The 271,372-nt window shown below is 41.3% G+C and overlaps 15 protein-coding genes and 2 non-coding genes across 41 annotated transcripts; 12 read left to right on the top strand and 5 right to left on the bottom strand.

The window, feature by feature from the left end:
- Positions 1 to 21,088: 21,088 nt before the first annotated feature.
- On the top strand, positions 21,089 to 34,446 carry rac1a (Rac family small GTPase 1a). The gene is made up of 6 exons (XM_036522342.1): positions 21,089 to 21,500; positions 30,010 to 30,081; positions 30,573 to 30,690; positions 31,938 to 32,000; positions 32,455 to 32,614; positions 32,848 to 34,446. Exons 1-6 carry the CDS (start codon positions 21,466 to 21,468, stop codon positions 32,976 to 32,978), a joined length of 579 nt encoding a protein of 192 aa, XP_036378235.1. The 5' UTR covers positions 21,089 to 21,465; the 3' UTR covers positions 32,979 to 34,446.
- Positions 34,447 to 35,111: 665 nt separating this feature from the next.
- Positions 35,112 to 40,433, bottom strand: LOC118785434 (ketimine reductase mu-crystallin-like). The gene is made up of 8 exons (XM_036540063.1): positions 40,185 to 40,433; positions 39,923 to 40,073; positions 39,645 to 39,707; positions 39,142 to 39,243; positions 38,616 to 38,799; positions 37,783 to 37,904; positions 36,867 to 36,951; positions 35,112 to 36,131 (listed from the first exon to the last, which is right to left on the bottom strand). Exons 1-8 carry the CDS (start codon positions 40,349 to 40,351, stop codon positions 36,067 to 36,069), a joined length of 939 nt encoding a protein of 312 aa, XP_036395956.1. The 5' UTR covers positions 40,352 to 40,433; the 3' UTR covers positions 35,112 to 36,066.
- Positions 40,434 to 41,838: 1,405 nt separating this feature from the next.
- Positions 41,839 to 46,284, bottom strand: LOC118783069 (ketimine reductase mu-crystallin-like). The gene is made up of 8 exons (XM_036536749.1): positions 45,979 to 46,284; positions 45,719 to 45,869; positions 45,420 to 45,482; positions 45,144 to 45,245; positions 44,605 to 44,788; positions 43,763 to 43,884; positions 43,217 to 43,301; positions 41,839 to 42,052 (listed from the first exon to the last, which is right to left on the bottom strand). Exons 1-8 carry the CDS (start codon positions 46,143 to 46,145, stop codon positions 41,964 to 41,966), a joined length of 963 nt encoding a protein of 320 aa, XP_036392642.1. The 5' UTR covers positions 46,146 to 46,284; the 3' UTR covers positions 41,839 to 41,963.
- A 1,861-nt stretch (positions 46,285 to 48,145) lies between these two features.
- si:ch211-256e16.3 (kelch-like protein 20) lies at positions 48,146 to 57,380 on the top strand. Its single transcript, XM_036536736.1, has 11 exons — positions 48,146 to 48,242; positions 49,545 to 49,833; positions 50,096 to 50,422; positions 50,913 to 51,056; positions 52,135 to 52,321; positions 52,600 to 52,746; positions 53,370 to 53,498; positions 53,739 to 53,915; positions 54,411 to 54,557; positions 55,085 to 55,250; positions 55,361 to 57,380. Exons 2-11 carry the CDS (start codon positions 49,564 to 49,566, stop codon positions 55,530 to 55,532), a joined length of 1,866 nt encoding a protein of 621 aa, XP_036392629.1. The 5' UTR covers positions 48,146 to 48,242; positions 49,545 to 49,563; the 3' UTR covers positions 55,533 to 57,380.
- An 81-nt stretch (positions 57,381 to 57,461) lies between these two features.
- snu13b (SNU13 homolog, small nuclear ribonucleoprotein b (U4/U6.U5)) lies at positions 57,462 to 59,708 on the bottom strand. The gene is made up of 3 exons (XM_036536760.1): positions 59,553 to 59,708; positions 58,428 to 58,548; positions 57,462 to 57,753 (listed from the first exon to the last, which is right to left on the bottom strand). Exons 1-3 carry the CDS (start codon positions 59,553 to 59,555, stop codon positions 57,491 to 57,493), a joined length of 387 nt encoding a protein of 128 aa, XP_036392653.1. The 5' UTR covers positions 59,556 to 59,708; the 3' UTR covers positions 57,462 to 57,490.
- A 1,387-nt stretch (positions 59,709 to 61,095) lies between these two features.
- Positions 61,096 to 71,520, top strand: LOC118787775 (cytochrome b-c1 complex subunit 2, mitochondrial). Its single transcript, XM_036543449.1, has 14 exons — positions 61,096 to 61,174; positions 63,385 to 63,459; positions 64,109 to 64,258; positions 64,424 to 64,488; positions 64,682 to 64,738; positions 64,986 to 65,110; positions 65,809 to 65,906; positions 66,000 to 66,057; positions 66,161 to 66,256; positions 67,252 to 67,451; positions 69,653 to 69,733; positions 70,189 to 70,265; positions 70,600 to 70,753; positions 71,170 to 71,520. The coding sequence occupies exons 1-14, from the start codon at positions 61,142 to 61,144 to the stop codon at positions 71,251 to 71,253; spliced, it is 1,353 nt and encodes a 450-aa protein (XP_036399342.1). The 5' UTR covers positions 61,096 to 61,141; the 3' UTR covers positions 71,254 to 71,520.
- Positions 71,521 to 75,319: 3,799 nt separating this feature from the next.
- Positions 75,320 to 98,954, top strand: LOC118784266 (uncharacterized protein C16orf52 homolog B). The gene is made up of 3 exons (XM_036538409.1): positions 75,320 to 76,477; positions 88,863 to 89,075; positions 97,225 to 98,954. The coding sequence occupies exons 1-3, from the start codon at positions 76,372 to 76,374 to the stop codon at positions 97,407 to 97,409; spliced, it is 504 nt and encodes a 167-aa protein (XP_036394302.1). The 5' UTR covers positions 75,320 to 76,371; the 3' UTR covers positions 97,410 to 98,954.
- A 10,397-nt stretch (positions 98,955 to 109,351) lies between these two features.
- On the bottom strand, positions 109,352 to 109,433 carry trnal-uag. The gene has a single exon. It is a non-coding gene; the product is annotated as a tRNA-Leu (tRNA).
- A 1,421-nt stretch (positions 109,434 to 110,854) lies between these two features.
- On the top strand, positions 110,855 to 130,507 carry eef2k (eukaryotic elongation factor 2 kinase). Of its 5 annotated transcripts, none has more exons than XM_036544968.1 (20): positions 110,855 to 111,118; positions 113,374 to 113,631; positions 114,625 to 114,690; positions 116,967 to 117,067; positions 119,232 to 119,292; positions 119,512 to 119,549; positions 120,602 to 120,773; positions 121,628 to 121,777; positions 122,066 to 122,198; positions 122,473 to 122,600; positions 122,830 to 123,034; positions 123,372 to 123,436; positions 123,686 to 123,763; positions 124,553 to 124,609; positions 124,755 to 124,799; positions 126,415 to 126,549; positions 126,963 to 127,151; positions 128,728 to 128,852; positions 129,159 to 129,337; positions 129,896 to 130,507. In XM_036544968.1, the coding sequence occupies exons 2-20, from the start codon at positions 113,395 to 113,397 to the stop codon at positions 130,003 to 130,005; spliced, it is 2,274 nt and encodes a 757-aa protein (XP_036400861.1). In that variant the 5' UTR covers positions 110,855 to 111,118; positions 113,374 to 113,394; the 3' UTR covers positions 130,006 to 130,507. The 5 variants fall into 5 exon arrangements, with proteins under 5 accessions (XP_036400861.1, XP_036400854.1, XP_036400889.1 ...); XM_036544961.1 differs by having other exon boundaries at positions 122,827 to 123,034; XM_036544996.1 differs by lacking the exon at positions 114,625 to 114,690 and having other exon boundaries at positions 122,827 to 123,034.
- Positions 130,508 to 133,070: 2,563 nt separating this feature from the next.
- Positions 133,071 to 133,152, top strand: trnal-aag. The gene has a single exon. It is a non-coding gene; the product is annotated as a tRNA-Leu (tRNA).
- Positions 133,153 to 133,297: 145 nt separating this feature from the next.
- Positions 133,298 to 150,760, top strand: polr3e (polymerase (RNA) III (DNA directed) polypeptide E). Its single transcript, XM_036529234.1, has 21 exons — positions 133,298 to 133,430; positions 134,518 to 134,610; positions 136,017 to 136,067; positions 136,328 to 136,405; positions 137,107 to 137,222; positions 137,456 to 137,538; positions 137,934 to 138,041; positions 138,271 to 138,320; positions 138,468 to 138,587; positions 138,784 to 138,869; positions 139,051 to 139,095; positions 139,193 to 139,284; positions 139,555 to 139,675; positions 140,543 to 140,624; positions 141,079 to 141,138; positions 142,102 to 142,259; positions 142,622 to 142,686; positions 143,293 to 143,741; positions 148,918 to 148,995; positions 149,329 to 149,454; positions 149,624 to 150,760. Exons 2-21 carry the CDS (start codon positions 134,572 to 134,574, stop codon positions 149,678 to 149,680), a joined length of 2,064 nt encoding a protein of 687 aa, XP_036385127.1. The 5' UTR covers positions 133,298 to 133,430; positions 134,518 to 134,571; the 3' UTR covers positions 149,681 to 150,760.
- Positions 150,761 to 155,111: 4,351 nt separating this feature from the next.
- On the bottom strand, positions 155,112 to 163,361 carry LOC118788120 (cerebellar degeneration-related protein 2-like). Its single transcript, XM_036544001.1, has 5 exons — positions 163,087 to 163,361; positions 160,496 to 160,608; positions 158,078 to 158,226; positions 157,669 to 157,839; positions 155,112 to 156,190 (listed from the first exon to the last, which is right to left on the bottom strand). Exons 1-5 carry the CDS (start codon positions 163,166 to 163,168, stop codon positions 155,392 to 155,394), a joined length of 1,314 nt encoding a protein of 437 aa, XP_036399894.1. The 5' UTR covers positions 163,169 to 163,361; the 3' UTR covers positions 155,112 to 155,391.
- Positions 163,362 to 166,942: 3,581 nt separating this feature from the next.
- Positions 166,943 to 170,095, top strand: mettl9 (methyltransferase like 9). Of its 2 annotated transcripts, XM_036544322.1 has the most exons (6): positions 166,943 to 167,044; positions 167,202 to 167,363; positions 168,017 to 168,207; positions 168,520 to 168,729; positions 169,028 to 169,212; positions 169,802 to 170,095. In XM_036544322.1, exons 2-6 carry the CDS (start codon positions 167,202 to 167,204, stop codon positions 170,008 to 170,010), a joined length of 957 nt encoding a protein of 318 aa, XP_036400215.1. In that variant the 5' UTR covers positions 166,943 to 167,044; the 3' UTR covers positions 170,011 to 170,095. The 2 variants fall into 2 exon arrangements, with proteins under 2 accessions (XP_036400215.1, XP_036400206.1); XM_036544313.1 differs by lacking the exon at positions 166,943 to 167,044 and having other exon boundaries at positions 167,187 to 167,363.
- Positions 170,096 to 171,643: 1,548 nt separating this feature from the next.
- On the top strand, positions 171,644 to 183,733 carry LOC118778065 (otoancorin-like). Its single transcript, XM_036529435.1, has 24 exons — positions 171,644 to 171,709; positions 173,413 to 173,541; positions 173,814 to 174,046; positions 174,350 to 174,453; positions 174,919 to 175,019; positions 175,242 to 175,381; positions 175,909 to 176,032; positions 176,483 to 176,698; positions 177,128 to 177,295; positions 177,525 to 177,665; positions 177,856 to 177,911; positions 177,997 to 178,114; positions 178,283 to 178,365; positions 178,795 to 178,930; positions 179,308 to 179,498; positions 179,764 to 179,896; positions 180,068 to 180,200; positions 180,913 to 181,100; positions 181,251 to 181,406; positions 181,848 to 181,990; positions 182,194 to 182,330; positions 182,755 to 182,852; positions 183,187 to 183,364; positions 183,639 to 183,733. Exons 1-24 carry the CDS (start codon positions 171,644 to 171,646, stop codon positions 183,731 to 183,733), a joined length of 3,267 nt encoding a protein of 1,088 aa, XP_036385328.1.
- A 2,386-nt stretch (positions 183,734 to 186,119) lies between these two features.
- Positions 186,120 to 193,077, top strand: kdelr2b (KDEL endoplasmic reticulum protein retention receptor 2b). Its single transcript, XM_036528927.1, has 5 exons — positions 186,120 to 186,410; positions 189,165 to 189,265; positions 190,405 to 190,563; positions 190,857 to 191,109; positions 191,628 to 193,077. The coding sequence occupies exons 1-5, from the start codon at positions 186,320 to 186,322 to the stop codon at positions 191,660 to 191,662; spliced, it is 639 nt and encodes a 212-aa protein (XP_036384820.1). The 5' UTR covers positions 186,120 to 186,319; the 3' UTR covers positions 191,663 to 193,077.
- A 1,439-nt stretch (positions 193,078 to 194,516) lies between these two features.
- Positions 194,517 to 203,834, top strand: daglb (diacylglycerol lipase, beta). The gene is made up of 15 exons (XM_036532952.1): positions 194,517 to 195,100; positions 195,349 to 195,500; positions 195,873 to 196,047; positions 196,298 to 196,562; positions 197,628 to 197,750; positions 198,579 to 198,706; positions 198,834 to 198,960; positions 199,794 to 199,877; positions 200,286 to 200,363; positions 200,826 to 200,906; positions 201,493 to 201,620; positions 201,856 to 201,924; positions 202,234 to 202,306; positions 202,452 to 202,702; positions 202,855 to 203,834. Exons 1-15 carry the CDS (start codon positions 195,006 to 195,008, stop codon positions 203,048 to 203,050), a joined length of 2,025 nt encoding a protein of 674 aa, XP_036388845.1. The 5' UTR covers positions 194,517 to 195,005; the 3' UTR covers positions 203,051 to 203,834.
- A 1,651-nt stretch (positions 203,835 to 205,485) lies between these two features.
- On the top strand, positions 205,486 to 260,303 carry spag9b (sperm associated antigen 9b). Of its 20 annotated transcripts, none has more exons than XM_036543859.1 (33): positions 205,486 to 205,982; positions 221,810 to 221,930; positions 225,438 to 225,508; positions 228,771 to 228,865; positions 234,924 to 235,077; positions 240,359 to 240,442; positions 243,056 to 243,245; positions 243,590 to 243,683; positions 244,557 to 244,678; positions 245,313 to 245,324; positions 246,497 to 246,554; positions 247,534 to 247,686; positions 248,413 to 248,464; positions 248,841 to 248,971; positions 249,362 to 249,418; positions 249,569 to 249,571; positions 251,167 to 251,340; positions 251,473 to 251,602; positions 251,769 to 251,861; positions 252,183 to 252,350; positions 252,875 to 253,046; positions 253,147 to 253,383; positions 254,024 to 254,228; positions 254,535 to 254,657; positions 255,968 to 256,048; positions 256,317 to 256,384; positions 256,538 to 256,686; positions 257,003 to 257,174; positions 257,708 to 257,821; positions 258,321 to 258,359; positions 259,212 to 259,388; positions 259,693 to 259,836; positions 259,992 to 260,303. In XM_036543859.1, the coding sequence occupies exons 1-33, from the start codon at positions 205,683 to 205,685 to the stop codon at positions 260,108 to 260,110; spliced, it is 4,062 nt and encodes a 1,353-aa protein (XP_036399752.1). In that variant the 5' UTR covers positions 205,486 to 205,682; the 3' UTR covers positions 260,111 to 260,303. The 20 variants fall into 20 exon arrangements, with proteins under 20 accessions (XP_036399752.1, XP_036399710.1, XP_036399702.1 ...); XM_036543817.1 differs by lacking the exon at positions 249,569 to 249,571 and adding an exon at positions 250,014 to 250,016 and having other exon boundaries at positions 243,056 to 243,266; XM_036543809.1 differs by having other exon boundaries at positions 243,056 to 243,266.
- The last annotated feature ends 11,069 nt before the right edge of the window (positions 260,304 to 271,372 follow it).

Raw genomic sequence — 271,372 nt, 5'->3', positions numbered from 1 at the left:
TCTAAAATATGGTAGATTTTTTTTTATGCCTTTCAGAGGTTGGGAAACGCCTTCAAAGATTCATTATGAGTAAAAGTAAATTATTTTCACTCTGCATGAGTCTCGAATATACAACGGATTTGAGAAATGCACTCCAAGGTACATCTGAAATAGAATTTATGGTTAAATTACTGCTTTTGAAATATTCATACCCTAAACTGTGGAATAAATTATGCAAAGAGATTAAATGCATTAGTCAAGAAGGGCTTCATTGACATCATTTAGACTTTGATCCTGTGATGGCATGTTCATGCTGTTATATTTCCAGCACAGACAACTCTTAATTATGGCAGAGTTTTGAACCTTTTCTGTTGAGAAACCCCCTCAAAGATTCATGCTGAGTGAAATTAAGTAAATTATTAACCTCCTGTAAGTAGAACTAAGTGAGAATTTGCAACATATCTAATGGCTATAGCAGAAGAAGGTCCACAATGTATGCTCTGTCCTGTTTGTGTCTCCCAGGCCCTTTCATGTCAGAAGTTAATATGGCTAAGATGTTTTCTTGTCCAGTGTTAAAACGTTGCCCCCGGCCACACATTTTCTGCTGCCCAATTTCCTCTGGTAAACATGAGGAAATAGAGAATCTTCATAAACCTATAACCAGTATGAATGAAAGAACAAAAAACACAGAGGATCATTCAGAAGTGTTTTAGCATTCACCCAAAATTGTAAGAACAATCCGTCACTACTGTGTAGCCCATTTAAATGTACGGCACTTTTATACCATGGCATGCAGTCATCTGGTTTGGTGATCCATGTTTTTGAAAATTCCATTTACAACCTTATAGATGTTAAATTCTGAGGTTAAATACTATCTCTTTGTTTTTACCACAAAACCTAAAACATATCCAACATATCCAACATACTGGAGCTAAACGTTATATAGCCGTAAATGAGTGCAGTCTTGTATTTACATGTTACATTAAAGCCACCCACTTCCTCACTTGTAAGGTAAAATAACACATTCATGTGTTTCAGTCTGTTACTGCTAAACACCAGACACAGCCTCCGCTAAAACTTTCCAGGAATTTGAGCTTGAATAGGTCATTACATGAATTCCCATTCAGGGTGATGACCTCTCTCACTCCAACCTGGCTGACTCACACAGATTTTTAAGGTGTTGCCCATGCAGCTACGTGATGTCAGAGACAGTAAGCAAGACACATCCTGACAAATCCTTACTCTCTACAACTTCCTTCCTTTGGAAAAAAAGACTTTACCGTGTCTCAGGCTCAGTTGGCTCTCAGTTCAAGGTTTTCCTGAGCCATGCAGTTCATTTATGATATTCACCGTTGTTGCTTTGTGTGTTCATATCAAAAGTAAATAGCACAAGTGACTTGAGGGTGAGAGCATGGGTTTGTCCATGGGCAATGATTTATACCCTGGTAAATGCAGTGCTGTTGAAAACACCACTTACTATAATGGTATGTAACTATTTTAGACAAGTGAACATTGGCACTGGCCATGGAAGACATATTTAAGTTATCCCAGTTTCAGATACAAAATCTAAAAATAAATAAAATAGGAAGCTACGGCACGTCAAAGTTTTTGAATTTTTTAAAATATTGTTTCTTTTCTCCACTTTGTCTACCAAACCATTAAATATGCTGTGTTTTGCACACTTGTGTTTGTCCACTTTTCTCTCTCAGCGCAGCCTCCTGGTCTCCGATCTGGCTGTTCTTAGGGCTAAACACTCCACGGGTGACAGCTCTTGTCAACAGTAATGATGCTCTCAAAGGCTTATTAGGTTCTCTGTGCTTAATAGCATGAGGCATGTTAGGATAATTGTTTATTGCTTATATTCTGTTACAGTTTTTATCTTGATGCTCATTTACTGTGTTACTGGTTCTGGCAACATTCTTATTACTCCTGTGATATGCATTTTAATGTATTTTGGTCATCATGCCAAGATTTGAGCATCTGCCTGATAAATAAGCAAGTAATATTTGGCCTTGACCTAGTTAAAATATTTCTGCTCTCTAGTCAGTTATTCCTTCTCCAAACTCCAGATTACACTGAGGTTGTTCCACTTATAAGGAATGTTAAAGACCATTAGTAAATGTGTTCGGCTGCTCACATATTCACTTATTTGATAATTTTGTTTGCTGAACAAAATTCTTTGAGAGACCATATCTCATTTTAAGGGAGCCCTGTGGCTGATCTTACAATTTTATTTAACCATTATTATACTAAGTAGGGTCAACTGAGAACCACTTCTCTTTTATAATGACCTGGGGGACAGAATTATTTATTCAGTTAAACTGGAGGAATATTAGATGGCCAGATTAACAATTTTATCCAGCACACCGGGGAACTCTCTACTCATTTGGATAAGTGCTATGGGATCTGTAATGACCATAGAGAGTCAGGACCTCGATTCAACATCTCATCTGATACACAGCGTCCTCTACAGCCCAGCATCACTGCATTGGGGTAGTGGTTTTTGAGTGGGGTTCGTTGGGAAGACTTTCTCCTACCCCACTTCCAGCAGAAACCTGGTCTTCCTAGGAGACCTCCCATCCAAGTACTAACCAAGCCCAATTCTACTTTGCTTCAGCTGTCAGCCAAGAGAGAGCTGCAGGGTGGGTTGGATGCTGGATTAACGTTATGTTATTCGCCAAATGTCGTTGTGTTGTCTGCCAAATGAATAAATGTAAATGTAATGTTATATTATGCGATGACACTTACAGAAAACACGGGGTGTCTACCTCAGGGAGGGGTATATATATGGTTGGAACAGGGGTGGAACCCTTCAGAAACTACCACAGAGGGAGCCAGCCCTCTGATCCTCTGATTACATGATCTTCCCACTGTCAGCTATACTGGTTTCAAAACTGCCATATTCAACATCATACTAACCACCTACCCCTCAGTGCTCAAACCACACATACAGGAAATTTCCATATTTCATTTTTTTGTTATTCCTCACATATCTCAGGATTTATTGGAAGCATTTTATACTTTACACTGCAGTTTTTAAAGCCTTGATTTGTGCTGTGCCTGATATGCTGGGTTCTCTGCTATTCAACAGATGACTGAGGGTTACGTAACCATTACGGAAACTGACCTAACTTCACCACACCCTTACATCATTTCCATTAATAAAACATTCCAACATCTTGTCCAGTTACTTTTTCCTAAATCAGTAAAATTGGATGACTTGTTAAGGTCCTTTTTGTTAAGAAGATACTGCCAGCAATATTGATCTCTGACCATTGTAGAACACAAATGGATATGTGAAACTGATCATTTCATTTATTCACTGTTCATGTCCTTCAACAGTTTGCAGCGACATAATGCATTGCAGTATGTCGTAAATCTGTGCTTTTACCCATTTCACTTACGTTTAGGAACTTGGTCTGAGGAGAGTGCACATGAACAGAGAAACTCTTTAAAGTGCAGCCATAACAACACTGCCTATCTTCAACTTTGAGAGGGTTGACAAAACACGAACACAGGAACCTGGATCCAGATAGAGTCTGGAGCTCACCAGCTTTACCACTCACATTCTTAACAATAATTCCAAACCCATCCTCTTGAATTGCAGGCATCTGAGGCAGCTCGCCAAAAGAATCAGACCTCCTTTACATATTGCAGAGACTTCTCTGACCATGCACTCCTTTCCAAAGAAGTAGGCAGTGCTGCAGGAGTAATTTTGTAAGGAAGTTGCCCGGTCAACTGGAATGCTAGACTCTCTGACAAAGGCTTCCAAGAACCATCTCCCTTCCATGCTGCTCATAATGTAAATTAATGTCATGTAAATTAACACCACATTTTGCCCACATTAAACCACAATGGCTGTAGGTAATCACACCAAAGCCTAGCATAACTCCCTATTCCTGTTCTTCCTCTCCCATAGGGAATCACTCTCAATGTCAAACTGTGATATAGGTACCTTGCACTTTGGCAGACACCTGCCATCTGCTTAGGTGATGTGGTGAAGTTGTCGCGGTGAGACAAGCATACTATACAATTGTTGATTCCATAAACAAAAAACAGGCATGCATAAAAGGGAAAACGCATTCAAATTCCACTCCTCTGGAATATTATAATGAATATTCCATGCTGCCATGGAAACAAGTGCTGAAAAAAATTTCAACTTCACATTTTACTAGAGAATATCCTCCACTATTCTGAATGTTAAGCTTAGATGTAGATGAATTGGAAGAATGTACTAGGTGCCAGGATAATACTGATGAATAATCAAAGGTGTAACCCAGTTGCTAGGTCAATGATGAAATCTGATTTTCTAATGATCATTATTTCCCCAAATACTACAAGATTATTGCTGTGTTTCATTGATGTGTCTTACAGTATCTTATATTGATGTTGCTTCAGCAATTCATCTGGGTGTTACTATCATCACCCTAATAGCGAGAAGCAGAATGGCCCATAAAGGAAGAGAGCAATTAAGATAGAGGGGAATATGAGACAGAAGAAAATCAGGGAAGACTGAAATGTTAATGCTTTTATGATTTTATAGGAAATAGATATGACCCATATGTAACTGAAAGGTACATGTGTTGTACTGGTGTTGTTCTTTGGCTTTGAGTTCCAGGAAGGGATTGCGTATTGCAGTCCAAGGGGATGTTGTTGACAGCCCCACCCCACCAGAACTCTTGTGTATGAAGATGCCTAATGAATTAGTACAGTTTGTGCATGGAGGATACACTGTGTCCTGCCATCTGGACAGGGAGGCATGCAGTACCTGCCCATTCCCATCTGCTTCTCAGACGAATGCAACAGGAGCGTGTCTGATGAGCTCTTCCGGGAAGACCAGATGAGGGGGTCTGCCTTAGCGTCACGTCTGCTTTGTTGCTTAAGGGCCAGCACATCTAAAGATGCCTATGGAATGAGTAAAATGTGACCATGTGACCCACCTGGCAGTCTGGTCAAGGTGCACGATGTACCACATGCATTTCCTGGGACTGATGTTCTGGAGTACTGGTGGCTGCAACATTCCAGGAGAGTCTGTAATGTTGTGCTGTTGAAAACACCTTTGATTGGTACATCATCTAGGCATTAAACACCAGCCTTGAGAAACTGTTTTGCTAAACTTAGTGCCAAACTGAGGATTGGAGGGTGAGGTCACATGGGCAGTGCAGAGGTTCAGATGGGTGGTGCAAGATTTGTGTGGGCTTGTGCTGGAATGTCAAAAGCTTCAATTTTAATCTTGCCTGAGATTAAGGCTAACTTTCAAGGGCTACAATTTCCATGTCGTGTACCGAGAAAGGGGAGCTGAGTAATAGTATATAATGTCTGATATAAATCAGAGCCATTCAGGAACTGGAAGGGTGGAAAGTGGAAAATAACAAGAATGGGGCTGAAGCACTGGCAGTTAGGGTGTTGACAGTTATGTGTGGCTGGAGACATTTAGAGAGGAGGATCATGTAGGACTGTTGACCAAAGCAAATGTAGTCATGGTACGAAATACTGATCCACCACCACCACCAAGGACGCGCTTCAAGAGAAAGAATGGCTGGCCAGCTGAGGTACTCATGAAGCACCTCTCACTGCCAGGACCATGACTGTATAACAGCAAAGGCATCTCATTCTGATAATGATGAAGCAGAACATTCCTGGTATTTGGAATGGAGTGGGGTTAGTGTTTGGCAAGGCTACCAGTTGAGGCAATGTTATATATATATATACAGTCAGCAGAGGCATTGGGGTGAAAGTACATGTGCATGTTTGTGAAATCTTCTCTGAGCGGCAAGGCCGGAGGAGCGGTATCTGGCAATGCATGACTTCCCCAGCCGGATGAGTGTTTGGGAACAGCATGTGTGATGAATCTGGTCATGTCAAAGCTCGGCAGGCGATGAGGCAACATATGCGGTGTCAAAAAACGTCTGTTTTCCCCAGTACAAAATAGGAAACGAAGACCTATAAAACCAAAAGTGATGTGCGTGAAATGGGACGAGACTAATGAAAGTCACAGGTGCAGTTCTGAGCGCTGCGGTTAGAAATTGTTAATGCGAAGGGAAATCGTCAATCCAGACCGCATAACCCCCATCCAGAATGACAATTTATTATTGATTTGGGTCAGAATGTCTTTCACAGCACCCTGATTGTGAGTCTGGCCATATGGGCAATTTTACCCAAGCTGTGTGAAGCGCCGTCTGGAGTAAACATATCTGAGAGGAAGTGATTAGGCACATCATGGGTGGTAGTGTAATAATGTGTTTATGGGAATGAAGTTTGTGAAGCTGCTGCCATTTGTGTGTGTGTGCGTGCATGACCTGAAATAAGCACATGAAGCTTGCATGTACAGCATATGTGTCCTCTAAGGTACAACCAGCAACGTCTGTATGATAGACAAAATGTTAACGAACAATGACAAAACCAGATTTCAGTAATTCATTTATGTAGTGGACTATTGCTGTGCATATGTGGTATGCCTCAGAAGAAATCAGAAAATTATTAGCAAATCTATGATGGCAACAGTTGTGACTATCTAATTGGTAATGACTGTCAAGCTAGGGAAATCTAATGAAGGGGGTCAATGGTGGGCTACAGGCTTTTTGTGAAAATATGGAGTGAATTTGCATTATTCTGCACTTCCTATTGCTTAAACTTTATATTTTCTAGTTCTCTGCCCATGTGTAAACCTTACTAAAACAGCCCTGTATAATATTAATAACTTCAATACTGTATGCGTCTTCCCTGAGTTTGGTATAATCTGCAAATAGTAATATTTCTGTTACTAATGCAGAGTTGTGGTGAATTCCATTTTGCAAATAAGTCAATTCAGGTAAAGAAGTGAAATTCAATTAATGAATTGAAAACTTCTCATAGTTTTGTATGAAGATTTTTTTTATTAATTAATTTAATTTCAATTAATTTCCTTGACTGATTTGAAACTCTGTACAAAGGTTCCTGTGAGGGTATTTTTGCATGCTTGTCCCCCTTTATGCAACCCTGCTTTTTGGAATCACCAACTGTACATTCGATTCGTCTCACCTTTGCAGTTGTCATACAGCTCATCACAGTGAAGTGGGCACCAACTGGAGGATAGGCATTACTCCAGTAACTACATACGACCAACTTGCAGGCACCTGGGGAGTTGCAGGGTGCCTTTTAGCAGTGTAACAGGGAAACATTGGCTGACTGCACTCCCCTATTCCAACAGAACGAGCTAATTTGCTCCATTGCTGTGGGCTTCTGGTCATTGTAGACCAACAACAACTGGGATAAAACCTGGTCCATAGAGCTTAGCCTGCATTTAAGACAAACACCTTGCCAACTGAGCCGACCATTATCAAGGTTATTTGCATATGCAAGGAAAATAAGAGGCCCCAGTAATAATCATAGTGGCACTACAGCACGACATTCCAACACAATCTGCTTTACTATTGTTCTTCATATAGTAAGATGAAACAAATACTGCATCCATGGGGAGTCAATTTCATTTTCACAGATTACAGTAAGTCACACTGTACTTTGGAAATGGCTTTCTGAAAACCCAAATATAGAATATCATAAACCCAATTTAAATGAAAACTTTTGTAATACTTTCCCAAAAAAATCCAAGGCATTGCAACATCCTGTAATGTCTGACATATATCCCAGAAGATTTGGGTCTGCGTATTACAAAGAAAAAAAAAATTGTTATTCTCATGAAAAGAAAGAATCTGGCCATTTTCATGAATAGAAAGTTGAGGGCTAATGTGTGATTTCTCAAGTTTATGACCGCTGCTAACAAGAACAAGCAAACAGCGTGAAATATCACCGAGAGCAGACAGTTCAGCTGAAAAACAGAAGGTTCCCTCAAAGCACTGATGGAAACCCTCTGGAGACTCTCGTTCTTCCCAGCAGCAAGGAGCCTGAGCAGATCTGCAGCTCCCATAACTGACTCCAAAAACAAGCAGGGTTCAAACTAATGTAAACGCAACACCAGGAGGGGATGGGGGGGCGCAACTGGGGGGGATGGGGGGGTGTTCATCAGCAAAGTAGGGTTGACCTAGGGGAACTTATGTTATCTGCATCAGAAAATACACTGAAGAGCTGTAAAGAACAGAATCAAAGAATACATAACATCATGTATTTCACCTATACAGCATACAAGAGCAGACGTGATGCATCTGTCTCTCAGACAGTCTTTCTTTGGTCAGTCTTTGGACAGTCTTTCTTTTCTTTTGTCTTTTAGCTGTCTTTTAGGCATTAGAATTTTATGACAGTGAGGATAGATCCCCCTGAGACTGTTTGGCACCGTGTCTGCGATCTAACAACACACATGGATTCAACTAAGACATTCCTGTCTTTTTAGCAAGGGGACTAGCAGGGGTCTTCCTCTGCTTATCACTACAAAGTTCAAGAAGGTAAAGACCTTCATAAAAAGTGCATTTTTCCTTTCCTAAATTCAACCTCACACAGTAGAGCTGTAATAATTTGGAGATATACCGCCAACACAATAAATCATGTGTCTTAGTGGAACACAGAAAAAAATACAAAATATATTTTCCCATAACAACATGGCACAAAGTATGGGATTAACATTTACATATCATATTATTTACATCTCTATGTATTATTTGCATTCCTGCGTGCTGATACCTGGATCCTTTATTGAAGTATTTCATATAGATGTTAGGCTCAGTTGAATCAAACATGTTGATAGAATGGAGTCACAAACAGTAAGAGACCTTTGAGGCATGAATAAATAGTTTGGCAGTCAAGGGAACTGACCAGCATAACAAAAGCCTTTCATATTGCTTTTGCATTAATCTGTATTTAATTAAACCTTTATGTAACATAACTTGAAGGGGGTAGAAAAACAAGCAGAACTCGGCATGTCTGAGCAGAGGTAAGCCTTACAGGCTTCATATGTGCTGGACCAGCACCAACACTCTCAGCTTCACACAAAGCATAACAGCAACCAAGATACAGGAGTCCCAGCCTTACCCTTATTGACTAATTTGAGCTGGTTTAACAAAGCCTCAGACTGAGACTTTTGAGCCCTTTACAAATGAATGTGATGGAAAGAGGGAGGGAGGATCAGCAGTCCCACCCAGAAGGCTCTCAGTGTCCTGGGATGGATTTCCACTCTTGTGGATCCAAGCTTTGAAATGATAAACAAGTGACCAACATGGAGATGTTGCCTGGGAAGTATATTAAAGAGATTCACTCACCAGAGCAGGCACAAGCAACCTCATAAAAGGACAGCTGTTGCGATGTGTCTGCCTATATGTATGTATGCCAGTATGTACATATGTATGTTTTTCTTGTTCTTTTATTTAGTTATTACTTTTTTAAATTAATTGGTGTACCATAGCTCTATAGACGTCCTGTCAAATCAACACTGCGATAGTCACAGCACTGGTTTTTGCATAGTCCATGTTGACTGTGTTTTAGACCAGTGGTGCTCGGAATGCCTGTTTAATATCCTAGTATTATAATTCTACCAAGTCACTGCCTGAACAAAGAGAAAATGAGAAGCAGAGAGGATATTTTGAAGCAGTGAAAAATATGATTCCATCGAGCTGGGGAGTACAAGAGAAAGTATGCAATACTACAAGTGAAAGAGGGAAAGAAAGCATACGGGGAGCCAGGAGGACTAGGGCCTCTGGTTTGGGGGAGTATTTCCTGTGTGGAGAGCAGATGTCCAATCCAGGAAACGCTCTGTTTTCTCAGTTTTCCTTTCTTTTGAATTTCGAGAAGAGTGCATTGAGCAGAACTGAATCAAATTCTGCAGTTAACAAATCAAAAATAAGTATACCACCTTAAATGAAAATCCCACAAATAATAAAAAATACATGGATTTACAAAGCCAACTGCAGTATTGTATTTGCGAGGTTTTTCTTTGTATTTACATTTGGAAATAAAAGAAGACTGCAAGAGAAGCAAAAGGAAAAGCATTCAGCATGCCAAGATTTGAATACTCTCCTCTCTCCACGCAGAAAATAGGTCATATGCATAATCTTAATAGTAGTGCAAATACGTCTTGAAATGACAAATAAGCCCTCAACAACTGTCCAGTTCTTTAACTGATATAGAGACAGTGATGCATTTCTATAAGGTTCTTAGAGAACCACATTTTCAAGCACAATGTTTGCTTTTTATATTAAAAAAGCATATATATAATGTGAAGCAGGCAGCACGATGTTAATCCTGACCAAAAGCAGAAATGTTGTGAGGCACCGATTGCATGAATTACAGGATAGAGTCAGTCAAACTGCTAATCCAAACAAACATTAGACACAATGCAGGCTGTAGAAACCTGACACTCACTGGGGATAGTGTATTTAATATTGTTTCCCGATTGAGTGTATGCACGTGCGTGAATATATGCGAGGATGTGTGTATGTGTGTGTGAGACTGAGGGAACATATTTGAGATAATGCATGAATGTGTATGTGAAAGCATATTGGTATTTCTGATAGGGTGTGTGTGTGTGTGTGTTTGGGGGGGGGGGGGGGGGGGGGGGTTGTGAATAACAAGGAAAAAATGTGGGATTCTTCCTGGTTGCGTCCTCTGTCTGTTCTGGCCACAATGTGGTGGACTGAGCTTCCGAGGACAGTCAGGATGGAGGAGTCACTGACCATCCTCTATTTCAGACTGAGGTCCCAGAGCTTCAGACTGCATTTTGCATACTTTACCCGAGCAAAACCCACCTGCCCCTTATGTATTTAGTTTTATTGAAGGGTATGTTCTACTGCACTTATGTATGGTACCTATGTTCTTATTTACGCATGTATGCACAGCACTGTGTAAAGGGCTGTCATGTTCAGATGTGGTCAGTTGTATGTACTGTCTTTCATTGCACTTTATTAGATGCCCTTTGTATTCATTCTTTGGAAGTGGCTCTGCATAAAAGCATCTGTCAGATTGCAAAATATGATGTAATTCCCTTATTCTGTTCATCAGTCAAATAAAATGTGTCCACTTCAATGCAAATAATACAAATGCAAGTAGAGGCTGATTCCCTTTGGGAATGCACAAGGCAGTTCTCTGTGCTTAGATCTCTGGTGTTTGACTAAATACTTAGGTGTGTTCCAATCACCTCTTCAGGTGGCACTATGGATATGCTCTATGGTGCACTCTCTACCTCCACAGCCTTCCTCTGCAACAAAAGTCAACTGTCAATATCGTTCATCAGTGAGAAAACAAAATGTTCTGTGATCACAATCACTGTTGACTGAATGTTTGCTAGAGTGGGTGTAGTATTTCACTGGAGGCGGGTCCCCTTAGAGCCACACGCGTCTGGCAGGTACCAGCGTCAGTCAGAGGGATTTTAACTGTGAGGGGGCCTGGTTCATCTGTCAGATATGCAAATGTGCATCTGCCTTAAAGCCCTGGGCACTGGAGGATGGCACTCCTCCCCCAAACCCTTATCGCTCTCACGCTGCAGGGCCACTGGTTAATACATTCCTACTGACAGGATATGAAAAGCATGTGGTGGTGTGAACAGAGTCAACCCAAGTGCAGATGACCTATAACACCGCTCCGCTCTGAGTCACATGACCTTCTGGGCAAACTCGAGAGCATTTGCATGCATTCTTCTACAGTTTTTAGCTTTCTTGCCTTTGCATTTCCTGCAAGATAACATTAGTGCTTCCTGGAAGGGAGGAGCCCATGACTCATGTATGGAAAACCGAACAATCTTTGTTTCATATTTTGGATGAAGATGTCACCAGAAAACAAATGAGTTACCAGTACAACAGCATTGAAATGGTACTGCTGCCTCTTCCAAGTTTGGTAATTACGGAAAACCAAACCTCATATTAATTTATTACCAGGTACAAAAAGTTTTCCTTTTGGGAGATAAAAGTAAAAAAATTCTTTATACAACATGTTTAGAATTGTTTTTCAAATCCAACTTAATTCTACTTAAACGCCCAATTTAAAGAAATTGTTTCATCACTGCATGGATAACAGATGTCTGTGGGTCATTCAAGACCAGTAGTTCAGTCATATTTTAATTTTGGTTATTTCCACACTGGAGCCATGTTATTTCTGAAGTATCAGCAACATAAATCAAATAACCACGGACAGTGGTTCAGGGTACAAGTCCTATTGAGTGTTACTCTCGTTCATTATTCTGTTTTCTTTTGCTTTTCAAAAGCCTTGCATTCTTCTGCAAGTTGGCAACATTTCAGTGACAAAGTGATTTTTGTTTTCTGATATGAATGGATTTGGCAAACAGGACTGCATGTCACACTGAGAGGAATTATGCTATCTACAGCTGGGATAAGACACCTTATCTGCACAAAAATGATGAGGCACCAGAAATATATTACATTTAAGCAGCTACTGAATGGAAGTTCCTTATGAGACCAGGTGAGTACAAGATGAATATACTTAACCTGTTCATTCCACCTACAAGAGCTTGCATCTCCACACATTACCAGACTCCATACTGTTGTCATACAGTGATAATTTTTTCCCCAAGCATGCTATGATCAGCCCACAATTGTTCGATTAAACTAACAATACATATTGATTAAACAAGTGCCCTCTGACTCCAGCCATGCTCTACTTTTCCAGGGTCGATTCAGCTCTACATCTGAACAGCTATAACATGTGGCCAACACTATTGGCAAAGACAAACAGTATGTTACCTGAATGAATTTATGACATATGAGATTTTTGAGATATATATGATATCACAAAATTTATGATTTGTGATTTATGCTTATAAAATGGTGGATTCATTGAAGAATTTGTCTGAAATGTAGAATTCTTAAAGCACCTCAAGTTCACTACACTTCTTTGGAGATAGCATTGACATAAATTGGCACACTGACTCCAAGTTTAATAACTGGCAATACTACAATGTAGCTTTCTGTTAAGTAGCTTATTCCAAGTAGAAGGAGGCTTGGTAAGAATGTGAGTGCATGAGCTCCTAAGAAGACCAGACTGTTAGTGGAAGGGGTGACAATGGGCCAGTAGGGAATGCTCCTCCCTCTGAACCATTTTCAAACCAATGTGCAGTAATATGGGCACTACACTGTAGGAAATGTTGTCTTTTGTTTGAGATGCTTCACTCAGGTTTTGAGTCTCAGTGGTCATTTAAGATCCCATGGCTATTACATTAAAGAATTGAGGGTTAGTCCAGTATCCAGGACAAATTCACAAAATAGTACTGTGGAGCTGACCCTCTAATAATCATTCAGTTTTATGGGGCAAGTGAATCATTCTGTAAGCTGTGTATTACCCAGATTGGTGCTTTGAAAGATGAGGGCAACCCCTGTTCACTGCGCTTTGAGATCTTTGAATTATGGTTTACAAATGCACATCACTATTACAAATATTATTTTTGCCATGCTTTCCTTATTATGAATGTAAAACGTGTACAATGGAGTTACACTTCAAATTGTTGTAGGATGAAACTACCCATCTTTTATATCAGAAGTGGTCAGAAAGGAAGCACAAGCTTAAGTAACGAGTCTCTTTGCTTCATTAATGCACTCGTTTATTTGTTTCTCAACCGTTGTCAGACCCACACCCAATCCCAGAAGAGCACAGTGCAATTCAGCATATTGATTAAAGCTGGGGGTGTTTTCAGAGTACAGGATTCTGAGTGGGCAGTAAAATCCATTCCTGACCCCCAGCTCAGAGTTCGCCCCCCTCCAACAGGGAGGGAGAAACTGTCACAGACTTCCTGCCTTCCCCGAGAAGGGCTGGGGGCTGGGGCATGTCAAGGGGGCTGGAGGAAGAGGAAATGAGTGGGACATCCTTCTCCCACCGCATCATTTTAATTCAATTTATTTATCCTAAAACTGACGTGGTGGGGATTAGATTACACCCTCCGCCTTTGAAATACAGTTTGGAGATTGTGAATTGATCTGATTTGTGCTAAAAAGGTCTGCAAAGCAGGGGTGAGGTGATTTTGATCTAATCCTCAGAAAAAAAAGATCTACAGTGTCTCTGTGCTCTTCTGTTCAAATTGGGTTTCAGAATGGTCACATTAACAGAATGATAGGACAGTATCCATGCCTCCAGATTCTTTATTCATTTGACTGACTCCCCACACCCCTTAAGATGTCATCCAATCCGAGGTTTATTTTACTGAATCAATGGCTTTGAGACACATCGTGGTATCGTTGTGCACAGAAGGTATAAATTAATATCACAGATATCACAGACAAATCATGTCACATTAGAAAAGGGATAGGCTACTTACATGTCCCAGATGTATTATTCTATAACATGGTTTTAAGTAAAAACAAAATGTGGATTGGGCTACCAGAGCAGGAATGGTAAGTGTAATGAAAGGGTTAAGCTGGGACTGTATAAAATGGAATAAACTGGAACAGCCGCTCTGGATAAGAAGCATTTCCATGGTAAACAGCAGGAAGTGGCACTTTTCTTTCAATCAGCAATGAATGAGACCAGAGTTCTTAATCACATTATAAACCGGGGAGCTGCATCTCTGGAGGAGGTTTACAAAAGCCAAGGTTTTAAATATAAGAGATCTATTTTTAAAGAGGAGACAAGTTTGCCAGAGCAGATTTGCAGTGTTGCCTCATCCCCACAGCTGCACACCTCCTTATGGAAGCACTTCTGCCAGAAAAAGACACTGTTAATGTTCTGCGAGTGTGTGTGTGTGTGTGTATGTGTGTGTGTGCACGCATGTTTGTTCGTGGAGGTATTTTACATTAGTAGCCTCAAAGAAGATCATTTCTGCTGACTTGTAGATGATGATTTTTCAGATTATACCTGGGACACTAGTTTAGAGGACAAACTCACAAAACATTCAATACAATTTCACCATAAATTCAGAATTCCCACATGGCTTTGGATGTGTGTGGTGTCATTTTAGTACCAGCTGTATCAAATTTCGCTGCTGAATGATGTATTGATTATTACGTCATTGGTCCTCTCATGGTTTCATTTCATTTCTGATGAGGAGAGGGGAAATGATTTCCGTTTGAAAGGAACATGGCTGGCGCTGTGAGCTCAGTGAGTCAGTCCAGCTCCGCTCAAAGCCAGCAGGCAGAAAGGCAGGAAATGTAATGACCTCTGAGCTTTGGGTGTTCCATAGAAACTGTTAGGGAGATGATGTTCCTTGACCATAACAGGCAGGTGTTCCATGGTGTATTGTTACACAATTGAGTTTCCTGGCAATATTCCTCAATTGACCCCTTGCATCACTTTGAGTAATGTTGAGTATTATTGTATATTGTTGTACAGAGTCACTTACGGTAGTCTTTTCCTCCAGGTTATATTTTATATATTTTCACTTATGCAATTGGCTTAAGTCATAATCCAGTATGGTACTTCTATGAAATCCTTGCCCTTTCCTTTAAACTTGTCAAACCATCTACTCATCAAAATCAGTATGAATCTGTGAATCCATTCTCTAAACTAAATTTACTATTTTCATTGACACTTGAAAATTTCAACTCTGGCTTAAAATAGTACAAGAAAGTATGGTTATCACAGTCGCAAATACCCAACAGTGTGAAAGACCAGTTTCCCAGTATAGTTGCATAAGCTCTTTATGTCCCGTCCTCCCTTTTCTGTGTGTAGATGATGGCTGTGTTTGGGATGTAGATAAACCTGCTTATCCTTTCATTTATCTTTTTTCTGTTTTACCCCCTCCTTAGTGTTGTTTACCCTATTAAACTGATTTCCCTGGCAAATCCCCTATAACATAATCCCCTTCTTTTCTGGGGTGAGGGAACAAATGGGGGGGGAGAAGGGGGATTGAAACACAGAGAGGCAGTTGCCATGGCAACTCTGATTAATTAACACTAGCCAGGCATTGAAATGGGGGCTTCAAATTAAGCTTTGGGAGTTTATCAGGGAGAGTGGCATAGAGAGAGAGAAAGAGAGAAGGGGGTGGGGGGTGGGCAATGTATTAAGTTGTTGGGGAAAACTTTGTGTTAAGTGGTACTCAAATTGCTGGATCAGGTTCGGATTAAAGTGTCAGCAGTTTACAAATCTGCCTGCAAATGAAACACACCACAATACAAAAAAGTGGCAAAAGTAAGCAAGACGTATTCTGTAATCTCCAAATGAATGCGTGCACAGTCTGATGTAGCCTCCTGTAGTGCATTCTCATTCTGCTGACCATAAGGGGATGTTTTTAGAATACATCCGACAGAAAGGATGGCCACTCTGTGGAATGAGGAGAGTGGTGTACTGATATGTCCATTATGAGATTAATGCCACCATACAGAAGATGCTAACAAAGTAACAGCATTCCATTGAAGGATATTGGATATTGGCTTGGTTTCAACTGGTTAAATGGGGCTGTGCACACTTATCTCCAGTTCCTTTTGATATTGCTTTGTGCAAAGCATAACTACTGGGATAGGCAGGTTTATGCATGGCAAAATTTAGGGATTATTTAAAAATGCAAATAGCTATCATGACTGGAATATAGATCTGAACACCTATGTGTAGCCACAAAATTTGGTATCCTTTGGTATCTCAGATATTTATGGAAGTGTAGCTCTGAGTTTTATTTCTACACAAATTTCAACATTTTAATAAATAAATGAACTTTCTGCAAATCTACTCCTTAATAGGGCCTTCTCCCAACACATAATGCAATGTCGCCCCCTTGTGTCCATATGTGGCACTCCAGTAAAGAGACGGCTTATATCTGCTGATAGCAGAAAATGTGTTCTGTAAAATTTCTGGAAATCCACAACTGCGTTAGTGCCTACACAGCGCGCATTACTGTAATCAGTTTTTGTAATGTTATTTGGAATATACTGGTCAGTTTTTAACAGTTGCAGTTAGGCATGGTGCCACTTGCAAACCTGAAAAATACTCCAATAAACTCCACATTATAAATTTCAAATTCAGTGGTTTACATTTCCACAAACGTGAGCATTTAAATAATACACCAAGAAAAGCCCAGAGAACTGTGAACGAAAAAAAAAACAGGGCAACTGATGTTTTATTCAGATGTGGTCAGAGAAGGAAATGGACATTTCTGATGTTAAATTAGCTTTTTCTAATACAAACTTTGCATGCGAAAATCTACTATGGTGACCTAGGGTTCTTTCAGTGATTTGGTCCAAGATACCTCTGTATGTTGAGGTAATACTGATATTGCGAGAAGCTCATTTTAGGCTGTCAAATGACTCAGTCTAGTGGTCTTTTTGAAACTGTCTTGAAGTTTCTGTTCTCCTGCTGGTCACCACAGAAGCTTATTGGCCTCTCAGGAACCTGCCAAAACCTTGCGTACAAAAGAAGCTCTGTACCTTCTTCCAATGCTGTGTTCTGATAGGTTATATTTTGGAAATGTGTGTTACTTCATGTTAATTGGCTCTTCAGGAAAATGAGTTGCAGCTGAATCCACCACAAATGCTCTACATCCACTTCTATCCTGACACATCACAGATCAAAACACTGAGTCCCACACATATCAGGAAAGGGGTGTCCTGCCGCTGTATGAGGGAGCTTTCTCCAGGTCTGCCAACACAGAGAGAGGGACAAAGGGATGTGTATAATATTAAAAGTTTAATTTAAAAAAAATCAGTTTAGGTTGGTAAGAATTGCTAACACCACTACATAACTAAGCCATTACAAATTACAGGGAGGAGATTGATCGATTGTATTCAGTGGTGTTAATCACTGAATTGTGGATATTTGGACGAAAGTTAAGCCTCACTACTTCGGTTTACATCGATTGCAGCTCATTTAACTTAAGACAAATTCATCAAATTCCCCATTAAAATTTCTTTCATTTAACAATTGAAAAAAAGCTAAATCATGCCAGTTATAAATTTCAGATTGTAGCACATTTAACTCATTTGTTAGCGGCTAACAATCACTTTTATTACTTCTCAGATCTCATCTGTTTAAGCGTTCAAAATGTTCTGGGCAATAAAAGAAGCTTCTGGTTATACAACTAAGTCATAGCATTTCTAAAATTAGAACTTGCTACACTGTTAATTTGCAATGTTCTCAATATGCCTACAGCAGCAATGTACAGATGAAATCCTTTAATTATGCATTTGGCAAGGACAAAATCAAAGAGATGTGTGTCAGCGATATAGAGGGAAAGATGAAAGAAAAGCTTTCCAGAGGCAAAGAGGACCCGTTTTACAAACAGAGGCACTACCAAGACATTGTGAGCGCACAGGGTTTGTACAGGTGCTGGTCAGGAGAAAATGGATGGAGGGCTCAGGGCTCCATAATCAGATAACCAAACTGAGGATGCCATGTTAATGATGCTGGGCGGAAGGAATGGGAAAATCGGCACTCCAAACATCAAACAGAGCGCAGCTAACAAGCTGGAGACTGGGAACACATGGGAACACAGAGAGCATCCAGATTGTAGGCTGCCCTGATTGACTGAAAGCCCAATGAGAACCAAGGGGGGAATGGAGCAAATTTTCTGCTCATATCCACAAGCCGTTGACCACTTAATGAGAGAAGGATTCCTTATTGCTGTTGAATCCTGTGCTTTTATGTTTTTTAGTCAGCAAATATGCCATAGTCACACCAAATAAACACCCTTTAGAACAAATGGCCATGAGGTGAAGTCATTTTGGAAGAAAATGTGTTATGTGGCACACCGTGTGGTTTTATCTTTCTAGTTGTTTTCCATAACTTAACATGATTAATCACATCTAAGCTTAATCCCCATCAGGCCTAAAAAAAAATATGCGGGTACATACCTTCATTGAAAGGATAAGATAGGATGAACCTCACTTTTGGGAACACTCCTCCATTTTGAGACTATTTACATTCATTATTGTTATGTGATGTACACACCTCTGACAAACACTGTATAACCACATCTTACATAGCATATCACAGCAGCACAACAACACAAACACGCATACCAATCATCTTACAGCACTTAACTTATTACCCCACAGTCACAGGCACCTGAGAACATCAAGGAAGTAAATTACAATTTACAAACTAAACTGAATTCCAAAGACATGAATGCACAGAGAGCACAAATTATTCAAATTATTTTGGTCAATAACTATCGCCTGTTTTGTGAATGAGGCTGATGTTCGATGATTGGGCTGTGAGTGTGAATTGTACTCTAAAAGAGGTCAAGTAAATATGCATGTTAACCAAAACATGCTGAAACATGGGAAAGCACCAGATATTTAAAAACACTGCTATAAGGAATTTAATATTTCATTCCAGGGAGAAGTATTTGTTAAAATACCTTTGTTGATTACAATGAAAGAGTAAAGTGTTTATAATGTTAATATGTCTGGATGTCCATTTTATATGTGCTGCATGTGTAAACTCTAGGTAGAGGGTGCTGATGTAATGCTCTGCAATGTCTCAGGTACTGACAAATAACCAAGCAACAATACTCAAATCACAGAGTCACTATTAGCCGGCCCAAAATGCCCAGCCTGCCTAACAGCTTTGTGGCCATTGACATGTGACAGCCTCTACTTGTCCATACACTCCAACAACTACAGAAGTCAAAGTGCTATTTTCTGGCACTTTGGTACAAAAAGATTTTTAATTGCATTGGCTCTCATGGAACAAGGGTACGCTGGAATGTGGGAAACTTGGAGAAGATAGAACTACAAGCAACTACTGTAATCAAAAAATATGTTTTGGAGAATATCTGGTGGTCCTATTCTGTGGATTTGGACGCCAGGTCTGCCATCAGCACAGAGGGTAAAGCCCTTTATGAGTACAGGAATTGTTCAAATGTGGTTAGAATGAAGATGCAACTTCAAACATTTATTCATAAAATAAATGATCAAACTTGGGAAATTTTGTATCTTCTTCGCTATCTTCCACTCTTTTTGTTTCCTGCTACATTACACCCTCACACTACATTACACTATTGGAATTTAGCAGATGCTCTTATCCAGAGAAACTTACATAGGTTAGAATTTTTACATGTTATCCATTTATGCAGCGGGATATTTACTGAGGCAATTGTGGGTTAAGTACCTTGCCCAAGGGTACAGTGCAGTGAATCAAACCAGCAATCTTTCAGGTACAAGTCCTGCTCCTTACCACTCTGCTACACTGGTGCCCCCACTAATACTCAATAATACTTGAGCACCCCCGATCATGCACATCATTGGTGTCTTCTGTCGGAATAGCCTTAGTATGATCAAATAAAAAGATGTGATCATTATATATAGAAGCATGCGTTCACTGCAGTCAGACGCAAGTTAGCTGCTTCCTTCCACTTGCAAAGCCTCACGGTATTACTGGCAGCTACCATAAATGTAGCAGTAAGGCCAACAAAGAGGACTTTTCCTCCAACCAGAATGATAAAATTTCAGCAAATCTGAAAATTTTCAGATATAATAAGCCTGGCAAATCTGGCGTGGGGAAAATACAAAAACTACATAAATATGGCAACAAAAGTGTTCTTAAAACATTGAAAGCTTGCATTTTTTAACACATCAGAAGTAAGTAAGGATCCCTTAGCGCCCACTCTTCTTCCTCTTTCCATACCCCTAACATTCAAAATGTCGATCACACTGGAACTTCTGTCTTCAGCTGTAAAACGAGTGTTTAGTTTCAGTAACAAATTTCCTCACTTTTCATCACTCATTCAGTCATCTCATTGATTCCATAAATTAATCAATCGAGCCACTGTACCTCTTTCAAAAGGTGGCAGTCTGGCAGGGCTCATAAATCAGAAGGTTGCCACTTGCTGAAATTTTTGGTGGGTTGCTGCTGGTGCACTGTTGGGCAAAGTGCTGAAGCAGAATTGCCTCTGTAAATAAATATCCGGCTAGATAACATAGAAAATTGTAAGCTAAAGCTACTTTGGATAAGCAATTAAAGGATGTAAACGACATTACTTACAGCACGCGTTGCTCAGTTTAAATGATTGACAAGTGAATAGGTTTTTTTCTCTCTTTTCGTAGTGCATACATTTCTATTTCTGGGATAACGTCGCCTTAGGGTTGTCCAAATACCTAATTCAGACAATATCGTTATACTTAAACAATTACGATTATGATTGGTACGAAAAATACAGGGAAGCCACGGAAAAGAGTTTAGAAAACCCCTGATCTACCTGCTCGGTATGAGGTCATCGACAGTGCGCGCCGCACCGGAGCGCGGGGGCGTGCGCGCTCACGTCGGGCTCCCTACATCCTTAGGAGCAGGAGAGGCCGGAAATGACTAGTCGGGAACAAGGAGTTACAGTTTCCGCTGTCTCGCGCAGTGTGGGCTTCCTTTAAAGCTTCGTATCGGAGTTTTTTGGGTGGTGGCTGTTTGCCTTCATAAGTTCAGTTCCAGCCAGGCGCAAATTTAAATACAGTGTAGGATTATTCACTTAGAAGGAAATTGTATTAGATCGTTTGATCTGTGTTGAATGCAGTTACTACTAGACAGTGATTTGGTTTTTTTCTACTGTTTTTGGGGGAGAATAACATTAGCTAGCGAGCTAAGTTAACAGTTCGCACAACAAAGAGTGGTCTAGCTTGGCATAGCTGGCTTTACAGTAGCTTACCCTACATATCAGCTGTCCGAGTAGCTTAGTCAAGAGGATCGGCAGAGAGTTACGGACCGATGCAGGCCATAAAGTGTGTGGTTGTGGGAGACGGGTAAGTTTATAATGGCTATAATCAAACAAGCTAGCTTTACAGTGTGGCTGGGTACTATAGCTAATCCACTTGCCTTATCAACTGTCTGATTGGTCGGTTTTGGGGAGGAAATTCTGTAAACCGCAATCTCTTCAAGCTTGGAGCAGTTTGCCAGTTAAAAAGCTAGCTATGTTTTGTTTAAATGTTTCGCATTCTTCATTGTACGTCTAGGCCATAGTTCAGATGTACCCAGCTGGTCTTGCTACTTAACGTAGACTCGGAGCAACGCTTCGAAGCCAACTAGATCACTAGCAATGCTGTTAGCGTAACCACTAGACATTAGTAGCCTACAACATCCATGTAAAGTAACTTAGACTGCTTGCTAACTAGTTGACTGTCGACAGTAATGTTTGTTAACCAGCAGCGCATTTATCACATCAACATTAAAATGCTGTGGTTATCTCAGCATGTTCCAGTTATAATTTAGCTAACTTAATGCCTAGCTGTGTGTTGAATCTCAGTAACTTAGATGACGGGAAATGCTGGCTAGCATTTTAGACTTACTCATTTGCAGCTTTTTAAATCTACACGGAACTGTCCAAAAGTTTAAAACGTTAGAACCAATAACATAACTATGTGGTTACCTAACGTTCATTGAAAATTGTAACTCTAACTAGCTAGACTAGCTAATCATCGTATGTAGCCAAATAGACTATTAGATACTATAGATTATTAAAGTGGCTATTTTGAATTTAATCATTCAACAATATCACTTTTATTACCTGTTCACTAGTTTAGTTAGCTTGGTTTCTATTGGATTCTGAGAGACTAAGTCTCAATCTTTATCGCAGATAACAGCTTGTCAAACTCCCAACTAAGATTAATTTTTGCCTTTTATGCACGTTTGCCATGTCAGTAAAATTATTCGAAGTCATTAATGATGTTCAGCCTATTTTACGCGTTAATTGGTACTGCAGTGCAGCTCTGAGTCAGAATGTCAAATGTTTAAGCATGTAATTGGCTGATCTGTATGCCTGAGCTCCAACTTGCATCTTAATGGATATAGGTGGATGTAAATTCTCCATATTCAACACGATTCATTGTCCCTGTGTAAATTATGTACATACGTTGAAAAAAAATAGGCAGACCAAAGGCAAGAGATATGGACCATTACACTCTAGCGTCCATATTCTTTGAATTTAACAAATTACTGAATTTCTTCAGGGATCTAATAAATGTCACTCTTGGCAAGATCTCATATAACTGGGATTATTTGCACCACATCAATCTTCTATAGGATTGTGAGTTCATGACATGCTGAGTGCTTTACCATGGATCATTCAATTTGTTGAGGGTGTGGTACTTTGGGTTACATGTGGTAAGAGAACAGAAAGAAATAATTGGATAAATGCAACTGTATTTATTGTATTTAAACTGTATTAATGTTTTAAGTGCAAATAATTGAAAAGTAATATTAGGAGACACTCTGACACTGGGAAGAATGGGCTGTTCGGTTAATATTTTGTGGTCAAGCAGATCCCTTTATTCAAGGAAAAATGGTGCAGTAAATGAGAATTGTTACTATTAATTAAATAAACTGTGAAGTGGTTGAAACTTGCGTTACTTAAACACAGACTGCCTCTGATACAAGATTACTGTTTGCTCTTCTCTTGAATGTCTTATTTCAATCATTAGTAGGCATAACCATTGTTACGGCCTGGCCTAGTGTGGTATTAAGAGAATCGTCTCTTGGCTTCCATATTTGTGCAGATGCCACCTTTTGAGAAATATGATTCTCTGCAGTGTAACCTGGATGTTGAAATGGTTTGCCAAAAAAGTATGCTTTGACCTGAACATTAAAATTATTTTCTGTAAAATGACACGATGACTCAACAGGACACATGCCCAAACGTAAAGTGATTCAGTGTAGTATTGTCAGATTTGTCCATGTGATCGAGCCTACATGCTGTCCCTAGAAAATGAAGTGCTAGTTGAAGATGCTAGGGGAGGATTTTTCTTTGATGCAAACATATTGATGTTGCTCAGTCTTGCTGATACTTATCAAAGTTATCAGTCTATAGTGAAATTGTATTTTCATTCGGGACATAACTTTTTCTAAGTCAAAATGTTGAAGTCCTGAAATGACTTTGTTACGATGGTTTTACTATATGAAAGTTGGTGTAGTATAGAAAGTTAATCTTTTTACTGTAATTGTATATATTGCATTAGAACTACTGATGGTAAATTGAACAGGGAAAGTATTTTCATTTTTACATTACATTTACATTTATATTTACATTTATTCATTTGGCAGACACTTTTATCCAAAGTGACTTACATAGGTTACAGTTCAGTACACTTCATAAAAGATGTATGTTTATTTGTTCTCAGATTAATGCTATACTTGACTAGAGAGCACAGTTTCAGGACAAATGCTCAAGTTGCCATTAAAAAGCCTAGCTTGGTCATAGCTAGTGGTTACAAGCTTTGCTCGAGAGATGGTCTGTATCTGTGCTGTAGCAGACCTATTCTGACATCAGATACATGTGTTAGAATGTCCAGTTCCTCTTCTGCCCATGTTAGTCAATCAGAAATGTTTAGATGTAAAATCATAATTATTACAAAAGAACAGTAAATTAGCTTTTTCAACCAACTTAATTTTTCAGCTAAAGCTCAAATTCCTGGTTGTGCATCATGATCTTGTGTCCAATGACGGGGTTCAAATCCTCTAATACATAATCTTGTATCTTATCTAAGTATACCTTATTTTATCTCAAAAGGGAGAGACATCTGTCAGACTTAACCTGATATTGGAGGTTTTTATACATTTATGCATAGATTGTAGAACACAGAACGGTTGTAGAATTTTAAAAATCTCGGAGATAAGCTTAAAGTTTTATTCCTGAACAGTTGCACGTCAGTTAGCCAGTGGAGCCATTCATGTGGTTATTGTGGATGATGGAAAGTCTATGTGTGCTTTCTTCTTTGTGTCCACAATTAACTTTTTGGTCCATCAGCCAGTTAACTAGCCTGTAAGATAATGTTAGTGCTAAAGTTAACAGCCAAACCACATTAATGTTTACTATGACTACGGTTTTAGTAAGCTAGCCATCATCTAAGTGCACAAACAATCAATGAAGTTGGAATCAAACTTCCTCACATAGCCACTCAAAATCGGAGAGCGGTCTTCCCTTTTTTCTGATGACGTATGCCACTCAGAACATGGTCTCCATTTGTCTGTCATCTGTTGTAGTTAGTGTATTCACATTTTTAAAAAGGTAGTAGAGCCAGCTATCAAAATGTGCCATATGACATAGTATAGGGTAACTACCTCTCAGGCCAAATCTAGCTAGTGAGTTGTCAAATCAAGCCACATCTCCCTTAGCATTGCACTATAGATGATGATTGGACAACCAGAGATGGTACAGAGGTGACCAAATTGAGATTTTACAATCAGAAAATGGCAGATGAGTCCTGCCATTGACTTGCAGTAAAAAATGGAAAGTCAGGTATATTTGATCATGTCTTTTACAAGCGTTCTTTGACTTACATGGTAGGCCATGATAATTCTTATTTTTTAGGCAAAAAACAGGGAAATGCACACTAAATTTGCTCCCAGCAAATGTGCTTAATACTTGTTAATTGTCACATACATTAACATTTAAAACAGCCATATATGTTATGCCAGTAATTTGTCCTCATTGTATTGGGAATACTTTATGAGGCGAGATACTTTGTTTTGAACTTCTGTTAAGTCTATGGACAAATGCTTGAATAACAACTGGCAAGTTTCTACTGGTTTCCTTAATCCACCTCTCTGGTACTCTGGTGAAGAGGTATTAGAACAGCAAGCTCCTTATAATCAAAATTCAGATGCAGATTGTTATGTGAGTCATTGATTGCGTTCTGGATTTCTTCAGTGTGATTGTGACCCAGCTACAGAGTGGCAAATCCCCACTGTCTGTATTGTATGTGAGGTGACATGCGCTGACATCTGCTGGAGTCACAGTGAGGCCTGTTGCAGAAGTTGGGGTGGCTGATAGCCCTCAGAAATAGGGCAACTGTTTGATGTTCTTCTTACGCATGAGACTCTCAGGGCTTTTACTTTCATCTTCAGGGAGAAAATATCCTTTTTCCAGTTAGCTGGATATTTCATCTTGGTTCACAGTTAACTTTGTCGGTTTCTCTGTCCGTCTTCACAGGATCACATCGTTCCTCGCATTGGTTCCTTCCTGTTAAATTGGGAAGGGGAGGAGGGGGGAAAAGCTCTCCTGGAATGTGCTTGAAATACGACTATTAATAGCAGCCAATAGGGCTCTGATCCTTCTAATCTCCAGCCCTGGGCTCTGTCTTTTCCCTGTCTTTTTGATTTTTGTATGCTTCTTCGAGGTTGGAAGGATCAGTGTTTTTCGAGCGCTTGCCCCTCCCCCGTCTGTTTTCACTAATGTCACTCAAACCCCCAGTGAGCAACAGCTGTGGAACTGCTAGGAAAACTTTGTGGAAGTTTTTGATTCCACAGGGAAGAATGACCAAATCTGATAGCTCCCCATGCTCATTTCAGTTTTTTCCTTTGACGCCACAATATTGGGTCCATTTTGTAGAAACATAGAGCTTGCATAGTCTGCTTCCCTTTGGGACATCCGCTGCCCTTCCAGTGTGTTCTAATAGTAGTTTGTTTAAATAGTAGCCAGTGAGAGCTGTGCCCATGTTGCACAACTCAGTTGGAGGAATCTTCTCTTTTCATGGTGAGCAGGAGGAGAAAAGAGACTTGGTTCCCCCTTTCCTTTACTCTGTTGTATTGGTATAATGTTACACATTGTTAGATTTGTTTGCCACTTGGGAGGCAGCTGTGCAAGTTTTCATGTAGGTCTGCTTTGTTGAATAATAACTTGATTTGACAGTTCACCCCCTAATTGTAGTAGCCCTGATTCAGCTGCACCTGAACACAACAATGGTTTTTGTACTTGTCTCTGGTGACTCACATCCTGATGTCATAGGCAACATGGCCAAAGGGTTTTTTTTTTTTTTTTTTTTGAGGAAGCCATGTTTTTGTACGCACATGGTCTTCCCATAAATACTTTGGAAAAGAAGTGTCCCTACATTGTTTCTTTGTGTTGCATCAAAAAAAGTTACAAACTGGCATGCAGGCTTTTATCTGCCCAATAGACACAGGACAGTTTAGTGCTCTATATTGGCTAACCAATGTTATATAACCTAACATTAAAGTTAATTTTCTTAGAAGGGTGTGAACATATTAAAAATTGTTTATTTGAGAGGCTACACTTGAATGTCATATTTAAAATTGTATTACTGCAAATCAGAATTAACCAAGAAAAACCTGTGAAGTGAACCGAAACATAGCCATATCAAATTTATCTTATCTTTTTCGGTGTGTATGTTTTCCTATGATTCACATTACCTTTCCACACTTGTGGAAAGTCTATGAAAATGCAGATTTACATGTTAAACCTCTCAGTACAAGTACATGTTATTGTAGTCAGTAAGAGTAGGGCATTACATGGATCAGGTGTGTAATCCATTTATAAAGATGGATGTACGAGAGAAGTTAAGGTTAAGTATCATGATGAAGATGGTTGCAGACAGGTGTCTGCTTGTTTGTCAGGCCTTATCCATCTCAGCTCCACAGGGGTATAGCACAGATCCTGATTTGTATTAATCAGACTAAATCACACATGTCAGCAGGTGCCTTAGCTAAATGTGGTTAAATCTAAGATTGGGGTAAGCTGGCTCTAAAATACTCCCAGTATACTTCTTAATGCAATAATGGCTTCTTTGATCCTAGTTCCCCGCTGCCCAATTATGACCTCTATTTTATGTTGCACCTGCAGCTTTGCTCTAGCCAAACCCAAATGCTGGATAGATTGTTTGCCTTAACAAAGTGTCTAGATTTGCTGGCTTGATTAGCCCATCACATGTGCACTCTTCGACCTGGGATGCCAAATTTGTGCTGACATTGTGACCCAGATCACCCTACAGAAGTATCAACTCTGATGTCAGAGCAACTTGGAAAGAAACCCATCTTTGTGACTAATGGATGGATCAGGTTAAATTGCAGTCTTGATATAACAAGGGCATTGTAAACACACTGGTACTCTAAGTGCATTGCGTATTGAATGCAGACAGGCTTCAGCAGTCCTGCTGTAATCAGTGGGGGGGTTGTGTAGTGTGATAGGCTATGTAAGGCAGAATGACTAAGATTTAATTGAGCCTCAGCTGCTCTACAGTTACCCCAGGGCCTTCGGGCAAGTTGGATACACTACTGCATGCAAGAGAAATGCATAGACTATCAGGAAGGTGTTTGTGTAGTACTCTGCCCATTGGGAATCCCATAATTTTTATGAAGTGTCTTTACGGTTTCCGTCAAACCCCAGGGAGTGTAGCAAGTGCAGCGTGACTCACTTCTTTCACTGAGTGATTCAGTCATTGGACTCCGACCTGCTCCCCCTTGAGATTGCGCATGGCCAACCATAATAAATGACTAAATCAGCAACGCTCGCTTTGGGAAAAGACAAAAAGACCAAACTGCCACTTGGGTTGTTCTGCTTAGAATTGTGTCCATCTTCCCTTTTTACCTGGGAATGAATAGTTTTAAGTTGAGCAAGTTAGTTTAAGTTTAAATTGAGTTTAAGTTCAGTTGAGTCCCTTATGGATTTGCAGTCATAAAAATGGGTGCATGATAATTCGGCTGGTTTCAGGTTGGCTGAAAGTGCCTGACCTGGTTGTGGGCTCATGTTGTGATAAAATATGAGAGAACCGGAGCTCTGTGTTTGTGTTCTGCTAAAAGGGAGAATCACAGGTTCCGTTAAGCTTGATTTCCTTCCCACAATGAGAGCAATAACATATCTTAAAAAAAAAAAGATGAACATCAGCCTGTAGTGTAGTACCTCAATCAGCACAGCAGGATACATTACTTCAAGCATTAAATAAGATATACAGAGATGAGTGCTCACTGCAATTAGCAGCTTTTTCCTCTAGTTCTTCCTGTTTGCTGTGTGTTTTCTTGGGGCGAACTTCCTTCCCATTTCACTGGCATGACATGAGTGGCGCATAAGAAAGATGGTTCATGGACACTAGCAAGCAAGCAAATTCAATTTTTGTGATATGTTCACACCAGGGTTGTTATGACGGCAGTGGTGTAACTAAAGTATCGCTGCACCAAAAGTTATTACAGTCTTTGTCGTCTTTTGGCTGTCTCAACGCTTCTGGCACTGTGTCAAGCTCTTTCTGGAATTCAACACATGGCAAATATTTATTTCCTTGATACAGAGTCATTTCAGTTTCGGTTGCAAGTGAAACCAGTTAGTCTGTTTAAGGAAAGTCAATACACAGACATTACTTTAAAAAACATACAGAAAGAGGGAATGTAAAAAATGGCAATGCATCTGGCCAGTTGGCTTCCTGAACTCACCAGGAATTACAGCCACAACAGATCACTGTACTCATGAATTATCCTAATTGTTTACTGTGATCTGCTGCTTACTCACTGTGGTATGTGAGCTCTCAAGAGCTACTATTTTACTGTTATCATGGAACCTTCAAACTTTATGCATGAAGATCTCTTAATTCGTGTGATCTGTCGGCTTTGAATTGAATTTTCACTTTGAAACTCTTAGCCGACAGGAGTCCTAGATCAGGATTAGAAATCAAAACCAGAATAGTACAGTTTTGGGAAAGACTATTTTTCCATGTGAAAACGGTGTCTGGTTGGGTATGGTGGTGTATGTTAAGTTACATATGCAGCTACATATAAGCTTTGTTATATTGCCTGTAGGACAAATTTTTGGTTGGCTTCATTAAGCATGTATTATGAACAGGGTACAGAAGTGTGGTAAGAATTAATAATTACTAACTATCCATATGTAAGTGTTTTAAACAGCTTGGACTTTGATTTTACACACCTTGTCACTGTTAACATGTGGTGCATCTTATTGGTTCATGTAGCATGAATTTCAGTGAAAAGGCTAAATTCATCCTGTGATAATCATGCCAACTTCCTTTTTCTAGAATGATCAACTTTTTAGATGTAGACATTTAAAAAATAATACTCAGAGATGTAGCTAAAAGTATGTGGCTTTAAGTTGTTTTTAAGGGTGAGTGATGTGATCTGAAACTTTCAATATATGGATGGTTAAGGTCAATACTAAATTCTCCTCAAAACCATTACATGCACTGTATCATATACACTATCTGTTGCTAGCTTGATTAGTTTCTATAGAATAACATAAGTTTAGTTTACACAATTTAGTTTTAGTTACATAAATATGTGTCACATTTTTATTGTCACACATTTTTAGTGGACACTTTATTACTGATATAATTTTTTCAGTTCTTGGTGAGTAATGAGAATTAATTCTTTAACACACATGTCCTGATTTTTATAGGTTTATGTAAACTAGACTATTGTAGGGTAAATAAAGCAATTGTTATAGAAGGCTAAATATTTTTTTTAAAAAATCAATGCATGTTTTGACTGGTGGGGATTTTTAATGATTTCTTGCCTCTCTTCCAGGGCTGTGGGTAAAACATGCCTGCTGATCAGCTACACAACAAATGCTTTCCCAGGGGAGTACATCCCCACAGTGTAAGTTACTACAGATGTTCAGAAACAACTTAATGAATGAATAAATACTGACTTTTTATTAGCAAGTCTTAGCACAGACTTAGCTATTAAGTCAAATGACAGGTAGTATGGAGCAGTCTTGCTCCAGTATGCTATGCATTGTATATAGTCATTTACAACATGGCTAAAGACAGAAGATGTGCTTCTCTTGACAACAGGGCCAGCATAGCTGCAGACACTCTGTTAAAGCTCCTTTAGTCAGTCCATTGCTGTCCATTACCAGCATTGCAAGATGAGGAACATGTTATATCTAATAATTGATAGACTTACAGCCCTTATATATATATATATATATATATATATATATATATATATATATATATATATATATATGTATATGTATGTGTGTGTGTGTGTGTGTGTGTGTGTGTGTGTGTGTCTGTATGTGTTCACTCTGTGCTCATTGTATGCAATCTTTAAGCTCTCACGTGCAATGTTTAAACTGTTCCCAGGTTCGACAACTACTCTGCCAATGTGATGGTAGATGGGAAGCCGGTGAACTTGGGACTGTGGGATACAGCAGGGCAGGAAGACTATGACAGACTGCGCCCGCTCTCCTACCCGCAGACAGTAAGCTGGCAAGCTTCAGTACCAAGTAGCTTTCTGCAAAACAAAACCTTACATCCCTGTATTCATGTCATTGTACAGATGTATTTTGTGCCGGACAGTATTTCTTGGCTTGGTGGGAGCGGGCTGTTGAACTGTTGTTGTATGTGGATTGTACATTTACAGATCAGTCTGTAAATACGGAATACGGAAATATGGCATTTCCATAATGCTTTTTTTGTCTCTGGCAAACAAAGTGTAACTCTGTGCCCTCTGAGCTAAATATCTAGCAAACACGAGTGCTTAGAGGAAGTGAAAGGTTTGTCTGTTTGTCTGAGTCCAGCCACACAAACCCCACTCTGTCTCTCATTAGCCAGTAAGTGAAGTGAGAGTGATTATTGTTTAGGTCAGCGTTTTGTTGGGATGAATGAATGAACAGTTATTTTGCCAAGCAATTTCAAATATAAATGCAAATTTAATTAATGGTCAATTCAGGCTACAGTTAATGACAATGCCATCACTCTTATATAGTGTAAATAAATAACATTTACAATCAAAAACATTTCATGGATCACACAGATAAAACCTGTTTTGTTCCCTAAATCTTGTAGGACTTATCACTCTTGAAAATATATCCCCACAATGCACTTAAACAGCATCGTGGCACTCTGCGAGGCTACATTAAGTGATTTAAAGGCTACATTAAGCAACCTACTATATGCAATGCTACCTTCCTCTTTAATGTTACTGAAGAGCAAGTAGGTTGGGCCCATACAATCTGTACAAATTAGCAGCAACTCACTATTTATGTGAGTTTGTCCATTGCTACTTCTAATCTTACCAGTCTAAAAGTGAAGAAAGTTATGAAATGAATTTTGTATAACAATTTGATGGTATTATCAAGAAAACAGCCATTTTGAAAACCAAAACCATCGAGAGCACAAGATGGTAAAGAACAGATACAGTGGTTGCACTGGCAAAATAAGAGGCATCAGGTCAGTGACATAAAATTGGCACTGAAAATGTCATCAATTACTTTGGTTTGCTAAAACTGCTAAATGAGGCTTGCTTAAAAGTGTGGTGTAGCAATATACATTCAGGTTGCAGTAATAAAAACAGCATTCATTTTTGTACTCATGAAGCAACTTCAAGCTTAGTGTTTTTATAATGGTACAACAGACAGAAATCTGAAACATCCGGATTGACAGGGTAGGTTCTTGTGATGTTTTAAACTCTGCTTTGGAGGTGCAGTGATTCTCTCTTATCACCAGGACGTGTTTTTGATCTGCTTCTCACTTGTGAGTCCTGCCTCCTTTGAAAACGTCCGTGCCAAGGTGAGAGCCGTTTCCATAGTGATTGGCTTGCTTGCTAACTGCAAAGCTTAAAACAGATGTTCAGTCTTAGCTGCCAGATGAATGTTGTTCCTCTTAACTTCTGCTAAATGACAATGACAATAATGTACTGTAACTTCCTTGTTTTCATTGAGACAGAAATGCCTTACATTTTGTTAATGAGCTGAATATTTGCATGTATCCATCATTAATGTAAAGTGTCCTTACATCATGAGGAAATTATGTAAATTCCTTACATTAAGAAACTTCCATCTCATCAGGAAAGACCAGTGCCCTTCCTGTGATAAGGCCTTTGCCATAGGTCACAATGAGCCCTCTTATCAAAGCAACTAAGCCCCGTTTCAGTTGAACAAGCTAAAAAGCTTGGTACCAGAGTCGCAGTAATAATACATATGCACCAGTGAGGAACTGAATGATTATCCTCTTCTCTCTACAGTGGTATCCAGAGGTCAGACACCATTGCCCAAACACTCCTATCATTCTTGTGGGCACCAAGCTTGATCTGAGAGATGACAAGGACACCATCGAAAAACTGAAAGAAAAGAAGCTGACTCCTATCACCTACCCTCAGGGTTTGGCCATGGCTAAAGAGATTGGTCCGTGAATCCTATTTTCTAAAGTAATTTGTATGTAGGGTGTTGTCTTAAATTGATAGGTGCTTCACACACACAGCTCCAGACTGGCAACTGCTGCTGTGAGTGGTCACGTGTTTTAAGCAACAGGCAGATATCATAAGTTCTTCTGCAATGAATTAGAATGCGTGCATTTTGAATAGCAAAACCCTGAAGCTCATTTCCTCCATCCTTCCTTCTGTCTGTCTGTGCCACAGGAGCAGTGAAGTACCTGGAGTGCTCAGCCCTGACGCAGCGTGGCCTTAAGACGGTGTTTGATGAGGCCATCCGGGCGGTACTGTGCCCCCCGCCAGTCAAGAAGAGGAAGAGGAAGTGCTTGCTACTGTAAACTCCCACTGAAAAAAAAGTCTGCAATCTGAGCTCACCTATGGGGGCGAAGGGAGAGTGAGGGAAGAGGAAATGCCACGAAGCATGTACATTCAGATATGCCATTTTCTCTCATGTATTGAAATTAGTACTACTTACAACTGATTTTATTGTACAAGTAAAATCATACAGTTAGCTCTAGGAAGGAGGAAAATTATAACCCAACCCTTTCCCCCGTACATACAATACTAAAGAATTCCTGCTGCCTTCTGATTTCTACTTTCTTTTTTAATTTCTCTGGAAAGGTAAACGAGACGTGTTCTTTTCAACTTCCCTTCCTTTCTGCTCATCTTGAGAGCCTGTGTTGTTTGTTTACAGTCTTCAATTGTATTGAACTGAGGTGTTGCCAAAATGTGTACTGCAGATAGCGGCGGTCATTGAAGTCTTGCTCCAAACTCTAATTGTACGGTTTATTTTTGTTTATAAGGTTTACATCTGTACAGCACAGAAAATAATTTGGTATCTTGAAGGAAATGGTTGTATGGATAAAATAATAAATCGGAAACAAGTAAGGTATGACTCATAGCTTTCACAAATGACTGTTGCTGCAGAGCTTTCAATGAGGATACATTATAGCCATGCTGAACAAGGGGAATTCAGATTAATCTTAGTGTGGATTTGATTAACTCTGAGATGCGTTATCAATGCAAGGGTTATTTGAGCAGGAATACAGCCTTCACTGCATTATTTTAACCAGAATGACTAAGTACACTATAAATAAACTACCCAGCTGAGACATAACCAGTACAGGTGTTGTCCTCTGTTCTTGGAGTGAACATGCAGTATTTCAGAGAAGAGGCTCAAGGCTTCTGCCTTGTACTGGAACAAGTGTGTCTAGAATGGTTTGTCATTCAACAAAAGGGGGTTCCTCATTATCCGCCCACTTTGTATTGACCCCTCCATTTAATCAAACAGAAGAATTTAACAAATAGGAAGCATTTATGTATATTACTAAATGCATTTTATAAGTATTGTCTGAAGAGCCATTATTGTGTAGCCCAGGCGCTGAGCTTCACATTGAAGATTGCTGCACTGCATTTTCTTTGGGCATTGAAATAATCCATTAATTACACCATTCACTTCTACTTGTGTTGAATATGAATATGAGTATGACAGTTCCATCACAGTAGCCGTTCTTGTCCTGAGGCAAAGCATTTACGTGTGCGACCTTAACAAAGATGCGAGTGTGGCTGCTTCAGCCATGTTCAGAAGTACAAGTCAATGTTTTTTCTGTTATGTGAATTGGCAGTTTTTATTCTCCATCAAGTTATTCATTACTGTATTTTTAAACTAACACTCAATGATGTATTGTTCATTACCTCTTGAAGTTATAACTGTTAACATTACCTTAATCTCTTACAACTTTATAATTTTATCATGCAGATATTATGCAGTGTACTTTGGTAGCGGACTGGTAAATTTTGGAATTGCAATGTTTTTTTGTTTTTTTTTTTTTTCAACTTTTTGAACCGTGATCAAAATGCAGGATTGAGACTTAATCATCTTTTCTCATTTAGCAGTGTTTTAACCTTACCATTAAAGCAAACCTGATTAAAAGGGGCTTTTCTTTTTTCAGGCAAAGGTGGTTTTATTTTTTTCCACATAATGAAATGTATAGTAATCTTTGCTGAATTTAAAAAGCCAATAAAGTCAATTAAAAACTCATGAAATTGTCTTTTTAAATTTATATCGTAGCTTGTGTGTCAGCAAGGGTAGCATGTGTCTTGACTAACCATTTGCAAGTAGTTGGCATCTTTCTGTGGCTATGAAATTGGACTACGTATAACTCAAACCAAGCAGAAGACCAGTCTCTTACCTCACTTATATGCAGGTCTGCATGGTCAAAATCGGACCAAGTGGAAGTAGATGCATTTATTGGCAGTTTGTGGAATCTGAATGGGGATGTTTATGTTCACACACCACGGCACACACTCCCTACATACAAACAGTTAAGAAAGTACTTTTATTGCTATAATAAACATTTCTGAATGGGTATAGACAATTCATTTGATAACTTCTGTTTTCTTCATCATTTTTAATTGTTAGGACTCATTCTTCCTTGACTGGATGATGATATCTATAGCTCCTGCTGATCTGAGTAGCTCTTGTATGGGTGTGCTGCTGTTGAGTCAGCAGACAGAGAACTGAGCTAGAGACAGAGTGAAGGGCACCTCTTGCTGCAGGTATCCATGCAGAAATTAAACCACAAATGCCCATTTTGTACACTGCCAAGATGCCTAGGAGCATCAAACTTTACAAGCACTGTACCTCACACGACAAACTTAACAACTGGCACTGTTAGGCTCAAATGAGCATTTGACCTGTACTATGTAATATGTTTGTGATCTTATTGTGTCATTTGCCTATGTTTTGTTTTTGTATAAATTTGAGCTTCTAGCACGCAAGACATTCCTGAAAAGGCATTCACAAGAAACTCAATGGTGTTACAGGCCTTGTGCACTGGAATGTTGCTGGTATGAACACAGTACATATTCAATGGTCTGACTTGAGATGATACTTCAATTTAATATCACTGGATCCAGATTATGGAAGGAAATAGAAGCTCAGGGTTGGTGTCTTGTGGCATTCCGTCTCATTCCTTCTATAGAGGCTGGGCAAGCATGTAACTTCAGCTGAGCCATAAATGCTGAACGGCACTAAAGTGTAACAAGGAATCCATCCATGGCACAAATGCCATATTCTAACCTCACATGAAAGCTGTTCTCACACAAGCGGTATGTGGACGTGCATTATTCCGCTGGAATGTTTATATTGGGCTCAAACCTCAGGAAGGGCAATATGTGAGGTCTCTGGAACTCACCATTGTAGCACCATCCAGGCAGGCAGCCAACAATCACTACAAGTAGTTGCCACAGAACTCCACATTCTTGTAGCCTGACCATTATACTTGGACCTCCCCTGAAAATATTTGGTTTTATTTAAAAAATGTGAATGTAAAAATGTTTATACTGTTTGTTGCTACTCAGTTTCAGATATATGATATTCATAGCACTGCTGTTTGATTTTCCCAAATAAATGGCAACATTACATCACTGCTGGCTCTTCCATTGGTCAAACACAAGTTTGGCAGATACTGCATCTTGAATTCCCATCCCTGTAATAAACGAAAATAATGATATATGGCTATGAAACAGACATTACACTGAAAAGCTTAAAATAAGAACAAGATGTATTTATAACTTTGTGCTGCCATTTACTACATAACATTAAAGTAATTATATGTACCTTTAATCTACAAGCACATATACCCTATAAACAGGCCCCTAATTATTCTGCAACCTGATTCTTATGCCCACAATTCATTTGAAATCCACAAGCTGGTGAAATGAAGTTCATTACTAAATGAGGGACCTGGCTGTGATTAAGATGTAAGTAATGAGATGAACAGATCAACAGTAGTTCGAGGCAACCTCTTACAATTTAAGACCAGACTTTTCTTGTAGACCTTTCTTATATTTATTGTATACATACTGTATATGTATAAAATAAATATAGATGCTGCTGAATAGAAATTTAATCAATATACACTGCATAAGTAAGTGCACAATGAGTAGTAATTAAATGACTAATCATTACATATTACATGTTACATATTTCCAGAGAATTCTGCAGCTACTAGTGGCTCTCTAAATTTGTGAGTCAACCAGGTTTACTTGCAGTAGCTAGGAATATCAGGCAACACAAACTGTACCTGTCAGGAGTGGACAACTGCTTTTTATGTAGTTTTTATTGTAAATTCATCTTGACTTATTTAGCTTTTGACACATTTTGCCACAACTCTCAGGGAAGGGTTGAAACTTTGATTTGATAATCGCCCCCAAAAACTTACCCAGAGATTTAAACACAGTGGTTTTCTCTCTTTCAGCAGGTTTGGTTCCATTAATGACTTCTCCCAGCTCTGCAAATACACTGGCCTAGATGGAGACCAAGATTCCACATTCCACAAGCTTCAGCACATAGAGTGAATAAGAGCCCAAAAATAGCCAAGAAACTCATGTTTACTAGTACACAAACACACAAACACACTTGACACAGGCTAGACTGCATCTTGGTTACACTTCAATACCCACCCCCTAGCACCTGGTACTTGTATTGTTTGTTGTATTCCTCACTGCTTATTTACTGGTTGTATCACTATGTGTTATGGTTATTGTGATCTAGTGACACTTCGATATGTCGTTTTGTATGTATCTGAGTTCCCTTAGTTTTCTCAGCTGTCTAGTTTCAGATTAGCACAAGTTAACTTGTGGTAGTGCTTCAATGGTGTGCTCACACTCGCTGGACTGGGGTTGTTGTTAACCTGGTCTAACACTGTTGCTCATTTAACTTTGATGGATACACTTCTGTTTTCGTGTGCTGGAAGTTGCTCTTGTTAAGAGCATCTGCTAAAAGAATGTAGTGTAATGATTGTGTGGAGGAGTGGGAACATTTTGAATTCAAGGATGACAGAAACAATACAAATTACTTGAATCAGTAATCAAGTGTGCTATCAAAGTAAGTCTCATTAAATCCTCTATACTAGTGTGAAAAAGGTTCATCATCTTTGGCCTGCGCAATCAAATTTCCATAGGTGTCCATGAATCATTTACATAGTTTTCTGTCTTGATTTCTTGGACTTTTCATTTCTTCTCCAGTAAATCAGGCCATCAGTCTGCACCAGATCATGCAAGCAGCCACGAGGCTTGTATTAGGATCTGGTAAACTTTTTGATCAGTGGAAATTTTGAAGAGAAGACGGCACTGTACCCCAGAGAGAATGATATCTCCTGATTCAGCCGCGGCTCCTTCCCTGCTGTCCACATACACCACGGCTTCTCTCATCAGAGCATCGTCCAGCTCCCTCCAGTCTGGCCTGCACGCTCCCACAGCTGCCACCAAAAGCAGGAAAGGTAAGCTCTCTGAGCAACTGTTATACTGGACTGAGTAGCCAGCCTTGCCTTCAACTTCAGTGTGAGTCTAGTTTCAGAGAACTCCTAATACTTTTTAATTACTCACAGTCAGAACATGTTGGGTGGTGGAAACAACAGCAGGTGCTCAAAAGAAATAAGACAAAAAGAGAGAGAGCATTGTCTGAACTACAAAGAGTTAACATATATGACAACTGCAGATGCAGCACCCAAAAAACTAAACCATAAAAAAGACAGTGACTCAGCTTGTGTCTGCACTCAGGTGATTGATTGTGAAATCAATAAACATTTACTCTGCAATGGTGAGTGTTTCTCTTTCCATTCATTTCTCATGGGGCTGCAATACTAATCTGCTCTTAAATTATGCAAAAGCAGAAGAACTGTTCTGGTTATTTTGCCACAAGTTTTTTGTGCCATGTAAGAGCTGTATGTCTCTTCTTTGTCCTCTGACTACAAGAACTACTATTCACAAAATATCATGAATGATAATAAGTTATATCAGTTTGTATTAGCAGAAAGTATTGAATTTGGGGAATAAATATCAGCTTCAGTCACAACATATCATAAATACAGAATCAAGATGAAAATGAAATGTCACCTCTCTTCAGGTGAACAATCTTGACACTTGTAACCTCTCTGAATTGGAAATTTCCTGTAACTGCTACTGCTCACCAGCAACATGAGCCCCTGGCTTCACCCATTCGCCCAGCAGCACAGGTTCTGTTGCCAAAGTCACTGTGATTATGACATCAGCCCCCTCCACAGCATCTTTCACAGAGGAACACACAGTCACAGGGCCTTGGAGAGCACTGGCAAACTGCTCCGCTCTCTCCCTCCTCCTACTCCACACGCGTATCTAGGGACAAAGTTCACACAAAGTATCAACACCTCAAGACAGATGCCCAATTATGGATGCCCTAAATGACCATACTCAAGATTACACATTTATATAATATCTACAACTAAAAATACTTGATATCTCAGTTCAAACCTGAACAGTGGATTTTAAGTTTATCTTTTATGAACAACTGCTTTTGCTTACAAAGTACATGGAAGCATAGTTCACAGCCAAACTGCCAAACTGGACCAGACTGCTCTGTTGTTACATGTTAATGATAGTAAGTTGAAAATTTTTAAGTAGAGGGTGAAATTCTTATTATGATTGCAAGCACCAACTTCTAATTTTCTGTCTTGTTACCTCTCTGAAGGAGAACATCTCTGTGAAGACCTCATAATGGCTGACAGCTTGAGGTCCTGAACCCAGAATGCACAGAACCTCTGCTTTGACTGGCATCAGCAGCTGGAGAGGAAACAACCACCAAGCATGGCCATCTCACATTTACATTTACACAGGTGTTGCAGGAAATTACATTTAATTACTGTCATGTAGCTGACACTCTTATCCAGAGCGATTTACAGTGGTTACAGTTTTTTTTTTACAAGTTATCCATTTATAAGGTGGATATTTAGTGAGGCTATTGTGAGTTAAGTACCTTGAACAAAGATACAGCGGCACTGCCTCAGTGGGGAATCGAACCAGCAACCTTTTGCTTATGACCCCTGTACTTTTTCCACTATGCTACACTGCTGCCCTACATATAATGAAATACACCATCTTGGTGCTTTCATTTTTACGTCAAATGATCAATACAAAACTAAAGTAGTTTAGTAGGGTACAAGTGTTTGACAAGAGGCACATACTTTTGCAGATATAGCTGAAACTGCTGCTGTCCTTTTCTCTGTGATCACTGTCCCATTCATTACCTACAAATGACAACCACAAAGGAAGCACAGATCCTCAGTCAATATTATCACAGTTTACCAGGAGTCGACAAGGTCTGAACAAATGAACTGCCACTCAAACCATATAATTGTTTGTTTCTGTTTTCCATATAAAAAAAACCCTAAACGGTTTATACATCTCTTCAGTTAACACAAGTGAAGATCTGTATTTCCATGAACCCGGGTGCTATACTCACAGCTGTGACATTTCCCCGTTCTGGGTCAAACAGCAGTACTGTGGCTTGATGTGCAGGTAAAACTGAATCATTGTCTCGCCTGTATAATGACACCATCTTTGTGGCTAATATGTCTTCATGGGCCACATATGCAGGCATCATCCCAACAAACCTAGGAAGTAGATTTACAGTTAGTCTCCTTCGTCTGTTTGTCAAAATGATTCAATCAATTATCATATTGTTACAAACACAAAACACCAAAAAGATGTAAAGATTATCTCACCCGTTGTATTTCTGAAGTGGAATAATTGTACGCAAGGGCTGTATCACTTCTGCATTATTCCGCTTCGAAAACATTCCCATTACCTTCTCGAGCCTCGGAATCAAGTCTGTGTTTTTTAGAAGTCGCGCAACATCGTCACGGCTGATCAACACTGGTAGCTCGGACATTTTTTTTTTTGAAAGAAATTTTCTCCCGATTTTCAGGAGTTTTATATGTTTCAGAATTTTCAGAGACGAGATTCCTTCCAGAACAAATGATAGCACGTGAATAATAACAGAAGTGAAAGAAGTGAGTTGTGTTGCTAACGTTTAGTGGTCACATGTGACTTTTTAACCAATCCACGAACGTGTTCAGCGTTAATCGAATAAAAAAAAATCAATCTTTCATACATTCCAAGCGTTAAAATTGCATAGATTTCGATGTTCCTAATGATCGCGACGGTGACGTATTCAGTATACTGCTAAGCAACTATTCTCAAAAGAAACAATGCATGGCACATTCTAAAACCAAATCCAAATTCAAGTTCTTAAGTAGCCTACATCAGGATGGAGAAAAATGATCTATCTGGGTACGGCACTGTGCCTTGTGGTTTTTCAGATTGTTGCCTTTCATTCATGGAATCTTTTTGGCTGTAACGTTTTGCCAGATTAGACTGTGTGTGAACGTCTGAGCAAACACCGGTCCCGTGATATTGTTCTCAACCATGCTACTGGCACGAAGGTGTGGTTCTTTTCACACAGCTTCCTTTCGGTTTCTTTTTCACCAGGCTTGCTATTAGACAGGTAAAAATTCCTCGTCTGTGCGTAATTACCTCTCAGGCTGAGGCAACTTAGTGTTACTGCAACAGATAAAGTCAGGTGAGTGCAAGTCAGTCCTGCATGATCAATTCATTGGTGACACAAAAATGTAATCAACATCCGAAATATGCATTCATTTTTCTAAACATCATTAGTTAAGCTTTTAGTGATCACAGTACTTTTATACCAGTAAGAGCTGCACACTTGTACTGATCTGATAGTAATTTCTATCCTGTAGGTACCCTGAAACAATACATTGGCTCTGTAACAGCCAATTACATCAGCCGGCAGCAATCTGTAAAGAAGGGTGAAGATGAAGAGCTATGACACAGTGAAACATGCTATTACAGTGACTGCCCCTTCCTGCATAAGTACAAAACACTGCTGAAGTTCTGAGTCTCTTATGGAAACGTATTGAAATCTTATATGCCCTTATCTAGTCTACTTTAACCAGTGCTGAAACATGGATCAATTCAATAATTGCATAAATAAAATTTAACCAAGTTTAGAAATGATTTCCAAATAACAAGGTTTATTTTATCAATGACAAAATCAGCCATTGTACATGGTGTGTTTGTATACAGATTGTGCAAGAATCTGGTGTGTGGTTAAATATCACAGTTGAAAAAAATACTTATCTGAATATTTGATTTGCAACTAAGATAAATGCTGTAGTTAGTATGACAATAAGTTGTACAAAAGAACAATACAAATGTGCAGCATTCCAGTTCAAGAAATACTAATTGTCTTTACAGACATGATCAAAATCAATCAAAACAAGAACGGATGACAAATAATCTAATACCATAGAAACCATAACTATAAATAAAATTTTCAAAGCATTAAAATCTGTGGTCATATTGAAAAAATGTGAAATGTAAAATGTTTATACTGTTTGTTGCTACTGAGTTTCATGCATATGATGTTTGATTTTCCCAAGTGAATGGCAACATTACAGTGACTGTCACTGTGAAATAAGTGTTCATGGAGCTTTGGTGTTAGCCCTTAACTGCTGGCTCTTCCATTGGTCAAACACAAGTTTGGCAGATACTGCATCTTGAATTCCCATCCCTGTAATAAAAGAAAATAATGATATATGGCTATGACACAGACATTATACAAAGAGCTTATATAAGAATAATTTAAGGTTATTTACAACTTTGTGCTGCCATTTACTAAATATATTAAAGTAATTATATGTGCCTTAGCTACAGCCACACATAAACAGGCCCCTAATTATTCTGCAACCTGATTCTTAAACCTGCAATTCATTTGAAATCCACAAGGTGGTGAACTGATAAAGTTCATCACTAAATGAGGGACCTGGCTGTGATTAGGCTGTAAGTAATCAGATGAAAAGATCAACAGTAGTTTGAGGCAACCCCTTACAATTTAACACCAGACCTTCCTTGTAGACCTTTGTTGTATATATGTATTGTATACACATATGTATATGTATACAACAAAAAGAGATGCTGCTGAATAGAAATGGACCCAACAGACATCACACATGCAAGTGCACAATGAGTAATAACTAAAGGACTAATCAATATCATTAGTGCACTTTATGAGGAGGCTATATCAGCTCTTTGATGAAGGAGGACTGAATTTCAGGTTTCTAAAATCATGTCACATCAAATGCAGAGGCACACCTGATAAAAACCGAGGGTCATTTTTGGGTTCCTTTTATGCTTGCCCTCAGCTAAAGGTTCATGTGCTCACAATAACCAGCAGGTGTTACTACAGCCTAGGGAAAGCACTCCTGTTGACCCTTTACCAAAATGAAGGTAGAAGATCATGACCTTGATACAATGCCATGATTTACATGATTCTGGTCAGATGAACATAGTGATTTCTCAGTTTTGTAAACAGTATAATTACTGCCTTAAAATGTGGGGGGAAATACATTAAGAGAAAGGAATCATCAGTATGCATTAAAACACATAAAATGGAAGACATAACAGCTGCTATAGCCCTCATTACATATTTTCAAAGAATTTTGAAACTGTTAGTGGCTCTCTAAATTTGTGTGAGTCAACCAGGTTTACTTGTGGTAGCTGGGAATCTAAGGAAACACAAATTGTACCTGTCAGGAGTGGACAACTGCTTGCTTTTTGTGCAGTTCTTTAGTGTAAATTTATTTTGAATTATTTGGCTTTTGACACATTTTGCCATAACTCTCTGAAAAGGTAATAAAATTTAACTTTGTTTTCATGATTGCCTCTAAAAACTTACCCAGAGATTTAAACACAGTGGTCTTCTCTCTTTCAGCAGGTTTGGTTCCATTAATGACTTCTCCCAGCTCTGCAAATACACTGGCCTAGATAGAGACCAAGATTCCACATTCCACAAGCTTCAGCACACAGAATGAACATGAGCCCAAAAATAACTAAGAAACACATTCTCACAAAGTTTCAGTGGCAGCTAGAACACAAATACACAAACAAGCCAGAAACCAGAAAGGCTTTTAAGCCTTGCAGATGACTGTGTAGACGAGTGGAAACACATGAATCAGTAATCGAGTGTGCTATCAAAGTAAGCCTCATTAAGGCCTTTGCTATATCAATTTTGAAAAAGGTGCATTGATTTTGGCCTGCTGAATCTCACAGATATTTTCCATAGACTTTTGTCTTGTATTCTTGGACTTTCGATTTCCTCTCTGGTATATCAGTTAAATGGGCATTACTGTGCACCACATTATACAAGCAGCCATGAGGCTTGTATTAGGATCTGGTAAACTTTTTGATCAGTGGAAACTTTGAAGAGAAGATGGCACTGTACCCCAGAGAGAATGATATCTCCCGATTCAGCCGCGGCTCCTTCCCTGCTGTCCACATACACTACGGCTTCTCTCATCAGAGCATCGTCCAGCTCCCTCCAGTCTGGCCTGCACGCTCCCACAGCTGCCACCAAAAGCAGGAAAGGGAAGCTCTCTGAGCAATGCAGTGAGGTTTGCAAACCTCATACTGCTGAGTGGCATGAGCACGGCTGAGGGATGCACCCTTGTAAAAACAAATACTTCAAAACAGTTCAGTGTGCTGAGGAAACAGCTTCGGTGAGAATCAAGATTTAGAGAACTTCTGATGGTTTTTAATTTCTCACACGGAACATGTCAGGTGGTGGAAACAACAAAAGGTGCTCAAAAGAAAGGCAGATGAAAAGAGCTGCCAAGAGTTGAGATTTATTGATTTTACAAATTACGTAAAGATGGCAATTGTTTATGCAGCATCTAAAAAAAAAACATTTCACATAAAACACCATGAATTGGCTTGTGCTTGAACTCAGGTGATTGACTGTAAAATCAATAAATGTTCACTCTGTAAAGGTTGCTCCTTTCTTTTTCCATTAATTTCTCACAGGGCTGCAACAGTAATCTGCTCTTAAATAAGAACCGTTCTGCTTATTTTGCTGCTTAAGAGCTGCATTTCTCTTCTTTGTCCTCTGACTACAAAAACTTCTAATCATAAATTATCATTAACAATAACACATTATATCGATTTTCTATTAACAGAAAACATGGAATTTGGGAGTAAATAGCTTCAGCCATAACATATCATAAATACAGAATCTAAGTGAATCATCTGAAATGAGACAAGAAATTTCCTCTAACTCCTACTGCTCACCAGCAACATGAGCCCCTGGCTTCACCCATTCGCCCAGCAGCACAGGTTCTGTTGCCATAGTCACTGTGATTATGACATCAGCCCCCTCCACAGCATCTTTCACAGAGGAACACACAGTCACAGGGCCTTGGAGAGCACTGGCAAACTGCTCCGCTCTCTCCCTCCTCCTACTCCACACACGTATCTAGGGACAAAGTTCACACAAAGTAACAACGCCTCAAGACAGATGCACAGTTACAAATTAATATACTTAAGATTACACATTTATACATTGTGTAAAACTAAAAACAAATGATATCTGACTTCAAATGTCGACAGCAGATTTTATGTTGACCTTATGTGAACAACCTTTACTGCTCAATAAGTACAAGACACTATATCAAGGAAACAATTCACAGCTGTACTAAACTGCTCTGTTGTTACAAGTAAATGGTAGTAAATGAAAGTACAGGGTAAAATTGTAACCATATTGTACATTCCTTCTGACAGCTGTAAAAATGAGATTGCAAGTACCAACTTCTAATTTTCTGTCTTGTTACCTCTCTGAAGGAGAACATCTCTGTGAAGACCTCATAATGGCTGACAGCTTGAGGTCCTGAACCCAGAATGCACAGAACCTCTGCTCTGGCTGGCATTAGCAGCTGGAAAGGAAACAACCACCATGCATGGTCATCTCACATTTACTGCAATATACTGGTGTTGCGGGAATTAAGGAAACACACCATCCTGGTGCATTCTTTCTTAAGTCACATGCTCAATAAAAAAAAACATCTTTAGCAGTGTACAAGTGTTTCACATACTTAAGAGGCACATACTTTAGCAGAAATAGCTGAAACTGCTGCTGTCCTTTTCTCTGTGATCACTGTCCCATCCATTACCTACAGATGATAACCATTAAGGAAGCACAGATCTTCAGTCAATATCATCAGTTTACCAACAGGCAACAATGTCTAAACGAATCAACTGCCACCCAAATATTTCACAAAAAACTGCTATCAAGGAACCATATAATTGTTTCTGTTTTCCATTTAGAAATCCCTAAAACAACTTCTACGACTCTTCAGTTGACACAAGAAACGATTTTCATTTTCCTACACTTTGGAGCTATACTCACGGCTCTGACATTTCCCCGCTCTGGGTCAAACAGCAGTACTGTGGCTTGATGTGCAGGTAAAACTGAGTCCTTGTCTCGCTGGTAAAATGATACCATCTTTGTGGCTAATATGTCTTCATGGGCCACATATGCAGGCATTATCCCAAGAAATCTAAGGAGTAGACCTACGGTTAGTCTCCTATGTAGTTTTTTAAACTATTAAATCAATAAGCATATTGTTACAAACACAAAATACCAACTAGATGTCCAGATTATCTCACCCGTTGTATTTCTGAAGTGGGATAGTTGTCCGCAGAGGCTGTATTACTTCTGCGTTATTCCTCTCCGAAAACTTTCCTAAAACCGCCTCTAGCCGCGGTATCAAGTCTTCGTTTTGCAGAAATCGCATAACCTCGTCACGACTGATCAACACGGGTAGCTCAGACATTTTTGCAACAACTTCTTGCTCTCACGGTTCGCAGTATTTTTTGATGTTTCCGAATGCACATAAACGAGTTTTGCAAGAAAATGATTGCACGTTAATATTAACAGATGTGTCAAAGTACAGATGCAGGTAAAACAAGGCAGTTGCTTTGCTAACGTTTAGTGGTCACATGGGACATTTGAGCCAATGAGACAAGAATGCAGACTTCAATGAACAAAAGAATCTTTCAAAGATTCTCTGTGTTGAAACGGCGTGTCTTTCTATGCTCCCAGTGAATCACTTCGGCCAGGTTCACACTACGCGATTTAAGCCCTGATTTTCCACTCGCCGACAGTTTTTGGAGATCGCCGAAAAAAAGCCCCAGATCAGAGGCAAATCGGCTCTCGATCGCTCTATGTGTGAATTGTTCAAAGACGCCATTCGAGAGACTCGCCGATGCCTCGCAGACGTCCGAAAAATAGGCTAAATATCTGGACCTGTCGGAGAGTCCAAATCCTGTAGTATGAAAAGTGTTGTGACCTTGTTGTGACTGGTAGTGAGTACGGAGACGAGCTACAGCCAATAAGAGTGCAAGATATGGGGTGAGGGGAAACCCGGGGGAGGAGTTGTACAACATCAACAAGCGTGGCTTTAACAAAAGTTTCGCAGTCTGCTTGGACCGAAGAAATTGAGGAAAATTTGCTTGAACTTTGATAGGAGCACCAATGCCTTTTAGATGTTTCCAAAAAATAATAAATTTCTGCAGTAGGCTACTGTGAATATGAATTCATGACTTAAGACTGTTACTCTTACATTACAATTTCATTACATAAACAATATCAATAATAGCAGTAGGCCTACCCCGTCAAAATACAAATATTGTGAGAGCATATTATCTTTGTCTACAGTAGCCATTTTTGGAAGAAAAAAATCCCTGTCTCGCACATGGAATCGTGTTATTCCCCGTGTCACTTCTCGCATGTGTTTTCGTGACAAAACGTAGTTTGGAGACCAGACAGACTCGTCGGAGATTCCTCCTGGTGAAGGATCTTGTAATGTGTGACCCCCTGTCGCTGATCAGTCATGTAGTGTGCAAACCACAACGACTTCAAGATTCCCGATTACAAGACAGCAAGTTGTGAAGTGTGAACCTGGCCTTAGCGGACGCTCTTATTCAGAGCGAATTACAGAAGTGCGTAGGCTAAAAAAAAAAGGTTAGATCTATGCGAAGAGCACAGACAATAGCAAATCAGCAGTAACAGTGTCGATAGTAGGTGTCATTATCTAAAATTTTAAATTATTTTCACATGATTTCTCTCATGTAAGCCCCTGGAACGTTATATGATACAGGCGTTAGTTAAGTAAAGAACTGTTGTTTGTTGACATGTCAGCTGACGTTTTCATGAATTTAAGCACAGAATGGTTTAGAGTCGCTTTATCTTTATCTGTGTACAGAACTCTTGTGTTTCAGTAGATGCGTGGTACTCAGCCGTGGAGTTCTTCTATGTGCATTTTCCACTGAACTTCCCCAAAAATGTCGTAAGTGTATACACCTACACAACACTGGACGTGCACACACACACACACACACACACACACACACACACACACACACACAATCTGATAATACTCATCTTTTTAAATCCAGAAAATTATTCTTACTATAACATTAAAATGACTGGCAAGAGTCCACATGGGAGCTCCATTAGTTAGGCGTACTTGCACTGTTTTAACTGTAATCTTAAGACACATAGGCCGGTATAAAACACTTTCAGGTAGACTGTGAAACTTCTGAAATGTAACAGTTAGGATTCCCACATTTAAGGCCTTGGACGCTCATAATTATTGAATAGGCCTCCGACCTGTTAATGTATTATAATGAAATTAATCGAGCGATAGTTAGGCAGACGTGATGCAGTTACTATTCCAGCTCAGCAGAGGGAACTCTTTTCTTTTTACTCACGATCCTGTCATGTTCCACTGTTTTGCTCTCTTAGGTTGCTGCTTAGAACTGGGCTATGTTGTTACGGTGTTCATCAAACAATTTGTGATGAAGATGTGTATTTACCGCGCCTGATCAATGGCAATGGCGTGGAGCAACAGGTGAAAGTTGCAGATATCGTAAGTAGTTATGTCGTCTATGAATGCAGGGGTCGTGCTAAATGGGGAAGAAATGAGAAGGGCGACAAAGTATCATATGTTTAAGCTACATGGTGAGATGAAAATAACCAATCGGAACACGGCGATATCGTCTGTTTGGAATGTCACTTTTTAACTAGTCTAGCTATCTAATAATGCTTTGAGTTTATCGTTTGTTGTAGTCTGTATAATGCAAATGCATGGCTCTCCATGAAATGCATAACGTTAATCCTGATGGTGTTGCGCAATGATTCGGTATACAGGTTGCTATAGCCATGAGCTAGCTTGCTAAGGAGACATATCTGCAGCTAGTGTTTAACCTGATATTGGGGCATAGACTAGCCTAATCATCTGGGTCAGATATGCGTTCGAAAGATAAGTTAGTCTGCAGGAAAGTAGGTTAGCTTGTTAGCTATGCTGTTGTGTGAAATATTTCGACTTTGACATAGAGTTGTATTTGAGTTTTGGGAAACTGTATTTGTCCGTTTGATAAAATGCACATTCTTTTACGTATGCAGCTTATGTATGTATGCTTATGTTATAAGTACAAGGGAAGAATCATGCAGTGGACGCCGAGACGTTATTGCTATAATAGCCGTTAAAGAATACTGAGCAAAAAGCTGCGTGCCATTTGAGCGTATAAATAACCATAAAATTAAAACTAGTGTGTCGTATCCCTAACAGTGTGTCTTTAATCAGCTTTGAAGCCGTTTTCTGAAGAGCCCTGTCACAGTGTGCACACGTAAACAATCAATTTTAGCATATCTACAGTAGGTCTCAGTACGTCAGTTTTGCAGCTCTAATTGTGCTTCATACTTCATACTCTTGTCTCAGTACATATGGATTTTAAATAAGGGCACACAGACTGTTTGACGCATTTTTTTTTACCTCTTTGCATTAAGAGGAAATTGCATCATAGCATCTCTTATCTGTTATAAATAGATGGGGTAAATAGTGGGTAAATAGATTAAATGTTTATGCACTGAGACAGTGCTTTGACTTCTAACATGAATAACATAATTACCCATATAAGCGTGGTTCACACAAAACCATATCATCTCAGGACAGTGCATGGCTGGATGTGGAACTGACAGTATTCAAAGTACATCTATGCTTTTTGAGCTCAGTTATTCCCTGATAGGTTATTAGATTCTACTTCTATAGCAAAAAACACTCTCAGTTTTGTCCTCCTTTTCAACCGTTGGCTATTGGTTCTATTTTAAGGACAGTAACAGGCTGGTACTGAAAACATTCTGGGCTTAATTCTGCCCTTCTTCCCCATAGACTGCCTTAAACAGGGAAGATGGACGTTATGGCTGTAAATGCATCGGTCACTGCCCCTCCTGCTTCCACCTCGGCCCCCTCCCCTGACCCAGAGGACCCGGTCTTCCCGCTTACATCGCTGGACAGCGAAGACTATGTCTTTGTCGAAGCACGGCACTCCAACAAAGTGCTGGAAGGCCTGAACAGCCTACGCCTCAACAATGCTTTCTGTGATGTCATCCTCTGCTGTGGTGGCCAGGAGTTTCCTTGTCATCGCATCGTGCTGGCCTCCTTCAGCTCCTACTTCCAGGTAATGCGCATGGATCAAGAGGGAAAGTAAAGGAGATGTTCCCTCATAATTGTTATAAGTGACAATCTGTTGTATACAAGCACAACATTAGCTAAACTCCACAGAAACTGAGGAGTCTTTTTTTTATAATCTCCAAATGCAGTTTTGGGTTGTATCTTAAAGACTGATGGAGGTATGGTAAAGCTGCTCTGCTAACTCTGATGCCCTTCCTCTAAATCTTGCTGTGTTTATCATGCACATCTCCGTCTCCCTCATACCACAGGCAATGTTCTCCACCGATCTGATGGAGTCCAGACAGGAGCGTGTGGCCATCAATGGGGTGGAGTCCCAGATGATTGGCATGCTGGTGAGCTACGCCTACACTGCCGAAGTGGTCATATCCAAGGCCAACGTTCAGGCCTTGCTGGCCGCCGCCAACCTGCTGGACATCATGGCGGTGCGGGAGGCCTGCTGCCGTTTCATGGAGCGTCAGATGGACGACATGAACTGCGTGGGTATCCACTGCTTCGCAGAGGCCCACTCCTGCAGAGAGCTGGAGAGGCAGAGCATGGAGTACATTCTGCAGCACTTCAGCACTGTCTGTCGCCAGGTGAGCTGTCAGCCCCCCTGGTGCACTGGCCCCAGCAGGTATACACTACCTCAGGAGTCTTGATGACCACACTGTACATGTTAAGGAAACCAAGGGTGGCCATTTAGTACATTACATTACATTATTGGCATTTCGCAGATGCTCTTATCCAGAGCGACTTAGATTATAGTTTTTTTGTCATGTTGCTGCCACAAGAGCCCCCACTGTATGGTTCTATTTTGACTATTAAACGTTTTCACAAGTTATTCATTTGACGTGTTTTGATGAAACTTACATTCTTTTTTTAATCCACTTCTGACTAATGACCGATTGCAGAAACAACCTGAGCATTTAAAAATAAAATCGGTCAATGCTCCCCAGATTACCTTCATTCATTCTCTCACCAGGGATTAGTTTAACAAAATGGAGTAAGCAGCACTGCCACTGCAGAACAAAGCTGACCTGAGATCTCTGAACCCTCAAGCCTTTAACTCATGTCTTACATCCCCAGGAGGAGTTCCTGTCTCTGTGTGCTGACAAGCTGACCGAGATCATTGCCAGTGACCATCTCAATGTGCCAAAGGAGGAGACGGTATTTGAGGCCGCCATGCTCTGGCTGGACAAGTGCCCCGCTCGCAGGCAGAGCTTTGAGAAGGTGTGGACCGATATCAGCGTCAGAACTGTTACTGTTGGCGTGGTCAAGCAGTAGCTCTTGCGCCAGGCAAATTAATGAAAACGTTTCAGACCTTTTGGAGGCAAAGCCTTTAAGTTTTGTGCATCACATATGTGTTTTGACATTATGAAATTTGATGGGAACATCAAATTTGGAACAGCTCAGCTCAGAAATGCCATCTTTTCCTACACGCTCACTACGTGGCCTGTGTTGCCCCTGAGTATCATGGTAGTATTGTTACTTGGCATTCAGTTGAGAATGAATGTTGTTAACCTCCAGGGTCCGTTAAACCCGGTATGTGGTATGAGCATAAATCATGCAAAACAAAGGGACACTGAAATACCTGCACCCTGCAACCAGCCTGATATTTTTACTAAACATAATCTCCACCTGTCAATGAAGCACTGCACACCCCACACTGGGTTCTTTGTATGTTAGTATTGCAGGCTTGTATATTTAGTTATCATTAATATGATGTTAACTGACATATCATTTGTTTTAAGTGCTTTGCTAAGGAGGAGTGTTGTTGTAGGCTTTTTATGCTTTAATGAGGGCATTTTGTTTGTGTTCATTGGTGGCCCTCCAACAAAAGGGTGATATTGATTGACATCCACCTACACTTACTAAGAACTCAGTTACTACTAAGAAATACATTTCTAGATTCCTAGGAACATGATTAAGAAACACTCATTTACATGTCAAGCATGTATTCAGCAGCATCAGTTTCTAAAGTGAATACTATGATCTGCAAGTGTAAGACTTGAGGGGGGTGGAGGTTGTGACTCACTGGTTAAACCATCCCTTGGGGGGTTTGGAGGGGGCAAGTATTCAATATGCAAATGGTTTTACAATGTTGGAAGGTATTTAGCATAAGTGGATGAAACATCAATGAGATTTTAAGCAGATCTTTGTGATTTTTGGAGGAGGGAGTCACAGTTAGTGTTTGTCATGCTGAGGTCTCTGTTGCCATGCAGAGTGAACGCTAGGTTAGAGAATAAACTGTCAGTACAGGACAGATGGCAGCGGTCACCCCCGGTCAGACTCCAGCTGTGTGTTGCAGGTGCTGGAGCACATTAGGCTTCCCCTCATCAGCCCGTACTACATCCACGATGTGGTCGAGTCCCTGCCTGTGGTGAAGGAGTCCCTGCAGTGCCAGAGGCTCATCTCTGAGGCTAAAGACTACCTCCTGCTGCAGGACCGGCGCGGGGAGCTGTATGGCCCTCGAGCACGCCCGCGCAGATCCACAGGTAACATTACACACAACTGAATTGACAAAGGACAAAAAACACTTTGCACCTGAACACAGTAATTTAAACTGCTTGCTCCAGATTTTTTGTTTTTATCCAAATCTTTGTCTGAAAATCTTTGTTGTATCTAATTTTCTACAGCACCTTTTTAATTGGCCTGAGATATGTTTGAAGTGAGTCTTACACTAACACTGTCCCGTATTTTCAGTTCAGACTGGGTCTTGGAGTCAGCACTGACCTTTCTGAGGTATGTGGTCTTGCCTCCCGTCTGTCCACAGGAACAGCAGATGTGATTGTGACAGTCGGGGGCGAGGATGACAAAGTGGTACTTCGCAGCGTAGAGAGCTTTGACCCTGTCACCAGTCAGTGGAAGAGCCTCGCCTGCCTGCCCTTTGCTGTCAGCAAGCATGGCTTAGTAGTGTCAGGTGAGCACAGCACATAAAAGTATATTTCATGGTTTCAATGCAGTTACACACAGCAATCTGTTTTCTAAAATACTCCACTCTCTCAGTCCAAGCCTGGCTGATCGACCAGAGGAATGGTAGTGACTACAAAGTGTGCAGCAATTTTAGGTACCCTGCGACTAAGGCCTTGAAAGAGACAGTTATTGGCCCCGTCAAGCCTTTTTTATTTTGGTGCTTAGACTACTTGACTGAATCTACCACACTTTCAATAACAGGTGTAGTTTGACGAGGATACAAGGTTAGCTAATTGTCAAACCAAGTGGGGCCTTTCACAGTCTGCTACATTTGTTTATGCTGCTACATTTGTGACTGTTTAACCGAGCAAATGCAGTATTCATCATTTGATTACATTCTGCTTTCAGTACTGCATGCTTGTTGAAAACACATTGTCAATCAAGGATTGAACTGGTTCATTAATGGATGACTGGTGCTAAGCTAGGACTTGTGACAGGTGGGATCAATAACAACTCTAATAATAATAATAGTAATAATAATATTGTTGTTATTATTGCAGGAACTGAAAGGTTTTGCATTCATTAGCAGGAGAGCTGGTTGTGTCACATGACTGCTCTGTCTCTCCCCAGGCTCCACATTGTATCTGGCAGGTGGGGAGTTCCCTGATGGCTCTGCCAGTAGGGAGATGTGGCGCTACGATCCGTGCTTTGACTCTTGGCTAGAGATGGCCCCCATGAATGTAGCTCGATCAGAGCTGGGTGAGGGATCAATGATATTGAACAATCCTGTTATATTCTGAATTCTCTGGATGGAAAACTGCCGTATAATTACAGCTCAGCAGCATGGATTCACCTAATATGTGAAATTTATTGTATTTTAAGCATTACTTTTCATTTAATTCTTCACAAATGAATGTATATACCAGCAAAAACCCTTTAAACTATGTGAAATGTGGGCACATTGATGGTATTTCTGAATTGATTAATGCTCCCCTGCAGGTCTGGTTATGCTGGATGGCTTCGTGTTTGCAGTGGGTGGCTGGGAGGGCCGGTCTCGGCTGGACTCTGTAGAGTGCTACAACCCAAACACCAACACCTGGCACTTCATGGAGTCTGTCAAAATGGCAGTGACCAGCCCTGCAGTGGTGGCTTTAGATGGACTGCTCTATGTCACAGGTGGGGAAACAAATGAGTTCCACACTTCCGGTCACAGCTTGTGAACGTACTCATTACCCTGGCATTTGGCCAAGCATCATGAGTATGCCACAAGTGTAGTGTTTTTAACATCTCAGAAAAGTATGACATAGGTAATTGTCATGGAGAATAATGCCTCATAATTCTCAGACTGTGATGTTTACAGTGTCTGCGTTCTCCAGTTCTCTTGGTCTCAGTTACTTGTGATTATTAATGGTGTACTATTAGAACTTTTGTAATGTCTTATTTTTTATTTTCCTGCTCATTAATCATCTTGTCCAACTGATTAAAACCAACCATATTGACTAAATTACAAACTGAAAACATTGAAGTCAGACTAAAGGTACAGAGGCAATAAGACATTGTGTGGTCATGTTATACCTGCTGTATGAATTCAGGGTAGGCCTGCACTGAAGTAAGTACCATGGATAGACACCCCTGTTTTAAAATAAATCAGTGCCTCTCTTGTCCCTCTAGGTGGAGCTGTTCTAGAAGATGGTGATGGCACAGACTTGGCACAAGTGTACAATCCTAAAACGTGTGTTTGGACCGAGGTGGCCCCTATGCTGATTGCTCGCTCTGGCTCAGCAGCCTGTGTGCTGAAGGGCAAGATCTATGTCATAGGTGAACAAACAGTGTCAAGTTATTAACATGGTTAATATGGCATAACAGCATGCCCTTAACCAAGGCAGAACTGTGACTAGGCTGTCGAAAATAAATGTACAGAAAAACTTTAAGATTTAATATCTGATATAATTAAATATAATTAATCTGATTTTGCGTACTTGGTACTTTATATTTGATGCTTGATATTCTGTAAAAGTAAGAATACAGTATATTCCATTATAATTTAAATATATAGATTGCTTACCATTTACCATTTAAAACCATTTAATGTTGAAATAACATCAGCTTGCTTTTTCTGTTATTAAATGTAAAATGTAATGTCAAATTGTGTAATTTACATAAAAAAGTAAACTACTCTTCCTTTGAACATTTTTTCCTGAATTTTCTCAGCTTAACCATAGAATTCAGACTTTTCTTTGCTAAGCATAGCAAATCTTAGTTGTCCTGCCCTGAAATATGTACAGTTTGAATCCTCTTGTTTAGTTGACCAACTTCACAATCGTTGTGTTCCCCTCCATGTGCAGGTGGCTGGCACGCCTCAACAGAGAATACAGACAAAGTGGAATACTATGACCCAAAAAGCAACCAGTGGACAATGTGTGCACCCATGAAGGAACGACGCTACCGACCTGGGGTGGCTGTGGTGGATGGCAAGATATATGTTCTGGGGGGAGAGGAGGGCTGGGACAGGTCAGAGTAAATCTACTGTGTTGAACTATATCAAAATTTAATTGCATAGATATAATCCTGTGCAGCAGTGTGTGCAAATAAATAGTAATTACACTGTTTTCACTCAACAGGTACCATGATACTATAGAACGGTATTGCGAGGAGACGGATACCTGGGAAATTGTAGGAGAGATGCCAACCAGCCGTAGCTGGCTGAGCTGTGTGACTCTACAAATGAGAAAAGATGCCCATAGTGCTAGCCGGCCAAGCACTGCATCAGAAGGAGAGTTTCCAGTGGACTAAGCCATGATGCCATCCAGGGAGCCAAACTGCACTCTGTGTGGCACTATGGGAAAGAGGATCAAGTGAGAAAAGGGGATAGGTACAGAATCACAGGCATTGTGCCATGCCGCCTTGATACCGACCTCAGCTCCAACATTCCCATGTGATTTGATTGTGGGCACAGACTCTGGCATGCAGGTCCGGCAGTTATCCCTTGTTCCAATTTAGGGCTTTTTGTTTATGTGTGTTGGGGGGTGGGGTCTAGTCCAAGTACTTGGCCAGAGGTTGAATGTTCATTTTGAACTGTGTGTTGACAGCCATGTTCTTATGGTGGACTAAACACCATCCTTTGTGGAATTCCTAAGGTATATTTGTGATGTAAACATGGGGGAGTCTGGTTTACTTGCTGCCAAGTATCTGAGATGGACTACCAAGGGTAAAGTCACTAGCTCATTGACAGAGTGACTGCTTACAGTGTCTTTGTTCATTATTGTCCAAGTTCATTTCATTACAACAGTGGAGTTATTTTATGGTGAAAAGAATGCTCCAAAATTTCAAAAGAAACCTTGAAGCCAATGTTTGTGCGTGTGGTGTTCTGTAGTGCCAGTACACAAGTTAATCTGTTTATAATTTGCCTTGATTTTTGTAACTTTACTTGCTTTTGAAGTTTTGATTGTTATTGGCTGCCTTTTGTGAAAATGTAATTTCAATTTGTGTGGTACACTTGGCAACGATTATTTGGTTTCCTCCATGAAACCAATCACACATGGAATACAAACCCATCCACTTTGACTCTGCATAATTTTTATGGTAATTCCATATTTCATAGTTTTGTAATGACGTGTTACTAAAATGGACACATCTAAAATGATTCAGGACATGATTATGCTCCATCAACAATTTTAAAACAAAACCTACAAATTTAGCACCTGAAATGTTGACACCAGCCCATCAATGTGAACTTGATGAATCTATGTAGGATATGTCTGTTCAAGTGTAAGTCCTTTCAGAGGACTAGTCTTTTCAGGTTCAAACATTCTCATCTTGAGAACATAAAACCCAGGTTGTGTCATTTTCATATGGGACAGCCTCAATGGATTTCTTGAAAGGACTCCGTCTTAGATTTCGATTCGAATATCACCCCCATAAAGCACTTGAAAGATTGACATCCTTTTTCTTTAACCAGTCAAATCCACACTCTGTGGAAAAAGTTCAGGCCCTCTTGGTTAAGTGAATTGCATATGTCTCAGAATAAATGTATGCATGTGTTGTGTTTTCAGTTGAGTGTAACTGGGGCTTACTGAGTGCTTATTTGTTTTTATCCATGTGGTGATAGTATAGACTGAACACTCTGCTGCAAAGACTGGTATTTCAAACTTAACCTCAGAAATGCACTGTAAATTGAGATCACTAAAACCCAGAATTCATAAATTAGTTGTGTTTAGCAGCAATTTACAATTCTACTTTGCAAGTTTAGACAGCACTTTTGTATCCTTAGGGATAGTGGTGGGCTTTGCCCACTATAACACTTTGATAATGTAACTTGAAATAAGGTACAGTTTTGACAGAGAACATGAGCTATTTCACAACTAATTGTAGTGATCTCAAATTAGTGCCATGATATAGGTTCTCATGTATGTACGTGGCATTGTACTGCTGTAATCAATAAACATTGCACTGGGTCTTTTAAGGGTCTTTGTTATTTATCTAGAATTCATATACAGTTGATAAGACCAATGTACATTATTACTGTCAAATTGCTCACAGAATTTACAAAACGTACATAAATGTTTACAAAGACCTTGTTTTAATACCACAAAAATATGAAAGCATTAAAAAATTGCAACCTAACATTGTACATTGGAAAAGCAATGGAATGAACTTGGTGTTCAAATCAGAGCAATAAAACAAAAATCAATAATCAGCTTTAAACAAAAGTATCTAGAGAAGTTATGTTATCGTGCCAGGACTTCAATTAATCAAACCAGCAGTCTCTCAATAGCCATCTGCACAGACTGGATTTGGGGCTTAAGCTGAGACCCCTCCTTGATGGTGACAGATGTGGCAATGACGGGCCTTGAAACTCCACATGCGCGCCCGAGAGCCTGCTTGGAGCGCACGAACACGTATGGCACGTTCTTATCCTCACAGAGGAGTGGAAGATGCAAAATGATCTCCAGGGGCTCAGCGTCGGCAGCCATCACGATGAACTCAGCAATCCCACGGTTCAGAGTTTTGGTGGCTGAAACATAGCGCTCATGTCAGTACACAATGAAGCAGTAGCAAAATTGCCCAGTTAGTGTAAGCCGATACAGGGAATGAAGGTTACTCGACCAGGTATATGTGCATTTTAAATGAACCAAAAGCATGTCTAGAGCCACAAAACATACTAATAATATAACTATATTATATCCCACGTTACCCTGTCCTTGTTTCCCTGCTACACAAAGTCACTATCTTCGGTGTCAACTATTATCAACTATAAAATATTGACCCCTTAAATATGGCAAACCATTTAACATTTAATTGTATATTGTAGCTAATGAACTAATTTAATAGTTCACTCGCTATGGTAACCTTAATTGTGCCATATTTTTCTCAAATGATTATTTTCTTGTGGCGTTCAGCATCGTCCTTGTTTACTTGGAGTCGTCTCATTCATTGAAGCAATTGTTTCTCACCAATTCAGTTCTCATTAGGAACCATTTTCTTACTGGTAGGAATTAAGTTCTTAGTCATAAGGATTGCACTCGTAGTTCGATTCTGAATGCCACTAATGAGAAGCGAACTGTTCCCACCGTTAGTAAGATCGCAACAACCAGTGAAGTAAACTAGTGCCACGTTTAAATTTTACAACGCCTATTCATACACCAGTGTCCCTCAAATATGCAGCAGTCAAAGTGGTAAAAACCTTACCTTCGTTCGCTCCTTTTCTTAACTGCTTATAATTGGATGCTTGCTGCACCAGATCCAGGATCGTTTTGGTCAATGTAGCATCGGCCAAAGGGTAGGCCTTGGGATTCACTTCAGTATCAGCCTGGGTAGAAAATATAATAATTTGTATATGTTGTATCAACAATGACTTCAACTTGTGAACTACCAAGCTAACCAAATACAAGTAGCTAGCTATACCAAGGTTTAGCTCGCGTCCAATGACTAGCAAGCCCACCGTTCAGGGGCCTTATCCCGTTAGGAATCTGCTCGGGTCTTTCCTCTTATCAAATAATATCGCTTGAATCAGATATTTCGATGGCTAGCTAACTAGAAATCCTGCCCTAACATCGTAATGGTCGCTAATATCGTAGCTAGTGATACACTGTAAAAAAGTGTGCAGCGAGCCAACCAGAAAAACGCGTCCTTCGTTCGTCGCCCATACTATTAGATACCACGTGTTGGCTAACTGCACGCTGCGTACACAAAACGTTATACAAATACAGCGTACCAGATGCAATCATGTAATATCGCTTAAAATGGTAAGTTACAACGAAATTACAACATATAACACACCATAAAATGTCTGATATTGAAGGGGTTAGAATATAGCCAGGTAACTGGCTAGCTAGCTGGCTAATCAGCCAGAACCCCACTAGTGGCCGGTTAGCTAATGCTATCCCTACCTAGACTTACTAGCTACCAAGATGGGACAAGATACTGATTTTAACTAGCTAAAATTAACTACTCGCCGTTCTGTTTATCCATCTTGCCTACTTGTTACCAACCTAAAATGGAGAAAAGGTTGGGGAAATGGCTGTTCAACCCGAGATTCTAGTTAGCTAACAACAGTTAGCGAGATAGAAAGTGTGCTTTATGGAGACCGTATCCCGTTAACTTTAACGGATTGCTAGCGGGTCTTAAAACAAAATGTCCATCTATATGTAGCTAGATAATCAGATATTCAGCATTCCAAATAAAAGAACTGTCCCATCTCAGATGTAGTCTGCTAGCTAGTAACGCTAATTCATATGTTCCAGGTGGTGTCCTTTCGGCCACCATATCTTGAAATCAGCATATCGGTAACTCTTGTAATTGAACAATACTCACCATAATTTTAGATTAGCGTTTGAAAGGATGGATAAAAATGTGTCCTCTCGGCGCTCGCTTCACGGAGGACAAGTGTGTTTCACCTGAGCAAGAACACGGTACCGTCAGCCTGCACGTTAACTACACGTTATGTCTGACTTCGAAAGCACGTGTGCGTCCGCGTAAGTGCCGAGTGAAACCGGAATTACATCAACGACATGCCAAACAAATACAACTAATCCGGAAGAAAATAAGTGGAATAATTAGAGTGAAACGACATTAAACAAGGAGCCTGAAATGCCTTTCGCGCCCTCTTGGTTTATTTAAGAAGGTTCAGAGGTTAAAGCACAGATATAGCAACGTTTCTATATCTATGGGTTAAAGAATCCCGTTACAAATGAGTTCCGGTTTAGTGGCGGGAACAGTATGTAGAACGGGTATGCAGAGTTACAGTTACACATCTTAGCATTCAGGATACACTTTGGAATGACCCACGTTTTTGGTTGTGTTTAGAGGCGTCATGCCGCGCATTTCTGTGCAGTCTTCCTAATTTTTAAGCCATGGTCCATCCGATTCACTGTGTCATATATGAATTACTATATTCATAGTTTCTTATTTTCAATTTCTATTTTGAAACAATCTGTATTCATGTTTAATTTTCCCTCATTGTCTCTTTCTATCTTTTATATTAATAAATAGTTTAGTTTTATTATTTATTGTAAGAAAGTATGAGTCAAGTATATGTCAAACTCAGTAACCGTTCACCAGTGGCACGCAAAATTGTATTGCACAAAATCATTTACATTGCATTACATTCATTTAGCATATGCGTTTATCCAGTGGAACTTCCAGTGCAAGAGAACAGAAGTGTAACCATTCAAGATATATGAGCAACGGTGCCAGACCTGGTTAACAACACTCTGAGGTGAGGGGGGTGGGGTGTGGTATGACTAGATTTAGAAGGGTGTAGGCAGGGAAGCAGGGAGCTGCAGTAGTCCAAACTAGTGAGAGGACTAAGGCCAGGACTAGGAGCTGTGTTTAACACAGATAGGGACAGATCCTTTGGATGACAGTAAGAATCTGCAAACCCAACTCAACAACCCAACTGCAAGTAAAGTTGCTTGTAGCATCCAGGCTGAGGGAAAGGTTTTAAAAGAGTCTTGCAACATTTATTGAATCAAAAGGAAAAAAATATATTATATAAATTAGTATAGAACAGATAGGTAGTTGCTCATCATTCAGATGAATTCTTACTCATATACTTTGGGGTTTTTGTAACTTACTGTTGATTTGGTATCATTTTAAGCATCATAAGCATAAAGCTTTTTGGATGCACTTTTGTAGCTCTGGATAAGAGTGTCTAAATGTTAATCTTAGATGAATTTAGCTGAAATATAATAATTACCAAAGAGCAAAATAAAATTATTTAGTACAATATCAAACAGTTATATCACAGGGACAGGACCACTTTTGGGTAACTGTACCAGCTCTAGGCCAAGAGCGCCATATATGAAATTCAGAACCTGTTTTACCAGACTTGACGTCATTCGTAGGCTGTCATCCAGTCCGCCATATTGCATTGTGGCTGCGGCTGAAGGAGAGAAAGGGTCATGAAGGGGATTCGGAGTCTCAGTCATTTCTCCGTAAGTTTCTTTTTTTATTTTTCAAACTCATAATCAAATTAAATACAGCATGCCTTTAGCTAGTTTCTAATTAAGAAGTTTTGGAGATCATCCCCTACTTTCAGCTAGCTAACGTTTGCTGGATAGCTACGTTGTCAGAGAGACTATTAACAAGCTATTGTTAGCTTAGCTAGCTAAATAAAATTTCGTAACATATAGCCACTAGCTAACTTCCAAGTGTGTGATGTACCTAACGCCCTAATGTCTTGAGTGGTGAAGCAGGAAGAAACTGACTAAACAGATAGGAAGTCTGACGATAATGTCATTACTAGCTCAGGTTTTCCTGTAACATGGTATACGAACTAACGTTATACTATAGTAGCTAACGTTATGTGGTTGCCCGTTAGCATTGAAAGTCATAAATTTTCATCTTTGATTGTTAATGTAATTTTATGGGAGAGTAAATAACTTATATGCATTTTATTTGTCTTATTGAAGTGTAGCCAGCTAGTTAGCCAGCTAGGAACGATAACGTGACCTAATTTGAACCCTCACTGGAGAGTCGTCCTCGGGATACCTTTGCCTCTGTAGACTGTTATGAAGGAACGTCAACCATCAAGTTTGCCTTTGAGTTTTAAGAGACGGTTGGATTATTTCCAGTCATCGTGACGCTGCTGAGGGCTATACGCAATGCTAACTAGGCTAGCTAGCTACCAGACCTCTCATCAAGTAGATTGACCCTTCTGACGTGAAAATGGGGAAAAAACAGTTATGTGAGAATTTTTGTCAGAAATGGTAATATTGTTGGTGTCTTAAATTGACCGAAGTTTGGACCTTCCCCCAGTCTGTCTTGAGGTTGGCATTTCTTTGTACCCATTTGGAGTGTGTTGGCGAAAACTGACAGATCAGGGCATGTTTTGCTCCCACAATATTCATCAGCCAAACCATAATAACACGGTGGAGTTCACACACTGCATCTTCCATTGTTATTTTATTTTGCTTGAATGCACGCACTTTGTGTACCCTTCCATTACATTGAGTCCAGTTTTCAGATTGAGTCCTGCATGTTAGCATATCTCCCACAAGAATAGACATCCATGCGGTGCAGGTGCAGCTGGTTGTGGTTTAAAGTGCGCTGTATTATATGCATTCGGATGCCCAGTTGTCAGTCATGTCAAGTCTCTTTTGTGTATTTCCTCTGTCCTACTACTGCCATCAATCACAAACGTACCTCAATAATAAGATAACTGTTTACCTTACCTGTGTACCTGCTCTGACATTGTTAGACTATGCAATTTGCAGGCTTTCCTACCACGAACGGCACTGTTTACTGCTTCTGATCAAATCCGTAAAGAGATATGAATCACTTTTTATTTTGCAAACAAGTTGCTGAAACATAACTGGAAAGCTGAAATAAATGTAATAGCACTCAAAGCTATGTCTTACGGTGCGGGACCTCAATTTTTAAGAAAATCTGAAGTCAGGCGCCAGTTTGGGAAAAAGGCAGAGAAAAGCTTCGGTCTGAGTTATAGTGAATCAGCATGATATTGTCCAGGTGCTATCCTTGCAGATGGAAATAAGGCTAAACCCCAGCTGATAGGAGGCACATCATGGTTATATTTGAAATCATATAAAAAAAAAAATAAGTTACTTTAATTGTGTGCTCAGTTGGGTCAAAGGTCAAAATAAATTGTGTGATTTGTGTATGATTCAGTATGAATGAATTAATTTACAGTCCTATGTGTTATATTTAAACAATACCAAATTTACCTGTTAACACTCGTCAGGCTGTAGGCATGGTAAATTTCAAAGGAAGGTTCTATTAGAAAATGTATGGTCAATTTTCATAAGTCATCCTTTCAAGGTCTAACTGCTTGGCATGGGTAGCTCAAGCTCCAGGTAAATATACAGAAAATATACAGGATAAATGAGTTTTTACCAGTCCTATGTTGATTTTATGTTTAGTAGGGAGCATTGCCATTGGGTTACTTTTACCACAAGTGTCTGCTGAATTGTTAGTTATTCGGTTCAGAATTCACCCCAATCATTAATCATTCTTCCTCAGGCAAAGATTTGTTGCCATTTTCATTCAAATCAAAAAGGCAACAAATGTGTTGATTGCGTATTCAGGAAACCAAAACCTACCTTCTCACCCAGCCTTCCCTCTGGCACACACCCCAAAAATGTCATTCGATCCAGAAATGATGTCACCTTCATTTTTTGTTTTGCAGAGGAGGCTTTATGCAGCTCAAGCTGCCCACAAGTTGGATGTTGCAGCACCAGCTTTCTCCTCGCAGGAGGTGCAGGTCAGTGCATGTCAACTTCATTCTCTTACAGCGATGCTTGTTTGAGGCTGCCAAGGGCAAACAGTGTAAATGAGCCTTTGGCAGGCCTTACCTGGTCCTCTGTGTACATGCTTTCTCTGCATTATCCAAAGAAGTGATTGATGTGGAGGTTATGTTTTTGTCCAGGCACAGCTTTAGAGTTTGTCCACTTTTTGGGCTGTGTGCATATCTGTGTGGATTTGACCATAATGGACACTGCAGCGATTGCAGACATAGGGGGAAAGTTAATCCAGTGCCTGGTGCAGTGATAGGGATATTGTTGATAATATTATCAACCTGAAAATTCAGGGAAAGTGTCACATTTTGTTAAATTGTTCTCAGTTTGGATGACTATCACACAGATTTCTTTGATGAGTAGCTGTCAGTATGGTAGTTAACAATATTAAATGCATTCATTCAATACCCAGCCCCTGCAACTGACCTTTCAGCACCATTGTACCATCCTCCTCATCCACCCTCCAATTAGATGGACAGGAATGAGCAACCACCAGAAATGAGGATGTTGCATAATGGGATTATCAGATGAGATATGCAGCCATTATGCTCTAAAAAACTGGGTTTTTTTATTGTAATGTACATGGTCTGAACCCTGATCTCCACCCTGTTATAGGTGACAAAACTGCCCAGTGGTTTGGTGATTGCCTCTTTGGAGAACTATTCACCTGCCTCCAAGATTGGTGTGTTTGTGAAAGCTGGCTGTCGTTATGAGCCTGTTGATAGCCTGGGAGTCACTCATGTACTGCGTTTGGCAGCTAATCTGGTAAGTACTTGTAATTGTCTCCCTTGATGATGAAGTTGCCAGTTTTAAGGTCGTATGAAGTAATTGATATTAATTTTGCCCTCCTAGAGCCCAGTTTAATCTTAAACAAAGAATGTGGGGTTTGTTTGAAGGAGCAGCTTATTTATGAGTGCTGCTGTTTTCCAGACCACTAAGGGTGCTTCTGCGTTCAAGATCTGTCGTGGAATTGAGGCTGTGGGCGGCAGTTTGAGGTCAGTGGGAATCTCCCTTCAGTGTTTATGAGTCCCTGTCTTTGATGAACACTGTGCAGATCTGAAATGTGGCACACGGGCCTTAAATTTAAATCTTCACATTTAGTTGTTTGAATGACGACATCCACATCTCTCTCCTTGTTAATGTGATTGTGCAGTGTCTAATTGCAGTGGTATATGTTTCCATCTACAGTGTAACAACATCAAGGGAGAACATGATTTACACTGTTGAGTGCTTGAGAGACCACATGTGAGTATTAGTTACAAGTTATTATTACTTCCAGGTTACAATGTTGACACTTTAACACTAATTCTAACTGCATTTCTTCTGCATACAATAGGGTTGAAAAATATATTGAGAAAGGACTGCGGTTGAAACCTGAGATATGTTTGCCTGTAATGCATTGAGCTAAAGTGCGCTTTATTTTGCTGTGTGTTTCTCTTTAGTAGCCCCTTGTTGAGCCTGTCCACATTTTCAATGTCTGTCTGGGTTGCAGTGACACTGTCATGGAGTTCTTGATCAATGTGACCACTGCACCTGAGTTCAGGCCATGGGAACTGGCTGACCTCACCCCCAGGGTGAAGATAGACAAGGACCTGGCTCACCATCGTCCACAGATTGGTGAGCTGTCTCTTTTCCCTGTTCAGATATCATTCACTCATCTACACCTGGTGTTGAAATGCATCCTGAGATCAGATTGTGGCTAGATCCAGTGAGATCAAATATTCTTGGCCAGGGGTTGAAGAAAAAAAAAAAAAAAACCGAATGTGATCAGATCATGATCGGGTCTTGGTTACCACCTCCGGAAGTGGATGAGGACTCATTTGGTCCGTAAGTGTAGGCACATGTGGTTACAGAAAGGACATACAATAGAGCAACATCATCTACAATCTCCATCTATCCCCACCCAGATGCTGGAGTTCCAGAATTCTTGTGTTTATGCGTGAGGTAAGGTCCTAGCTGCAAACACGTTCAGATGTGTACCTTCTCACACACAAATGGTAGTACCAGGTGTGGGGGTGAGATTGAATCTAAAAGAAAAAAAGATGTAGATGGAGCCATTGTGTGTCAGCCCCCCATGTGAATATTCTTGCACATTGCACCATATGTGGTCACATTTTACTTGTGTATTTCTGGTGGAGCATGTATTGTAGCATGTGGATATCCCAACAAGGATGATGTTGATACTACTACATGGCCCTTTTAACTAAAATAAGGAGAACATGTTCACACATGTGCACAGGAAAACATGAACACACACCTACACATACAAGAGAATGCACCTTCACTGAAGCTATGGGATCTCCCTCTCCTCCCAGGTATTGTTGAAGCCCTGCATGCAGCTGCATATAAGAATGCCCTGTCCAACTCTCTGTACTGTCCACACTACATGGTGGGCCGCATCAGCTCGGATCAGGTACAGCCCAAACCAGCAGAACTACACAATATTGTGCTTCTAAGTGGAGCACACAGAAATAATTGCTCTTTCTCTACACTGTTTTTTCTCCAGCTGCACTCCTTTGTCCAGAATAACTTTACCAGTGCACGAATGGCTCTGGTAGGCCTCGGTAAGTGTTTTTTTTTAATGTGTAAAAAGTAAATGCTATGTATAACGATTCAGCATTTCAGCAGTTATTGCAGTATTGTACAAAGTGTGTGCTGGCTTTCCAGGTGTGGACCATTCTGTGCTGAAGCAAGTTGGAGAGCATTTCTTAAATATCCGGGGTGGAGCAGGGACTGTTGGAAAAAAGGCGCAGTACCGTGGAGGTAAAGCAGTTACAGCAGCTATGCTGCTTAAGTCTGAGCAATACCTTCAGCAGCAAATTTCTTGCTTCCAAAGCATTTTTAGACAGGTTTCTTGTAATGATGAAACCCCCTAATATGTTAACAACCCTCACACACATCATTAACCTTTACTCCAGTGTAATTGTTTTTATATATGCAATCTAAATCAGTGATAAAAATCTTGATACATTCAGTTTTCACTGGTACACTGCTGCGCTAGTTGTAGCAAATAAAGAACCGAAACCCTCATGTACAGATTTAGTCCGGGATTTGGTGTATCAGTGTAGCACAGTGACGTTACATCACCTGAGCACCCCTATTTATTCAGAGCCTTATTAAGCAAACAGCATTTACCTGGGGGAAAAAGTTGAGTGCATTTTTTTTCTTTTTTGAGATGAACTGAGGGGCAAGGATTTGAGATGGATTCTTAACTCAAAGTCCAATAGTCAAATTGTACCACTCAGTTTGGATGTATTGAATCTGCAGTTCGAAGTAGAAATGAAAAGAAGAAGCTGCTTCAGAAGCCACAACAGAAAAAGTGGCAGAGATTTAATCAACTGCATCTTAGTTACACTTGGGTCAATGTTTTGTTTTCAAGTGACACAAAAACAGATTTATCCACATGCTCATCAGCAGTGTATTTAGTACCAGAAAGATAATGTCATTTGAAAAATATGTGTTACTGCTCTATGGACTTTTGGCATTAGTAACATTTCACACATTTATCATATAGGTTTATTTGACAGAAAAAAACACACTTGCATTTACTTTTTTATAATTTCCACCAATAAATGTTCAGGCTATTGTTTGTGAAATGGCTGAGTAAGTGAGTAGTAAGTAAGTAGTAAGAGTAGTAAGCATTGCGGTTTTGAGTGTTTGCTATTTCCAAGATGACCTTGAAGAACACGTTGGCGGTTTTTTTTGAGCTCGGGAGTTGCTGTAGTGTTTGCAGTGCTGGGCCTGTGTGCCGTGTGCAGGCGAGCTGAGGGCTCAGAATGGAAGCGGCCTGGCACACGCCGCGGTGGTGAGCGAGGGAGCCGCAGAGGGCACCGCAGAGGCCACTGCTTTCAGAGTGCTGCAGCAGGTGCTGGGAGCCGGGCCACGAGTCAAAAGGGGCTCCAACACCACCAGCAAGCTGAGCCAGGGCATTGCCAAGGCGACCACGCAGCCCTTTGATGTGAGTACGTCTCTGCCTGAGCAAACATCTGCGCTGTGTTCCTACCCTGCACAGACCTGGGGCGGGGTCTTGTGAAGGTCATGTTAAACTTGGAGTCCTGTGGAATTTTACCTCCGCTTTTTGGCCAGTATATTGGAACTGAGTCTGTTTGGAGGCAATTATATGGGTTCTTGCCAGTAAATTAGAACATTACAGACCAAAATAGCACTTTTAAAATGCTTCTGTCTGAAAATATTAACCTTTGAGACAACGTCAAGGGTTTTAAGGGCAGGTGCTGATGCTGATGTTGCTCAGGTCATCAGAACAGCAGCTCCAGAGATGGGAGTGAAGGTGTGGAAACAAGCAAGCAGCTGACAGATTCACACAGGCAGGCAGGAAACCACTGAAACTGGAGTGTTATCTTCAGTGTGAGATTTTGGTTTTATTGTTTATTTTCTCTTTGGTATTTTACTTTGTTGTTTTGTGTGGAGAACCCATGCAAGAAGTCACCAAAGATTTTACTAACGATAATTTATTGACTTAGACATTAAAAGGATCTTGTATGGCATGTGTCAATGGCCTGCAACACTTTGTTTTAAACTTTATGCTTTCTACTCTTTATGTAGTTTTTTTTTTTTTTTTAAATCACCAATTAGATCAATGATTGTACATGCATCTTACTGTGACAGCGAATTGCGGCGTGCCTAAGAGGGTTGAGATAACCCTGACTGACCTACCCAACCCTATCTCCAGCAAAATTAAGTTGTTCTGCTGTAGTGGGACTCTGATCACTGTTGACATGTACAGCTGGTTACGAACCTGTGCTCAAAGTAAACACCTTGCTGACTTTGCCACTTAGGACAGATTCATTTCAAACATTTATTATTCACCTAATGTTAGCTTATTTAATGTTGCTTGATTCTGAACATTCTTCTGGGGGGGGTAGCGTTGATGATTCTTCATGCTGGAATGCTGGTAAAAATTTTTGTTTTTGGCTCAATGAGTTGAGGTGCTAATTTACAGTGTAGGCTGAGTCTTACAGCCTGGGGTCGAGTCGAGCCATGTCATCAGATGACCAGAATCTCATATCCTGCCAGGCTGGGTATGTCAGCAGGGTGGCCTTGTCTCACAGCTCCCCTGCACCCCACTGACTTATCAATGCCTACCCCGCCTTGTTCAGCTGCCATCAGGGACCTATTCTGTATTCAGCATCTACTTTACTGGTGTGTGGGACCTATAGAGTGAGAATAGCTGCTTGCTGCATGCAGGTGTATAGAGGATTTCAGACATTATGCTTCAGCCCAACTGAGCAAGTACAGGTTGCTGCAGTGCAGTCCTGTCTAATATGTACAATTCCATCTCACTATTCTAGAGTTACAGTGCATGAAATTAGCACAGTACCTCTTGGTATGCACTGCAGCTGACCTTCAACATATGCAGTTGCTAAATGAAACTGAAACAAACATCATTACAAAAGCCGCACTGAACCTCAGACCCACCTTCTAAGTGAAACCAGACAGATGGCTGATAAAGAAGCGGATGTCACGTATACGGCAGTGAAGGGAAATCTCAGAGCCCAGATTGTAGCCTTTGTTAGCAACCCAGTGCATTATCTTTTCACACCTTCAAGGAAGAACAGTGATGTTGTGATGTCTGATGTTATGTTGTTTTGACAAACTTGTTTCAGCTGCACCAAAAAACTGCCCTTATAATGGAACCCTAACCCCACAGTGATTTTAACACGATACCTTTCCTTATGTAGATTAGTATTTGTCAGCATAGTTTTCCCTTATATGTGCCGCAGCCTGGAAATTCCAACTGCTCTCAGATTTGACAAGTGGCTCTGTGATCATATTTCACCTGTTTTGAAATTTGGTATGAGAAGGATTTGCAAAACATCAGCTTACATAACAACTCTGCATGTTTGTAAGAGAATGTATTCCTTGAATGTATGCTTCTTGAAAAGAATGTATGCTTTCAACATGGGACCCACCATGTTTTCTCATCATGAAACATCACAACTATATTGTTGTGGCTGTCTCATCTTTATACGAGGGTAAGATATGACATATTCAGATGGTATGTCATTCTGGGCAAATGAACCTAAACATCTTTACAGCTATATACGGTGTACGAATAATGAGTCTATATTCCTAGCTAATATTTCAGGCTGCTAAACTGTGATTAATGCAAAACTCCTGTTTTCTCACTGTCCTTTCCAGGCCTCAGCCTTCAATGCCAGTTACTCGGACTCTGGACTGTTTGGAGTGTACACCATCTCCCAGGCCTCCGCTGCTGGTGATGTTAGTATCACAAGCTCAGGATGGGTGGAACTTGCATTGCATAATTATTTTAAATGGGCATCAGAATTCCTGTGGATGCATTTATCCACTTCAGCACTCTTTCAGTCCATTTATGCTTAACCTCAGCAAGCCACCTTCTGATACACAAAATACCCTCATTGTTGTGGGTTTGATTTTATTGTTATGAATTTGGGTTGACACACATGTGGTTTTAAGTGCCTTGTTTGATGTGTACATAGTTCGCATGGACTCATAACCCTGAGAATGTTTAAAACAACTTCTGGATGTGGAGGGAGTCCTCCGATACCATGGTAGCTCCACCCATTATGCTATTTATGAAGCCACATTGTGTCATTGCAACAGCACAGTATAGGGTCCAAAATGACTGTTAAGGTGGCATAGAGAAGACCATTGAATTGATCCCAGCCTTGCCCTCCCTCTTCCTCACCCTGCAGGTGATCAAGGCTGCGCTCGGACAGGTGAAGGCTGTGGCCCAGGGGGGCCTCACAGCCGCTGATCTCAGCAGAGCTAAGTGAGTCCACACTACTGATCCCTCTTACAGATCTGCATGTCTTCTCACCATCCAAATCACTGCGGTCTGCTTTTATCCACAGGAAAGGCAAAAAAAAAGAAATCCATTAAGCTGCGTGCCGTGCACAAAGGGATTTTTATAATTGATAGTGCAAGTAGCAAGTTTTACAATGTATTTTAGGAAACGGCACCAGGGTTTTGACGCCACGCTGGATTAAATCATCAGATATATTAATTCAGACAGTGGAATTGTAGATATTTGTCCCCACTGCAGAGTGTGAGGCAGTGGAACTGCTTTAAAGACAACTTATGGATTTGGCTGTATGGCCCTACAGGAACCAGCTGAAGGCAGAGTATTTGATGTCCTTGGAGAGTTTGGACGGCATGCTGGGAGACATGGGGTCACAGATACTGTCAGGGGGAGCATACAGTACCCCAGACGCTGTGGCCCAGAAGATTGACTCTGTGACTTCAAACGACGTTGTCAATGTGAGTGCAGTCGTTACTGATGGATTTATAAGAATAATTCATGCATCTCAAGCAGATTGCTACCAATGTTAGTCTTTATCTCAATTTAGCATCAGCGGGCCCTTTGCAAGCTTTTTGCAGTAGCAGCTGACAGTAGTTGTCAGCGTGTTTAGATAGATATGTAGTTGTATATAGGAGTATATGCAATTGTTTTAACAGTTTGCACTTCAAGTAGGTGATGGTAAAGACAAAAGAATACAACTTCCAGTTACAAAGATCACCAAAGAATATTAAAAATAACCAAAAATGATATATGACAAGGGTACCAAGGTTTGATATCAAAATAAGTTCATGTGTACTTGTAAGCTGTAGTTGAGTCTTCATTGTTGAATATTGAGTATTGCTATTTAGTGTTATATATTTTTTTTCTTTTTCAGGTTGCAAAGAAATTTGTGGCAGGAAAGAAAACAATGGCATCTAGTGGACATCTAGAGAATATGCCCTTCATTGATGAATTGTGATAGTGGATATTTGCATAATAATTTCAAAGGCAAGTTGTGCCTGGCTGCATATAAAACAAAGACAAATCATAAATGGTTCTGATCACCAAAATGACTTTAAGCACAGAGTGTGAAAACATTCTTGTCAACAGTTGGCATTTCTTGTTTTCCCTATAATAAGTGGATAAAGGTGGAAGGGAAGATGCACCACTGTTGTCCTCTTTACTGTATTATGGATGTAAATTAATTAAAGTTCATCTATGGGTAGTATGATGTATTTTATTTCCCCCCCCCGTAACCAAGGTTTGGTCTCAAATGAGACTTGATGTATTTTAGTCAGTATTTATGCAGAACCTTGAAATTAATCATTGTTTTTCAGCAGAAATAATTTTGAGGGGTAGGGTTAATTCGTTTGTGGTTTTATTTTCCGGGGTAGGGTGGGTTTCGTTGGCCAGGGTCTGCACACCTTGCTGCTGTGGTAGCCTGTAGGGGCTCATCACAAACCTAAGATCGACGACGTCAGTGGAGATCTGCATGTTTAAGTGTAAAAAATGCCATTAGCTGGGTGTAGTTGTATCAGAAAATTGCATTTGTCTCACTTCAGAGTGAGCATAAAGGGTATGTGAGGAGGCAAGCCTACAGCAGTACAGTTGGCAATTCCAAATTGAATGAACAAAGGGGAAAAAATCCAAGGGAAGAAAATACAAAAGTGTCAGTTGCATAAAAATTCATGGCAACCATCAAAGATTTATGTTGCACAATGCCATTATCTTCCAAGTAGGCTGCCTGGACGTGTGTGGAGGCATTGAACATTGAAGAGTTGCGACAAAAGGTCTCAGGAAGTGTTGGTGGTGAGACAGGCATGCTAGTACAGCGAAGTAAAAGAAGACTGAGTGAAAATGGGGATTCAGCTCTCTTGTTGTTAATCCTGCATCATCTGAGCACAAATTGAGTGGTTCAGTGTCGCATTACTGTTGATACGGCTGCTCAGTGCTGTTCAGTTTCTCCTGTTTTATCTGGTGCTTCACAAGAGTCTACAATAGTAGACTAATATTCCATTTCCTCCAAACCACTGGGATACAGATGTACAACTAGTGTTTACAAAGATTTTAAGAGTATTCATTCATCATGTTCCAAAGTGTAGCTTTTAGGAAACTCATGAGAGGAACTCTTAGGCTTCAGACGACATGTGTGATCAAGGCTATATAATTAGATGCAATTGCTTATTCCTAATGACAGGTGTCTTTGTTCTCACAACAGAATTAAAAAAATTCAAGTGCAGTAAATGTGGTTCCCTATTTGCCTGTTTATTAGGCTACTCAATTCAAGTCTGTTGAGACTGAATTACTTCAATGAAAGTGTCTTGGTTAATAAACATGAATTTCATCAGTTAGTTTCTCCAGGTACATCACAGATAAGGACCATATTTTAAAATAAGTCATACTAAAATTGCTGGATGAAGTGGGGTTAGTATTTTTTTGGTCTTTGTGTTGTTCTAGTCATTTGGAATGCTTAAAGTAAAGTCTTTGTAAGTGACTTTATATTTTTACAATTCTGAGTGTAAGGCGTTAATGAATCATTTTCAGCCTGATAAACTCCCTTTATTCTTGGAATTCTGCATGCCGATGCTTCTCAAGGTTACAAATTTTATGAGAGCAAAATTAATGTGCTCACACTTTGCATGAACAATTCCCATTTTAACTTTGTCTTGACCAAAAGTCTTTAAAGTGGTGTTTAGTTGACGTCTTTCTTTTTGACGAATTAAGTTATTCTGCATGTCATCTTTTCAGCAACGTACAAATGGGAATTGAATTGAAATGCCACTTTCAATGTGAGGTTTATGCTCTTACCATTTTACCTCAGCTCTGTTTCAATGTAATCAGTTTATGCCACCAAAGTAAACTTAGCACATAACTATAATCTTTACCCTTAAAGCTTATCTCCGTGTCTGATATGTAAACTCGCTATTGTCGACACAAATTTTTGGCCATTTTCAAAGTTGACAAAATTGACTAAAAGCAGTATCAATCAAGATGTGAACCAATGATTTTATACATGGATGTTCATGGGAAGAGGTAAGTAGTCTCCACCAATCTTCAGTATGGTGCCATTCTAGGATACCCCCCAGGGCCACCTCCCAACTGCAGGCTCAACCTAAATATCCCTGAATTGCTGCATCATATGTAGGTGGATCCACACTCCTTGGCAAAATTTGTATGATCCAGTAAATGATGTTGACTTATTTTGCACTACAAAATGATGTTTCAGCTGCATTCACTTCTGTGGGTCAAAGGTGGAACATGGGTAAATACATTTTTAAAAATTCAGACATACACCTTGTCTAACAGCTGTGCTCCAGTTACAACAGCTGTCCACGATTTGGTTATGCATCTGGTCCAGCTCTCAAAATGTCTTATAATCTTTATGTATGATACTGTAAATCAAACAAGAAATAAACACATAGGGATTTCCTCAGACTACCTCTGGTTGCTTTCCATTTTCAAAAAAAAATCCATCCTTCCATTACAATGCAAAACTTCTAATCAGATACGCCTGAATGTCCTGTTGTAAAGACTGTTCATATGTCATGAATGGGGAATGTTTTTTGTTCAAGGTGGTGGGAATTCAGGAAGATAGTTATGTGTAGAACCAGAGAGACGGCAACAATGTAAGTCACGTTTAGCATAGAAATAATTGCATGTTCAGAGAAGCGAGAGCAAGATTACCTCAATGCGCATGATATGCAAAATAAGAGGAACAAGCACAAAGTCAGCACAATGGTGAAGAGGTGCACCTTCATGTGGAGCAAGAGGAAAGCTAGGTCATGTTACATAGGCTGTACTAACAACATGAAGACTGGTGTATTGTAGTTTTAGGAATGTACTTTTGCCTCCTGGTTGGATTTCATCACCACAGTCAACTTGACCTCGTATTTGGGAAAGACTGCAAAAACAAACTTTGTTTTATTTTTTTTGGGTGTGGCTGGAATGAAATACAGACTAGAGAGGATCAGATACATACCACTGAGATGAGAATGAGTATGGGCGGTGGACAGCTTGAGCTGTTAAAAAGCACAGAGCAGTACACAAAGCAGAAATGAAGCATCCTGAAAACAGAACTAAGGGTAAGAATACAACAGCACATCATGGCTAATAGCCCACCACAGAGAAAACGTGGGAGTGAGAAGAAGAGATTAAAATCAGATTAGAGTAAAGGTATGATATGATAAAGGCTGATTTTAAAGGCAATGTGTATATTATTTAAGCATTTAGGAGACAGAGGGGTGTGAACAGTTTGGGAATAGTGGAAACCATGGCAGGGAGGAGAATATAACACATATGTCTGCTACCTACTCAGCCATCTGCACAGAAACAATCCTCTGCTAAATTGGCGATGTACATTATTATTTTGCTTGTCAAATTAAGGGTGCTTTAAGTATCTTACATATCTCATGTTATCCATTTGTACTGCTGCTTATTCACTGAATCAATTTAGGTTAAATATTTCATTCAAGTGTACAACAGTGGTGTCCCACAAAAATTGTCTGGTTATAATCCAATTTTTATGTATGCCTATTTTTAACCATAAAACCATACAATAAAGAACACTGATGTACGAGACTATACATTTGCAAATGAGCAGTGTTCTCTGAATTTGCCTCAGAACTCTAGATTTGGATCTATTAGGCACTGTTTTAACAGGTTGCCCGGTTAGAAATTGCTGGCTTTAAGCACCTCAGATGGCAACAGCTTAATAAAATGAAGATTCCAATCATACCGTGATTTCTTAACCACCTATCAAAGTCATGATGGCATGCTGGTTACATTCACTGACCTGCTACTGAATTGACTTCTATTTGCGGTCGTTCACTAAATATTTAACCCGCAAAAAACACTGCCCCGCCCGCCCCCCTGAAGCTGGAAACTTGGAAACTTGGAAACTTGGAACTTCAGCAGGAGTTGGCCGTCTTTACTTCACAAAGCTCAACCAAACTCCCCCATTAGGGGCTGGAGATCTCGCGAGAGCGAATATCCCCCGAATGCATACGCGATGTTGAAGGGCTGTTGTGTCTGAGGAACGTGCTGCGTGCTGGTGCTTGATGTCACTGGGTTTGAACCTTGTGAGAGAAAGGGAATAGAGACAGCGGATCGGAGAGGACAACCGAATACAGCTGCGTTTCAAGCGGAGGCACTTCAAAGAACGCTGACTAATAATACAACAATTAAGAGACACCTCCAGTGCGCATAGTAGCTTGCTGGCGTCCGCTCGCTTTGGCTAAGGGGTTCTTACAGATGCGATTCAAGTGGAGGAAAAGGGGAAAAATAAGCAGGGGAGAGTGAACGAGCAAGAGAGGATGGTTGCCCCTGTTCTTTAGGGGTACACTGCAAAATAGGACAGCGGTAGCTGTTGTGTGTGGTATTTTACTACTCTGTGCGTCCTCCCCGTTTTGTACATGAAAACTTGATGTAATTCGCTGGTAGTGCAAATGGATTTTGGATGTTTGATAGCGCGATTAAGTGGGCCGCTGTCCGGCGCACATAACTCGACAGAATTCAGTGGGAGCTGCTGCTAAATGCTTCTGTAAAGCGGAGTTCTGCGAGAACCACACACATAGCTACGCGGGTGAAGATTGCTGGGCCATATCGATTTAGCTGGTTAGCTTACGTTGTACCTTATTTCCACCAAGTTCGAGAGCTACAGCTGTTTTCCAGTGGTCGAAAGAACGGGGCAGATTTCCACGAGACATCGTTTTGTTGTTTTTCCTCAGTTACACTTTTCTAGTGCTGCTGGGGTAGCTTGGCTAGATGGATGATAAGATTGGGTTTCTCGCAAGCCATCTAACCAGGTATCGCTGTCATTCAGTGTAAGATAACATAGCTAGCTGGCTCGCTAGCTAACACAGATTGAGCCATACGAGGCGATGAAATAATGGAAGGCTGAGTCTCTATCCAGTCTCCTTCTTCTGGAGGGGGCGAGATAGAGACGGGGATAAACAAACTTCATCCCCAGACCATTTTTAATTAAGGAAAGGGGGCACTTCCTGCCTGAAACATCTGTACCCTCGCTTTCCAGGCCACCCCGTTATAAGCCCCAATCGGGCTTCATGATATCTAGCTAGTCTAGCTAGCTACATGAGATATGGATAAACTCACCATTATTTCAGGATGTCTTTTTCTGGCAGCTGACATTTTTGCCATCGCCAGCATTGCGAATCCAGACTGGATCAACACGGGGGAATCAGCAGGTAAATAACGAGTTGTTTTATAAGTCCAATTAATAAATTCTTAGTTACTACTTTAATTCTTAGACTACACAAATAACTAAACGTTAGACCAAACTGAGCGCAAAACCGCAGTTGTAATTGTGTAGCTGACGGTTTTCTATCACTGAATCGTGTTACAGAATTTTTTCCTCCAACCTTGCTAAAAGAAAGCATCACATATGTACTGAACTCTAATCAGACAGCAGCGAGAATGACGATAATTGACCATCGGATGTAATTGTTCTGTTTCTTCTGCATTTCATCGCGCAGAACGTGTTTTCCTCGATGGCGTTTGAATCTGACGGGTGTGCACAGGGTTAGAAAATGCTATGATTGAAAATTGTTTTAAAAGTTTTGTTCATTTAAGATTTCTGCACAGCTAATATATTGTAATTGCTGTAAACGACACACAGTTTTCACTTTTTATTGCCACATTTGGGATCAAGTATAAACGTCGGTGGATAATTTGGAACGTGTGAGAATAGCTGGGTGATACTCTTTTAGTTTGGAAGTGGGTTAGTAAATTACGTTCCAATAGTTAGCTAACGACTTGCCTGTGATATATAGATATAGATGCAAGGAGACGGTCTTAGGCGTCTTTGTTCTAGTTGTCATCAGTGTCTGTCGCGCTAATTGTGCGAGTGCACCATAATTCGTTTGGTAGTAGACAGCCTCATTGCTACGTAAAGGTTATACCAGTACTCCAGCTATCAAAGGAAATGAAAATTGATTGTCATTCAGAAAGGTAGTTGGATATATAACGAAGTTTGGACCAACAAGAAAGATTTCCAGTATACTGTAAGGTGCTGATTTTTTTTTCTTAACCAAGTGAAGGAGCTGTAGTGAAAGGTTACAGTTCATCTCACCAGTGTGCTACTATGTTTTCAGCACTGCTAAGGTCATTGTTAGAAGGGGTTATGGTGTGATATTTTCTGTGTATGGATAATGGCATGCTCCATGGTCAAAGATACAAACAAAATGTGTCAGTAAGTTTATTGATTATAGTTTATTTTTAAAATGACCTGAAAACAACTATCATATTTCCATTGCCACCTTTACAACAGATGATCATAAACACTTTGACTATAAGCTTTGTCTTTGTGCCCAATCTAAATTAATAAATCATAGTAAATGGAATTGGAGTGGGGCAAATTACTGCTTTGTTTGGTTTTTTCATTTTTTTATTAAAAAGACCTTGGCTGCCTCTCCGATACACGCAGACAGCACTGGTATTGCCTACATTGTCACTCATTGTTGCCACAACTTGAAAAATACTTAGAAAAAAATTCTGTGTATATTTTTATCGCCATTTATTTTGAGAAAAAACATTGTCTTCTCAGCAGGGACAGAGCACTTTACTGTTCTCTCTCAAATTGTCTTGTACCAAGTTGGTGTGAATTTGGAATGGCCTTCAGAATGCAGCTCCATACTGCTGTCTTGGCCAATTACAGGTGTCTGTGCTTCACTTGGAATCCCTTTATTTGACCATATATTCCATCTGTTTGAGATGCACTCTGCACAAAACAAAGAAGCAACCTGAAATGCAAAATGTCCTGTGCCAAGAATGGTTTAATTAGTCATGTGTAAAATGCCACCGCACACAGTTTGTGAGCATTTCAGAGATGTCACTTCTGTCTTGTTTTACCAAGGGAGAATCTGAGTTTAACATGGTGGAATCTTTCCGTGATTAAACTGAATTGTCTACCTGCTAAGAGGAAACCATGTCGTTGGCTTATGTCTGCCAGGACATGGGAGTGGAGCAGGTCCTTTGTGAGGAGGAATTTGATGTTGCATGCGGTGTTAAAACATACGGTGGATAAGCTTGGAGGCGGGCAACAATTGTCCTTCCAACAATTTGCAAAAACAAACAAAACAGGGAATTTCCCAGCCCAGCACTGTTATTCCCTCTCACTGTGGTACCACCTTCAGGTAATAACAGCTTTGTTTTCTTCCTGATATTTGGCACTGAACATGAACTCAAAGGTGCTGTGCTGTGTCTTCCCAGCATTTCCACTTACTTTACAGACCATGGAATCTAGAGTAGCCTCAGCTAATTGTCACCACAAAATCCCAGTGCCTTTTTTTAAAAAGTCCTATTGCTTGACCACTGATTCAGCACATTCGCTGTAGAACAAATCCTTCTTGCCATTCTAGTGTAATTACTGTAGCAAACTAATTCCAAATGGCATCTGCTGTAGGATGCATTGTTTTAGAACATCAGAGTGTAGCCCACCTTCCGTTGTTTGAGACAATGTACAGAATGTGGTATTGTGCGAAGCAAGGGCAAAACTACAAAATGAACACTTTCGTTCAAGTAGTCCTCCATCCAGTGCTGTACATCAGGGGCCTAAAAAATACACTTGGAGGACAGCTCTGAGCCTGGGGCTGTCTGTGTGGGCTGACAGCGTGAACCTGTGCGTCACATCTGTGAAGAGTACGCCGCTTCTCCAGCTGCCCTTTTTCAGGTTCCATGGAAGAGTGGCAGTGTGCCACTCCACGCCTGACAGGGATGCACTGGCATTCTCAGTTAACTGTTGAAGGGAAGCCTTTCATTTGCACAGCGTGAAAAAGCGTTCTGAATACATCCTCAAAGTATGAGGATATTTTCTTTTCTTTTCTGATGTGTGGGTTCAAAGACATTTGTTTTTAGCTGTACTGCCTGTCGCTGAAGGATGGGCTTCTCCTTGCTTTGTTCTAAAAAGTAGATGGTGCAGCAGTCACTTCTCAGACCGTAATCACGTCAGGAGCTTTTTCTTATTTTGGCAGAGTTTCCAACATTTTAAAGTGATGCATTTGAAACACTTAAAGCCCTCCCCCACCCTAGAGAAATTGATTGTGGAAAGCCATTGACTTGGCTAATGTATTTCAAACCTGGACTTCAGCTTTTTCTCTGACCTTCCCTGCTGTACCTAGATCAAACCCCCAGAGAGATGATTTGTTAGTTTGTGATAGGAGTATGAGCTGCTACCCCCCAAGGCCTATCAGATAATCAAATGAGAAAGACTGCTTTGATAGCTATTGCATTTTGAGATCGCTATATCTCACGTGCATGACTATTTCACTGTTTAATGGACTTCAACTAATTTCCACAGACATTCGGTCACTTTTCTGCTAAAAGAAATGAGTGTAGATTTAGGATCAGATTTAAGACTGCCTCAGATGAAGCGCATATCGGATGTTGATGTTCAATCTAGTATGAATTGACTCAACTCCAGATATAGAAAGGATTTTTCATTTCTGAGAACAAGGTGATTGAGAACGCACAGTCATCTTAATACCTTAAACTACCTTCCCCTTTTCTGCAGGAAAAATAGCTTTTTACTGTGTGCCTTTTTCATTACAACACCGATTACAATGGGAACAATAGGTCCAATTCACTGTAGATCTAAACCTGTATCAAATGCAACCAGATGGCTTTAGAGTGCAAAGGGTTCAGGTTCTTTTTCTTGTGTCTGGTCTCATGCTTGTTGCGCACTGTTTCTTTCAATGCAAAACTGAAATCTGCTCTAAACAGGTCTTGGCAGGGCAAACTAAAGAAACTTAATGAAATCATATTTCATGCTTGGTCAAGACTTGCTGTGTCGCAGCAGCACAGACACAGCCCTCTTGCGTGGTTAAAAGGTAGGCCTATTTGCATTTATTCCCAAGCAAGTCACTTCAGCAACGGCAAGCCGTGCATCATAATCTTCATTCAAGGTTATTTTTCCTGAAAGCTCAATTTTGTTCTCAGTTTCTACGCATGTGTGAAGATTATGAAATCAAATGAGGTCTAAAGATTTGTTTCAGCTTAATTTGCTAAATGGTAATTACCTGATGAGGGAAGCATTGTTGAAAATGAAGACGTGTGTTGCTTGTGCTAATTAAGTCTTCTGGGAGACAAGGCTGTCTGTGGAGACGTTGCATGTGTTCACAGTTCAATTAAAAGGGAAAACTGCTGTTGACGAGCTGAATCTGGAAGTGTTTTTGCTTACAAGAGACCATGTGAAACGTGTGTGGGACCCTGAGGGTGTTATGAAAGCCAGGCATGAAGCATACCCGTTGCTCACCCTGCGCTGAAGATCTCTGACTCACATTCTTAAAGGGAAGGGGGAAAAACATGACATAAAAGCTTAGAACTTCTACAAACATAAGTTTATTTTTCCCATTAGATTTTGTGTTGTTAAGTCTAATGAAATCTGTTGTAACATTTCACTTCTCTTTAACAGACTTGATTTGTCATTGCATCGTTTTTTTTGGACACAGAGCAGACGCACTTGTTATGTGGTGTCTCAGTGTGTGTGGTTGCTAGCCACTGAGGGAACTGAGATGCAGTTAATAACTACATTTACATTTATATTTATTCATTTGGCAGATGCTTTTATCCAAAGCGATTTACAAGTGAGGCAGAGTACAAACTGTGTGAGACTTGGCTATATAATATGTAGATGTACACACTTCTGATATTCTTTCCATTTGCCTTGAAATATACCACAGGTTAATACCGGTAGATATCTCTAAAACCATGAAGCATTGCTAAGGTTGTCTCATTATGGACTCATGCAGATTAACATGAACACTGCGGTGTCACCGAGTGTCACTGAGGCACTGATTTTACCTGATACATTGTAAGTTCCTATTAAGTTTGTAAAGGACACTCGTACACTTGCTAAATTTAATCTTTACCTTATTGGATAAATATGACAGTAGTAATTAGTGTATACCCAACATGAATGTGCTCTCTGTAAGAGCATTTCAAATGTAATGTTTCCTTATATGCCATCCTTCACTACATGGTTACCCCTGCTGTTGTTTTATTCATATGTACATACAAATACATACCAGTGTATTCTGTAAGCTGCCCATCTCTAAATAATGCACACTAGCTGTACATTGCCTCTTGCGTCATGCTGTACCCTTTAAATTGCTTGTTTTCATTTTGTGGATAATTAATTAGGCTTGACTGCATTATCAGCTAGGATGGGGGGGGGGGGGGGGGGGGGAATTCAGTTAAGAAGGACAGATTGAAATTCCTCCTTGCAGTGCTGTTGTGGGTTTTAGTCTGGTTCCTCTGTAGGAAAACCTTGCCTTTTCCGTTCGTTGGATGGATGAAGCTGATTGATATTGTAGAAGCCTGCGGCCAGCAGCCTTCACTGCCCACCCACTCTGTTGACTCATTCCTACTGCGTCTCCTGTCAATAGCACTTCTACAGCGATGCCACTGAGAGAATGCCTGTATGCTCTATGGAGAGGGTGGTGTTTCACTGCCACCCGTTTAAGTATGATGTAATATAATGATGTTGTTAGATCACCTTAGACTCAAAAACACTTTTTTTTTAATTCAATCCAAATATTAATATAGCTGTTATGCATGTGTTCATACATATTTTTCCCCCAAGGAAAAGGACTGGGGAGTGCATGCAGAGCATGGCTTGCATATGGAGTAAGGAGCTCTTTCATTTCTCTACACCCATACTGTTCAAAGCAAAAAGAGACTGCAACATCGCACCTCCCCTTTGCCCTTAACCTAGAAAAGGAGCCTCTTAAATGGACCTTTCTGCAAGAGCACAAAGCACATGTAGTTATATTACTCACCAGCACACTCATTGAGGTTGTTGATATTGCTCATTACTATTTACTCTATTTTCAAAGTTAATGGAAACTGTGCACTGTTATTACCAACCTCCCTTTGGTTCCATTTTTTGCCAAAATGGAACTACCTCAGTCAATATTGTGTAGATGTACATGTACATTATTTTGAGCATTTATGGAATAACCATCAAGAAAACATCCATGCATACACTATAAAAATATTTAAAAAACAAACCAAAAAAACATTCTCATCATATTTCCATCGCTACCTTTTGATCATTGACAGCTTTCCTTGTATTTCCTCTGTAGCTAGTCAGGCATGGCACGTCGCAGAAGGGTTGTAGCATTTTGTGCCTTCCACCCCTGATGGGTAGTCAGTTGCACAATCTCAACCCCAGTGACACGCACCCCACTGCCACAGTCTGACAGTGGCTGTGGCCCTAGACCTCACACCTCCATGTCTGTCCAACACCCCTCGCCAAAAAGCCAGTTGTCAAAGAGGAGTTCATTTCAAAAATCACTTTGTCAACTCCGATATCTACATGCAGTCACCTGTGGTTTTTATCGCTTACATTTAAGTAATATGCAATACAATACTGTATTTGTTTTAATCTATATTTTAAACAGCTTTTGAAGTTATGAAATTTCTGCCATAGATGCATTGAATACTGTATGTGGTGGTCTTTATGTTTTTGCTGACCTGTTTGCTCCCTCTGAGTTTCAGTGTTAGATGTTCAGTAGCAATACATCTGGCTCTTTTCATGTCTTCCTCAGGGCAGATCCAGTGCAAGAGCAGTCTTCAGCAGTTCATTTGCTATGCTGCATCTGTCGCATACATTGACAATTTTTAGGTGATCGGAAAGTAATTAGCATTAACTAAAATGCACATGCGATAATAAACATTAAACACTCTAGATCCATATTTTTCTAGAAATAGTACGCTCTGCCTTTTAATATGTATTTTACGACACACATTTTATTACGACTTTCAAAATCTCATTGAGAAATTTTATTTCGATATATTTCTAGTGATATTAAATAGAATTTGTCACTGATGTCAAATGTCCCACAGAGATAAAGTGTGATCGATTGTCCGTCCGTGGCAGAAACATATTTGTTTTCAGATGTGGGGGAGGTGTTAGGGAGAGGGAAATGCTATGGACTGTGCAGTAGAACCTCGTAGGGATTGAGTTACTAAATACCAATAACTCAGGATGGCCAGATTACTGTCATTTTATCAGTCTGCTAGGATCTAAGTGACTGGTTGTGGTATGCATATTGTGCGTATATCTGCATTAAAAATGTTCCTTAAGAACTTAAGTCAGGCTAAATTAAGAATTCTCTTAACAAGAACTTGGTTGTTAGGCCTATATGAAAGTTAGGCCTATATCAAACCAAAGGAGTACATTGATTTGTCTGCTGCTTGGGCTAATCTGTTACCTGAAGTTTGACTGAATGATGTACCAAGAGTAGATATACAGTGAGGTGCAGAAATGGTTCAGAGGTACAGAAGCTTCTGTGAATTGAAATGAAAAAATGTGTACTTGGTGTTATTGAACGTTTTATGCATCCACAGACCTAGGGTCAATAATGTTGATTTGTTAGTGTCTAATTTCACCTGTGTTACTCTTTAAATATCAGTGTGTCCCCATCCTTGTTGTTCAAACGGCACTATCCTGTTACTCAGGCACCCCATGCAGCAAGAGGGACATGCATAATTCATTTGAATAGTCACTTCAAACAATATTAATATCATATTTTGCAGTCATCTTCACTGGCAATGCATTTTGATCCCTTCATAGTTTGCGCCTCACTGAAACACTTTGTCCTCCCTGATTAGAAAAATCATCACTCTGCAGGAGCAAAAACATTTCTAGTGGAAATGACTGTGTTTCACTGTTTAATGAGCGTATTCTTATCCACACTGCCAAAAATGTTTCACTGACACATTTTCTAATTAATAGATTACAATTAAAATATTTTGTTCAAAACATTAATTTTCTCATGTTTGAATTGGAAATGGTATAATTGAAAGTTGAGTTTAGTCACACTTTCCCCATTTGTGACCTAAAAAGAGGATACCCAGTTTAATTCAGATTCAGCCCTGAATTCACACGCATGTTATATTCCAACAGTGTTGCTATTTTGACATGCCGTCTGTGGAGGAAAGAGTAACGGACACGGCTGAAAAATGAATTTGCAGAGGACCCGCAGGCGCCTCATTCTTTTGCCTCGTTACCCCAAGAATGAGCGAAAGCCGTCTCAGGCTTTTCTAACCCCAGTATGTGGTGTATGGAAATGAAGCATTGCTTCATTTGCTCAGTCTTTGCCCTCTGTACTCCTGGTTTTTTTTTTGGTCTACACAGCTCAGAGAGGTCAGTCCAGAGCTGGGCTTCTGTGGATGGTCGTAAGAAAGTGTGCGATAGCGTGCCTTCTGGTTGTAATGTAGGTATTCTGTTGTGAAGTTGGAACCAGCGGGGGACCGACTGGTGTTGGGGAAATATTTATAAAATGCAGACATTAGCCTTATTAGACTCAAAGCCCTTTCTTCTCATTCACTCAGAATGCCTTGGCTATTTTGCAGGCCTCTGTGTCACACAAAACAGCTGGTGAGCAGTCTTTCAGCTTTTTTATAGTTCTCAGAAAGGTACAAGGGAACAATTTATCACAGTTGCTGGGCTTTTGTAGACTTTTAAGTGCTATTTGAGAAAGGGCAGTTTGACATTTCAGTGTAGAGTTTTTAGGAATCCTTCCCTTTGTTTCGATTTGCAGGTTAAACATTTAGGCCCTCTTCTCACTTTTCACACTTTTCATTTTACAATGTCATATAAGAGGGGTATGTGAACATTTTTCATGAGAGAAAAAATAGATTTTTTCACTTGGAAAATCAGATTTTGTTTGGTAATGCAGTCTGGGAACAGAAGAACCAGGGTTTATTATGCTATTACTGTTTAGCGTTGTCAAAAAAACCAACAAACAATGTGCTGAAAGGGAACAGGATATCCTCTATATCGACAGGGAAAAGCTGTTATTTGTGGGATATGCGCCCTGCCCTCTGTTCCAATGGAGCACTCCCAGACTGGCTGCCTTTCAGTAATTGCATCCAGGATGATTAGCAGAGGTGTCATATCTGTGTGACGCAGCGTGTTAAATGAATTTGGAGGACAGGTCCTGTGAGGATAAACCCATGGTAAATGGCGGCATTTGTGAGCATCAACACTGAACTAAGGAAAAGGCCCATAACAGTTGCTCAGAAACTTGTGAAAGGTGGCCTGTCCCGCCGAACCCAGCTCCGTGTGCCTCCCTTTACCAAGCCTGATTAAGAACAGTTATGTTTTACAAATGGTTAACTGCCTCTGGTGCGATGCTCCCTGCAGTGGAAAAACACTTGGAAGAGGTGTCTCAGAAGAATGGGCTGTTGTGCTCGGCACAATAAAACACCCGGAGGTTTAATTTGTCTGATCTGACACAAGGATTAATTAAATAGCCAGAATAACAACAACAGTAGCCTCAGCTGACCCACAGGGTTCAGATTTTCCATAAAACTATCATTTACTTTACAAACAAAAATAAGTTAGATTTTTATTTGATTCTGGGTATAGTCCAAAATCCTGTGTCTCAGGTCTTTGTTAATAGCTGTAGAATTACATGAATACTTTTCTTCATCAGAGGTACTTGTTTATTTTCACTCCTAAAATAGACTAGTATTTTTTGCCAGAAGCAAATGCTTTTAGTTTGTTTTTCCTTCTTTCCACCCACAGCATTTTATACATGTTGAGAGAGTGTCAAGTTTGATCAGTTCCTCTCTTCCTCTGTTCTGTGCCATGTGCAGCAGGAAGTTATTGCATCCACAAAATGCTGGACTTGTCCATCTGATACGCTTCACTTCAGTTTATTAATGTAATTTGATTTGCTTAGGATGTCGTTGCAGCCTGCGATTCGTCTTTCCTCTGTGCTTGATTGTGCAGAGTGCCAGCTCAGAGCTCTGAGCGGAAAACCTCTTCACCGTAAACTTGAGAGGCAAAAACCGGAAGTTTTATTTAATAACATAAAAAAAGTATTTCAAAAGACTGGTTTTGTGCTAGTTGTGCAGACACACTGAAAGGCTCTTGTTCAGGGGAGGCGGAAAAGGTGTGAGGGCTGGTCTTGTGGTCCATGGAGTGCGCATCAGCTTCTGACATAATTGGACCCACCAGGCGCTTGAATGGAAAGGGTGTCTCTTGTGAGAAGTGAGTCACAGACAGATTAAAAGCAGTCTTTTCTTTGGTGTCAGTGTGTTGGATGCTGTGTTGCAGTCCTTCCCTTCTGCTGCCTTATGTCATTGATTGAGCCACCAGGGACGTCTCTCATTGGTTTGTCGATTCAGGTCCTTGTTCCTCAGGCTTGTTTCCATACCAACTTATCTCGCACACCTCTAAGATGGAATGAGTGGAATAAAATATGAGGTGTCTGTGTTTGTAAGTGGTAAAGGAAGTCTGTACTGTTTGGCGTCATATAAAGGGCAGCTGTAATTTTAAGGAAGTATAGTGAATGATGTTTTTCTGTGTTGTGTATGTTTAGGTGGAGTTTGTCTCTTAAAGATGAAAAAGAAATTTTCAGCTGTGAATTGGTGTTAGTAAAAATGTTGAAAGAAAGCTTTAGACCTGGTTTCTCAAAGCAGTTTTCAGCAATTCAAAATAATCTCTGGTGATATTAGATGTTTCACTGTTTTTTGCCTAAAAGTGTTACATTTGACATTTTGTGTTTCCCATAATTGTTGAAAATTTCCAATTGCACAAAGGCATTTTTAGAATGATATTTTAAAAACACATTTTGAACAAGAGCTGCTAAATGATTTCGCTTGATTAATCATTTTGGCCGGAAGCCACACCACCCTCCTGCCTGCTGCCAGATGGTTTGGAGCCGGCTAAGCCTGTCTGGAACTCGAATGGAGGACCCCCTAGGAAAACCAGGTTGCTTTCGGAATGTAATGTAGGTGAGCCAGTAGGAGGCAGTCTTCCCTGTAGACTGTAGAAGTAGAATCCAACACCCCATTGCACCGAGGGGGAACTGGATGCTGTCTATTGGATGGCATGTTACACCGTGCTCATTAAAGATCCTGTGGTGCTTTGCGAAAGCTCATCGCTGGTCTCTGATGTTCTGCCATGTCCCAAATCTGGCTTTCTCAGCCCGGCCCCCTTCATCACCCCATGCAGATGATGTGCCAGCCAGCCCCTTCTGTCCCTTTTCCCTCTTTGTTAGTCTCTGTTTGTCACTGTGTAAGAGACACAGGTTCTCAGTTTTCCTTCCTTGATGAATCCATAACGAAGAGCAGTTTCCTTCAGGTAACCCATGCCACAGTTGAGGTAAATACCATTAAGAAATGTTGGACTTCCCCAAAAGTGAATTGTAAATTTTCAGTGCTGTAGGCTACTTGTTGCAGCTACATGTGTATTTATTTTCACGGTGTCCTTACAGGCTGTAGTAGGCACTTTCCAAAGACTCATGAGCTTTAGATGCAGACCATCTGCTCATCCCTGCTCATCCCAAGTTTGAACCAAAACCCTTTAACAGGTGAAAGTTAGAACACCAGTGTACAGTGTATGGGCTTATTTATTGATCACAAAAGTTTCTAATGAAACAAGCAGGTATGACTCGAGCACCATCAGGACAAAAGTTCCATCATTTACTTATGCTGCATGTTTGTTGAGGAATGGGAAGCTAATGGTTAGTCAGCTGCTTCTGTAACACTGTAGACAATACTTTAATTAGAGTATGCAGTGACAGTCATCAGTTCAGGTTACTACAGCAGAGCACAGCGTTGTTCTCTGTGGACCATGGGTCCACTGAGTGCCCTCTTGGCAGCACTTGGGTCCAGTGCGAGAGAACGCCAGGTGCCGTGGGCTCCTTGTTGTCATCATGGCTTCCTGTAAAGTACACCGTCTGTCCGCAGAGCAGCATCTGTGGAGAAATTCCATTCCACCTCGTGCAGCTGTAAGAACAGCACCTGTGGTCTGAGGGAAAAGGGGCGAGGGAGCTTTCAGCTGCAACAGCATGTCAGGCTATGGGCTGTGTGTCACCACTGCCGTGAGCGTTAGGAGCAGATGCGTTGCGCTGCCATGAGTCACATATTGACAGCGGACAGTCGTTGGTGCTGGGTCGGAGCGCTTTCCTGAGAGCGTTGCTCATGGAACTGTACGTGGTGAAACGGTCATGTTGTACTCGGCTGAACTGTGCAAGTCATTGAGTATAACAAGACTTCGTGTCACTGCTAACTGCGCATTTCTCCCACGTCTCCTGAATGGAGTCATTGTCAAAGATCTCTTGGTCAGGCCAGTCTGCACTTTGAGTGGTGTAACCCTTTTTTGTCATGAGCATTTCATATAGAATTTGTAACAACTGAGAAATGAACTTTTTTGAGTATATCATGTTGTAAGTAATACATCACAGCAATCACAGAATTAAAATGAATTCTGTCAAATGGGATTATGTTGCTGCATGCTTTTCAGTGGTGTTCGAGGCATTCAGTGTGAAAATGCGGGGTACATTAAAATGGACTGAAAAACAACTGCTGTTGAATTCATTGCAAGTTCTTTGTTGCAGTAGCTGTAAGAGCTGATTCTCTTCATGTCTGACTGTGTGTTGCAGTGTCAGTGGAGCTGATTCTCTTTATGTCTGACTGTGTGTTGCTGTGGCAGTGGAGCTGATTCTCTTTATGTCTGACTGTGTTGCAGTGTCAGTGGAGCTGATTCTCTTTATGTCTGAGTGTGTGTTGAAGTAGCAGTGGAGCTGATTCTCTTTATGTCTGACTGTGTTGCAGGTGCTTTGACGGTGGGCCTGGTGCGACAGTGCCAGACCATCCACGGTCGCGACAGGACCTGCATCCCGCCACGGTTACCCCCGGAATGGGTCACCACGCTCTTCTTCATCATCATGGGCATCGTCTCCCTCACCGTCACCTGCGGCCTGCTGGTGGCCTCTCACTGGCGACGGGAGGCCACCAAGTACGCCCGCTGGATAGCCTTCACTGGAAGTAAGAGGCCTCCCTAGTGCAGTATTGCAACAAATACAGGCGCTTGCCCTGCATGCTTCGATATTAATTATCTGTGTCTTGAGTTCCTTTGTTTCAAAACCAGCATATAATCAGCATTCAACAGGGGGTTGAAGCAACTTGTCATAGAAGTGATTTGTGGTTGTGTGTGTGTGTGTGTGTGTGTGTGTGTGTGTGTGTGTGTTAGGGTCTGTGTGTGTGGTGTACTTGTATGTCCATAATGCTGCTCAAACAGATTCAATCATGGGCAGAGTAATCTGGCAGAGTGCTGTTTGTTCCCAGTCTTAACAAGGAGAACAAAAGAAAAAAAAAGCTGGAGTAAGATGGAGGTATAGGACCAGCATGAAAATATTATGGTGCGTTGTCTTTTCCATATTTCTGCCTTGTTTCTGGCCAAGTGGCAGCCTGGTTGCCCAGTGGCTAACCTGTTTAGCTCATGCAGTGGCGGTGATGTCTGGGATTTTAGCAAGAAAAGTGTGCACTTTTTACAAATCTGCAGCAAAATCTCCATGCAGATAGTGTGACATTAAGTAATCAATAAGAAAAGGCAGCTACATATGAGAATGAGGTGATATTTTAGTACACTTCTCCATGTATTTTCATTCACCTTTTTGAATACAGTGAAAAGTACTGTCAAGCTCTGAAGGGTGGTGTCATTTAAGATGCTGATGTGGTACTGATGAACAACTGATCTTCTGTCTTGTTATTTGCAGATCTGTCTGTGATCTTTTCTGATGACCTTTCTGTGATCTCTTTGTATTCCGTGGGTTCTTTGGTAGTTGACAGGGGTAATATCAGCTGACAACAGCAGTAATACTAAATGCATATGTTGCAGATAGAAATGCATTTGCATTCACCAGAGCTATTTCCGGTGAGTTTTATCTAAATATTTAAAGAATATGTCCAGAAATTCACTGAAAAGTTTCAAGGCTCTTGTCATCACCTTCCACTGCTGCAGTGAAAATATGGGAAATACTTATATTTATATAAAATTATGTTTTCTCCTTTGTCAGCACATTATGAGACCGTCAACACCAATAGGCTATTTTCACTGGCTGATTTCTACTCTGTAGACAGAGGGATCCTGCATCCCAGTCTGTATTCCCTGTTCCTGCCAAGAGACAGCAAATCAACAGTAGTCTTGGCTTGGGTCGCACAGTTTCAAGTAGCTAAATAAAGCTCTACTGAGCAGAGAAGAACATGTTATTTATTTCTTATTAAGTGTCTTTGGGGGGAAATGGCTCGCTCACACCATCCTGGAAATTAGACCAAAGAATTCAACACGAAGTAAATAAAATATCTGTCACTGCAAAAAATTAAAGTAAGTTCTTGCTCCTCCACACTAAATGAGCAGGCAGACAGCATTCAGATGTCAAGCAATCTGACATTGGCTGAGGTAATTGATTTGTGCTTTCATTATAGAGTAAGTTTGTTCACCCTCACTTCTTGAACAGAGGAGGGCCTATTTTCCTGTATAGTCCTTCACCTTTACTCCCTGTGGCATCATTACCCAGTTTCCTGAAATAACAGCAGTGAAGCAGTGAATGCATTCAGCATTTTCTGAAGTAAGCAGCTAGCCTCCTGTCCAATGAAGAGGTCCTCTAATGTTCATAAAAAATGTATTGTCTGGGGAATCATTTTAACCATTTCAATGTCACAGTGCACTGCACATATACATTTTTTATTTTTGGCAGTCTGTATGAACTTATTAGTCTTCCCCTGTTGGTTGTGAGACAAAAAGACACTTTCACACTGGCAAAATACTGGTACTGAAAGGCTAGCATTGCTCTCTGACACCCCATCCACACCACTGAACAAGTCCACTAATTTACACATAGCTAATGATATGATATTTCCTTGAAGAGAGAATATTGATTTCTCACAATCCCGTATTGTTTTGCACAGCTCAGTTTTCTTCCTTAATGCAATCATTTAATCTTTAGCATGCTCGAGACTAGGGCAGTATTTTCCGTAGGATAGGAACCGAAACCTCTCAAGATCCATTAACCGAGCACTTTTGAGAGTTTGCGAGTCGTACAGAGGATACTGCAGGCTCTGTTGTTACACAAATGAGGTAGTGCCTCAAATATGCTTTAGCTGTAGTAATTAATAACCAAAATTGTTGGTATTATTTTTGTTCTTAGTTCTGGGTACAACTAAGAATAGGGGAAGTAGTTTGACCTGGTTGGATTGTTTGCTTTTTTCATTTGTTTGTTTGAATGAACCATATTATACTTTTCCTTTGTGGATAAGAAATATAACAGAGTACATTCGTCAGGCAGTTCATATTATTGTTATTAAAAAGTCTGCAAAGCCCCTAAAAATTTCACACGGCCAGATTTTAACCAGAGAGTTTGTGAAGCCTGTTCTTGGTGGAAGCTGGTCAAACACTGTGACCATGCAAAATTGTCGGTGGTGACAGGTCTGTGTCCAATGTTTTCACATAGCTCATAAGATGTTAGTGTTCAATGGACATGATCGCTGGGGTTGTTGTTTTGACCATTTATGTTGTGATACTGTACCTTTCAGTGCTTACAACCTCTGTGTTTCTATACCTGTTAAGTTGGATGTCTCTACTATCAGTTTGTAGACATTACTAATGATAACGTCTGCTCCATGAAGGCTAAGAGTTCAGTCGTGTCTCAGTTTGTCCAGTTAATTCCTACATCAGTCGGCATTTTTTCCTGCAAGCCTATCACATGCAACCTGAATAAGAACAGCATACATGTGGGTTCTCTTCTTTGTATGAATTATGATAGCAGAAGAAAGGCCTTGTCAGTCCATTGCTGCCACTCGCTTCACCAGAGGTGTGCGATCTCGATCACATTTTGAATGCCATTTAATTCACACCTGTATAATAGCATATTAACACTGGCACAGTGTCTTCTCTGGGCTGAGAGTGTGGAATGGTCTGGAGACTGCGTGAGTAGGTCTGGTGTTGGTAGATTCACAGCAAAAAAAAAGCACCGTCGCAACTCCAGCACTGTTAAGGCACAGCTGCTCAGTCTAAACGCAGCATCGTCGGTGAAATAAGCAGGCATTTGCTGAATGTAGGTGCGACATATTTAGAAACATGTTTTTAATTTTCGTTTGTAGTTGGAGAGGGCATGGGGCTGCAGCCGTGCTCACGAAATGCGGTTATTAAATGGCTGAAATGGCTCCCCTTCCTATGTGGGTGGTTCCCTCACTGTGCTGAGAGTCTCTATCTATTATCAGGCCTCAGTATTTATAAATTCACCTGTTACCACATCCCTCTACAGCTTATTTATAAATTCTCCTCTTACCATGTACCAACTCATATGCTTTTTAGATTACACAAGATACTCATGGTTTAAATATAGCTGTTTATAACATTTTTTGGTGTTCTCGTGCTTTTTTTTTTAAATATGTAAAAAGGCTGTACTTTGTTATCATATTCAGTGAGATTAAAATGTAAAACCTAGATAATTTGAAGTACATATTTCTTGTACGCTATCAGATACTTGTTTATGAATTTAAATTCTGTCTTTATTTAAAATGAAAAGAAGATGATATTTTCAGCACCAGTTACACAGTTATGTTGAAAAATAACTGAAATGTTTATGTTAATCAATATTTTAAGAATAGCATACAACACAATACACACTTTTTACTCATTGATGGCAGAGCACTGAATTGAAGCTAATTTGTATGGCAAATGTGATGGCAGATAATAGAACTATTTTCTGAAAAGCGCTGTCGCAAATGATTGGTAATAGCTGGTGCCGTTAATCTTGATGAAATTGTTTTAGCGACGGGAAGGGCCCAAATGGCTTTGTTTGTTCCCAGATGTTGATGTTGTGTTTTTTATAACTGATTTTGATTTGTTTTTCTCTCTTAAGATGACTCACTGTCTTTGTAGAGGTGATATTGGTTAACTGAAAAAGAAGAAGACCTGAAGGAGAGAGAACAGGAGCTCTCTCTGAGCTGGAGAGTAATAAGTAAAGTAATAAATCGGGATATACCTCAGTAAATGTGAGGGGGGCGGGAAACGAGCACGCTCTCCAAAAAGCAGTGCTAAATATTCATTCTTTGAGCTTTAACACGCTTGCTTACAAGGCGTGTCATTCATGGATTATTTTGGAACTGTTTGTGTTTGCGGAAGGCTGTTTTTGAGCTGTGTGTGTGTGTGTGTGAAAGGTGGGTGGAGCGCGCTGCGTGGTCTCACACAGGTGGACGGTAGGACAGGAGCTGGCCCCCGGCCACCTGACGTGAAAAGGCCGCTTTGTGAGGCGCTGGACGCGACTTTCCACAGACACCATGCCAGGGGTATCTAATCTGGGCCCTCGTGCCCGACTCTAGTGTCAGGAATGCCTTTGCACTCTAGCAGCTCGGAGCCAGCACAAGGTTTTTTTTTTTTTCGGCAGGGGCAGACGTTAGCATGAGATGTTTGTCTGGCTCGGCGGTTTTCAGTCGGCAAATCTTGATCAGCTGGCTTTGTGTGCCAAAAGAAATCGGGCATCGCACACGCTTCCTGCTCATTGAAAACAAATGCCCTGTTTGGAGCGTATGTGGCTCGGTGTTAAAGGAGCAAATTGCTGCCCTAGATTTGAGAGAAAGACTTCCTTTATTGCTGACGATAGGAATGTGGCACAAATCTGTTGTAAGTCTGTGCGCTCCTGGCAGTTCTCTGCACCTGCGTTTGGGATATTAGCCTGTTTAGATCGTTTACTCTTCAATGTGTCACTTTTGTTTTTATTCTGATAACTTAAGAAAGCTTAAAAAAAATGACATTAAGTGCTGTGATGTTTTGAAGTTTTTAACCTTTTCAAGACGGAGGCCTTTGCCTGGACGTCAAACTTGTTGGTTTGAAGTAGCAGATATTTTTTGTTTCTTCACAGTATGCTCAGAGTTTCCTGACCCATATTTCTAACTGTAGCAGTTTAGAAGTTTATGTTCAGCAATTAGCCTTACCAAGTCTCATTAAAGCTGCAGACTGATTATGGAAAATGGTACAGTGGTACATGACTGTGTTTGCATAAAAGTTGTAACTTACTGGTATATGCATATTATTTATAAAACCTCTCTTTGGAACCACCTTCACAAAGAGCAAGCAGGCAAAAAAAAAAATGGCCACAGCACTGTATTGTACTGGTATTTTTGTCTTCAACACCTACACTGTGCTTTGCAAGCCTTCTCAGAAAGGATACTTTCGAAAGTTTTCATGTCTATTTCCTGTTGATTTGATATAGCATACAGCTATGCAAAAGCATGGTGAAGGGGGCAATTGGCTAAAAATGTGCTTAAGTAACCGGATTAATCTTATATCTAAAATTAATAAATGCCTCTAATTCACTGTAATTTATTATCTGATAAAGAAAAAAATGTTGCCATTGATGATTTGGCAAATGCCACTATGTGTAATTTTTTAGGCATGCTCTAATTCAGAGTTATTTATGGTTTCACCTTGCATACTGGTCATGGCCCTCAGTTTTTCAATTTCCCTAGATTTGCAGGTGACCCCTGCCTCCTTGCCTATTTCTCAGGAGAGCACGGAAGAAGATGATTTCATTAATGAAGTTCATAACCTCCACAGCAGTGGCCAGTTCTCTAAGGACTTAGAGTGAAAAGCTCAAGAAATGTTCTTTGACAGTAACTCAAGACAACTGAACACCCTCTCAGACGTGAGAACTGTGGTGCTCTGAATATTCTTCTAAATATTCCGTTAGTGTTCTCATTTTTTCTAATTTCCTCTTTACTGATAATCTCTTGCAGGTGTTACTTACGCTGCATAAAGAAGTGAAAAAGCAAGACACAAGCTAGAGAAGCACATGCTCACTACATATCAGCCGTCCCTAGCGGTTGTCCTTACAACCCTTAAATCTAGTGATTTCTTGCTTGTCCCAAAGCCAATCATGTCCCTAAGATTTATCTAAATCTGTCATGCTTTTTTCAGCTATCCTCTTGTCAGACATACAGACTAACAGCAAAGGTGATCAGGTAATATCTGTTCAATTTAGCATTGACAGATATTAAAAAAAAAAGATTGCTCAGATAGGAAACTGTCACAGAGCTGAACAAGAGCAGTCTCTTGAAGTTAGGGAAATGCAAATAATATGTATCCCTCCAGGACCCAAGCTAAACTTAGATGAATTAGAACTTATTCTGTCATCAAATTTACTGGTGCACTTACCTGCCTAGGTATACTCTTGTATTTTCTCCTATACAATGTCCATTAGGGGTTTGTACTATAAGATGTGTGTTGTTGTCACCATCAAGGTAAAAATGATTTTGACTGGTCCAGTGTTGTTTTTTTAAGACAAATATGTAGGCTGTGCATTGCATGCACAATATAAATATGAAAATTGTTATACAGGGCTTCAAAACACAGCTTTGAAAGAACTGGATGCTGCTCTTGATAAAAGTTGCAGGCCTGAGCGTTTGGGTTCTGGGACCTACACTGTAGGTTCTGATATATTGTAACTTTTAGTTTTTATTATTGTTAAATATGTTAGTAATCATCATTATCACTTGTTTAAGAGTCTGTACTAAATTTTGCCTTTGATGTCTAAGCAACAGAAATACATGACATTACATCAGAGTTCTCCTTAATACCATACTGTATGTGTATATATCTACATATTTATATATCTGTCTAATATATACATTACTTCAACTCAAAGTCACTAGCCTTTCAGCTCAAAGCCCTTATGGTTGTCTCAGTGTTGTGCAAAACAGATGGATATAGTACTACAGTGACACTTTGACGACTTTGACAAGAACAGGCAAAGCAAGTAGTTTATGAAATGACCTTGTTAAAGGATGCAGCAGCCAAGATGTGACTAGGCTCACTATCTCTATTTTTGCCTTAAGTCTGATGTCTGAGCTGAACTTTTTAGGAAATAGGTACATTTAATTGCAGCTTGCGAGCACCTTGAGGTTTTTTTTAGCTTGCTGATGAGTGCTCCTTAATTTATTTCAGTATGCTAATATTTATAGCCCTTCTGTTTCATTGTCATAAAAGCTTTTTGCACAGTTATTATGGATGTCACATCTGCATATTTATCTATTTATTCCTGAGTGCCTCTTCACTTTTACATGGGCCTGCTCAGAGGGTTAAGCGGTGTTGAACCTTGCAAAATCTTGGTCTGTTTCAAGAGGATGTCAGAAAAGGTTGCAGGGAAGTCACAGGTTTGATTCTCATTGATTAGGCTGCCTGTCCATTTCACTGGGATTGAAACTGCCTATCACCCTGTATTAACTGTCCTTTGCCTTAAAGTATACACACTACGGTAGTCATTTGTCTCACTGTAATATAGCTGTTCCTTCTCTTTCCAGAATCTTACTCAGTAATTCTGTGCCACAAAGCCTCATTTTGTTTGTTTTTTTGCGACTTTGTTTTTCAGCAGTACACAAATCGAGACTGACTATTGCATAAAACAATGTAATGTAATATAGGCCCCTTGTTTTCACAGTAATGATGAGTCTATATTACAGCTTTTATCTGCCTAAATTCCAAATTGTTCATGTCTAAATTAGCTGTTGAAAGCAAATGGTGTCTCTGGTGTAGTAATCTCTTGTGTATCGGCCTGCCTCAGGACAGGAGACAGAAAATAATAGGTAAAGTAATAATGCATGCATTGGGTCTAATGCAGCAATTTAACAAATGGTAGCCTATATCGGCTTGACAGTGGAGTCTTCAAAACATTCCATAATACCCCAGGCTTAATTGTTTAACATTTTCATTTGTTAGACAGTATTGTATCAACATTTAACCACTGCATAGCCAAACAGTTACTATAGGTTAAACCTCATTTAGGGTGAAATGTTTTCTGAAATAATACAAAGCATAGTATCAATATTCAGCTAAAAATATGGAAAATAATGAATGTTAAAAATGTATTTTTATGGTCTAGTCGCAGTACCACCTGTTTCAGCAGCGCATGTTCCATAGGCATATGACTCTTTGAACTGATGCACTCCTGCTTCTCTGTACCGTGGAGAACTCGTAATCTCTTTCAGCTGCGCTCCATGCATGAGAGTCTTCGTTGTGCTCTGCGCTAGTTCCTTTAGAAGTCACATTGCCATTCTAAATTTGGAATCATGAGAAACTGTTCTAGCTGGGAATGTTACATCAAGGTTTTTAACCCTTTTGTGCTTCTCTTCCCTGCAGTGATCCTGTTCTGCATGGCTGCCCTCATTTTCCCGATAGGATTTTACGTCAATGAAGTGGGAGGACAGCCGTACAAGTTACCAAACAACACAGTAGTGGGCTCTTCATATGTACTCTTTGTGTTATCCATCTTTTTCACCATAGTGGGACTGCTGTTCGCGGGAAAGGTCTGTTTGCCTGGCTGACACCTCTTTTCCACCTCCGTCTGTTCGGGCTCAGAAAAAACGGCATCAGCGCGAGAAACATTTGCAGGATGGACACCTGGAACAAAAAACAATGTAACAAAACGAAAACAAAAGAAAAGGGTCTTGTGAGAACATGCCCTGGGCTTATTTAAAACTCTTCCTTGGTCTGCACTTTGGATGGTGAGCGGAGGGAACCTGGTCCGCAGAAGGCGGGGGGACACTGAAAGGGAAAACAGGCCTGTGTTGACTGTCTCAGATGCACCTGTAGCCTGACTTCACGCACCTCAGAGGGACTGTATTTAACTAACGAGGAACAAACTGTCACCACCCTTCATTTTTCCTTGTGTTGCTTTTGTCATGATTATTATGGATGTTGTGCATTTTTTTTTTTCTCTCTTCACCGAAGTATTTTCAGATCAAATTAAAAGAAAAAGAAAGGATCTGCTTGAGTGAAAACCTCTGCTGACTAAGTGTTCCCTTGGAGCTTTGCGGTCACCTGTTTAGACCCAGGCTCAGCCTTATAACCCTGCAGTGAGAGGGAGCTCTGGTGGGGGGTAGGGTCAGGAGAAAACTCAGGCCCTGGGAGGGAGAGACGATGGGCCACACAGATCTCCCTGCCCTTAAGGTGCAGAAAAACTAGCCAAAAAGACAGGGTGTGCCACTGAATTTGGGCATCTCAAGCCGCCTCATCCATAACCAGGTGGGGATGCTGGGATGTAGCATTGAACACATATTGATGTCCAATATCAGTGAGTCTGAAAAGGGAAAAAATTACCTTTTTGATTTGAAAGTTGATGATGATACTGAGAAATTTTCACTGAAAGAAAAAAAGCACCAGGACTGCTGGTCAAGTCCAAGTGAGGCGGGCCTCACAGTGGTATTTTGGTGGCTGTGGGTAGTACACAGATAAACAAGGTTCTGGATCTGGTGACAAAACCAAATAGAGTCCAGATGTCGTTTTACAGGTATAATGGACTTAATAAGTCTTAAACAAATGTTCTTTTTTCTTTATTTCTGATGAGTTTATAAAATTTTCTGTTTTCCTCTTGTCATTGTATTATTTGATTCCCCTGCCCCTTCTTTTTTGTTCTGTTTTGTTCTTGTGGTTTTATTGGTTCTGTAATGTACATAAACATAAACAGACACAGAATTTTTTTGTTTGATTGCCTGAGCAAGCACTGTGATACCAATTAATACCTGGTCAGGCCAACAGCAGAAGAAGCCATTACATAGAATCTGTTATATATCTTTGTTTGTAAATAAAAATATTTTGATTTTGTTTGCTTTTTAATTATATGACCTGAAAAACACACGTCCGTCCATTTTGCCCATTTGCTGTGAAGAACTGTAGTACAGGCTTTGACAACATGACTTTTTTTGTATTTCAAGAGGGAAAGCAATGTTTTTCATGTCAACAAAGAAGAGAGCATTATCAAATTACAGCTGTCCATGTTGAAAGGAATTGTTGTGCCACCTTTCTATCTGTTTAACTTTGCTGCAGAATGCAAAGTCCTGCACAGGACACAGTGGTACATCCCGGGTCTGCTCTGGAACGTGGTCAGAATTGCCTGGATGTGTAGGGGTGCATTGGATGTGTAAAAGGTGTCATTTTTAAAAAAAAAAAATCTCTCATTGAAATAGCCTTTTTTATGAGAGTATTGACTGTGTATATCTGACATTTTCACCAATGGCTGCGTATCCAGGGCTGTAACAATAGCCGTTCTTGTGGTTTCACAATCCTGTGCATACGTGCAAGTCCAGCACTTCACAAATGCAGACTGACTTAGATGGGTGTGGAAATCACAGTGCATTCCAAAAGAAGGGCTTTTTGTGTATTGACAGCTGAATGTGTAAGCTTTTGTTTGGTAGCATGGGAAATGTGTATCATGGTAATGAGAAAAGAAAACGCACATGCCAGTGTAGGTAAAAAGGCCATCCCGGGAAACTGTCTGTGCCTCCTCTCAAGCAAACAGTAAGCCCCATCACCCAGTCCGGAACTGATGTAACTGATATAACTGAGTGTTTGCTAATCACCTCACCAGTCTTTTTTGGGAGATTGAGAGAAATTGTTTCATTGTGGGTTTTAACAGAAATGTATATCACGTATCACAATGCATGGTGGTGTATATGTGGTGGCCCAGCAACAGCTTTAATACCCCATTTGCAAACACCTAATCACAAAGTTGGAAGTACATCTAGCTTCAACAATATTTTCAACAATATTGTCTTGTCTGTTATTATTTGGAAGTATAATGTAGTCTTGTTTACTGCCATGACTTCAATACACCTCATTTCTCAAGACATTTTTGGAAGCACACAGAAACAATGACACACATAGAACCAACAGAGCGTTCAGGAGGCTGATTGTCACTGCCAACTGTATGCTCTCTAAGACAGTACATCCAAATGTCTGTGAGAGTAATTATCAGTTCTTCAACATCCACTGTCTTTACTGTTGATACCAAGTGGGGATAATATCTGATGAAACTATAATGGACTTTGAGCATTGCTCCTCCATTAGTTTCTTGATACCATTCCATAAGGAAATTCGATTGTACAGTTGAACACACTATATTAAAAATGTATACTCTTTAAAAAGGCTGTGATCCTAGTGGCCATAAATATGAAGTGCATGATCTTTAATACTGTTAACTTCTGAAAGTATTGTTTGCTGGTCTACATTTTTATTTAGCGCTTGCTCACTTCTGCATTGTCACAATTAATGAACGTGTGAGATTTTAGACAGTTAGTATTCTGGTATACAATTGAGAAACAGTAATATATTTAAACAAAATATTATCAAAGGACATTATCACAACTAGTGTAGAGAAAGTCTCCTGAGCTATGCAAGCAAATTTTCAAGGAAAATGATTTCCACTTAGCAGCAGTAGCATAATTAGATATTCTCATCCAGCCCAATTTGCATTTTATAAGTTTGCACTGAGAATAGACACCTAATCATCATACCAATTTATCAACTGGGTTATAAAACCAAGTTATAATTCCATGGTTGTTAAAACACTTATGACACAATAGTTGTTGATTTTAATTGACCTGAAAGTGTACTGCTGTGCTGCTCAGCATTGCCAAGTATACAAGTGCTTCAGGAAAATATTTATATGGCACACTTCTAACACTATGCTTTTCCACACATCTTTCTGCTCATCACAAATGGACTGAAAATTCAAAGGGCACAACCAACCACAATTCTGAGGTCATCTGTTTTTTAGACCCAAGTGTAATACATCAGCTATGTGTAATTGTGTAAATTGTCAAATTAAGACTTGGTGTCCAGATTGAGTTGGTGCGGCATACGGTGTGCTTGAGAACTAAACTGCAATAAAAAGTTGTTCAGCCTCATGTTTATACGTCAGAAACAACATGAACTGGAAAAAAGACATTGTGTAAACTGTAGTTAACCCTCTCTTTCTCCTAAAGTATAATCAATCGGCATCCAACATTGACAGTTTTTTATATGTATATCACTTCGAAGTATACAAATTACTTGGATTAATTACAATTGCAAAATTACAGAAAATGCTGAATTATGATCTTAGTAGAGGCCATGTTTGAACATGGACAGCTTGATGTGATCAGTGCTTTTTAAGATTTCAATGGCAATGGGCAGCTACTGATAAAAGTGGATATGTTCCTGCCTGTAGAAGTAAATGCTATATGCTGCTTATTTCATGCCTTGCATTGCCTAAATATTTTCTAAATGAACTGTAGTTTATCCAGAGGCATTATTTATCACACAGTGCATTTTGAAATTGTTCTTGAAAGACAACAGGAATCAGACACCAGAAATCCAGTATCATGTTGTTTTTTCTTGGAGAGTGCTTCTTGGTTCATTTCATTGGAAGAGGTGGAGGTTGAATACATATCTTTCCTTGTCCCAAGAGGCACTTTGGATTGTTTTCTCTCGCCTGTACCTGATGGTAATTTATTTATAAAGATTTCTTTTTGCCAGCTTAACAGCTCAATTCTTTTAAACAAACTGGCACAGTTTGTGCCATCTATGGCCTGCCCCTGATACAACACCTTTCTTGTCCCATGTAAGTGTGTGCCTTTTTCTACTTCCTGTTATTATAGAAGTTTTTAGTTTCAATGATTCTGGCAAAAATTTCCTTCGTCTTTAAAGGGATGAGTTATAAATGTAGCTTTGGATCATGGTTCTGGGCGGTTTAACCACCTTCATTCCTCAATTGAACAAACTGACCCACATGTGATGGATCACTTGGACATGTCCTCCTGGGGGTAAAAAAGTCATCCAGGTGATTATTTTAGTTTTGTGATCATTTTCTTCTTGCAGGGCATTGTTTTAAAAGCACAATAAATTCTGGTGTCATGATGGTGATTTTCCGTTTGTATTTGTTCTGCACACATTCCCTTCAGTCTGCAGTATGCTGTGTTTGCTTGGTTACTGCTCTGTGGAGACAGACATCCTACCGGACGTGGTTGCCAGGCATTACTTTAATTTGTTATCCTCATATCATTTTTTTCTCAATAGCAACTTTAAGTAAGGTCATTCCTAAATTTTGTTAAAAAAAATAAATGCAGTATGGCTATCCTGAAAAGAGTTACAGATGGTCAAATATATGTGGGTGAATTTAAAAACTGCAGCAAAAGAGAGCAAAAAGAGATTGGGTGCACTGAAGGACAGCTTTGTCAACTCTCATAACAGTGACACAAAAAGAATTTTTTTGGGTGGAAGATGTACACAGGTAATGAAGGATACATACTTGTTAATTTATGGCCATTTCTTACAAGAAATAGAAAAATATTTATTTATTATATAACCACATGTAAGGAAAGATACGGTTTTTTGGCATGACCTATTAAAAAATATGATTTTAAAAGAGATTTAAAACCTGAAGTTAACATATATGTAAATCAATAAAGCATTTTTTTTCTTCACTTATATTTTGTTATTGAACAGTTTTGCCAAATAAAATTAAAATTGAATGGTAGGAGCGCATAGACATGGTGCAGGAGACACACACGTTATGGTCGCTGTGCTGCAATCACACTGGATGATTAGAGAAGGGTAAGGAAACACTTTGGTTCTGAAGATCTCAGAGAGGAGTTTGACAAATGTAAAAAAAAATGCATGCATTGCTGCAAATCATGAAGACCTATTCCCATCAGAGAAACAGAGGCTTGGGATTCCTGTGCATAGATGAGTTATTGATCTGCAGAGCAGTTTCAGAGCTCGTTCTCTGGCCCTTAAGGCAGCTCCTCTGCTCCTATATCTACTGACACACCATGAATCAAACTGAGTGCAGCAGCATGTCCCTCCGTAGTGTCCAGCTGGGGGTTGCAACACAACATGCCTTTATTAAGCTCCGGCAACTGTGGAAGATTTCCAGTAAGAGATGCTCATCTCTAACATCAGAGTTCTTCGCTAAAATTCGTGGCTCATCTGTGGAAAATCAAATGCCAAATCATGGCATCTGTACCCACGCATGTAGAAACGGAGTGGTGGATGTGACAGCACAATTATATCCCTATTAAAGGGAACGCTTTCATTTCCAAAACCAGAATCGGACAAAAATGTAGCCTTCTGAACAGAGGTCCTTTTCAAAAAAGACCCCGTCGTCCCCCCCCCGCCACATTCTCCACTGAATTCAGGCTTGACTCTCCAGGCCTGATATAGAGGGTTGTACAAGTGCCCTGAGGGCGTCAGAATTGCTCGTCAAGCCTTGGAGGAGAGCTGAGAGAACACAGTGTTTGTGGTGACTACATGAGACCACAGCATTCACACTGACATGCTGTACATGGCCAGAGATGCAGGCGGCTGCTATGAAGGTCACCTCCTACTGCCATTGTTGATTTAATCAAGCAGGCATGCACACCATTTCCATCTTTCCAAGCAGCGCCTTTTCATATAGATCACTATTTTAAAAGCGACAGACTATTTTCAGCCTTCCAATTCTTTCTATTGTATACGTGTCCTTCTTTTCTGAATTGGCCTCCCTGTTTCCTAGGTGACAGCAGACACGGAGAGGGGAAATGAAGCATGTACTTTTTTTTTGCTCATCTCTCGTTTGGGGTTCTTCCTACATTCAAACAAGCTGTCACTAAGGTTTGCTTTAATATCATGGATAATAATTTTCAGAAAGAAAGACTGGAAAAAAGTGACGCGTTGGGAGGCAATGCATAATTCAGAGGGAGTGAAGAGCTTGTAATAAACTGCTAGCGTGTGTGTGTGAATTGTGCATAATTATACTGCTCATTTTCATTTACTGTGGCATTTTCACCTTTTGTACTTTGCTCATGAATGAATTCAGTATTTTCGAAGGCGCCACTTTTTTTTGCCTTGCTCAGTGGGCGTCCGAAGCTGATGTGATCTGGCTGAAATCTCTTCACAACGGCCAACAGCCAACGTGTAAAATCTTTCCAACGCCATGAGGCGACTCCATCACAATTACAAAATAGGTCTGTGGCATAACTGAACTTAAACCATGAACAAGCAACTCCTTGCTTATAATATCATAAATAAATCTGATTGCTTCCATGCAGAAAAGAAATGGAGCTCAGTTTTCCAACAGTGTTCAAAAATAATAAAAAACCAACAAACAAATTTCTGCAAACAGAAAGGCCATTCTTGATTTTTCAGATCTCTGAATGGCCATATACCTCTCTGTGTTCACACACAGAGCACACATCGTGTTAGCATCATATTCTTGCAGTTATTGCACTGTGACTTTTTTTCTGGCAAGAAATATCATTGGAGCTGCTGCATTGCAAAACTCCACATTTTATGCAATTATGGAAATAAACAAAATTACACAATCTTGCCATTGGCAGGTAATGCTAGGAAGTTAATAATATATTTGCTCTTTCTTTGCTTTCTCAGTTTCATCTTTCTTTGTTACTGTATTGATGAGTGGGAATGGTTCCTTCCTCCTGATTTAGAACTGCCCCATTTGCATTTGAAGAGGAACCAGTGATGGGATGGGCAGAAAGCACATATGTGTTATACATGTGCTTATGTGTTTCCAGCAACAGATAGCAGACATTTTGTGCCATCATCTATGTCATGATGTCCTAAGAGTCAGCTTCATCTTTCTTAACTTCATAATTTGGTGTCATGTCTGTTAGTAAATTTCAGCACTGATGGGTGAGTGAAATTAACTAGTCATTTACTTACACCGTGTAAGATTACTGGCATCTCTTGCTGCTTACCCACCCTGTCTATCTGCTTATATCCTCCGTTGTACGTTAATCTTGAAAAAGCAATACATATAGTATACTTGTCACAAATTCCTAAGCTGGCTCCTGGGTTGCACTTTTCACGTGTTTGTCAGCTGAAAGATCTGAGGTGTATTTTTAAAGAACCCTCACTCACACATACATGGGTCCCTCAGGCTGTGCCTTCAGTATAAATCCCAGCATTCAATAACATGTGGGGGCCATCTTATGATTTTTATTTATTTTGCTGGCAGAGTGCAGGCATCCATGAACTTCTGAAATGAAACTTCTGTATGAAATTGATACCCTTAAAATTAAAAAGGATTCACTTGAAATGTATGGGTCGCTGCCTTTGTCAAGCTATTCCTTATAGGGTAAGATTCATTATACATAAAAAAATATGTATTTGTATTTAAATGCTATCCACTACCTGAAATTGACCCCTCCTGTTCACTATTGCATTCGAAAAAGAAAACATTATCTATTGAACATCATGTCATTGTGCTGGAACATGCTGTGACCATTCTGACTCCAGACTGACTGAATAGCAGATGAGAGGAGAAGAAAAGAGACAACGCTGTATGGAAGGCTGAGGGGCTGCTGATTGGCTCCTATTACTCAGCGCACTCAGCTCAAGGCTATTTCTCTCCCATCTCCCTGACCCTCCAAACGGTTCCTTTAATGTTTGGTCTCATCTGTGATGATTACAGCACTATATTTACTATGCTGGAGATTTATAAGGGCAATATTTCAAATTTAGCAAGACGTGTAAAAAGGCTCAAAGGCTATTTGAGCATGGGATCAGCAGAAACAGATTTTGAAGAAACTTAAGGTATATTCACCAAACATAATATCATATACACATGGAAGAGGTGTGCAGTGAGCAGTATTTTTCCATAATCAACATTTTCCATCTTGTACTCCTGGGACTGGCTTTGAGACAGGGCAGGAAAGGATAACTGGAAAAGTCAGTAAGTTTAAACTACAGCAATGAGCACTACAAAGATGTTGATGTGATGTTGTACAAGTACAGTTATTTAGTCAATCTGTGCCTCATAGAGATGATTATGAATGTGCAGATGGCTTACATATTGCCAGTTTAAGCATTGATTTAGCAATTTCATTCCTTGGTGCCGATTAGAATCAAAGCACTTTCCTCTCAACCTGTTCAGTGTGTTTCAGGTATTGTACCTTTAACAGAATAACACTCCTGTCAAAGGGTGCCCTTACAGATAGTTTAGAAGAACCAGCAAAAAGGTAATGTGACTCCATCAGTCCATCAATAATTCATGCTAAGTGTAACCATAGTGCGTTGACTGGACTTATTCTTTCCTCACACATGATCATTCTCTCACGACCCAGTCCTTGACATCTTACAACCTTGGTTGAGAACCTGACCCTGAAGTCCCATGATTCAAACCACATAATATCATACTCTCGAGTAAGTTACTAGGGGTTGATGAGGCAAGGAGACATGGAATTATCCATGCTAATGAGAACAGGACTTATCCTTTATACATTAACAACTGATCATGCTGCGTGTATCAGTTTAAAGGCTGTTAGCCTTTGTGTGAACACCTTTTGTGCTATTTGTAATTAAGGAATGGGTTTTTCTGAAGACTTCTGACTAGCAGTTCCGTTTTGTGACAAGCAGCCAGTGTGCACACCAATTTTCTCCACATTGCCAGTAAACAACAGCAGCCGCATCAACCACATCAACATTTCACCGTGCTTTGTGTGTCAGGTGCATGGAAAGGTGAAATGTGTCATTACTGGCAGTTTCTCCTCAAACTATGACTTGGAAGGACCGAAGAGCCCCAGAGGAAACTCTTAATATAAAGAATAGAGTCTGTGTCAGATCATCTTTGATACCCTGCCATTTTGCATGGCTGGGGCACCAAAAATCTTTAACTGTGCTGTGATTTCACGCCTCAGGAAATATACCGGAGGGGAACTTATGTGTTTGAATGTTGTCCCTTTACTGTCAAGTAGATTAGCAGAGCTGCCATGAGTAACTGCTATATATTGCATCGTTCAGCACTGAACATATTCATTGTGGGAGGGTCAAAGAAATTAAAATTTGTGTGCAGCAGTGTAGCATAGTGGTGAAGGTCCAGGATTCCTAACCGAAAGGTTGCTGGTTTGATTCCCCACTGGGGCACTTCTGCCGTACCCTTGGGCAAGGTACTTAACCCACAATTGCCTCAGCAAATATCCAGATGTATAAATGGATAAGTTGTATGGAAAAGAAACAGTTGTAACTGATGTAAGTTGCTCTGGATAAGAGTGTCTGCTAAATGCCAGTAATGTAATGTAAATACATGGCTTGACCTGAGATTAGTCAAAGGGAAGTGTAACCTCACAACTAAGATGGAATATATGATTTGGGCATGGATTGCAAGTGAATTAAGTATCTGAAAACATTACTAGAATATTCAGTTTACTAAACATTCAGTGTGTTTCTTTACAAACATAAACATTGCCTGCTGTTTATTTTAGTCTAGCCCTGTGGGCAGTGTGGGTGTGTGAAAGAACTGCTTGTACCTGTGCACAGGAACCAGGAAGACAGATCTTTTTTGCATGGTCCTTCACAGCATCCAGTCTCTTGTGTATCACGTAATCCATTGATGGTACGTGCTTTATTTTCTCAGTTTGAGCACAATATCGTGTTCATCTTGCTATGCAGATTGGCACTGTTTAACATTGTTCAGCTGCTGACAATAAAGGAGACATGTGGTGCGGGGTGGGTACTGGGGAATAATTACTAACCTCCTCAGTGTTTCTGAAGGGAGCTGTCTGAGGACACAAGCCTGCTGTGAAATCATCAATTTACAGGGGCACTGTGGCAGCGCTGAAGATATTGTTCAAAAATCAAAGGATGGGGTGTTAATTGGATTTCTCTTCAAGTGCACGGGTAGACTTATGTAGCTGAGGCAGCAATGTTTTCTCTATTGTGTGTCTGTGTGTGTGTGTGTAGAGTGGGGGGGACTCTTCAGATGGTAAGATTAAAACACAAGGCCAGGTTACATGAAAGAAGTTAGGAAACATTGGGAAACAGTGCCTCTTCAGTTCATGTGAGGTAATGCATCCAAATTTTTTGTTGAAACTTGGTTTCATAGTAATACTTTAAATGGCAGATAAATAACTTCAATGTAGACCTATTTTGCATTTTTAAGTGCTTATTTTGCTGACTTATGGAGAATATCCATTTTTGTACATTTCATCCAAGTTCTAAGTAGAGTTTAAATGGTACAAAAGTAAATCTATCTGAGGTCTGAGACCGTTGCGCCATTTAAATTATTTCTGTAAGAGAGCCTGAAGAGGGCTGTATTCTTAGCGCTGTATTGGAATGGGGTGTGCCCCACCAACCCACACCTGCCATGTCAGCCGTATCAAACAAAACATCAACAGTAAACAGGGGGTAGAATAACATTAATGAGACTTGCCAAAAATACATAAATTCATATCTGTTCTTTGTTTAGTTTCTGACAAACACAAGTAAAAATGATCTTCTTATCTTTATTGCTATTTTGACGTAGCTCAAACCACAATGAACCGACTATGTTGTGGGTGTTGTGCTGATGCCAGTCGGCACTCGAGTGAGGTAGTAACAGGAGCAATGGCAGTGTAGCAGCTTCAGCTTTTACTGCAACCTAATATAGCCGGGCCTGCTTACACTAGCGTAACCTTAGCAGCCTGACAGTACAATATAAAAGGAACATTATGTAAGCTTCACACCAGTGTGCTCAGCAAAGCAGCACGGCAATGCTGCATGTACACATGCATCAGTACAATCTGGCATTTAGAAGTGCCTGCTTGATGTAGTTCCAGTTCTAAAACAAACAATGTACAGGATGGTGTAAATTCAGAGCCCAGACTTCTCTTCCAGGTAGCGGCTTCCTCCGGCCCTGTGTGCTGCTTCACCTTCAGTCCCCGAGAGAGCTGGCACTTACTGTGTACTGAGTGAAGGGAAAGCAGCTTCCACCTTGAGTGTGCGCCCTTCTGGTATCATTCTCACAGTAAATAACCACGTGAACACCCAGCTTCCTCTGCCAGCAATGGTGGGCTCCACCATACGTCAATGTGTCCAGGATGACTCCACACAAACATGCCATGTCCACTAGTAGGACATTTGCTGTACATCTTGTAATGCTTCTGTCTGAATTTAATTCACAAATACAGTCATGCGCCGCTTAACGTCCATTCGGACAACGTCCGTTCGCATATACGTCCGTAGTCCCATAAGGTTATAATAAAGTTTAAAAAGCGCGATCGCAGAACGGGACGTAGCGAACGTAACCGGACGTAGAGAAGGCAACGCTTCCCGCACGCAACACCTGTATCTCATGACTCATGGAAATAAAGCGATTGCGGTGCCAGGCGTATAATGGTACAGTACATAGTATACCATATACTGTATATAGTATGGTGTTCACACAACGTCCAAATCACATAACGTCCTATTTCACAGAACTTATCGTGGACGTTAAGCGACGCGTGGCTGTACTGCTGTTTCATACGTACATACCACCTGACAAGCGCAGTTTACTGGACAGACACATATCCACGAGAGGGCGCTCCGACCTAATTTTATCAGTAAACCAATTTGGAGTTGGCAGCCTCGATTAAGAATATAGTGAAAAATTAGTATGCACGGGTTACGCATACTGTCTTGGTGAAACGTATACACATCTGAGAAGTGCCCAGAAATTCCTTCTTACAGCTGAGTGGGGAAAAAAAAAATTGTCTGGCAGCGGTGGGATTCGAACCCACGCCATCGAAATGACTGGAGCCTAAATCCAGCGCCTTAGACCACTCGGCCACGCTACCACACGTTAAATCCCCTTGAAAAGGGCTATAAATTGTAAGTTTAAGCGTCTAGCAAATTATAAGAGCAAACATCTCAGATGATAATAATCGTTTAAGCAGGGCACATACCATCTCTTACAGTTCGACATTCCCTGAACATACGTAGTGAGCTAGCTAAGATTTAGAAGCTATTTCGTCCACGCCTCAAACCACAGCGGTTTTTAGCGAGAATGCATAACATGAAGTCAGTACAAAAGCATGAGTACCGATGTTCATCACTGAAAACCACATGTCACCACATGGTTCTGGCCATGGTGGTGGCCACGTCCAGCACCGACCAATAAGGTCACGACACATGTTTTTGCCACTACATCTCACAGTATTGGCTGAGGGAATTTACTCAGGACCGGAGCCCACAAAATGTTTTTGCTGAAAGCATTTTAGCATGTATACATTTCAAGTTTCACTCATTCCTCTCACGTTTGGCACATGTATCAGGGATTGCCCGTTCATGTGTATACACTGATTTTCTTTGCTTTTGTTCCGTGGTTATTCAAAATTGAATTAAATTCAAGTTTGCATAACATGTAGTCTGCATTCAGGCAGCCATGTAGTATTTGCTGTTATTAAATTTAAATTAAATTTAAATTAAATTAAATTGCTGTTATGTAATGGTAGTGTAATGTTACTGTTGTTGTGAAGGTAAAGGAAGAAAGTAAATAATTTCCTCAAACCAGCAGCAACTTGTTCTTCAAATTTTACCGTAGAGTTGTTCTTGACCAGAATTATTCATTCAGCAAACGGGGCCCAAATGTAGCCCAACGTGGACAACATAGAATGCTTTCATTATATCCCTTTCCAATAAATGAAACAAAAAAAACCCTGTTATTAATATGTATCAAAAAGTTGTTAGTACTTGAACTCAAGCATGTTATTATACTGTGCAAACACTGGCTTTGTGAGTAAATATGGCACTCATTTCTCTCTTGTTAAAATGTACAATCGTTCCTGTTATTTTGGTTCCATTATCGATTTCTTTCCTGTATTGTTTTATTTGTTTAAAAACCACGTACCTGTTCTTAAATTTATTTTACCATCAGAGAATCAAACATAAGGTAGCCTATCGATCATGCTGTCTGCAGAACGTGACAAATAATTGCGATTGATGTTCTGGAATTATGCGTCCGTGTTGTTCGTTGCTAACTAAACATATGAATACCGTTTCATATGGGTATTATTTCATAATTAGGTAGTAAAATATTTTATCAGCTTGCATTTTTTTTATCTGGCCCCAGTATAAGGCCAGTTGAAGACCCCTCCTGAATGAACTGCAATGTTTGCAGGAAAGCAAATCCAATAAGAAGGGGCGGATCCATTCATTCTCTACGTAGGTGGAGCTTATCTTGGTGTGTGTGTTGTACGTGCAATCGGTCCACGTTGTCGTGGAGGACCGAGCACAGTGAAGTGTCTGGAAACCCGATATAACTTAGCTGCAGCGTTAACCACTTAGATTTACGTTCAACGATTTCCATTACATCGAGCCCAGAGACTGAGTTCGTCTCCCCAAAGCAAGCAGAGTCGTCTAGCTGTTTGACGTAAAGACGTTGAAACTGAAATTGAAATTTCCAACAAGGAAGAAAGGGGTTGATAAAACACCAAGGCATGCATAATTTCTTCGAAGGCTAACTGGACGTTTTGCGACTCAGGTTTGTGAATTTTTGCACAGTAGCAATCTGGGAGACTGGCCAGTGCCATTTAACTAACTGTGGAAGCAAACGTTAGCTAACTCCTTGCAGCTAGGTAGACTGCCATATGTCGGCTATTAAATGATATATGTAACTTTGTGCAGGGAACGGGGTATCTAGCCATCTGAGTTTGAGCTTCCGCAACGACAGAGTGGATAACGTTAGCTAAATAGAAAGGTAGCTTGTGGTTGAGTTGGCTGTGTGAGAATTGCAGCATATTGTCAGTTTGATAATAAATTACGTTTTCTCTAACCTAGCTGTTAGCTAGATGCCAATCAGCCTCCTGTTGCTAGAGCTTATTCCAGTTCAGTAACGTCAGTGCTTACACAATTCTTTTATTTGATGGAATCATTAACTTCTCCGTAGCCATCTACCTGCTGTGTTACCGAGAAGGCATGTTGTACGGTCTGCTTGAGGTGTGTCAAAATGCAGTTTATTTGCTCACTTATATAGTCTGTATGCACCATGCACACGCTGAGGAGTAACAGACTTTCACGCAGTCAGAGCAGTATGTTGAATGCATTGATGGCATTAAGGCATTTTCACATAATTGTAGGTTTTTGTGATTGTCTCTTGTGGTGTATTGAATGATTCAGGGCCCTTGCGTCGCTATACGCTATCTGCTAATCCTGTAAACACAGTCCTGCTAAAACCGGAATGAGTACTCAATGATGTGAGGGCTGAATTTGTATCATTTTGAACCACAGATGCAGCACAGTAGGGCTGCACTTGGTCTACAGAATTCCTTTCGCCACTGGAACTGAATCACTCTTTTCCATTAATACTGCCATTATTCTTTCTTTCACGTTTTGGACGCAGAAGTAAAACAAATTGGCTTCAGATTTCCCTTGGGTTTCTGCCTCAATGCGCCATTCAGAACTCGAAATGGGATTTACATTTACATTTATTTATTTAGCAGACGCTTTTATCCAAAGCGACTTACAAAAGTGCATACAGTAAGTATTAGAGAGTATAAGTATTAAGGATTAGAGAGATTTTTTGAAAGCAGCCTTTTTGAAAGTAATTGGAGATCTAGGCTCGTTAATGTTTATATGAAAACACGTGGCAGACGAACTGTCGTAGTTTTTACAAGCATAACTGAAGAGGAAAAAAAAAACAATAACTTTGTATTCAGTGTCACACAGCCCATGTGCAGTAGTCAGAGTTGGTGGGTAGAAACTATTTGCCATCTTCCAGTCCCACCAGTTCCAATCCTTAGTGGCTTACATTTGCAGTTCCTTTGAAATTCTCTGACAATTTTATTGTCACTGAGTTTGACCATGGCTAATAACAACATAATACTAGCTTTGCGGTTAGATCACAGAATGATCATTCTATCACTCTGTGTAGCTTATTCTTAGAATCTGTGGGAAAATTGCAGCAAGGGAAAGGGAAGTAGAATCACAAGTGGTGCATTTTTCCCCAAAACCCCAGTTTGGTGATGTCACACATCACGTTTACTCCAGAGGAAAGCATGGAATTCCTTGTGGCCCTTGGAGGATTGCTTAGGACCAGACCCAGGTTTCCCTGGGTCTCTGGCATGTGTGGTAAAACTGTGAGAGATCTTAAAGTCTGCACAGTTGATGTGAGATAAGTAACTCAAGTTTGTGTTTTCCCTTTCACACTATGTTTGAATTTTGCACCATTTAGGAATAATAGGTTAATCAGCTTTACTTGATCTGATTTTGCTAATGCAGTTCCACATTGCATATACAGAGTGGCTTTCAAGTCATCCTTTCAATTCAACCTTTAATTGTTTACAGTAATTCCATTGCTTGTACCACTGGGTTGATTGACAGCACTTTCTTACTGCTAGCCAGATACTGTTGCCTTTAATATAAGTAACACTTACCCCTTGCAGAGTTAACTAATAATTTAAAATAAATGTATGCATAATTTCACATCTTACAACAGGATATGACAGGATGCAACAGTTACGACATGATATTTTACGGTTCTGTTTAGTACAGTTGTTTTGAAATTTCAAGCTTTTGTTTACCTTCAGAGTGAATGAGATGTAGTTGGTTATGTGTTGCTACGTTGCAGTAAGTGTGGAATGGTAGTGAGAACAGTTTGCCTGATTGTGTTGTGCTGAAGGACCCATGTCTGCTTGTATTTTGGTCTGGGGGTTAATGGTTTTCCCACAAATGAGCATCTCATCAACCTATCATTGTTTACTTTCTGTGTGTGTGGTTTGTTTTGCTTGTGCTCCTCAGTTCATCACACCAGAGTGCGCCATGGCTGACGAGGAGATGATGTTCAGCATGGAGGAGGTGGGCAGTGCCAGGAGAGGTGTGAGCCAGAGGACGATGTCCTGTCCTGACGCCAACAGCGATGACGAGGAAGACTTCTACATCTGCCCCATCACAGACGACCCAGTCAGCCCTACCAAAGAAATCTGCCACTACTTGAAGAACCTCATTCACAACAAGCAGCTTACTGCTGGCTCGCCCAAGAACTCCTTCACGTACAAGGTGAGGGAGCAGGGGCATGAGAGCCACTTTGCCCTTCGGCCTGCATTTTGTTGACTGGCTGCTGGTGTTAAGTTCATGTTTACCAGGTGTCTCAATCATTATGCTACATAATTTTTTACGGCAGTTTTGTTGTCCAGTCCAGAATGATGTGCTGCATGAATAGGGACAGGGTAGAGTACGGAGTAATCTCTTACTTTATGTTTAAAGTCCTTTTATGCTTGGTTATATTGTTATTTTCAAACAGCTCAATGTCTAAACAATAGTGCTAACTAGTTCCTCCTCATGTGGTTTACATCCCTCACCCTTCAGGTGATTTGGCCATGCAAAAAGAAAAGATGTCATAACAAATCTCCCCTAGTAGTCACTGTTAATGTGCGCCAATCATTCGCTGTGCAGCTGGATGTTTGGTTTTGTTGAGGGTGTGTCAGCCTCAGGATGGAGGTGTGGAATGTGTGTCTGTAGAATGTTGGAGTGTGAGTTGCAATGTTATTTGCCTCGAGGCAACATGCAGCTTTAGGCCAAAGCAGAGTAATAAAAATGGACAGACACAGCGTTTGATGACAAGGATCTTGTTGCTGTCCCAGTGACTACCATGTTCTGTTGTACTGTGGGATCAGATGAAGAGAGCAAGCGTAAGGCACGTAACAGTATGAAAGCTGCACCCGCACTCAGCTGCACAACCAGTTAGAGCTTCTCGCTGCCATATAAGGAGCTGGAACCATCTGTTGCTACAGTGCAGCTGGGTGTCTCTCAGCTGCGGCTCTGCTATCGCTCCCGTTAAAGGAACAGGAAGAAATGACACTGTTGTCCTCTTTCATCGTGATTTCTACAAATTAATCACAAAACATGTTTCTCAGGTATTCTCCCAGGACCACATGCTCAATGAGGCTGAACTGTGGCTGTGGAGGGGTTTTGATAAACTAGACCCCTGTGTGTTGTGTGGTCGAGCAAAGTATAAAAATACCCTGTCCAATTGTCTGTTTTCCTGTATAGAACACAAAAGGAAACGAGCCAGAACAGCGATCGGTCAGTTTTGGGGCGTTAACTGAAAGAGGGCGGGTAGGTTCAAAGTCCACTTATTCATTTCCTCACTCTGCCATAATAGCTTACTCCTCCCTTTCCTTTTCTCTCCTTCATTAATTCATTCTTTCCTTCCTTTATTTTCACCAGACATGTTTGCATGCATTGTTACTTCCTGCAGAATGTCCCTTAGTGACCTAACCCTAACTCTGAATTATTATCTGGGCTCACCTTTCCAGTCTTTCATTTCTCCAGTTCCTGTCTCAACAGCTGGTGTCTGGACAGTTCATCCCTACACCAATTTAATGCACTTTGCATTAATTATATGGCAGTAATTCAGTTCAGTCCAAAGGTTTTGATACTATCCTGCTGCTTTACAACAAACAGAGTTGATTGTCTCTTTCCTCCCTATCTGTTGTCTTTGAACCACTGCAGAACAGGGTGATGGGATTTTACTATTACACAAAGATAATTTTTTTGTGTAGTAAAGTTAACTGAGCTGTGATGTTTTCAATCTGAGGGCTACTTCCTGGTTAGTGTGCAAAGGCAGCTATTTCAGTATAATATATAGAGGAATTGGCGTTTCTGTGCAGTCATGCGTCAGGGCTGAGAACTCTCTGAGCGGAGAGTTGCGTGTTTGGCTGCTGAGGTGTCATGAAGGGCATTGTTTGAGACATTACACTTGTGACCATGGCCACAGCTGAGGTGTTCCTCCTTGTATGCAGGCACAATCACCTCTTCTTGCAGTGGCTGCAGTGCTAGCTAGTAAAAGAAGTCTTGTGTATGCAAGTCATGTGCTGAAAACCAGCAGATAGGAATGTGAACTGTGAGTCTTTGTCTCTCCCAATAGTGGGTTTCTGGTTTTGAACAAGTAGGCCTATGTCCTCGTGGATGCAGTTCAGTCATAGGGAGTTTAGGAGAGTGTTGAATATGTTGAGGATGCTCACTGCAGTATGTGCTTTTTATTGCTCTTTTACTGTAGAGTCCTACCTTAGTGTATTCAAATGCAACTTGGACTCATCATAAACAAGCTTTAAAATTAGTGATGGTAGACTGAGGCTTTTTGAACCCTAAATGGGTTGAGTGATAATGCTCCCTCAGAGACTCAGTGCTGTCAAAGAATCAATATGTTTTGATAAGGAGAAGTATGGTGTTTTTATGGGCTTATATCAGTGAATAATTGACCTACACATGGTGTTGCCACCCAGTATAGGTGTAATGAATCTTCACTCCCTCACACTCCTTCACATTTCTTTAAGCTTTCCATCGCTTGCAGACCTATTTCTCCAGCTGCATATGTGTCTTAATCTGAGAAATCTGAGAAACGAGTATTACTGCAGTGAATTACATTCAGGAGATAGTGTATTTATGCTTTTTATCTTGTGATTGTAAGCTTAAATATCACATCTATAGTGTAATTGTAAACAAATCAGCCTTCAGGTGATCAGTTACTGACGTACATGTGGGCATTGGTAAGATTGTTCACTTACTTCAGCAGCTATGACCTCCGCCATATTGAAAGTAAATAGTTTATTCTAAATATATTCTGCCTTAAAATGTCAGGCATGGATGCCATCTCATGGTAGTGTGCTGGATGGCTACCATGTGGTAGATCAGATAACATTGCAAATGACACTTGCGTCAGTAAGTAAGAAAAAGACTAATGACAACACGACATAGGTTTAAGATGTACTGAGTGCATTGTAATGATAAATAGCATGTAATGTTAATGTAATGATTTATTATGTTATGAAATGGAGGTCTTTGAAACCTGCCTTACATTCTTATTAGACTCTGTATTTTCTGTGAATAGAGGGAAGCAGCTTTTGACGGTGTAAATGTGTAGCTAGTATATACGTATGAGTATTTTTTGTCCTTTTTTTCCACTGTTCCAACATGATCTCATACTTTCCCTCCCAGGAGCTTTGTGACACTGTCCCTTCATTACCATACCTGTGTGTGCGTGTGCGTGTGCGTGTGTGTGTGTGCGTGTGTGCACGCACCTCCTGACTTGCTTGAGACTCTGCTTCTGCTTCCAGCCCACTTCTGTCCAAGATGTTTGAAAAAACAGCATAATGATGGCACGGATTTCCAGATCTCCAGATGTTTTTGTTGAACTGGCGAGGAGAGTAGTCATATACTCAGGGCTGAATTGTGTATGGGTGTGACAGTGGTACTTTAAATATCCATTTCATATCTTTCAGTAGACAAGGACTTGAAAAGTGAAAAAGAATGTGTGTCTGTGTATGTGTTAGAGGTCTGTAGATGAGCGTGTGCAGGACTAGAGGTTATAATGCATTTTCAAACTGCCACAGGCGACCTGGAAACATGCTATAGAGAAAGCCAGGGCCATGCCTGACCCATGGGCGGAGTTTCACCTGGAGGACATTGAGACAGAACCGTGCATACGGTACAGGTATGACTGTGTTTGGCTCTCTGTCTCTTTGGGTTTTTCAGTCAAAAAGATTTTTGTAAATTTTCCAAAATTTTGGGCTGAAATGTCCCCCCCCCCCCTTTTCACTGTCATTAACTACATCACAATTACATTCACAGAACTTTTCACAAAAAATCCAGATACTGATGTGAACTTTATATCACCTTTCACATTACCTACCTGTTCTAGAGACTCTTATTGAAGATGGTTGATATAGCTTTCAGTTTTATGTAATATAGACATTTTCATAGCATTAATTTACACAGCTGTGAGATTCAAATCTCCACCCCAGTTCTTTCTTCATTTCAGCACACTTCAGTTTGCATTGCTAGGACTGCCATAAACTTAGGTTTAACATTTTGCCTGGTCTCATGCCCTCATTTCCTGTTCTAAATTTAAACCAGTTGAAACTTGACTCTGCCTGTTTCGGGAGATCCACCCAATGGGTGCACTGACTTTACCCTCAAATGTCCTGGCAGCTTCTGCCACACTGACCCAACATCAGTGGCTGCCCTCTGAATGGAGTTGTGTACGTGGTGTGGATGGTGTCATAGAGCAGAGCTGCCAGTGTAAATAGACGACTGGCAGAATGTGTATCTTATCAGTGGGTTTGCCAGGATTCAACATTTATTTTTTGTAATGTGATGTTCCCTTAACTGTAAGTTGAGCTCCAGTAATTGGTTATTCAGTCCACTGACTAGCTAACTTGAAAGGTGCTGAACTGCCTTCATGTCCATGCTATTTCCTGTCTTAGTATGTTGAAACCTCCCTTCATGGATTTGATTTTGATAAATGATAGATTTTGAATATGGATGAAATTGGATCTCTTAGATCATATTTGCTGTCAAGATTCATTTTACAGTTTTATTTGTGGGCTGAATCCTCTCACAAGCCTAATTGAAAGTTATTTAAAGACTTCTTATCTGCAGTTATGCACTGTTGGTTTGACTTAACTAATGACAACTTCAGACAGTACCTGCAGATTCGCTGGTATACATCTTGACATTTGAACTGAACAGCATCATGACTGGAAGCAACAGACAAGCGCTGGTCATGAGAATACACATTGAGTTTTACCAGCCTTACTTATTAGTGTGGAATGTACTGTTTTGTAAGTGCAGTTTAACCCTTTAATCACAATGATAAGAACCCTCTGAGAGGCACACTATCCTTCACTCTCCACTCACCTTCACATTCATTCATATGGCCTCAGTCGCAGCAAAATTCCATATTTCACACATATTCACCAACAGGACACTCAGACATAGGCATAGGGACGTCGTAATAGCACATCAAACCACATCTATTCTACTGCCTTCATGGCTACTCTTCATAAGTAGTAATATTGCTTGTTCAGACACTAACTTTGCATACTGCATTATTCCCAGGATGTAACCTCTTGTCTAAAAGGCTATGCGAGTTGTTGCCTGTCCACTGTAATGTTGTGTGTAGAGAGTTCTGGTGCAGAATGGCTGCCATGTAGCACCCAGGTGTGTGTTACACATTTGATGGTGGATGATGTGAGTTAACTTTCTCTGCATGAAAGGCAATATAAATGAAGCTGCTATCGTTGCCTTCCATATCATTGTAATCACCTCTCACTACCAGCGCTATTATAGGTTGTATCTACTGTATCTATTATCCAATGTATTATACAATGTCTGCTTGTTTAACCTTTACCGGAGAATGCCTTACTGCAAATGGCGGCCTGTATTATGGCAGGAACAGAAAAAAGGAAATGGCTTTACTTCTTAGGGTATGTGTCTAAGCTAAAATGTAATAAATGAGAAATGCATGATCTAATGTTGTTTGTAGAAAACAAGTGCTTTACTAATGACTTATACGTTTTCCTTTGTTTTTGATTATAGAGTTTAGATGCATCTGCCAAAAAACATTTAGCATGTGCACTCAGAATAAAATGTTTGCTGAGCCTTGTGATTTCTGCTTTCATAGCCTCCTTTTTGTTTTGCTTATTTTTAAATGTTGTTTGACATTGTCTCCAAGCAACAGCTTCTCTGTTTTTAGGAACTGTGAATCTATGCCCTGAATACCCTGTGTGCATTCTTTTTCCACAGGTACAATGCTGTGAATCTGTCCCCAATGCCACAGTGTTTAAACATACTGTGTGTACGTTCTTATTCTGCAGGTACAATGCTGTTACTGGGCAGTGGGCACAAGACCAGGTTTACCTGAAGATGGCTGCCCAGGTAATTTTCTTCAGATTTCATTGCTGAAGACTGAATTCTATCAAAGATCTTATTTATTTGCCACGTAAGATGTAGATGGGAAAATAATGCTACAATTGTGAATTGTGTCATTAATTGTAATTGCTTTAGATAAATTGTAACTATTATGCAAGATGCTATTTAGAGACATTTCCTGTGTTGTGAAGTGGCTAAAATGTTACTCTGGGCCCCTGATTTCAGCCCTTTGGAAGAGGAGCCATGAGAGAGTGTTACAGAACGTGAGTGTCCAGTGTTGTCATTACAGTACCACCTCACAGGCTTCTGTTGAATGAATTACCCCAACAGAGCGCCTCCACACTTAAAGTATTGTCTTACAGTTCTGGGAGTACTGGCCAGTTGATCTGTATTCTGTGTGCATATGTGACCACACCCCTAAATGTTGACAGCTTGACTTACCAGTAATGTTTTGCATGGTTTTAAATTCTTGACATAAATCCACTCTGATTAAGGGAAGATCAGACTGAAGAAAAAAATATAGCTGATGGGTTTTGAACCACTCTCTGTCTAAACCCAGGTCTCATTTTTGGCAGTGTTACTGACCACACTACATTAACCTTCACCCTCATGTACAAGAGGCTCCAAATTATTCTGAGTGACAGTGTGTCAGACTGTGCATATACGCCCTTCTTCCTGTTTATTGCACTTACCACATTTTTTTGTGAAATTTGTCTTGAGCATGTGCCTAGTGGCTAGACACGTAGTACAACATCAAGATTGCTGACTTACTGCACGTTTCAGGACTGGGTACATAATGTCTCTTACACAAACAACAGCAGCAGATTCTAAAACAGGCTGCACGAGTCCTCTGCCATTCTTGGCACAATTAAAACATTCCCAAAAGGACAGTATCTTTTTCCACTTGTAAACTTGGCACTCTGCAGGGGTTAGAGTCCATGCGGGAATTTTATATGTGAACAGAGCTGAGTGGTTATTTGAAATTTTTCTCTGAACAGGGGAAGAGTGAAGAGTGTGAGTCTGTCATTGCTTGCTGTCAGAGGCTCTTTTTAGTCCCCCTCAACCAAATTTTACCCATCAAGGGGAAGAGACTTAAGATGCCAGTGCACCAAAAATGCAGTGCCTACTGTAACTCTATATGCTACTACAATCCTTGGGATACTTAATTTACCAAAAAGGTGTTTCCTTCTGCAAGTATGGAACACTGTTTTTCACTGCATTTAAAGATTTTAACAGTTAGTAGGGAGGTAAGGTGGACTTTTTAATGTCTTACTACAAATTGGTCGTACTGATAATGTGTCTTTTGTTGCTACAGGAAGAAGTTGTCAAATTTCTCTCACAGCAGCAACTGGAAGTCAGCCTCAAACTATGTGGCAAAGCGCTACATGGAAAGTGTGGACAGGGAGGTGTACTTTGAGGATGTCAGGCTACAAATGGAGGCAAAATTATGGGGAGAGGAGTATAACCGCCATCGGCCCCCCAAACAGGTACAGGTGCTGTGGTAAGGGAGGGAAAAATGACCGAAAAGTTATAGGCCTTAGGTCTAACCTCAGCATCATTCTTCATGTCCAACTCTGATTGAATATCGGTTGGACAGAAAAAAACCCTCTACCACATCTATAGGAGGTGTTTATTTGTAAGGGCTTGGTCTTAAGAGTAAGTATGAAAGAGTGTTTCAGCTGGCTTTAAACAAGCCTTCAACTGCTTCTGTGTTGTTTATCCTATGACTTGCATAGTAGAGTGATCACAGGGAATATCTCCTAGAGACTTGGGAATAGTGAAGTGGAGATTGATACTGTAAAATATGTTGCCATCATGGATGTGCATTGCTCAGTTCACCGTACCTCCTTACAGCAGGTTGCAGTTGTTTAACCTACAGTAAACAACAACAAACCACACATTTTAATTGTGGAATTCATACTATTTCCAAAGCCAGACAGCAATACGTTGTGGGTTTAATTCCTAATGTTTTGAAGGAAATAAGACAGCTAACTCTTCATGAAATATAGTGGCTATTGAAATGTTTCTAACAAGACACTTCAGTCTTCAGTGCATGTCCCTGAAAGACAATACTGACATTAAGAGCATATTGCAGTGAGGCTTGACCTGAACAAAACAAAATTTGCATCAGTGCTTTGAATTTAATGACTGTAACCTTTTAGGGAAAGTTTTTTTTAACCTATGGCAGCTATAGATTCCAAATCAGGAACAATATGTGCATATATTGCATATATACATTTTAAATAGGCCTGACCACTGCTCATTATAACTTCAAAACTTGCCTTTCAGTCACCCTTAATGCTAAATGCTGTTAATGCTATACTCCTGTTTTTTCTGTCAGGTGGACATCATGCAGATGTGCGTGGTGGAAATGGCGTCACGCCCAGGGAAACCCATGTTCCACCTGGAGCATTACATTGAAGGGAAGTACATCAAATACAACTCCAACTCGGGCTTTGTGAGGGACGACAACATTCGTCTCACCCCCCAGGTGCGTGCTGGAGAACAGACCTCTCTAATGCAGCTTCAGATCAGATTGATTCAGTGATGCGGGTAGTGCTGCTGTGCAAATAATAAAGCCTGCAAAATTACATATAAAAATGACACAAATTACACATTGACTTGAGAGTGACACTACAACCCCTTGGTTAGTCTGTCTTTGAGTGCCCTGTCTTCTGTGTCATCTGTTTTCTCTCTCTCTCTCTCTCTCTCTCTCTCTCTCTCTCTCTCTCTCTCTCTCTCTCTCTCTCTCTCTCTCTCTCTCTCTCTCTCCTTGCAGGCGTTTAGCCATTTCACGTTTGAGCGCTCTGGACACCAGCTGATTGTGGTGGATATTCAGGGAGTTGGAGACCTCTACACTGACCCCCAGATCCACACTGACAAAGGAACTGACTTTGGAGATGGCAATCTGGGTACAGTGTCTTGCAGGGGACCTGCTTATTTAACACAAATATAGATTCAGCTATCCCACATCAAAGACAACATTAAAGTGTAAAAGTTCATAAGTACAGTGTATGAAATGCTTACAATATAATTACAGTACCAGCAATGGTTGTTCTTTGCATCAGCCGTATTTGATATCTGTACAGCTGTAAGAGACCCTGTGATCTGCGTATTCAAATGGTAATGTGGTCACTGTGTGGAATACATTGCACTGTCTGCTCATGATGTATTGTGTCTGTGCAGGTGTGCGAGGGATGGCACTGTTTTTCCACTCGCACCTGTGCAATAAGATCTGCAAGAGCATGGGCCTCACTCCCTTTGACCTCTCCCCTGCTGAGAAGGCCCAGCTCGACTGCACCAGCAAGCTGCTGGTGAGCCCAAACCCTCCACATTAGCACGATTCCTCAAATTGTAGATCTGATGATGCATGCTTAACAGATGCGGAATCCAAATCAGAGCAGCTGCACAGAAAGATGCTCAGTTATCATTCAGTTGCTTACTGATGTAGTGATTACATCACAGTTTCTTTGAGATCTAAAGTGAAGTGTACTCTGCCCCCCCCCCCCCCCCCCCCCCCACTTTCCCCTGTCTCGTCAGAAGTCTGCCAAGACGGTGTTGAGAGGATGTGAGGAGCCGTGTGGGTCCCCCAGAGTTCGCACCTTTTCTGGGGGGCGCCTGCCCCCTCTCCTGACGCGCCTGTCAGAGACCTCGTCTACTGATGAAAACATGAGTGACCAGGACTCCATGCCCTGCTCACCTCTTCAGCTGAGCGGCTCAGTGGGAAGATCCCCTCTGTCCCCTCTGGGTGAGGACTGCAACACCGGCATGCACATGCATATGCCCACATGCACTCTTGCAGTACACTATTGATAGTATATGGTATGAGGGTAATATTTCTCCCTTAGAATCTATTGTAATGCCTATTAAATTTGGTCACATCTCCCTCGTGTTATATATGAGATATTCTCATGCCAGTTCAAGAATGTGGATCACGTGTTATTTTTCAACCCTAAAAATGACCCGAGAAGTGTACTTACAGACTGCTTAATCATCCCTCACTCTGGCCCATTTGTTTGTTTTCTGTCTGAGTTATTTCCCAGTCATGGATGATTGTGCTTTTTTCACTAACATAAACTCCACAGGTTGGGGCTCCATAAATGAGATGGACTTCCAGGGTGAAAGGAACAACAACAACCCGGAGCACAGGGTGAGTTGAACTAAATTAGTTTTGTGGAGCGTTCCACAAAAGGAATTCGCTGTTTAAAAAAACAGAAGCCAGAGAGGGCCCTCATAAAATGCTTACTTAGGAACTGGAAAAGAAGTGACTTCCATAACACAAAAATGATAGTAACACTGGAAACTGTTTTGCTAAGGTAATCCTTCACACACAGTGTTTTAGCTTTGTTAAACACTAAATATGATCAGTAGTAATCTCTGCTTTGAACTGGCCTTTCAGGACTCTGAGAGTGGTGGAGACAGCGGTTACCCCAGCGAGAGACGAAGTGAAGGAGACCCTGTGGAACATGGAGATAGGGTAAGAGCTCACATCCCATGCTGCTAATACACTGCATTCCTTTATACAGGCCATGGCAGTTCAGGGACATTGTATCTGCATTTTTGAGAATCCACTAACCCCTTCCCTTTTGTCTTCTCCTCGCTACAGCTTAGGATTTTTTTTCCTGTAATTAGAGGCAATCAGGAACTAGTGCCATTTCCCTATTTTAGAAATGTTAGTAGAACATCAGGGAGATATTACCTAAAATTTTAAGGAAGTTTTCCCCCACCATAAATGAAAAGTGGTACTGTAAATGGAGAATTAATGTGGTGTAAAACCTTGTGCTTTTTTTTCCTATTTACATGCAGCTAGCTATGGTATTTGTACTGTACAATATCTCACAGAGCACCTGTAACAGAAAAATTGTGAAATTAAAATCAGCTGTGTCATCAAAAGCTGAATCTTTTTCTGTAACTATTTTAAAAATTGTTTTCAATCCTTGAATGGACCTTTGCTTGTCATTTCTTTTCAAGTAGAAGCCATGTAGTGCATTCCTATGATCACTCCCCAGATACCTTGGATTTTTAGTTGTTTAGTTTAGATATGGCTTAAGATAAAATGAAATTCACTAGGCTGAAAAAATTCTAGCCTCAGTCAAATATGTGTTATTATATGTACTGTTATTATATGTGGCAGTATCTTCCATGGTCTCACACACTGTACAGTTATGTGTGGTTTATGGCTTTTTTCATATGAAAATTTGGAGTTTGAGACACTGACATTTAGATTTCTGACCTTCGGCAATGGCTTTTATACACCACCATGTAGGGCAGTTTCCACAGCAGCAGACATCCGTACGAGTCGGACGAGGACAGTGTTCGACGGGTAAATACCAACACCCATGACTAATAGTCATCAAATAACCCCGTACCCCTCCATTAACCCTGTAACCCATCTGGGACGTTGGCCTTCTGTCTCCTCCAGTCACCCCTCATTGTGACTCAACCCTGTCCCTGTTTTTCCTCACCAGAAAACCAAGCCCTCTCCTTCTGCAAACATCACCCCAAACCAGCCGGTGATTTCCTTTGTGCATGCCCCTCAGATCTGTTCTCTGTAGTGTGGTGCGTTAGTGCTGCGCTGTCGAAATTCTCCCCTCAGCTGATCCGGCCCTTGATCATTATATGAAATGTGTGAATCAGATTTTACAGAGCTCAGCAGCTTCTGTGCACGGCATCGGGGCTTTTTAGGGGTTCTGGCCTCCGCTGTTAAAAGCCTAAGACAGGGACAGCTTGATGTGGCTCATAGGTTCTGCTCATTTTGTGAATATATGCATGATATCAAAAGTGTTAGTAAATGAAGTAGCTTTACGTATTAGTATATTGCCTTAGTAACAGTAGTTGGGTAGAAACAAGATTTTTTTTACATAACTTAAAGCTGCTTTTGAAAAGAAAAATTGATTTAAAGGTGGAGAACAGTTACATCTATATAATGCTTGCAGATTGGAATGAGAGAAAATATGGTGGACAATCCATGCTTGTCTGAATATCCAAAGACAGTCAGATATGACAATATTTTTCATAAATTTTATGATATTGAATTTACACATTGAAAGTCACTGATTGTCTTAATTTTCACTGCACCCCACCTTTAAAATAATGTGCCTAATTATATTTCGTTATGAATGGTTGTGACTTAGCTAGAAAGAAATTTAATCAGCTATGTCTGGATACAGAGTTGGTGGTAAATGTTCATAGTAAATGCCTCATTGTTCAAAGGCAATATATATATAAAAAACATACATTTTTGCTGCATAATGTCACTTTGAGAAATTGCCATAATTAACAGCCCAAGTGTAACCCAGCGGCTCACCCCTTTCCCCACATTATATCCTTACTCATCCATCAGTGGTGAAATAAACTAACCATTAACATCTGAAGTGCTGGGTATATTATGACTTTTGCTGCCAAATAATGTTCTTCTTTCAACATTCAAAAATGTGTCCATCATGTCCCCCATGGCTTCATAAATTCCTCTGAATCAATTAGTCTTCTGAGTGGTGGCAAATTAATGACGTTAATCACTACTCCCTTGATTCCATTTCATCTGCCATTTAATCCTCATTTATCCTGATTCCTCATTTAACCACCAGCCTCAACTGTCTCAGTTAACAGAATAGCGTGTGTGAATCAAGACATATAGAAGTGTGTTTAGCTGCAACACTAGCTTGCATGAATGGCTGATTTTAGTAGCTTTAATACACATCTTGATGAAGTGGATTAAATAATAATATGATAATGTTAATAATTATCTTTGATGTTATATGTCATAGCCATTAAGCAACTAAACCCATTCAGGATGATTTGTTAGATTCCATAATTAAAATAAATGCAATGTTGAAATACAGAATGGAATTGCATCTTATGTATGTCATTATTTTGTAATACATGTTTAAATTACAGAGAATGTAATCCTGCAATCGGGATTATAAAAAAAAAAAAAAAAACTTATTTATCATTAGTTGTAGCAGTGGCAGTAGTAGTACAGTAGGGGAAAATGCATCATAATGGAACTAAATAGCGTCCATTTTTGACAGATAAGTCATATACACTGATTCTGTCCCTGTAAATGATTTATCAGTGTACAGTGTAATGGAGTGGTCACGAACCAAGCTCTCGTCTGTGTCCCTTCAGCTGACTGAAGAAAAATGGAGTTTCTTCCACACTTCTCGTGCGAACATACACAGGCCTTCCTGTGTGGCTGTGGAAGTTGAGAGGCTGAATAATCTGCTTCTGGAGCGAAAGATTGGGAAGTCCATCCTGGGCAAGGTGAGCACTGATGGGCCTGAATGATTCCTCTTTGCCTCTTTGTCTGGAAATTGGCAAAATAACATTTTACTTCAGGTCTTTTTTATATTTGTTGATACCTAGCACAGCTTTTCCATAGTGCGTACAGTATCTCCTTCAGTGTCATAGGTATAACCACAGTTTACCTACTATTTTCACATTTGTATGCCCTGACACAGCCAGTCTTGAATAAAATAAGATGGAATCATTCTTTGGTATGGATTGGCATCTAAGAAGACAGTATGTTGATTCTTGGTACTGTACTCTAACGTATGCTGTGATTTAGCTGCCTTAAGAGTTCTAATGGGACATTGAAGAAGGGATTTGTGTCGTTCCTGGATTTGAGAAGGCCCACAAATGGTCAGTGTCATACCTTCCCCCTGTTTTTGCCACAGGTCCACTTGGCCATGGTTCGGTACCATGAGGCAGGCAGGTTCTGCGAGAAGGACGAGGAGTGGGACCGGGACTCTGCGGTGTACCACCTGGAGCGTGCAGCCATGTGCGGGGAGCTGGAGGCCATCGTGGCCCTCGGACAGTGCTACATGCAGCTGCCTCACCACGTCCTAACCGAGGTCACACTGGAGGTACTGCTCACTGCTGCCACTCACTGCCAGCCATGAGGTGTGAGGCTTTGCGCACACTGCTGACAGAACTACGTGTATGACATCATAAAGTTGCTGATCTGTGTTTCATTGAGCATTGTGCTGCAGTAGTACCTCTAGAAATGTTAGTGTTCCTTGTTACCACGGACTGGCTGAGTGGCAACCCTGAGGACAAAAGTAACTTCTATGTATCACTAGGTCTCAAAATGGATTCTACTTAAGCAGTTGCAGGCCCCGATCAGTGCTTGTTCTTGCGCTGTTAGGTCACACATTCAAAGAAAGCAGATTTTCTTTTTATTGAAGCAAATGTTGTGAATGGGTTTTTTTTACACTTAAAATTTAAGACCACTGGTGATTGCAAATTGACAGTTGGTAAAGTGATTAAATACTGCATAGTGTACTGCATAGTAACTACATTTCAAACGTATGAGAAATTATCAGTATGAAATTGCAACTCTGTAGATGAAATAACTAAGATAATTATGTATGAAAAACATGCTTTTTCTGAAGGATAGTGCAGCACAACTATGTACTATCAAAATCCAATAGAGATGGCCTCTGCATTCCAAAAAATGTACTGCAAATCAATCTGTGATACTTGTCTGTACTCTGAGCTGAGTGCAGTATCCCCAGGCTTATCTGGGTACAGACTAATGACATACACACTACGGTCAGAGGCAAGAGGAAGAACATCTGCTACCTGGACTACATTCAGCAGACATATTTTGATATGGCCCGTCCTTACATCATGTAGTGCTTCTCAAATCGCTAATGAGTGTAATGCTGAAGTGCGCACGTAGTCCAGCTCAAAAATAAGGGAGGCATGTTTAATGGCGATCTCTATGGCTATGAGTTTGCCTTGCTGCACGTAAATCATACAGTGACGTACTGTTACCTCACAGAACTGGGCAGCCAGTCAAAAGGCCTTCAGTCTTAGCATGCCTCTGCATGGCCTGGAAATAGAAGCCATTCAGCGCTCTGCTGAACAAACAGAAAATGGTCAGGCTGCCCATCTTGGCTACAGAAATACCGTGTGGGATTCATGGGTTTGAAATAAGAAATCTGGTTAATACATAGATTGGTCTGTGTAGAATTCATTACATGTGCTAGTAGGGCAATGCTCAGATTAATAATGACACAAATAACTAGTGCCATGAGAACTATCCCACCAAGTATAATTTTTAAACTACTTTAGGAGCTTGCAGGTTTGTTACAACAAGTCCCAAAATGAAAGGTGGATGGTAAATTTTAGTGCATTATTGCTACACATAGTCTGAGCACTTTGTCCACCCTGCTGTCCATCTAGACTTGAATTCGCTACTGAAAACACACTGACGTACAAAGTCATCAAGGCAGAGGTGTAAAATTGGCTCATTGAATCCAAATCTGAAAATGAGCTGAATGAATGAATTACTGGCTTGGATACATCCCTACCTTCAGTGGCAGGAAGATGAGTAAGCTGTTGAAAAGAGCTATGAAACATAAATTGGGGACTGCACTGCTGCCAATCAACATGTGTTGTAAGGATCTGTTTAATCTGCTTGTTCTGTTGAAACAGGACAGTGAAGAGAACAGGAAAAAGGGCTTCCAGTACTTGCTGCAGGCAGCTGAAGCGGGAGACAGACCCAGCATGATATTAGTGGCCAGAGCCTTCGATACTGGGGTCAACCTCTCACCAGACGGGTGAGAATGAGAGAGACCACTGTACTTACCTGTTATGCTGTTAACCTGATGATGATTAATTCCTCAGTAAATAAAACCATCAGTGATGAGGAAAAACATTCTTAGTCATGTTAATTGAAATGTTGACTTCTTGCTGAATCTCACTTTTGATGTTGAATGTTGAATTGAAATTTTAATCTCACTATGTATATATAAAAAAAAAACTTTCAGCGCTGGAACTATCATCAGTATATGCGCTATTTACATTGGCCTGATGACCCAGACTGGCCACTGACCCTCAGTGCTGTTCGTCTTCTGTGCTTGCAGGACGCAGAACTGGGAAGAGGCAGTGCACTGGTACGACTGCGCCCTCAATATGATGGACTATGATGAGGGAGGAGAATTTGATGGCATGCAAGATGAGCCACGGTATCTGCTGCTGGCCAGGGAGGCAGAGATGTACCAGGAAGGAAAGTTCGGCCTGGACACGGACTACCAGAGGGCAGGTAAACATACACAGAGAACATCTTCTTTCAAAATAAAGCCTAGGATACACAGTACAATTTTGGCTATGATTTATCTCCGATAATAGCAGTGGTCTAGACATGAAGTAACGGTGATGTAAATCATTTTAGGATATTGTAGCTAATGCCTTGATACTGCTGTCTGTGTTCTCTTTGCCAGTACAACTGTGCTACAGTTAAAACATTGCATATGTTACATTCATACATTAGCTTAATAGCGTAAATGTTGAAGCATGGTATGTTTTCTCCAGAGTAACAGTCAATGTCAGTTTGCTGCTTGTACTTGGGTTTGGGGAGTTGAGCAAATTAGAAAATCCTGAATGACTGTTAAATTTAGAGCAGCAAAAAGGCCTTATGGTGTCTGAACAAACTAGTCTGCTCAGACTGATAACATCCATTCATTCACTTTTGCAAAGCAGGCATGAATTAAACATGTATTATTTGGCTCAAGTGTTACAGTATTGTTGTCTGGTATATGTGTCTGGTGTGGTGTGTTGTGCACTACTCTGCCCTGGCCTAACCTCCTCTCTCTCTACCCAGGTGATCTGTTCACAGAGGCAGCGGACGCAGCAATGGAAGCCATGAAAGGCAGGCTGGCCAACCAGTACTACATGAAAGCTGAGGAGGCCTGGGGAATGATGGAGGAGTGAGAGACTCCATCACATTGGCCAGACTACTCGCATCTCGAGCTATTCCCTGACTCCTCAGAGCTCTCTTTGACTTATTCCCAGACTGTTAATGTTTACACCCCTTTATATAGATTCAGAGTTTAAATGCTGCATTGTACTTTCGTATATGGCTGTCCTGGGGTTATATAACGGTGCTTTTTATATAAACTGTGATGTCAGTCATGTGCTTTTTTCTGATCTTTGTCAGGCTGATCTGCAATTAAGATCTCTGACAACCAGTCGCTCATTTATTTCCTTCTTGGATTATCTTTGTTTCATAGAAAGGACAGGCATTGTGCTTAGTGTTTCAGTGTTCTTCCTTTCCAATCTCCCCGCCAAGCACTTTTCCAAAATGAGATAACATTGATTAGAAAGGGCAGAATTTAGCAACATTGTAAAGAGTTTTAAAAAGTTGTGTATATGACTTCATGTGTTTTAATGTCATGCTCTTTTTTATTGTATGGTAGCCTAGACTGAATGCTGCATGTGGAAGTTTTTTTTTTGAGTTGGCATGTATGTGGCTGTCATTTATAGGCATGGAATAGATATGTGGAATTATTTCTGTTTTGTTTCTTAAAATTTGAACAAAAAGATTGTTACTGCATTTAAAGCGTGTCATGTTATTTCTGCACCATCACAATAGGGCTATTAGTACCTGGCCCATGGCAAAAAATAATACTGTAAGATCATGATTCAGTCCATTAGTTAGTGTTAAACTGTGACCAAAATCAAACAAGCAACACATTTATGCCCACGATGGCATAAATTCTGGTAAAAACATGATGCAGGGTGCACTGGGCAGTGGCCAAGCAGAAGTCTCATTTAGGGCATAACTGTACACTTGCTACAGTTTTCACAGAGTAATGAAAAATGGATACAGTTTTGGTTGTAGTGAAGACATTAAGTTCTCAACAGAAATTGTTCTCTTATGCTATTTTAAAATAGACTGCAGTTCCACAAGATTTATGAATACAACAAAATAGCTTTTTGTGTAGTGCTTTGAACAGACCTCACTAACAATTCCATTGGAAAGGGTGATGAAATGCAATTTTAGTTTGATGAAGTTATTGAGTAAATGACTGAATAATTTGGTCATGTTGATGTAGTGTGCCTTCAGTGCCTCCAAGCAGCATTTATCAATAGAAACATATATCTCAAACATCACAAATGCTAAACAAATAAAAACAGTGGTGGCTGCCAAAGTCTGCCTGTCATAAAAAGCAGAATCTGACAGTGTAATGTGTACTCCATTAAAGTGTAATGATATGTGCACTATAACATCATGCGAGTGCTATAAAAGTTGCTCTGTCATTTTTATACCCCTTTATCTATTGCAAAAATATTGTGGTATCATATCCCTGACATAATGGTACTATTCATTTATAATCCAAGAACTGTAATTTTACGTAGGATACTACTTAACATTTTGTCATGCTACATCTCCTTCTGGAGGAGCTTGGGGTGACTGTAGCAATATAATCATGACACAATGTCTTAGACTCCCAGGATAACATTGTATTGCACTGCCCAACACTATAGACATTGTAAGCAGTGGAGGTGGTCCTGCTTGAAAGGTAAATAAATGCAAGTTTTACATGTTTTATAAACCGACAATTTACATACTGTAGTGCCCAGCAAATTATTGGCAAATGTCTTCAGTGTATAACAAAATACCCATTTCATGCTGATGCTGTCTTTGTTGATGGTCCCAAATTTCAAATGGAAAGGATTAATGATTCCTCTTAAAAATTATATTTTAATAGACGGCTACAACAAGTCATCTTGGAGACTTACCAAAATTAGAGTTCCACGAAATTCAAAATGGTTTTGATAGTAGCAATAATAATGGATTGCATTTCCATGGCATATTTTAAATTAAACTGGGGGACTGTTAAATAGACATGATAGGCAGGACACCCCTTGTGCAATGGGAACTTTAAATACCACAGTGAGTGGGGACCTCGTCCAAGAGATAGGATCTCCTACAGCACAGTGTGGCCATCACAGCACTGGGACATTGGTCTCCTGTTATGTGCAGAGCAAAGACTACTGACCAGCAACCTGTGCAGCGGCAACCTGGTTTCCTAGGAGGCCTCCCATATAAGCTCTAACCAGGACCAGCCCTGTTTAGCTTCAGGTATCAGCAAAGAGAAAGTAGGCTGCTGGTTAATGGCACATGACTTCCGTTTTTTATTTGACATGATTTTCTTTCAATATGCAACAAACTTTATATTGTTAGTACAGTGCTGAAACTTATGTTTTTGGTGTTCTCATCACTCAGGGCCTCCAAAGTTATTCACACAGATTGCATAAGTCACATGTGACAGTATTTCTCAGTTGACATTGTCATTTCTTTTATCTTTTTAGCACAAAGGTCCCCAGATTGCACAACAAAAGCTTGGAAATTTTTTAACATGTAGAAATACAAGGGATTGGTACTCAACAGCAGTGTGGGCTCAGTAGGTGCCATGGTTTGGCTGCCAAATTGGATTTCTTGCTAAAAATCTGTTTGACTACTGTTGAAGACGGTTGAAAAATTAGAGATGACACTTGCATTGTGGAATCATTCTCTAGAGGTAAATGCACAGTCTGCATGTCACATCATTTTATAACATTACATATTTTGTAGAACCGTATTTTGTCCACCACTTGATCACAGCGCCAATACTCTTCAACACTTTCCAGACATGAGAAGGACCATGACATGAGTTCTCATAATCGATTTGGATTCATAGATGATATTGGCTAATGTATTGCATTTTCAGCACCACTTCTATAGCAGGCACATGGGTGGACAGTCATTTTGGATTTGTGAAACAGTGCTTCATCTACCTCTAAACGGCTGAACTAGTTAAATTTATTATTTCGTGTATTATTATCGGCTTCATCATTTTTCCCGTAAATAGTCGCGGCAGCATATGACATGTCTGCTATTGGTGAGCTCCTGTGTGGTCTCAGCTGCTAACTACAATCTTTATTTACATTTTATGTTTGTGTACTTAAATCCTTTTTGATGATCACATAATATTTCCCCTATAAACGTCATCGGTAGCGTGGCCGAGCGGTCTAAGGCGCTGGATTAAGGCTCCAGTCTCTTCGGGGGCGTGGGTTCGAATCCCACCGCTGCCAGCAGAATTTTTTCGCTGTTACTTTGTTATGAACGCCCCATCCAGTATTCGGTAATCGTTTACCCCAGACTTTGGAAACAGAGCGCCTTCTGATGGTTTTCTGTGGCAGCGCATCGCGCTCTGCATTGTACACCGTAATGAGCAGCTCCTCCCCACGTGTCTCGACAGCCCCAGCAACATGGCAGCGACCTGAGATTTCAGACGCCGCTGAAAAGCAATGGCACGTTTTGAGTGAAAGTATCAGACTTACCGGAGCAATCAAGAAGAAAACGCTTAGCAGTAAGATCTTATTAATTATATAGGTGAGGTAGACTGTGCTGCTTTCGGCCAGTGGCATAGTAACGAATGGTAGAGCTAACTATACGAGGCCTGAGAAAATGGGCTCAATTATTTTCACCAAAAGTACACAGCTATGGTCGATAGCTAGCCAGCTAGCTGTTACTGAAAATACTGAACGTGGGGGTTTGTATTGTCGCTTCAGATGATTTTATACCACATTTAAATCTAGTTAGCTAGTTAAGTGGCATTTTTAAAATGTAACACTTTGCAGGGCTGTTTAGCTCTTTCGGTAGGTTGTTGGCGTACTACGAAAACCGTAGCTAATCATGACGAGCTAGCTAGCCAGCGAGTTTGGGTGTTAAGCAGTTGTCATGCTAATGTTGGTAAAATATAGCTACTTAACTAATTGCATTCTGGAGGCGATTTGCTCGCTAGTTTGCTAATTGCGTTTTACCTTCGCGTGTGACTTATCCAGTCCGCTAGCTACCTAACTAGCTAGCCAGGACAGGTAGTTATCTCCTGTCATCATGGCTGGCGAGTTAGCAGATATCAACCACGTAGCGTCAGGGAAATGTAACTATGGTATCTGAGCTGACTTTTCAAGATGGATTGCTAGCTATTTGTGATCATGTTGTCACAGCCAAACTAGAATATGTTCCAACAGCCACAGCGTCACGTGGATACTTATGGTTCTGATGAAATGTTGGGCCTTGGCAGAAGAGTGCCATGTCTTGGATGGAGTTGAAATGTCGATTTGTTTTTCCTTGCTAACAGTTGTAATCGATTATTGGCGAAACGAACAATGCGCCTGCGTGGTTTTATCTATTTGCTAGGTAGATCAGTTTCTCAAATGACATGTGTTGAAAATGACGCAACGTTTAGGTTGTATTGGTAGGAACATATTCGCTCTCGTTTGCGAAGCCATCAGTTGTTGTGTCTGACGTTTAAATAAAGTCCCTGTTCAAGAGAGAAAGAAGTGGATACGGCCATAATGAAGCAAGGGATGTAGCAAATGGCCAGAGCGGTGCTGCGAGTGCTAGTGGTGGTTGTGCCAGAGTGTGTGTCTCAGCAATTCTCTAATCCCCAGGTTTGGACATCGGAGGCCTGTTCCTCTCACCACTTTCCTCTCAGTCTGCTCAATATGGCCAGCGGGGAGGACGATGACCCCATCATACAAGAGGTAGGCTTCTGCTGCTGTCAACAACCACATTTTAAATCCTCAGCAGTAATATGATGCCAGGTGTCTACGTGTAACACATCACACAATTTCAATGATTTCATAGAGAAAGATCTAATTTCTCTTTGGATCAGAAAAAACTGACATGGATCTGCAACTGTTCCTGCTTGTGTAATTGTGAAGGAAATCACAAAGAGTATTTCATCCTCGCAAACTAGTCAAAGTCAAACTTTTTGTCAAACTCTTTGTCCAGTCACTTTACAGTGAAAAGTACATGCAAATTTGTTTACACTGTCCTAGAAACTATACTTCATTACAAAGGATTAGTACCTAGGGGTTTCCAACCTTTTTGTTGTCCCGGACTTCCAGACTTAGACAATGTGAGCAGTTACCCACGATATAAACAAGTCTATTCGATGAATGCCCTACATACTGTTTTTGTCATAGTAATTAGGTTTACTTTTTATTTCTGCATTAAATGCCACCATGGAATATATTTGAATCAAGCACAAAATTTACGTTAACAATCTGAATATAATCTGTGGTTGCTGTGACCCATGCTAGAATTTTAAAAACTGCATTGACGTAGCGGTTAAGATTGCATACATTTCACTGTTTTTGTTTATTGATTTGACTCCTGCATTCTTCTCTGTGACATATAGAAGCCTGGGCATGATTCCACCATCAGTGGTCCAATAACATCTTTATAAGAAAAAGCATAATGACATAAAGCATAACGGGAGATGTGTGACTTTCATCTGTGAGAAACCTGGGCTTGGAGAGAGGAGATTGTTTGGTTAGGCTCTTGCATAGATGAATGAGTTTGACTTGTAATTTAAGTCAAGATGACAGGTTGTGCAGGTTGATCACTGCAGTAAAGTGATTAAGTAAACAAAACCTTGAAAAAAACTGCAGCATACACAGAACAGTGGTGAGTTTAACTTGTACATACTAATTTTGGTACATTTCTCCCACTGTATGTCTTTATCCTACTGCCCATGTTTAAACTTTCTCCTTGGTTCTGGGGAGTGGCATATGACCCTGTCTATCTGTTGGACTGTACACTGATGATACAGTAATGTTCGTGCAGCTGGGAATACAGCATTTACCTATGCTCTTTCTTTCACGATGCCACTTTTGTTCTTCTGATATTATTCATCTAAGAAAAATCTGACCATCGAGTGGGAATGTACTCAGACTTACATTTAGTTAAAAACCCCTTTGCTAATAATACCTTTGTTGCTTGAATTACTACTTCATGAAGAAGCTATATTTAGTGTATTTGAGTATGGTGGGATGTATGCAGACAATGTGTGTATATGTATGTGATGTATGTGTATATATGTGTATGTGTAGGTCAGATTATGTAAATATCAACATTTTATAATTTTTGTTATAATTATCTTTAGATTGACGTATACCTGGCTAAAAGCCTCGCAGACAAGCTCTACCTGTTTCAGGTAAGTTACTGATCTGCTATTCAGAAATTAGACTTACCCTGCCCTGCGTCTATATGCAGAATACATTTTGCTAAAGGCTGATGTGGTTGTTAACGATTCTGTTCAGTGTATTGCATGTGTCGCAGATACATATTGTCAAAAATGTTTGTGCACATCAGCAATGTCTGTGTTTTTAAGGCTATTCTGGTTTGTTATACCTGATGGTAGACCTGAATCATCAGCAGTTTACTGATTAATCATGTTTTTTTTTTCTCTCGCAGTACCCAGTGCGTCCTGCCTCTATGACATACGATGAAGTCACCCATTTATCTGCCAAAATAAAACCAAAACAGCAGAAGGTACATCCAGTGAGGATGGTTTTGTGTGTGTGTGTGTGTGTGTGTGTGTGTGTGTGTGTGTGTGTGAATGTTTTTGCATTTGTGCACGCATGCACATGAAGTCAATGATTTGCGTAACCTCAGTTGTTATATATAACCTAATTATAACCTCGGCTTCAATTATTGTATGTAGCACTCTGACCCTCACCTATAATGTCTTCCATCCAAGGTTGACTTCGGATTTAAAACATCAGCAAACTGTTTACTGTAATATAACCACAAAATTCTGTGTTTGCTCTTATCTGTGCTCTCACTGTTCCCAGTTCAGTGATATCAGTTCTTCCTGGTGGAATAAAATATTATATAGGCGCTTTCTTTTCTTGTGGTAGTCAATGTATCATAAGGACTTGAATCAAAACCTGTACTTGACTTTTTTAAAGTTTGTTGATATGATAATTGTCTTCTGCCGTGTGTAATTGTCTTCTGCTGTGTGTGTCCGTTTGAGGCCAGCTGGGTTGTTGTAACTCATTTCCTAACTTGTTTTCATCATATGGCAAATAGATGCCCATGTCTTTAAGCACTGCTGTACATGATGTTGTAATGCCTTGACTGGCTTAGCATTGTGAGATTTGCAGGATTTCAGTATATGTGAACTGCAGTATGCGGGAGTTACTCCTTATCTTGAGAGATCAGATACACTGTGTCTGCCTGTCCCTGCCAAGGTGGAGCTTGAAATGGCCATCGACACGATGAGCCCCAACTACTGTCGCAGTAAAGGGGAGCAGATTGCGTTGAATGTGGACGGCACCACATCCGAAGACTCAAATACCTACTCAGTGTAAGTCCCCTGGGCTGAATACATTAATGTGTAATATGTGTATTGTGTAATATGTGTAATAAAGGATTAGATGTTGGCCTCTCATTCATAGAAATACAGTTTTGTGAATTTTACTTGGTGTACCCTGGCAACTTTTTCCCACTTATTTCTCTGTAAAAACACATTCTTCGTTAAGTATTATTCGAGTAAATCATTGTGTTAACCATGCCTTCTCTCTCTCCACTGCATTACAGGAAGATGATGGACAAACAGACATTCTCATCCATCCAGGCCACCACCAACACCTCCCGTTATGCTGCTGCTGTCTTCCGTAAAGGTGGGAGAGGGGATGAGTACGGGCTGTTAAATAGATAATTTAGACACATTTTGTAGTTAATATTAGAATGTTTTACTGTGATTGGCTTACATACAGTTTACTAAATGAACAGCATGATAGATCTCAATCAATGAAAAGAAGTTGAATGTACACACATTTCCATGACTTAGCTTGTGTATCCCTCAAGTTTAGATGGTCAACGCTAAAATACTCAACAAGATTAAACAGAAGAAAGCCAATGAAAATAAAAAACATGTAATTCCTGTGTAGGCACAGTAAGGCACAGTTTATTTTTTCTCGCTAAATCTGAGAGTAATAACCATCTTCCTGCAGTCAGTACACATGAATGTGGTTGTAAGTATGAAACATGGTTATGTGTTTTATGGGCTTTGCAGGAGAGCTCCACCTCACCCCGTTGCACGGCATCCTGCAGATGCGCCCCAGCTTCTCCTACTTGGACAAGGCAGACAGCAAGCACCGCGAGAGGGAGGCTGCCAATGAAGGTGAGTCTAAGTGACAAGGATGTTTATTCTGATTTTTCTCATTAATAATGAAGCTAAAACATAAACACTACAGCTTATGTGAGAGTGAAACATGAAGGCTCAGCTGAATCTTGCGTCTCCAGACAGATGACACTGACAGTTGTTTTAATGGGAGAACATGAAATATTTGTGACGTGTACCGGCCTGAACTGATGGTGTTCCTGGGGCTCATGTCTGTCTGTGCTTGCAGGTGGAGACTCCTCTCAGGACGAGGCAGAAGATGATGTCAAGCAGATCACAGTAAGATACAGAGCTATGAGACACACACATACAGAGCTCACATAGCACAAGCTGACTGTATTGAACGGATCTCTGTTAGATTTTTTTTAACCATTGGTGTTTGTCGTGCAGCCAGTGTTGGAGTGTTGTGTAACTGTCTTGTAACAGGTGAGGTTCGCGCGGCCCGAGTCAGAGCAGGCCCGTCAGCGGCGCTTCCAGTCCTACGAGTTTCTGCAGAAGAAGCAGGCGGAGGAGCCGTGGGTCCACCTCCACTACCACGGCATGAAGGTGCTGCATGTGTAGGCGAGGCTAAGGAGAAAATAAAGCAGTGAGCATGAAGACAGGGTGGGGTGCATGAGATGAGTACCAGGGCAGTGGTGCGATAGGGGGCAAAGCGCTTTAGTTAAAGCAGACTGTGTCAGTGGGATGAAGCTACCCATGGGAAAATGTCATGAACTCTTACCTTTTGCCTTTGTCTGTGTAGGATGGCCGTTCGGAGCATGAGAGGCAGTATCTGTTCTGTCAGTCTATGGGTGTGTCGGAGAATACAGAGCTGGTGAAAACACCCAGGTGGGTCCCGCTGGAAGGGGCGTTGACTACTGGCATGACTGGGGTCTTAGGCCTGAGTATTTGGGGGGGGGTTAGAGGAGAATAGAATGTAAGTTTTTCCTAAATTCCAGAGATTCAGGAGGTGTCAGTATGTTTCTTTCTAGGCAAGATCTGAAAGAGTCCCCCAATTTTTCTCTCCTAGTGAATACCTGGCCATGCTTATGCCCCCTGTAGCAGAGGAGAAGATGTGAGTATGGAACACCTTGCTGTGTATACTTGCAGTAACTTGCATATAAGCGAAGTGGACATGCAGTGATTGTTGTTTTTTCACCTCTGCCTTAAAGTGTGAAGCCGGTTGGTCCCAGCAATGTGCTGTCTATGGCCCAGCTGAGAACCCTGCCACTGGGAGAGCAAGTGAGGACTCTGATGAAAAATGGTGAGCGGAACTCAGTGGACCTGCTCGACTTACTTAATGAGCAGATGAATCAGTCTGTGGGAAATTACTGGTCTTGGAGTTGCTTTTTGATGTAACTGAATAATTGATGAATGATGTAGCGCTCAGCAGAGTGTGCATGAAATGGTTACATGGCAAGGTGGGCTCAATACTGTCATCAACTTTTTTTTCTATTTGTCATGCTTCCTCATATTATCCGATGAGTATAACACGTCTGTGATTCTCACTGTTGTCAATCTCACGTCATTCCAGTTAAGGTCATGCCCTTTGCCAATCTGATGGGGCTACTGACCTCAGGCACAGACTCCACTGCAGTACTGCGCTGTGTTCAGCAGGTGGCAATGTTGGTCCAGGGGAACTGGGTCGTCAAGAGGTGAGTTCAGCATGGATTTTACATTAGCACTTTGAAATATTTGAAAGTGGAGGGGCATTGACATCAAAATCCATTTCATTTTGTATACATCGTTATTGTGTGTGTGTGTGTGTGTGTATGTATATGTATTCATGTAGATACACAGTACCAGTCAACAGTTGGGACACTCCTACTTTTTCTTTATTTTTTACTATTTTCCACAATTTAGAATAACAGTAAAGGCATCAAAACTATGGAATAACATGAATGGAATTATGCAGTGCCCAAAAAAGTGTTAAACAAATCAAAACTGTCTTATATTTTAGATTCTTCAAAATAGCCAAAAATGTGTTTTTTAATTATTTTTTTTTTCATACACACACATCAACCTCACTATTTATATTTATCTAAGAAACAAATCTCAAACATTTAAGTATAAGTCTTTCAGTCAAAATGTCTTTGAATGCATGTTTTCCATTATCCTAGTCAGGTGTGTCCAAACTTTTGACTGTCGCTGTATATATTTGTGTAGTGAAGTTATGTTGAAAAAGTGTGTTGGTGAGTATGGTGTTTGATTCTTTAAAAGCTAATGCAAACAGTGTAAAACAATAGCAGATCCATCCCAGTGTTTGTGGTGGTGTAAGACGCACTATTCAAGCACATTAAAACAATATGGCATGCGGTCTAAAGGTCTTAAAGAAGGCCTCACAGTCCTTGTCCTGAAGCCTCCCTTTTTGTTAGTACAAAAAAGTGTTAACAATAATACTCCTGTGCCTACTCTGGTTTACTAATACAGTTTGTCAAACATTGGTGGACTCCTCCCTGTAGCAGGGGAGTGTATTGTTCAGTATTGCTTGATCTTTACCCATAAATGTTCTCTATCCTCAGTGACGTGCTGTACCCTAAGAGCAGCTACAGTCCATACAGTGGAGTGCCTGCAGAAGTGCTTTGCCGAGGCAGAGATTATGTGGTGAGTGGCTGTGTCCGGGGCTGTAGCAAGACATCGTCATTTAGACAGGAAGAGCCTCAGCACTGAGTGACACGCATGAGAATACATAATGTATGCAATATTCTGCGCCTTTTGTGTAATGTAATGAATGAATGGAAGCCCAATTAAGCAATTCAAATTGGTGATACTCTCTCTTTATAGTTCTTTGTTTTTGTGGGGTCAGATTGAATAACGGTACACTGCACAAGTAATCTTGCATAATGGGTCGGGTTTCAACATGGAAGTATATGCATATGGAATTGCATTTAATGAAACGCCAGATGTAATTGTTTGGAGTTTTACACTCATTTGCATTCAGATCGTTGCATTCCAGTGAGAGAAGTGCAGTTTCTTTTAACGTAAGTAATAAAAGTGCTCAGGTGAAAAATGATACTGTGTCTAAATTCACATTTCATGTGGTCCCTTTGCCTGTCAGATGTGGAGGTTCACACAAGAGCGCTCTGTGCTGCGAAAGGAGGTGGCAGCGGTAATCAAGGTATGTGCAGCAAGATAGTACACATCTGTTCACTGCAGTGCTCTAACCAAGCACAAGGTGTCAGCAGAGCCCTATAGTATTTAAGCTGAAGCATTAAGGAACTGTTGGGGTTTTTAAAATGAGGATTATTTACTCCATTCCAGCAAGTGTTTGGTACAGATAGCTTGTTTTTTCACTGCTAGCATAATGCATAAATCTATAATCTGGTAACATGTTAACATGAAGTACGTTTGACCAGATATTCTTATGCAGATGCTGATTTGGGTCTGTTTAGTATCAGTAAAACATTGGCTACTTATTACAACTCATTATTTCATTTTTCAGAGTGGTGTGGCCATAAAATTGTGTTAAGCCATTTGACCACTTTTTTAAAATTGCCTTTTAGTTGAAGGTACCACTCTTTCTTCTTTAGAAAAGTGAGCCTCGGGAAAAGTTTTATCCTAGTGTCTGTAAACCCACAATGAAAACTGAAAGCTTTTTCCCCTTTTTGTTCGACAAAACCACCTACGAACATTAATACTGTAGTGCTTGTTGTACTGTTTTGGGTTGCATATACCACACTCATGTCATTAACTCTATTAGTCTTGATTCTATAAAAGATGAGAAGAATGTTGTCATTCAAAGACAGTAAAGGAATTATAATCTTTTCCAAGTCATGCATTACATAAGGTGTATTTTTACAGGGTTGGTTTGGCTTGAAAGGTTATCTAAATACCAGTGGCATCCTGTTAGAAGCATACTTGTTCAAAGGAATTTCGGTATCTCAGTTCATTCAAGGGTGTCCTTGATGAATCCTAGACTGGAAGCCAAGCCCTCGAGATAGCGGCAAATTGTGATTTAATGTTGTCCGCTCTGTGGGCTATGCCCATTTTTCTCCCAGTGGGAGTCAGTAACTTGGTGTGCCTCTCTGTCTGTGCCTGTCTCTGTCTGACCCGGCCTGTCTCCTCTGCTCTGTACCCTCAGCTCCCCCCAGAGGACGTGAAGGACTTTCTGGAGCAAATGTCTGTGCCCCGGGTTAACCGCGGCTGGGAGTTCCTCCTGCCCAGCGACACCGAGTTTGTGAGGAAGCACCCGGATGTAGCGCAGCGACAGTACATGCTCTGGCTCGGCATCCAGGCCAAGTAGGAACACCAGCACCTGTGCACCAAGGGCTTCCTGATTTAGAGGGGGGGACATGATGTTTAACCCCACTGCACAAAGGCTTGTCACTGTCAATCATATCAGCCTCAAGTCTGGTGGAATAAGCTATTTTAATTTTTTATATGAATGATATAGCTATTTTCCTCTGCTGTAGAAATCAACTGAGAGTTTGGTTAGATCCTTCCCTTCATTTCCAAGACATCCAAGCATACTGCAAGATTTAGGTTGCTATATACTTAGGTTACTTTTTGTAAATAGCAATGTGTTTACATGCTGAGAGAAAATGCATTGTGTTCTCTTTGGAGGCCTTTCTTGGGGTTACAGCCTGTGTGTCATTTCACAGATTGGAAAAGGTATTCAACCTCTCCAAAGAAGACATGATGGCAAAAAGGCAGGAACCCCAAATGGGTAAGTCTGCAGCTTCATCATGTACTCTCCAGAGGTCTCCAGAGTGTGGACTTACAGGCTGTACATTACTGGTTATATTACATTTCTGCCCATCCTTTCACCTATGAATCTATGTTAGATGTTTTAATGTAGGAGGTTGAGTTAAAAAGAAAAACACTGTTTGGATCTTTTAGAAGAAGCTTGTCATGCAGAGTAAAAGTGGCAGTAAATTCCCTGTGCTGTGAATTCAGCATCTGTATGTGATATGACAGCTGAGCTTGGGGGTAACCTGATAATTCTGTTTCTCAGAAGATTGCTGCCAGTGCAGTGCTCTGGCGTTAACGTGCCTGTCAGTATCCAGAAGTTTTAGAAGTAGCGCTCCTCCCCTGCAGTGCAAGGAAATCTCCTGCACAGAGTCTGAAAGTTGCATAACCCTAGGAACATGCTCAGGAAGGCTTTGTCGGTAAATGGCATACCGTGTATAAAAAAGATCCCACAGCCAGTTCAGGATCAAGTTTGTGTGTGTAAATGGTCAGTAAATGAGACCCCTGGTTCTTTTAGAAGCTGAAATTGAGAGCGGGGTCCAGAATGGAATCGGTAGCAAGTTTCGGCCATCATGTCTTGCAGAAGCGGTGCAGGTGAGCGGTGAGCAGCGGCTGAAGGCCGCGCGAGAGCTGGCCAGAGAGAAAGAGGCCTCCCTGCAGAAGGACCTGGACCAGCGGCACCAGGGCGGGCCAAAGGGTGCCGCTGTGCAGGTGAAGGAGGAGCCGCTGAGCGACGCCGAGGAGCCCATGGACACCTCTCTCCCCAACGGCTCCCTCAATGGCTACCCGGGCGCTGGCTCCCCCACGGACCCTCTCAATGGTCACGGCAGCCACGCCCCCACCCAAGAGCTCCTGGACTTTGTGGGGGCTACCTTTCGTAAACACTTTGTTCTGACTCTGAGCGAGGTGAAGCGTCTTTTCAACCTGCACCTAGCCAGCCTGCCCCCTGGACACTGCCTGTTTGGGGGCATCTCTGACCGGCTGCTACAGGATACCATACTGCTGAGCCACTGCCGACAGATCCTGGTGCCTGTGAGTACTTGCAACAGTCACTGCTCACTTAAAGTTTTATATTTATGTACATATTGTCATGTAGCAGACAGTCTTATCCAGAGTGACTTCATCGTTTACAGCTTCTACATGTTATCCTTTTATACAGCTGGGTATTTACTGAGGCAACTGTTTGTATCCTTTCTCAAGGGTACAAAGGCAGTGCCACAGCAGTTTTTGTGATTTAATGTTGTCCACTTTCTTAACATTTTTTTTGCTGGTGTGTGCAAACCATCACAATATGTTTTGTCAGTGCCACTTTAACCACCATAGTAAAATTCAGATAGTTACTTTGTCAAGGGGGAGTGACAGATTGTGGCGAAAACAGCACATTTCATGGGTATTTCATGGTTGCGGCTATACCACATTACATGAAGACATCTTGAACCAGTCATCACAGCAGCTGGCATGTGGAATTTATGGGTGGCGTTTTCTAATTTTCTGTAATAAGGAAACATGGGAGTCAGATGGATCTGCAGTCCTCTGGCATTATGCTCCTCTCTAGCCTCCAGGGATATCTGTGTATAGCGTGTGGTCAGATCAAGTGCAGAAAATGGACACTCTGCTTTTTAAAAGAAAGCAGCAGGTTTCAGTTGTCATGGCCACTGCAACTGGTATGGCTCTCACCCGCATGTTGGAGCAGTAATTTTATTACATGCTTTATGGATACAGAGTTGACACAGTGAAATTGTGTGACTAAAGGGTCACGTTTCCAGAATCATATGACTTCAGTAAACTAGGACTCAGTAATTCATTGCCCATATTTTTTTCTTTTTCATTTATTAAGTTAACTTAATATGGGGCAGTAGGTAGACAATACTGGTTTTGATGGGCAGTACTGATTTTCGCGAATAAGTTAAATGTGTATATCTGTTGCACACTGAGAATATTTGTAATTTTTGTAATTTTTCATGAGTTTCAAAGTGTTCAGATGGGATATTATGGCCTTACCATTATGTTTGTGTTTGTTGCACATGCAGTAATTACGAATTGCAGCAGAAAACAATAAACAGATGAAGCTATAGGCTGGATATAATGCCGACCATGTTGTCTGAACAAGATATTGGAATAGTGAACAGTAATGTTAGAATCATAACAATGAATAATTTTAAAATGGTTAAAAAATTCCATAACAATGCTGTCATTTTGAGGCAGAATATTTGAGGTTTTTTTGATTTTTGAAGCAATCCAAGAGTATATATAGAGATGAACTCATTTCTCTTTGGCCTGGTTACAGGCAAAAACAGCTCCAGTGGGGTATTGTGAAGTGTGACTGTGCCAGTAAATTGCATTACCCACAGTGCCTTGCAACAGGCCACAAAGAACAGATGTAGATATTGTCTGAAAATGATGAAGTAAGCTATCCAGACAGGACAGGCAAATAATGAGAAGTATTTTAATGTGTGGTGGAGGATGTTTTGATGATATAATGCAGCAAAAAAAATAAGATGGTGAAGGAAAAGATGATAGGAAGAAAGTGCAAAATGAGCCGTTTATTGTGTAGCCATTCTGTGCGTTCAGCTATGGTTAGATCGTACGGAAGTAAATGCTTGTATGGAGTCTGACCTTAGGGCCATTCTGGTTTACAGTGAGACAACCCTAAAGGGCATCTCCTGGATCTGTATAGGTATGGGAGCATATATAGGAGTATGTCCTACCAACCTGTAATTTTATGGATTTAATTTTGAAAATTAGGGCTGCTCCAAAAGACCCTAGCACAGGCTGAGTTTAATGTTGGCATGTCCTATGTGCCTTTGTATGTTACATTTGTTTAGGCTATTTGAGTGCTGTTCTACCCAAAACAAGTCACTCTGCAGTGCTGGACAGGACACTACATTATTAACTCTTTTCAGTTATGACTTCAACAATTCAAGTCATTACTTAAATAGAAATATTTAAGGTTTAATATCTTAAGTAATAACTGCTTATATGACCTAAACTGGGCTTAGTCCTTAATTTACACTTTGAGCATGTGCATCTTCAGATCAGTTTTCATTTTAAAATTTCATAATTGCACCTTTCCCCTATTTTTTTTACTTCAGGTGAGTATTTTTATTCTGTGCCCGGGCTCCTTATTCTGTTCTCCCTCTCCTTGGTGTCTTTGTCTCTTTGAACCAGAGATTTCATTAATCGCCACCGTTATGGAGCAGAGAGAGATTTTAGGCCTTGCTTCTGTGGGAATGCCTGGTTTCACCCTCTGCCTTCCTAAACGGCACTGGAAATTGCTTTGAATGGGGTGGTGTGTTGCTCAATACAAAGCCTGAGAATCAGTGTGAGGGCAGTGATTTGTGAACTGCTGAATTTTGACCTTTTCTCAGTGCCCATAGCAAAGTAAATCTTTCATGAATGGTACATGGATGATTAAATCGCTTTCCTTAACTTAGCTTTGAACATTTTGAACCAAAGGGCAAAAATGGTCAACCCAGATTTCACCCAAACACAGTGAAGGGTGTGAGCTGTTATGGTTGATTTTCCAGTCTGAGCGCTGAGCTCTGGCTTATTCTCCGTGTCCCACTCAGCAAACAATGTAATTGCGTGGGGGTGAACGTCACGGAGAAAGGCTGTCTCCCCCCCAAATGTGTCAGAGGGTGTAAGCCCCGCGGGCCACGTTCTTCTGCACCGTGTCTGTATTTACGGTAATAACAATCCTCTCTATTCTAGTGTCCTCAGAGTTCATGGCGACAGTCCAGTGAGCTCTGGGCAGGGCTTTCTCTTCCTGTAGGATGTAGCTTTTTCCCCTCAGAGTCTGGGATCAATAAACAAGCAGCTTCAGCACAGAGGCCCAGTGTGCGCTCGGAGGGAAGTAGGTGAAGTGTGACGTGGGACTGCGAGGCTGGCATTCTCAGGTTCTGCGCAGGGAGATGGCGCTCTGATCTCTCAGGGTGATTAGATTCTCATGGGAACAGGGTGCCTTGGGGTCAGAGGAATTCATCATCAATGGAGAGAAAAGGTTGAGTACTTCTGGTTGTGGATCCTTATTCCCCCTAGAAGCTGAACTCTCAAAGCCAATGTTAATTCACTGTTGTGTAAAAGAAAGTTTTCATGGATGAGAAAGCGTGCGTTGAATGTTGTGAATTAAAGCGCCAGATGAGTGGATGCATATTGGCATATTAAGCATCAGTAAGCTCTTGCTTACTGATGCTTAATAGAAACCTAATTCAGTATAATGCAGGATTTTTGAGGGAGCTGCAATGTAGCACCTGCAGCTCCTGATTTAGTTCCATCCTACCACATTGAAATGAGGGCTCTGTTGACCTTTGGTACTTCACCCTTCAATTTAGTGGGAATACTCCTTAAGGAAGATAAATCGACAACACTAAAACATAATAAACAAATATCACTGTCAGATAACTGGGATTATTTATGGGTATATATTATCACTGAATGAAAAGTGATAGGAGTGATGAACTGCAGCGTGATCAGTAGAATCACATATCAACCTCTTTACAGTGCCATTTTTAAGGACAGCAGATAGTGCTCTTGAAATTGGTAAAATTTTGCAAAAAATGATGCTCTTATTCAGCGATGCATATAAGCAGTGCTCCATTAATTCTAATAGCTGATCACTTTTCAGTGCACCAATGAATTATATGTTCATCGTTGTTGAAGACTGATGATTCATGTGTTTTTGTTGTCACGCCGCTCCTGGGGCCATGACATCACCAGGCATTGGAGGAGTGTTTTTGGCATCTGTTTTCTCCAAAAGTCAGTGATCAGGAATGTTGTTTAGTCTGTGCACTCCACTGAGAGGCATACAGCCAAGGAAGAACATGTTGGTCTCCTGTACCATCTCGGGTCCCTGATTTGCTTAAAAATTGAGTCCAGCCAGATTGGTTGGTTTATATTTTGTTTTGTTAGTGAAAATGAAAGTATAGGGAATTGTGTTTGTGTGTGTGTAGCGTTCAGTACGTTGAGAATTGTGTCGCTTTGAAAAATGATCATTGACAGTAACTGTGATCGATGATCAGCTCCAAAAACAACAGAAAACCAATAAATTCCCTACATTTATCACATGTGCCAGAGTTATGCAACGTTCAGTTAATGGGCTTGTGGTTAATGTGTAATTCCTTGTTGTTTTAAGCCCATTCAAAAAGCTCTGATAGCCCAGGAATCTACCCATGTTGCTTACAAGCTGTGTGTGTGGAGGGTATTTATAAGATCTCTCTTTGGTCAAGCTTAGCATGTAATCTCCTTCTGCACAGGGTTATTGGATTTGGAGTAGGGCAGGAAACTAGATGTTGCATAATGGCTATTATTGGTTGAGAAGACAAAGCCCATTATTGGCTGAAGTGGCAGTGTGTTTGGAGTCGTGAAGTATTTTTGCAAGATGTTTGGCCTTCCAGTTTTACTCTGTGGATCAAATGCACTTAGCCAGAGAAGGAAAGGAGAGATTGGAGACTACTATAAAAATAACTACGCAAAAAAAATTGGCATTGAAAAACTGTTTAAGTGTGGCACTGGCACTGGCACTGGCACTGGAAAACTATTTAAGTGTTACAAAGTGCCTTTGCACTATTCACACCCTGTCTCTCACCTACTGTAGTTTGTCTCTGTTCTCATTGTATCAAAAACCACCTCCTGACTGCCTCAGTTGTTCGTTGTTTGTTTAGCTGCTCCAGTTTCCCCACTTTCGTCTCTTTATCGATCGGTCCCCAATACAGTGTCTCCCTCTATCTGATCCACCACACTCGAGTATTGACTACCCTGCGTTTGCAAAGCTCATCTCCAGGGAAAGTAGTCGGCCGCTTGCAGGCTGTTTGGTTTGGTCCGAGGAGGCCAGGGAGAGGGAGGCTGCCAGCTGGGATGCCTTCAACATACTCTGCGACGCATCCTGTTTTACTTTCCTGTTTGTTTAGTCTCATGAGGACATCTGTAGCCATTTTCCTTTTCCTTTAAATTGTTTCTGTGCTTTTGTCCTGCTTGTGGTTGACGAAGCAGTCAATCACTGTGACATGGATTTCATATTGTGCAGCTTTGCCTTTACCGTTGCCTAAGTACGAAGTTGTTACCTCAGTACCAGTACGTGTAGAAGGTGGTATTTGAATTAGGTCCTATCAAGCTCATTACCTAGCCGCTGTGATTTTTTTAAATATTCTCTAGGCCAAGTTACATGCGTAATTATTGTAATATTCATGGCTCTTTTTTCCTCCCCCTCTAGTTTCCTGCTCAGAGCTCAGCTGCAGCGGACGAGCAAAAGGTTTTTGCAGTGTGGGAGACTGGAGAAACATTCGACAAGGTGAGAGCACACCAGTGCCTTCCTCTGTGTGTGCGAGTGTGAGTGAATTGTAGTGTGCAAGGTATTGGGATTCATTACATATTATTATTTGGGTTGTCTGTCAAAGCTTCAGCTTCTGTCTCCAGTTGCTGCATGTCTGTTTTTGAGGCTCTGTGTAGTGTGCCAACATTAGAGACCATGGTAGATGAGCATGTTGACTCTGCATGTCTGTGCTAGTGCTTATCTGCGTTTGTGCTCATGCACACATTTTTTTTCTCGTGCCTGTGCTTGCACTTTTATCTAGGCTTGTCCTCATGCTCTTTGTTCTGAACCTCTGTGTTGTTCCTCTCCCAGCACCGCCAGGTCCTGTTTGAGATCTTCATGAAGAACTACCGTGTCAGAAGGAGCATCATCCAGACTCGGCTGACGCAAGAGCTGGGCGATGCGGTCACCAAGGCGGATGTCGATAGGTTGCTCAAGGTGACTAGGGTCTCTGTCCTCCCTACAGCAAGCTACTGTGAAGTCTGAGCTCTTTGTATAAGTCAAATATCTGCTACCCTGAGTTCAAAAGTGCTATTATCCCGTGGTGCTTAGGTGATTGTTGCTTTGAACATTTGTGTGCTGATTGTGTGCTGTTTTTTTCTTTCAGGAGTGTTGTATGAGCTATGGAGGGATGTGGTACCTGAAGGGCACAGTGCAGTCCTGACAGTAAGAGGCCACCCTGGGGGGTTCCATCATTCAGTCATCTCCTCCAGAGCTCAGTGGGAGGGCTCTACATGGGGAGGGAAGGCAGACACATGGACCAATCGCTGCCCTCCTGCCTCCAGCCAGTAGAGCGGGGGGGTTGGGGGACAAAGATACCAGTTATCTGCTCCAGACCATATGCCATTGTTAATTCACCTGAAGTCATAACTGAGCTTGGATAAAGCGGCAAAGAGATAAAGAGCCAAAGCTTGAATAGATCACCGTGCGTATTATAAAAGGGCTGGAGGATGACATCTTTTTGGCATAAATGTGTATATATATTTTTGAGGACAGTGAGAGTAAAGTATGCGGTTTAAGTGCTTGAACTCAAAAAGCAATGCTTAATTATTTCTGATTTAATCTCACAAGATGAAAGGCGGGAAATAGATTTGACCAATAAAGAGGTGTAGTTTATAATATGAGTTTATCCTGAATTTGGCCTCTGGAAAAGAAAGTAAATCAACAGTGTGGTTTTTTTTCTGTTTCTCAGTTATTTATGAGGGAATATGCCTCTACTTTTGTCTTTGGCCTTAAGATGTGAACCTCATCATTGGAGGCATTTTTCTTTTGTGTTTCATTTCTCTCACTTTGGATGTCAGGAGACCACCGGATGGGGTGTTTGGAATTGGAAGCAGAACATTTGGTATCCATGTAACTCCTTGTCACTCAGCACATATATGCAAATAAGAAAAATATACCACTTTTAATGAATCAAAGGGCAAAGATTTAATTTTTTGAAATCTGATTACCACCTGACTCCAGAGTGATGCAAAATAAAGTGATATTTTGTAGGAAACAGATGTTCAGAAAGACAGTGTACATGCTCTGTCCCTGTTCATGTGGATTTTATTATATTCATTTAATAATCCACTGACCCAGTATTTACAAAATGCACTTTGATATACTAAATATGACAAATGGGGGAAAATCTTCATGTTTAACCAAAGTAAAATACTGGGCAATGAGTGGATTTATTTATGTCCGATGATTTAATTTCTGTATGAAATTTTTCTTCCTTCAGTATCTTACTTTTCAAATTCCTCAGCCCACATTTCTCTAGTACATTCATTTAAGCTAAGTCTGTTATTGTCAATATAACAGAGAAAGTTTTTTCATCTGTTGTATAATGCTGCTTCAATTTTTTCAAATTGTCTTGGCAAAGAATCCATGAATGCCTTGTCTGGGATTTGGGATATTTGACATTTTGAAATTGGTAAAAGACATTGAAACAAGAAGCTTTCATTACTGCATACTTCAAGATCTCGGAGAGCGCTGCAGGGTCCTTTGTGAGGAAGTACCTGATTTTGTGCAATTCATGAACTATGTGATGAAATCAATAGGGGTCATGAATTTCATTTTCTTTTCCCATATCTGTTTCCGCCAAATACTTTTGTTACATGAATGGCTACATGGATCTCCTCCTTTTCAGTGTTTTAAATTTGGTACCTCAGGCAAACGGGCAGGGTGAAAACATTAGAGGACGGTTTACTCCTGTTACCACAGTTATGTTTTTGTCCCTCCCCTGTCTATGTAACCACCGACTGTCCAAAGGTCATAACTGTCACAGATGGCCGTTGTAGTGCCTCAGTTTCTGGGTTACGGTTAACTTTACGGTTAACTTGGACAGAAATCAGTGGTTTTCAAAACCAACATGAGTCAAGCCTTAAAGTTGTAGTTCTCTATAGAAGAAAGTGAAGGGTGATTATGGAAGTGACAATATTTAGCCATTTATTTCATGTTCATACCAGAATAATGTGGGTGATCATGGCAGTCAAAATGACGTTGGGTTATTTTGCATTATGCTGGAGTAAGTGATCGGGTGGAGTGATAAACGACGGTGGCCTGTGTCAGTGCATTTGGAATAACTGCAATCTGAGGTCAAAATGGAAGTGCCTCCTCTTCAATTCAGGAGATAATCCTCTTTAGTTTAACTGAATAATTTACTAACATAAGACCAAAAGAAATTCCAACCACGTCATACTCAAAGGTAGTTGTTTTTTCCAAGTTTTTTTTAACATTGAAAACAGGGTCTGGAACACTTTGAATAATTACTTGTGTAAAAAGGCCTACACAGTAAAAACATTCTTCAAAGTGTTTCCTGTATTCTGAATTACACACTTGGATAAAGTGTGTACAGCAATTTCCCCACCCTAGCTGATGCATTAGGACCTGGTAGTAATCATTTCAACATGGACTACCTACAGATCACTGTATTTGTGTTTTTCCAATGGTATTTTGTCTCATTCAATAAAGCACTGCAATAATGTCATGTTTCCACTTGCCTTTTTATATATTATAAACAGATGTACTGCATTCCACTTTTAAATTTTCATTGGGCAAGACATTAACATTTTTTACTGCACTACTTTATGAAGAAAACTGATTTTCATATTGGAAATGTACATTTACATTGTTGAATTATGCTGAGAGCTGTAAACATATGACATTGTCTGTCACCAGCATTTACTGTTCCAACAAGATCCCCATTTCATTCACATTGTCGTAAATGTATAATTAGAAATGCCAAGATGTTGCATCATACACATGTAATGTAAGCATGGATCTAAGGTATGGAGTTTTTTTCCAGTGTACTTAACCTTATATTCTCTGCTAAAATGGTACATCATCTGTGAAATGCCAGGGTCTATATTTTGTACCGCTGTGTGAGAAAAATGTCAGATCAACATATTACATTTAGTTGCTTGTCAGATGCTCTTATCCAAACACCTTGCATAGATAACAATTCTTACATTTTGCATATTTATTATTATATACAAATTATAAATTACCCTAAGGTACAACAGCAGTGGATGGTAGCAAATTGAACTGGCAACATTTGGGTTGCAAGCCCCACACCCTACCACTGCACCACACTGCCGCCAGATACAACAGACATATTATAGGTAAAGGGTATATTCAAGAGGAGTACCACATAAAGTAAATTCATGAGGGAGGTTACTTTATTGGTAATCAAACAGCAGAAGGACTATGATAATAGTGGAACATACAGTGTCAGCATAATACCTGTACATAACTGTGTTTTTTTAATAGAATTTCACTAAGATGAACCCAAGATGGTGCAAATATCTTAAATACATTATTAAAATACATTATTTTACAAAAAAATGAACAATTAAGCAAAATAAAGCATCTCTTTAAAATATTAAGAAAGGGCTCTGACTTACTTCCAGGGCAAGTAGGAACAAACCTTTTTATAACAAGAAGCACATGTGAAGGAATACTTGAGAATAGACAGACCATTAAGGAGGCATGGCTTTGGATGCTACCTGAGTCAGTCGATGCCTCTTCTGCAAGTAAAGACAAATCCTACATTAAGGAGTAACTCATTCCAGACAGATTTTAAATCTACAGTAAGCATGTCTGTTCACACACTGATTGCCCCACACATAAAGCCCCTTTAATGCTTGTTATTCTCCATCTGTCTCGAAAATACTTACTTCAAGCAGCCACCCTTACTCTACAACCCAGCATTTAATACTATTTGGCCAAGGTGCTTTAGACATATGCTAATCCACCACACCCAGCCAAACCCCTCTCATTTAAATTCAGTGGTGGAGTGGAGCATGGGTGATTCTGTGGCTTGGAGCAATGGCTTCCTGCTAACACAAATCCCCATACCGAATTACCATGTGTGAGAAAGAACCATTATGTTTCTTTTGATGCAGTACATCAGCAGATGATCCGAGCTTTCAAAAGTGTTGCTTTGTATTCATGCCCTCTGCACTTGGGGAGCGTGCGCCTTTTTTACATAGCTTTCATCTGCTACCATTAGCAGTGCAGTACATTCACGAAAAGCAGTATTAACACAATGCAAAAAACCCTTAGAAAGAAAAAAAGCCTTGATAAACAAGAAATTATGCACAACACAACTAACTGAGCCTGCATCTCAGGCTTTCTTTTTCCCCTCTCTGTTGCTCTCCTGATGTTCTCGCACTATATATACATGTAATGAGAGTCAGAGCTTAAGATGGAACAGGGATCCATTATAGGGATCCATCCATGGTAGTAGTTCACTCTCACGCCCTAGTTCTGTTCCACGGAGAAGCATGGCAGGGGTTAATTCAGAGTGACAAGGATCGACAATATTCATAGTCTGCTGCCACGTTTGTGGGTCATGTTTCCTTTATCTGTACTGTCTGATAAAGACGTTACATAACTTAATAGGTGCAGCACATTACAAAAAATGAAAAAGACTTTGGAGATCTGTACTTGCTTAATATAAAGGAGGACTTTGGCCCTTGATACGAAGTGCCATAAGCCAGGTCTTTCTGATCTGTGGTGTTTTAAAATGTTTCAATTTATACTGAGTACAAAACAGTTATGCACATGATCGGCTAGGGAGTTTATTTACTTGAGGTGTTCAAGTTTTCTTTTCAGGTTACAGAAAAACAATTTTTATCCCTTTATTAACTTCCACATTTTCTCTCATTAACAAACCATATCTTCTGTTTTCAAAAACTATTTTAAGAGATGCTGAAGAATAACAGAAGCACCTTAAGACGAAAGTGCTAGTCAACACTGATGAACTCAGAAGAGGAAGAGTTCAATTTATAATCACATTATTTCAGGCAGAAAAACAGTGAGTTAGGACAAATTGCACTGCCCTGTATCTAAAGTGTCTAATGGCAAAAATAAATAGGAAATTCAATCATCCCGATGTGCAGTACAATGTGGTACTACAGTGATCAAAAGTCATGCTACAGGTATTGCAAACTGGCAATTATGAGATGAATGCAAATTATCTACTGGGGTTCAACTAACTAAACAGGAATGAAGGGGTAGAACTTTGGGTAAAACTAACATCTCCCCTTTCCAGTGTTCACCTTCTCTGAGTACACATGACAGCAGCTACCATACCAACGTGATCATGCAAACCACTGAATGTAAGCCTTTCTGAACTTCCATCCTGGTGTGTATTTGTTTCATGGCAATATAAAGTACCATTTCACATTTTTTTGTCTGATAGAAAACAAAAACCTCATGTGTGAAGCACAGCTGAAGTCAACATACATTGTGAATTCCTGACACTGCTTCCACTACACCGCATGTTGAACAGAGTAATACTTACAAAACATCTTGACTTACTGTTAATCATCCGAGGTAAGCTAATAATGCTTTTACTGTTACATGCTGTATCAGACATAAGTTTCTGAAGTTATTCCTTTAGATTCAGAAACCAGAAGCTCTCATCTGCTGATGAAAAGCATAATATCACTTTGCAGTAAAACTGTGCGCAAGAGAATGCCAACACAGATGCAATTAAATGCAAAAATCACCCAGCAAGCTCTTTTAACATTTACACTCAGACATTTAAATAATTATATTAAATGCCATTTTAAATATGAAAGAAAAGCAGATGAGATGGCTGGGAAAATGAGACAGCAGTGTTCATCCATGGAGCTGGTCTGGCTTTGTGTGAACTCCTCGTTGGTGGCAAGGGGATTGTCGTGTTGTGTTTTAGGCACTGGTGTTGTGGTGCCGTCAAAACCGACAGCGTCTCTTTGGGATTTCATCCAACTGAGGCAACTCCACTGCCTGTTTGCCTCTGCTAGACACAAACCATTTAACGTGGTGGCCAATCCCAGCTCAATCTGAGGCAGAAAGGAAAAAAAACAGCGCCTGTCACTTGTCCCCTAAACCTTGAGGGGGGAATCACTGTGCCTGACTGAGCCTGGCTCTGTTCCCGCTCAGGTCCTCTTTGGTCTTCTGGATGCAGGTGAAGATCTCCTGGAAGAGTGCCTTGTACTCAGGCTGCTGGTTGTCGTCGTCGGCCTGGAGGCATGGGACTGCGCTGGAATGGCGGCGGGGGACTCCAGGGGTCTGCACGGCCTTGTGGCTCTGCTGCTCGGCGCCCTCCTGGCAGCGCCGCAGCAGCTCGTCGTACTTGACCTGCAGGGCGCTGTACTGGGCGTCCACCTCGTTGAGGAGGGAGATGCCGCGCTGCTTGACGGCGGCCGCGCGGCGGACGCAGGAGCGCTCGTGCCCGCGGCGCATCTCCTCGGCGTTGGCGCTCCGCAGCATGCTCTCGCTGCTGCAGCGCTTCAGCACGTGCCTGCCCTGCTCGGGGAGGGCGGCCTCGGCCTCCTGCTCCCCCTCCTGCTCCACCCTCTCCTCCGGGGGGAAGAAGACAGAGTCAGGCAGCAGCTTGTCCGCCCTCCTGGCGCTGGCTGTGTCGGAGCGCCACAGCTGCCGGAGCTCCTCCACCTCCACCTCCAGCTCCCGCTGCCACGCCTGGTTGCCCTCCAGCTCCGCCAGCCGCTGCTCCAGCTCGCCGTTCTCCCGGGCCATCAGCTCCGCCTCTGTCTCCACCTCCTTGCGCCGGGTGCGCTCCGAGGTCAGCTGACTCTGCAGGGTCTGAACCGAGCGCTTCAGAGCCGTGTTCTCCTCCTGCGCCCTGATCCCATCCGCCAGAGAGAACGCGCTGTCCAGAAGGGCATGGTCCTGCAAGTACCTTACAGATAAATGACAAAGATAGTTTAGGTGAAAACCAAGATATTAACAAGCAACATAAATCCGATTTTTTTTAGCACATTTTTGCTAAACACTTAGACAGGCGTAACTGCAGCCATAACAGAGCTGCTGCTAAAATACACTGTGATACAGCTATGTCATGTTTTGGGGGGGGGGGTGAGTTATACACCACTTTTAATTTTTAAGCGTTTCACTGCATGTATAGCTCTGCAATAAAAACAAGAGGAGCAGCTGGATATTTCATGTACGTGACACGCATGTCTGCCAGTCATGACAGAGATCTGCCAGGGATTATGAAAGGAGAAGCCAAACTGGATTATGGTGTCTGGTTTTGCATGACCTCAAGGAGACGAGTCAGCATCCATGTGCTAATAAAGACAGGGTCACACAAAGGAGATCAGTCAGCAGCAGACTGCGCAAAGAATGGTGTCGTCACGCAGGCAGGCAGCGCTACCCACAGAGCACGCTCAGTGGAAACAAAGGCAGATATACTCGTAACAGCGAAGAAACAAGACATGGAATCAAAGATATCTGTAATCAACATTTCAAGCCTTTCTTTGGGAATAAATTTATGGTTAAAACTTTCTGAAATACAAGTCTGTGTAATTTTATATACTTGTAAAATTGTAAGAAAAATATTCATTGTGCACTACCCCACACAGCAGCAGAGCTCCATTATACCTGATTAATGACTGACCTGAAGCAGCATTCTGTTGATGGACAGGACCAATATGCGAAGGCATCAGAAAGCTAATTAACTTTAAAATTACCCCAAGATTTATCACCAGATCAATAATTTAATTAAGAAATGCAAAGGATTAATCATGTTAAATAACAAATTTAGGACAGTGAGGACACCAGAAATATCCATGGAAAGATACAACTAAATGGACTCCAAGGCTCTAACCCTACAGTCACACGGACGACACAGAAGCCCTTGTTGCTTTTCACTTATGGGCGTTCCTGGCTTGCGATTACTAGGTAACAGACTAATCAAAATGTTGCATCATTTGTTTCAGCAACGTGTGTCATGCTGCCTTCACTCCCATTGGCAGTCACCGTTTCCCATCGCTCAGTATTTGCATAAAATAGACTTCTAGTCTATTTTACCCCCACCTAGTTGGCTTTTCAACGGCCGTTTGTCTCTTGTCGCTGTAAATCGCCAACTCTCATTGAAAATGAATGGCAGCCGGTCACTTTGTTTCCCTCCTTTGTCATCCATGTGACTGTAGGGTAAATGTTTCTGAAGGCAAGATAAAATTTTAATTGAGCAGAGCTTCCAGGTGTCACCAATAACTGTTCCCTCAATTACTTCTCAGTTTCAAGTCCAAATGACACCAAAAGCAGGCAAACTGTAACAGATTAAACATCATATCATCCTAACAAGGCCAATGATTGGGGCTGAGGTGATTGGGGGATTTTCATGGTGATTGGTTGTTTAACTAAGCCTTTGCTCACTTGTGCATGTCATGCAGCTCCTTGAGACAGGGCACGCTGTGAGCGCTCAGAGATTGCCGCTGCTCTGCCAGACCTCCACCGGCGTAATCTGACTGCGCTGCCTTCAGCTCCTCCACCTGCTGCTGGAGCTCCTCCACTTGTGTCTGCAGGCCCTCGATGGTCTCTGTCAGCCTGGGAATCCACAGATTGAAGGCAGAGAAAGAGAGAGTTCACCTTTTACTCAAAGCAACAGCCTTCCCCTAGGCTGTGTATTCACCTTAGCCCTCCTTCATTTAGTCAACAAGTTCATTTCCAATCACTTCACTGAGTGAGAGGCACTCTAACAAATGAATTGCATCAATACCCTTCTTCCCGTCAAGCTGCCACCCCCAGCTCCTCCCCTCCCCTGGATCCCCGACCCCTGTCTCACCCCTGGATCTTCTGCTGGGCCATGCGGTTGTCCATGACTAGGCGCTGGTTTCCCTGCTCGAGATCGCGGGCCGTCATGTCTAGCTGCTCGTACACCTTGGCATGCTGCTCGTTCATTTGCCGCAGGAGGTCCACCTGCTTGGTCAGGTACTGAGAGAGGAACAGAGATGTCAGCTCGTCCCCAATAACCTACTGTTTCACGTTTCTCTTGAACAGTTTAAGATGCAGGAGTAAGACAGTTAGAAAACTGCTTACATCGACAGTGGAGATTTTTCTTCCAGTTTCAATACCTGACATATCAAGTCTGCTTTATCTATATTTAATAAGCCAATAGCAACTAATATGACCCCTTCCCTGTCAGTGATGGGTGCATTTCATATTATGTTATAAATACATGTATCATTACAGTTGTCTCATGTGGTCAAATTGTCTAGAGTGCTTTGATACTCAAAAACTTTGGGTTCAGGGAACTACTTGTATGCCACACAATTTCACATCATGCAAAAAAGAATAAGCCTGAGTTGGCTCACCCCTGGCTTTCAGTGGATACATTTTGATTTTTCCATCTGGGAATTACTGCATGCCACTGGACCTAACCTGTTTTGTTGTAATACAAATCTTCTTAAGGGAAAGCGGCCTCACAGGCGTGCATGCCTTCTATGGCCTTATTACTCGAGACAGGTAAGCCTGGCTGCACTCATTCAAGTAACAGAAAAAAACACCACATAATGTCATTATTACCTACAACAATCCTTGAGTACAATTCTTGTCTTGTTGGCCTAACCATTCAAATCTAGGCTAAGCTCTGGAAGTCCTTATTCACTGTAATTCTGAACAACAATTAAACTGACATAAAGTTAAGTCATCATCCACACGTCACTTTCACACGTATACTTAAGATGCATTTGTAACATTCCCTCCAATCTCCAGATGGAAATGGCCAAGTTACTGTCACTGATGCAGAGAAAGGCACAATGTCTGAGGACAACGGAGCCGTTTTCTCTCATATCATAACCGCTAACCTGCCTCTCTCTCCACCAGATAATACAGGAGTACCTTATCAGTTAGGCACACCTCAGTCAGCATATTTCATATCCACATGACAAATGGAAAAAGAACACTATGTAAAGGGAGAGTTAAGCCAAGATAACGATGCAAACATTCTGTGATTAAAATGCTATCGTCACTTGTCATCTGGACATGCAAGCAATGAAATTAACTACAACACCGCGGAGAGAACAGTAGTCCAAGTAACACAGTACTTCTATCTGTAATTAACAAAGTAGCCTCAACTTGGACCATGACCCCCATCAAAGAGTAGATACAGTGACTGGGGGAAGAGCTAGAGGATTTAGGAGTTTGCCCTTTGCATGCTCCTCTTAAAAAGCCAAATTTACAGAATACAGAACAGGTTAACATACTCACTTAACCTCACTGTAACTTAAATCAGCTAGCATTATTAACAGAATTCAGCTATACCTAAAAGATTGACCTATAGCTCATAATCAATTTAAGTCGCTGTTGAAATTTCTGGACCATATTAAGACATATTCGTACAGCTCTTGACATTAGAATCTAACTTTAATGCCAAGAGAAGTCTCTGGCTCAGTAGAGAAAGACTCTTTCATAGTCTAGTAGTCACCAGCTCCCACGGAATCTCAATGCCAAGGGAGAGACTGTTTTTATTTTTAGTCAACGGTGTCATCCAACTCATTGTCAGCAATGAAAAATGTATACTGAGATTACACATAAGCAATAAAAATACACATTTCTAAGCTTCTGCTATTTCTTGGACATAATTACATTTGGCTGCACTGAGGTAAATGCCTGATTGAGAGGACCCACAACGTCTCAGTCAGAAATAAGCATTACAGAATGTCAGCATCAATGAATCTCAACGTAAGAGGTCAACAGAGAACACTATGAATGCTTTAAGGTACTTATCTCTGCGTACAAACACAGAGTCCAAAGCAGTCTGATCTTGCAGGAAGTTCTTAGGTGTATAGTGTAATATGAGGAGAAAGGCACTAATAATCCCCAGGTGTTGACATACTATGCAGTATACTAACATCTTAAACATGTTGTGAAGTATAGGGGTGAATGGAATGGCATATTACAGATAAAAGAGTTTCTAGTCTTTCCAAGTTTCAATTCATTAATCAAAAAGGGTTATTTCATAACCCAGTTTCTGTGGAATAGAATTTCAAGATGGAAGGTTGACCTAGCATGGTTTGATTACATGATGTTATTATCCAACATGGTCATGAAGCACTACAAGCAGCAGAAAATAACCAAATACATATAAAACAAATGTACTGCCTTTTAGACCCTGTGGTCTTTAACACGTATAGGCTTAATGATGAACCAAGATGCAGGAGAGCTTTTATTAAACAGAAGATAACTGAGAGTGCTGTGTTACCTCTATCTCTTGTAGCTGTTCCTGATTGGTTGTGTACATCTGCTGTAGGCCCTGCTCCAGCTCTCGGTTCCGGTCCAGCAGGGTCTTGCCCAGTTCTGCCGCCAGATGGAGATCTGGAGGAGAAACAAACATTGAGTGTTTGGGAAAACACATTGGCCAAACCCATGCTCCAACCATCTGAATGTCCTGAGGGGAGGTGTTCACATCCACAGAGGACTGCAAAATTCCCTGGCAAGTTAATGCAATTCAAATAAGATTCTCTTTAAAAAAGCAAGACTGACCTTAAAAACACGATTTTGAAACCACTGAACTGTAAAACCCAGCAGAAAATTAGGCTATGATTTTATGGTGATTTCAGACCAAATAAATTGCTTTTGATTTTTAAAAACATAAAAATAGGGAGAGTCACAGTCTACATCAATGTATATATTTGCTTTACAAAGGGGTACATAAATTATACATTTATAATGACAAACATAAACAAACATTTTTATAATTTGCAGAAAAAACTTTGCTTTCAAGAATCTGCAGTTCCCAGTGTATTAGAAGATGGAACTGCTTTCTCTCTCTTTCTGTCATATACTCGCCACTAAACAGTCCTTTAAATTACAATGACTTAAAAGCACATTAATGGAGAGAATTACTTCAATTAAAACACATCTCTTCCCTTCAAACACATTATCTGTATTTTTTCAGATCATGGTAACTAAGTGTGCTGTAATAAACATTGCATTCACAAGATCACAGTATAAATCGGGAAAGAACAGAGCTCTATATCGCCAGCTTGCATCATATATGTGTGACATGCTGGGCTGAAAGTAAAAAAAATCTGGTGAGGTCAAGGGCACCATGAAGACGACATCTAATTAGAAGCCAAAAAACTTGACTATAAACTCCAAAATACACTTCTATGGGTTTGTAGTACAAAAACACCGGCTAAGTGTGTCATACTGACAATTAGCCTCAACATTACCAAAAAAGCCAAGGAAGCAACTCTACTGCCACATAACCACATACTGTATGCATAATACATCTCATGTACTCCTACTTTACTGCTTTTTAAAAAAGAGTTGGTTTGGAATTCTACAGTGTGTCCGATAATTTTTTAACCTTTACAGTAAAACCATGTAACCTTCATTCTTATATGACAGCCACATTTCCATCTGCCATATTACCAAATACTGTACATGCCATGCAAGACATATACAAGCACATTATTTCCTTAAATTATCAAGAGACTGGGGCCTGGAAACTATGGTGTCCTTGCTCAGTCCCCTAGGCATCTTCATTCACAGAACTGTGACGTGGATGACTGAGACAAGAGTACAGACATGTATTAATCCTGATGCAATATGATATTATATTAATCCTAGTGCAAAACACGTAGCCATTGGTGTGAGCTATGGTGGAGAGACAAAGGTGATTACCTACATCTTATCTGAAGGTCTTATCTTTGATTATTTCAAAGCCACTTAGTTTACTTTTACAGGAATATATTCACAAAATAAGTTAATGACATAGATTCAAACTATTTCATCCTATGTTTATGCACTTCAGAGTACCAAGCAACACTAGAAAGTTAATGAGGCAGTTTAACTTTTGGGCTCGCACATTAGTCCTGACTGACATAGCTGGAGTAGTGCTGGTGGGAATGTTGGTGCCATATTTCATTGCGGTTTTACGATGGCCTAGTTAATGAATTCTTGAGATGACGACTACAGGATGTTGTGCAAGGTGCTGGGCTTATCTGAAGAAGTGAGATCTCAACTGCTGCAACTTTCTCGTCCGGTTAAACAGTTCGCAATAAAATAACATTCCAACTTTGGCAACAATTATTCCCACATCCAGGGTAATTCTCATTTCACATATAAGCAGATTTAAAATGTCCGTAAGAATACTGCAGTAGACCAAGATTTACTACTAGATGTATTAAATGTCTTGATGGTCGTTCGTTAAAAACGGGTCGCAATAAGTGCCAGGGCTAACCCTGAACTGTCTTTTATACATAAGATGTTCGTTCATTCAGTTACAACTGTCAACAGGAAAAGACCTGCGAAGAGACACGTTGTTGCTACAATCAGAAAATATCGCTAATTGTGATAAATGTTCACTAACTGCACTTTACTATCATTTACTATCAAATCAATATTTTTAAATTATTTAGCTTGCAAGCCACTTGCATCCCACGCGATACAATGCATTTAATCACATTGCAAAACATGCCATAAATCGCCTGCAAGAGTGGAACACTGGTCGGGAGGATTTGCAATTGCTGTGTACCGTAACCTGGCCTTGTTTGTCTAGTTTCCTTCGGGAAAATATTTTTTATGAATGGCTATAGCTGTCTGTCGATGTACACGCATCTGGGTGTGACAAGGAAGGAACAATACGAAAGAAGTAATTATTACAAACACCGAGGAGGTCAAGAAATGCCTTCGACAATTAAGCACAAAATATAAGCTAGTCTACAATAAGCGCACATGTGCTTGCACAATGCCAGAAAGCAAGCTTTGTTCAGTTGTATCCTGTTCCTGGGCGAGACCGCTATTCGCGTTCAGCATCACTTCAGTTTAAAATTTCTCTTGCCTCACCATGCTGCAGATCCTGATGGTCGTACCAGGGTTCCTCGTCTTTGATTTCAAATTCTTCCTCCACAATCATATCCGTTAGCATGTTCAACCAGAATTACTCTGGAGACTGCTGGTGTGTTACTGTATTCCTTCGGGGAATGCAATGTTGTTTTTCTCCAAGTTACGTTTTAATAACAGCTAGCCATTGTAATGCGTCTCGCTTAACCAGTTTCCGTTTTCTCTGACATCAAACTTCTGTTGCCGGGAGGAGGGCGAGTGCGTACCTCAGCCTCCAAGTGGCGCATTCAGGCTGTGGCCAGCAACGTGGCAAGAGATCACTTCTTAGTAATATGCTAATTAACTGACGTGACGTAGGGAAATGAAACGAAAGTCTGTATGTGCCTATATGTGTTTTGAACGTAAATGTTGTCAGTGCAGTTTAATATTTTCTTGATGGACAATTAAAATGATTTCATGGACCAACGCTTGGCATCACCCATTAGCATTCTTTTATTAGGCGTGTGCAGAATGTGTTGTTCTAGATTAACTACAATTAATCCAGTCGGTTTACTGTAGGAGTACAACTACACATTGTTTTTCTGTGATCGTTATGTACGTTACGTGTATGCAACAATTTTGACATCTGGCATCGGTTATGTCGTGAAAAGTGTAGATATGCTGTAAAGACGTTACAGTATAAAATATCTATATGTAATGAAATTATTTGTTGAATATGTGTTTAAATATTTTAGATATTCAAAAAAATGCTGCACTGTAAGGTATGTAATACCAGGCATACATTTTAGCACATACTAAATTGCAAATGTTGTCAAATAGAGCAGCTGTAGACTTGAAAGATTGCATTAATCTTGCTTCAACACTGCTGCGGGAGCATAGAGAGTGTGACAAAGAGGACAATTACAAAAAGGTGCAAAACGTAAAGAAAATCTTACATAAGAAAGCCTTCGATTGAAATATCACTCAATATTAATGAATTTCTAGCGTAGTTAATGCTTTTGGACACTCCCAACTGATCCCCTCCGGATGTTTTGGCAGGTGGCTAGTCAAGACTGGTACTCCAGTAGTCAAGTCAAGTCAAGTCAGCCCATCCATATACAAGTATACAGTAGGGCTGAAATAACGTTTCACTGGGAGCCATGGTGCTACATTAAGATAGTGCAAGACAACGACAACATAAGGTGTAATGCTCAAAGTTAATAAATAGAAAGACAATAAGTACAATAAATACAACAAGAAAATAAATAGACAAAATAACAGACAATAAACAGACAAAGTGGCAGGCAGAAGTGTGCAAGTAACAGTTGCAATTGTAAACAATTACACATTTTGTAAAGTGGCTGTGTACTGGGGGGGGGGGGGGGGGGGGGGCTAGAGGGGGGGTTGGAGGAGGCAGCAGGGAGTTGAGGAGCCTGATGGCTTGAGGGAAAGAACTGTTGCAGTGTCTGGCAGTGATGGTACAGATGCTCCGGTACCTTCTGCCAGATGGCAGGGGGGTGAACAGTCCAGGGGGGGGGGGGGGGGGGGGGGGGGGCGGTGTGAGGGGTCTGTGGCAATGCTGGTTGCATGGTGGATACATTGTTTGTTAAAGAGTTCGTTGATGATTTGGGGAGAGACCCTGATGATTCGCTCAACTGTCCTCCGCTGTAGGGACTTGCGGTCAGCAATGTTGCAATTCCCGAGCCAGACGGCGATGCAGCTGCAGAGGATGCTCTCAGAGTAAAGCTTTGGCTGGGCCGTGTGGCCCCCATTTGTTCCTCGTCATCTTCTTCATCACTCCCACAAGTCTATAATCCATACTTATATCCTCGTGCATAATACAGATCTGGACTGAGGGGGCAATGCACATGTGACTGATGACTCACACTCACCCTAAGGACTTTGAAATTTTACTGTGGACATCATCACTGCAGTATTGTCACTTAAACTGCATTTGTCCTTAATGCCCTTCTATCCAGGGACCAAAAATACAGGCAGTGCAATTACCCGATGCATCTGTTAACATCAGAAAAAACGTAACCTCAGCTTGCCCCTCAATCCATCATAGACATACGTCCTTTTTCAAATTGTGCCCAGCTGCAAAGTGCACAGTTATTTGCACAACTTGAGTTGAATGGTTCTTAATAAAAGTGTGGCTGTGTAAACCAGTCTCATACTATATATTAATTTGGCTAACATTGTTATCCAAGGTGACTTACAATGCATTAGAAGAATTAAGTGTAAGGCAGTGAAAAGGTATATATCTCGATATAATGTTATCTGCAACAGCACTCCATATACATGATAGTGTTTTTGCTATTCCTTCATCCTATTGAACTTTGATCCTTTGCGGAAGGTGTACTATGAGCAAGCCACCCTTTGATCTTTATTATTTTTACTGCCCATGGCTTAACAATTTTATTGAATCTGTACATGACATCAGAGAAGGTTGAAAAAAGAGTATAGTAATAAATCAGTGAATAGTACAAATTTTTTACTGTTGTTAAAACAGCAATAAATCATAACTATAAAACCACAATGAGACTACCAAATGTCACCCTACGAAAGTCCGAATTTAAGAACGGCTAGAAACAGGCAGCATACTCCCTCTAGTGGATAAAATATATACTAAATTGCAGCATTGTTTTCACAGTACAGTGCAACTAAACAGAAAACAGTTGAAACAAAAAATAGGCACTCTATTTATGAGACTACCACTTATCCATAGATATTTTGACATCAGGACAGCAGGATAGAGAGAAAAAATTGTGACACACTATATTTGTCCTTGTGCGCCATTCACAGTAATGCGTAGTTGCTTTATTTGAAAAGATAAATCAGTTATTCAGCTGAAACAAACAAACAAACAAACAAACAAACCACCATATTGAAAAAGCAGGGCTCAGGCAGGTGATTTTTTACTTACATTGCCATGCACTCTAATACTCAACAACTCTTAAGCATGTAAATATTATGAAAAGACCCAATTATGTCTGTAAGAGTTGGTACAGGAAACTTTATATGAAGGCATATGTGCAGACAGGGTGGCTGATTGAGAGTTTAAATAAAAGCAATAACAACAAAAAGCATGACAACAAAGAGCTACGTGTCTAAAGCATATTGGATAAACAAATAATGTTGCAAATCTTTGCTCAAGTGGCGTCTAATTCAGTCTTTTCTATACAATGCACTTTGTGTGACTTGATTATTTTTGGCCCCTGTTAGCTGTGAGGATCTAGATGTAAAAGTGTGTTGTCTTTGTTATTATGTCAGACCTTTGAAAATTGTGTAATACTTGAGTGTAAAAAGTAAACACCCTTTTTAGCCAATATTGTGTATTTGGCTATTGAGTATATTGATTCCACTACAAATCTGAAGTGTGATATTTTGACGTATTGATACTATATGGATATGGATCTTTTGACAGTGGATGGGAAATTATAGCTGTTACTGACTAGAGAGTGTTCCGTTGCTGAAATTTCGCAACTTTTTGTCTTTTGTTAGTTTTGTATTCATATTTTGTTCGTTTGGAAAAAATGGACATTATAGTATTTTACACTTTTGCAATGATTTTCTTCGATGCTCGGTGCTTGTTGCTTTCAATAATTCTTTGTGGTCATGGGTGGGCAGCGATTTGTAGAAATGTCAAACTTTAATGAAAGTGATATGAACAAAATTTTCCTTTGCTGAGCTCGGGTCAAGACTCAGCTTTAATTAGTTCGTGCACAATCGAGGTTTTCACATATAAGAACTTTCTCAAATGTTGTACAGTAATTTACAGTTTCAGCCAAATTTATTTAAGTTTACCGGGGAATTATTTAAGTGTAACACAGGAAGTCAGTGCGGACTTAAGAAAAACTACTGTGAACTAGTCAGACGAGAAGTGAATAGTGTTCTTCAGAGGAGCATCCGAGTAAACAGTTCACGGATTAAGAAGAGGGCTGAACAATATGTTGTCTCCTAAAAGTAACCACACCCTTAGGTTTGTTAGTTTGTGTTTTCTTATCCTTAGCGTATAGTATTTGCGTGTATCCTCGCAATTGGACACTTATTTCAGTATATTTTTGTGTCGGTGGCTGGACGGTTTTCTAATGTTCTCTAGCACCTAACCGAAAACATTGATTATGTGTTATCAACAGATGAAGACAGCGGTTTTTGTAGCGTGGGTCGTGTGCTACGTGTCTGCTCTGCTGGTTGTACGAAGGATGTGGACAGGCAAATACGTCCGCAGTCCACTCGCTCGAGCGCTTTTCGTCAGCATGGTGAACGAAGGAGAGACCGCTGGACTGGAAACTCAGGAAGTAAGTTACCGGAGAGGATTTGAGAATGTAGGTGATCAACTTGTCAGTCTGTATTCATCATGTAACTGCAGTTTCGTAGATACATTTTTACGCTCATTGTTGTCTGGTTAACAGGTCTGTAGTTAGCAAAATTGTGGTATCCTGCTGAATCGTCTCCTTAGATTGTAGACTGTTAACGTCAAGAACATTGTGTCCCGTCCAATGCCTCTCTGCAAACACTGGATTCTGTAGTTGCTGCTGTCGACTGTCAGTATTAATGTGACCTGATAGTTCTAATAGAACCCAGCTTCTGCCAGTTGTACTGTGATAAAGGTGCAACTTGCAGCCCAAGGCACCTAATGTAAAAATTTCTTACCACTAACAATGCTGAAGTGGTTACGTCTGAGTCAGTATTAGCAGAGTACTAGTTGTTAAGAATCAAAGTGATTACAAGCCATGTAAGGAAGGTCTTAGCTTAAATACTCTCATTGAATTAATTCCCTGGTACCAGCGCTAACTGGGTGTGAACGGTAGCAGTCTCCCCTCTTTCCACAGTCTTCCTCTTAACTCCACTGGTATTGATGGACTGGTCTGTGCATAGCATCCTCTGAGTGTACACAGGGACTGTTACATAACCACAAAATGTTATTCTGTGTTGTGTGATGTCGTTCCAGTGGTACCGCTGCTGCTCTGACATGCTAGGAGAGGATGTACGGACACTGTTTGTTCAAAGTCAATTGGACAAAGACACCCAGGCCTTCCTCAGACGCAGTGAGGAGAAGTCGGGCTGGCTGTTCACACAGCTCTACCACTCCTTTGTCTCCACTGTCCTCAGCCCCATCATCTCCCGCACCTCCATCAACGGGTAGCTGCCTTGACATACCCCCACCAGCCCCTTGGCTTTCCTCTGGATCTCCCCGCTTGTTTGTGCTGCTCTGTAATGGCTTCTCCTTGCTTGTCTCTCTCTCCCTCCCTTCACTCTTGCTTTATCTCTTGCTCACTTCGTACCCATGTGTTTAGTGACTGTCCCTTTACTTCTCAGTGCTTTACTGTGTCCGGGTCTACATCAAACCCTGACTGACCATGTACTTTTCAGTGCTTTGCTATGTGAGTTCCTATATCGAACCCATACTGACCCTTTCCCCTCACTTGGCTCTCCTCCACTCTCTTTGGACAGATTTTTGGGTAGAGGCTCCATGTTTGTGTTCTCTGCTGATCAGTTCCGCCACCTTCTCCGGATCAACCCAGACTGGAAAGGTCACAGGCTGCTCGACCTCGGGGCGGGGGATGGAGGAGTTACCGATGTCATGGGGGGACACTTCAGCGAGGTCTATGCCACAGAAGTATCCACTCCCATGAAGTGGCAGCTTCAGAAGAAGAACTACAAGTAAGCCAGCTCTGCTGGACTGTTGTGATCACTGTGTTTTTCCATGTACTTATAACCCAGTACTCCGCGTCAGTGCTTTGAAAGACATTCCACTTCCACCTCTTGCACTGTAAGTGGTTGTATTTATGCACCTTTTTGCCATGATAATAATGCCTATACAGTAATAATAAACCACATTCATATTTTTAAAAAGTGATTACTATTCTGATACTTTGGATGGAAACCTAGCATACAGTGATGATGGATAGTGGCTTAGACATTAGGGGTCCTGATATGCGATATATACTTTGTGTGTCAGAGTGCTGGGTGTGGATGAGTGGCAGGAGACGGGCTTCCAGTATGACCTGATCAGCTGTCTGAACCTGCTGGACCGCTGTGACCAGCCGCTCGCGCTGCTCAGGGATATCCGGCGCGCCCTGGTGCCCGGCTCCGGCAGGCTCATCCTGGCCGCGGTGCTGCCCTTTCAGCCCTACGTGGAAGTGGGTAAGCTGAGCATGATGTGGGTCAAGGCTGGAGCTTCTGCTCTGTGTCTGCGCTGCCCACATCCCTTTTCTCCATCTTTTATGACCCCACGGTGAGGTCAGGCCACACTTATAGTCAGTTCTCCTTGCAAGGAGCTGTACCGTCCCCAGTCTGACTTTTTGTCTTGTAAAATATGAAGAAACACATTTACAACTGTACACTGACACTGAAAAAAAGTCCTTTGCTAATAAACAAACTTAATGCATCAGAGCAGCCAGTTGAATGAGACAAGAAAGCACCCCCCCCCCCCCCAAGAATAATATTTTCAGCTCAGATTGGTTTTGGTCAGACATGGCAAATTACTGTGAATGATAAAATGTTTTTTCCTTTGTGTAGAGTAATATTGCTTACCCAGTTTGTAAATGAACATAGCTAACATGACCAAATCTCAGCACTTTTGTTAGCCACTGTCGCTTAAAGTATTATGTATATATGTCCCTTATTGTATTATGAGTTTCTCTGTGTATTTGACACTTAACAGGGCACATGGAGAATATGTAGGGGAGGTCCTCATATTGTGAAATAAAATGGAAATTACATTTTTTTACAGGTGGGAAATGGGAGCGGCCTAAAGAACACTTGAATGTGAAAGGAAAGACATGGGAAGAGCAAGTGACCAATCTGTCCAATCAGGTGTTCCGGGAGGTGGGGTTTGAAGTGGAAGCTGTGACAAGACTGCCCTATCTCTGTGAAGGAGACATGTACAATGATTACTATGTACTTGATGATGCAGTATTTGTTCTAAAACCTCGGGACTGAGGTCACATGCTTTCGAACTGGGCAGGTGATAGGTCATTAATATCTTATTGTTAGTCATGGTGCTCCAGTGACATCAACTCCCTCCTAGGATTTTTTTCATTGTATTTTTTCAGAATTAAAAGTTATTTTATAAAAGATGTATTATCAGGATTACAGTTTAGAGGGACATGGACAGTAATTACCTGTGACTTGCCGTTGGAAATCCTTCCAGTGAGGAAGCCATTTCTTCGTCTTTTTATCTGATGACTCTGTAACAGAATACTTGAAATTACATCACGGTTTCTGCATCACATCCTGTTTTTTCAGCTGTTTATTTGAGTCTATGTTGGGGTGTAGGGATTTTTAGTTGCTTCCAAAATAATGTCAATATGAAGTGCCATGGTTCTTTATTTATCTGTCCTAAGGTCATCTAGTGTATGACTTTAGGGAGCTGTCATGTTCTTTTACTGTAGAGGGTTCCATATCTTGAGAATCATGTATGTCTGTAGGAGTTTTGTCCCATCTGATTGACGGACTGGGACATTGCTCTCTCCAACACTATCTCCTGATATCAGCACATATTGTGTGGTATGTTCACCTCTGTCGTTTTATGGTGAAACTTAATTCTTTTTTCCATAGATCATTATGGCTGAAGCATGTTTTTTTCTTATGTGAAGACTAATGAGGTCTAATAAAATGGTGAATTGTTGTTGGCTCTTGATTTTGACCTTTTTAAACTGAAATTCCTTGCCTTACACCATTGTTAACACAGCACAATCTTTTCATTGAATGCCTTGTCCCAAGAACATGCAGGTGTATTTCATTGGGGCAGGGTTAAGCTGACAAATACAGCCTTGCTACCTTGATGACATGGAGCACTTGCAGTGTGTCATGACTGTCAGTGAAAGATCATCTATTTCTGCAAGTGTCACTGATCCGTCCTCTGTACTGTCCTGTTGACTGAGCAGTGTGTGAAGGGGACATGGGTGAAAATGAATGCTGGTGCTAGCCAGCTGTGGGCCGTGTGTGTCTCAGTTCCAGTTCTGCTGAAGGATGTCTGAGTTTCGTTACCTCACTGATCTGGTTTGGCCAGAATCTTTGGTTCTTTGTTTGTGGGATTTGTGTGTGTGCGCGTTTGTGTGTTGGCGGGGGGGGTATTTGTGGGAAATTTTCTAGCAAATCCATACTTGGAAGTGTAAGAAAAAGACATTAGAGAACACATGCATATACATAATTTATGGGTATGGATTTTATTTAATTTATGTGTGTTTTTAAAATTTGTTCTATGTACCTTATCTGTGAGTGGAAAATTACACCTGCCAGTTCCTTTGGGTATAATGGAAATGATCACATTTCACTTAGGAGACTGAACACTCTGTACGGTGCTGCCTCCAGTAAAGGTCTTGCATGAATAGAGATGGCTCTCATTCAGCACTGAAGAATGGTCTAGATGGGAGGAAGAAATCGTAGAGCGCGTAACTGAAAATAGGGATACCTTTTCAGAAATACTTTGATTTTTTCACATTTGTAAAAAGTTTCTAGCTTTGGGTTTCCATTGTGTCTCTAAGACGTTGGATGTGGTACTCCTGAGTTCTTTGGGGGAAGTTAAGGTAAGCAAGGTGAAACAGAGGGGCCACTTCTAAGAAATGGCTAGATGTGGAGCAGCGGAGGAAATGTGATGCACTTTAGCGGGCCCCCCAAGAGAAGCCTGCACACCAAAGTAAGCTTGTTCCATAGGTGAGTGCTTTTGTGCAGGAGTTAATTACATATTTTCTTAAGCGTACTTTCAGCAGACTAAAAGGGTCAATGTCACTTTTTTGAAAGTAGTGAAAAGGATTCATTGTTGTTGTGATTATTCTGTGGGTACTACCCCCCTTCATAATTCACGTTTTTGTGTGTGTATAACTTGTCTCAGCTGTTGAAACACATTTGATGTGGCATGCGTACAGACGATCTGTGATCAGTATCAGTCAAGTTGGATCACATGGTTGGGGATGGCGGAGACTGTGCTTCTTCTGCTGCTGCTGTTCCTCCCAGGTCTTGGGCCATTCTCAAATACACAAGACAGAATGCCTCTGCCTGGTGAGACACTGAGACTGTCTAATAAATATTGATATTTTTCTGGCCTTTATACAATATGTTATAGTGTGTTGTCATGCACATTTTGTTAAGGACATTTTGATATAATATGCAAATGTGCATTCCATTAGCATAATTATATGTATGTGTTTCTCCTCTGATTTTTCAAGAATTGCCCCAGTTGGTGCAAAAGGCTCTGGTATGTCAGTTTTCCTTCATATGTATGTGTGTACATAATTGTCTGTATTACATAATTACTATAATTATCTAATTATTGTGGTCAATAAACCTAAATTTATGGTGTATAATTTTAGCAAGTAGCCTATAATTTCCTTTTTCAGGATGAATTTTTGTCCAGAAAATATCTTCAAGGTAATTTTGTTGAAATTTCTGTTTGTGAGCATTGCTTATGAACATTACTTAACTTAATTCACTAACATGTATTGATATGTTTCGTTTTTTGTTGCTGTGATTTTTCAGCTCTTGTTGACGCATACCTATTTGCAAGGTAAAGCAAACCACTATTCTGCTGTATTAAGTACAGTTACGTTTACTTAAATTGTATTCGATAAGCCTTAATCTGTGCTTTTGCCATTCCTTATCCTTTTGAACAAGGAGCCTAAAGACGATGCAATGTGAAAATGCCTGGATTATATTTCTCTACTCTACATGCAATCTGTCCTGTCTTGCCGAGTGTTATGTTTGGCCTCTCAGTTCAGAACAGCCCTGGAGCCCAGCTGAAGCCCTGAGGTACCTCTTGCACAGAAATGACTCTCTCAGTTTGGAAAGAATCACAGTAAGACACTTGCTTCTCCATCCAGGGGATTTCAAACACAATCACAAATAGATGTGTCTCATAATAAATGAACAGCTAATATTTAGTCAATGGCCTGCTAATCAGTTGTATTTTAATACTTAATGCATTAATTTTCCATCTGGAGCTCTGTGACAACTCTCATAAAGGGGAGTAAATCAGTAAATATGTTACAGTTAATCATTAGAAAGCATTTTATGGACACCAACACTGTACATTATACATTCTACCACAAGCATAAAAGGTAATTCGCTTAGTTCTCCCAGTGGTGGAGCCCCAAATGTAGGCTTCTTTTGTCTTGTGGTCTTTGTTAATGGGAGATTTACCACAGGTGGTTTCTGTTGCTGCCTCAAATGACTGAGTTTATTTAGTATAAAACCCCAGAGGTAACTCAGCTGCAACCATTTCATTTAAGAAAAATAAATAATTGTTTATGATTATCCTTGAATCACTGACTTTTAAAACAGTGGATTATATTTTATGTCTAGAAACCTATTTCGGTGTCGGTGTATTATTTTGTTACGTTCCAGAGCATCCTGAGGGATTATGAAAGCTCCCTGATTCAAGACACCCAGTTTTTGGTGTCTGAGCTCAGCTCCCTGGACATCCTGCAATTTACCACAATGCTGCGCCTGCTCTTCACTGGGAGAAAGGAGCAGGTCAGCCTGGCCCAGCTCTATCACAACCACTCCCTTTGTAACATATGCATGTATAAAAGAAGCTGATGAAATCATACCTCATATTACATTGCTTTCTATTTAACAAGCAGGAAGGGGGCTGTTTAACAGAATGGAGAACATTCATGAAAATAATCGAGTTAAAGTGAAGGTTCCCTTAGTGAAGCCAGAACATCCAGACTTAAGACAGTACACCGTGACTGCAACTCACCATGACTACCCACTCTTTATGCCTGTGTTGTGTGTTGTTCCAGACAGGGCTGATTAACATAAACTTTGGTGTGATGAAGGCATCGCTGGAACAGTGCCCTGGAGGGAATCGCTCCCTGTTCGCAGTGGCCAGAGAGAAGTGTGTGTATGCACTGAGGGAGGGGCTCTGTATGGACCTCATGGGCACCTTGCTCAGCCTCTCAGATGGGGAGTTTGTCCAGGAGGATTTCATCACAGACCTGCCCACAGACCTGTCTGATGACACTTTCCGAAACCTGTGAGTGACCAGCACGAGGGTTCACATCTTTGAAATAGCATATTATATTATATTATATTATATTACGTTACACATTCAATATTTCTTTTATTCAATTTTTTTGGAAATTTTGGAATTTTTTGGAAGTGTATAATGATTAGCAAATTTGTAGTTTCTCTGTAAATCTTTAGTTTGCTATAATTCTGCTATCCCTCTGCCGTCCTAATTTTCAGATTCATTTGAGCAAGTCATTCATCCTACATTAAAAAGCAAGCCGTCTCATAAGCTGAGAGTAGATTTTTCCTCTGCTCTTATCTTATGCAGGACAGCTGTGTTTAAGGACCTGTATGACATGTTCTCAGTGATCACACAAAGGGCCATCTACAAGTGGATCATACTGGGGCTACAGAAGACTTATAAATCCATACGTAACATCCTATGTTTTCTGTCTCCCCCTTTAGAAACACTAGCATTAACATTGTTGCACCTTCATCAAGTATCTAGATAGTGGTTGAGATGGTTGTGTTGGTGGTTGAAATCATCCCATATGACATTATTTATGGCTATTTAAGGACACATTGCTATACAATACTTCAGTGTCTTGTGTGTTTGTATAATTGCAATAAATTTTGTTTGGAAGGGAACAACTACAGTAACAACACCAAGCAATTCTCAAAAATGGTTGTCACAACGATTACCATTAAATGCTGTGCAAAGTTTGGTTCATTTAAATGAATACATTACAGTGACATAGACTATGACAGAAAACTATAACAAAGGTAATATTTTTACTAATATTATTCAGTATATATACCCAGTAGCAAAGCTAGGTCTAACAGTAACATTGAAGATAAGGTGTGTCACTTAGTTTCAAAGCCCTCTGCTCATTGCAGACAGCCCTAATGTCTGGATGACTGCAGAGAACCTGTGGTTCCTGGGCAGGTACATGGTTCACCTGACTGTGGAGAGTATTCACAGGATCAGCCTCAGTGAGGTGAGCCGCCTTAGTGCTTGGTGAAAGACAGCATTGCATCTAGCCCACAATAAAACACACTTACTTTGTTACCGTATAGCTAACACCTCCAGTGTGCTTATACTGTCACCCCTTGTCTCCTCTTACATTGTTTTTTTTTTTTTTTAAATCACATTAAGTGAAGCTACATACGTTTTGGCAGTTGCTTGAAGGTTAACCATCCCACTCCACCTTGTCTACCAGATGCGGATTTTCATTCACTATGACAATGCCACCAAGCAGCTGGACTCTGTGTATGACATCAAGCTTGGCCCTGGCAAGGCTTTCCTCCATAGAATAAATGCCTCTGGTTTTGACATGGCCAATGTGTCCATTGCATACAGGTCAGATCTTTTAAGTCCTGCATGCTTATTTCTGACTAGAAAGAGATTACAGTGCTCCCATTCTCTCTAGTAGTGTAACGTTTCAGCAGGGCCATTTTATAAGGATATTATCATTGGTTCTGACAGCTGTCTCTCCAATGAGCTTGGAGCTTTTCACATTTCAGTTTACTGCTAGACATAGTAGTACTGCTGAGTGCCCCCCTCATGAATTGCTGTCAATGTGTATAATTTCAACTTGTCGGCAAGGGTTGAAATGGATCCAAGCTGCAGACATTCCTATGTATTATCTTAATACATCTTACATTATCTTAAATAATCTATCTCCAAAGGGTTACCTATCTGGATTTTTTGTATTTGCATATTGCACTGGGATAATTTTGAACACAAACCATTGATGTATTCAATACAACGTTAGTTAACAGACAGTTGTCTTTGACCTCAGTTGTCTGTGTGTATCTGTGTGCTGTGTATGTTTGTGTCCGTGTGTGCGTGTGTGTGTGTGTGCGCGTGTGTGCTCTCCTGTGCAGGCTGGGATTGTTGGTGTGCTTTTACGACAACGTGCAGCTGCTGGATGCCAGTGATGCCCGCAGTCTGCTGCACCAGCTCATTAAGTGTAACCAGCTGCGGGGGAGCCTGATAGAGGTGCATAAGGTGAGGGTCACCCAGAGGTCAGGGCAAGGACCAGGGTGTGGCAGCCTGTGAGATGGAGAGGAAAAATCAGAGAGAGAATACATCAGGAATGCCACGCATATGCGCTGCAGTTCCTCAGTGACAGTCCAACCCTGTCTGCTCCATGAAATGTGTCACTCCCAGCATTTGGTGAGGACAAGCAATAAAGGTCACTACTGTCTTTCATCTGGATTTACATCTTGTCTTGGGTTGGCAGTGTAGCATAGTGGTATGGAGCAGGACTCATAACCAAAGTGTTGCCGGTTTGATACCCTGCTGGGGCAATGCTGTTGTACTTTTGGGCAAGGTACTTAACCCACAGTAAATATCCAGCTGTATAAATGGGTAACGTAAAACACTGTAACCTACGAATGCCAATCTGGATAAGAGTGTCTGCTAAATGCTAGTAATGTCTGTATATGTCTTTCCTAGCTGAAGTCTCAGCTCCTGGCCATCATGATTCGGAACCAGACCCTGAATGAGTCTTTGGGCTCGGTGTCAGACGCGGTGGTGGGTCTGACTCCTAGCCAGCTGGAGTCACTATCAGACCAGGCAGTGCAGAGCTCTATGGCTGTCCTCCAGCAAGTCTCAGGCTGGACGCGAAGTCAGACCGTCGTACTGGCACACAAGTACATGGGCACCAGCAAGGTGATTGAAGCACCAGCACCTGAGCAGCTGTCATGGCTATTCCCCCACACGTACTTCAAACATCACAGCTACAATACAGCTAACCCCCTACTATTGCCACTTCAGCTGAAAGCCCTGCATGAACTGCTAATAAAGCAGTCATATCTGTTAGTTACTGTCCCTCTTTTTTTCTTACTTTTACTCAAGATGACCAAAACACTTCTCCTGTGCCTTGGTCAGCCCTGAATATAGGCATGTCTCAGCCCAACACACCATAAGTACTATACATTCTATAACTACTGTACATGTAATATAAACAGGAACTAGAATCTTGACTGTAGCGCATTGTCTCTCCAATGACTTTGGTGGGGAAATTGTGGGTGCAGTTTTGAGATTGTCTGTTTGCTTGTGAAGTGCTCCTCTTGAATGTCTCAGTGGCTGTCCCTACAGGTTTTGTCTTTCAAAAACATCAGTCATCTGGGCTCTCTGGTGTCTGGGTTAGATGCCAACCTCTTCTACAGTGTCAGCACAGCAGAGCTGGCACAGGCCACGGAGGGCACACTCAGTCAATACGCCACACACCTCAGCCCAGCACAGCAACAGGCCATCATCAGTCAGGTACAAACTGCAGCTTCTACAGAAAACTTTCAGAGACAGCTCCTTCTCTGGACTGAAACCTATGTTTGATGCAGCCGCTGTTTCAGTAACTTTGCTCACTAGACATGTGTCAGGTCTGCCTACCTCAGACTGACCCATGCCTTACTACTGGTAAGCAGTGCAGGGTAGTCTTTCCCGCTGTTTGAGGGGGAGGGAATAGGCTCATTGTGTGGAGTGCTTGCTGTGACAGATGTTGACCACAGTGGACCTGGAGGAGGTGGTGAGGAGGATCCCTGGGGTACTCTTCAGTGAAGTGTCTCTCTCCACATTACTGCACCTGCCCAGGCTGGAGAGCACTGCCCTGGAGGACAAGCATCTGACCCGCAGCCAGGTATTTTCATATGAACAGAAGAGCCAGGTAGGCGGTAAGATGGAACGGGACACACGCTGAGCTGTCAGATGCAGAGAAAATTGTTTGATGCTCACTCCACGTAAGACTAACTTTGTGATATCAGCTGATACAAATTCAATCCACAAAGCATGACTGCATTTTTCTGTTTTTTTTTAATATTTATATTCAGGCCTTCTTCCTGTTTGATTTTCTCTCCAAGAGGACTCCAGTTGCAGACTTGCTGAGGTGAGATGGGTTGAGGATGTCTGTTTTGGAAATTGGTTTGGTGAACTGAGAAATAACCCCTGTTTGTCTGTCTGTGTTTTTCCAGCACTGGGCAGCTGTTGAAAGGCATCACATGCGACAAAATTCAGAGGATGGACAACAACTCTCTGATTGACAGCTTACCTGTGTTTAGCAAGAACATCCATCTCCTCTCTGCATTCCAGGTGCTTCAAACCTTTTGGACCCAGACTTAATAACTGCTATAACTCCAATATATGTAGGAATCAAAAATGAAATGAGCACTACCATCGCAGCTCCTCTCAGGGGAAACTGGATCATGTACCTTCAGGATCATGGTGTGTGATGTGCTGATAATCTCCCTGTTGTGTCAGAGGAACTGCTTGGCTTGGAGGTTCTGGGATGTTCTGGACTCACAGAACTCAACCATCCCCACTGTCCTGCTGTCTGCACTGCCGTGAGTGAGCCAACTGTGTGTGTGTGTGTGTGTGTGTGTGTGTATGTGTGTGTGTGTGTGGGCATGGGAACGTATTTGTGTGGGCAGGTTCTCTCAGAAGTGTTACAAATATGTTTTCTGAGTAGAAAATTTCACACCAAAGGATAGGTGTTATCCATGAGAAGAGGCAATATGCTACATATTTTTCTGCTACAAGAATCATTTTCTCATTGAACAGAAATAGTATGTGATTTGTTTTAGTGGAGCATAACAGAGCATAGAAAAGTGTCTGTTTTCATTCTATGTGAGCCCGCATCTACATCATCAAAATAAAATTAATTTAGTTTAAGTATAATTACAACCTGCTGAATTCATTCTGAATTATTGCCCTGCGCTAAGGCTCACAGGTCAAAGTAGCAGGTGTATGCTGCTGGTCTTTCTCACCTGTAGGGTGGAATATGTGGACAATATGCCAACCTCCTCCTGCAAGAGCTTCCTGTTTACACTGGGTGACGTGGACTTTCACCACCTTACTGCGCATACCAAGAAACTGGAGGCTGTTATCAGGAAGGCCCTGCAATGTCTGGTGGGGCCAGGAGCCTCTTTCTCAGCATCAGTTTGTCACAGCTCTTTTACCGGACCTAGGTTCACTGAAAATTTCCATTATGTATGAGCTGGAGACGTTATATGTTCCTGTAGCTTTTATACATGACCAGCTTCTGAATGTCAGAGGACTTGTAGATGAAATAGACATAGTGCAACTATAAATATATTTAATAGGATCCCACAGAATAATTTTATGTTGGAAAAACAATCAATTCCTATCACATTATTGCTACTCTGAAGTTTTCATTTATGAAATATTTGTCGGCATCTTGTTTAATCTGTAGTATGCCAATGTGCAAACTCATTCCCGCCCCTTTATTCCTTTACTAGCTGAGCAGTGCGTGTCTGCCATTGTAGGGTGAAGGTATTCGGGATGAGTATGATGTGGACCTCCTTGGGATACTGCTTTGCCACCTGCCTCCTGCAGCCATCCGAGCCCATCTGTCCCTGGCTGCCTTGCCCACTGCTCTCCAGCAGCTGCGTGGCTGTGCCCACCTCACCCAGGAGCAAAGGGAAGTGATCAGGAGCAAGATGCTGCAGCTCTATGGGTACAGTCCAATGAGACAATGTTTTACTTGACATACACGTCTCCAGTTCTTCAGCTTCAATTGCATGTGTAGTATACGAAACGAAGCGCACATGCTTATCCCTGAAAAAAAGGTTGAAATCAGTGAAACTATTTTAGTTTTAGTTATAAAAGCAATGTTGAGACAATGTTGAAGAAAAATTGTGGATATTTTCCCTCTAACATTAATGCAATTGATAAGTCTTCTGTCTCATTGGTCTGTTCATATCTGTGTGGATGATGTTCAGATCTGAACAGAGTCTTAACAACAGATGTTCTGATTTAAGCCCGCCTGAGAAGTGGAGTGCTGAGCTGACCCAAGATTTGGGCCTGCTGGTCACACTGATTTCCAGGGAAGAAATACTTGTCCTAGCCAACAAGGTGAGCCCACTTTGCAATTCTCAAAATAATGTGTTTCTGTAGTGGAGAACAGCTATTGGGTGAAACAAGACACCAAGAAAACAAAATTGATGAATGTGTAATTGTAAATTGTAAATGTGAATTTAAAATTCACCAGCCCTTAGTCATGCTTATCCTGTCCTTCTTTGAAAGCATCCAGAGGAAGTTTTGCCCCTAGTGACACAGGCCCAGGAGAGCCCTCTGCCAGAACACTTCCTGAGTGCCATTTTTGAGGTAGTGCGTGGGACAGGATACAGAGGCTGGCCCAGCCTAGGCTCGCAGATTGGTGAGTGAAAGAGAGGCTTGTCACACTGGTACAGGCAAACACTAAATACTCTTATGCTCAGTCACACCCCTGCACATGAAGGTTACTCATTAATTCAAATTTTCATCAAATGCACTGTGTTGAATAATCTCTGCGTTACCAATGAAACAATTGTGTTTGAAGATGGAGCCTTGATGCACTGGAGAAGTTCCTACTTATATGGTTTACTAAACCCTTGTGTGTAAAGAAATAATTCTGATACATGGATGGTGCTTCTGTTTGTACTGACTGAGGCATACATGAAGACAATGCCATTAATGTGGTATCATAAACTCCACACACAGTAAACCTTAACCTTATTGCCCATGTCCTGCTATGCACTGTAATTGTTCCAGTGACTTGACAAACAATGCACTCTCAGCCATCACTATACTTGGCTATAGCAGCACACATTTACCCATTATTGTGATGACTTTTGTGACTCCATGAATGAATAACAATTCTTTAACTTGTCACTTCACTACATCTACATTGTCAGTAAGTGGAAAAGTACTGTCACATGGTATCCCCAAGCATCTGTCATTTCGGCTTGTAAGTCATCTCTGGAAAAGGCTCAGATTTGACCTTTTAGACATTGTGTTCTTCGTGGTGTTTTTAAATGTTTTGTATTGTTTGAAGGAAATTTAAAGACTACTGCCAATCTTCAAATTAGTTTTGTAATTCTATCCTGCAGACTGCCATTCAATCCGAGCGCCCTCTGCTGATGAAATCAGAAAGTTGTCAACAGCCAATGTCTTCTGGCCTGCCGAAGAGTTGCAGTGCATTAGCGATGACACCTTCACCCAGACTGTGGAGCTGCTGGGCTCAGTGCAAGGGTACAGCCCGGCCCAGCTCAGGGCCCTAAAGATTCGGGCCAAAGAGGTTCGACCTTGAGTACTAATGTGGTTATTAATGATGCTGCAAGCTTTCTGTGCTTGTGTTTATCACTTTAGCTAGCCTGAAGTACCACAACTGAAGTACATGATTTTAATAATATAAGTCTTAACCTCCCTGTCTCCTGTGCTGTGTCAGAGTTGGGGTCCGCTGTCTTCCTGGAAGACCTACCATGTGATTGCTCTGGGCTCCATTGCTCTGGCATTGACCGAGGAGGAGATTTGGGAGCTCGACCTCAGTTCCACTGACACTCTCACCGCCTTTAGTCAGCAGAGCAGCTGGACATCACAGCAGGTAATGGGCAGATACACTACACACTCAGACAAAATGTGGCCAGCTCAAACAGCGTGCACAGGCACCAGCAGGGCGTCACCTTACACTTCTCTGCTCTGGAAGATAAATTATTGGCCTTCACAATAAGTTGAATCTTTGCATACAGTTGTCTTTGAAAGTTTTTGTGGTCTGTAGCTTCCAAATACAAAACACAGCAAAACATCACATGAAACAAAGAGAGGTGTTACTGTCATCTGCGAGTTTTGTCCTTGCATTGTGTGGGTGAAGTATTCACACTTTCTTTTCTGCAAAGGCCTTGAAAAGGGAGACAGGTAAAGGATGGGTTACACATAGCGCTTTCTTAATCAGAGCCCCTGACTGTCACATTGCAGCTGTGGGTCAGTCTATATGTGCACTGCTCCTTCAGCCTTGGTTTCAGCCCCTGTTTCTGTGATCTCCAAGATGAGCAGCATGCTGTATCACTTCCTGGAAGCATCTGGACTCAGCATGGTGGAACTGCGGGGGTCAGATCTGGCTGCGCTGGGAGTGCTGCTGTGCGGGATTGAACCCAGCCACATCCACCTAATCAGTCCTGGGGCCTACAGGTGAGTGTGCAGGTGGGCAGAGGTGCTTACAAGGGCAAGAGCTTTAATCTATTGCAACACACAGCAGCCTGTCTCTAGATCGCATTATTACAATATTTCAGACTAGACCAAGAGCTGTGTGAGTATGTGTGAGTATGTGGGGGCGTCACTGCCATCTGTCATATCTGTGCGATTAAATCTCCCCCACTGTCCCATGCTGGCAGCTCCACAGCAGGCCGGATTGGCACCCTGCCCTGCCCCCTGCCGGTCCTGCAGGAGCTAAAGAAAAAAGCAGAGGAGATTTTTGGGGTAGCTGGTGGATGGAACAGCTCTGTGCTGCAAGAGGTGGGCGTGGTGGCAGGTGGGAGACATTTTTAAATCGCTGTGCCACTGTGTGCATCAGCTACAAAAGACAAAGTAGTTACATACTTATTATCTTATGGTTGTATATCACCAGGTCTCAGCACTCATCCCAGTTCCAACCCTTTGCATTCATAGTACATGCTAAAGGTTTTGAGTGTGAAAATGCATTACATATCTAAATTCAGGGCAGTAATGCCAGAGCAAATAAATGTAGCTGAGGCATGAAGGACAGACAAAACCTTGCAAATTTTGGAAATGTATGTCACTGTCTTAGTGTCATATGTCTCTCCCTCATTGCTGTGCATTTGAACATTATCTGAATACATGTTGGTATGTACCTTTACACTTGTAAATATTTTCTTGTCTAAAACTGAGAGACCATGTATTTGTATTGTTCATGCATTGTTCTGTGTCATCTACAGCTGGCATGAGTATTGAGGAGATGAGAGAGTTAAATTCAGACTTAATGCCCTACCTGCTGCCTCAGGCCATTGCTGCTATCCCTCCTGAGAGCTTTAGGGTGAGTGAGGCTGAAAGAAGGCACACTGAATTCATTATTCCCCAGGGAACACAGAGTTATTGGTAAATTTAAGTACTGTATATATATTCCTTTACTAAGAATGACCCTTTGGCATTTAAATTCTGCACAACAACAATATCCCTAAATAATACATGAACAAAACATAATTTTGTCCATTGTTTATTCCTAATGTCATCATTGACAAATTTTCATTGGACTATAATGCATGGAGTTAAGAACTGTTAGAAGTCTTGTACTGTTAAACAGTTTTTACCTGAATATTTTTTAAACGTGACAAAGTACAGTCAGTTAATCTATCAATTCCTTGTAACAGGAGTTCTCTTTGGAGAAGCTGCAGAGCTTGGGCCCAGAAAATGCAATGGCAGTAACACCATTACAGCGTTCCCAGCTGAGTGAGGAGCAGCTACAGGCCCTCCAAGCAGCCAGAGACGGCCTAAGAGAAGCTCTGTTCAGCCACATCCACCCTGCTATCACTATCACAGTTAGCTCAGGTGTCCACTTTTATTCCTTTGGCATACTCTTTAACTCTTTAACTCTCAGGACAAGGGTGACAGACCTCAGATCAGTAAGATCTGCTGAAGAGTATATCAGTATGCTTGAAAGGGCAGGGGGGAGGCCTAATTTCATGATAGGAATTGTGATAACAATGAAGAGTACCTGTAAGTCCCTCTTTAGTAATTATAACTGAGGTGCCAGGGGTATATATTTATCACATAGTCCTGGTTTAGAGCTAAGTCTCTGACTTTCCACCTGTCCCTGTTACAGCTGTCTCAATTGCAGGTGTGTGTCTCCACGTCTGTGAGGGGCTGTGGTTCTTGGCCATGATGCGTACACCCCTCCTTGGAGAGTGGCAACTATAGCAGTGCCAAGGAGCTCCACAAAGAATTGCTGCCAATTTTGTCTGCGATTGTGTAGGGGGCAGAGATCTCAGATGAATGCCCTTTTTTTCTAAAAAAAAAAAAAAATGCTGAACAGAGGAATAAAAACCTGCTCTTTAATGTGTACTGAATGTATATATGGTGCAGGCTTAATAAATACAGTTAGAAAAAGAACAGGGTTAAAACAGCTCTAAATGCACTCTTGCACTCTAGACAACAGCTGAAATTTCAACGAGCTAAATAACCTGTTCTCATCAGTAAACTTTCTTATGTCCTTAAAATACATTGCTGCTTAGCCAGTAGAGTGTGGACCAACACTGAGCCTTTCTACAGCAGAAGTGGGTTGCTCATATACAGATAAGCTCGACACAGTATGAACACAACACATTAACATTATGCTGAATCGCAATGATAATCATTTGGACGCTGAGGTGTCTTTGGTCTTTGCAACCACAGAATACCTACAGAATACTACTCAATCTGTAACTCGGATTAATATGTCAACTGTAAACTGAAGTGTCTCTCTTATGATGGTAGATTCTAAAAGAAGAGGAGATAGTCTAGTATAGTTAGTCTGTTTTTCATCATAGTCATCAGAGCAACCACCTTAAAAGATAAATGTTAACAAAGCAGATTTTGCTTTCTTGTTGTACATACCTAGATAATTGTTTTGCCTTACTATCGATTTAAATGGTGTAAGGGATCAATTGTTTTGCTGTATACAATTTCAGGAGTGTGTTACCAACAGAAAACAGGACACAATGTACCCATAATTCAGAGGACCTGAACATAATTCTTAATAGGTTTCAGACTGCTTGGTAGTTTTGTGAAATACCAGCCTCACTTATTCTGGATCTTGTCTAGATTCTGGTTTTTTCATTATCATATAATTACAGGTTATGCAGTACATGGATTAATAAGATCAAGACAGTAACTCTGACTACGGTCTTTTATGTACCTTACTCGAAGAGTGCAAGAATACAAAACAAAAAAAAATGTGCATGAATCAACAGTTTAGAATTGTGGCGATTCTGAAAATTGTACCTTTGACGAATGCACGTGAAAATGTCATATAAATAGCAAATAAGTGATGTATGTTCTCAAGACGGTATATTCTGTAAAATCACGGATGGTAACCTGCTCGAATAAAGCGGCCGATACATGTCTGACATTACATCATTCTTGTTTTAAAAATAAATGACTGAATAATTATCTGATGTCTGCCTGTGAAACCTAGACTTGGCCGCTGGTGCTCAACTTGCGTCCCGGACACACATCCGGAATCCACCAGTCTCGTCATTTTCCCTGACTAGCTAGCAGTAGCGTGTATATTGCGCGTATATAACCCAACAACACATGATAAAAGGCGCAGACTTTTCTGTGGTCTGTGTTAGGTAGGTATACAAAACAACAAATTCAAAAGATAAGGTAAAAATAAATGGGACACTAAACATGACGGACACTTGTAGTTTGTAGTTACTTTAGCCCCGCATAATCTCCATAAATAGTTTACCTTGTATTGTGATTGGCCCCAGAGAGCTGCGCGGTTTTATTGCGTCAAGGTGTCTTTAAAGGTGGTTGTGACCTATTTGAGTCGGCTGATAAAAAAAACAAAAAAAAAAAAAAAACAAAAATAAGTATGGGTAGCTCCCCTACTCTTAGCACATATTTTCCACTTGCTTTAGCGTCCATGTATCGGTGCCTGGACGATGCCAGGCTCGTGTCTACTTCATGCAAGAGAAATTCGGTCGTTACTACAAACAGCAATAGCCTACATCCTCTGGGTCTCAACCGCCTAGAAAAGTACCAGAAAATCAATCAATGTAAAGTTGATCCAATTTTGCAAAGCTGCGTGTACATTAAACATTTCACAAATGTTAGTTATTATATTACAACATTCACATGATACCACAAATGACATTTTATTTAAAACAACTGGCAAACATTTGCCAGTTGTGATTTAATTGCTTGACATCTTCAAGAACAGACAGCATACATAGTATGCAGTACTCCGTTAATGCGGCATCAAATTAAGATCAGTTTGTTGAGTTACCAAGAAATGTCATGCACTTTCAGAGAACCTCTGAGGAGACTAACAGTTTATTTTTTATTTATGACTTTCATTATTGCTTCCCATTTGATTGCTAAATGCATTTGCAAAAACTATTTTCCAAGACAATAAGTCGAACTGAATTAGTCTACATATGTACGCTGTCAATCCTTGAATTGTATTCGCCGGCTACACTAGCTACAATGTATCAGTGGAGAATTCTAGGCCCTACAACCATCCCTTTAACGGGCGTGGCAAGTAGTGCTCTCGCAGCTGGCTCCAGCTTTTTCCCAGCTTGCATTGTGAGTTAATATTTTTGGCCACGTCCCCGGGCCACGTCGCGCTTAACTCGCCATTTTCAGGCAGCTCAAAGAAAACGCTGATAAAGGTAGCCGGTCCGGACAGCTAGCTCGGCAAAGTTTTGCATCGTGAGAAACGAACGCGAGAGACGTTCAAAGCCTTAAGTCAGTTTTCGTCTGTGGTGACTGAGGGTACCGGCCTCTGCGTCCAATAGTAGAATGAATATTTTCAGACTCACCGGAGATCTCTCTCATTTAGCAGCCATCATCATTCTGCTGCTCAAAATATGGAAAACCAGGTCTTGTGCCGGTAAGTTGATTTCATATCTCTCAACGACCTACGAGTTGTTTAGCTTCCTGGCTATCTGATTGGTTAACTTTTGGCTAGATTAAAACAGAACGGAGACAACTAACTTACATTGCTGTCTGGCTGGCTAGCGGTTACCAGTGTGCAGCTATTTAGCTATCTGGCGTATCAAGCTAGGCCTGTGCAAATTTCTTCACTAGTTAGCTTCCTATCTGTGTCATTTCGCTAGCCAGTTAACTGTATATAGTCGGCTTTCAGATAGGGATACAGGGATTTAACTATTACTCGGTGTTTCATTGATTCGTGGAGTAATCGAGGTTGTAATCGCTAGCTAGCTATCTAGCTGTCTAGCTAAGCTTGTCAACAGTGCACTGAAAACGCAGCCCAACTAACCAGAGCGGTAGTATTTCAAAATGTCATTTGCTCGCTGGGGAACTTGGCTACCTACCTGCGGGTCCCACAGGTAATATCGACCCGTAGAGCTTGTTCGCTAGCAAACATTAGATGTGCTATTCGGTTGCTAGCAGACGTTAACTGTAAGGCAAAATATAACTACCTGCATATTCTTTAAGATAGCTTTTATTAGCAAGCCATAATTAATTTTGCGAGTGAAAATGAGTTGATTAGGTAGCAATATAGTCGCATGCTAACCTGGAACTCGCAGGTTGTCTAGGTGGCTGCGCTTAATTTGTGAAGTTTTAGGTAGCTACTGACATGAAAGAGATTAGATAGCTAGTTGTCTAGTTAGCAAATTCATGGATATCCCTATTACAATGCGCGCTTGCTTCGCTTGACGTCTGACGTGGCAGCCTAGTCAGGAAATGTGAATAGTTTTGAGAGCGTTAATGTTAAAAGCAAGCGGTTTTACTGTAAAAACACTTTGAAATGTTACTACTAGGTCACTTAAACGTAGAAAGCAATGCTTTTGCGTTTTTTGAACACTTGTCGCTACTGCTAGCTAGTTAGGTTCATATCCATTGTAAGTGCTGGAGTGGTGCACGTCAGATGCAAAATCCAGGGATCGATTTCACGTATTGTAAAATGCAGCAGTTAAAATATGTTGGTGGCGATTAAGGACTATGATTATTTTCAGATCCCAAATTGCTAGCAGGACATTTCAAACTTTAATCATTATATTCATTTGTAGCAATTATAGACACGAATCAGTACACACTGCCTCTGCAAGTATTGTCTGTAGATGAAGGTATCAAAGTAGGTACACCAAAACATGTGGAAAACTGATCAGAGAGATGCTTTCGCCACTCTCTCTGATAACGAATCGGTAGTATTTGAAATTGTCTACCAGTTATATAGCAGAACTCCAGAGGTACTCTAGCAAATAACAGTACTATTCAGTGCCTCAAGGAATTAGACGTGGTGTTCACACAAGAGCATGTTGCTACCTGTCTGTTCTGGCAGTGTAGATGCAATGCAGCGCAATGGCAGCTGGAAGTTAATGCTTGTCTGCAGTTAGCTCTGAGAGGCAGTCATGTCATTGGGACAGCACAATATCACCAGACTTTAGATATGTGTGGGCTAGTTCACCACAGCCGTCACAGTGACCCTGTTCACGTGACTCTGCCTAAAGCACCAGTTGTCTGTACCGGGGTGTAACCATAAGTATAAATCATATTTGCATCCATTCCAGGGAAAAATGCCTAAACGATTCTGTTCCTTGATTTGCATGTGGGGTGAAGGTGATATGACCATCTTCCTATGTTAAACAGGGCATCAGTTGTGCAGGTCAAGGAATCAAATTTGTGCATTTGTTCATGGCTGAAATTGCGCACCCTTTCTCTTGCTTAGTGGTACTGTGTTCTGTTTTCATTAAATTATGCTCTAGGAGGAATTTTTAAGGATTGAGAGACAGTCTTAGGATGTGTATAGCATACTGATGCATAATCAAAGGAAGAATTCAAACCAATTTTTGTGCAGTTGAAATAGAATCATATCATTGTAACTGAATGCATAATGTTAACTAGGAATACCCTTATTGTTATATAATCAGTCCTAGCTCTAAAACTGTGACCAAGTCTAAAAAGTTCAGTTTCAGACTAGCTTCAAAACAGTATATTAGATATAAAGCTAATAAGGCAATGCTTTTCAAGTATTCAGATTTTTTGTATATATATAAAATAGTAGATTTAAAACACTGCTAAAAGTAACTGATTGGATCACTTGATGAAACTGTAATTTGTAGGCCTACAGAGTTTTATGCATAGTTGCCAAGAGCATGAAAACAGCACGCATACGATGTCTGTGACCTTGACTGGAAAATCATGCAGTAGATTACCTTCTCCTTTTATGCATATGTTGAATAATAATCCCTGTGTGTATGCCGAGATGGATGTCCAGTGCATGAACAGGTCGCATGGCACATTTGTTCATTTAAGAGCCATTGAAACTGCCCCATAGTCTTAACTGGGCAATTAAAGACACCTTATGCTTAGAATGTATAAGAAATATGTGTTTGTTCAACACTTTTCACACTTTACCTTAAGTAGTCTGATTTTGGTGGAATGGTATATGCAAATTGCAACACATTGCTGGTTCAGAGGCAAGATGAGCTGATTCAGAGAGTAAGACGAATTAGCCAGATTGAGAGATTTAGTCTTGGAATTTGATCAGGTTACCAGGGTTACAACTCATGCTTGCTGAAGAACCCAGTGGCTTCAATGAAACAAAAACCAGGGTCTAGACCTTGGTTTGACAATGGCATCTTATTCAGAAGACCTACCTCCCAATTTTTTCTTACAGGGATCTCTGGGAAAAGCCAGATTCTGTTTGCCTTGGTCTTCACTACTCGCTATCTGGATCTCCTCACCTCTTTCATCTCCCTTTATAACACCACCATGAAGGTGAGAGCTCTCGACTGGGAAGTGTGCCGTGTGGGGGAAAGTTCTACCGAAATTTTGGGAAACTGTTTGAACAAGTGTTATGCACATTGTAGGCAGGTCTAGTGATTAATAATCATTGTGTTGCATTGACTCACCTTTGTTTAAAAAATCCTTAAATATTTGAACTGTTAATTGTCTTCCAGCCAATGTCTGCTTGTTGAGAGTTTTGTCAGTTTATCTAGAACAATAGCACCTTTTGCCCAAAACCTCTGCTCTTAGTGTGGTCAATTACAATTTTTGATCCATTTTAAAAAAATTACATTTTCATTTAAAGACAAAGAAACCTTTTTTTGGCACAAATGTCTTTTGTAGCATCTCAATGGCACCAAATCTGAGGCAGTGTGTATAATTTAGCTTGTAAAAATTAAGCTTGTTAAGAGGACTTATTCGTTGCTAATAATTGATGAACAAACTTAGGAGGCATAAATTGTATTTGAGTGATGAAGTTGGCAGATAAGGTAATGGAATGAGGGTTCTGGAGGACTTACTACTGACTGTAAAAACCTCCAATTTGCATAGGGGCTGTTTGTCTGGGGAGATATATCCTGATCAGGACTGGTGCATGCACTTCTGCCGCTCTTGGCGAAAAACAATTATGCCGCCACTATTTGCAGTGTGCCATACCTGCAACAACACACAAAGGCCAATATGGCATACACATAACGCAAATAGTGCAACTCTAGTGTGCTCAAAGTGTCAACAATATTAGAGTATGCATGACGCAATATGCAGGCATTTTGCGGATCCATATACAAATAACACACCAAACAGGTCTACATAATAACTCCACTAACCTGGTTCCAAATTCTTTACAGCAGAGTCATGACAGCACAGCTATTTTCCAAATAATCCAATTTCAGCCCCTCAAACTAAATAATACAGTCCCAAATCTCTCCTATGCACCACTTTCTCATATGCGTAAAACACACACACACAAAATGTGTGAACATTCCTCAGCAATTCATATATTTTTTGAATAGTTGGCCCCTGGTTGGCCCACATTTTGCTGCCTTTGCCAAAGTACCGCCCTAGGCAATTGGCTAGTTCGCCTGTATGGATGCGCCAGCATTGATCCTAATGCTATGCTCTTCTGTCTGTAGGTCATCTACATTGGATGCTCGTATGCCACTGTTTATCTGATCTATGCCAAGTTCAAAGCCACCTACGATGGTAACCATGACACCTTCAGGGTGGAGTTCCTCGTGGTCCCTGTGGGTGGGTTGGCCTTCCTGGTCAACCATGACTTCTCTCCCTTGGAAGTAAGACTACTAGGACAACATATTGTACAGCAGTCACTGATTTGTATTCATTGATCTTTACCACTTTTGTTTTGCATATATAAACCTTTTTGTTCTTTTGGTCTTGCTTGCTACTATGGTTCATCTTTTCCTGCTTAGATTTAACATTATAAATGAGCTCCAGTGCAGTGTGAAGTATGGTAATTTTTTAAAAAAATTGATTAATTTTTAGTTGGGCTATTCTCCACATGTCTCCTGTCTAACTTAAGTGTTTTTTATTTTCACTCTTTCATATATTTTCATCTCTCATACAGATCTTGTGGACTTTCTCCATCTATCTGGAGTCTGTCTCCATCCTGCCCCAGCTATTTATGATCAGCAAGACCGGAGAGGCAGAGACCATCACCACCCATTACCTGTTCTTTCTGGGGCTGTACCGTGCCCTCTACCTCATCAACTGGATCTGGCGCTTCTACTTTGAGGGCTTCTTTGACATGATTGCCATTGTGGCTGGTGTGGTTCAGACAATCCTATACTGCGACTTCTTTTACCTGTATGTAACGAAAGGTGAGTGCCAACCAGACAACGTCTGACGGACTTTATTGCAGACATTGGGTCATGTAAGGACAGTGGTAATGAGAGGAAGATCATCTTGTACTTCTGTACAAGGAACATACACTTTTAAATATGTTGAAGGCTATTCATTTAATTAAGTTGGATAATACCAGCATGGCCTTATGGAAATTCAGGACAGGCAATAGTGGTGCACCCCACATAGCATTTTTCTTTCAGGTGAGGTGGCTGTTTGTTGCCATGTAACAGTAACCTCTGGCCTCCTTTCCAAAGTCCTTCCTGAGATGTGCTGCAATTGACAACAGATTTGCATATCACTAACAAGTGTTGTAACACAACGCTTTGTGCCACAGTAGTGAACTGAAGAAGTTGAAGCCTTCAAAAATGTTGGATAATAATGAAGATGTTTGGGTCATGTGGGAATTAACTTGCTTAAGAATTGTGTTGATTTGTAAAGATACGCATATGGTGATCCCTCCTATAACATGACGTGTTCCCTCCTCAATCTGCAGTCCTGAAAGGAAAGAAGCTGAGCCTGCCAGCCTAAGTGCCAAAGACCGGCGGATCTTCGCAGATTCACGGGGGGCACCAGCCATCGTTGCCACCAAGCAAGTGTAAGATGCCTGAGACAGGGTGCGAGAGGAAACCACTACTGCTTTTTGTATATCCTGATAAATGTCAGCAACTCCAGAACAAAACCGAGGCCATCCCCTGGTCTCCACAGCCTTCGGTTTCCTGTTTTATGCATCTTGCCTTACCTTTTTTTATTACTCTGTATAAAGGAAAAAAATGATACATTTTCTACAAATTTGGTGTACTCTGTATGCTCCGACATGTATTTCAGCGTATGGAGTTGAAAACAGTATAAATCGCCTAGTGGAAAAATTGGCAATGTCAAGGGGACTTTCGATAAGTAAATACTGACTAAATGTTTGAGAGTGTTTGCAATCTGAAAGATATGCTTTGTTTCCTGATCTTTAGAGGAATCTTTAAAGGACATCACAGTACCCCTGACCTTTTGAATATAAAAATCTGAAGTAGGCATTGGCTGGTATTTCTTTTTTTAATTTTATTTTTAGATTAATTTTGCCTCTACATGTTTCCCAGTTTACATTCCTTGTTTAATGAGCAAGGCCAGTTACAGAAGCGGTCTCACCCAGCCCCATGTACTGCTTTGTTTGGTTGGTAAAATCAAAGATTTGGTTATATGTAGATCGTCAACATTTGATTAGAAACAGTTGGATATACAACTGTTATAAAATAAGGAGATTTTGCACCTTTGTAGTGTAGAGGTTTAATGTGCCCCCCCACTTCCCCAAAAGAGATGGCTTACAGAAATACAGTATTGCCTTATCGTCATTGAGTTCTGTGCTGTACATAGCTTTCTTCACTTAACTTAGGCAAACCCTTTACACCGTTACCCAAAATGTACCTATCCCCATTTGATTTCTCTTTTGATTTTGTCCCCATTATGTTATTGACTGTTCATTATCTGTATTATTATCCTGTATTACAATATTTCATCGTCTGGACTCCATTTGAAATAGTGTACATGATGGATGCAGGACACGCCCAGCCGCTGCTCGATTGGCAAGAGAAGACGGTGCGACAAACGAGCATCGCCCAAGGCTCCCGCCGCAGGGGTCAGTTCCTCAAGTGTTTTATGTAGAAATACAGATGCAGTAAACTTATCACTGAGGTAAAAAATAAAACAATGCCCATAGAATTGTCTACATGATGTGCATATTGTTGAGCTCACAGCAGATTTTTTTTAATCTTGAGAGATATGTATGATGTTCTGGGCATTGTTGTGTAGAATTAAGGTTCAGCATAGTTTGTTTTCTTTAAATTCTACAGCCTCTGCTCCCTTTGTCTTCTCATTCAAATCATTCCTATGTATTTTTTTTTTATTGAGCTTTTGCATGATGTGACCCTGTGATACCACCTCCAATAAAGATTTTATGGGAAACACTTTCAGTTTTGCTTAATACTTGTGTATCATTTATTGCTGAATTAAGAATGGATGCATCAATGACTTGGGCTGGGGTCGATTTGGGTGAAGCCTAAGAGTGGTCAAAAGTAAGGGCATCACACAGAACATTATCCTTATTTAATGAATACAGCTCACATTTAAGCAACATCCCACAACTGGTAAATACCTGTGTAAAATACGTTAGTTCCACGTGTGGTTGGTGGTTAGCAGTTGACGGATTTCAGTTGGAATGTTATTTTAAGCAAAATGAGACTGTAGCACATTATTAGGTCCTATAACCCTGGTCACTTGATGCTTCAGTTTGATGGGTGGTGAACATGCTCATGTAGTGTTGCCTCTCCCTACTTTCAGGGATGGTAACCTTGTTTAAACAATTCACACCCACGAGGGTGACCTCTAGTGTCAGTTTTGTATACACTGTATATACAAGAACGATCTGCCATCTATTCACACGTTATGTCCGAAGGGCCCCCTCACACATGTTATTTCATGGGATTGTTGGACTGTTGGTTCCATCATGACTTCAAGGGCACTTAGGGCCACTTTGGATAATCAAAGCAAACAGGATGCATCTGAGCTCAATTTGGAATGCCATAACAGAGTATCTGCATACTTATGTAAATGAGATTTCAGTTTCTGATTTTTATTAAAATCAAAAAAAAAAAAAAAAATTCTAAAAATGTTTTTCTGTGTCATTATGGGTTATTGTGTGCTGATCGACGGCCAAATTAATACATTTAATCTATTTTAGAATAAGTCCATAACACAAAGAAGTGTGTAAAGAGAGAAGGGGTCTGAATACTGAATACTTCCTGAAGCCACTGTACATATCCATGTCCTACAGGATATATGACAGCAGCTAAGAGTGCCAGACCTGCATGCTCCAAATAAGTTCCAGAGGTCAAATGAGTACAAACGGGGGTTTTAGGGAATATTTTCAGATATGTTCAGTTCAGTTACCAAGCATGTAAAACTCCGATTGCCCTGACAAGACTGATTTATACACTCGAAACCTTCAACAACATATCTTTTTAATACATTTAATACGTATTTTAATACGTTTTGGAATCATCATTGAGTGTTTTTGCGAGCTCTCTGCACAGCTTCGAAGCTCATGGAGTTGCTTTACGTTGGTGTCGCACATTGTAGTAACTCGCTATACAGCACATTTCCCCACCGCAGATGTACCACAATTCTCCCCCATGCTGAAACTTTTTAATTAAAAGCATAATAGTACAATTTAATTTCACATTCCTTTGCATTATTTATTTTTAGAAGATGGTAGTATTTTACTTTACCCATTTTCCTCATAGTAAATGGGAATGGCTCAGTTTAAACGGAACTATTGCCAGTCACTTCAGCTTTCTGATGGGGATTATAACGATGTTACACACGGGTATGACAACAAGAGAGGAAAACAAGCTGTGTCAAGGGCTGAAATCGAGCTGTCTAGCTATTCGTCGGTTTATCTATGTTTCTCTGTGGTTCTGAAAATGCCGGGGTTGTCCTTCATAACGGATTATGCTTTTGTACATTTTGTCAGTTAAAGGTCGCAGATATTCGTTTTGATATCCTGAATAGGATTTGTCACAATGATGACATGACAGCTCAGTTTGACATCATGCAAGCAATTTTCAGCATCTGCTTCAAAGCCTGGAATAATATTATTGTTACCTAAATGCTACACGATAAAGTTAGCTAGTTAGATAGCTAATCATGAATATAAAAACTGTATATTTCGATCGATGTTGCTGTGTAACATCTAATTAAGTTTTGTTATGGGGACGTTGTGAATACAAGGTAATGTTACCTAGCTAGCTATTATTATTACTCGTAAACGGGAAGTAAAGTTTCGCAACATTTCGTGTCACTGGAAGCTGAAACCTAACGAGGCACGATGCCTGGAATGGTAGTTTTTGGCCGTCGATGGGGTATTGCAAGCGACGACCTTGTTTTCCCTGGAATTTTTGAACTGTTCATCAGGGTTGTCTGGTAAGACATTGCTATAGCCGCTAGCGGGCAACTCTCGTGGTTCCGTGTTAAAGTTTAGGGAGTATTCTCGAATACACTATTGCTGTACAATTCACTCCAGTACCTGCTTGTTTGCCTCATTTTGTCACTACCCAAACAGAATTAGCTAGCGAGCTAGTTGCGTTTACTCTGCTTTTAAAATATATTTCATGTTCAAGTATGTGTCCTGTAAACGGCATCGATTGACAGCCTGCTTGCCTGCCTTTCAGGTGGATTGGAACTCTGATTCTATATACGATACATAAGGGCCGGTTTGATTGTCCCGGTGGAGCAATTCTGCACAATTATCTTGTCGTGCTGCTGGTTCTACTGGCAGCCATCATCTTGTCACTCTGTGCGATCGTATACGTCAGTGGTCAAGGTAAGTTCTTTATACTTTAATTGGATTCGGGATGGGAGCACTTAAGCTTTTACTTTTTATCCTCGCTTTTACACGTACTGCTCGCACAAATAATGTTTCATAGGAAAGGCTGGACCTGAGCCTAATCCTGTTGTTGTTCATGAATTTGACCTGGAAGCCATTCATTTGTATGTCGGAAATCACATAGTTGTTTTGTAATAGCCTTGTTCCAGTTACAGTCAGTTCTTTCATCGGCAACTGTTAATTTGATCATAACTCTGTACATTTTATTTCTCATCTGCTTCCACGTTTCTTGTGTTGGAAGACCTACACAACCCCCAATTCCATTCATGATTTTATAATGAGTAATCCTTTCTACTGTATCTGTGAAAGGGACTATCACCAACCCGGGGCCTCGGCGCTCAATACCCCTACTGGTGTATGTGCGAGCCCTCCTGTACCTGCCCGAGCTTGTATGGGCCTGCTTAGGTGCCATCTGGGTGTCAGACAACAGCAGTGGATGTGAACCAGCTGAGGTTGGAGCTGTGATTGGCGCAGTTGTCTCCAGGTGGGTGTGGCTGTTTGCAATGTCTTTTGACCTATAGTAACTGAGTGTGTCAGCCCCAACCTGGTAATATAAATCTTAGCAGTTGTTGAATAGGGTAGGATTCAGATTATGCTGTTGTTGTGATGGCTTTCAAGTGATTTAATGGGTGGTTGCTGTCACTACTCATACCAGGTTGCAGTGCTGGAAAATTGCTTGTAGAATGTTGGTATTATGCAGACAAGGTGTAAACCCCCCATCCCTGTCTTTGCAGCTGGATCATCCTATTCTTCACGGGCATCGGGGTGATTATCGTTTTCGACCCCCTGGGCAGCCAGCGGCCCTCGGCGGCCTTGTATGAGGCCGGCACCAGGGATCTGGAGAGCAGCGACTCGGCCCAGCTGCTGTACACGGCGCGCTCCCTGGCCGTGCGCGTATGGGAGAGCCGGCTGCGACTGCTCTGCTGCTGCCTGCCGCAGGACGACAGCCACCGCGCTGCCTTCTCCAGCATCGCCCAGCTCGTCAGCGGCTTCTTCTCGGTCAGGACCGCCGCCTCGCTGTTCCTCTTTATGTATAGGCGCCCAGAGACATGCTGCTGCATTTGTATCAAAACAAGTGTTTTTTTTTATCTTTACGCAACTGAGTTTTCAAATACAGGGTTAGTTAAACAAAAATATTGAATTATAAAATGAATCTGGCTGTATGTTTCTGTATTCCAGTATTGGTGCAAATCAGTTTTTCACTAAAATTTGGGCATTGCCTTTTGGCATGATGACATGTAATGTATGTAATATCAGGACAATTGATGTGGTTACTGGTGTTCACTTACAAGGGACATGGTAGAGAATTTGATGTGAGGATTGTGTGAGGAAAATAGCTTACAGAAACACAATAAATAAAAAATGGAAAGTAACCTCATAACATTAAAAATGGAATTGAGTGCATTTACACATCAAAAATCTAACTGAAGCTCTCTCTCTAGAAGATGTAGATCACTGCCTGTCACTTGGATTGCTGTATTTGTGTGCCATAGATCTGCTACTAAGCAAATCTCACAGTGTGTTCTCTCTTGCACCTTGTTTACCATTCTGATTAATACTACATTTGTTTGAACAGATGTTGAGGCTAGTAGTAGGACCTTATACAGATAGCCAGTGTCAGTGTAGACCCCACCTCTCTTGTGAATGTCTAGCGATACACATTATTGTGTGATAGCAAACAGTCACAGATTACAGATTTGATGACTCTTTCAGGCTTTTTAAATCCATCTACTTGTAGTATTTCAGTTTCATATTTTTACAGTTAATTTGTTGAAATGGTTCCTATCGTACTTTAGTTGAAATACTACGTATCCCTGTTCTGCGTCATTTATTTTGTTTTCTTTTCTGTAATTTTCCTTTTATCTCTGTAAAATAAACAAAAACCACGGGAAAGTCCCTGGGAGCTGGAAACTATATGGTTTGAGTAGAAAATGAGTTTACTTTAGTTATGGTGCATAACAGAATGCGCTGTATCAGTGAAGACTCTGTCTCTGTAAGGGTGCTGTTGAAAGGCTGCCCTGTGTGCTCTTCTGTGTTAAATAAGTGCCTGTTTTCTCTGCACAGGACACAGATCTGGTGCCCAGTGATATTGCTGCAGGCCTCTCCCTCCTCCATCAGGAGCAAGATAAGATGGAACAATGCAGAGACCCTGACGAAGTGGTGCCCCACAGCCCGTCATCTCCCATAGTGAGTCCTGAAGCATTGTGGGAAAGGAGGGCGAACTTAGCCCTTAACACGTTCTGAAAGAGGGTTGCTCAGCGCTAGCATTGATGTCATGCATTGAGATACCTCTACCTGGAAAGGGTCATACTTAATTTTTGGCCTTTTCCACACTGTGTCTATTATTGCACCACGTGTGGTGTATGAATGGTTAGTTGCTTCTCAATGACATTCAGCTCAGAGCAAGGGCAGGGAAAGGCTGAAATGTGGCTCGAGGTAAGTAATCTTATTATAGGTAAATGTCTAATTTATTGCTTAGTAGACCAAATTTAAATAGGACAACCCTTTTCAGACCCTTTCCAAGTTAGCATCCTATGCAATGCATCTGTCTGCTAGACAGGTTAGGGCTGCAGGCCATCGGACAGCTAGGCCCCAGTGAGGAGCATGAAAAGCTGTTCTTGTAACACTGTCTCTTGCTGCCCCCTAGTGGTTCAGTATTTGATATCAAGAGGTCTTTTTTGAGCTGACCATCCATGCTTGTAAGAAAATGAAAAAAACGATATATATGTAGTCTTAGTTCCAGGTAAATATGACTCACATGGGTATTGCCAACAAATACTAGTGGAAAATGGTGCATCTGGTTTCTCGGACAACAAATAGACAGAGTAGGTCACAAATCCTGACAGACAATCACTTTCATTTTGCTGAACAAAATTCACAACCTCCGAACAGAAGGCAGTCAAGATGTCAGAATATATTTGAATTGGGATTAGCCACTAATGACATTGTGTGCCAGTGGGTGTAGATGTGCTCCATATGGCTGTGTCACGCAGAGCCTGTGCTGTCTACCCACAGAGAGAGGACCTGCAGACAGAGCTGGAGAGAGCTGCCCACTGCATGCAATTTGCAGTTGCTGCATACGGCTGGCCGATGTACATATACTCCAACCCTCTCACGGGACTGTGCAAGCTCAGTGGTGACTGGTAAGCATGCTGCGCTGTTCAGTGCGAAAATCGTGCTCAGTTTAGTGTGATCTACACAAATGGGGTGTAACCGGAAACGCTGCCTCAAACCATTAGTTTGAGTTAGTGGATCTTCTGCCTGTTTCAGCTGTCGAAGCCGCGCTGCTGAGTATGACATTGTGGGCGGGGATCATCTGGGCTGTCATTTCACCTCAATTCTGCAGAGTACTGGGCTGCAGTACAGAGACTTCATCTACATCAGCTACCATAACCAGGTAACTCAAACACATAACAGTTTCAACGCATGTTCCTAGTTCATTAGTGCATTTCACGCTTTGGAAATGTTAAAAAAAGTTTGAGCACATGCATTTGACTCAAAGTCTGTATCTACATTGTATCACCTTTCTAAGAGTGTAGGGGTGTGATATATAGGATTAAAATTACTTTATTTTTATATACCATGAAGGGCAATATACTGTACTGGAAAACAAAGAAAAAGTGTGAATTAAACACAGTATCATTTCTAAATGAAGAAAGGAAACAGATCACATGCTGAAGTACTTTAATTATTCAATAGTTGATTGAGTGTTTTTAACTGAGGGGGCTCTATCTACATTATGTCACTTGACTGATTTTTTAAATTTGAAGGATATATTTTATTCTGTATCTAACTTATCTTAGACTAACTTATCCTTTTTAAATACATTGTTTACTGTTGTTTCTTTCTCTGCTTTGTATTCATGAGTACAATTTATGTGTTATAAATCATTTCTCAGCACGGCATCTTCCAGGTCTATTTATTTATATACAAAATTTGCAAAATTTCAGTTCTTAATGACTGAGTGTTGGTAAAGAATAGGTTATAAAAAGCAATGCAATTATCATAATACATAGAGAATAATAATTACAACAGAAATATAAAACAGTGGTACAAAAATAAACAACGCTAGAATCTGGGTGCAAAAGTTGAAGACAGACACAGAGACGCATACAGTAAAGTCTGTAAATGCAGGAACCTTACGCGAGGATGATAATGTGTCCATGAGCAGAAGAAGCCCACATATGGAAATGACTCAGGGATTTTTTCTTCCTTGTCTTGTTGGCTCAGATCTATGAGATTCCGTTCTTTGTGGCCCTGGATCATAAGAAAGAGGCGGTGCTGGTGGCTGTGAGAGGAACACTGTCGCTCAGGGTGAGTCAGCAGCCTGCATCGCTCATCATCAGGACGACATCTTTATTTGGCTCACGGTCACCTTGCAGATTTCTGAGGTGAACTGCATCTTCCTCAGATGAGGACAAGAGCAGAAGGCCCACAACTGGATGGTTAATTTATTTCACATGGTTATTTGCTGGGTGCAGTCATATACCGCACATGACAGAAATGACTTCCTCAGCAACTTTAATGAAGGCTAATGATGGATAAAGAAGGTTTATATCAAAATCTGAGAATCACTTTGGTCAGTTGGTCAGTTAATCTTCTGCTTACATTATCTCATATTGTGTTAAGATTATAAAACTATAGAAACTATAAAATGCCAAACACTCTGTTTACTGTTGTCTTCTGCCTCCCCTCTGTACAACACAAACTGTTTGTGTGCAGGATGTGCTGACTGACCTGTCAGCTGACTGTGAGAACCTGCCTGTGGAGGGAGTCACTGGGACTTGCTATGCTCATAAGGTGAGGCATGTGGTTGCTAAGGGAATGGCAACATTACAGTGAAACACAAGTCCGTCATGGTGGAATCAATGGGAGGCTGTCTGATACAGAGGCTGTAGAGTTAGCTTGCCATAGGGTGGCAGTGTAGGATGGTGGTAAAGGGCAGGATCCGCAACCAAAAGGTTGCCGGTCCGATTCCCCGGTGGGGCACTGCTGTCGAACCCTTGGACAAGGTACTTAACCCAGAATTGCCTCAATAAATATCAAGCTGTATAGATGGATAACATGTAAAAATTGTAACCTATGTAAGTTGCTCTGGATAAGAGCATCTGCTAAATGCCAATAATGTAAAATACCAAAGCCTCCACTGTACTGTATCGTAACACCAGATGTGCTGATAACCCGATTCTGTGGACTCAACCCTGATTTAAAAATCCCTGTATATGACAGTGATGCACTGAACCTCTCTTCTTCGCTCCACAGGGCATCGCACAGGCTGCCAACTACATCTACAAGAAACTCATCAATGACGGCATCCTGAACCAGGCTTTCACCATTGCACCAGTAAGAGCCCTCCTGCCTCTGCAGCTGCCCATTTGTGTGAAAGGTCGTTTATGCTGAGAAGCCTGTGCCTGTGATTCACTGACTGCAGTGGAAATTCAATGTTTATTGTTTAATCAATTAAGTGATCCCTTTAAGGAAACAGTACGTCACATCTAACTACCACCCTTGAATTGTTGCAGATGCATTGATAAATGAGGGAAATGAGTGAATTTGCTGTGGAGTCCTTTCAATTGCAGACACATTCTTTTTTTTTTTTTTTTTTTACAGAATATCACTTGGTACAGCTCTAAATATTATTGAATGGAACCACTCCACTTATAGTAGAGAACATCAAGTAAATTTATAGTCTAAATTAGAGTATAAAAAAGTGTTTGGTATGTCAATATCAAATATTTTTCTTTGCAAATGTAATCCCTTATAATATCTAGAGAAATACTCCCTAATTGATCTGATCCTCTATAGTACAACTGAGATATCTTAGCTCAAAGGAGCTTGTGTTTGTGATTGTGTTTGGTATAGTTTATAAGTATGAATCTGTATGATATCCCAGCGGGACCATGGAATGAGCCTGTTTGCCTCTGTGCAGGAGTACCGGTTGGTGATCACAGGACACAGTCTGGGAGCAGGCACAGCCTCAGTGCTTGCTATTCTACTTCGCAGTGCTTTCCCCACCCTGCAATGTTATGCCTTCTCACCACCAGGGGGCCTCCTGAGGTAACGCTGTTCTAACAGCAGCTGTCTATACACTCTTGACAGAAGGTGATGTCAAGAGTGATCTACTGTTATATGGTCATGACTGCTGTAGTGGGGACTAAAAAAATCTGAATGAATCTGTGCCAATAAAGGCTTCAGACTAAAGCGATGTGAACTTTAATCTTGTATGAATGCCAACTTTGAAGCCTGATAATGCACAGACATGCTCATACTGTCCTCCTGTTTCATCCTCCAGCAAAGCCCTGGCTGATTACTCCAGGGAGTTTGTGGTCTCGGTTGTGCTGGGGAAGGACCTAGTGCCCAGGTGAGCAGAGCTTGTGTCCAATGAAATAAACCCACAGTCATGGGGGAGGGGTGGGCTGTGGGCTGAGTTTAAAGTCTACCGAGTGCACGCTGATGAGTTGGAATTGAAGTGGACTCTTATTTGGCTGCTAGTCCTGCTTCTTATTACATTGGAGAGGCTATATTTAGCGTTAAGTAATTATAAGCCCTACTGAAATAATGAGAGTGAATTGGCAGTTGTCTGTTTCTGGGTGCTGAACTCATTAGTGCTTTTACACAAGCTGCCCGTGAAACCAGAGTCCCCTGTTGATTTTCCTCTGATTTTGGCCAGGTTGAGTATTCCTAACATGGAGGACTTGAAAAGAAGGATACTAAAAATGGTTTCCAACTGCAATAAGCCCAAGGTAAGACTACTGTAAAAAGTGAATCTCTCAAAGTCTTCTGAGAGATAGCCCTTGTTGGTGTAGCCTGGTGAGAACTGGATGGGAAGAAGTGATGCTGCCTGTCTCAGCGCAGGCTGAACACCTTCTCTCTCTCTCACGCTCTCAGTTCCAGATCCTGCTCCGTGGCTGCTGGTATGAGATGTTTGGGGGCGAGCCTGACGACTTCCCCACGGAGCTGGAGAACCGACGGGAGGAGGAGCTGAACCAGCCGCTGCTGGGGGAGGAGAGCCTGCTGCTGCACCACTCCTCGTCCTACCAGAGCCTGGCCTCCGACGACTCGCCCAGCCACGTCACCCACCTGCCCCTCTTCCTGCCGGGCCGCATCCTGCACATCACTGAGGAGGGGGGTCCACGCAGGTCAGCCTGCACACCTGTACTGTACACTGCAGTATGCTCGCTCACCAGCACAATTGCAGTAAAAACATACCATGTCCATGAACTGAGCATGGTACTGCAATATTTGCCTTGTATGTACAGATGACTGACACTTTCCCTGCCTCTTGGTCTAGGTCCTGTTTCTCCCAGGTGAGGTACCGTGCTGAGTGGTCCAGTGAGACAGCGTTCTGCAGTGTCCTGATCAGCCCACGCATGATCACTGACCACATGCCTGACGTGGTGCTGCGAGCCCTCCAGAGCCTGACGCAAGACCGGCCCTTCGCCCTTTGTCCCTCCTCCCTTAGCAACAGCCACCTCAATGTCATCTGACCGTCAAACGCCTCTCACTCCAGCCTCTCCTGTTTGTGGATTTGTCATTGAAAGGAGATGGACAAGGAAGAGACTCATAGGGGGAATGCCCTTCACTGACTACGAACCGTTTTCTCCATGATTGTGAAACAGCCTTTTTTCCCCCCATTTCTCTTTTCTTTTCCGTTTCAGATTTTGGCCTAACTCCATGAATAACAACTGATTTTGATAATGCATAATGCTAAATGTACATTGTTAATGTAAAACTGTAATTCATGAGTGTGTATTCTCATATTTTGTATTTAACAGTTTGATGTTGGAGATTTGATTTGATTAGAATGAAGATATTGTAAGCGTGTAACTGGTTTTCTGCTTGTTCTGAGTTGTGTGAATGAGACAGGAAAAGTCAAGGTGAACAGTGCCTAAGCAAAGAGAAGCTGTCTCAGTGTTTACTGAACGTATGTCTTGCCATACTATATTCTCTGTATAATGAGACCATTCTGTTTTCACTTTGAATGCTAAAATAATGCATGATACTTAATTTAAGTAGGTTTACACGTATAGCATGAATACATTTTTTGGCTGTAGAAATGACAACTCATTTTTTCATGTGGTATGTATGAATAGGCCTATGTTTTTCTTTTAATGTGATGCACTATACAGAAAATATCATTTCTCAGCTCATGAGGTATGTAGCGAGGAAATGTGCTCTTGTATATTATTCTTTTTTCCTCCTGTGCTTATGTATAATTTATTGTGACTGTTGTAAAACTCCGAAATACAGATTAAAGCACATTTCAGGAAACAGGGCATGGACAGTAGTTGTTTTTATTCATATTCATATTTAGTCTATGTATTATGACATAGAGACATATATTTATATTTTTTTTGCAATTTCATAAGACTTAAGTGCTTAATTATTGATAGAAATGTAGCTTTGAAATAAATTCCATACTTCCTCTTTTCTGATGATCACAACCTCCAGTTCATATGAGCAACAGGTGGTCTTGATCCTTCTGCTAATTTTGGTCTCCTCTTTATGTGGTTTATATATGAAAATCAGACATTGTGAAAGGCGTACTTAAGGCATCAAACTTTCAACGGTCCCGCATCTCCATTCATTGTCTGAGATTTATTAAGGTAAACGACTTCCATGGGTATACCTTTTTTCCCACCGAAAGAAGTAGTTTTAGTAACACCCACCCCAATATTACTTTATCATATCTGCCGAAAAAACGAGGAAAATGACACCAAGAAACATTTTAAAAATTCATAATACAACAGATTATACCTCCGGTATTACTGTTTCATTTCAAACGGGACCGAACTGTTAAAAAAGCTTAATGCACATTAAAATACACACCCTATAAAGGTAAAACATAAATTCTGAAAATCGTTTTACTTCATACTAATGATCAGCTTCCTTTGCTTTGTAAAAGTGCGATGAAACAATTTATACTTCTTGAATACAGACAGTCTGGTTAAAGTGGCCAGGCGTTCCTTGTAAAAATTCTAATAGCCTAAAATATTTCCAAGGAATGTTGTTTATTCTTTATGATTCTTTATTCTATGTTTCCGACGTTGCAAAGAAGCAGAAGTCCATTCTGTACCTTCATTTGTTTACACCGTATCAGCGTTCCTATGTGCTGTTCCAGTGGTTCCACTGTTAAGCCGCTTCTCAAGGATCTTTACAAAACAGTGTTGCAGTCATATGATACTTTCTGTGGGAAGCGCTCGCCGGGGGAGAGCTGAGATCAAAACCTCTACGTATTTATGTTGAAATAATACATACATTACTTTAAGAACACACTGAAATCGACAATGGCGTGTTTCACTTCATTATTATTACTATTATTGCCATGAAATAAACTTAGAGAGGTCAGAATCTACCTAGCACCTTTCCCTTCGAAATCACAGGTGCCTCCCTCACTCTCCGCATTCCCACTTCTCGTAGGCTAGTTTGCAACAGAACACTTAACAGAATCCAGAGACAAAGATAATCCCGTCAGACATGTTGAGAACATCATAGTCGAAATGATTGAGTTAGCGAGAAACTGAATGTTGGACATTCCAGATGTTTTTTTTTTTAGCATTTTGGGGAGCAAAAACTCACAATCTACTATTGGTATCAATATATCAATCATAAACAACAAACTGTATGTAGAGAGATTAGGGTATTTAGCTGGCCATGCAAATCTGGTTTACATGTAATATCAGAAGGCACAGTATAGAAGAATGTGAAATTATGACAAGAAAGCGTTCACAAAACAACTGACTTTAACTTAGCATGTTTTCTACATGTTTTTTCTACTAGTTTTTTTTTTCTACGTAAATCCCAGCTACTACACCCCTTTTCCTTCCTCCCTCCCTCCCATCCCCGGTTTTAGAATGTGACGTCATCACGTGACGGTCTAGTCAACAACTCAGCTGTTGAAGCCAGCAAGGAAGACTGGAGCGGCGGGAGGAAAGACATCGGTCCCTTTAAGGGAGGGACTGCAAGTTCTCCGGATTTCATTTCTTATCACTTTAGATTATATTTGTAGAGATTCGGATTTAATTTATCTTACCAGTATTTAACGACGATAATACTGGTCAGGTAGCTAACGAAGTATATTTAGAAATAACTGCGTAATCACAAGAGGGAGAGAAGAAAATGGAGTTAGAGGACGGAGTTGTGTACCAGGACGACCCGGGCACGTCGGCTATGATGTCGGAGCGGGTCTCGGGCCTGGCCAGCTCCATCTACCGTGAGTTCGAGAGGCTGATCGGGAAGTACGACGAGGACGTGGTGAAGGAGCTCATGCCACTGGTCGTGGCGGTGCTGGAGAACTTGGACTCGGTCTTCGCGGAGAATCAGGAGCACGAAGTCGAGCTTGAGCTGCTCAAGGAGGACAACGAGCAACTCATCACTCAGTATGAGCGGGAGAAAGCGCTGAGGAAACATGCAGAGGAGGTGGGTTTGTGTCCCAGACCTGAGATCGGGGAAGGAGCTCTCTGTGGTAGGGAGGGTGAACCAGCGTTTTAGCTCGCTAGGCCACTATTAATATTATTGCTTGCTAGCTACCGACCTACGTGTTTGTCTGCCCGGTCGCAAACATGCGCATTGCTAGACACAACGAACTAGCTGTCTATATGTAGGCGTTGCTGGACAGGCACTTGGAATAAAGACATTTCCCCATAGTGACAGTGATCCGGAGAGTGTTTCGCCCATGGCTACTTGTATATCAATTTATTTTAGCTTTTTTCGCAAGCCATGGTCCAACTGTCAGCCACCCGTTAGTTAATTGTAGCTGTGGCCCAGTCAGTGTTGTAATTTATGCCCTCCCTTCGTGCTCTGAAATACTGCTACCGCATATTTAGTGTTATTATCATTCGGCCTTACGAGGAATTACTAACTCTGCATAAGTAGCAATTGTTGTTCATCGGTGGAAAAAAATGTATAAATATGTAAAAAAAAAAAAAAAATTGTATGTATAGCTAGTAAGCTAACTATTTAACTCCTGCATACTGTTGCATGGACACAGTATGTATGCAGATAATCGTGCTGCAGGGAGACTTTGAACACGGTGACTAGCTATAAAATGTGTATGGTAATGCGAGTCGAGCTGCCCTCCTATTGAAAAGTGTTGCCGTGCGTGCAGCTGCGATCCTGAAAGCAATGCATTCAGACACAGATAAATCTCCAGATGCCTCCTCCACAGTTGGTGGTCAGATGTCTTAGTAACGACGCGGATCCTGATCAGCATTAAGAGTGCGCGGCTTTGTTTAGCACTCCCACTTCGGCCTAAACTGGAATTTGCTTCTGTTTAGAAGAAGGAATGCGCATTGTGCAGCGGTAATGCTAGAGCGAGGGAACTACCTCGTGTAGTGCTTTAGCAGTAATGCGACAGTAAAACGCAATATTTTGACGCTTGAAAACATTAAATGGCACTATCGTGCTTCTTACTGTGAAAACATTTGGGGTTTAAGATGTTGTGTGTTACTGCGTAGAAAGTTTCTGTTTGTGTAAACAGACATGGATGGTCATTTCTTGTTCTTTTTAACAGAATCAGCTGATTTTAATCGACAGAAAACTGATGTACATGCTTATTTTTCGGTCTCGAAATTGTTAGTTTCCTGACTGTATAGGCTATGACCCATAACTACACCTTCATTTGGGTTTTAGGACCTTATTGTGTCAGGTTTGTGTGATGAATTTGCACCTGGGGTAGCATGCTTTTTCTGAACTTCATGCTGGACAGGAAGCAAAAACTTTGTTGTAACAAAACTGGGACAGATGCATCCTTGAAAGTTTTGGGTTGTGTCAGTACAAGTAACTTCTAGTTTTAGTGATTTAGTGACAAGCACTTGTTTGAAATAACATTGTATCAAGTGTAAAGTTGTCAATATTAATGTAAATCACTGAGTTTCCACATGTTGTTCTAGACAAATGACAACATCCTTATCGTTTCCACCAGCATGTCATACACTGTTTAGTTGTGGTATTGACAACATATGTGTTCAACCACTGCTTTTAACTCTGATAAAAATGCTCACCCTATATAGTAATGAACAACAAAAATCAGGACATTAATGTAACAATCCAAGGTTATTTCTGAAGTTTTTCCGTATGAAGTCATTTACAACCGTTAGAATAAAATGTCTTACTGTGTTTGGGAATGTTGATAGTGTGAAGAATCAGTTCTGTTGTGCTTGTCACCAGCAAACATTTAGCTAAAAGTGATGTCTCAGTGGGACCAGCTCATTTTTGGAGTTGGTCATACAAACATGACATTTTGTCATGAAAAGGATACCCAACCTTAAATTACAAGCTTAAGATGAGATTCTCACAGCATGTACAAGAAACAGCAAAAAAGAATGTTTGGAAACACAAACTCTTATTAAATAGTACATCCACAGTAGCTAATTCTCCTCTTTACTTTAAATGATGAACTCAGAGGTTGTATTATTTGTATACTTGTACGTTAATATGAGTGTTATCCGCCTACACCTTGGGGACACGACACCTGCTGCTGAAAGGGCTTTGAGCAGTGCAAAGTGACAGCTAACCTATTCACATGGGGTCCTGTTGTATTGAGTGCTGTAAGGTGGAAACGTGACAGCCAAAACTAAAGACCAGACTGAATGAGTAGTTTAGGCTTCATGCAGAGGCACAGTTTTTGAGGGAAAGAATTGAAGAAAATCAGGGTCAAAGTGGTCCAAGTGGTCCAATGTTTAGGAGCATCTTTGATGCCGGTTTGTGGTGACATCATCTTTGTATTTTCACAGATGACCAGACCTGTCCTTTTTGAAGTGCAGTTTTGGCTCTTCCTGAGGTATTGAGGTCAACATGCAGTCATTCTGCATGGCCCTTTGTAGAGCACCATGGACAGAGACTCGGGACAGTGAGGAACATTTTGCACTGAGCCATGGCTGTAGTAAATTTGAAAACTGAACGACTCATACAGGTGAAGCATCCCGAATGCGTGCTCACCTGAACAGACAAATGTTGACTTTCACTGGTTTGATAGAATTTTGACCAGGATTTGGGGCTTTAATAGGAAGCATCTTTTTACTGTTGAATTCCCAGCATCTATACTGCAAGGTACATACTGAACCAAAGATAGCAAAACTAGTGTTTTTGTTTCTACATTTCACCTTTCTAGTTAATGCTCTGTAGATTTTTTTGCTCATTTGCACTGTTGGCTATTGATTTACGTAATTAGATCTGCAATGTGAGTGGGTTTCATTCCTGCCCTAATTCAGTAGTCTATTATTAAGCCTTTTTTAGGTGGATGAGATTGGGTTTGCTTCAGGAAGTATTTGCAGTTTTGCCACCTGTTAAGATGGTAATAGCTTGATTAAAGGAGTACGGGTGTAAACATAAGTAAATATAAGCAAGTAATGAATTCAACATCTTACATGGTTGTATTTCTAAATCCAATTCACAACAAAACTGCTAAAATGTCTAGCTGTGCGATTCAGGATACAGAAGTATTTTAGCTCTTTTGTCTTTGTCTGGAAATTAGATTGAGGTGTAGATGCAAATCCTCATGCTCTCAGTCATCAGGAACTGCAGCAGGTATGGAATGTGTTTGACAGGAGTCCAGGCAGTGGCTACACCACCCATGCACAAGGTGCCTCCTTTGCCTTATTTGTGAGATCTCTATAAAGCACCTAATTACTACACACACAAGCAACTAATTATCTAATTATGACACTAGCTGAAACAGCAGGCTAAGTGCTCTTGGGGAATACAACCCACCATTACAGTGACCACAACAGAACAAGGGTTGCACACTGCTGATATCCACAGCTTTCATGATTTATGAACCTTTCCATTATTTTCGGTGTACCAAATGGGCCACACTTCCATTTAATCTCTTTTCTGTACTGTGCATTTGACTAACTATGCTGTTTTTGTAACATTGTGGTCAGTGTTCTCCACTATACAAGTTTGCTGGAATGAGATGCCCAATCTTGGTCTCTGCCTTTAGGTGCACATTGTAGCCATAGCAGGTGGTTGCCTCACATTGTTTCCTGTGACTGCTTTTCCTCTCCAGATGGGCATATGTCATAATTCTCCCCTTGTCATCTGGAGGCAGGGGCATGTCCAATCAGATAGCTGGAGTGGACCACCTCTCACAAGCAACTCCCCCACTCCTCAGGGTGCCAGAGGCAGAGGAATGGGTTTCGAAGCAGGGTGTGAGGAGCTTGTAGCTGGTTTTTCTTGCATTGCTAGGAAAGCATTGGAACAAGCAGTTAATATCACACCCAAGGCTGAAGATAATGATAAAAGCTTACATGCTGAGACAGTTGTAAATTTGAATAGAAATTCAGCAGTTGGCAGCATTTCAGCACATTTGTGAGGCTATATTGTCTTTAGTGCAATATGATCTTAGGCAAGAAAAATTAGCATTAGTTGTTTATTTTATTAAAAACTTGTTTAAGGTCATATTGCACTAAAGATGTAGCTTATCTAGAATAACAATAACAAGCAAGAGAGATAAACAATGCTAATGCTAATTTTATTAAAAACTTATTGTTATCCTAGTTTGTTCTTTGTAGAAGTTACTGTGAATGTTTATCATAACATAGTATCATCCCTTAATCTCAGATATTGTAAGCATATTTTCAGGTGGCTTTACTGATTCTGAATTTTTGAAAATTCCAATAATTTAACTTTGTGAGCAGTAATTGAACTTCTCTGAACTGAGCTTCTCAAACTTGGGGAGGGAAAAAGATTCTCACACCTCAAGCCATAGGAAGAGTTCACCCCACCTTTACCTACTTTCACTGTCTGGCCAATGGCTTTGCAGGGAGTTATAGCTCTAAACCTTCCTCTCAGGAATCTGATGTTCTTAATGAGGATATTACTTTGTAACATTGTCTTATCTGTACAAAAGGAGGGTGATTTTCTTGTGGTATGTTTAGCCTGGTAGGTTTAATGACTACCAGCTTCTAGGCTGCAGTGGGGCCAGGGTAAAGGGTCTGTTTCTGTTGCTGCGTGTGATGGTAATGAAAGACATGAATAATACCAATGTGTCCACTTGCCCAGGGGTGCAGGCCTCTGTTAAAAGAAGCCATATCATGTCAAGGAGGAACATAATCTGATTTTAGTGGTATGTGGAAGAAGCTACGGGGTAGCTGTGATTTGCCAAAGAAAAATAAAAAGCGTCTTTCAGATTTTAGTGCAAATCCTTTTCACTGGGGCGCTGATAGAAGAAGATGATTCCTGGAAAAGGCCTGTCACCGCGGTGTTCACAGCATGTGATTCTTGCTGTAGTCGCGGCAGATGTGCACAGCTCAAATCCTTCTCCCCTGAACCGTAATGCACTCTTCCCTCTCCGTGGTCTAAGCAGGTTGGCATTCAGGTGCAGCTGCAGTCGTGTGGTAGTGTGTAGAGACGTAGCAGTGGTGCAGTGTCCCGGTTAAGGTGTGTCATCCTCAGGAACTTTGTTCCTTGTCAGACTGAGGACTGTACACCAAGGTAACACCGTGATCTTGTATCTTACCAGATGCTATTCACTTTTAATTGGGGGGGGGGGTATTGATTTGTTATTAGTATTTAATATGGAAAGCAGGTCTAAAACTAATTTATAAACCGACTTTTATTGGAAAGTGTGTAGCTAATGAGGCTTGAAGAATGTTATTTTTTATGTGGTCCAGTGGCGTTTCATTACTGAGCAGAGGAAGTGTAGATTTTAAAATGATAATTATGTGGGTGTGTAATTGCCCCAGCCCACAGTACTGTATTGGCCATAGGAGTGCACCTTTTAAAACTGCCTGGGGACAGTAGGCTTATTTTGCATGCTAGAGTTGTGCGATCCTTATCTACTCATGCTGTCTGTGTGTCTACAACTGAATATCAGTGATATTAGGGAATGCTATTATGAATATGAATAATTGACTGTACAAACATTCATCCAAAAAGGTATTGATCAGTAACCTGGATCAGAAAAGGAGTGCCATAGTGTTTTTTGGGAATGTACCATGCTGTGTTCAAATGAAACAAATTCCCCCAGTACTTGAACAACCTAATGTGCCTTTTGATCCGCCTCTTTCTTTTCTTCTGTGATAGTTTACCAGCCAATTGCATTTCAGTATGATAAAGAGCATTTCACAACCAACCACACAAAGCGAACTCGTGGCAATAGAGAAAAGACAGTTGAAAGACGGTTTACAGAGTGTGTGGCACACTGGCTACCAGGGACCCAAGTATGACAGTACAAAGTCCAGATGCCTCCAGGTTAGCTGAACTCTGTAGGCATGGCAATGGCTGTGGCTGACAAGCCCCAGGGGAAACACTGTGCAGATAGGTTGCAGATAAACCTGGTAAGGGGATCTCCTGTGGTCTGTCAGATGGCAGGTGGTTTTGAATGACGCCACACCCGACAGCGACATTGGCAAGAATAGTAACATTCATCTTGATCCAGGCAGTTTTATCCATTGTGGGCAGCCTATGCCCCATGCATTATTTAATGCACTGTCACAATGTAGATTGGGGTTTTCAGGTCAAACAGTAACAGTCTCCGCGCTGCTTACATTTGCATGTGGCTGCACATGCCACTCCAGTTACCTTAGCACTGATGGTAGTGCATGGTGTCGCTCCCAATGCTGATAGTTTGCACATTCTGTTTTATCATGAGAGAAACGCATTGGCATTTTTTATGTTTGATCGAAACTGTCTTGATGTGCAGAATGCATTAGCTGACCTTAATGGCTGAAACTTGCGAACAGCATTATTCCAGTGTTCTGTTACTTTGTACTGGTTGAAGGACTTTCGCACACTTTTCTTGAATGTTTTCCCAAAGCCCTTTCAGAAAAGAATGTGGGCTTCATTTTATTCTTTCATTTTCTCTTGGTTGCTGTGTCGTTTGATGAACACTTTGCTGCCTTACAGGTCTCCTTTGTGACCTGGGTTGTGATTTTGTGTATGGCGCTTGTTGAATGGCCTCATGTGTTAAACTCATCGAGTGTATTGGCACATTACATTGTTCGTCCTGTTCCCCTTTTGGTTTGTGATTCTCACAGAGGATTTTGCTGACCATATCAATCACACAGGGAGCCAGACTTCACTGGAGCCGAGGTGGTCAAGGAGTGCAGGATCAACCTTTGTGTGGTTCGTTTTCTTTTTAAGGATGGGCTGTGTGTGTGCTCCGTGTGTGACGCTGCTTTTCTGTGTGTAAACAAAAGCTGGAACATCTCAGTGTTAATAACTGCAGTGAACTTAGCTGGTACGGCAGTCATGGATATGCAATCTGACTGAGAAGAAAAGCTGGTTTGTTTAAGTAAGCAGTTTATCCTCTTTGAAAGGAAAACTGATTTCATGTTGCTTTGTGCAAAGATAAGCTAAAAACAAACATCTGAAGAGTTCAGAGGCAGATGTCACACATAAAGTTCTCTACATCAGTATTGGATTACTTTGTTGTGTATTCATAATAGCACGCACGAGGTGTATCTGTGCCATAGTAAAATGATGCTTGCATTTTAAAATGTTTTGTCAGTGAAGTGTTTGTAGGAAATGCTTGGAATCAATCTTGTTCAGATCAATCAATCTTGTTTAGTGTATTTTTTTGTTGTTGTTGTTGTTCTTAGCTTGGATTCGAACTCGAGGATCTGTGAGAGCACCAATCGGATGTGCCCTGTCGCACTTTCTCCAGATGCGAGGCCCCGGTGCTTGAGGGCTTCCGCGGAGCATCCTTTCACATTGTCCTCAACACTGGCGTCTGTGTGCTGGGCTGTAGGGACACAGTCTGTAGTCTCTGGGGGCTTTGGGGACACTCTGCTTCACTGACTATCCCCGACATCCTCTTTCACGTTTCCATGCCTCTTCATGTTAATGACCATGAAGCGAAACGCAGCCCCCCTGGTTAATGGGCCAGATCATCCTCAGGTCGTGTGATTCTTTGTCGTGAGGAGTTGAGTCTACAGCCAGCTGGGCACTTCTGAGTGCGGGCTGTTTTGTCCGTTTAGGCTGTTCTTTTGTCTGGTGGTACATGATATGGCTGAAGAATTCCCTCACTGCCTCCAGGTGTCAATGTGTTGGAAGTATCTCTCGTTTCCTTCAGGAACATAGTCGTGTGACATTTAGGGGGAAAAGAAAAGGCTAAGGTAAGGAATGAGGTGTGGTTACAAGTGGAATAGTGTGGCTGTATAACACTTAAATCATGTTGTTTGTCATCACATTAAACACAGTGTTACCCGTGATCAGAGCTGGTTTCATGGTCACCCTGCAGTTACAGACCTTTCACCATAAAGTCAAATTCTCTTGGTTTGTCACTTTGTTGGCCTGGCACATGCCTAAAGGAAAACGGCCTCTTCAGAACTCAATATGTTTCTCATCTGATTACACCACTTTTACAGAGCTTAACTAATGTGTACTTATTAATGCTGTATGTGTAGTTTTAAGGTTTGGACACAGAGTACTAATCACCGTGTTGCTAGTCTCTTCTCCCAGTATGTACTTAGATTCACGACCTATTTCTGCTCTATACATTCAATCTAGATTTGCAGAGGTCCCAGTCAAATATAGTTCCTGTGCTGACGCTGTGTAGATTTTACATAGCAGTACAAAAATGGATCCAAGCTGTTACTCTGGCTGTCATGTATGCCAGCGAGTGGTTGCATAGGCCTACATTTAAAAAGTACACCTAATACACATTGCCTGTATAAAATAATTTCATTATATGACTGATTCCATGACCAGTGTGTAATTTCATGGTACATACGCGAGAGTGCGAAATGGCAACATAATAGTTTTCTCATAGGAGACTGCTGTGTTAATCGTGTAATAGGTCACTCCTCTTTGTCATTTGCTGTAGGTTAAATGATCCTGTTTATAGTTCACTTATTTCATCATTATAGTGTCAGGCCATGCACCTCTCTCCCTTGTCTAAAAGAATGAAGCATGTTTATGGTGGGAGTCCAGGAGTATGCAGTGAAGCTATAGTACTTTGGGTTTTTTAATGAGGAAATAAATGAAATTGTACCAGCCAGCTAGTCTACTACACCAGAGGACAGCAGCTAAATGATGGATCCTGAATGCAGATGACATTGAACAGCACTCTTCCCTAAACCTGTCCAGCTCATTCCAGAAGGACAATGGTAATAAACTCCCCTTACAAGATGCTGAGAGGAAGTGGGTGGCGACAGGAATTTTCAGGAAAAAAAGCACTTCCTGAGTTTCTCTCTCCCATCAGGACATTTCATAGAAACCTTCTTTACGTACTCATATCCTGATGTTATGTCACAAGGGTCTGTGAGTAAGTAAAAGAAAGAGTCATGTTGCTCTCACAGCCACATTCTTTTGCATTGCCTCAAGGTGGATGTATTTCAGTACACAAACATACATACAGACTCCCAGGTGTAATGCTGTGTGCTGTGTGAAAAGCAGCATGGAACTCATATCAGGCCATGCAGAACAGCCAAATATTCACAAATGCGCTGCTGTGATTCCTGTTCTGTATGTTTTCACTTGAACATATGTAGTGTGCTGGTTCACTGTCCTGTTTTATTCTTGTGTTTGTTTTTGCTGGCTGGCTTATTTGTGTGTTATAGGTTGCTGAGTTTCCTTGAGGCGTGACCTCACTGAAACATGTCTGTTATAGGTCCTACCCAGCATAGAGTATTAGGAAACCATCCTTCAAGAACCAATTTCATATCACCACCATGTTGCCCTCTGATTATTTTAATGGGACACAGGAGGCCTGTCTGCGTGCTTGGTTTGTATGTGTCATCGTGCAGAATAGGAAACCTTTTGTACTTGCCCTGTGTATATCTGTCGAATACATTCCCTGCTTTTCTCCTGGTTTATGTGCCCTAGGATTTATTCAGGATTTAGTCCTCCCAGTGTCCCCCATGCCCATGCAGTTAGAATCCAGGTCATTGGCTGTGACAGCTTCAGGCCTCACCTGCTGCAGGGCAGATTTCCACTCCTCTCAGGAGTGCACACAAGGGGGGAACGGACATCCCAGTCTGCCCCATTCAAAAAGGCAGTCTGCTGAATGCCATCATGTCCACTCAACTGAATTTCACAGCACATGACATTCATATTATTCTCTTTTGTCATTATGACAGTTTGCAAACATGAATTTCATGGTTACAATAACATTCCTAATTTAATAAATTGAATGTGATCTCCCCGTAGAGCGAGTTTGGAGCTGATACAACCCCTTGCAGATGGAGCTGATAAGCATGTCTTTTGAACTGTTAAGCAGATGCCCAGCTCCAGTGCTGTACTGGGGAGCCCACTAAAATGAGTAGAAACCAGTGCAAGAATGCAGTGAGGCCTGATTTGCTGTTTTGCTCTTTTCCTTGTGGATTCCTTCAGATCATAGATCATGGGGTAATTGGCCAGGGAGTGGTCTGGGCGTGGTCTGTGTGTTCTTTGTTCTAAGTTGACTGCATGATGTGTCTCTCCAAGGCAGTAGGATCACAGGCGATCTGACAATTTGACCTGATGGCTGGCAAAACTTTTCCATGAACTTCCCATGACCTGCCCTTCAAACACACGGAAGGAGTGAAATTTGGTGGTGCCCTGCTGTGGGGTCATGAATTTTGGATGGTGCCAGCACAGTTATGCCAGTGCCTGCTGTGTAGTGTCTGTATTCAGAGGTATTTTTTTCCCTCTACACTCTCAGTCTCTGTTAGAGACTCAGAATTAGAAATGGGCTTTTCCTTTACACACTCTGTACTGGAGATGCAGAATGAGGAATAGCCTTTTCGTGTACTCACTTCGGCCTGTGTTTTTATTCTGTCTCAGGTGGTTGTTGTTAGTGGGAGGTGAATTGGCTGACTAATGTGGAGAATGCATTAAAAGTAAGATTCCTCTCTGGAGGACTTATTCAATCTGTTGCTTCTCATTAAAATAGATAAAAAGCTATTTCTGTGGATGATGTTAATGGTTTTGAGTTTATTTTTCAACATTTACAACTGTTGGCTGAAAAACATGCTAAAAAAACAGCGCATGTGGGAGTCTGTCAGTTAATCAGTCACTTAACTGACCACTGAATTGAATGCACCGAACAAAAGTGGCGCTGTCTCTCTTGTGAGATGTGTTGAATAATGTCTGTCAGTTGTTTTCTGTGTTAAGTTGGCCGGTGCTCTACAGAGGGGCCCCACCCACAGACCACGTACAAGAACCTGGCTGTGACCACTCGAATTAGTTAGTTAGGTTCAGATGCAGTCCTGTGAACGCAAGAGAAATGTATCAATACGGCCTGTGTAATTAAAAGAGCACAATGAGGACACTATTCGGAGGAAGAAGCAGCGGGCTGTGTCAGGGCCCTGCGTCTCTTTCTCTGGAGCACTGTCATATGAACTTCATGCTCTGGATCATATGATGAGCTGCAGGAGAGGGTGACAGGGGTGGCGTCAGCCATGGTGCCGCGGGCCGCTGCTGAGGGGTCGCGGACGGGGAGCGCGCTCTCACAAAGCCTGCCTTTATTGCCCCACACCAGCCCTGCCCACCAGGGGCTGCCTGTGGAGAGCCGAAAATGGAGTCCCCCTTTACACGGGGGCGCGCTACGTTCTGCCGAGGGGGGTCCTGAGGTTTTTGGCCCGCTTGCTTTTCTTTTGACCCAAGTTGCATTTTTTCAGGCAGTTCTTTTTTCCAGCTGGGGTCCACCTACCCTTCTGTTTAAATGCTACTGTAATGTTTCCTGCAAATCTAATGTGAATTTATCGGAGGGAATTATCGATTTGCATTAAGCTGGGATTTTGGATGGGGAACTTACCATAACATCATGTTGACAGTCTAGTTTTGATGCTGTTCTAATCTGCTGCTTTTGCAGTGTGCAGAGTGCAGTGTGCAGAGTGAGAAATTGAGCGTGTTCGCCCAGTGATGCGTATTTTGCGGTGCATTCCTCTGCTTTTTCCTCGTCCTCATGTGCTGTGTGAAACGGTAGGGCTGTGGAGAGTTTAAAGCTGTAGGTTTTGGAGTGCACGCCGGTGTTACTAATGCTCTTATTAGATTGTTGATAGTTAACTTGCACAGTCCTGCTAAGTCTCTGCCTTTTCCCTCCTTCCAAGACAGATTAACTCAATGATTCTTGATTGTCTGACCTGCTTAGTGGTGTAGTGATTTTTTTTTTCCTGCTGTGAAAATCCCTTCAAAGGTGCAGTTACCCTCTCCCTCTGGCATGGTGACCCTTCCTTCACATGGTCCACAAATAGTGTGTTTGGGGTGCACATGCTCTGTGCTCGACATGTTCTTCCATGGGTGGTTCATTGTGGTTTGGGTTCTTCTTCCAGTAATAGTGATGTCCCCTTCCCGTTTGGAACTGGAAGTCACACAGCACGGTCCCCCATGTACCAGAACAAGGCCATGAAGGCGTGCTCACAGTCCTGAGCAGAGCTAGCTGACCACTGCTGTGGACAGGGTGCATTTGGGTGACTTTCATCATACTTAATGTTTTTGACTAGAAGAGTGCTCTGCTTGAGGTGTGTAAGGCTATTCAGTTCAGGAGGGAGCTTGTTAAAAACACTGAATAAATGCACAGTTGTGTGGTCAGACGCTTGGGGCGGCGGGAACACAGTCAGCTCACGAGGACTCAGGTGATGCATCCCTGAGCCGATGCTTGATAATGCCGTCCCCCCCTGCAGGTCCACAGTCACAAGACCATCCTCAGCCAGCCTGGGCCTGTTGGAGCAAAGCTGTGAGGCTGTTCTTTCTTTCAGTTTTGGGAGCACTGTGCCACATGAACTAGGTTGTTTGCTCAACAATGTCATTTAGTATACTGTGTAAACTAATCGCATAAATAACAAGACGCATTTACATAATCATTAGTTAGGTAATTCCCCTTGTCGTCATGATTCCTGTTGTTTGGAAACCTTGCAATGTGTTTGAGAATGTTCAGTCGGTATTAGAAAAATAGACCGTGTGTCTGCTGACTTGAAAAACATTTCCTTTGAGTCACAAATAGGATTGCTGCATACTTATTAGTAATGTATTTCTGTTGTAAACTAAATTTAATTCATGAAGATTACAGTGTGAAGATGTGGAACTTGGAAAATTGACTGCTCTCTGGTGTCTGTTTGTCACACAGATATTAATGGGCTGTTTCTCTCTTTGTAGAAGAGTCCTCTCACTTTACTGTTTCATAGGACCACAGGGGGCCATTACAGCATTGGCTTGCAGTTATCTACCACAAAGAATTGCTTTCCCTGTTTAAGTGTCATTTGTGGGTACTGGGCTGCATTGTGGGAAAGGGGTTTGGACTGATACAGAAAAAGTGATGAATGGAGGTGGTTTAGGTGTAATAATACAGAATTAAAATGACAGAAGGAGGGGATGTTACATATGTATCATGTTCTTGAGTATAGAAAAGAAATGCATTTGCTCATATCATTTTTAAAGAGCTTCAGCACACATTTGTTTAGCTCTGGTTTAGTTTCTGGTATGCTGAGACCTTGGTTGTGTTGAACTTTGAAGCACTCGTCAAACCTGTTGATTTGTGACATTTCAGAACAGGATGCCAGGGATGCGAAAGTATGTTTTCTGGCACCGAAGCTTTTGCTTTTCACTCTGGTCACATGTTTAGGTTCTTGCCAAGGGCACATATCAACTGACAAAATGACAGACAAACTCGCTTGAAATAGACAAGCTTACAAATATTTACAGTCGCCCTCTTCAAAACGTTCAAATGTTTGGGTCGTGTGGTAAAGAAGTCATTTCATGGAGGTCAGTAAGTTACCCAGTTTTCTCCGCTGTTGCTGCCTGCGCATAAAAATATAGCTTTTGACCTCAGCCATATGCAAATCAGCCATCCATGTCCTTCTAAAGCTGGACGTGCCTTTCCACTGTGAGGCTCTGGTGGGCTGCATAAACCGAGAAGCTGAACACGCAGCTGAAGGCCTGCAGTGTGGTACTGAGTCATCCCATACGCACCCTGCTGCATGCAGAAACCACACTGATAGAGAAGCTACCCTCGGGAACCCACGCCGCTCTACGCCTCTGCCGCGCTATCGACGCACTACATCCTCTGGACGCCGGTTTTGGCTGACACTGACAGTGGAGACGGCGGCGTACGTGCGTTACGTCTGGTAACCCGACCCTAATGGGACTAAGGGGAGATCCCCCTCGGGCCTCAGCCTCGGCCTCTTCGGCGGGGGCCCGCGCTCACTGTGTTTAAGGATTAAGAGGGCGGCGCATGAGTAAGCCAGCCTGACCTCTGAGCTGATTCACTGACACCTGACTCAGTCGCGCCGCCGCAGCCGTGACACAATGTGCAGCGCTCACCAAAGCCTGTCCGCCATTCCACACCAAACGCAGGCAAGAAAGAGCAGTCTCCATTATAGCACGTGTGTATGTAAAATACATGCAAATTTTGCTTGTCACAACTTGTGTGCAACCTGCATGTTCAACCCTCCCAAACCCAGCAGCGTGCGAATACGAGTTGCTTCTTACAGAGAGGTCTGGGTAAAGCTAATGAGTAGACTTTGTCTCAGTCGTAAATGCTGCTTCTCCGTTTTATGTAGGAGGTAGACAGGCTCACATGACCACTGTAAAAGAAGTTGCACTAGTCAGGATGACTTGTGTTTGGATCAAGTGTCATCAAGTTTATACTCTGCTCATTATAGTGCAACTGCAGATGGCAGTGCCAGAATTATAGATTATAGGTAGATTTTGTTAGCCTTTCAAGCCAGAAAGGCTGAGAGATTTTTGTTTTCTGTTTTTTGTTCTTGCATAACACTGTACAGCATCCAATTTCATTCATATTTTCTGCAGTTATTTGTTATAGTCCATAGATGTGCATAAAATGCTTGCTGGTGGTCAAAGACCACATGCATTATGGCTGCCAAATGCATCTGTCACGTGGCAGTAGCTTTTCCCAGCATTCATCTCACCTATAGCACATAGTCATGGACATGGTTTTTGAGGCTGACCACATCCAGCTGTCCCCAGTGTAGCTTACAAAATGTTTCTTTTTATAAAACCTTTGCATAATATCACTTGATCAGGCTCAGGGTTAGCACATCTATTGTTCATTGTGTCTGCCTGTGTGTGAATACGTCAAAGCCACCAAATGACCCTGTTGACTCAGTTAGCTCACATGCATCAGACACAGGTTTCATGTCTGAGGACACATCCTTTTATAGCTCTGGCTCCCTGGCCACGACCGGCTATGGCCAGTATGGTTTAAAACACCATCTGTGTGGTAGTTCTTACATGCTGTATAATTTATCTGAAGTTTAGCTCTTTTGCTGTAGTCTGTAGATCTGTGAAGAATGCTTATCATAGCCATTGGTCCAAGGCTGTGTCCAAAATGGCCACCAAACACTTCTTACATGTCAGTATCCTCTGACTCATTCATCTATCATTTGCCGCATTTAGGCATGGGCTGTGGGATGTGTAACAACTGCTCACCATGGCACCAGTCCTCTGGCCACACCCAGACATGCCCACTGTGGTTGCCGAGTTTGACTTTTTCACAACCTTTCACTACAAAGCCTGACTTAATTTGACATATTTATGACTCAAGGTGTATATGAAATGATTTTCTTTGCTTTGATGTTTCTTTTCTGTTAATCCTCACCCTGCCAAACATGTTTGCACTTGTGTGTGACTTTTCACAACATTCACCTACTCTTCCCAGCCCCTGGTCCAGGCCTCTGTGATTCTGCTTTCAGACCTGCCAGCCCTCCCTGCCTGTGCCTCCAGGCCACTACATCTCAGTCAAAATACTATGGCCATGCCTGTGTCCATGTGCTGTCTGTCCCTGTCTCCCTGCACTGCCTTCTCATAGCTGCTTGCATGCATCTCATTTTGCACAATTAGCAGGGGGATTACTTACAGATGTGTGGGATTTGTTTCTTAACTCTTGGTTCCTGGCTGCATGCAATATGGCCATTACTAAGGACTGTCACCTTCTTAGCATTCACTAATCCATCTCACATTTGGCCTGTGTCTCAGGCAGGGTCGGTAGGTGTGCTCTTGACCATAAGCTATGTACCACACATTTAGCTTAACAGGCTTCAGCTTGCCTGCAACCTCTTGCTAAAATGTTTTATTTTGAATGTTTTTTTATTATTTTTTTTTATTTTAAAATTATTATTTGAATTGAAAACTACCTATTTTACAGATATGCACATGTTCAGATTATGTTTGACAGTTTAATGTGGTTATATGGGTAGCAATAAAAACTGGTGATTCAGAAGCATCAGGGTGTGTATTTGGAATTGTGACAGCGTTGCCTTGTCTGTGTGCATGTTGATATGATATGTGTTTGTGTGAACAGATATAATGTTATTTGTTCTGCATAAATGTGACATGTCCTCTCCTCTGTCTGTTTTGAGCAGAAGTTCATCGAGTTTGAGGACTCCCAGGAGCAGGAGAAGAAGGACCTGCAGAGTCGAGTGGAGACGCTGGAGTCCCAGGCCCGTCAGCTGGAGCTCAAGACAAAGAACTATGCAGACCAAAGTGAGTGTCAATCACACTCTCACACATTTACATGCATACATACACACACACACACACACACACACACGCACATATGTGCACGCTTGGACTCACTTACACCTACACTTGAACACACACACACATAACCGACACGCTTACATTCACACTTACACACTGTTACACTCAAACCTGAACACACACATGCTTACACTTACATTCAAACTTGAAAACACACTCGCATGCATTCACTCACTCGTATTGCAGCAGATTAGTACTAGTCACATTTTAGATCCATTTTGTAGGCAGTTTGGAATCTGCTTTCTCCATGTTGCTTGTCCTCTCACTCACATTATTTTACTATGCCATCCGCTCTCTGCTTTTCCCTCGAGCTTCTTTGTCTTACACCAATAGAAGTGAGTAAATGTATTGAAGACTTATTGTGGCTTGAGGGTGACATTAACTGGATTGCACCCACAAGGCTATTGTGTGAACTCACATGATAGGTTTGTGACTGCATGTACTGCCAAACTATGCCTTATGTAAGAGGATTACTGCAAAAAGAGTGAGAACGTATAAAAAAATCTTGAAACTGAAAAGCATTTTATATATGTGCAAAGTAGGCAAATTCTTAGTTTCTCTTCTCCAAGATGTTTGTTTTCTTTGTTCAGTGTGTCACGTGTAATATTCTTCCTCCTAAGAGTGTTTTATTCACGCTCCAGCTCATAGTCTGTCTTATGTACAGATACACGTTTCATGCATTAGACATTGTTTTCCCTCTGCTCAGCTGTAGCAGGTGTAGGTACACCTAATGGTCAGGCATCGCACATTCATGCCAGCGTGAAGGTTATGGAGCAGGAGGAGGAGCTGGTAAAGCACAGCCAAGTCACTTAGGGAGTACACAGACCACAGGCATCCACCACTGAGGTCATAGTCCCTGCAAACAGCCTGAGCTCACTAACACTGAGCTGTGGAGAGCGGTGATGGACAGCACCCCCCCTAGGGGTCCCCTCACTGTCTGACTGCTCCTTGTTTGTCTCTTTGCTTTAGGACCGGACAAACAGGGGACATATCTACAGTACGCTCCTGTATGCCATGTTCTCTGATTGTTCAGCTGGGTGGCCCTCATATTCCTTTTCAGTAATCTTTCTGCAGTTGTCTTCGTCATTAAATTATCCTTATTGGAGGAAAGAATGAACAACAAATGGACGGTCGCGAATAGACGTTTAAGGGAACTATTTCCACCACAGGGGTGCTTCTCACTATCACTTCGCCTGTGTCTAAAAATGGCTTTTAACGGTTTTTCTGTGGTTCCTCTTTCTGTCATTATCATGCCAGGCTATAGGGGTGTACATGCTGGAGACATGTCAGTGCAGTGAAATGCATGTGTCTTCTGTCTGAAGGAGTTGACACTGGAGTTTTACTTCCTCTTTTGCTTTTTCTGACGACAGTGAAAGTAGCATATGCTGCCAGCGTGAGGTGAGAAAATGCCCAGTGAAATCACTTCACATCTCAATCTGGAAAACACCAAACCGCTTGCTTCCTTTAACAGAGATGTCCAGGCCTTATCAGGCCTCTTTGGGTAGAGAATGAGAGGAGTGGTCAGAGGAAGTACTTTCTAACAGGGCACGGTCAGAAAAAGAGCCAAAAACCAGGATCTGGTAACTTAAGCATAGCGAGTCATTGTGCAAGGCTGGTAAACAAAGGCTGAAGCGCCTGCGAGCAGAAACCGCCCTGAGGAGTCCTGGGTAAATGGAAAACAGCGCTGTTACATTAGTGCTCTCTGCATCTACAGGGCGATCAAAACAGTCATTTACTGTCCACATCATCATCTGCGATGTCCTCATGTGACTTTCCTGCTGTTTCCACCAGAGATAGTCTGCAGCGCGCATTAGGTGATCCATCAAAGCCTGGGTGACCCCTTCATGACATGAACAGACCTTAACATCAGACCAGATCCCCCAGACTAGAGCTATACAAATCACATGGTTCACTTGGAAAATGTTAACTTTTGTATCAGAACAAATCTCCAACAAAGTCTTAAATGATGGCAAACCAAGCTGACATTATTAGACAATTCTAATGTGTTGATTGCTTGGAATGACATAGTTTACTGTTGACCTAACAAAGTGTCCAACAGCGTTTCAAATCAAATGTAGCTTCACAGTGTTCAGTTCATTATGTGAAGGGCCAGCAGAGCAGTGCTCTGCAAGGCTTAGTTTAAACCTGACTGCTAATAGGAGGATTATGGCGTTTAGTAATCTCTAAATCAAGCCCATTTAAAATCAGTTGAAAGATTACAGGGTTTCCTGTGTTTTGTATTCCCTGCTGGCATGAGAATCGGGCTGTGCGGCCTCGTGTTGAACAGGGGCCACCTAGTGGTTGTTTATCATGTCTGCAGCGGATAGTGAGATGGGTTTTGTGCTTCACTGTCAGATGGTTATTTTTTCCCTCCATATGTCAAGCATTGCCAAGCACATCAAAATTTTTGTTAATATTTTTATTTCTTCACAATTTAAAATGACATATTGTATGTGAGCACATTTAATAAACATTTAGAAAACTGGTTCAATGCAATGTGCAGTCACCGCCAGCTAAAAGCATTGTTTCTCATGCTGCATTCAGTCATCCAGATTTGATTAGGCACAATGCCTTTGCAAAGGGCATCCCAGAAAAATACTGCTATCAAGAAATGGAAACTTTGATATTGTGTGGGTTCACTTGCATAGATAACAAAAAGGAATAATAAAGCAAAAAAGCACTGGCGTGAAGACAATTTAATATTTTAAAATTTAGTTTGAAAATGATTTACAGTGTGACAATGTATTTAAAGAATCAGAGAGCGTAGTTAGTTTAAATGGTCCGGTTAGATGATCTGAGAGCAAGGACAGTCAAGTGTTATTGGTGGTAGAAACCATTTAGTATTTTTTGTTAAGAACTATTTGAACGCCAGCACATATTTCGTTTGTGGTTGAGTACACCCCCCACCCCTTCTCCCAGGATCCGGTGTGTAATGAACTGTGTACTGGGTTTATTAGAATTTTTTTAGCAGCCACTCACTATACAGCACTAAAAGGTTCTGTTATTCAGTGCTTTGTCACTTTAACATGTTTTGATGTAATAGTTCTTTTTCAGCCATAAAATGTTTTTATAGAGACAACCAACTGTTCCAGTTCTGAACATTCTTTTGTCATGTACTTTAGTCTGCCATACAAGAAGATGAAATGGAGTCTGTTTGATTTTTATTTTTAATTTTTAGCCACATTTTTGTTAGTATTTGGAGGTGAGAAGAGGTTTGCATAGGTTGCTAACTGATATATAAACTAATACTTGATGGTGTGCATTCGGTTTAATAGCTAATGACCCATCACAGCCAAACTTGAGACTTATTGTTTGACTCCCAGCCAATCATACTTTTTACCTGCTCTCCCTGATTTGCATATGGTGTGTGATTGTGCTGCAGCTAAGTGGTGTGTCTGCAGATGTGGTGGGTTGGGAAGTTGAATGATCAACAACCTCTCTGTCTTCTAGTCGGCAGGTTGGAGGAGCGAGAGGCAGAACTGAAGAAGGAGTATAACTCCCTCCATCAGAGACACACAGAGGTAAGGGGAGTGTGGGAGGAGGGATGTGTCTTTCATTACATTACACTGCATCATTGTCATTTAGCAGACGCTCTTATCCAGAGTGACTGATTGACAGCAACAAAACTTTTCAGAGCTGCTTTTGAATTTAGCTTTTAACAGATTTTCCCACATTGCGTCACACACAACAAAGAGGCAGTGTTCCATAAGAGTGCTGCTAAATGTTCCCTCTGTTCTTATAGATAAACATATAGATTTATGGATGTCATGTGTTTTTAGTGTAGTGGACCTTGTGTGTTAGAATGAAAATATGAATATGAAATTGTGATGGCAATGGCAAAGGAATGTAAACAGAGACATGTACATATACATTCAGTGAGTGAAATGAAGGATGCACAAACATATTGGATGGGATGCACACAATTGCAGCTGTACAGTTAAGAGATCCTCTTCTGTTTTCCTAGTGGTAGAACATTGAACAGAACCTATACCATTAAAGTTATTAAAGATTTAGGTGCTGCATTTGTACACATTTTAAAAATGGTAAGCAGCCCTCACTATATTAGCGATGGCTGTAATATTACATAATTATAAGGCTGTGTTGGATATTTCAGTTAAAACCGAAAGGTTTGAACTGAAATATATTCAATATATTCAATCAAAGCCTGTATAATATATAAAAAAGTACAAAAATAAATGTGAAACCCTTTGATATGTTGTGGCCTTACTATGACATTGAGTGAGAACCAAGGTAGAAGCTACATATTGAAATTTATGTTATCTCAACAGAATAAACCAATGATGAGAGGTACTGTGTACATTCATACATCATTGTCTTTTAAGGCATTCAGAAGACTTTCATTTTTTAGAAGCAGTTTTAAAATAGCACAGCTTTAGATGCACTGGATAATCTGTTCAGTGGTGTGTGTTATTAAAGGCACTGGGGAATTTGCAGTGAAGTAACACAGGAGGAAGAGTAAGATGGAGAAAAAGAATAAGAAAATGGGTCAGGTTCAGCCATTTATTGTGTTGTGTTGAAGTTATATGGTATGGAAATAAGTGTTTTTTAGCAGTTAGACCTCAAGATCATTGATTATTTCTGTAGGACACTGAAAAAGGACTTATCCCAGTGTTAGAGTATGGGTATGCCCTATCATCATGTGCAGTTGCAGAATCCTTTAGTTTTCAAGCATAAATAATACAAATGTAGAGTGTATTATGTATGTAAAAAGTGGAGGATTACTTCATCATCAAAACTGAAGCAAACACAATTTATTGCTTCCACTTTTTGTTGAAAAAAATTGCTAGTCTTTTTTTTTTTATTCCATTTAATTTTGTGTGTTGCAATTTTGATGAAAGTCCACATTAAGTGGTGTAGGCCTTATGTTTCCGTTCCCATAGAAACTGATCTGATATGCTTGTAATGACACTAAAGCCCAGAAGGTGGCAGCGAACTAAAAGGATAATAGGACAGGGTCATCTCATGTGGTTTACAGTGCGGAATGCAGATCCCATGCGGAAGCACTAAATGAAAAGCTCATCGTTTACATTCAGCCTCTTTGTGCATGTATTAGTGGAGTGATCTTAATGATATTTTCTTTCATTGGGTAAAGGCTTAGGAAATAGTTTCTTTATTTTCCTATTACCCTCTTGGTGTATTGCTCTTTTTTATTGGAAGTAGGGGATACATACATGTTATACATACAAATAGGAAGATATCTACAATGTTCCAGTTTACTGCATTAGTTTAACCCCACTCCTGAGCTAGCCTTTCACTATTTATAGTTGACATTGAGAGATTGCAGAGTGCAGCAAAAGGGGGGTGGGAGATTGAGTAAAAGAAATAGGTCAGGGTCTTGTCTTCCTGGAGCTCATACTATTTGTCTTGATGCATTGAAGTCCCCAACAGTCAGTAAGTCTTTTTCCTGTCTGTGTGCAGTACGCATGAGCATTGTGAGAGCTGTGTTAAATGAGAGCTCAGTGTCACCCCCATGTGGTCTCCTGGAGAGTGAACATTAACAGTCAGCCTATGGCTGAATGTATTTGTGTTTACACTCACTTATGACTGCCCATGGCTGAGTATGTGTGTTTACGTTCATCTTTTTTTTTCTAATGGTGGCTAGTAGTGAGTTTTCTCAGCTTGACTGTGTACCGAGTGTCCAGTGTTTGAGCAGAAACATATGTATTCCCTCTGCATGGGGGAAACCTACTGTACAATGATTTGTCCATTTGCAAGTCTTTGACTGTTGTGGCATTTTCAATCATGTATTTATGCTGAAATTCAGGATATTTTGATTTAATCCCTTTTTTTATTATTTTGAAAACATGCTTATTAATTTTGTACTCCGTGCTGACTAGTAGGTATGCCTGACATTACTTAGCTAATTTTTTTAGTCAGTCTTAGTATGTTAGCTTTTAATAATTTTCATTGTGAGAAAACATTTTTTTTTTTGATCTGCGGTTCTTCACAGCATTGAACACTGTTTAATAATGTCGTCCTGATTCATATGTATGAAGATGACTACTGAATGTAGCTTGCTGGCATTTCCCAGCAGATGTCAGGGTAGTTGCATAACAAGCCAAGAAAACTTTCACCCTGTCACAGGCTGATATAATGATGAATCTAAAAAAATACAAGTCTATAAGTATGCTTTCTTTTGGGTCTTTCCTGGGTCTTCTCTGCTGTATGATTACTGTTATAAGGCAGAATGACAATGCAGTTTCAGGAATCAGATTTTACATTTGCTGCAGCATTGCCAGGGACAGCTGCATGCACACAGAATACAGTGCAATTCAGTCCGTTATCATGAGCCATAGTATAAAACTGTAGAAAGCTTTACCTGCAGTTGAATGTGTGCGATGGAAATGATGATAACAGGATAATGAGCATTAGAAGACAGGCTGTGTGTGTGTGTGTGTGTGTGTGTGTGTGTGTGTGTGTGTGTGTGTGTGTGTGTGTGTGTGTGTGTGTGTGAAGTCATGCTGCACCAGGGTTCAGTACCAGAAATCAGTACTTCCAGTTTTGTTCTTGTGTGCCAGTTGTCCTGCTCATGCGTCCTGGTCTCAATCAGAAGTTTGAGTACAGGTGATGACACATCCGAGAACATGAATGGATGCATTGCCGACATGGAGATACAGCAGCTTCAGTACACACACATTCTGCCGAGGCCTACCGCAGCTGTCTGCAACCTCACCCATTGACTCTCCTCACAGATGTAATGGAAATGTTAGTCATTGTGTTTAACCCACAAATTAAGCGTGTTGTTTTTGGTGTTAATTGCAGATGATTCACAACTACATGGAGCACTTAGAGCGCACAAAATTGCAACAGCTGACAGGAGGAGATGCCACTGAAACTGCGACTCTGAGCAGAGTCCGGTAAGACAAGATATCTGTATCCCAGTTTTTCTGAATCTGTCTGCTTCCAAACATTCCCTGCCATTTTTGTTTTAATGTCACTTTGTCTAATTGTCTGTCACTGTCTTCATATGTGCCTATTCTTCCTGTGTGTGTGTTTCACCTGTTTTCAGTGTACTCATCTCACCCTTGTTCTGACCTACTGTATCGATGCTCTGTGATATTGCGACTGGGTCCTTGGAGATCCTCCATGCAGGTTTTCCATTTGCACTAAAGCTGATTCATGAGCCTGTCTGGGAGAAACAAACAGCCAGAATCTAGTTTGCAGGCATTCAGAGGTCCACAGATAGATCTTGCGGAGTGAAATGAGACGTTTAGGGTTTATTTCCCCCTGCAGGAAAGAAGTACAATAACAACCGGCTTGTGTGTTTACATTCTCAGTGTGCAAGCAGGATTATTAAAAATGTGTCTGTTTTTTCTCTTCTAATACTGAGCTCTGATGCGCTCTCTCTTTAATGGGGAGGCTTGTCTCTATCAGGGAGTTGGGCTTCACACATCACCACCCAAGGCTGTAATAACTCTGCTGGATTGGGACTGTATTACTGCTGCCTGCAGATTTTATTTCACTGATGCGCTTTATGTGTGAAGATTGCGGGCTGGGGAGCGGAGTGATTCGCCTTGTGGCGATTTTAAATATAGAAGAACAACTCCTACGCACAGTGCATGAAGCCTTTTTCGAGATGTAGGTCAGTCAGGATCTCATCGCATCTGTCTGTGACTTTCCCCTCATGCTGTGGGGCTTTAAGCCTGTTGAGTGGGTACAGAGCGGAACAGAGGAGAGGCTTGTGGTGTTCAGGAAATCCAGTCCGTCATACCGAGTGCACGTGCTGTGACGCTTATCCGCTGTTCATAAGATTAAACTTCAGTTTGATCTGGAAATGGCACGTTTAACATGGAAATGAGGCCACGTGAGTCATGGTAAATTTTGTAAATGGAGCTGTTTTTATTTTCCCCTGTTTTGCAGCTTTTGGAGGGCAGTAGCCTTTTCCAAGGGTTGATAATTTGATGCTGGTTATGGTTCTGGGTAAAGTGCATAGTCAGGTGTGTTTCTTCATTGTGGAAACATTCCTGTCAGCAGTCCCGTGATTCAGTTTTGTCAATGTCATGTTAGCAGAGAGCATTTGTGCTTCAGGAGCACAGCAGAGCCAGAGGGGGAGGTGACAGTGTGCTTTCTGATACCACTGAATCTAACGGTCCATCTGTTTGCACAGGATTATGGGATTATTGATAAATAGTGATTCAGGAAAAGGGTTCTCCATCCGCTGTTTTAAAATGGAAGTTTACCGTTTCACCACAGGCAATGGCAGCAAAGAGACAGCAATTCTAAAGTGTGAGGGGAGAGAGGATTTCTGATACAGGTGACAGAAAAGGTTCTTGCTTTTTTCATTGAAAACCTGTAAGGTCAAAACAGGATTAAAGGATGGAAATTATATTAAAGCCTTTAGCCAAGGATATGTAGGAAGCAAGCATGTGAAAACCAAAAACCACTGTCTTTAGTAGCAGAGCTGGGTTCGGGTTGGGTATGCCCTAGAGCTAGTGTACTCTGTAACTCATTTATATTTTTAAACTGTATTTTTTTCTCCCACATTTGTCTGCATGTGGCACCATACATGTATACCAAGCATCTGCAGGTGGATGCAGATGTATTTTTCTTCCCTTGCCTGGATGAATGTGCTCTGGAAAGCACCTACTTGGGGCTTCAAAGACTGTTGGACTTGGTTCTCTGTTTTTTTTTTTTTTCTGTCCTCCCTCTCCTCTGAGCCAATGAGCTGAGTGGGAATGCTGAGGGGAAGCGGAATAAGTAATTAGTTTTCTTCTGTGCCGTTGCTGCTTCAGCACTGGTGCTGAGGAGAGAGAGAGAAGGAGAGAGCGAGAGAGAGAGAGAGGGAGGGAGGGAGAGAGACAGAAAGAGAGAGAGAGAGCGCAAGCCTGCTGAAGAGAAGGGAGAGAGATTGTGTGTCTGGGCAGGGGAGGGAGAGGGAGGAAGAGATAGCGACAGAGGAAAAAAGGCAAGCCGGAGGCAGATTGAGACAGTGGCAGCGAAGCTTGGGCGCTGTTTCACGCTGCCGATGATGTCACCCCCCTGCCCGCCGCAGAGCTGAGTCGCACGCAGGCTTGTCGCGCCACTGCCGCCGGGATTGTTTTCGTATCGGCGCACGCATACCCCATGGAGCCGGGATACACCCACGTCAGCGCTTGGGCTGGCCCCCTCCTCCCCTCCTAGAGTGCGGCGCTCCACCATGCCAGGCCAGAGCCATGAGCCCGGGGTGCATGCTGCTCTTTGTGTTTGGCTTTGTTGGAGGGGCGGTGGTCATTAACTCCGCCATCCTGGTGTCACTGTCCGTCCTGCTGCTGGTGCACTACTCCGTCTCCACTGGCCTGCCTGCGCTGACGCAGTCGCTGCCCAGGATCGTCAGGTACGGCGCAGCCACTCTGAGGCTGCACCTCTCCTCTGCTCTCCTCCCCCCCCCCCCGCACTCCTCTCCTCTCCTTTTCTCTCTTTACTTTTCTCTTTGCCCTTCTTCTCTGCTTCTCTATTTTCTGTGTCCCATCTTTTTTCTTTGCTCCTCTTTTTCTTTCCCCCTTCCTTGCATCTCTCTTCCTCCTCTCTCTCTCTCTCTCTCTCTCTCTTTCTGAGTGCGCTCCCTGTGTTGTCATTGCTGTCAGCAGGCGTACATGCTGTGGCGCCCGACCCTCTGTCAGGCAGGATGGAAATTCTTTCTGTCACTTTTGTCCCTGCTGTTTGCCAAAGTTGACACAAGGGACAAGGTACAAGCATTTGAGTGCCTGTGAAATTGGCATACTCTGAGAGACGCTTAAAAATGGCTCACGGCCTCAGCCGGTGAGTTAGAGCAGATATTTCTCACAGGAGTACCTAAATTAAAAGGTGGCGGCCGCATTCTGTTCTCCTCCCCTCTCTGTTGTGCGACAGAGCCGTGGCACAAAGGAAGGCTCGCTGTCCCGTGTTTGAACTGCAGAGCTCTTTCTGTCAGGATCAGGGTCATTGTTGTGTGTTATTGTTTGCAAGGTGTCACTGACTGCTGCTGCTGCTTTGATTTGATCACTGTGCTTTGGACACGGGTGGTTCTTTACATTTCACCTCCTCATTCACACTGGAATGGGCTTGTCGAAACAAACCCAGTAAACTCGGTTTGCACTCTGAATTCCATTGAGATTGACATGAATATACTGTACCCGGGGAATTTCTCTGAAATAATATGAGGCTTATTATTACTTATATAATTGCCATCATTTTACCTTTTTTAGGCCAGTAGTTCCTTGTGAGAGTTTAATGAAAATTAGAAATTGAAAACCAGCAACTACTTGTTGTATGAACTTACTGAGCTTGCACAAATAGATGGTCTTTAGAAGGCTGATTCAGTAATGTTCATGTTCAGTTTGTTTAATCACACATTTTCCCTGGATCTGATATTTTTCACAGAAGATGCATAGGTGCCCCTCAGTGTTGTTGTTCCTGTCTTTTATCTCACATCCTTTTAGTTTCCATTTAGTCCGGGTTTCACGTGATCGCATCAACTATGTTTGAACAGAGAAGTCTCTACCACTGAACAAAACTGTAGGAAGTGCTTCATGTTTGTACTGAAAAGTCTGTGGAAGATGATTACTCAATGAGGAAGCTGGGATAAATAATCCCTTTATGTGTCAGTGTTTGAACACTGTTGGATTAGCCTCCTTCAGTTTTTGCACAAGCAGTCCGCTTTCATTCGAGAGACGGTTTGATTAGATCATAGCTGCTGTAACCAGAGTCGCTCCCTGAAAGAAGCTGAGTGTTTCGCAGACAAACGCCAAAAGGGCTTTTATTAAAAAGCACCCCTCTATTAGACGTGATTTAGCCTGACGCCTTTGTGAGAGTGGCTGGATGGAGACCAGTGCAGGCCTGATAAATGTGTTGGCTCTACCAGGGGACTCGGAGCCAGGGGATCTGGCTCTGACCTGAGTGAGAAAGTCCAGAGGACGGGGGGAGGGTTCACTGATGATGTGGGTAGATATGAATTACCTTACCTCGGTGAGAAAGTGCTGGCCTGATCATAATTGGATTTCCTTCATTTTGTTTAATGTGCAATATTTTGTATTTCATATGTGTTCATATTTCATTGTGGTCGAAACACAGTCTTAAACTGCTCAGAGGAGCAATGGTGGGAGACACACATCCATTAGAAGGTATCATAATCGTCTTAAATAATGAATTGCTGCTATTTTAGAATTTTTGAATGCCATGGGAATAGCTAAAACTTGTCCAGAGGTCTGACGTCAAGAGCTTAGTTTCACTGAAATCACAACATGTTTTTTTGTGCGGTATTTGGAAGCCTCACCAATTTTTCATCTCCACTCTGAGATTTACACCGCTGTTGAAACAACATGGAAGCCTGCCTATTTGTTCCACGTGAACTTCTGTGCCCGTGGCTGCAGTATCGATGAGTGTACGTGACAGTTTCAAAACAGCAGAGTGTTCTGTTCTGTTATAACTTTCAGCTTTGATCCATGATGTAACAATGCCGTTGATGAAGTTGTCCGTTTTCAACAGGAGCTTATTTACAGAGCGGATAAAGTCATGCTTCATCACTTACCCTGATGGATTGTCACTTGGGCAGTGGAACAGATTGCTTCCTGATCTCTCTCTCCCTCCTGTGTCTTATGGGTATAGCGTATGTTAGGCACTGTGGCTGAGTCTGTCCTCACATCTCATACAGTAGGTCCTTTTCAGCTTGGTGCTCCATGCTTCCAAAGCCAACTTGTAGCCAACTTGAGGTGTTCTCTACAGACATGATCTGCTGGCACAGTTCTTTTTGTTTTACTTGGGTCTTCACCCTAATGGACAAACATGTTAAGGTTTTATATGGGATGCTGAATGCATTGACCACTGCTGGGGAAATGTCTGGCATGTGCAGAGTGGAATAGAGGGGGAGTGTTCAGGGTCACAGGGAGGTTCTCAGGATTGCGTGCTCTTCCCAGCTGCCCACTTTGAAACTGAGAAAATTAAAACTTAAGATTTTGCATTGTTGTTCCCTCACACCAAATCCCTCTGTGATCACTTAAGTACTGTGACATAAGGACTTGCTTACTTGTGTTACGGCTTTTTTTCCCACGTTTCAGGAGAGTTCGAATGTTGCTTCTGCACATTGTGCTCAGGCCCATTTCCAGCCATTTTTCTTTATTTCTGCTAATCCTGCTTATGTTCCGGGCCAGACCGAGCCGTGTCATGTGACACAAGTTTAACGTCAGGCCAGGCGATCCCCCCTCCTCCCCTCCCCTGCCCCCATCCTGCCAACCCGGCGCCGGGTGCCCATTTAGATCAGAATGTACAGTCAGCAGGTTGGGCCCAGTGTTGTGTTGAATGGACCAGCAGCCCCGCCTCACCTTCCAGTGCAGGCCAGAGAGAGGAGACTCCACACACACTGTAGTGGGGAAGAATGCGCAGAGTTTTGCTAGACACCAGTAGTGAAAAGCTGTGGAAGAAAGGATATTACACATTTAACGTCTGTTTCTTCTTCAACTCCAGACAGCAGAGACATGTTAAATGCTCATTTGTTTTTGTCGTGGCTTGATCTGGACATTTCGACCTGTATGATAGGGTGACCTTTGTTCTTGTTGCTATGGAGATCACACACAGGATTTCCACGTAAGCGATGTCTTGACAGCAGCCTTTACAATAGAGCAGTACTGTCAGTCAAGTGAGGGAAAATCAATGAAGTCAAAGGAAAAAAAACTGCATCTGTTTTTGCCTGTAGTTTATAATCTTATAATCTTCTTGCCTGTAGTGTAAAAGTCATAAATGGTATGGCTTTGTGTAGATATAACCTTTGTGTTTGTAGTCTAGTTATGACATTGAGATGAGTGCCCCACATGGTCATGCATGTTTGTGTCCCAGACTGTTGCTGTATGTAAGCCATCCCCAATATGGAACATGGGGTATTTGCCTCTTTAACGTGTTAACTGAACAGTTCCTCACACTCTCTCCAAAAATTGATTCAGCATTTTTTTTTTATTGTGTGTCCAGGAAGGAGCGGCCTGTGTCCTTGGGAATATTTCCACTGCCCGGGGGCGAGGCTGTCCTTACCCCTGAGCTCCACAGAGAGACGGTAGAGACCCCAGGGACAGACACCTGGAGATACAACGACCTCAGCCACCCGCGCTCCAACACGAGTCTCAAGGTGCGCGTGCCAAGTGGCCTCTCGTGGGCTGTGTCACTATGTATTTACAGGAAGTCTCTGTGTTCTGCATTACCAAACAGATTGGCATCTTTGCCATCCTGCTTATTCAACCTGCTTAGCTGTTGATTGATCCTGTTTTTTTCCCCTCTGGCATTTGGTCTCTAACGTGTCCAAACCTTTTGATATGCGTAAATAAATAAATTATTTTTCATTGGATCATTGTACCATAAGTGCGTCTTTATGATGAGAACTTAAATGAAACTTTCAGCTCTCTGTCAGTGGATGAGTTTATGTTAAATTATGTATTAGATAAAACAACGCCAATCCATGCCAACTAAGCAAACTAAGTTCAGGATAGGAAGTAACTTCTCTTTTGTCTAAGTTGACAGTGGCATCACTAGATGACATGATTAGCACAATGATTTGTTATGACTGTAATTGTAAGTTAACTGTTCATTTTGAAGACATTCTGATGAATTGCAGTAAAATGTTAGTCATTCCTTCACTTAAGAATCAGTTAGAATCAGCTTAGATATGTATTAATTGTGTGTTAGTTTGTTAGACGTAGTCTTAAAACATCTTTAACTCGTAAGCATTTTAAAAAGACCTGGATTGCATGTACTAAAGAATGCAGTTAGTGAATGGTATTTCTCTTCTGTAAAGCTCGTGAACACATACATTACCTCTTCCAGTACAGAACTGAAATATTTTCCCCGACACTTTAACCTTGGCACGTTATGTGGTATTGACAAAATGTCCAAGATGGAGTCAGAACATCCAAAATCTTCAGCCAGGTCCCGGAAGCACAGGGTATAAAAGGAGAAGAACAACTGCACGCTGGGATTAAATGCTCCCACAACAAGTTTAATGTGAACAAGACAATATTTCAGTGAAACTGGTCTTCATCAGGTCTTGACAAAATGTCTTCCACATTCCCACAGTCCCTAATGCTTGCTGGCCAGTTATTGTAAAGCCTGACTTTTACCACCAGGCTAGGGCTGGGTGATATAGCCATCGCGATATATCAAATAGCTATTTTTAGCACAGTAACCGCTATCCCCAGCATGTGACGTTAGGTTTCTTCCTGTATTTTTTTCCCTTTAGTCAGACCTGATGCGGGAGCACACCTCCAGTTTTCTGAGGCTTCCGGGGGAAAAAAATGCCATTCGTATCTATTCAATGTTGATATCACAGCAACAGCACTATGCTGCTTCCATGTGGTAGATAGAAACACATAGCTACAAAGATAAAGAGTGAAAACATATGCTATGTGTTTTTCAAAGCTAATAGGGAAGCTAACCAACATATAGATACAAGTGATATTTTTCTGCCCCGGAAGCATTTCACTGAACTTTGGAGGTGTGCTCCCGCATTCGATATATATTGCGGCAGCTATATCGCCCAGCCCTACACCACGCCTAACTTGACTTGGAAGAGGAGCTCACTGTGTTTGTACTGAGGACTTGTGTTAGAATAGCCCTACTTTTTCCAGAAAAGAAATAATTTTCCTATTTTCCGAAATGATTTATGTGGGTTGTCTCTAAAACAGATTCTGTGTAGATTGGAAGTGAGTTTACTTCCCAGTCTCCCTATGTGCTGTAAGTGTACAGATTTAGCCCTGTGTTTGTGACATTAGCTTGTTGTTGTGTTACATGAGTATCTATATTATAGGTGGGATGAATGGCCTGTTCTCATGCACTCATATTATCTTCACACAGTTTTCCCAGCTTTTTCATATTGAGAGACCTTGTGTTGATTCAGATTACCACAAAATGGTGGTAATTGGGTATGGGGGTTGTTCAGATTTTGTTCAGGTCTGGATTGAAGCGATCTTTGTGTTGAGTTGAGGTTAGTTGTGTGTGGAACATATGTAAAAGACATGCACATTTCCAAAGGAGGCAAAGCCTTGAAGGCGGAAGGTTTGTGTCCATATGCTCTGAATGCCTAAGCAGATTTCTGAGAAATGGCCAAGAGCCTGGGGAAGAAAAACAGTGGGCATCAGTGGTGTGTTTTAGAGGTGTTGGAACAGGGACGTCTCTGTACCAGAACAGCCGTTTTCTCTTCAGATGCACAAATACCTCCTGAGTCTGGCGCACAGAAGCCAGGCTGTCAGGCCCCTCATGAATATTCATTGGGATGGGGCACTCATTGTTATTTTCCTCTTGGGATTTAGTCACAGCTGTGAAGTGCAGCGGGGATGCACTTAAAATTTTCTTTTATGTTCACCTCCGTTACCAGACAAAGATAAGCAGATACAGTGATACATCAACTTTTCTGCTGTTTTTTAAAAATGTTTTTTTCAAAAGTGGTAGTTGAAGATGGTAATTGAATGCACACAAACGCATCACGCTCAAAATTGGCTCATTATGGGCAGAAACATTTCTAATGTCCTTTGACTTTCTTTAAACACGAGGCATCAGTATATGTATCAGTATGAATTTCAGTCCACATGTACATCCGGTAGACCAGTGGGTGTGCCAAAGAAAGGTTACCAGCATGACTGTGCCTTCCCCCAGTTGTTGGAGAATCTGTTGATGTGAAAGCCTCTTCATTGATTTATCACAGTAGGAGAAAAATTGATGTGACTGGTCTTGTGAAGATCTGACCTTGAAACCACTCTGGCAGAGCCGCGGGGGGAGTCAACGAAGCTCTTCTAGCTGACATAAGATGACATGCATTTTTCCCCTAAGAGATCAGGTGGCATGGGCTATCTGTATCTCCAGATATCCCTATTGAACTATCTGGAGTGCCCCTCCCAGACACATCCAGCAGTGTCTGTCTTAAAGGCCGGAAGTCATCAACATCAGTGACGAAAACAGAGCATGAACGCATTTTGTTACAAAAATCTTTCATGCCTGTGTGTTTCTGTAGGCTTAAGAGTAATGCAGCTATATGACGTTTAGCTGAGGGAGAGCCTCATTATGGTTTTTGATTTATTATGATTATGATTATAATTATGATTATTATGATTTACATTTTCGTACTGTATTCCTTTTCCCCCAAACAACGAAAGTGGTTTCAAAAATCTCCACCCTTTTGTAGATCAACGGATGTATTGAAAGTTTCTCTGAAAAAAAAAAGACCCATATTCTGTGCAGAAATGCTGTACAGTCTAACATTCTTTCTGAAGCAACCCAAATTCTGCAACACAAAAGAATGTTGGAGCATGCTGTCTTTGGGATGCATTATTCACAGCCAGCCCTCGGCAAAACTCCCACTAAAGAACAACAGGATCTCCTTTGTACACTTTCACTTCTATCTGACATTTCTATCTGATATTTACAATTTCAGCCAAAGGTATCCATACTTTTAACGATTGCTTTATAGTGTAGGTTCATGCAGTTCCCAGCTCTGTATATTTTTGTTTTTACTCCTATTCAGATGTGTCAATGACCTTTGACTTTGGCATTCTGTCACAGGCAGTAGGCGGAAGAGTGAGGCAGCAGAGTTGGTCTTTGTTTTGTTGTCGAGGTTTTATCTGTCTCTCCTGAGAGGAAAGACAGGCTGTGTTGTGCTGTGATTGGTGGGTAGTGGATGCCATGGCAACAGTAGGCAGTGATGACGCTCCAAGCACACAGGGTCTGAGAGGAAACCCTTCAATCCAGCTTTGGCTGGAAGAAAGTGAAAGTGACATTTCTAATCACTGTCAGACGATAAATTCTGTCATTTCATGTTAGGTTTCTGAAAGATACACATTTTCTGCTGTATGTACAGTGTACACATTGTTTTCGAACACCTGTTTCAAGGTGACTTTTAGGGGATCATTGGTAGTCTGCTACTGATTAATTTTAAGGAAGTCCCCTACAGCATGCAGCTGTGTGGAGCCCGTCTTACATGAAAGTGCCTGGTGACATGGGGTGTTCACAGTAAATGGACGGTGAAAGCTGTTTGCTCAAAGGAAGTTTTGCCTTTGGATGGAAAGAACTGTGTCCCCTTTGTGTCAGCAGAAAAGGGATCAAAGCCATAATATTCCACAAAGCTCCCTGATTGTCTCAGCTTCCCAGATGTTTTTTTGACCTCTGCGTTGTAAACAGTATTAGCTTTGTTTATGTAACATGGCCTGTTCTGTGAAAGAAAAGGAATGCATCAAAGATGTATGTTAGCTAATGTCAGTAACCAAAACACTCTTCTTAGCTAATGGGAGACAGAAAATACACTATTACAGTGTGCCTTGTTTAAAATCTCATTCATGATTTGATTCATAAGAGTAGTCAATGTCTTTTAAAAAGCGTCTTTCTCGTTCCTGATATTATGGCTTCCAAGAACTGTTTTTTTTCCCCAAATATTGTACTTCCTAGGTGGTTTGGAAATTGGCACAAGATAAGAGATTCACTGTTTTCAAATTCTAATGCCGTTTTTCATTAATCATGTGGCTCCAGTTAGTGTCAAATTACCTGGCCCATATTGATTCATTTAAGGGGAGTTTGTTTTTAGTACAGCATGATTCTGTCCCAGTGGTTTTGATGACCAACTGCACTCAGTTCTCACATCATGTGTTACAGGCAGAGTGCATCATATGTGCTATTACTAGGAAACATTCATGGCTCTTTTGGTAGGTTGGTATCTGAACTGTCTGATTTATTTTGAAGTGATGATTACTGTTGCATCATTAAAGCTGTCTGTACAAATAGACTGTTCTTTTAGTAAAAATAAAGCAGTGTCCAGCTAAACCTATTCTTTCTTTGCATTACAGGAATTTAAACACTTGCTGTTATATGTATAATGTGTTTTGTTTCTGAGATGTTTTTCTGAATCGTTTCTCATCCTCAGTCATCAATTTCACAACGGATGCAAGAGTCATATTCCAGCTTCACCTTTGCTACCTACAGTGTTTTGACCACAGATGCCTTGTTGAGCTTGCCAGGGTCCATTTACGCTTATCTTGCTGTTATCCATATGGAAGAACCTATTAAAATTATATATGTATATTGTTGTCTTTGAAAGCTTCGTACAATGTGATTTTTACTTGAACAATTCAAATGAAGAAAAAATCATCTGCACAAGTACACAATTGCTTGGAAGTATCCATGTACAGAATGTTGTAATTGTAATGGTTCTTCTGCATGGTTAAGTGCAGGGCTTTTGCTTTCATTTTGTGCCGTTGGTGGTTGGGGTGGGTATCGTCAGTATTGACAGATATCCTCTACTCTTTTTACCTGTACTGTAATGAGCTCCTTTGCGGTGTGAATCACAGACACGCGTAGAGCGTGGTGATCTACTGTGTGCTGGATCCACACTTCTCTAAAATATGCATTTCACTGTAATTCTCTTCCCCAACCAGTTGGAGGCAGAAGATTCTCTAAGAAAAAGGGAGGGTAAGAGTTCACAGGAGACTTGGGGGAATTCGCTGGCTGACGAAAGCAAGGTAGTTTGACCTGTAGACGCAGGAAAAAAAAAAATCAAGCGCTGTCAAGAACGTTCTAAGCTGCCACATGTTGTATGGCCTGTAGTTGTCTTTGCTGTGTCGTTTCATGAAAGCTGCATTTCTTTGAGTCCACGGACTGCTGCATGCAACCATGGAGGTTTCCATGAATTTGCCATTAGAGTGGTTGTACACATGTACATCAAATCCTGTAGAAACATATATAAAAATTAGACAACCAAAACAACATTGATTAAAGTTTGTCTTTTGTGAAATAACACAAAGAGAGTAAAAATGTTCTGGTTGCATGCAGTGCATTTTGTCTGGTCAGCCACATTGCATGGGACATCACTCACGCAGTGTGGTACAGCTGCCACATCATTGATGTGAACATCAACATCAAGCCAAAATGGGTAGAGGCATCTTACAAGCACTAATACCTAAGGAAAGCTTTAATCTTTGTGTCCTCAATCGAGTAGCATAGAATTAGCGCAGTAGATATCACCTTGGTTTTCTACCTTTTCATTGATTTGTGTGTAATGTATTTTGCTTTCTAATCCTGTCGATTTTAACTGTGTCAGTCCTTTTCATGGGACTGAAGAGCTGTATCAGTGTAAATTGTGCTTGCGTTTCAGTGAACAACACACAGTGTTGACTTTTTTTGGTTTGGTTTGGGTCTGTGTTATTCATGTTGTGCATATGTCTTTGTGAATGCTCTGTTAGTACAGTGTTTCATATCTTTTGGTGGTGTATCTCTTCCTGTGTGTAGTTACTGTGCTTATTACTGTGAAATTCATATTTGTTCTCAAGAGTGGTCTGTATCTTGTGTCTTGGATCTGCTGTATGAGCTTATGAGTGTGTTTGAGGAGATTCCCTTTTCCTGGACAATCAAAAATGGTTCCACAGTCAGTACTCTTTCAGGGTCAAAGATTAGATCTTCCCATTGGTTGAATTTGTTGTCATTTTATATATGGCAACCATTATCTTAAAAAAATCTAAACAAACATTATAATAAATAAAAAGAATACAACAATATTGAATTTAATGTTTATCAGTGGCGAACCATGCCTATCAGAACTGGGCCCGCTGTACCTCCCCAAAAAAAAAAAAAAATCACTAACGAAAAATACGGGGTGTCCCTGGCCATTTTTCCACTTTAGGCAAAATATAATTTTACTATAATTGCGTTGTTCTAGTTACATGCGCGCACACACACACACTATCGGACATCATGGAGACAGTCACTTTATGTGTGATCTGATTTAGGCAACATTGCCAAGATTGTCATATTAAGTTCCCCACTAGTTGGCAAAGTACACTGACCATGTAGTAAAGTAACAGCACAACACAGCACCACCACACACAGGCTATTGATGCATTCACACAGGTGGCTCGCTACATCGTTACATACAATAATTACTCCACTAAACTATGAAAATGATGTTACATAGACAAATGGCTGCCACACAACCACACCGTTGTAACAATTACTAACGCAAAGAAAGACCAAATCAAGACTCACAAATTAAATGCACAACAACCAATGCTTAACAAATTCAAGAGAGACATTCAACAATCATTCAACAAGTGTGTGGAAACAAAATGCAACCAGTTCAATGAGATGCAACACTGTAGCAAAACCAGCAATAAAAATTAATTTTCACTCATCATTGACGCTCACTTGAAGACGAAATCCATCCTCCTGTCCTGGAGGTTCGTTATGTTTTCATTAGCATTATTAAGCTACTCATAGTTCTCGCTGCCGAATTTGCTTTATTTTTAATGTTAAATCGTTGTTTCCTCAAAGCTAAAATTAGCTAGAATTTTTCCAATCTCGTGTTCCAATCGCACCGGTGTTAGCATACGCGCTAAACGGCTGATCACACCGGAGTGGCCGCACACGCGGAAGGGTTAAGATGACCTGCTGTTTTTTGGTATTTTTGTGCAGCCTTAGTTAAACAGCTAAGATTCTCATAGCCTTTCCAATGAGCCTGTAAGCCAAGTGTATTGTTCCCAGTTGCTATAGAATACCCTGGATGGAGGATATTCTCCCCAGAGACTCCGTAGAAAATGATCTGATTGGTTGCATTTTCCCAACACAAAACCACTCAAATGTGCAGTGCATGGACAGAAAACAACAGAAACCAGTCAGCGCCGCATAACACTGTAATATTACAGATAGGGAACACAGAGACAATTTTTTATTTATTTTATTTATTCATGTTATTTAAATTTTATTTTTTATATTTTATAGAATTAATCAGGTACAGTACGTTTTTTATTTTTTCATCTGAGGATTGCAGGGCCTTCTCTGAATACCTTGAAGGCCCTGATGGTTCGCCACTGATATTTATACATGTCCCAGCATACCGTGCCTCTTCATACACACTGAGGCATAGGTTATAGTGGGCAATGGGTCTCTGCCTCCCTGATGTTGGATGAATGTTAATGTACTGTCATGTACCATCCAGACTCAATTTGGAGTGCCATGTTCTGGCTGAATTAACTGTTTCCTCAGTGTCAGGAGGTGTTGGTTTCAGCTCAGACTTCCCTGGCAGTTACCTGTGGCCACTCCCCTTGCGTGACTCTGTTATGGTGGTTGGGTTGTCTTTTCAGGATGAGCTGTCTGACGCCAGCCAGGGGGGCTCGAAGTCAGCTACCCCAATGTCCACTACCGCCTCGGATGTGGCCGTGTCCTCCGCGGACACGCCCCAGAAGGATGAGGCAGAGGGGCTAAACAAGAACCTGAATACCAGCAGCAGGAAGCCAGACAGCAGTAAGAACATTGAGGTGCAGGCAGCCCCAGGTACCAGTTCTGTCTCAATAGGTGAGGCCTGCATTGTCGGTCAGAGATGGCATCAAATTGCCTTTGATTCTTTTTCTAAGCCATTTTAAAGAAGTCAAAACCTTGTCCTGATTTCTGCACCTCTTTGTTGAATATTTTAAGAAAAGCACATTGGTTGAGGGCCACTGCACTTAGACTCGCATCATCTAAAGAGTTGACACTGTAATGATCAAATCATTGTATTTAATTATGTTTTTGTAAATATGAAATTGCTGCTGTAGATACATTAAAAACACCAGATCATGTACCTAACTATCATCAAATCTAGTAATCATTGCATTTGTACATTGTATGTTTTCCTTTAGGTTTATCTGAAAATGACCAGAAGTCTGAAGTGCAAGCTATTATCGAGTCCACACCTGAGCTTGACATGGACCTGAGTGGCTACAAAGGGTCCAGGTACAATATTACATTAACCTACATCTTTTCAAGTAGCAGGTGGTCAACAGTTTGATATTCATTGATTGGTCTTTATTACTATTGCTTATTAATAATTGGTATCAACTCTAAATGGAATTTGGAATAATGGCTTAATAGTACAGTTGACAAGTCCTGCACAGCAATTTTCTTTATGCATCATTGTAGTAAATGCAATGAGTAATGTCTGGTAGATTAGCAGAGCATAAGATGCACATTGCACCAGTACAGTCCCTTACTTAACAGTTACATTCAAGATCATGTTTTGGTGTAGTGCAGTCCATTATATACTGCTAAGTGTTTTTTTGTGCAGGCATGAGTTTAGAGGAGGTGCTGTGTATGTTTACTAGCCAGTCTTTACAGTGGGATACTGGACATTAATTATTAGATTTGTGCATCCATTATAGTGTAAAAGGTAATGCATCGCTGCAGCTGGCTAGCTAGTTAAGGCCAATGGTAAATTAAATGACAACAGTAGTTAGCTACAGTACCACATTAATTAGTGACGTGGCACATAGCACATTTCTGCAATTTCTTTTCCAATAGTCTCCTCACTCCTGCTGTACTGTCTCCATGGCCAGGGTTTCTTAGGCCTAAATCCTCATATTTCCAGTATCCCGTTTTAGAGTATCCATGACGATCAGTTCCCTCATTTCTGTTTTAAACCTTTATGGCCATTGAGTCATCTTAGCCCGGTTTTAGCTTTTTTATGACAGTGAGATCAATCTTCCCAGCTGTTTTGTGATCTCTGTGCACTAAATGTCTTCCCACTTCTGTCTCAGAATTAAGACGTTTAGAACGATTCCTACATTACAAAGGTTCTGTAAACTATCTCAATCATCTTCTTTGTTTTAGCACTCCCACAAAAGGTATTGAGAACATGGCGTTTGACCGCAACACAGAATCTCTTTTCGAGGAGCTGTCCTCTGCTGGCACAGACCTTATAGGGGATGTAGATGAAGGGGCGGACTTACTAGGTAAGAGCTTTTAACGGTGACCACAGCTAGTAAGGACGTGTGGGGAACTTACGCAAGCCATGAGTCTGAAATTAACTGAACATTAAATCAAGTGTGTCCTTTACTTTCTGTCCTGTTATCAAAGATACTGTTAGTCTTGATGGCCTTAAGCAAAGAAATTGTGGAACTTGAAATGCTGTATGGTAGGGCCTCATGCAGAGGCTGTGGAGTGTTTGTGTCACTTACCTCTTGTTTCCTTGCCCTTTGTGTCTCTTCTTTGCAAAGCTGCTGCTCCATCTCTTTGCACTAACATAGCCTATGTAGATACCATTCACTGGAAGTATGTAGTATTGCGGGCAGTAGAAACACACCCTGCATTCAGAATATGGCCGCAGGCTTGGAACCTTCCAGGATCTAGTTAGGATAAGTGTTTCAAGTGCTTGGTATAGTCTAGTTTCAAATTTGTGCTCCCAGCTGAATCAGAATCAGTTTTCCTTTTTGCATTTTACTCATGCCAAATTGCAGAGGTGCCAGTGAATTGTGCTGTATTATTTGACAAAAAAAGAACCCATTCTTAGGTAAATGCCCAGTGAATCTAACCAGGGTTTCTCTCTCCATGCTGTCTCCTGTCTTGGGCTTTTGTTCCTTCCCCCAGTGGAGTATTCTGGTGTGTATATCACTCATCCTCCCTTTCCTGTGCTCACCCCCTGTCTCTTAGAACTATCTCCCAACATGTCTTTCATGTTTGTACCTGCTGGTATTTTCACTCATTTTCATTACCCTTTTTTTAAAAACTTCTCTGCACGTTGACCTATCATTCAGCTGTGCCCAAACTAGATTTGGTTGACTGAAAAACAAACCAAAAACTGTTCATTGCCAAAATTTTGAAAAGGCTTTAACCACAGTGCTTTAGGTCACCATATACTCCATTTGAAACTGATAACATTGGGTAAATGTCTGACACAATAAATTATTAAAGTATGGGGGGAAATTCCATTACAATTATTCATGGGACCTTTCACACATTATAACAATGTGCTGGACTGATGACTCTCAACCTAAAGGTAAGGTGGTAACAAGTAATTCTTTTCATACAGCCAACTAAATGTGACTGAGGAAGGTTTTATTTGATGAATGTGGATTAATGTAAGGCAGCTCAGTAGCAAATCAAAGAGCCTGAAGTTGGGAGCAACAAAGTAATGAATGACCGTAGCATTAAATTTAAACTGCTGTGTGACTGTGTTCCGGTATGGGTCTTGTGACCTCAATCTCATGTGTTTTGCACCTATCTAAGAGACAGCAATCAAGATGGCAAGATTTTTTTCTTCTTGTTGTGTCTAGGTTTGCTTGTTTTTTTTAATTATTGTCTTGACATTCCTCCATCTGTACGAAGGAACTAACTTTGTGTAACTGTTCACCTCACAATTTACTTTGTGTGTGTAATTTCCCCCTCACTCTCCACCTGTTTCTTTTTTTCTGCTTGACATGGATTGCATGGCTTTTCAGACCTTAATTTCTTTGGTAAGACCTCACCTGCGTCTCATGCATATTTTCTCATGCTCTGTGCTCTCTAGGGGCAAGTCTACTCTGCATGTCTGCAAGAGGATTTTATGGGAATTTCTTCATTTTTTTTTTCCTGTGTTCCTGCATTCCTCTCTGACTCGACTGTGTTGCCCTGATATGTTGAAATTCAAAGGAGAAAAAGAAAGAGATCAGCCAGCTTGTTTGTAAAACAACAATGTTTGATGTTAAAACTCAATTTTGAACAGACCTGCAAATTTGCTGTTAAAAGATGAAGGATTGCCTGATTTGAGTTTCTGTTCTCATTCTCTTTTTCAGGTATGGGTCGTGAAGTAGAACATCTCATCCAGGAGAACACACAGCTATTGGAAACAAAGTAAGATCTGTAGATGTAAGAAATGTATGAGCTCCATACAATGATGTGTATAGTTAGACATTGGAAATGACGTTGCCCATCAGACTGAAGCGTAAAATAAACAGCAAAGGTGGTCAGTTCACAGAAGAGGGATTTATTTACATAAAGAAGCTAAGAGCATGGTAATGCATATTTGTCATTGTAGAGAATAAACTCCACATCGCTTCACTTAAAGCTGCAACCAGGCAATTATCAGCTGAGGCTAAAGCTAGCTGGTGATGGCATGATTGCTTTTACATCATTTTACCTGCAGCCAGTGCTGTGGTACATGTCACATGTTGAATGGTAACATTTGGCGAGACTGAGATCACTGAAGTCCTGTCCACTGAAGACTGTCTGCTGTCCAAGGCTGAGGTTTCCTAAAAAAAAAAAAAAAAAAAACTAGAGTCTGTCCTCCTCTGTTGTTTTCAGTTTTTGGCAATGGCAGTGTGCTTATTTTTCACCTCTTTATTTATCTCTAGTTTTTAGAGCGGAATATACTTGAAACAATGCCCTGTAGTTGTATAGCTTAGAGACTGCCCACAGCTCACTTGTAAGTAGGCCAGAACCAGTCACGCTAGTGAGACAAGGTAACATGGGCAGCATGTACAAAAAAAATGCAATTTACTTGGTGCTTGATTTAATTTTATAAGGCAGCAATGATTTTGAAGTGAAATAATAGACAATAAAAGTCTCAAAGCGACATAAAAACTCTGGAACACGTTCAAGGAGCTGGTTTCAATGGAGCAATCCATATGTACATACCCCACGCACATGGCAGTTTGTTTTACTCTCCCAAACCTTGACATAAGTTCAGAGCTCAAATCAATGCTAGTCTTATGCCTCACTGAGAATTACTGTATGATAATACACTGAATAAGACGCCGGAGGTACACTGTTTTAATTGAATGTGTGAAAGGAAATTGATCGGCCGCCCTTCTTTGTCTTTGATGTTGTGTAGGAACGCCCTGAATGTGGTTAAGAATGACCTGATTGCGCGGGTGGACGAGCTCTCTTGTGAGAAGGAGGTGCTGCAGGGCGAGCTGGATGTGGTGAAGCAGGCCAAGATCAAGCTGGAGGAGAAGAACAAGGAGCTGGAGGAGGAGCTGAAGAAGTGAGTTACCTGCTACTCAGGCCACACAGGAGTATGGGAGTTACTACAGTACAACTAAGAAGCTTAGAACTAACTATTCTTAATCTGAATTGGAGGAACATGCTGCTGTGGATTTGTATTGTTAGAAAGCAGGGATAAGGGGAGTGTATGCATGGGCGTATTTCAGTGCATCTGGAACAAAGCCCCAGCTGCCCGTGATGTTGTAGATACATCACATGGTAGCAAGTGGGAGGTAATCCTGCAGAGCACTTACGCACTTTGCTGCAACCAGCTCACTCTTCCTTCCGCTTTCACACAGTGAGCTGGACTCTATTGTAAATGCAATAAACCAAGATCTAACTAGCATAACACATTGTGGAATCTTTTTAAATTAGGGCCTGAATCTAATCAGAGTTGCTGTCTTCCTTTTGATTAAAAAGATAAATCCAGGATACCTTTTGATGTGACTTGACTTTTGGGTGGAATCACCAATCATTTGATAAGTAACACAGATGTTGGCTGCCCATTGTCATCTGTCATTTCAGACTTGTGTATGTGATGGGAGAGCCATGTGGACATTCTTTTGTTCCAGCTTACAATTTATTTTAAGATGCAGGAATTGTGCAACTGATTGTAATGGTCAGGAAGTTGCACAGTTTTATGGATCATCAAGGTGTGGGTCGTGCTGCTCTCCTGGTCTGTTGGGGTTTGTAAGTGTAGACTCAGATGTCTCCCTCTTTTTTTCAGGGTGCGGGCAGAGGTGGAGGAGGCCAAACAGAAATCTAAAGAAGATGATGATGTAAGTACATTCGCAAATGTATTAGAATTCTCAGATGACCCCAGTCCAAAGTGATTGGTCCAAATCTCATTCCCTCTCTGTCTGACTTTTTGTCGCTCAGCAGTTGTTGATTTGGTATCTTTGGGCAGCAGTGTAGAATAGTGGTAAGGAACAGGGCTCATAACCGAAACGTTGCTCATTCGATTCCCCGCTGGGGAGATCCATAAATGGATAACATGTAAAAATTGTAACCTATATAAGTCGCTCTGGATAAGAGCATCTGCTAAATGCCAGCAATGTAATGTAATGTAATTTGAACGCAATGGTTGTGATGAATGCTGATGCTGCTGTCTGATGATGCTGATTTCACGGGGCTGTGGCCTGTCCCCCTTTGCAGAGTGACGTCCCCACGGCACAGAGGAAGCGCTTCACGCGGGTGGAGATGGCCCGGGTCCTGATGGAGCGGAACCAGTACAAAGAGAGGCTGATGGAGCTGCAGGAGGCCGTCAGGTGGACGGAGATGATCCGGTGAGTGGGGAACACACACACACACACACACACACACACACACACACACGCATGGACATACAATGGATAATACAATAGTAACCAATCAAAGAGGAGAAACACTTCATCATTTCCATTATCCTGCATTACTTGATTAGACTTAGGATTCTATGTATCTGTGGGGACTGGTGTTAGTCCCACACTGTGTGTGTGTGTGTGTGGAGGCAAAGATTATCTAGAAGGACATTGTGTATTATCTCTGATGTAAGGTCAAAGAGGTCTACATTATGAGCCACTTGCTGCTTTTTGACAGGCGAATCTGAACCAAGTGGGAAATCAGTTATATCAATGCTCTGCTTTGATTTGAGTGTTGTACATTTTGAAAATTGTGTTGTTGTTTTTCCTCTCCAGAGCTTCGAGGGAAAATCCAGCCCTCTCTGAGAAGAAGAAGTCTAGTATCTGGCAGTTGTAAGCAATTCCCCCACAACTCACACAAATCAAACGTTGTAAACATTCATGTTGTAGGTTAATGCTGGTTTGGTGGTTATTCAATCTGTTCTCCCTTTCCTTTTGTTTTTGTCTTTTTGTTTCATTTTATTTCCTTTTTTTGGTCTCCAGGATGTAGGTAAAACTTTATAACGATCATAATTCCTCTGTTGCACTTGGTCTGATCCTAAAAGCATGGATTACTGGGTTTGGGAATGGCTTCTTTTTGGAATTCTTTGATAGCCAAAGTGTTTTGAATGGAAATCCAATGAGAAACCAAGTTCAGTGGAATCTCCCTTATTCAATCCTAATGTGTCTCAGTAGGATTTGGAGTGAATAATTTTAAGAATGATGTTCCGTGCAATATTCATTCCTTACGTTTCCCATAAAAAGTGCCACTCCCTTTGCTTGGTATTCCTTGATTGAATTACATTATCAACAGGAATGGTTATGTTGTGGCCTTTCTTTTTTGACGTCTCATTTTTGCATCTTTTGTAAAAAACGGTTTTATTCTCCTGCTCTTCGTTCCCCTGTTTCCTCCTTACACTCTGCCTCATGTTGTCCTGTCTGTTTGCAGAAGGTGCGTGGGAGGGGATAGAGTCTTTTTGTCTTGTGGAGTTGTGTTTAGCGGTTGCATTTACGTTTTGTATACAAAAGCGTTGGCTTTGATTGCAGGTCAAAAAGGGTTAAATGTTCGTGTTCTAGTGAGGTTTTTTTGGTCGGACACTGAATTAGTTTTGAGTCATCTGTTTGTCGTTGGTACGGGCTATATTAGCTTCTTGGTCGTAGAATAGTCGGTCAGAACCAGATTAGTCTTAAGGCCATTAAAACATTCAGACATACATTTTTCATGTGAAATGATATTGATATATGATTGTCTACTGACTTTGTTTGACCAAACAAACGTGTATTTTAGGTATAGGGTATAAGGTATATACTGTAATGTATATGCCTTGTATATATTAATTATATCAGAAGTTTTAAACATGGTGCATATGTAGTGCAGGGAGTGATAAGGTTTTCTTGTTGCCATTTCAATGAGAGGAAATTGCCATTGCAAGTGGGAAACAGCCACGGGATCTGAATGACAGTGTGTAATGTAGGCCTGTTGTGAAAAGCGTAAGCTTGCTGCACAGGTTAGAATGGCATGAGCCTTTGGTGCATCTGATCAGTGATGAAGGCTACATTAGCAGTAGCTTCGCGTGTGGAGGCTGATGTTTTTCCCAGTTCTACTGTGTCAGCACGTTGCTTTGGCAGGTTGCTCTTTTGCTTTGGCACCTATTTTGCTTGATGGCCACAGAAAAAGAGGATTTATTTTACGGACTTCTTCATTTCAAATTGGGGAATTGTGGTGACTAACAGCCTTGTTCATTTTGGGGTACACTCTTTTCCATCTCACTTTGCGTTGTTTGAAGGGAATGTGTTTGCATCATGGAGGCTTTCTTGATTTCCTGCTCCTCTTATTGGCACGTCTCACCTATTTCAGGACTCAATCCACCAGCCAGTGACACATGGTGCTTTAATTTAGTGACACTCCCAGAACAGTAATTGGAGAATGGGTGGGCGGTTATTGATGACTGGGTGAGTGCTGATGTGGTGAGGGCCCGGTGTAGGTGATGGAGGGCGAGGTTGTTGCTGTGGGCGTGCTGTGTGGGAGGGCCGCTGACCCCGCTCTGCTGCTTGTGTCTGCATTTCTATTAGTCTTTCTGTCTCGTCTCTCCCCACCCCAGTTTCAGCCGGCTCTTTAGCTCCTCCAGCAACACGGCCAAGAAGCCGGAGGCCCCCGTCAACGTCAAATACAACGCGCCGACCTCCAACATCACCCCCTCGGTGAAGAAGAGAAGCAGCACTTTATCTCAGCTCCCCAGCGACAAATCAAAAGCATTCGACTTTCTCAATGAAGAGTGAGTGAGACGCTGTCGGTCTCCAATCAACAACGCATCACCCCCCCCCACCCCCCCCCCCCCAGGGCCAGTGCACGGACTGAATGACACCACATGGTTTAAACTGTTCTCTGTTCTTTCTCCTGTGCTTAGAGTGGACTCAGGTAGCTTGGTGTCACGCAGAGAGCAGAAGAGAGCACAGTACAGACAGGTGAAAGCGCACGTGCAGAAGGAGGATGGGAGAGTGCAGGCCTATGGCTGGAGCCTGCCTCAGAAATACAAGGTCAGTGTGTGGTTTTCTGGCTTTTGTCCATTCTGTGGTATCCTTGCTGCTAGCACATTTGCTCATTTCCTTCTATCTTCTAAGCTGTCCCAGCTGCCCCTGCTACAGTAAGACAATGGTAAACACAGCCTATCCTTATGCCTCTCCCCTGTCGACTGTCACTCAGGTTGCCAATGGTGGACAGGCAGAGAGCAAGATGAAGAATTTGCCTGTGCCTGTGTACCTGAGGCCCTTGGATGAGAAAGATGCTTCTATGAAGGTGAGAAGACTTTCATACAGGTGTCTGATGATGTCCTCATTCCGTTATCTTAACCTACATCATTAGGTGCAAGCCCTGATCAGTGACTCCTTCCCTTGTACAGCTTGTGGTGTACGTAGTACACCAAAATCTTCAGTTTAGAAGTCTGTTAAGATGTGCATGTAAAATCTGGTCAAAACTTGGCTGGATGTTAGGTACTAATGATGTAGGATCCATCCTTAGAGGAGGTGTAGCTCTGTGCAAGATGATAATGAGGACTGAAGATGCAGTGATTGCCTTGGTCAGGTGAGCAGTGCTGAGTTTGTGCATGTTTTTGCCCAGCTGTGGTGCGCCGCTGGTGTAAACCTGTCAGGGGGGAAGACCCGTGATGGGGGCTCCATTGTGGGGGCCAGTGTCTTCTACAACGATGTGACTGGAACTGAGAGCGAGGGCCACAGGCAGAAGAAAGGCTCTCAAAGCAGCCTGGATCGACTTGAGCAGGAACTCAAGGTGACCTTTTGCATTCGCACAGCTTCGGCAGAGCATGTAGCTGTTCTGCTTTCTTACGTTTAAAAGCAGGAGTCGGTTACAGATGTTTGAAAATGTAACCGGTGTTTGTGATTGATACGGCAGTGTATCACAGTGATAAAGAGCAGGGCTGGTAACCGAAAGGTTGCTGGTTCGATCCCCCACTGGGACAGTGCTGTTGTGCCTTTGGGCAAGGTACTTAACTCACAGTTCCCCCAGGAAATATCCAGTTATATGAATGGATAACGTGTAAAAATTCTAACCTATGTCAGTTGCTCCGGGATAAGAGCATCTGCTACATGCCAATAATGTAATGTAATGATACAGATGTTTGAAAAAAGGAATTAACCATGGCTGGATTGGTGCATTGGTGTGAGCAGCTTCTCTTGTGCCCATATGATTGAGGGGCTGTCTCAGCAAGTGGCCCTTTGGCTGGAAAGGACATGAATGCTGCTGAGAGGTGGAATGGTTTTCACTGGTGCGATGGTGTGTGCGGATCGCTGCAGGAGCAGGAGAAGGAGCTGCGGCAGCAAGAGGAACTGTCCAGCCTGGTGTGGATCTGCACCAGCACCCACGCCACCACCAAAGTCATCGTCATCGACGCCAACCAGCCCGGCAACATCCTGGAGAACTTCTTTGTCTGCAACTCCCACGTGCTCTGCATCGCCAGTGTGCCAGGTCTGATTACTTCCAAGGCGCTCTGTGATTTATACATCAGAGCAGCTTTGTATAGAGCTCAGTTGGTAATTGTGTGTGTGTGTATGTGTGTGTATGCCAGGTGCCCGGGAGACAGACTACCCCGCGGGAGAAGAGGTTCCCCAGGAGGCGGAGTCAGGGCAGGGTGACAACGCGTCTCTAACTGGCAGTGTGGCCAGTAACAGCTCGGCGGGCAGCGACAGCATGCTGGGAGGGATCACCGTGGTGGGCTGCACCGCCGACGGGGCGGCCGCCATCCCCCAGACGGTCTGCACGGCGGTCAGCGCGACCTCGGAGTCCTCCGCTCAGGCAGGCACAGGTAACACATGCCGCTCTCCCTCTCCCCTCTCTGTGTGTGTGTCTGTGTGCTCCACCGGCTCCCTGTAGCTGCCCGCATCAGGTGCAAGGCCTTGCTGCTTGCGCTCAGATCAGCCAACAAAGCTGCATATGTTCCCTCCTGACCACTATGCTCTGCTACCGAGCATCATCTGGTGGTCCCATCACATCCCAGCACAAAATTACTATCCAGAACTTTCTCTACTGTTGTCCCCCGATGGTGCAATGACCATCTACACGTCATCCATTCTGTCGAATCCCTCACTATTTTTAAGAAACATCTGAAGACACAGCTCTTCTGCACTCACCTGATCACCTGAATCACTACTACCTAATGCAATTTCTTATGTCCTAAACTATATTTTACATTAAGAAAAAAATAATGGTTTAATGCACTCGTGTCTCTACCAGCTAACCTGTACCTTGTCTGGCCAACTATTCAAACTTGTAGCACTTCTATTATTGTGACTCCAAGTATGGCTTTTGCTTGTGTGCCTCACTTGTAAGTCGCATTGGATAGAAGTGTCTGTCAAATGAGTAAATGTAAACGTAATGTAAAATGCTCCACCCTGGGGCTCCAGCACAGTGTAAACCGTTATCACCGCGCCCTCACCTTCCTGCAGGGGAACCGTCTGCAGAGCCTGGCCCCACTGAAGACGGCGTCCCCACCGCGGAGGAGGCCACCGAGGCCACAGAGGCCAGTGCGGGGACTGCCGAAGAGGGCGAGGGGCTGGACGTCACCCAGCCGGGCATCTACACAGAGCACGTTTTCACCGACCCCCTGGGGGTGCAGAACACACCGGACTCCCCGCCGGCATATCCACGAGGGTACATTGTGCTCTCATACACACACGCACAAGCACACACATATACAGCAGCAGCAGCAGCAGCCAGAAGAATGACATTCTTTCACTTCATTCTCTTCTGTCTCATTTAAAACAGCAGATAGGGACTGAAGATGGGCCTTTCATTTTATTATGATGAGAAAATGGGTTTTTTATTAGTTTAACACTGCATCAATAAATATCAGTAAAATGTTAAGAGTCAGCAAAGCCAGTGGAAAAATACTGCACATTGAAAAAGAGAAAGTGTAATGTTTATGGCTCCGCTTTCTCACTGGTGTCCTTCTCGCAGGGAGTCTGACCTGGTCAAGGACGGGGTGACGTCCCTCCCGGACGAGCAGGACCTGATGAGGGAAGAGGCGCAGAAGATGAGCAGCGTCCTGCCCACCATGTGGCTCGGGGCCCAGAACGGATGGTGAGGGAGATGTTAGTCATTACATCATCATTGCAATTAAGTTACCTCACATTCCAGACTGTATGATGTCACAGATAGATAGCTGATGATAAACGGTTGCAGTCATATATTGCAGACATCACACCTTTCACTCAACCTTGACCTCTAGTGGTGAAACATTTCCACTGTGCCTTTGACGCATGGTCCTTCAGAGTGAAATGCAGTCCCCTCAGTGAGGGAAGGTAGCTCACAGACCATAATATAAAGTGATACATAGTGATAACTGTAATTTGATCACACAAATTGTCTCAAATGTGATCACAGCCTGGCACTGAGTTGGTATAATCACACATTGGTTGGTTTAAGTAAGCCAGTTAGAGGTGTGGTGTTGCGCTGTTGATGAACTCGGGTAGCCTTATTGGTGCAATTACCTAATTTAGACCCAGTGTAAAGTAGTATGGTGCAGAGTGCAAAGCAGGACAACACCTCAAATAAACACAGCAAGTCAGAGGAGACTGTGGTGAAGAGGAGCTCCCTCCAGTGGAGGAATGAGGCCCTACAAGAGGGAACCCTTAGAGGAAACCTGACTGGAGAGGCTTGTTTGTGCCTCTCGGGCTGCCAGCATGTCCAGCCTTCATACACTCTCTTTCATGCACATGGCTGGTCTGGAGCCAGGACTGTAACCTTTGACCCCTTCCCTTCCAATCCCAGATGGAATCCTCTGCTGCTTTGGAAGCAAAGAGTAACAGAACATGGCAGTTTTTGGAGTTGGAACCATATGATAATGTCAGAAGGAGAGCAAAGCAAAGAGTAGCAAAGGAGTGGAGCTGCATTAGTTTATCTTCTGCAGTTCATTCACATCACAATTGCAGCTGCAGACAGCATTTTGGTTTTTTCTCTGATAATAGGCAGACATGGACATGTACCATGAAATTACCCAAGATGTCTTGCATTAACAATGACTAATGACCCAGACTAATTCTGGAGGCCACCGTGAAGGGTCACTCTGCTCTCATCATGTAGCTTGTTATTTTTCTGTTCTGACTGTTGCCTTTTTTCATAAAAAGCAGGATTACTAATCTCGTAACATTTATGCATATCGTGGTGTCCTTTACTCCACAGGGGAAATGAATGATAACAATATTGGTTATATATCTTAAAATTATTACGATTGTAGCTTTGAGTGATCTCTGCTAACTTTTTGTGTTTTTTTTTCTTGTCAATATTTAAAGAATGTATTCATCCCCATCAAACACCAACAAAGTTTCACTGTGACCTCTGAATGTCACGTGTCCTTGTGTTTTCAACCCCGGTTTTCTGGTCTCTTCCAGTGTGTACGTCCACTCTTCAGTCGCTCAGTGGAGGAAGTGCCTCCATTCCATAAAGCTGAAGGACTCCATTCTTGGCATTGTGTGAGTACAGCGGCTCTTGTGCAGAGTTGCTTTTGGATAGGAGTTTGAAAAGATGAGAAAATTATATGGAAAACTGATTCCTATTCCAGTCTGTAAAAGAATATAGTAGTATTTGGACATTGGAAAATTGATTTCTGAAGTGTTCATTAAGAGATCTTACTGTACCGAAGCTGTTGCTCCAGTTTATCATTTACATAGCAGTGAGATACATTGCGCTCATCGTAACATGCTAATTGCATATTTGTCCTTTTTCTCTTCTGTCTTGTAGCCATGTTAAAGGACGAGTCTTGGTGGCCCTGGCGGATGGAACACTGGCCATCTTCCACAGAGGCATAGGTAAGACACTGCCTAAAAGGAAGGAGGTGGCTGCACTCCCACTAAGAGTGACTGTGAAACACACCTTTTATCTTGCAGTACCCAGAAACTGACCATTCCTCTTATTCGTGATAGTTTGGTGTGTGATCCCTTTTTCTCTGTCCCACCATACAGATGGACAGTGGGACCTGACCAATTACCACCTGCTGGACCTGGGTCGCCCGCACCACTCCATCCGTTGCATGACGGTGGTGCACGACAAGGTGTGGTGCGGCTACAGGAACAAGATATATGTGGTCCAGCCCAAAGCCATGAAGATTGAGGTGAGTGAGGGTAGGAGAAACAGGATAAAAGGTTGGTAGATGCTGTGTTTACTGGCAAAACTCCATTCTGGCAAAAATCTAGTCTTGCTATTTGTGAGTTTTTTAGTGATTTTAGAAGTTTTAGGATGTTGGCTTGAACATTTTACAGCTCGTATTTAGATGTACAGATCCCAGCAGTTGCTTTACTTGAACACAGCGTTTTTCTACACATCTGAGAAGAACAACACTTCTCCATACTCGCGTTCACAAGTGGGTGCATGTATACTGGCAGCAGAATGTAAGTTTATGACCACCCCTTCGTATTTCTGCCTTGCAGAAATCCTTTGATGCTCACCCGCGAAAGGAGAGCCAGGTGCGTCAGCTGGCCTGTGTAGGAGACGGCATATGGGTGTCGATTCGGCTGGACTCCACGCTGCGGCTATTCCATGCCCACACTTACCAGCACTTACAGGACGTGGACATTGAACCTTATGTCAGCAAGATGCTAGGTACGGAGTGCTTATTATTTCACTCGTGTCCTTGTGTGCACTCACATTTAGCAATGGTACAGCATATTTCCTAATGCATCTCAGGTGGTGTCTTTCAATGTGTTGGTATTTCATCTATACAGTTACATTGGCAGTCAAGACTTGTTTAGATGGGGGGCCCACCTCTCCAGATCACAGTGTATTGTCAGATGCAGATTAGCGTTCTCTTGTGATGTTCATGCTGAAAAGAGATATAGGTGCCACCTATAAATGTTAAACGTTATGTTAAAGGTATCCAGTTTATTGCATTTACAGTTGTATGGTTAGTAGTTCCCTGAGGGCAGCTGTGAGAAGTTGTCAAAGAATCATTATAAAAGTAGCACTCCATATATTTGAAATAAAATTTTCCTTTTGAATTTTCCTCTGCTTAAAGAGGTAGTAAATGATTATGGATAGAGTGCTTCATATGGCCATAACGAACATGGCCAGTTGTTTTGTCTTAGAGTGTGTCCTTTGGCTTTTTTTATATGAGTTCTCCACTGTGTTCCTCCCAGGCACTGGTAAACTAGGGTTCTCTTTTGTGCGGATTACGGCGCTGATGGTGTCCTGTAACCGCCTGTGGGTTGGAACTGGGAACGGTGTCATCATCTCAATCCCCCTAACAGAAAGTAAGCACACATTCTTTCTTTCATTTGTTCTTGTTCCTCACTGAATAACAGAAGCTGTTCAGTTACCCAGTAGTTTTATTTACGAAAAGCACTACACTTCATTTGTGACCATGGCTTTTGTGTGTAAACACATCATTCTTGCACGATAGATAGTCTCACAAAGGAATTCTGACAAACACCGTTTCTGTTTTTGTTTGGTTGGGGATGTTGTGGTCGCTTGTCATTACATCGTGTATATACTCGTGATCAGTGTCTCCACCAATATACCTTCTTGCCCCTTAGCTCCCTGCAAAGAAGTAGTCAGTGACAGAGTAGTCCAGTTCCTCCAGAGGCTAACAGAGATGAGAGCATTTCCCTTTAAGGGAGGAGACCAGTGTTCTGGTTCAGAGGAGCTATAACAAACGTTAGGTGTGAGGAGCACTGAGGTCTCATTGCCTCTTCCTCCCCTTCCCCCCCACACCTGTCTGCTCTCCCTCTTCTTCTCACTCTCTTATTCAAGCTGTAATTCTTCAGCAGGGAAGCTTTCTGGGCCTGAGGGGTAAGTCCTAACCACAACCCAACCCTACTGAACCTCTCTGAGCCCCTTAACCTCTTCCTCACTTTCCCCCCCTTTCCCTCTCTGACTCTCTTTCTCTCTCTGTCTTCTCGTGGTCTCATCTTCTCTCTTTTCTGAGGCTGCTCAAGGCCTTTCACTGCTGTTCCCTCCCTTTGACTCCTACCCTTCATTTTCTTATTTCAATTTTCAGCAGTTAACACATTCCAGCAGGATTGGTTTTGCTGAAAGGCCACAAACTGTCTGAGCAGTTTGTGCATTGTTTCCTGATCCATCGCTTATCAGACTCTGTTCAGTTTGTGCAGCAGCGTTCATCACTCACCGCCTCTCCGGATCGCCTCCTGATTCAGCTTCCTCTTTCTGTTGTTGCATTTTTATCTCATAAGCACTTTTTTTTACCCCTCTATGATTTACTCTTCTACCAGTCAGCCTGCCTTATCTAGGAGTGGAGCAGTCGTGCAGTGAGGAGAAGGAGCTTTGACTGAATGCACTCTATCTCTCTCTCTCTCTCTCTCTCTCTGGGGTCAGAGGTCATCTCCACAGCGACTGTGCCTGTGGCATGCTTCATCGCATTATTGAGTTTGCGTTATTAGCATGCATCCCTTCTGTTGCTGATTTGACCTTCAGTTCACCGTTGTCTGCCATGGTTTGAGAAGTGTCAGCACTGCCACTCTTGTGTTTAAGGCCTCTCACATTCGCTTGGGCTGTGAGACTGGCTTGCAAACCACTTGTTATGTGATTCCCTGTAAATAAACAGAATAACACATGGTGGAGAGGTCTCTTTGAAGAAGGCACTTTACTAACCTATTATTTTTTTTCCCCCCTCCCAAAATAAAGCTAATAAGATCACCACAGGTACGGCAAATCGGCCAGGCAGCGTGATCCGGGTCTATGGGGATGAAAACAGTGATAAGGTGACGCCAGGCACCTATGTTCCCTTTTGCTCCATGGCACACGCACAGCTCTGTTTCCACGGGCACAGGGATGCAGTGAAGTTCTTTGCCGCCGTTCCAGGTAAGCCTCTGTCTGCGGCGACACAGGTTGAGCTCTATGCACAGCGTTGCCTAAAGAAAGCGTGTAACCTATGATGGTTGGAGCCAAACATTATTTCTGCCATCTCAGAACATACGTTTGGTCACAGCAGTTCAATAAAACGGAATTCAGCTCATGCTGTAAGTGCTACATTTAAGTGTTTGGTTTTGGTAAATAATGTTATCTGTTATGAAAAGTCCCATCCCCTGGCTGAGGCTACCTGTACGTGCGGTGTTCTTCCACTTTGACCTGCATCTGTGCTTGTGTCCCTTGCCTGTGCTAACAGGTCAGGTGATCCCTTCTGCTGGCGCTGGGGGTGAGGCTGGGTCTGACAAGCCTGGCGCAGCATCCTCGGACCCTCCGGCTCAGGAGATGGCGAAGTCCGTCCTGGTGATGAGCGGAGGGGAGGGTTACATTGACTTCAGAATGGGTAAGGGAACCAGTCGGCCATTTGGAGAAGTGATCACGTATTGGTAGCTTCCCAAATTACATTAACAATGAGAACAAACCAATCAACTGTCAGAATTGATAGGCCTGCCTCCGCCTGAAATGAAGCCTAAAGAGAAGGATGGCCTTTGTCCTCAGGGGATGAGGGGGGCGAGACGGAGGATATGGACGAGCCCACGCTGAAACTGCAGCCCTTCCTGGCCAAAGCCGAGCGCAGCCACCTCATAGTGTGGCAGGTCATGACCGGCGACGAGTGAATCCAGCCTCTCTCACGCAGTGCCATGCGGATGCCCAAGGAAGACCGACACAGCCCACAGAGAGCTCTTCTCTATTACAAACTCCTGCATGTTTTTTTTTTTTTTTTTTTTGCTTTTTTTGTCCTTTTCATTTGAGTATTTTTTAATTCCAGGCAATTTGAATGATTGTTGCTATCATATTATACTGGTATTATTATTGATAAAATAACTTCAATATTTTAGTTTTCTTGTTTTCCCTCTTCTTCTGATTATTATTACTACTATAATTATTATTGCACCAGTGTGTTTGATAGAATTTTCACTATGTATCCAGTGTCCAGACACTAGCAGAGGAGGGTGAGTGGTGCAAAGAACACTTGACGTTGTTTGGTTGAAGTCCGCTGCTTCTCTCTCTCCGCTGCGGCTGGGTGACGTGCAGACACTAACCCTTCTCCGCTCTCTGCAGATGGATTACAGCACATTCAGCACTGCAGGCCTGTGTACTGTGCAAGAGGGGCTGCTCAACCCTGCTCTTGGCACGCTGCGGCATCTGCAGGCTTTTCATTCGGGTCGGGCACTCGTCCACCCCTCATTTAAACTTTGTCTTGATTTATCCACTTTTTACTACCCTGTCCATTTTTTTACGAGAGTGATAAAGGCTAACTGGAATGTGTACCGGACTGCATCCCTCCAGGACAGGAGTTGAATAGCTCCGCTGTATAATGATAACGTACTGACACGACAACCAAATTCGCCTGTACTTTTTCACTATCCACTTTCAGCGCAGAGACTGGACAAATCATTTGTGAGGTTTAGTGTAATTTGATTCAAGCAAATAAATAACCAGGGCACCTTATTGTAGTTTTGTAAAGGATGACAGAGAATGCGAGTCCCTTATGTGTTTTTTTTTCCCCCTTCCAAGAAACGGTTTTGGATTGTGTGCAAGATGTTTTACGGAAGTGTCAGCGTTCTGTGCAGTTGTACATGTGTCCACTGTGACTGTGTTAGTGTTTGAAATCCAGACGTTTTAGAATATCTTTTTAATTTGTAGTGGCTACCATGGGTGCGGACAATGTATGTACAGTTCCAGCACCCTCTTGAGGAGTAGTTTCAAATAGCCAAGCCTGAGTTTTAGGTGAAAGTATGCCTGCATCGTGAAGTCATTTTCTAGTTTCTGAGCTGCTGTCTTATGGTCGGCCATTTTCCTTTAGGTCTTCCTACGAGCTAGAGCTTGCAGACACTTTAAAAGTAATATAGGCTGCCTTAGTTTCAAAAGTACACAGTTCTGCTATAATATGCTAACTGTTCCAAGGAACAATGTTTTTATTTACATTGATGTATGACAGAGTATTTATTTATGTGTGTGTTACACAATTACCAAAGGAAAAAAAAATTGAGAGAAGGAAAAAAAAAGTTAAACAGCCTCACTAGTTACCTTTAACACACTGCCTTTTTGCGGTATTCTTGGCCCTATAGCTTAAGAGTTAGACATCTAAGTAGAGAGTGCATCACTAGTCATTGTTATATGATTACTAAACAGGTATATTTATAAGTCTTCATCTCTGCAAATCAATTGAAAATATTTGCTTGCCAGGGATATGAAAGAACGTAGCAAAGTACGCTGCACCTCAGATTTTGTACACTTCTAGTGAATGTTTTCATTAATGAAAGCGATTCCTCTGATTTAATGTGTTGATATCGATGCGTTCTGAAACTTTTAAGCCTCTTTTTTATGGTCTGTAATTTTTTTGTACGTTTGTCTTTTAGACTCTTTAATCTGTGTTTTAATGGCCTCTGTAACTTGAAAGCAGAACTTGCTGACTTTAAACTAGTGTTTGTGCTGAAAAACTGTGGGGGGGGGACGCTTCATCTTTTTTTCTCCAGGAGAAAAAAAAACTTCATATCGCAGTGTAGCCATTTCAGTATTTATTTCTATGAATGAGCCTTTGTGGTTCAGAATGTAACTTTGTACATGAAATTATATATATACATTATATATATATATAAATATGTATATGAAACATAAGTGGCTGGGGGTTTATTGTTGATGGTGATTGTTAAAAGTAATATAATGACAATGAGAGCGGTTGATTTTGAAATAACACACTAATTTACTAAGCTATGCACATTTTTAAAAATCACAGCGGTGTATTGTGTTTCAGATCCATCTGTTGTTGCCACCATTTTGAGGGTGGGCGGAGCTGTGGAAGGGGTGCATTCCTTATACCCCACAGGATGTCCTGCTCTGTGGGGGTGACAGTTCTGGCTAGCAGGAGGGACACAGTCTCCACTCTCTTGTTGCCATGACTGCGGTTTCTCCTTGTAGGTGTGCGCTTCTACCAGCATCTTAGCCTTATTTTTTTAACAATCTATTAAACTGAATTTCATGGGGAATTGCAGTGTCCTTGCATCATTCATCTGTCTTTCTATCAGTTTTATATGTGTATGTATGTGAGTATGTGTATGTGTGTGTGCATGTCACACTTGTCAACACTTGATCATTAAAAACAATTAGTCACTGCTATTAATCCAGTTTTATTTGCTTTATATTTCTGTATCTGTGAAGCAGCAATACTTTTAATTCCCAAGCTGCAATCTCATAGTTCAGAGTGCCCCACACAGCATTAATAGTATTGCATATCTGACTGGTTCTTCTTGGTTCGTCAAGATCCTTCTACTGTTTTGTTCACCATAGCCATTTGTTCATTTAAAGTAAAATGTTTGTGGCTACCTTACAGGAAAATGTAGGTTCCTTGAACCCGAGCTCTAAACTTCTAAAATTCACAAGTGGGAATAATAGCGAGGAGAATGACTGTGTCTAAGTCAGTGTTTAGAACTGCAGTCACTTCCTTATATTTTAGAACTTTTGACAAAATACTGTTGGGGCCATTCAGAAAGTCTCATTCACTGTCACCAGAGCATATATGATCTGGAGGAATATTTATTAAACTGCACAGAATACTACACTATTCATTTGAATGTGTTCCCGCATTTAATGAACTCCAGTGATGGATCAGCATTCTTTAATGGTTTTGTCAAATAACAGTTGCTAAAACGGAGGACAGCATAATTAAATTATGATGCTCAGAAAACAAATCTGATTCTAATTCAATGAACTAATGAACATTTCACTAAACATACTGTGTGTTTCTATGATTCCCTGGGCTAGGCTCTCATTTTTGCCCAAATGGAGGAAGAAACCATGCCTTCAAACTGTGTTTGCTGGGGTAATGAAATGAAGCCCTTTAAAACAAAGCAAAGACCAATTAAAACGAAGTACTACATGAACCTTGCTTTTGCAGTTTTCGTGTTCAAAACATGGGACTATAAGAGATTAATAATGAGTGGACCATTCACCCAACCTTGGTTCTTCATTGTCACCCTGCCACCAAATATTAGGCAGTCCTGGGATAATGCTCCTGGTGTTGTTGACCTGTATCTTGCTCTTGGACAACCTAGATGGTAGGAATATTTCACTGTGCCTCTTCACCACAAAGAACACTAGGAACAATATGAACCCTCCAGGATGGCAGGAGGGAAGTGAATGAAAGAGAAAGAAGCTTTCTGGATGGAAGTAAGGAAGATGCCAAATTTTCAAGAAGGATTTGAAAGATATCTTTTGGCGCAATGAAATCTGCTTCATTTTTTCAGGATACAGTGAAAATTAAGAGGTGGTCAAATTCAGGGCCTGTTTTATGCTTGCAATGAGAAGTGATTGTTCGCTGTACTGTTAAGTAACACTCGATAAGATTCTCAGCCAAACGATCACATCGATGATCACAGTCATTAAAAGTCAATCTCTGTGGCTGTTGGGATGTGACCACCAATCGTGAACCGTGTCCTGTGAAGCTAGACTTGTTTACTGTTTAATGAAGATTGAATAGGAAAAGGTGATAATGAAGAGGCTACAGAGCTGGGAGGCCTCTGTTACATTATTCTGGTGTGTGCTGGTTTAGCTGAAGGTCAGTTCTACATCTGTAAACTCCCTTCCCACAATTCACTTCATCTTTATTGATTTCCTTCATGCAGAGAAAAATCAATACTTTTGTCATTTGGCAAAAATATAAGCTAGCATTATAATGAAACCAGTCATCAATAAATCTCATTATGTATGAGTGTGCATGTGTGCATGCAACTTTTAAAACACATTTATGTTTAAGTCATTAGGGCCATTACATGGATAACAGGAAATGTAGCATTCTGATACGGAAGCACTGGAGTGATATTAAAAATATCTGAAGGAGATGTATCACTGTAAATGATTACGAAAAGAGATTTCAGTTGTTGGTTCTTAACCTGAAGCGCTTTTCTGTTTTAGTAAATATCCCTCTGTATAGGCTGATAAATTGTAAAATGACAGTCGCATGAGTCCCCCAGAACAGGGCTGTCTGCTGAGCAAATAAGTAATGTTACCTAATAATCTGGGTTTCTGTCAACCCAACCATGAGTTAAAAACTTCTAGCATTACTATTGGATGCAGCAGCTAGGCCAGGCCATCCTGTCCATCCACTGAATGGCTCATTTGCCTGGTATAACTAATAAATATGCTAACTGGTGAGAATTAGTGAGGCGTAAGAACAAATGATGCTATGTGCAAACCCAATTTTGTCATGAGACAGATGCAGGGCACTTTTACTGTCAGACTGAGGCTGTGAGGACTGTAGAAAAAGGTGGATCCGTCTTTCTTTTCTCGTATGAAAGCTCCCTTACTGAGCTCACTCTCTAGGGCTTTTAGAGAGTTGAAAAAGACCTGTATCAATGTTTTCATTTTGAGATTCAGAGTCTTTTTCTCAGTTTTTTACCACTCGTCAAGTGACAAACCAAGCTCCTGTTCATAATGGCTGCTTTAACCTTATTTCCTGGTTCTATTGGTATAAAGTCCTTCATCTGACATGTTCAAACTCGATTTTCCTCTTAAAATCTGGAGAATAAGTGAATCAATATTTTATCGGGATACATCTGGGATATAAAAACGAAATAAACTGTCGGCTAAAGTAGGTTGAGCAAAATTCTACCAGCAACATATATTTTCTGTGGAGGAGAAATCACATAAAAACAAATGCTGGGTTTGCAGATTGTGCTGCAGTTTTAAATAAATATGAACTGAACAAATAGATTGTCAGTTACAATTTCACCAGTAATGTGGACAAACAATCAAGCACATTCCCTGTGTAAAAACATGGCTAACAGCCTGCAAAAGCTCAAAACGATTATGGAACTTCAATTTTTACATTTACGCAAAGTTTAGAAAGGTATAGCACAGCTACACCGGGAGGCCCAGCAGCAGGAGTACATAAGCACCCTGCTGTTTTATTGTTCTCTTGCTTTATAGAAATGGCTGTAAATCTCAAACAGTTTGCCAAACAGCACACAACATTTTGGAGTCATGTAGAGAACTATGGGATGTGTGTCAAACTGAAATTCTTTGCCAATAGGTCCCGTGACATCGCTGCCATTTTGTTCATCATATATCATTTTGAAAATATTCAGACTCACGGAGTAGAAAGATCAGGGAAATTACATAGAGGGCAACAGAGGAATGTTTCCGTTAGATCACATGGTTTGAAGGCAGTACTAGATTAAGAGGTCCGTGCATTTTTAGGCAGCTTTCAGTGTGGTGCTAAAACAATAAATGTAAAGACTTGTAAACATTCCTCTGCTTCTTCAGAATTACGATACTCCAATAATACCACCGATTGTGAAAGAAAAGCTGCTGATTAATACCACATGGACGTGGAAGCAGTAGGTGGCTTTGACTGCTTTTACGCATTTGGACACATAGAGTATAATCAAGCTCAAAAAAATTATATACAGTTACAGTCAATGATATTTCATGTCTCCACTGTACATGTAATCATAAGTCAAAAGTTTGTAGCATATTACAGATATTACAAATCAGTTTAAAATACATGTAGTTCTATATCTTGTAGCTTTGGTATACTATATCCTGCACTTAAAATCCTAAACACTAAAAATAAACCAAAATAATATGAAATATGTCATTTGTTTTTCTACATCCAGCCATTTGCTCTCGTTTTGTGTTATCCAACAATTTAGATGGTTCACTTAAAAGCAATGGAGAGGGCTCATGTAGTCTGACAGCTCACCACTGGATGGCACCCTTGCTTTACAGCGGCATCAGTGAGGTTATTTGTGACATGGCTTCTGTTGAAGTATTCAGGTCGAGCAGTGGGTAGCAACATATGGGCACTATGCTATTTCTCATATGTATACCACAGCATGACTGAATGATCAGGCACAGACAGTATGGTCAAAAGAGATATTAGTTGCTCCTTTATTCAGTCATGCAATGAAGATGTGTGCTTGCTACAGCTCCTCTAAAAATAATTGAATTTCATTGGGAAACAAAAACATTAGAATTCTAAGAGGGTTACTCCCTAAAACAGGTCATTGGCAGTCATGACTGGGAAATTCATCAAAACGCTTACTCAAGGTTGCTTTAAAGGCTGATTTGGACAATGATTACTTCCTGACGGATGTCTTATATCTGGTGTGCCATGATTCTCATGTTTATTTCATGTGTGACATTCAATCCAGATCCTGTCTGCGTTCCAGTTGTCAGTTGCTTTATGTAAAGGGATAAAAAAACACACCGTGTGCTACTTTCCATCAGGGGATGAAAACACTCATGGATTATCAGGTGGGATGTACTGACAGCTCATGCACGGAGAGACACGTTCGAGAGAAACAGGGCCGCCCACATCGCACGGCAGCCCTACTCCCTGCTCCTGGTTCAGGATTCAGTTCTTACGTAATCCAGCCAGCTGGTCACTCCAGAGGGATTCTCTGGGCTATGTCATGTTGGGGGGCAAGGGCAGAGGCAGTGTCACCATCTCGGTACTCATTGCTGGACTCAGGGTAGAGGACAGCCTGCGCTGTTGGGCAACAAGGGTCTCCACATGGTGACATTTTTGGCTCAGGGGAGGAAAAAAATAACTCGCTTCTTCTCTTCTCCCCTCTGACTCCCTGGTTTTGTACATGAGCCCTGATTAAAGTGATCTTGATTTAGAATTTTCCCCTTAGTCCCCTCAATATACTAACATTTGTCTTCTCTCAATGTCTTACCCTAATGTGCTTGCATGCGTTTCTGTGAATTCAAATTCAGGGTTGAGTTATTCTGGGGATTTTATGCTCATTTTACTTGCAACTAGAATTCGGTATGAGTTTGAAAAGACTATAAATGGTATTTGTGTTCTCATGGGGGGACTCTAACCAAAATATATTTCTAGATACTACTGCTAACCTGGTCCTCTTATGCTGTCTGTCTTCCAGCTGTGGTGTCTGTTGGGGATGTGAGAACTGAAAGATTCTCAGTTAAAAGGAAACTGTAATTAATTTCATTTTCAGGCCCTGTATAAGCAAATGAAAATGAGAATTCTAACTGACACACCAGATACCTTCTCTTTTACCGAGCACAAAAATATATTTCTCCGCAACATGATATGGCCTGTCTGCACTACAACAAAAGCAATGTCTGTGGTCTGTGGACAGAGAAGAGTGGAATTCCTAAAAGCACTGTGGAAGGATGGGGACTGGAGGCTGGAGAAATGGGGAGTCTCTACTATGGACCTGGTGATGAGTTTGCAGAGTGCTGTAGGATGAGTCCTGAAGTCAGCTTTTATTTGAACAGCCAGCGCACAGAGTACAGTGCTGAGAGAAATGTTACCCCAGCTTCACAGTTTGCTGTGCTGTCAAATGGGGCTATTTCCAGAGTACTGCCTGCATCAGGCAAAATCCCATCTCATTGCTCTGGCTCATGCAAGACTACATTTAACATGCTGTATAAGTTTGCATCTGCTTTAAAATTAGGGTTCCCATTTTTCAGGGCAGCTCCACATTGACAGATGTGACGGTTGTTTTCAGAAATCAAATAATGAATAGATAGCATGACAGAAGGCCAGCCTTGGAAAGGCTAATTTATTCTTGGCCATTCTTAATCCCTCAATATATAAACGTTCTGACAATAATCTTAAAATAGACTGGATGAATGTCTTTATTGACCATTGGGCTCATATTAACTGGATCCAGCATGAAAGAATACCAAACCAAATAGCCTACTGAATCCTGGTAAACCCCCAAAAATATATTATTTCCACTTACAGTAAGGAATCTGCAATGTGCCTTTTTATATGCTTGATCTAGTGTAAAATTGTATTTCTGTTGCAATCACATCCATTGTAATCTCTATCAATCCAAATTAAATAAAAAAATGGCCAATGATAGTGTTACATGGCTGTTATTTTCTTGGCCATACCAATATTTTCTGGATGTTTACCCCTTTACTGATAATTTTGCATACCCCAACAGTAAAACATTTTGCGCATTTCCTTTTCTCCTTGAAATGCATAACAGAAAAGTAAAAACCAAAACGGTAAGGTGAGATTTACAATTCCAGCCTTGTTTACAGGGACATAATATCCTGGAAAGCATTTGGGCATCAGGTTTGAATTATGGGTGTAAGATCTACATAACTTAACACATTGTCTTTCATCCATTTCAACCCCTATAAAATGACATACACATACACAGAGACAGCAATTATTACCATTATTTTATTAGCATGAGGATCACCTCACTTAAGGCATCACTGTTTCAGTTACATTCTTGTGGCAGGGTCAGCAGAATTATTGCCACTACTGTTGATCATTTTAGAGGGCCTTCCACTGACAGCACAAATTTTATACTGCAGAGAGTGCTTCAGAAACAGTTTTTTAATAATGCCCACATTTTGCTTTTTTTTTTAAAAATTACCAGCATAGTATTGTATTGCGTAAAGATCATGTCTCTTCAGTGCAATCACTGCCTTTCACTGAGGCATATTTATGCACGGGACTTGTTGCAGTCATTTTCCCATTCTCATGATTCCATGAGAGCACTATACACTGTGCTTCCTCACCACAAAGGAGATTATACACATTGGACAGACCACTATATACATTGGACAGACCAGGCCAAAAAGGCAGGAGCAAAACATTCCATGTAAGGAGCTAAAATATAGTGCACATTGCATTAGGCCATTGTGAAAATGCACATGTTATTTTCCTAAATTTTCTCTTAGAGGAACTACAGATGTCCTTCACATTAGTTAAAATCCCCTTCAATTATAGTTTTGTACCAAAATACCAAGGTCTAAAAAGTAAATGAATGCATTTTAATGCCAGCATCCATTTTTGACTAAGCAGTTGAATCATTGGCTTGTACACTGCATGGTACATTGCATTCTGAAATGGTAGTAAATGCTTATGGTCATAAGAGTTGTAGTTTCTAAGGGGGTGGGGGAGGGGGCTAATAATTAGCCTTTTACAAGGCAGTCCATGGCATTGGTTGAAAGGAATTCTGTTTCGTGCCTCATCGGTTATTACTGTGTAGCTTATGAATATTCTGCCAACCATTGTCAGTAGCTCCAGCTACACAGTGCAATAAATATGAATTAAATCCATGACAGAGCTTAAACTGAGTTAAACAGCGATAAACTGGCTGAAAAGCCAAAAACCCATGTGTGGAGATGTGGCTTGAAAACTTTGCACATCTGTAGTGTGTTCTCACGGCATTTACATCGGATGAGAGGCTAGATGTATTCCTTAGTTCCTGGTCTGGGATAATCTGGGTCTATTACATCATTGTTATTTATAGACTTTAGATCTGTACAGGCATTTGTGTATGTAACAAATGTAATTTTTGGGTTGATATTTCACATGATAGGTGAGTAGGAGCTATAAAATGCCATGTCCTAGAGGTCATATTAGATTACATTATATTTTTATACTTGGTTTTGCAGAAGCCCAGGTCTATCATGTTACCGCTTTGCTGTGTATTTTTTTAATGTATTTTATTTTGCTCCTGCTGACGTTGTTTGTTTGTCACTCTGTCCAGGAATTGAATCTGTGAGATCAATCCCCACAGGATCACACATCTCCAGCCTCTGAGTCTGTCGGCTATGGAGACATTCAGCTGATATGGAAGTGCAGGGCTGCTCTTTCACACAATAATTTCTGAAAACCACCATCAAGCACTCATTTTTGACTTCGCTGACTCCTTCAATTCACTTCCAGTAACCCAAACCTATTCTTCTTGAGGGACAGAAGGCCATTGGCAACTAATAAATTACTTATGTTGTCTGTTTTGCCCCTCTTTAACATGCAATCAAGGCATCAGTGTGTTCATGAAGGCTGTAAGGAGGAAGCTTTTGACTGTATGGTTTCCATTTCTTTGGGGCAATGTGGGACAACACATTTCTTTTACACACTAAATCCTTAACCTTTGTCTCAAAGTAGTGACATCATATGTGGCCAGAACAAATCATACAGCACTGAAATCTCTGATCCTCCTCCATCCAATCAGTAATGAAAGCAATAAACAGCCGTCTGTGGTTGACCTTGAGCCAATATGATACTGAGGTTTTTGACCTGCTGACTCTAGGCCTCATTCTTATCAGGATGTGGTGGATGTTGCCAGTGAGAGCTGGCTGTTTGTCATTGTCAGTCAGCCTCTATCTTCTCATCCCAGAGGCATCAAGATTTTTCCAGAAAGATCCCAAGAGGGAAGGCACACAGGGCATATTAATGCAAGGAGCAGTGTATATGACGTGGCAACATGACTTTGAAATCTGTCCTCTCTTCTCAGTCGAGGCTTTTATGAGATTTCTTTTCTTATTTTTCTCCTTCTGATGCCAGCAAGAGTCACTACCCGTTCCCTGGGAGAAATTCTGCTGCTCAGAGTTAAAATCACAACAATGACTATTATAAAGGGAATGTGAAACAAAGACTAGCACAGTTGACAGATAAGAGCAGAGTGGAAGTGAGAGCCAGTGTGTAGTGTGTGAAGGGCTCTTTCCAAGCACAGGGTGATTGCCCTGGGCCCCGACTGCGGACACGCTGTAATACACCACACTCCACTGAACCAGACAGGTCCTCTGCTGGACCAAATAAAGAAAAGATCAAATCAGCTTTGGTCTCTCTAGAGAACTCCTGTATTAATGTACCATCTATCATGATGATTGTTCTGGGGTATTTTGCCTGTTTTTCTTTGATTGCTCGATTCTAGATAACAGAAATCTTTGTTTTGCAATCTTATTAAATAATCATTTCCATTAAGACTTATTCATGAATGTTCCCATTTCCATATTTCTTCTTGTCTTATAACATTATGGTCTATACAATTAAGTAGATTTTATATAGTTTGGATTTAAGTTGGAAAAGTGACAATTCCTGATTTGTTTATATGAATATGTCAATAAAGATAGTAATACTGAACATGTGATAC

The sequence above is a fragment of the Megalops cyprinoides genome, chromosome 1 (assembly GCF_013368585.1).
Source record: "Megalops cyprinoides isolate fMegCyp1 chromosome 1, fMegCyp1.pri, whole genome shotgun sequence".
Classification (NCBI taxonomy): domain Eukaryota; kingdom Metazoa; phylum Chordata; class Actinopteri; order Elopiformes; family Megalopidae; genus Megalops; species Megalops cyprinoides.
The sequence above is the reverse complement of the archived record's forward strand: the minus strand, read 5'-3'. Positions and strand labels throughout refer to the sequence as shown.

Bases quoted from the DNA above. Each gene is read 5' to 3' on its own strand.
- rac1a (XM_036522342.1), top strand. From the start codon at position 21,466: ATGCAGGCCATAAAGTGTGTGGTTGTGGGAGACGG. The intron at 30,082-30,572 runs GTAAGTTACTAC...AACTGTTCCCAG, and splicing joins GGGGAGTACATCCCCACAGT to GTTCGACAACTACTCTGCCA. The intron at 32,001-32,454 runs GTGAGAGCCGTT...TTCTCTCTACAG, and splicing joins TTGAAAACGTCCGTGCCAAG to TGGTATCCAGAGGTCAGACA.
- LOC118785434 (XM_036540063.1), bottom strand. From the start codon at position 40,351: ATGTCCGAGCTACCAGTGTTGATCAGCCGTGACGATGTTGCGCGACTT. The intron at 38,800-39,141 runs GTAACAAGACAG...CTTTGTCCCTAG, and splicing joins AGATGTTCTCCTTCAGAGAG to ATACGCGTGTGGAGTAGGAG. The intron at 37,905-38,615 runs GTGAGCAGTAGC...TTTTGGTGGCAG, and splicing joins GCCAGGGGCTCATGTTGCTG to CTGTGGGAGCGTGCAGGCCA.
- LOC118783069 (XM_036536749.1), bottom strand. From the start codon at position 46,145: ATGTCTGAGCTACCCGTGTTGATCAGTCGTGACGAGGTTATGCGATTT. The intron at 45,870-45,978 runs GTGAGATAATCT...TCTACTCCTTAG, and splicing joins CCACTTCAGAAATACAACGG to ATTTCTTGGGATAATGCCTG. The intron at 43,885-44,604 runs GTGAGCAGTAGG...TTTTGGTGGCAG, and splicing joins GCCAGGGGCTCATGTTGCTG to CTGTGGGAGCGTGCAGGCCA.
- si:ch211-256e16.3 (XM_036536736.1), top strand. From the start codon at position 49,564: ATGGACGTTATGGCTGTAAATGCATCGGTCACTGCCCCTCCTGCTTCC. The intron at 53,499-53,738 runs GTGAGGGATCAA...GCTCCCCTGCAG, and splicing joins TGTAGCTCGATCAGAGCTGG to GTCTGGTTATGCTGGATGGC. The intron at 55,251-55,360 runs GTCAGAGTAAAT...TTCACTCAACAG, and splicing joins GGAGAGGAGGGCTGGGACAG to GTACCATGATACTATAGAAC.
- snu13b (XM_036536760.1), bottom strand. The intron at 57,754-58,427 runs GTAAGGTTTTTA...GCTATGTTTCAG, and splicing joins AAGAAAAGGAGCGAACGAAG to CCACCAAAACTCTGAACCGT.
- LOC118787775 (XM_036543449.1), top strand. From the start codon at position 61,142: ATGAAGGGGATTCGGAGTCTCAGTCATTTCTCC. The intron at 61,175-63,384 runs GTAAGTTTCTTT...TTTGTTTTGCAG, and splicing joins GGAGTCTCAGTCATTTCTCC to AGGAGGCTTTATGCAGCTCA. The intron at 66,257-67,251 runs GTAAAGCAGTTA...TGCCGTGTGCAG, and splicing joins AAAGGCGCAGTACCGTGGAG to GCGAGCTGAGGGCTCAGAAT.
- LOC118784266 (XM_036538409.1), top strand. From the start codon at position 76,372: ATGGATAAACTCACCATTATTTCAGGATGTCTTTTTCTGGCAGCTGAC. The intron at 76,478-88,862 runs GTAAATAACGAG...ACTGTGTTGCAG, and splicing joins CAACACGGGGGAATCAGCAG to GTGCTTTGACGGTGGGCCTG. The intron at 89,076-97,224 runs GTAAGAGGCCTC...TCTTCCCTGCAG, and splicing joins CTGGATAGCCTTCACTGGAA to TGATCCTGTTCTGCATGGCT.
- eef2k (XM_036544961.1), top strand. From the start codon at position 113,395: ATGGCTGACGAGGAGATGATGTTCAGCATGGAGGAGGTGGGCAGTGCC. The intron at 120,774-121,627 runs GTACAGGTGCTG...TTTTTCTGTCAG, and splicing joins GCCATCGGCCCCCCAAACAG to GTGGACATCATGCAGATGTG. The intron at 122,601-122,826 runs GTGAGCCCAAAC...CTGTCTCGTCAG, and splicing joins ACTGCACCAGCAAGCTGCTG to AAGTCTGCCAAGACGGTGTT.
- polr3e (XM_036529234.1), top strand. From the start codon at position 134,572: ATGGCCAGCGGGGAGGACGATGACCCCATCATACAAGAG. The intron at 139,676-140,542 runs GTGAGTTCAGCA...CTCTATCCTCAG, and splicing joins GGGAACTGGGTCGTCAAGAG to TGACGTGCTGTACCCTAAGA. The intron at 143,742-148,917 runs GTGAGTACTTGC...CTCCCCCTCTAG, and splicing joins GCCGACAGATCCTGGTGCCT to TTTCCTGCTCAGAGCTCAGC.
- LOC118788120 (XM_036544001.1), bottom strand. From the start codon at position 163,168: ATGCTAACGGATATGATTGTGGAGGAAGAATTTGAAATCAAAGACGAG. The intron at 157,840-158,077 runs GTGAGACAGGGG...GTGGATTCCCAG, and splicing joins GCCCAGCAGAAGATCCAGGG to GCTGACAGAGACCATCGAGG. The intron at 156,191-157,668 runs GTGAGCAAAGGC...TTTATCTGTAAG, and splicing joins GAGCTGCATGACATGCACAA to GTACTTGCAGGACCATGCCC.
- mettl9 (XM_036544313.1), top strand. From the start codon at position 167,187: ATGTGTTATCAACAGATGAAGACAGCGGTTTTTGTAGCGTGGGTCGTG. The intron at 168,208-168,519 runs GTAGCTGCCTTG...CTCTTTGGACAG, and splicing joins TCCCGCACCTCCATCAACGG to ATTTTTGGGTAGAGGCTCCA. The intron at 169,213-169,801 runs GTAAGCTGAGCA...ATTTTTTTACAG, and splicing joins TCAGCCCTACGTGGAAGTGG to GTGGGAAATGGGAGCGGCCT.
- LOC118778065 (XM_036529435.1), top strand. From the start codon at position 171,644: ATGTGGAGCAGCGGAGGAAATGTGATGCACTTTAGCGGGCCCCCCAAG. The intron at 175,382-175,908 runs GTCAGATCTTTT...TCTCCTGTGCAG, and splicing joins AATGTGTCCATTGCATACAG to GCTGGGATTGTTGGTGTGCT. The intron at 183,365-183,638 runs GTGTCCACTTTT...TCCCTGTTACAG, and splicing joins CACTATCACAGTTAGCTCAG to CTGTCTCAATTGCAGGTGTG.
- kdelr2b (XM_036528927.1), top strand. From the start codon at position 186,320: ATGAATATTTTCAGACTCACCGGAGATCTCTCTCATTTAGCAGCCATC. The intron at 190,564-190,856 runs GTAAGACTACTA...TCTCTCATACAG, and splicing joins ATGACTTCTCTCCCTTGGAA to ATCTTGTGGACTTTCTCCAT. The intron at 191,110-191,627 runs GTGAGTGCCAAC...CTCAATCTGCAG, and splicing joins TTACCTGTATGTAACGAAAG to TCCTGAAAGGAAAGAAGCTG.
- daglb (XM_036532952.1), top strand. From the start codon at position 195,006: ATGCCTGGAATGGTAGTTTTTGGCCGTCGATGGGGTATTGCAAGCGAC. The intron at 195,501-195,872 runs GTAAGTTCTTTA...TATCTGTGAAAG, and splicing joins CGTATACGTCAGTGGTCAAG to GGACTATCACCAACCCGGGG. The intron at 202,307-202,451 runs GTAAGACTACTG...TCACGCTCTCAG, and splicing joins CCAACTGCAATAAGCCCAAG to TTCCAGATCCTGCTCCGTGG.
- spag9b (XM_036543817.1), top strand. From the start codon at position 205,683: ATGGAGTTAGAGGACGGAGTTGTGTACCAGGACGACCCGGGCACGTCG. The intron at 243,684-244,556 runs GTACAATATTAC...TCTTTGTTTTAG, and splicing joins AGTGGCTACAAAGGGTCCAG to CACTCCCACAAAAGGTATTG. The intron at 256,687-257,002 runs GTGAGTGAGGGT...TCTGCCTTGCAG, and splicing joins CCAAAGCCATGAAGATTGAG to AAATCCTTTGATGCTCACCC.